The sequence below is a fragment of the Artibeus jamaicensis genome, unplaced genomic scaffold (assembly GCF_021234435.1).
Source record: "Artibeus jamaicensis isolate MK-2021 breed Jamaican fruit bat unplaced genomic scaffold, CSHL_Jam_final contig_1410, whole genome shotgun sequence".
NCBI classification, from domain to species: domain Eukaryota; kingdom Metazoa; phylum Chordata; class Mammalia; order Chiroptera; family Phyllostomidae; genus Artibeus; species Artibeus jamaicensis.
In genome coordinates, this window is record NW_026521281.1 from 887909 (window position 1) to 1176266 (window position 288358).

At 38.7% G+C, this 288358-nt stretch overlaps 3 protein-coding genes, 1 long non-coding RNA gene, 1 other non-coding gene and 3 pseudogenes across 9 annotated transcripts; 3 read left to right on the forward strand and 5 right to left on the reverse strand.

The window, feature by feature from the left end:
* Positions 1–8588: 8588 nt before the first annotated feature.
* LOC119055536 (U6 spliceosomal RNA) lies at positions 8589–8691 on the forward strand. The gene has a single exon (XR_005083710.2). It is a non-coding gene; the product is annotated as a U6 spliceosomal RNA (small nuclear RNA).
* Positions 8692–24479: 15788 nt separating this feature from the next.
* FAM120C (family with sequence similarity 120C) lies at positions 24480–132833 on the reverse strand. Of its 4 annotated transcripts, none has more exons than XM_037153663.2 (16): positions 132132–132833; positions 93958–94204; positions 92669–92751; positions 81495–81623; positions 69963–70065; positions 69320–69396; positions 68605–68882; positions 67546–67666; positions 66513–66684; positions 57414–57663; positions 45143–45257; positions 39997–40206; positions 36475–36676; positions 33988–34126; positions 33541–33598; positions 24480–29321 (listed from the first exon to the last, which is right to left on the reverse strand). In XM_037153663.2, the coding sequence occupies exons 1-16, from the start codon at positions 132831–132833 to the stop codon at positions 29067–29069; spliced, it is 3141 nt and encodes a 1046-aa protein (XP_037009558.2). In that variant the 3' UTR covers positions 24480–29066. The 4 variants fall into 4 exon arrangements, with proteins under 4 accessions (XP_037009558.2, XP_037009557.2, XP_037009560.2 ...); XM_037153662.2 differs by having other exon boundaries at positions 67546–67819; XM_037153665.2 differs by lacking the exons at positions 36475–36676; positions 39997–40206 and having other exon boundaries at positions 29160–29321; positions 67546–67819.
* On the reverse strand, positions 59812–61174 carry LOC119055466 (SWI/SNF-related matrix-associated actin-dependent regulator of chromatin subfamily E member 1-like; annotated as a pseudogene).
* LOC119055532 (DNA-(apurinic or apyrimidinic site) endonuclease-like) lies at positions 74022–79041 on the forward strand (annotated as a pseudogene).
* LOC119055467 (ubiquitin-conjugating enzyme E2 D2-like) lies at positions 87167–87734 on the reverse strand (annotated as a pseudogene).
* LOC119055469 (uncharacterized) lies at positions 132796–137716 on the forward strand. The gene is made up of 2 exons (XR_005083702.2): positions 132796–132882; positions 137507–137716. It is a non-coding gene; the product is annotated as an uncharacterized LOC119055469 (long non-coding RNA).
* A 14047-nt stretch (positions 137717–151763) lies between these two features.
* On the reverse strand, positions 151764–267870 carry WNK3 (WNK lysine deficient protein kinase 3). Of its 2 annotated transcripts, none has more exons than XM_037153661.2 (22): positions 267342–267870; positions 244898–245070; positions 243656–243876; positions 242806–242963; positions 240244–240332; positions 232655–232874; positions 227623–227917; positions 226274–226462; positions 226027–226178; positions 183944–184008; positions 180438–180585; positions 175629–175745; positions 174023–174178; positions 173890–173941; positions 172124–172261; positions 170815–171758; positions 166617–166707; positions 165938–166068; positions 164785–165407; positions 162532–162746; positions 155902–156104; positions 151764–152111 (listed from the first exon to the last, which is right to left on the reverse strand). In XM_037153661.2, the coding sequence occupies exons 1-22, from the start codon at positions 267864–267866 to the stop codon at positions 151782–151784; spliced, it is 5235 nt and encodes a 1744-aa protein (XP_037009556.2). In that variant the 5' UTR covers positions 267867–267870; the 3' UTR covers positions 151764–151781. The 2 variants fall into 2 exon arrangements, with proteins under 2 accessions (XP_037009556.2, XP_053523549.1); XM_053667574.1 differs by having other exon boundaries at positions 166476–166707.
* On the reverse strand, positions 222370–224103 carry LOC119055474 (protein L-Myc-like). The gene has a single exon (XM_037153673.2). It carries the CDS (start codon positions 224101–224103, stop codon positions 222370–222372), a length of 1734 nt encoding a protein of 577 aa, XP_037009568.2.
* Positions 267871–288358: the final 20488 nt, after the last annotated feature.

A 288358-nucleotide genomic window follows, 5' to 3' on the forward strand; every position in this document is an offset into this window, starting at 1 on the left:
GCATTTCAGACCTGGGAAATTGAACCTGACACCCTCTACCATCCTGGGTCCTCGCTCCCACATTGCGCCTTATAGCTTCTGTCAACTTCCCAGCGCTCTCGGAACTCTCTCTTCTGACCCCATTGCTTCGCTTCAGTTCAGATAGAGTTCAAATACTTTCCTGCACATGTCCCACGATTGTCTGACTCCACTCCGAGGGTGGTGGGAGAAGAGGTTGAATGAACTGAATTCACACCTGCTTCAAGATGGCGCTGGTTCTCTCAGTCATTTTAGAATATTCTCCAGGAATCCTCTTACTATTTCATTTTCTTAAAGGGTACCACGCTTTAAAAAAAGACAATGAGTGTGTACACACCAGTTTTCTAAATGATGGTGGGTTAGGCCCTGGTGATGATGAAAAGAGGAACTCTGCAGTGAGAAATTGCCAGCTAGTGCAGAAAACAAGCTTTGTAAGTCAACAATTGGAATAAACGTCCAGTAAGCATACAGATACCTTTTGCAAAGTGCAAAATATAGTTAAGAAAGTGCCTCTGCTTTCTGCTGTCGAGAAATATTTCAGGGAGACTTGGAGAGTATATAAAAATAAACTAAATTAGCATTGCAGGTTAAAGTATCAACCAGTAGAAATGCATGAAGACACATGGGAAAACATCTGCAAAATGAATTTGAGTGTAGGATTTTATCCTGCAAACAATAACAAACCACTAAAGGTTTTTAAGCAAGAGCAGCTGAGCCACATTTGTGCCTTAGCCAGAGGAAAATTCAGGTTTAGTGGGACCTGAAGTTTATATAGTGTGTGAAGTAGGGCTCCTTTAAAAAAAAATGCACAGCCCTGGCTGGCGTGGCTCAGTAGATTGAGTGCTAGCCTGAGAACCAAAGGATGGCTGGTTCAATTCCCAATCGGGGCGCATACCTGGGTTCCCGGCAGGTCCCCAGTGGGGGTGGGGGGCGCATGAGAAGCAGGCACACATTGATGTTTCTCTCCCTTTCTTTCTCCCTCCTTTCCCTTCTCTCTAAAAACAAAATCTTCCAAAAAATACTCACTTACGAATGCAAAATTAGGTTCAAAGGGTAGACAGTAAGAATATCTCTAGAAGTCATTCTGGGTAGTAACTATAAATAAAAGTTATATAGACCACATATAAATGTTAGGGTGGTCAGCAACAGGGGCTGTGAAAGAATTCACAAACAGAAGAAAGTGCAGAGAATAAAGGCTTTATTTTTACTTTCCCAAGGGAGGGAAAGGGCTAGGTGTGGAGATATGCAACAGCACTAACTCAGAGGGGTTAGGGCTCTGAGTTTTTATTGGGTAATGCAGTGGCTGTAGAGCAGTATGTTTCAGTTAGGCTACAACTTGTTTTAATGTTATCTTTGGGTACAGGGTCCTGGTGGTCGTTGTGGCCTGTTATGTCCTGTTTCACAAGTTCCCAGAGCCTCTGCACCTTCAGGGTGCTTCCAGTAATTTTCTAGTCCTGAGCATAGAGGCTCATAAAACAATTAGGATTGCTCATGCTTTATGGGGTCCAGCAGCTCTGGGAAAGAGGGCCTGAGAAAGTGGCTTTTGTCATATTATCTCCTCTGGTTTTTGAGATGAATTCATTCTTAATGACCTGGACCTGTTCTGGTTCTGGGGAGCAAGGGACAAAGGCCTGTTCTGAAATTACTTCCTGCAGATTATGGACGTAGAATTGTCCTGTCCCTGCCTGTGGATCCCAGTATGGGTCCTTAAGAGGGAGAGGGTGGAACTGGACAGCGTGAAAGGCAAGAGCTGTAGCTAGGGGTCATTTGCAAAAGAGTCTCCTAGAGCTTGGATGCTTTGGTGGATGAAAGGCATAAGGTATCGTAGAGTCATGGCCCAAAAGGAACAACAAAGAAGAGCTGCAATAGGACCTAGGAAAGAGTCAGCCAGAAAAAAACAGGACTAGATATTGGCCTTAAAATCCCAAAAAGGGAAAGGCAGAGTAGTAGGTAAATTCTGTATGGCTGACATGGTATCAGTAGCTCTCCATAATTCCAAGTCAAGGGATGAAAGGAAAAATGAAACATTAGCTTGGGAGAAAACTGGAAAATTAAGATTTAATTCAGTTTTGGGGTGACAATTGGACATTGTAATTTCTATTGAAACACAATTTTTCTCCCTAAAGTTACCTTCATTTTATCAGAGACTGCATTAAGTTCAGTTTCAATTTGGCCTGATTATTTGTATGACACAACAAGAATAGTAATTGATCATGTCGGCTCTTTCAGATCTGCTTTGCTGGAATTTTACAAGGATCCTTCAGATTGTGCTTCAGTCAGCCTCTCAGGGAAAAGAAGCCAAGCCACACAGTTGCCATCTGGTTTTACCTGAATACCTATAAGTTTGGGTGGATTCCTCAATTTCTTGAGGTCCCCAAAAAGGTAAGCAACCTTCCTTCCTTACCTGGAAAGGCTTTAAGGAACCACGTGACCAAGCAAAGTACCAGGCCATTTCTCCAAGGGGCTCTTGTTGGCTTCAAGAGTCAGTCTTAATTCCTTAAGGCTTTCTGTGGACATCCAGAATCCAGGAATGACTCTTTCAATCATGACATTCCAGACAAAGACTTGGTTAATAAAACCACTTTTGGAAATTGGTGCTATTATAAGGAGAACAGATTCTTACTGGGTTTATGCAGATAAACATATTGCCATGAAAATAATACTCATGAAGAGTTGCCAGATTCTGGAGGGTTTAGATAGGGAGAAAAATATGAATGTTCCAATATTGCTTATGAGGGTACACTTTACAAATTGCTCTAGAGAAAATAAAAACAAGTTTCCTTATATCTGGAGAACAAAAAAAAAAAGATTTAAAATTAGCAATATTTGGAATCATTTGTTTGTCTTTTTTTTAATATATATTTTTAATTGAATTTATTTATCTTTAGAAGGGAAGGAAAGGAGAGAGGGAGAGAAATATCAGTTAATGTATGGTTGCTTCTCGTGCATCCCCTGCTGGGAACTGGCCCCTGCTGGGAACTGGCCTGCAACCCAGGCATGTGCCCTGACTGGGAATCTAACCGTGATCTTTTGGTTTGCAGGCCCGTGCTCAATCCATTGAGCTACACCAGCCAGGGCTGTTTGTCTTGATTATTTGCCTGTATTTCCATGAATCCAGTTATTCTGCAGGGTTTCATAAATCTTCATGTACTTCAAAGACATGACCTGCTTAGATACCTGTAATTTAAAGTAAGTCGGAGTTCTTTTCATGAACCTTTCAAAATATACAAATGTGTTAGAGTAAAACAAGGACTGATTATAAGTGACAAAATAAAAATGATATGGTTATAGATTTGATTATAATGCAATTGATAAAAATCTTTGCTTTTATGTAAGATATAACATTTCAAAATAACAATTTCTTGGAAAGTAATGCTTATTATGAAATGACATAAAAACTATAAAGCCTATATTTTTCGATTCAACATAAAATTTCAAAGTATATAAAGACCAAACAGTGTGCAGGATTTTTAAATGTTCTACAGAACTTATCAGAAGTGAGCATTGAGCATTGGAAACAATTAATAAATTCCCAGTGCATGGGTTACAAACACCCAGAGTACCACTGCTTGATGTCCCCACAGGGAACCATCACTATTGGCTTGTCCAGTGCTACTGAGAGGACACCTGTTACCCCTGAGAATTTTCTGTTTGAACTTGCTTTGAACCTTTGCAAGTTCCTCCCTGGGGCAGGTTGAAATTTCTAGAAAATCTATTTTGATAAAAAAATATATGTATACAAACAGACAATAGTTATTTATTTTATCTTTGGCAAAACCTCCTATATAATTTTGAGAATATTAAATAGGCCCAAATAGTTCAAAAAATTTTTATAGAGAGAGAGAATAAATCCTTGAGGCACTCCAGAGCCCATTGGAATAACTCAAGTCATTTCTTGCTTAAAAAGTCTTTTTTTCTTTTTAATATATTTTATTGATTATGCCATTACAGTTGTCCCATTTCCCCCTCTTCATTCCCCTCCACCCTGCACATCCCCTCTCCCACCATTCCCCCCTTTAGTTTATGTCCATGTGTCACAAGTTCTTTAGACTCTATATTTCCCATACTATTCTTGCCCTCCCCCTTGTCTATTTTCTGCCTGTCATCTATGCTACTTATTTTCTGTACCTTCTCCCCCCTTCTCCTCCTCCCACTCCCCTGTTGCTAACCCTCCATGTGATCTCCATTTCTATGGTTCCACTCCTGATCTAGCTGTCTGCTTAAATTGCTTTTGTTTTTAGGTGTGGTTGTTAATAACTGTGAGTTTGCTGTCCTTTCACTGTTCATATATTTTTATCTTCTTTTTCTTAGATAAGTCCCTTTAACATTTCATATCATAAGGGCTTGGTGATGATGAACTCCTTGAATTTGACCTTATCTGAGAAGCGCTTTATTTGCCCTTCCATTCTAAATGAAAGCTCTGCTGGATAGAGCAAGCTTGGATGTAGGTCTTTGGATTTCATGACTTGGAATACTTCTTTCCAGCCCCTTCCTGCCTTCAGGGTCTCTTTTGAGAAATCAGCTGACAGTCTGATGGGAACTCCTTTGTAGATGATTGTCCCCTTTTCTCTTGCTGCTTCTAGGATTCTTTCCTTCATTTTTATCTTGGCTAATGTAATTACGATGTGCCTTGGTGTGTTCCTCCTTGGGTCCACCTTCTTTGGGACTCTCTGAGCTTCCTGGATTTCCTGGGAGTCTATTTCCTTTGCCAGATTGGGGAAATTCTCCTTTATTATTTGTTCAAATAACTTTTCCACTTGTGGCTGTTCCTCTTCCCCTGCTTGTACCCCTATAATTCGGATGTTGGAATGTTTAAAGATGTCCTGGAGGTTCCTAAGACTCTCCTCATTTTTTTAAATTCTTGTTTCTTCATTTTTTTCTGTTTGATCATTTTTATCTTTCTTCTGGTCCACTCCCTTGATTTGAGTCCCAGTTTCTTTGCCATCACTATTGGTTTCCTGTGCATTTCCCTTCATTTCAATTAGTTTAGCCTTCATTTGTTCCTCTAATTTGTGACCAAAATCAACCAGTTTTGTGAGTATCCTGATCACCAGTGTTTTGAACTATGCATCTGATAGGTTGGCTATCTCTTGGTTGCTTAGAAGTATTGGCTCTGGGGTTTTGATTTGTTCTTCTCTTTGAGCCATAATGTTTTGGTCTGTTCCTGCCTGTTATGTATGAGGGGTGGAGCCCTAGGTGTTCACCAGGGCGGGGCGACCTAGTTGATGGTTTGTGACGCTGTATGTGGGGGCAGGGTCAGAGAGGGGCAATGGCGTTTGATCTACTCCCTCTCGGATTTTGGTTCCCTCTGCTGCTTCCCGCCAGCAAACTTGGCCCCCTGGTGCCAGCTCCCAGATGTGTGGACCTGTGCACCCTTCAGGACCCTTTGGGTCTCTCCAACAAACTTCTGTGAGCCTGGGAACTTCTCTCGGCACCTCGACCCTGAGAATTTTTTCAATTGGTGCTTTTAGGCTTTAATTCCCATCGCTGGGGCCCTAGTTTGCGTGGTGTGTCTCACTGCTCGCTCCTTCGCCTGGTTTATCTGCTCGCGAATGTGACCACGGTCAGCCAGCCGCCCCACTCCCCCACTGGGTCCGCCTGCTGTCACCACGCCTGGGATCTGCCAGTGGCCTCCTGTGCACCTGGGTCAGTCTGGTCCGGCTGCTTTTTCCTTCATGACCCCTCTCCACTAGCTGCTGACTTTACCCCTCTTACTGGTCTGGCTGAATGGTTCATTGTTGTCGAACTTCAGTACAGTTTAATTTTCCATGTTTTGGTTGTGCTTTGTTACTAAAACTTCGTTGTCTTTAAACTTGGTTGTGCGAGGAGGCACAGTGTTTCCACCTACACCTCCATCTTGGCTGGAAGTCCTAAAGTCTTTTAAAATTCAACTTTCAGAAAGTTGTCAAACAAGCTTAAGTAAAAGATTATAACATAACCTTGTAAAACAAATATTTTTTGTAAATAACTCTAAAAGACATTAAGCAAACTTAAAACCAGTTTTGATATTAAGCATTTGTCCAAACCACAGGATCCTGCTTAATTTATATAAGTATTTAATTAATATCTTTAAGCCAATAAAATATTACACCCTAGTTATACCATGCTGAGGCAGAAAACATACCACATGTGATACACAAACATATCACATAAACACCACACGCATGAAGACTGAACACATAAAGACCAGACACATAATTTGAATTTCTAATTTTTGTAGAGAAAACACATAAATTTTCTCATTTGCTCTTGACAACTTTTAAGAAGACTGAAAAGGGGATGCAAAGTCCTGAATGCCAAGCAGGAAGACTTGTTGAAACTCTCAGTAAAAAGCTTTAAGGACTGTTAATGAATGGTGGAAATAATGTCTCAGCTCCAAGGAACTGAGGATCACAAAAGAGCCTGGGTGGGGCTGCTTTGGCCCCTGAGATGTCAGGAACATAATAACAAAATATATGCTGCAGATAGAATACTGGGTGTTATAGTCCACACCAGCAGAGAAATACAAAGAGATGGGTGTGTTTACCCTGTGCGTGAGGGTGACCTTAACCAATATTGAGAGCATCAGCCAGATGCCCTGGGCATGGATGTAACCCATTCAGAGAGACAGATATGTAGCAAGCCAAGGGTTAGAGGCATCCCTGTAAGCCTCTGGGCTGTTTTGGGCCATTCCGAGGAGAACAAGTATCCTATTAAACTGTCCCTGAGGTTCTTATGGAAGTTAATATTGAAAGAAGATGGTTAGCTAACATTCAGTCAGTTTTAAGAATAGTTTCTTCATGGGAAGTTCCTGAAAGAGAGGTCAGGAATGCGTGCAGCCAGGAGAAACCCAATCCGAAGGGGTGGGGGAGGGGGAGAGGATCGAGGAGGAGAAGTAAAGGAAAGAGAGGGATAGGGTATTAAAGGATCAGGTGAAAGGGCAGAAAAGTGGCTTGAGTTTAAAATGCCACTTTTTTTTTTTTCCTGCACTGAGAGGCAGGCCCAATTTTTCCCAGGACTGAGCAGCTCCCAGGTCTCCAGGGGTAGAATCCAGCGTGTTTTAAGGTCTGGGAGGGGGCGTTTAGAGTAAAACAAATATGAACGAGAGGCATAGTTAGGAGAAAGAGGCCTGGAATCCCTGCAATCTCTGCTAAAGGTTAAAATCTTGTCCGCTCTCTAGAACTAAACCTAAAGAGAGGATCAAAATGGCAACGGTACAGGTCAAATTGGAGGAGGAGTATTATAGTTAAGAGATGCGTTCATGGGCCAGACTTCCTGGTCACCCAGTTCGTATTAAGGCCCGGCTTTGTTGCAATAGAAAATCCAGCGTTTGGGCTTAAAGTCAGTAAACCCTAGAGCCTTCAAGTTAAAAGGGAAGGATAACTCAGGATGAGGACAACTGAGGGTAGGAAGAAAGATTTGAAAAGGGAGTCCCTGACTCGAACAACCTAGAGGTGTGCAGCGAGTCCAGAGTACTCGAGCCTGAGGGCAGACCCAACACCAGGTTCTGCCTTGGACTCAGGCATCCCCGGGGCCAGAGAGCAGACCCAACCAGTAGGAGACCGTTGGAGGCAGCCCTCCTAGCAGAAACCCTACAAAAGTCATAGACCCAGTACCTGGATTTATGACAACGGGACAAAGGGGTAAGCTATCACCTTCAATAGGAAGTTTTTGTCCCAAAATTCAGAGACTTACCGACGCTGGCCGTGAAGATGGGTGAGGAGGACGCCATGGCGCAGAGCCCAGAGAGATCGAGAAGGATTAGAATCCTCTCTCCAAACCTCACTGAGACACGGTTAGGGGGTCAGCCCCAGTCGGGCTTCCGCTGCCCACTGCTCTCCTAGTTGCAAGTCTCAGGAGGCTAAGAGGAGAGGAATAGAGAATGTCCCTGTGCAGGCCACCAAAATGTGATCAGTGATGCGGGCTGTGAAAAAATTCACAAAGAAAAGAAAGTGCAGAGAGTAAAGGTTTTCCCGAGGGAGGGAAAGGACTAGGTGAGGAGATAGGCACCAACACCACCACCAGCACTAAGGGGTTAGGGCTGTGAGTTTTTATCAGGAATGCGGTGGTTGTATAGCAGGATGTTTCAGTTGGGCTACAACTTGTTTTAATGCTACCTTTGGATGCAGGGTGTGCTGATCGTTGTGGTCTAGTATGTCCTGTTTTGCAAGTTCCAGGAGCCCCTGCACCTTCAGGGCACTTCCAGTAATTTTCTAGTCCTGAGGATAAAGGCTCAGAAAGCAATTAGGGTCAGCCATGCTTTATGGGGTCCAGCCAGCCCTGGGAAAGAGGGCCTGAGAAAATGGCTTTTGTCTTATTAGTAAATGTCCCATTAAACCCAAACTAAATATATGCTCCAAATAATCTTCCACTTAGCTGAGTCTCAAAAATGTCTAAGGCAGCTCCAACACCACCTAATACAAGAGAAAATATGAAGAGGGGACCTCTCAGTAGAAAGGGACATCAGTTTTAACCAATTTTGGTTTAAATGGATCTTACAAACTTAATGAAACATGTGACTGTGTGACTATATGGGAACTGACCAGCCTGCAGCTTATTAAGCTTTCTTAGCTGCAGGAGGATGCAAGAGGGTGCTCACTTCAGCAGCACATATATTAAAATTGGAAAGAGACGGAGAAAATTAGCATGGCCCCGACACAAAGATTGCAAATTCATGAAGTTTTCCCGAAAAAAGGAGGCATAGGGCAAGAGACTGTTGCATGAGTCATGAAAAAAGACAGTCAAGACAGTTACAGTAGGGGTGGAAGAAGATTAGATGAGTGGGATATTTTGGAGGTTGAATAGGCAGGGCTTGAGGACTAAAAGTAGTGGGTGAATGAGTGACAAGAGTGTGTGTTCACTTCTGGTTTGGGTGTCAGAGTGAACAGTGGTGTCATTGATGGAGCCAGGGTGTGCAGAGGAAAAGCAGGTTTGGTAGGGAAGAAGATATGGGGTTTAGTTTGGAGTATGTGGGATTAAAATGTGTGTGGAGCAGTAACTCACCCAATAATTCTTTCTTGAGCATCTACTGTGCACCAGGCATGGCACCAGATGCTGAGGATGTAGCAGTAGCGCAGAGAAGGGCCTGTTCTTCATGAAGCTGACATTCTACTGGGGATCAGTCAATAATTAAACAAATACAGTTTCATTCCCATGTTTATTGAGCACCTACTATATACCAGGCACTGTTCTAGGCATTGGGGATTCAAGGGTAAACAGAAAAGGTCCCTGCCCTCCTGTGATTCACATTCCAGTGAGGGAGACAGACAGTAAAGGGAGCCAAATAAAAATTTCAGATTGCAGCAAGTGCTACGAGGAAAATAAAACAAGGTATGAGATAAAGATTTGGATGTAAGATAGCCTATTTCAGAAAGGGTAGTTAAGAAAGGCCTCTTGGAGGTGACACGTGAGCTGAGACCAGAATAACAAGAAGAGTTGGCCAGGGACAGGACAGAACAGAAGGAATAATAAGTGCAAAAGACCTATTTTGGTGGGAGGGCCAGTTTGGGGCATCCTCCCAGTAACAACTCCTGAGCATTTGTGATGGACAGGGTGGAGTACAGGTGGGGGTTGGGGTGGGTTCTCCACACATAAATAACAGACCACGCGTATATCCAAAAACAGTATGTACACAATGTAATGGGGGAGACAAGGTTCAATAAACAATAACAAGGCTGAAAAAGGTCAAACTCTTAAGTGCCGCCTAGAGGCTTGAGCAACTCCTGTAGGAAAAAAGGGAGACACAATTAATTCAAATATGTTCAGTAGGTGTGTCAGGGAGGGCTTCACAGGAGGTGGCATCTGACCCAGGTACGTTGGTACCAGCCCCTAGAAATTCCTCCTCAGTGTTCTTGGGAGGTGAGGTGGGGGCACTGAAGGATAATGGGGAAGGCAAAGCTGGCAGGGGACTAAATCTGAGGCAGTTAGATTTGTAGATAAAGGAATTCTTGGTATTGCCGTGGATGGGGAGCAGCTTGCTGCTACCCTGGAAACGTGTACTCTGCTGTGTCTCTTTACAGCATCAGTGGACAGTCTAAACTGCCTGCCATAGTATGAGGCTGGCTGGAAACCTTCCTCCCTTACCCCCATGTCCACTTAAGACTTGTAAACATTTATTTTTAATTATATAGGCAATAGTATATGCATTCCCACTGTAAACATTCAAACAGTCTGAAGGTCCCTGCTGACCACCAACCATTCAGTTTCTGCTTTCTTCCCTAGAGGGAACTTCAGTGGGCTCGCTTCTGTTTCATCTTCGCGTATACAAGAGGGAACCCTCCAAAACACTGGAATTTATTTATAAAAAATTGTGTATTTAATCTTACATGTTTAAAGTCGAGTCACTTTCAAAATACTCTCCATTTGATGCTATACACCTATCAAGATGTCTTTTTTCCACTGCGCAAAATGGTTTTGTAATTCATTCATTTTCATGCTTTTTAGTGCTTCTGCCAGGTTTTTTTGTTTGTTTGTTTGATTCACCTCTTCCACATCAGTAAAGCGTTTCCCTTTGAGGACTTTTTAAATGAGGGGAAACAAAAAAAAAAGTTGCTCAGGGGGTGAGATCAGTTGCATAGGGAGGGTGGGGCATGGAGGTTATGCCACTTCTGGTCAAAAATTGCTGAACACTCAGTGCGGTGTGGGCAGGTGTGTGTGTTCCTAAATCACCCATCGTGCAGTGGGCAAATGCACTGAAAGTCTTCAAAAAAAATCACTGAAGCTGAATGCAGCCTCTCACAACAACGTTGGCTGGAACACTGATACAGATGGGTTCCTACAACACTTACCTAGCAGGGGGAAGCCTGTACTACAAGGCCCCCACCATCCTGAAGATAATTCTGGGTTTCTTTGGCACCTCCTCCCAGTATGTGCATATAATTGTTGAGATGAAAAAAATGATGAGGGCCAAGGTCGACTATAAAATACATGAGGAAAAGAGGGGAAACAGGAAAAAATTACATGAGGAGGAACAGGCTTGCTCCAAAACAGACTTGAAAGTACAAAGACAGGGAAGACAAAAGACAAAATAATGACAAATACCATTATCTGAGAATTTACTGTGTGCAAAGCACTGTTCTAAACTCTTTACATGGATTAACTCACTGAATCCTTACAGCAACCCTATGGGGTAGGCACTAGTACTAGCTCTATTTTATAGATAGGGAAGCTGAGTATAGAGACTTTGTATCTCTTGCCGAAGCCACTATGTACTCCAGCTGCGGTTCCTGGAGTACAGATCAGCCCTCCATTTTATTACTGGTGTGGATTTATAGCAACTGGTGTCTCCTAAGATCCATGTAATGGGGAAGGTGATCAATGGTTCTTGGCATGATTTGAATCACACTAGCAAAAGAGGGTTTACACCCACTTGGAATAAAATGTAGCAGATGGTTCCCCAAGTGCCAAATTAGGTAGCTGAGAACACCAACCCACTCCTCCAGGGCCAGCTTTAGGGGTGTGCCAACTGCATAGAACTCTGCTCCCAGGAGGGGCTTCAGGCTGGATTTAATGCTCTGCCGTCACTGTCTTCACATTCTTTTTTTTTCTTGATTCTCTTTTTTTATTGTTGTTCAAGTACAGTTATCTCCATTTTTCCAACACCACTCCCCCTGCCCCAGCCATTCTCACCTCCCACCCTCAATCCCTCCCTGCTTTGCCTTTGTCCATGGGTCCTTTGTACATGTTCCTTGACTTGACCCTTCCCCTTCTTTCCCCTCTTATCCCCCTCCCCTCTGGTCACTGTCGGTTTGTTCTTTATTTCCTTCCATACCTCTGATTATATTTTGCTCACTTGTTTTGTTGATTAGGTTCCACTTAAAGGTGAGATCATATGGTATTTGTCTTTCACTGACTGGCTTATTACACTTAGCATAATGCTCTCCAGTTCCATCCACACTTTTGCAAAGGGTAAGAGCTCTTTCTTTCTCTCTGCTGCGTAGTATTCCATTGTGTAAATGTGCCACAGTTTTTTGATCCAGCACTTGTGGATCCAGCACTTGCTTCCAGCACTTGGCTATTGTGAATAACACTGCTATGAACATTAGGGTGCATAGGTTCTTTTGAATTGGTGTTTCAGGGTTCTTAGGGTATAACCCCAGCAGTGAAATTGCTGGGTCAAAAGGCAGGTCCATTTTTAGTTTTTTGAGGAAATTCCATACTGTTTTCCACAGTGGCTGTACCAGTCTGCATTTCCACCAACGGTGTACTAGTGTTCCCTTTTCTCCACATACTTGCCAGCACTTGTTGTTTGTTGATGTGTTTATCATGGCCATTCTGACCAGTGTGAAGTGGTATCTCATTGTGGTTTTAATTTGCATCTCTCTGATGGCTAGTGATGCTGAGCATCCTTTTATATGTCTATGGGCCCTCTGTATGTCCTCCTTGGGGAAGTGTCTGTTCAGGACCTTTGCCCATATTTCAATTGAACTGTTTGTCTTCCTGGAGTGGAGTTATGTGAGTTATTTATATATTCTGGAGATCAAACCTGTGTTTGAGATATCATTAGCAAATATATTTTCCCATAGAGTTGATTCCCTTTTGACTTTGCTGATGTTTTTGTTAGCCGTGCAGGTGCTTTTTATTTGATGAAGTCCCGTTTGTTTATTCGTTCCTTTATGTCCTTTGCTGTAGGGGACATATCGGTGAAAATATCGCTGTGTGGAGTATCTTTGATTTTTGTCTTGACATTCCTCTTTGTTTAATTTCTTTTTTTTTTTAATTTTTAGAGAGAGGAGAAGGGAAGAAGAAAGAGAGGGAGAGAAAGATCATGCGTGGTTGCCTCTCACATGGCCCCCACTGGGGGCCGGACCCACAACCCAGGCACATGCCCTGACCAGGAATCGAACTGTGACCTTTTGGTTCACAGCCCATGCTCAATCCACTGAGCTACACCAGCCAGGGCTGTCTTGACATTCTTAATAATTTTATCTTTGTGCCTTGGAAGTGCAGTCCCAGGTGGCATTGGAGTATACACATGAGCAGAAGACACACACAGGGTGGCAGTGTGCACACCCCGTGGGCGCAGCAAGCAGCATGCATGCTAAGCAGTTGGTCAGGCCGCCTGGCATGTACAAGCACATTTGGGGTATTCTGAGGCACCATGGGGCCAGAAGGGGAGACATTGGGCTAGTGACAGTGGTGGCAGCAGTAGCTGAAGCTGCAGTGATGGTGTCAGGGACAGGACCCATGGTGAGAAGCAATCTTGCCTTTCTGCTATCAGAGCCTGACCCTGCAGCATCTGCACAAATAGTAACTCTGGCCTGAGCACAAGGACAGCCACTGCTGGTGCTCAGGCAGCAAGCTTTGCCAGTAAATTACAAAATAAAAGCGTACCCATGGACACTGCAGTAAAGTATATGAAGCACTCATTATTAGCACTTTTTGAAGAGTTTAGAAGCTCTGGTTTTGGAAACTGGTACAACATGCAAAGCAAATACCCAGAGGTTTCGAAATGAAAATTAAATTTAAAGACTGTCATATGAGATACACTACGTGAAAGTGTCAGATGAACTGATTATTAATGAGGAAGACAATTAAAAAGTGTTTTTCCTTGTAGTTGAAGATATAGGGGTAGAATAAATAGACAGGTGTTTTGAATTATAAATAAATCATGAAGCCATTTTAAAATTTCTCGTAGGAACTTGTCTTAGTCCGTTCAGTCTGCTGTAACAAAAATGCCATAGATTGGATGGCTAATAAAGAAAATGTTATTTTCCCTGCTTTTGGAGGCTGAGAAATCCAAGATTAAGGTGCTGGCACATTCGGTTTCTGGTGAGAGCCTACTTTCTGGTCAGAGATTGCCATCTTCTTACTGTGTGTGGAAGGGGAGGGGCTCTTCAGGTTCTCTTCTAGGAGGGCACTAATGTCCACCATCAACACCTAGACACCTCCCCAAGGCTCCACTTCCTAATACCATCAACATATGAATTGGGGATGAGGGGGAGTACACAAGCATTCAGTCTATAGTAGACCTCCACAAATTACAGGAAATGTCAGAGGAAACATTAAATGTCATCATATAAATTTACATTTAAAATTAAATGTACACAGCCCTGGCTGGGGTGGCTCAGTGGATTGAGCGCTGGCAGAACGGTCACCAATTCAATTTCTGGTTGGGGCACATTCCTGGGTTGTAGGACTAGTATCTGGTTGGGGGCATGTGAGAGACAACTGACAGATGGGTTTTGCATGCATTCATGTTTCTTTCCCTCTCTTTCTCCCTCCCTTCCCCTCTCTCTAAAATCAATAAGTAAAATGTATTTTAAAAAAATACGCCCTGGCTGGTGCGGCTCAGTGGATTGAGCATGGGCCTGTGAAGCAAAGGGTCACCGGTTCAATTCCCAGTCAGGGCACATGCCTGGGTTGCAGGCCAGGTCCCCAGTGGGGACGTGTGAGAGGCAACCACACATTGATGTTTCTCTCCCACTCTTTCTCCTTCCCTTCCCCTCTCTCTCAAAATAAATAAATACAATATTTTTTTAAAGTTAAAAAAAAATAAAAAATTCGATTTACCCAAAACTGATTTGAGTTCAATTTTTTTAGAGAAAATTGTTCCACAAGAAGCAGCAGCTCTGGATACATTAAAATTTATATTTTGAAATTTATCAGGTATCTATCCTGATGTTGTCACAGCCAGTAATAGCTGGTTTAGCAAAAAGCTTCTTTTCAAAGTGAAAAGTTTTCAAATATTATCTGTCATAGTGTGACTGATGTTGCTTTCAATTACATTGGTTGAAAATGAACTTCCTAAAAACATAAATTTTGATGACCAAAGAATTGAATTTTCAGAAAAGCAAGCCAGAAAAATCTTTTTAAAAAAGGTTTTATTTACTTATTTTTAGAGACAGGGAAAGGAAGGAGAAAGAGAGGGAGAGAAACATCAATCAGCTGCCTCTTGTATGTACCCTGACTAGCACCCACAGGGCCCTCTTTGTTTCTCTAGGTGGACACTCAGAAATAGGTATGAATATTTTCACTTTTTAATACATACTGCCAAATTAAATCTTTCTTTTCCTTTTTTATATTGTTGTTCAAGTACAGTTGTCTCTATTTTCTCCTCACCACTTCCCCCAACTCCAGCCATTCCAATCTCCCACCCTTGATCCTACCCACCTTTGGCATTGTCCATGAGTCCTTTATATGTGTTCCTTGATGACCCTTCCCCCTATTATCCCCTCCTACCTCCCCTCTGGCTATTGTCAGTTTGTTCTTTATTTCAATGTTTCTGGTCATATTTTGTTTGTTTGTTTGTTTTGTTGTTTAGCTTCCTGTTAAAGGTGAGATCATATGGTATTTGTCTTTCACCACCTGGCTTATTTTACTCAGCATAATGCTCTCCAGATCCATCCACGCTGTCGCAAAGGGTAGTAGCTCCTTCTTTCTTTCTGCTGCATAGTATTCCACTGTGTAAATGTACCACTGTTTTTTGATCCACTCATCTACTGATGGGCATTTAGGTTTGCTTCCAGCACTTGGCTATTGTCAATTGTGCTGCTATGAACATTGGGTGCATAAGTTCTTTTGAATTGGTGATTCAGGGTTCTTAGGGTATATTCCCAGCTTTGGAATTGCCAACTCAAAAGGCAGTTCCATTTTTAGTTTTCTGAGGAAATCCCACACTGTTTTTTACAGTGGTTGCACCAGTCTGCATTCCCAGCAGTGTATTAGGGTTAAATTTCAAAAGCACTATGCCAATGTTCACTCCCAACAGCAGTCCATCTTCACATTTCCTAAGACTCTGACCTTTAAATTGTTTGTTAATCTAATAGATGAAAAAATGGTAATGTTTGTTTTTTAATTTGTATTCTCCAATCACTAATGAAGTTGAGCATCTTGTCATACGTTTATTGGCCTATCCTCTGTGAACTGTTTGTAACCTCTGCATAATTTTACTTACAGGGTTGCTTGTCTTTATCATATTGAATGGTAGGCAGCATTTATATTTCTGGATATTAACCTTTTTACTATTGTGTATATTGCTAATATTTTCCTATAGTACTTAACGTGCATGGTTTATGTTACCATACATAAGTTTTAATGTTTGTGTGATCATTTACTATATTTATACCAATCTTTTCTTCTATGGCTTTTCCACTTTGTTTATTGTTTTAGAAGACCTTTTCTTATCCAAAGCAACAATTATATTATCTTAACATTTTTTCATTCTGTTATAGTGTTTTACATATGTTTTTTTAAAATTTACCTTAAACTCATTTCCTTGTCTTCAGAGATCACCTCTATCTAAAGGAATCTAATTTATTTGCTTATGGTCTGTCTCTTGTTATCTGCATCCTCCACAAGAGGAGGGACTTTGTGTTGTCCCCACCACGGGAATACTTTGAGTTTGTCCTAGTGAATTTGCTGTGCTGTAGGGATAACTCATTTTTCCCCAAAGGATAGCTGATTATCTCAACACCAAGTCTCCCTTTTCTAAAGAAAAATTATTTCAGTCACCCTAGTTTTCTACTCCTAGTTAACATTGAGTGAGTTGAGAATGGTCATTATTATTCAGTGCAGTGGCTCTGAACCCTGTTGGTGTACTAGAATCACACTTGGAGATTTTTTAAAATTAGATACATAGTGTGTATTAGTTTCCTAGGGCTTCCATAACAAGGTAACAGGAACTAGGTAGCTCAGAAAAACAGAAATTTATCCTTCTAGAGAATAAAAGTCTAGAATCAAGAGGTTGGCAGGGCCATGTTCTGTCTGAAAGCCCTAGCGGAGCCTCCTTCCTTGTCTCTTTCCAGCTCTGGTGGTTGCAGTCCCTGACATTCCTTGGCTTGTAGACATAACTCTGCTTCCATTGTTACATGGTATTCTCCTTGTATGTCTGAATTTCACTCTTCTTATAAGGACCCCAATCATTGGAGTAATATAATATGACTTCATTGAACACAATCACATCTACAGAGACCACATTTCTAAATAAGGTCACAATCACAGGTTCCAGGTGGGCATGAATTTAGGGGAAACCCTATTCTGCTTTACTAGGTCTGGAGTGTGGGAGGCAGGTGATCAATGTTTCTCTCTCACATTCTGTCTCTTTCTCTCCTCTCTCTAAAATCAATAAACAATCATTGGGTAATGGTTTAAAACAAAAGAGCATGCAAAACAAAGCAACAAACAAACGAAGCCATGACAACAACAGTGACAAACTCCAGTCAGCTGGCTGGCAAGAGTAGGGTTCTTGAGGGAACTTCCGAAAATGGAATAGAAGTATATCCTTGGAAAATGGGAGGTAGTGTTACTGGAAGAACGAGGAAAGGCTGCTAGTCCAGTAGAAAAAAAAAAGACATCTGCTTCAGAATTCAAGTATGTAGCCTTTTTCATGAGAAAATACTAGAACTACTTTAAATTGGCATAGAGCAGTATTGGTCTTTCTGCTCTCTGAAACTAGTATGCATGTGGGACAACTTTTAGCACTTGAGCTTAGACTCAAAGCCAGCATGTCAAACTGTGTATCCTTAATGTACTGAAACTGTTTTCACATCTACTAGCTTGTGTTATTCTCATAACTAGCCATAAGGGAGGTAACATGGGCATTATCATTGCCATTTAATGCTACTTTTTAAAAACAATTTCTGCCCCACTGGTGTGGCTCAGTGGAATGAGCACAGGCCTGAGAACCAAAGGGTTGCTGGTTTGATTCCCAGTCAGGGCACATGCCTGGGTTACGGGCCAGGCCCCCAGTTGGGGGCATGTGAGAGGCAATTGATCAATGTCTCTGTCATCTACTTTTCTTTATCCCTCCCTTCCCCTCTCTCTAAGTAGTAAATAAATAAAATCTTTTCAAGAACAGTTTTTTCACTATCTTATAAAGGTGAACATATGCATGCCTCAGGTCCCAGCAGGAGTCACGTGCAAAAGTATTCATGGCAACATTAGCAGAGAGAAGTCATATTTCCATTGCAGAGAGAATAGGTAACTTATGGTGTATTCACACAATAGAATGCCATATAGAAGTAAAAATGAATTAACTACAGTTATGGCAACAGCATGTTTGAGTCTTAGAGAAATCAGCTGAGTGAGAAAAGGAAGTTGTAACCCTGACTAGTGTGGCTCAGTGCAGGTGGCATCCTTCTGCAGACTGTAAGGTCGCTGGTTTGATTCCTAGTCAGGGCATATGCCTGCACTGTAGGCCAGGTCCCAGGTTGGGAGCATGCGAGAGGCCGTGGATCAATGTTTCTCTCTCACATTGATGTCTCTCTCCCACCCCCTCCCTCTAAATATAAAAAAAAAATCTTTTAAAAAGGAAGTTGCAGAAAACTACATAAAATAACATTTTTATAAAATTCAAAAGTAAAACCTGACAATATATTGTTCAGGGATAACTACATATGTGATAAAACTATTTAAAAAACAACAAGGGAATGAAAAAACTCAGACATTAATTATCCCTGGGGAAGGCAGGGAGATGGGATAGTACTTAGGTTGGGCAGTGGGCTTATGATTATTCAATTTATTATTGAATTTCATAATATCTGTTACATATATCCTTTTTGTGTTTATGAAATAAATATTACATAAAAATTTTAAAGTAGTTATAAAAGGAAAGAGAAACAGGAGAGGAATGTCAGGGAAGCCAGAGTTTCAGGAAATGGACTTGGTGACTGGGAGCACACTGGACAGTTTTGGAAGCAGCAACATTCAAAAGGATAAACTGAACAACAAAGTAATTAAAAAAAAAAACCAAAACAAGACAAAAATGGGATGGGCTGCCCTGGCCAGTGTGGCTTAGTTGGTTGGAGTGTCCTCTGTAAACTGAAAGGTGCGGATTTCATTTCCGGTCAGGGCACATATCTAGGTTGTGGGATTGGTCCTGGTCAGGGCACATGCGAGAGGCAGTGGATAGATGTTCTTCTGTCACATCAATGTTTCTCTCCCTCTCTCTCCTTCCCTTTCTCTAAAATCAATAAGCATGTCTTCAGGTGAAGATAAAAAAAATCAAATGGGGAGGGCTGTAGCCAGATTATAGGCTAGGAAGGAATATGTTATGAGGAAGTCAGGACTGGAAGAATAAACAAGTCTTTCATTTACTCCCATCTCCCCAAACCCATGGCGATGGCTATCATTTATCTACCTTTATCAAGACTGCACTGTATGCCAGGTACTTTACATACACTATATCATTTATTCCTAACAACAATGACCAAAGGCTGGGCTTCCGGAGCTAACTCAGTCCCTGTGTCACCACCAGATTATATTCACTTCAGCCCACATACAGAGAATCCCTACGGCACTGGAATGGGAATGAAAGCTTCATTATTCCGTTCCAAATTTTAGGTACAATGACTTACATGGTTAATTAATGGCAACCAGGCAAAAGGTGATGAACCAAGTCTATTAAGAAATGGGCAAATTATTCACGTGATGCTATTATTGCAACTCACCAAACTATTTCTCCCTTGTTCCAGGCACATAAAATTGTACTATTCAATGTGCATGACATTAGGTGCAACCATGTGCCTTGCTTTGGGCAATGAAGAGACAAAAGTGATTTGTGGCATTTTAAGCTTTAAGAGTCAGCATGCATTTTGGTCACATGCCTTTGCTAGGTTGAGATTTGGGGGTTAGTATTGCAGCAAAACCTACCCTATTCTCACCCTGGCCAGGTGGCTCAGTGGTTGGAGCGTTGTCCCATATGCCAAAGGGTTGTGGTTGGATCCCTGGTTGGGGTGTATGCGAGGAAACCAATCAATGTTCCTGTCACATTGATATCTCTCTCCCCCATCCCCTCTGTCTGAAATCAACACACATATCCTCAGATGAGGATTTAAAAAACAAACAAAATACCAAGTCTATCCTGATTGATATACTCCCCTCTTCTAGAGGTTATAAATGTAGACCGAATGAAATGAAAATGTATACAACATGTAATATAAAGTGCCTAGTCTTCTCTCTGACACATAGTAAACCCTCAATAGATCACTTCCTGCATCTACTCCTAATAAATTTCTATGGAATTTTCATATTTCTCATACACAAATAAAGACTAGTTGTAGAAGATGCAAATAGAAGGTAATGTTTTAGGCTCGCATTATTCTTTATGCTCATGGTTTTAAAAGAGAGATTTTTATTCCTCATCATTTTCTCCCTCAAATCCACACAAAAGCCATAAAATTCACTCTGCTTGGATCATATACCCAACCCACTGGGGAAGGTGAAGCCATGTGACTGATGGTCAACCCACCTTTACCCCAAGATAGGAAGAAAACTGGATTTCACTGCCAGAAAGAGGAAAGAATGCTGGGCAGGCAGAAACCAAAGTTCTCTACTTAGTCAAAATGAACTTAAATTTAGAACCCTGGTTTTATCACTTATTAGCTCTGTGTGCACTCGGGCACCACTGAATCACTGTGGTCATATGTAAAGTGGGGATAGTACTTACTTTGCAGAGTTGTTTGAGGAGTAGAAATACTGTACAAGAGCATAAAACCCCACCTGGTAACTAATGGGTCCTCAATTAATGGTAAATTTAAAAAGCAAGTGCTAAAAATTTTCTACTACTAAATTCTGAGTTCTAACACCCAAAGATCAAAGGCTCAGACGAGACAGCTATAGCCATAATGAACTGAATGTAAAACAAATTATGTCACGAATAATAAAGTTTCATTTAAGGGTAAAGTGTTTACAAGCTTCAGTAAGCCTCTAACACTAACCTTTGGGCTCAGCTGTTCTTTTTGCAACCTGTACTGATAAGTAAGGCCCAGGGCAGTAAGGGGGGGGGGGTGATGCCCAGTTAGTGTCACTCAGCAGGAGCTGTAAGGTAAGAAACGCCCCAGGGTCCTGGCTTCAGACTCTTCCAAGCATCCCTCCATTGTCAAAGGTGACTCAGAGCTCAATTTTTTTTCAGAGCCTCAATAAAAACACATTTTTAAAAGATTTTACTTATCTATGTTTAGAGAGGGGGAGAGAGGAAAAGAAACATCAATGTGTGATTGACTCTTATGTGCCCCCCCCCCCACTGGGGACCTGGCCCGCAGGCCAGGCCTGTGGTCTAGCCTGGGAATAGAACTGGTGACCCTTTGGTTCACAAGCCAGCACTCAATCCACTGAGCCAGGCCAGCCAGGGCTAAAAGCACATTTATATGAATACCATCCAGCCCTATTCCTTCATATTCAATCTTGTGTTTTTATCATCAACATGTCCTCTGCCTCAGAAATCTATACTGTTTTGCACCAGGGAGCATTTTCAGTTATTTTACCTCTGCTTGATTTAGTCATCGAACATTTACTAAGTACATACTGGGTGGTAGGTGTCAAAGAGACAAAAAAAAAAAAACCCCACAGAGATAGCCACATGTAATTGAGGGACAGAGATGCAGCAAAGTTCTATAGGGACTAGCTCTGATAAGTATGTACAAGGATCCCTAGTCAAGTATCAGGAAAATAAAGAATCACAAACAAAAACATACAGCTAAATTTTGGAGGGGGCAAGTCAATGCAGCAGAGACAAGGGGAGAGAAGCACTAGACAATAGGATAAGCAAATGAAAAGAAATGGATGTTAACAGCTTAATGTTTATGGGACACAGTTTAGTGTCACTAGTCGGGTAAAGGGTAATTGCAAATGAGCTAGAGAAGCAGAAAGGGGCCACATCATGAAGGGGCCATGGAAGGGACGCGTGAAGCATGTGCAAAGGACAGATTACTGTGGAAGCTAATAAGCATGGCTGGATTAAAGCAGTGGTTCTGGAGTTCTGGCCAAGATGCAGGAATAGGTAGATATGCTTCACTTCCTCACACAAATAAAAGAAGGATGACAACCAATCAGAAGCCCACTTGCCCAGGAACTGCACCTGAAATGGCACAATCTCCTTGTGGGTAGCGCGGGAAGTGACTGAAAGTAGGGCAGGAGCAGAGTAAGGAAGCAAGCAGCATTGCTCCCTCTCGGACCCCTCCCCCCCAGACAGCATCACAACACAGCAGCAAAGTGGCTTGCCCCACCCTGGAGAATACCTAAGGCTCTGCCCCTTACAACACAACGGGTGCTCAAAGACAAAGAACTATGGTCCAAATGAAAGAAGAGATCAACACTCCAGAAAAAGAATTAAGCAACGAGGAGATATCCAACCTATCAGATGCAGAGTTCAAAACACAGGTAATCAGGATGCTCACAGAAATCATTGTGTGTATGGTCACAAAATAAAGGAAGAAATGAAGGCTATACAATGTGAAATAAAGGAAAATATACAGGGAACCAATAGTGAAGGGAAGGAAACTGGGACTCAAATAAATGATTTAGAACAAAAGGAAGAAATAAACATCCAACTGGAACAGAATGAAGAAACAAGAATTAAAAAAAAAATGAGGAGAGTCTGAGAAACCTCTGGGACAACTTTAAATGTTCCAGCATCTGAATCATAGGGGTGCCAGAAGGAGAAGAGGAAGAGCAAGAAATGGAGAGTTTAGCCTTGGCTGGTGTAACTCAGTGGATTGAACACGGGCCTGTGAAGCAAAGGGTTGCAGGTTTGATTCTCAGTCAGGGCACGAGCCTGGGTTGCAGGCCAGGTCCCCATTAGGGGACACATGAGAGGCAACCACACATTGATGTTTCTCTCCCACTCTTTCTCCTTCACGTCCCCTCTCTCTAAAAATAAATAAATAAACAAACAAACACACAAATAAATAATGGAGTTTATTTGGAAAAAATTATGAAGGAGAACTTCCCCAATCTGGCAAAGGAAATAAACCTCCAGGAATCCCAGGAAGCTTAGAGTCCCAAAGAAGTTGGACCCAAGGAGGAACATGAAGGCACACCATAACTACATTATCCAAGGTTAAAGATAAGGAGAGAATCTTCAAAAGAGCAAGAGGAAAGGACAGAGTTACCTACAAAGGCATTTTCACAAGGCTCGCAGCTGATTTCTCTAAAGAAACCTTGCAGACAAGGGGTGGGAAAGAAGTATTCAAAGTCCTGAAAAGCAAGGGCCTACATCCAAGATTACTCTATTCGGCAAAGCTCTCATTTACAATGGGAAGGCAGATAAAGTGCTTCCCAGATAAGGTCAAGTTAAAGGAGTTCATCATCACTAAGCCCTTATATGAAAGGTTAAAGGGACTTATCTAAGATCAAAAACTATGAACAGTGAGATGATAACAAAGTCACAACTATCAACAAAGGAACCTAAAATAAACAAAAACACAAACTAAGCAAACAACTAGAACAGGAACAGAGTCACAGAAATGGAGATCACATGAAGGGTTATCAGTGGAGAGGGGGAAGAGGGAGAATGGGGGAAAAGGTACAAGGAATAAGCAGCATAAACGGTAGGTACAAAATAGACAGGGGAAGGTTAAGAACAGTATAGGAAATGAAGAAGCCAAAGAACTTATATGTATGACCCATGGACATGAACTAAGTGAGGGGGGAGGGGGAATACTAAAGGGAAGGGGGTACAGGGCGCAGGGGAAAGGGGAGAAAAAATGGGACAACTGTAATAGCATAATCAATAAAACATAGTTTAAAAAAGTATTATAGCACACACAGAAATAAAGAGTGGTTCTGGCTGTGGCTGGTGTGGCTCAGTTGGAGAGGCATGGTGTAAACCAGAGTGGATGGCTGGATTCCCAGTCAGGGCACATGCCTGGGTTGCAGGCTCTCCTATGCTCAGTTCTCCACGGGGGTACATGAGGGAGGCAGACAATCAGTGTTTCTCTCCCTTCTTTCTCCTCTCGCAAATAAAAATAAAATAAACCTTAAAAATATTTTCTTTTTTTTCTTTTTAAGCACTATGGTGTGGCTCAGTGGGTTGAGCATCATCCTGCAAAGTGAAAGGTCACTGGTTAGATTCCCAGTCAGGGCACATGCCTGGGTTGGGGGTTTGAATGTTTTTCTCTCACATTGATGGTTCTCTCCCTCTCTTTATCCCTCCCTTCCTCCCTTTCTAAAAAATAAACATAAAATTAAAAGCGAACCTGAACAGAATGAGCCCTTTCACTAGGAAAAGGTACATACACTTAGACACAAAATGTTTCTTACTATTACCTCGATAGGGAGACAGGGGAGCAACTGCAACAATTCAGGTGACACGAGGAGGCCTAGACTAAGCCACGGCAGCAGGGATAGAAAAGACACAGATGTGAGAAATAGAAAGATGGCTGAGTGTTATCAACAGAGAGCTTGTCATGATTTGAGAGATGAAGGAAAGTCCTGAGTGTGGAATAACTCTGTTGGTGTGTGGTTTAGACAACTGAGTAGAAGGTAGTGTCATTCACGGAGAGAAGTAGGCTTCAGAAGACAGGATGGGGTCATTTTGGGAAATGCCAAGTCAAAACTGCCTTTAGAACATCCAAAGAAGTTCAGCAGGAAGCAAAACATGCCCTTCCTTTTGATGATTCTTATACTAGCTCTCATGCTCTGATATTCAACTACAAATAGGCTCCAAGTCTCTGGCCAGTAGTTCTGCATTGAGACAATTATATCCTGCATTTGCTGAATAAGATCCAGAAGTGGGAGAAGAAATTAAACTTCACACACCCAAAATTATTTAACAATTTTTTTACTGAATAAAAGAATAAACTTTTCTTAAGCACTGTAAGTTTCTTTCCATCACATTAACAGAATGACAAACCAATTTCCATCACAGAACAACTCCTGAGACATTTTCATTCCTTTCTGAAACATTTCCATTTAACTGCTGCAGTTTCCCCTAAGAAGCATCCATTCAAACTTACATTAAACAACTATGGAGCTTTTGTTGTGAGGTGGGCCAAAAAGGCAGGGAATTTGGAATCTGGGAGTGGGAAAGAGAGATACATATTATCCATCCACTAAACACACTGTCAAGAGCACAAAGGAGATATTAACACAGGAAAAAACAATGAAAGAATTTGTTACTTTTGACAATAACATCATTTATCAGGGATCACACAAAAAAAAACCCATTAACTCCTTGCAGTTAAAGTTTCTTTACCTAGTATGTTATTCTAAAAATAGAATCAAATAATAGATGAGAGGGGAACTGTCTTGTGGGAAATCATTGAAGTCATCAGATTTGGCAGGGTTATGAGATTAATAAAATCTGAAATATTTGATTTGTGTCACTTACATGAAAATTCACTACTCATTAGTTACTACCAACACGGGCAAAAAGCATCTATAAAAGTACAAGGGCAATGTCAAAGCCTGAAATGGGCGCCCTAGCACAAGGAATTATTTTATTTTGCTTTTAACTTGGTAACGATGATTTTGTGAAAAATGAAGTTACTTTCTTAGAACACCAAAACCGCCTCTGGCAATACTGAAGATAATTATCAGTAACAGGGGAATAGGTACACTGAGCTCTACCTACACCAGCAGACTACTGCAATAAGCCAAGGGAAAAGAAAATAGAAAGTCAAAAGAAAATGCCAAAGTCACAAGAGGGAGAAAAATATAGGGTGACATCATGGAACAGTGAAAACTTACCCCCTACCCCCACACCCCATGCATATTTAGGAAATATGCATCAGGAAGTGAATAAGTATCATGATTAAATCTTAGTAGAATTACATTAACTACTTTAAAATGTGGTCTACCTGTATTGTCATTTCAAAGGAGGGGAGGGTCGTAGAGGCTCAAAGGGTAGCACTGATATGCCCACCTGGAGCCTTCTATGGTTCGAATGGACTGGATCACTATAACCAAGCAGTGACTTCCACATTCTGTCTACTCTACCTAAGTATTCCTCTTCTCCCCACCTTAACTATCCTCCCCAATGCCTTGTCTGGCTGTTTTTCTCAGTGACCAAAAAAAGTTAACGTGACTTGGCCAACAATGCCAGAAAATCCAGATAGAGATAAAAATTACATGTCACTCGATAACGCAAGTGCCATTTCTTGGGCTTTAAAGTCTACTCGAAGTCTTACTGGCTCAGAATGATATGATGCAACTGAGCGGAAGTTTGCCAGACCTGGTCCAGACCAGACTGGCCACTGAATAAGGGTGGGAGTCACAGCTGATCCCAAGGCACACCAGCAGAAATTAGGAACTGCAAATCCTTGGGGATCAGCATCTATATACAATCAGGGGGCTTTTGCTTGTGGCCCTACAAGGTAAAAGGGTCATGTCTCAGGTTCCTATGTGACTTTCTTTGAGAGAGGCCACATCATCATCAGAAATGGAACCTCAAGTGAAGGATGACAGTCTCTTCAAGTGGTACTCAGAGCAAAGCTCAGATCTGCCTTCACCAATTTGTCCTCCAGTTAAAAAAATATTCCTGTCCCAGTAATGAACACCTCAGTCTTTTTAGCTTCTAAATTGTGTATTTTGGCAGATAAATTAAAATATATGAACATGGCCCTTTATGGTTCTTTTTTATAATCCTCCAAACCCGAAATGCTGAATCTAAATAAAAATCAAGGTTGGAAGCGAACCACTTGTTTCACCCTGGGCCAGTCTAGGAGAAAGTGGAGGTTTGTGGAAGGGAGAAAAGCAAGCCTTTTGACAAACTGGAATCATCCCTGTCAAAGCAGCAATTGTACTTCTCACAGTGAATGTCTACAAAATAAGAAATCTTCTTAATGCTGTGAGACTTAACAATACTGTCACTTGATTGTAGCAAATAGATTCAAGATGCACAGAAACAGCAAATGAAGAAAATACTTTTCCATACAACTCCAAGTAGTCCATATAAGAAAATGGAGATCTAGATAGATTTAACACAGCTCAGTGACTGGCTTACTTTTCGAGCTCCTAAGGATTCCTCCCTCTGTGGCTCCAGAAAGAAATTTCCAAGCCATCTAAGTTCACTACTAAATCCCTCTCTTGCTGGGTACAGCAGTTCTAACCCCCAAGATGGTGTGAAAGGTTGGGCAGGTCCAAGAGAACAGGGGGGGGCCAAACTAGAGAGCCGATCCAAAGAGGAGGTTTTTGTACACGTTGCTCCTGGTTATATCTGGCTAGGTGTGCACTCCTGTCACCCTGCTTTGGTTTGTGTAGGAAATGTCTTGCCCGGGGGAGAGGCATTCTAGGGCTCCCTCACCCCTGAAAATTGAAGGTTCTCTTAAACTGGGCCAGACTAGGATTAAACAGTCTGAGACTGTTTTCAATCTCTCATGATACATGATTTGTAAGTGGGCAATGAACAAATGGCCTTCTGGTTGTCTGGAAAGAAATCACCAGAGACCTGCAGTGGGTTAAAGTGCATGGGTTTTTTTTAAAAAAGACAGAGAACCCTGCTAGAAATTTAGTTAGGTGAATTCCTGTAAAAACGATACTGCTTGGGCAAGAATATCACAAAGCCCAAAGGAGGTGCGTGAGGCTGAAAGCCTCAATTCTTGAATGAAGACATAATGCTAATATGTTGCAAGCTGTGTTCCCATCTCTCAGACTGAGACCCTGAAGACGGAAACTGGAAATGCAAGGTCATCTCAAGAGTATCTCTGTCAAGGAGGAATATAGTCTCTTAGTCCTAGGAACCTTTTACAGAATACCCCCTAAGGTCCAGGCCAGAGTCCTCTGAAGTCTTCCTTGCAAAGCGAACGAAAAGATCCAATAGTCAAAATGTGAACAAGTGAAACAATCTAGGCATGTAAAATCAAATTGTGGATTTCCTTACACTTCCTTCCCTACCTCTTCTCTCCAATGCTAGTCCTCTCTTCTTCAGGTATTCAGGGCAATCAATTCTAGCCTGAGGGCAGTTTGATCCTGGAGTTCCAGGTGACACTCCCTCCAAATTGGCTGCAAGTCCTGGTCATTACCTCCCACTCCTTCTCTCTACGATCCAGGCTTCTCCTTCATAACAAAATGCCCAAATCTTCCCAATCCCATTCCAACCTCCTGTTCTCACCATATGGGATGTGAGGTCTCGGTTCAATATTAAGCTTGTGACAAGCCAAACGTTTGTTGTTCTGAACAGGCCATCTCTGGAAAGTACTTTTTGTCTGTTTTAGAAAAGCCCATGTTCTCATAATTGTGATGGGCTATGACTCAGTAAAAATTTTAAAGTGTGGTCTTTTGAAACCCACCACTCCATAGCAGTGGAAGCGTTTCTGGTAAATTCGGTAAATCCTTTGGGACATCACCACGTATGTATGTATGCATGCATGAATATATCTATATATCTACATGTAGATATATAGATATATACACACATATACATATATTTATATATAAAATACGCATAGATAAATAGATCTGTCTCTTTATATAAAGGGTATGTGTATGCATATAGGTACATGCATTCATATATACATCCACGCACACACCCATACACAAAGGCACGCGTGCGTGCACACACACACTCTTTTGAGTTCCCTTTCGTACTCAGTTTCATTACACTGATTCTCACCCTTTCAGGGTGTGGGCAGCAGGGAGTGGGCAAACTGCACCGCATCTTCTATTTTACAAACAATGCACTAGTTCAGAGGCAGGAAAAATCTGCCCAGTACTTTTCTGACTCACTTGAATCCCCTAGTACAAAGGCCATTGGTAGTTTTTGTTTTTGTTTTTGTTTTTTTTAACTGTATAAAATAAAAACAAAGAAATGAAATAAAATAACCAACACTATTTCACTTTTCTGAAAACATCTACCTATCTGATTGTCAGGCCAACGCCAGAGGCAATGGTATAAACTCCTGGGGTTGGTGAGTGGAGAAAGAGTGAGGAGGTGGGTACTGATTATAGACACAGGCCCCACTACTACATAGAGCAAAAGACAAGTTAGGAAGCCATAGGCAGCTGTCTCTACTACCCCATGGGTTTCATAAATAGGAATCATGATGAAGACTCACAAAACCAAAGGTGGAACTTTTCACATAGGGCCGTATGTGATGACACCAATTTCTTACAGTTGCTACCTTACTAGGCTTCCAGGGGAGGTAAACAGAATACTGGTGTTTAACATTAAACGTGACAAAGGAGCCAGTCTTGTTGCCATTCCTTTTTGACCAGATCTTCCCCAGAAGCAATCTGCTAGGTCTGGAGGCCCCAAAAAAGACAGGGAAGGGAAAAAGATGGATAAAATACAACATTCCAAGAAAATCCTGGCTAAATCTGGGGTAAACATTTATGTCCTCCTCTAACTTGGGCCTAAAATCAGATAAGTATATGTTTTCCCTTCTTCCTGATCAGGTAAATCCATTTGCAGCTTATTCCTCTTTTTGTTGTGCTACAGTTTCCAGCTTTTGCTCTGCCAAGTGGCTCTTCTCCTCATTCTTCACAGGGAAGTAGCGGTTAACATTATTACACACGCTGCTGTCTCTGGATAAGGCACACAGTGATGGAGTGGGAAGATGATTTTCACTCTTCTCTTCCTTGATCAATGCGCCACTGTTTCCATTTACCTGTGAGCAAGAGTGGCTTTGATGAGGCTCCAGGGACTTAGAAACTCCATCTGAAATGCCCTGTATGAAAAATAGAAATACTCAGTGGAAATGGTAATCCCAAACTGGCTGACCCTTCCCAAGCATGTTCATAAATTAGCCTGCAGAAACTGCTTGAGTTCTTCAAAGAAGCCCAAAAGTCCAATGCTTGTTAACATCTGATACACTCCGATATCACCCGGACAACTCAGGGTGACAACAGATGGATCTGACTGAAATCCAATGGCAATGACAGCACAATAATGATACAGCCAGCATTTTACAAACTTCATGATATATATTTTTCTAATACTAATGGGGACCCTAAATGGTAGATATTATTATGCCCCATTTATAGATGAGGAAGCTGAAGCTCAGAGAGATTAAAGTCACTTGCTCAAGAATACTCGGATAGAGACAGAAAGAGAAAGAGGTGGGACCAGAATTGCACTCAAGGTCAATCAGCCTCTAAAGTCTATTCCCTTAACTGTCATGCAATGCTGCCCAATGCCAACAGCTGGACATGTAAAGGAAATGAAAGGAAAACACCTGGCTGGTGTAGCTCAGTGGATTGAGTGTGGGCCTGTGAACCAAAAGATCGTGGTTCGATTCACAGTCAGGGCACATGCCTGGGTTGCAGGCCAGTTCCTAGCAGGGGCCAGTTCCCAGCAGGGGCCAGCTCCCAGCAGGGGACACACGAAAAGAAACCATGCATTGATATTTCTCTCCCTCCCTTCCCTTCTAAAGATAAATAGATAAAATTAAAAAAAACCTTAAAAAAAAAGAAAGGAAAACAAACCATGAGGTCTATGTGCAATATTCCTTAGAATCTTTCATAACTAGAAGCGTCACCTGTTTTTCTTTTCATTCCAGGAACGTGACTGTTGTTGAAATGCTAATGACATGAACTGCCTTAATTTGCGGTGCAGTGCTGCCTCTAGATGAATGCTATTAGCAAATAATAACAGCTTAATTACTAAATAGTTAGGCATGCCAGAAAACCTGCTGTTTATTTGATAGACATGAAAAATAAGGCTCAAAAAAGTAAAAAGACTTGCCCAATGTCATTCACATGCTCAGACTTGGGTCCAAGTCTGTTTGATGCCAAAGACCTTGTTCTTTCCACTATGATACAACACAGAACGGCACTCTAACTCCTGTTGAATTGGTGGTTAGTTTTAAATAATAACTACTAATCTGTACCTAGTATTTCCTATATTTCAAGCTCTATGCTAAACACTTTCAAATATAATCTCATTTAACTCTCTGAGGTAGACACCAATTTCTCCATTTTACAGATGATAAAACCAAGGCACAGAGAGGTTAAATAACTTGTCCAAAGTCAGTGGCAGAGCCAGATTCAAAGCCAGATCATTTGGCTTCAAAGCTAGTACAACATGCGGGCTACTGTGGCTGTTGCTCAAGAACCTGGAGAAAAGAAGAAACTAGTAAAAATCCACACAATGGATGGAATTAGCCATGTGAGGGAGTCAACAAAGGAAGTAAAACCTTACAAATAAGTGACTTAAGAATTTGAAAATATACAAAACTCCAGTTACCTAGGAATATTCTCAAGAAGAGAGGACAATATAAACAGATTTAATAAACTAGAGCAACGAATTATATTACACTCTGAAGAAAGAGTGACTGAATAGAAAAAGGAGAGTTAGGAAGGCAATCAACAGCTGCTCTGTCCAGGGAAGATGTCTTACCTAAGAACAAAGTCAGTATGAGACTTCCTTGACCAGGCTACCTCTAGAGTGGATAATAGTGCTGCCAGCAATCTTAGCCTAGAGAACCATAGCATGACCTACCCTCCCTGTTTTCTCCGTTTCCTCATCTGTGAAACAGAATAACAGCACCATAGGCTCCTACAGGGGTTCAAGGAGGGACTCACAGGAAAGCACTCAAAACATGTTCTGTTCGCCAGTGTAAGAATTCATTAAATGCCAGCTACTTTCATTGTTCTGGTTTCAGGTCCCTAAGCAAACTTCTGATACCATGGGCTCTCTTGCAGTTTGCACTTAGAGAAAGAAAGCTCTGGTAGCCATGACTAAGAGAATAGTCACTAGAGTCAGGTACACCAAGGTCTAACTCTTGTTTCTGACAACTAGAGTTGTTATACACTGTTGGAGACAGCACAGCACATGGCTTTGGATTTAGTCAGCTCAGGCTGAAATGTCAACTCTGATACTGACTTGATGGATAATTTTGGGCAAGATGCTTCATTCCTCTGAGCCTCAGTTTCCTCCTCTTTAAAATAAAGAGTAGGCCTGCCTGGTGTTGTTCAGTTGGCTGGGTGTTGTCCTGCAAAATGAAAAGTAACAGGTTTAATTCCCGGTCAGGGCACATGCCTGGGTTGTGGATTCGGTCCCCAGTCGGGGCATATGAGAGAAGCAACCAATCACTGTTTCTCTTCCTGTCTTTCTCCCTCCCTTACCCTCTCTCTAAAAATAAATAATAAAATAAAATAAAGAATAGTAAATACTTCACATGAATTTGTAAGAATGACTGGGATAGAGTTAAGTGTATAATATGGTAATTATTTCTTTACCCTCTGAGTTGGTGAACTTTATATTTCACACTCTCCCTGCTCATCCCCCCACTCTTTTAGCCATATCCACATACTATTTCTGTGAACCTGGTTAATGTGAGCAAACTAGAGAAAGGAACCCACTCTTATTGTACCAAACATATCAGGTTTTTCAGACTATATACCTAATGATTAGTCCCTGAATCATGGTCAATTCCCCAAGGCTATGTTACTTTACTGGAGCCTATCTTAATGATCAGTTTTCCTTCTAGGTGTAATCCCTTTTACCTTATTGAAAAACTTCTGGGAAAAGCTAAGAAGCTTTGGAAAAATCCCAAAGTTATTGCTCGTGGCTTTGGAGTGCATTACCAAATGCTTTGTGCAGGTTACTTACCATTCTAGCTCCCTTTTTGGCTCAAAATAACATTAAGGCAAATCTATATTCTTTGAGGAAACATTAGACCACGGGGGTTAACATGGATGGATACAATGAGGTCTGGCTGTATACAGGGGAGATGATTTGAGAACTGACAATCAAGTTGCGTTGCAGTGTGGTCTAGTCAGTGATCCTTGTGAGGATTAGAGACTTCCATGTAAAATGTTTAGTAAAGGGGTTGGTAGAAAGTACACACTCAAAAAATGGTAGCTGCTATATTATGAGGAAGCCAGCAGTCTGAGTCCAATACAAGACTTTAAATCACTACAAGAATAGGCTTTCATATCTGCAGGGTGCACTTCTAATGGAGACCAGTGGGGATTGTGATGTAATTCAAGGTGTAGATTAGGAGAAAGTTTAAGTCCTGGCTGGTGTGGCTCAGTTGGTTAGAGTGTTGTCCCAAGCCCCAAAAGTCTGTGAGTTCAATTCCCAGTCAGGGCACATACCTAGGTTGAAGGTTGGATCCCCGGGGCACATACGGGAGGCAATCAGTGTTTCTCTTTCACATCAATGTTTCCCCCACCCCATGCCTCTCTCATCTCTTCCCCCTTCCTCTTTCTCTAGCAATGAAAAAAAAAGTCCTTGGGTGAAAAAAAAAATAATAAATAAATAAAAAGCTTGAGACCATTCTAAGCCTTTAAGAATAATCAGAATGGGCCTTGGCTGGGGTGACTAGGTGGATTAAGTGCCAGCCTGCAAACCAAAGGGCCATCAGTCTGATTCCCAGTCAGGGCACATGCCTGGGTTGCAGGCCAGGTCCCCAGTAGGGGATGCACTAGAGGCAACTACATGTTGATGTTTCTCTCCCTCCTTCCCCTCTCTCTAAAAATAAATAAATAAATAATCTTAAAAAAAGAAGAAAAGAATAAGCAGAATGGTAACACCTTTTCCCTTCGCATATTCAGCAAAGAACGAAGTTTAATTTTCTAAGCATCTCTGGTAGCCCCTCACAAGCTTGGGCATATTGCTGGCAATCCCACTGTTAATTTCACTCTGGTTCCTTTACAGCTGCATGTAGCACATATTATGCTACCTAAAGGTCTTCGAACGCCATACCTTGTTTCCATCTCGTGGTTTCACTCGATGAAAAGGATGACACTCTGAGGCCCTGTGGAAATAGCCTAGGCAGTCTAAGCCTCCTCCCCAGACAGCTAGAGAGCAGGGGAATAAAACCAAATGCCAGAAGTTGTGAAAGCTCCCAAGTTTCGGTACCTAATCTGAGCTCTTGCAATTTAGCTGAAAAGATAAGAATGATCAAACAGAAGCTAAAGAATCTCAAAAAAGGTGCTTACTTGTTTATTTCCTTTTTTAGGTCCTTTGGGTCCTCTACCAGTCTGTTCTTTTCCATACCTTTAGAAAGTGGGGGAAAAGTGATCATGAGGAAAATAGAAAGCCCATACCCCCATTTTTACTTAGTTAACAATTCATGTCCTCTTAGAAGTTTGACCCTAATAATAAGTTAGATGATCCTCCTCTGTGCTACCACTATAAATATTTCTTTCATTTTTATATCATACTAAAGTGTTCTGTGTCCCATGTCCTCCTCTAGGGGCAAAAACTTTTTTTTTTAAATCAAGGCGGAGCATTTAGTATATGTTTCCTAAACTACAGTGAAAACTGCCTTTAAAAATGTAAAGTCAGTTCATGCCTCTTAGCTTAATAGAAGGATTCTATAGTTGGGCATTTCCCAAGGGTACTTTGATTGATACTAGCTCATACCAACCTATTCGGATACATACCCTCTTCCTGGCCCACCAATAGAAACCACTTGCATGCCAAAGGAGCCTCGGCCCCTGGAGGATCTGCTGCCAGCCCACTGCCCCACAACCATCCCAGCAATCTCCAGTTTTCCTCCTTGGGGTGGGATTGGATGGAGGCCTAGAAAAAGAGAGGAAGAATGGCAGTAGTGAGATTTAAGTGCAAGGTTAGGTAAGAGGTGGAACAAAAGATCCTCTAGCCCACCTACTCCGCCTTTTCCCATTTCTCTATTATAAAGAGTCCACGATAACAGCAAAGGGTCATGGTGGAAGCAAATTTAGGGATAGGAGGTTGAAGATCTATACACATCCACTTTCACAAGTCAGCTGTGGATGATTAATTTTTCAACTACGGAACCTAGCACATAGTAGGCATTCAGTGTTTGTTGAGACAGTGAATGTCTTTAATCTAATTACTGTAAAATTACAGGCCAAAACCACTCTTGATTTAAATACATATCAATACACCCTGGAGGATTACCCAAGCAACCAAATGAAAACGGAAAATAATGAAACTAAACAGTAATTTGTCACTAAAAAGCAAGAATAGCAACAGTTTAAAGCCAGAACAAATTCAAAACAAGATAGCATATCACCTTAAAACAGGAAACTGCAACTCTGTGTGTGAGCAAACACACAAAGTAGAACTTTGTGATTTGGCGCAAAAGAAATCCTTCATAGAATACAGAGTTCTAGTAAATCCTAAATTTTAGTTTATGGAGAAAACCCAAATGTTATTAACCCTTCACTCATGTAGCAAGTCATTAATAAAGAGCCCTTCATTTATATAAAAATAGGAATCTAAGGGACTACAGTGCTACTTAGTTCTAAGAGGGCAAGAAAGTCTTGCATTTGGGGGATGTCGTGGTCTTTCAGGAGGCAGGAGACTCCTCATAAACCACTCATAACTAGAGACTAACACTGGGACCTAGGGCAATAGTGAGGACCTCCCCTAAACCTGGCCTTAATTCTGTCTTCTGAAACACAATAAAATCAACAAGCAAAAAATGAGAGTGGACAGCCATAAAGTTACCTTGAAAGGATGGAAAGAATGGCTGCCTCCCTGGTTTGCAGGACTTCATCTTTAGCTGACTCAAGAGGAAGTTATCAGAGCAGACATCATACTACTCATGTAACCAGAGCCTTAAGCTAAACATTCATCCTGAATTCTGAATTCTGTGACCCAAAATTTAATTCAAACTTCAACTTCTAGCTTTATTTTTTAGAATTTAAAAAGCGATTTAGTTAATTTATTTTTAGGGAGAGAGATAAAGAGGGAGAAAAAACATCGATGTGAGAGAGAAACATCAACTGGTTGCCTCTTGTACGCACCCTGGCCCCCCAGCCATGTGCCCCAACTGGGGAATTGAAACGGTGACCTTTTGCCTTGCGGGATGATGGGTAGCTAACTGAGCCACACTGGTGAGGGCTCCAGCTTTATTTTTAAAGTGACAATGCTCTGGCTGGTGTGGTTCAGTGGATTGAGTACCGGCCTGTAAACCAAAGGATCACTGGTTCCATTTCCAGTCAGGGCACATGTCTGGGTGGAGGGTCAGGTCCCCCGTAAGGGGTGCATGAGAGGCAACCACATATTGATGTTTCTCTCCTCTTTCTCCTTCTCTCTAAAAATAAATAAAAAATCTTTTTAAAAAAATAAAGCGATGAACAATAGACAAATACCTTCAATCGCAGCACCCATAGCAATAACCTTCCCACATGATTATCGAATCTCAATATTTAATGGTAAATGTCCCCATTAAAATATCCTATTTACCAGGAAACAAGTAGTTTGCATTACCAGGACCAGGATCTCGGTTACCTAAGCATGACAAGTCTATTCATCATCAACCTGTAGCTCACGTGTCACCATACCATAATTTAAATATTTATACGTGTTTGTGGGTATGGGTGTGTACTTTCCCCACTAAGCTGTAGTCCCTGGAGGGTATGGTCTGTAAATTAGTTCTCTCTGTGCTTCTGGAAATGTATGGGATCTACCCCCTGAGTGAAAGTAGATACATACATCACACTATGCTCATCTGCAGACCATGGTCATTTTACTCTCACCTCCTACTGCTCTTCCTGCAAGCTCCTCTCTGTACATCTGCCTAATGGGGGACTGAGAGATCGAACCAGCAGTGAAGATCCAGTTCATGTAAATTATAGTTCTCAAAAGTAATTAAGTGTCTCCTGGTTTCTACATCAGTTACTTCAGGAGTTCGGTTGATGAGTCAAATTCTTAGGGATCAACCACCTGTATGGAGAGTGGTCTGTGAAGTCAGTGGACTTTTTTCCTCAGGCTACAGCCATCCATCTCAATAAGCTGCTCTTAAAACTACCACAATGCAGTAGAGAAGATAAATGAGATAATATATATTTGGCACTGCTAATTCTGTAACCAGCAATAATTCCTGGATTGGTTATTATGAAACATAGAGGATGACAAATACCTTTTTCTTAGGTACTGACCTGCAAACCCTCGGTTCCTTCCTTGAGGGGGAAGTGGCATCGAGCCCACAGCTCGGGAATACAGTGGAACAGGATAGAGAGAGGGCACCATGGGAGCCACAAAAGTAGGTGACGGCAGGAGAGCAGAAGGTGGTGGATAGTTCATGTTGACTCCTTCAAGGATACTCTGTCTCATCTTTTCCACTTTGGTTGCCAGGTCAGCCTTCAGACAAGAAACAGAATAATAATAGCACCTGCCATTTTTTGAACTTCTATGGTTTCAGGCACGGTGTTTATTGGGCACCCTAGATACAGTCTGACAAGTCTATTCCCATTAAGAAAATCAAGGCTTGGAGTTAAATGGACAAGGCAACACTCAGGAAAGCCTGTCTGGCACCAAAGCCCCACTCTTCATACAGCACTGCACTGCCATCATACTAGTTCTGACTGAAGACTTGTGGGGCACATTAACTAGGTCAAGAAAGACAAATGTTCCAAAAATGCTGACTGATGGTGTATTATATGGCAACCAAGAGGATAGATCAGTTTTTAACTGGGAGGTAACTGAATCAGGTAAAAGAGAGAACAAAATCCTGACATATTCAAAGCCTTTCAACATTCTCCTCCATACCCAGGATCAAACACCCTGACCCGTCCGGAATAAGTCCATGTCTCTAGTCTAGAGGTTTATGAACTTGCTCTGAAAAGGGCCAGATAGTAAATATTTTAGACTTTGTGGGCCATATGGTCTCTGCTACAACTATTTTATTCTCCCACAAACAAATTAATGTGGCTATGCTCCAATAAAACTTTAAGGAACAAAATCTCCAAATTTTGGAACTTGGGATAGTTTGCTGAACCCTCCTCTAGTCCTTCAGCTCACTCCCCAGAATGAATAGAGGAGTAAGTTAGGATTCCTGTCCCTTGTCTCCCCTCATCTTTCCCAGTTTAATTGCAAAAATAATTAAATAAATGAATAAATAATAATAATAAAAAAATCCCTGCTTCTACTATTATCTACTTCACTACCCTCTTGTATTTCTAAACAAAGTTCTCCTTAAAAAAAAATCACTTGCAAAGGTGACTTACAGTTTTTGAAACTAAGAGAAATAAAGTTCTAAAACTGGGAGGAAAAACTTACTCTTAGTATAAGAGTAAGAAAAGTAATATGAAAACATGAAGCTAAGAAGAAAAAAGGTTTCCATTATGGAACATGTATAAAGGACCCATGGGCAAGGACTACGCAGGGCAGGGGAGTGAATGTGGAATCGGGGGATGGGCAGGGCAGGGGAGAGCAATAGGGGTAAAACAGAAACAACTGTGATTGAACAACAATAAAACATTAAAAAAACAATAACAGAGGCATAGGTAGACATACTGTGCCTCCTCATACAACCAAAAGAAGGACAAACAATTTAAAAACAAGAAACAACCAGAGCTGACAGAAAACCAAACTGTATGGAAGTCCAACAACCAAGGAGTTAAAGAAGAAACATCCATCCAGACTAGTGAGGGGCAGAGACAAGCAGCTGGGGAGAGAAGACCTGTGGCAAGGCAGTGGCTAGAGGACCTGGGCAGGCAAGGTGGTGACTGGTGGACCCAGCGAGGCTGTGGATTGTGGAGTGGGGAACACAAGGCAGCAGTGGGCAGACTAGCGAGACAGTGGATTGCAGACTGGGTGGTCAACATTCACGAGCAGAGAAACCAGGACCAAAAACTGGGGAGCAGGACAGACCAGGCAACCTGGGGCCCCAGCTCCAGGAAATAAAGCCTCAAAACGCCAACTGAAAACATCTGTGGTGGTTGAGGTAGTGGGAGAAATTCCCGGCCTCACAGGAGAGTTTGTTGGAGAGACTCACAGGGTCTGAGAATGTACACAAATCCACCCACATAGGAATCAGCACCTGAAGGGCCCACTTTGCTTGTGGGGAGCAAGGGAAGTGACTGAAAGCCGGAAGGGAGTAGAGCAAGCACCACTGTACCCTTTTAGGACCCCTGCCCCACATACATAGTCACAAAGCAGCGACATGGATTGCCCCATCTTGGTAAACACCAAAGGTTCCGCCCCATACTACGAAACAGGTGCATCAAGACAAAAAAACGGCCCAAATAAAAGAACAGATCAAAGCTCCAGAAACAATACAACTAAGCAATGAAGAGATAGCCAACCTATCAGATGCACAGTTCAAAACACTGGAGACTAGGATGCTCACAGAATTGGTTGAATTTGGTCGCAAATTAGATGAAAAAATAAAGGCTATGCTAAGTGAAATAAAGGAAAATGTACAGGGAACCAATAGTGATGGGAAAAAAACTAGGACTCAAATCAATGGAGTGGACCAGAACGAAGAAAGAAACAACCAAACAGGAAAGAATGAAGAAACACGGATTCAAAAACATGAGGAGAGGCTTAGGACCTCCAGGACATCTTTAAACATTCCAACATCCAAATTATAGGGGTACCAGAAGGAGAAGAGGAAAACCAACAAATGGAAAACTTATTTGAACAAATAATAAAGGAGAACTTCCCCAATCTGGCAAAGGCAATAAAATTCCAGGAAGTCCAGGAAGCTCAGAGAATCCCAAAGAAGGTAGACCCAAGGAGGAACACACCAAGGCACATCATAATTACATTAGCCAAGATTAAAATGAAGGAGAGAATTCTAGAAGCAGCAAGAGAAAAGGGGATAGTCACCTACAAAGGAGTTCCCATCAGATTATCAGCAGATTTCTCAAAAGAGATCTTACAGGCAAGAAGGGGCTGGAAAGAAGTATTCCAAGTCATGAAAGGCAAGGACCTACATCCAAGATGACTCTATTCAGCAAAGCTCTCATTTAGAATGGAAGGGCAGATAAAGTGCTTCCCAGATAAGGTCAAGTTCAAGGAGTTCATCATCACCAAGCCCTTATTATATAAAAATGGTAAAGGGACTTATCTAAGAAAAAGAAGATAAAAAATATATGAACAGTGAAAGGACAGCAAACTCACAGTTATTAACAACCCCAACTAAAACAAAAACAAAAGCAAACTAAGCAAACAACTAGATCAAGGACAGAACCACAGGAATGGAGATGACATGGAGGGTTAGCAACAGAGTAGAGGGAGGGGGAGAGAGGGAGGAAAGGTACAGGGAATAAGCATAGTTGGTAAGTAGAACATAGACAGGGGGAGGGTAAGAATCGTATGGGAAATGTAGAAGCCAAAGAACTTATATGTATGACTCATGGACATGAACTAAAGTGGGGGAATGTGCAGGTGGGAGAGGAGTGAAGCAGGGAAAATGGGACAACTGTAATAGTATAATCAATAAAATATATTTTAAAAAACAACAAAAACAGAAGAAAAAAAGGTTTCCAGCACATCATTTTATAAATGTACATCAGCCTCTGGGCCTTTGAGACTATCCTCTACCAAGTTAGGTCAAGGTCAAATACATTCTCCCCCTTTTGCTACCTCCTTCTCAATGTCTCTCCCCTCCCTGCCCATTCAGTCCCACAAGCGGATCAGAAATGACTCTTAGCAGCTGCCCAACACGCTGGTACCTGGCCATCACAGAGCTCAATCAGGGATACTCGATCTCGGCCTGCTTTAATTAGCTTGCTCTGAAATAGCTTGCCATCGAAGTAAATCCAGGGGCAGCAGTGCTCCCAAGGGACTGGCTGGCCACAGGCATCATTAGCAAACAGAGCTGTGTCAACCCCACTCATGAAGAGGGCAGCAAGCTGGATCCCTCGAGCATCCAGTTTCTCAATCTGAAAGCACCACAAAGGAAAAAGTACTATTAGGAAATTAATGTTATTGGTTACATTTACTCTTATTCCTATTATGCTTATTATTCCAGTTAAATTTGAACATGTTACCTTTCAATAGAGACATTTGACTGCACAAGAAGCTTCTGTCCATGTCTTTTCCTGAGACGGTTTGACAGATACTCATTGCAAAAAAAAGACATCAGCTTTCAAACTTTAAGAACCAATTTAACATACCAGTTTTTTTTGCTTGTCAAATTAGAAAAATTGAAAAACCAAAGACCAAAATAATACCCAATGCTGATGAGGATGCAGTGAAATAAATGGGCAGGCTCATACAAAGCTGATGAGGAATATATATTACAATTAAGCAATATGTATTAAGAACTTTGAAAAGGTTCACATTTGTTGGCTCAGCAATTCAACTTTTAGGAATCTATTCTAAGGAAGTAGGGATATGAATAAAGCTCTATGCATAAAAATATTAATAGTATCACATATAATTGGGGAAACCAGAAACCAAATTGCCAACATTATAGTAATTAAATGATACATCTGAATAATAAAATATCATTTACTCAAAATTGTTAAGACACAAAATATATGGTATATTAAGTAAAAAACAATATATAATTATATATAAACAATATCTCAACACGATGAAAGGCTGGAAGAAACCATAAAAATTTTCACAGGGGTTACCTCAAGGTAGCATGCTAGATGGCTTTAACAGGAAAGGGGACATACTTGCAGGTCCCCTCCTAGGTATGGTCTAGAGTTGGTAACTGCTATAGGACAAAGCAATATTACATTTATACTAACAAGAAACCATTGTTCGTCTTTACCTGTTTCATCTTTCCCTTAAGAGGTGACCTCACTTAAATGAAGATTTTGCAAGTTTTGTTGAACTTGGTTTTCTTCTAGTTTATCCTAGGGCCTCAAAGGTCCATGGCTACTGAAGTTGGGAGAAGGGTATCCTGCATTAATCACTAAAATTTATTGAGTATCTGAGATACCATTCTAAGTGTTTTGTACCTATCATTTTATTTAATATCCTCATAATGCTACAAGTAAGGAAATTAAAGCTAGAGAGGTTAAACAACCTGCCCAAGGTCACATAGCTAAGAAGCCAGCCTTTAGAAACTGCCCTCTAACCTATTACTTCTACTACTGTCAGTTATAGAGTGAATATATTTTCTTTCCTATGCTTTTCTAGACCTCCCTCTAACACTGAATAAGTATTATTAAAAAGGAGGGTGACCATTAACAAATGAATGGATAAAGAAGATGTGGTATGTATACAATGGAATATTATTCAGCCGCAAGAAAGAAGGAAATCCTGCTATTTGCAAAAATATGGATGGACCTTGAGACCTTATGCTAAGTGAGATAACTAAGAGAAGGGCAAATACTGTATGATCTCATTGATGTGTGGAACCTAAAAAACTCCAAAACCCCAACCAAACTCATAGAAAAAAAGATCACATTTGACATTATCAGAAGGGAGAGGGACTTAGATAAAAGTGGCCAAAGGCACAAACTTTGAGTTATAGCATAAGTAAGTATTAGGGATGTAATGTACCACAGGATGACTTAACCCTGCTGTACAATAGATAGGAAAGTTGTTAAGAAAGTATTTCCTAAGAGTTCTCATCACAAGGAAAAAATACAGGGTAGGCAAAAGTAGGTTTACAGTTGTGAGTATGCAAAACAATTTATTCTTTTATTATTTATTAATTATTATATTATTTTCTTCTTAAAGTACATTTTATTGATTATGTAAATCAATTGAAAATTGGGAAAATTAGTTTTCCCAATTTTTCCCCATTTATCCCTCCTCCACCCTATACCATTCTCCACCTCAGTTCATGTCCATGGGTTTTACATATAAATTCTTTGAGTTCTCTGTTTCCTATACCATTTTTGATCTCTCCGTCTATTTAATGCCTACCAATTATGCTGCTTCTTCCCTGTACCTTCCTCCCCATTCCTCCCCTCACCTTTCCCACTGAAAACCAACCATGTGATGTCCATTTCTCTGATTCTGTTCCTATTGTAGTTGACTGCTTAGTTTTTGCTTTCATTGTTTTTTGTTTAAATTTTTTAGGTTCATTTGTTTGGCACTTGTGAGTTTGTGGTCATTTTATTGTTCATATACTTGATCTCCCTTTTCTTAGGTACTTTGTGACTAAAATCAACCAGTTCTGTGAGTATCCTAATCTCCAGTGTTTTGAACTGTGCCTCTGATAGGTTGGCTATCTCTTTGTGCCTTAGAAGTACTGGCTCTGGGGCTTTGAGCTGTTCTTCTGCTTGAACCATAATGTTTTGGTCTGTTCATGCCTGTTACGTATGAAAGGCAGAGGCTTAGGTGTTCACCAGGGCGGGTCAACCCAATCGCTGGGCTGTGACTGAGGCCGGAGTCAGAGAGGGAGCAATGGTGTTTGTTCCATGCTCTCTTGAATTTTGGTCCCCTCTGCTGCTTCCCACAAGCAAACTGGGCCCCCCCCCCCAGTGCTGGTTCCTGGGTGGGTGGGCTTGTGTACATTCTAGGACCCTGTGGGTCTCTGCAACAAACTCCTTTGTGAAGCTGGGAGCCTCTCCTGGGACCTCAACACCTGAAAGTTTTTCTAACTGGTGCTTTTAGGCTTTAATTCCTGTCACTGGGGACCTGGGTTGCATGGTCTGCCTCACTGTCCATTTTTTTTGCCTGGTTTATCTGCATGCGAATGTGTGTTTGTGGTCATTCAGTCACCTTGCAAGCTTTACTGGGTTTGTTCTTTTTGTCCCCGTGCCCACCCAGGTCTGCTAACCACCCCCTTTTCTGCCAGGATCCCTCTATGCTGATTGCCAACTCTGCCCCTCTTACTGGTCTGGATAAATGGTTTGTTGTTTTGGACTTCAGTACAGTTCAATTTTATGTCTGTTTTGGTTGTACTTTTTGTTTCTAAATCTTTGTTGTCCTTAAACTTGGTTTTGCTAGGAGGTACAGTATTTCCACCTACGCCTCCATCTTGGCTGGAAGTCTGTTCTTTCATTTTTGACTAAGCTCAATCAGTTCTGTGAGCATTTCAATTACCAGGGCATTAAATTCTCTATCAAGCAGGTTGGCTGTATCCTCACCAGTTAACTCTCTTTCTGAGGCTTTCCTCTGTTCTTTCATTTGGGCTATATTTCCTTTGTCTTGGTGTACCTGATAAGTTATAAGGGGGTGGGGCCAGAGAGGGAACAGTGGGGTTCGCCTGCTTGGCTCTAGCCCCACTTTCCAACGTACTCTCATGTGTGAAAGGGAGTTCCTCCCACCTCAGCAACTGCCATAGTCCACAGCCACCTTGGAGTCTCAGTTTCGCCTTAAGTCAGCCCCATACCCATAGTTCGCTGCCTTACTGAGATTTCCATCTGCTGCCTTACCAGTCTGGTTGTTCTGCTTGACTGTTCCTTTAATTCCTTGGATGTCAGGGTTCTATGCAGTTTGATTTTCTGGAAGTTCTGGGTGTTTATTGATTTTAAGGTTGGTTGCTATCCTCCTTTTAGTTGTGTGAAGAAGAGAAGGGTTTCTACCTATGCCTCCATGTTAGCTGGAACTTGTATTATTTTCTATATGAACAACTGTAAACCTTTTGTCCACCCCTGTATATATAGTTTCTATATGAGAAGACAGATGGTAACTAAATTTACTGTGGTAATCATCGAATGATATATGTATCATTATGTTGTACAATCTAAACTTATACAGTGCTATAATGTCAATTATATCTCAGTAAAACTGGAAAAAAGGGGGGGAGCATAGAAATTTACTCAGAGACAAAAAGGGGATTGTAGTAGACCGCTCTGCCTGGTTTTAGGAATTTTATCTCTAGCCCTTGAGGCTAAGGGCCAGAAACGACCTTTGGAATGCAAGCCGCAGGAGACAAAGCCTGTCTCTGGTAGCAAACACTCCCTCAGTTCCTCTCCCTGTCCCCAAAACTTGGTCGGAAGTCAATGACGGGTAAGACCCCTCACAGCCGGGGGCAACCTAAGCCAGACTCGATCACTTGGGAGGCCTTCATGGAAGGACTCGGGGGGCTGCAACAAAGAGCAATGGACTCTCACCCCACGGCTTTGACAAATCCTGAGTCCCCGGGTTCTCTGGGAGAAGCGCTTCCTGGCTCTAATCTTAAGCCTGAATACCTGTTGGGGAGAGGCGCAGCTCCTTGCCTTGCTAGAGCGTGTCCTGGGGAAAATCTGGCATCACAAAGACTTGCTGATAAACCTGTGAAATCTGCTCTGCTAAGAGTGCTTTCATTCATATGATAAGGGTCTGATAGGAAATGAGTATGTCTCCCAAAGTTTCTGCAACTCTCTTCCTGACAGATACTGACTCAGACTCTGAAGCCCTCGGATATCTTTGAAGTATTATCTACTGTTTGATCCTTGCTGCCCTGTATTCCTGAGTATTTACAACCCAATAAAAGGCTATGGAGGAAGGCACTCAGGGCCTTTTTCTCCTCAGAGAAACTGGCCTCTGCTGGCCTTTGTCTCCCCTGATAAACTGGCCACGGCCCACTTCTCATCCCCTAAGCAAATCTTAGCATCTCTCGGCCATATTTACTCATTCACTCGTGTCTGTGGCACTAGGGGTACTCTTGAAGAAGTGCCTCCTACAGGGGATACCAGGCTAAGTCTCTGAGTGTACCTTGAAGAGTCAGAAACTTTACCATGGTCTGTGGGCCACAACTTATTTGTCTTGCATAATATCCATCTTTTCTGTCCATTCTTACTCCTCAGTATCCAAGGAGTGTTACAGGCACCTGTTGATTTTCTTAACAAATATAATATCTGGCTAAAGTAAATCAAACATTTACCTGTAAAACTTACTTTTGTCCCCAGCTCCAGAGACAAAAAGACCTAAAGAAAAGCTATGAGCTCATGGAATAATTTAAGTGAGGATGGATTGAATTACCTTGAGTTCTTGAAGTTGATTTGGTTCATAAAGCTGGGAAGATACTGCCTGTGCAAGGAAGGTGTCTAGCTCATGGCGATGCAGGATTCGACCACCAGGCCATTGAACCATGTACCTAGAAAATCAATACATCATTATTAAGTCATAAAAGCTCATTTAAGTTAAGACACTATCATAGGCCAAATCCTATGCTCAGTTTTGGTGATTCCCATGGAATAAAGTAAAAGAATCTCTGCCTTTGGTTACTTGCAGTCTAGATAGTAGACGAGACAGGAATGTACACCAACAATGACAGGACAGTGTATTAAATAACAAGAAAGAGCATACAAGGTGCTAGAAGAGCACAAAAGAGGCCTACTAGTGGAAGAGTGAGGAAGAGCATCCTAAAAAAAAAAAAAGGTCATCAGGAGCTGAGTTTCAAAGGGCATGTAGAAATTAATGACATAAAAGGCTTGGGAAAGAATGCTCTAGGTTGAACTTCTGGCCAGGATGGAGACATAGGTGGAAATACTGTGCCTCCTTGCACAACCAAGTTTAAAGAAAACAAAGTTTTACCAATAAAAATGCAACCAAAACACAGAAAACTGAACTGCATGAAAGTCCAAAAATAATGAACCATTCAGCCAGACCGGTAAGAAAGGCAGAGCCAGCAGCTGGTGGAGAAGGGTTGCGCAGGAAAAAGTTGCCAGACCGACCTAGGTGCGCAGGCAGCTGTTGGCAGATCCCATGTGTGGGGTAGCAAAGGGCAGACTCAGTGGGGGCGCAAGGCGGCTGGCTGACTGTGGTTACACATTCACACTCAGATAAACCAGGCCAAGGAGCGAGCAGCGAGACAGACCTCGCAAGCTAGGGCCCCAGCGATGGAAATTAAAGCCTAAAAGCACCAATTGGAAAAACTTTCAGGGTTGAGGTACCAGAAGAAGCTCCCAGGTTCCCAGAGAGTTTGTTGGAGAGACTCACAGGGTCCTGGAGGGTGCACAGGCCCACATACCCAGGACCCAGCACCAGGGGTCCTGGTTTGCTTGTGGGAGGCAGCAGAGGGGACCGAAGTCCGAGAGTGGAACAAACACCACTGCCCCTCTCTGACCCCGACCCCACATACAGTGTCAAAACCCAGCAACTGGGTCACCCCACTCTGGTGAACACCTAAGGCTTCACCCCTCATACATTACAGGTGCAAGTAGACCAAAACATTATGGCTCAGGAAGAACAGCTCGAAGTCCCAGAGCCAATACTTCTAAGTGACCAAGAGATAGCCAACCTACCAGATGCACAGTTCAAAACACTGGTGATCAGGATGCTCACAGAACTGGTTGATTTTAGTTGCAAACTAAATGAAAAAATGAAGGCTACACTAAGTGAAATGAAGCAAAATGCATAGAAAACCAATAGTGATGGAAAGGAAACTGGGACTCATATCAAGGGAGTGGACCAGAAGGAAGAAAAAAAATGACCAAACATAAAATGAAGAAACCAGAATTCAAAAAAATGAGGAGAGGCTTAGGAACCTCCAGGACATCTTTAAACCTTCCAACATCTAAATTATAGGGGTACCAGAAGGGGAAGAGGAAGAGGAACAAGTGGAAAAGTTATCTGAACAAATAATAAAGGAGAACTTCTCCAATCTGGCAAAGGAAATAGACTTCCAGGAAATCCAGGAAGCTCAGAGAGTCCCAAAGAAGTTGGACCCAAGGAGGAACACACCAAGGCCCATCATAATTACATTAACCAAGATTAAAATGAAGGAGAGAATCCTAGAAGCAGCAAGAGATAACGGGACAGTCACCTACAAAGGAGTTCCTATCAGACTGTCAGCTGATATCCCAAAAGAGACCTTACAGGCAAGAAGGGGCTGGAAAGAAATATTCCAGGTCATGAAATCCAAAGACCTACATCCAAGATTGCTCTATACAGCAAAGCTTTCATTTAGAATGGAAGGGCAGATAAAGTGCTTCTCAGATAAGATCAAATTCAAGGAGTTCATCATCACCAAGCCCTTATTATATGAAATGTTAAAGGGACTTATCTATGAAAAAGAAGATAAAAAATAGGAACAGTGAAAGGACAGCGAACTCAGTTATTAACCACCGCACCTAAAAGAAAGGCAATCTAAGAGGGCAGCTAGATCAGGAGGGGAACCATAGAAATGAAGATCACATGGAGGGTTAGCAACAGGGGAGTGAGAGGAGGAGGAGAAGGGGGGAGAAGGTACAGAGAATAAATAGCATAGATGGTAGGTAGAAAATAGACAGGGGGAAGGGCAAGAATAGTATGGGAAATATAGAATCTAAAGAACTTGTGACACATGGACATAAACTAAAGGGGGGAGGGTGGGGAAGGGGCGTGCAGGGTGGAGGGGAATGAAGGTGGGGAATGGAACAACTGTAATGGCATAATCAATAAAATATACTTTTTAAAAAAGAATGTTCTAGGTTGAAGAAACAGCATGAGTGAGGCACAGAGTTGCAGAGTTCAATATGATATACCAGGTTCAATAATGCTGGAGCTAAGCAGGTTTGCAATGACAGGAAACTAGATTTGAGAATAAATCATGAAGGGTCTTGAAAACAGTAAGAAAGAATTTGGACCTTCATCCTGAAAATATAGGAAGATGCTTAAGGATTGTCAGCAGGAGAGTGATATTGACTAGTTTGATACTGACTAGCTCAGAGAGGAAGAGACAAGAGGCATGGATAGCAGTGGGTGAACTGCAGCAATCTGTGGCCAAAGAGGCCTGAACAAAGGCACTGGCTGACAGAATGGAGAGGGCCAGGGGACAAAACCACGGGGTTTGGTCATGGATTTTATGGGAAGGGATAAAGAAAAAGGGAAAGGTCCTAGATTCCAAGAATTCTGGCTTTGGCAGATGGCTAGATGATGGAGCCATTCTCCAAGATAGGAAATCCAATTAAATAAATAAGTACACATTGATGAGTACTAGAATTGAATTTCATGAATTGAATATGCCCTACTGTTCTAGGCACAGAGAATGCAGAAAGAGGAAGAGAAAGAGAGATGACAACCTCAAATACATCAGTACAAAGTCTAGTCCTTAGTTCCCTGAAGACCCCACAAGAAGATATTCATAATTAATGCAACTTCAGAAACTTCATGTTTAAAACACCAGCTAGTCTCCTCTGAGAGGCACATGACATGGGTTCCTGGGGACACTGACCTGTTACTACTACCAGAAGGCAGTGTGGTGCCCTGGAAAAAGCCTACGTTCTGTATCCAGACAGCCTGGATTCAAATCTTTAACCTACTGTTCTGGCCTAGAATGATCACAACACAGCAGGCAGCCCTATTATCGTTTCTTTATGTCTAAACATCCAGGATGGTTCCACAATTGCGGGACATGCCAACAAGCCTGTTGCTATTTTGGGAACTACATTCTACGTGACTGGGCTTTCCAGCAGGAATCTTCCTGGGACACATAAACTTCCCTTTGCCCACAACAATTATCTTCTTTCCTGACTGCAGATCCTCCCCTTGAAAAATTTATTCTTAATTTATAATAAATTTATATATATATATTTTAAAGATTTTATTTCTTTGTTAAGAGACGGGGGGAGGGAGGGAGAAAGAGAGAGAGATAAACACCAATGTGTGAGAAATACATTGATCGGTTGCCTCTTGCACGGCCTCCAACTTGGGGCCTGGCCTGCAACCCTGGCATGTGCCCTAACCAGGAATCGAACTGACAACCTTTTGGTTCACAGGCCAGCACTCAATCCACTGAGTCACACCAGCCAGGGCTCCTTTATATATATATATATATATATATATATATATATATATATATATATATATATATATATTTTTTTTTTTAAAGTTTTTATTTATTTATCTTCTTTAGAGGGGAAGGGAAGGAGAGAAGGAGAGAAATATCTATGTATGGTTGCCTCTCATGAGTCCCCTGCTGGGAACTGGCCTGCAACCCAGGCATGTGCCCTGATTGGGAATCAAACCGCGATCATGTGGTTCGCAGGCCTGCGCTCAATCTACTGAGCTACACCAGCCAGGGCTTACTTTATATTTTTTATGTTATGTTATGAAGTACCTAATTCATAGCTTATAACTTCTATCAGTATAAAATATTCTTTTGTTCTCCTTAGTGTTTTTGTTTTGCCTTGAGGATGATATTATCTATTAATATTGCTTCTTTCTTTTGATTTGTAGTTCCTTGATTTACCTTTGTCCATTCTTTTATTTTTAATTTTGCCATCTTATTCTGTTGGCAAAATGTGAAGCAAAAATAGAAGAAAATGAATAGAAATGCAATTACAGTAGAAGACTTTTGTATACTACCACCAAGCTATGACATGTGAAATATCCCTAAAATACATGTAGTCACAGAAGATGACATGTAAAGTCAAAACTGAAAGTAAGGTTCAAAAGTTTGATTTTTTTACAAAAAACACATTCTTTTCAAGTGCTCACATGAGTTCCCAGGAGTTCTAGGACCTGTTGGTTTGCCCTTGTCTGCTGTCTTATTTATGATTTTGATTTATTATGAACTATCTAGCTTAGCACATAGCATAGAGTATATTAGTAGTTATTTATTGGGGGACTGACTGAATGCATCAATCAGGTCACACCATAACCCCACCCTGCAAAACTCAACAAAAATCCTCCAAAGCAGAATTGTACTAGTCATAACCTGGCCACAGTGAAAGAAAAACTCACCCAAAGGAGCTCCAAAGTAGTCAAGTGTGGGAGACAGGCAGGGTTGTGATTTTATAAGTTGAACAGATTGTTCTGGGTGCTCTAAGGAAACAGTGACTAAATTTACTTGGGAGAATCAGAAAAGACCTTACAGAGAAGGATACATTTCAATTCCTAGAGATTTGAGTTGTTTGTTTGGTTTGGTTTATACTTTAAGATTATTTGCAAACTTTCATGTCTTTCTAACCTTAATATGGTATATGGTAGAATGAATGGGTGCTCAATAAAATGCTTGCTGAACAAATGACTCAATGTCAGGATATACGAACGGAAATACTAGCTCCATCATTTGTCCAGCACTGCTCTTCAACTAGCCTGGAATGAATTGTGAGACAGAGTGTGTAGGGTCCAAGGAGTAGGAAGAGCGAGAAGTTCATAAATGAAACAACAGGAAATAATGATTATTAAGTCAACCAATATGTAGTGATGCATGTCATGTGCTATTTTATGAATTATATGATTCTACTGGGGATTTTCTCTGGAAAAACTACAACATTGCTAATTTCCCAAGGAAGTTCCTCAATCTTAGTGACAAGATGGCATCTATATTATTACTATTAGTAGTATTTACATTATCATACACACTATGTATGACCATTATATTACAGTATACTATATATAGCAAACTATAAGTTACTCAGGAATAGTGTTTACTTAATGCATCTTGCATTCTAGATACTCTGGCAGGTCCCAATCCCACAGGGTGGCGATTTTAAGCAGCAGGGATATTTCAGCTGTGGAGGTTCCCACTGAGGAGCCAGGAGTCCCAGCCCCACACTAGGCTGCCCAGCCTGGAGCACCAGTGCCAGGAAGAGTAGTACCCATAACAGCTGGCTTTGAAAATCAGCAGGAATCAGTTTGGGTGAGAGGGAAGGCTGCTATAGACCCAGGTGTCACCTTTAAAGGCTGGAGAACAGACTCACTGGCTCAGAAACACTAGCCCTAAGCTCCACAGAAGGTATAGCAGGTCAAAAAACACCAAAGACATACTGGGAGGAACTGAATGGCCAGGCTTCAGGGCGAAGGCAGGAAAGGCAGTCTCTCCAGAACTAAAGTACCAGCAGGTTCCACTGTTCCTTTGTTGAGCCACTCCCACCCCCTGGGGCTGAAGGTGCAGTTGGACACTAAATGTAGATCAGTGTCCATCAACCTGTCTAACACAGCCCTTGCCCTCCCTGCCCTGATGAGTCCCTGAAACTCGGTCCCACCCAAAATATGTGTCCAGACTGAAACACTTTCGGAGGCTAATACACATAAGCACTGGGCGTAAGCCCATGCTATGGAATGTCTTAAAATCTCTCAAGCAGAGTATGGCCTTGGCATGCCCTGTAGTATTTGTTAAGTGGCCCCAAGCCTGTCACTAGTGGCAAATGGCACTGGTTCATAGCATAAACACTCCTAGGTACCTCCAAGCCCAACACAGGCAGCTACCATCTTGTAGCTCCTGTCAGGCAGCCCCAGGCCAGACACAGGCAGCAGCTGACCTTCTCTTCCCCCCTCTCTAGAAATGAATAAAATAAAATCTTTAGAAATAATAATAATAATAATAATAATAATAATAATAGTGTAATAACTATATCTGGTATCAGGTGGGTGTAAGACATAACAGGGGAGATCACTTTATAACTTATATAAATGCCTAACCACTATGCTGTACATCTAAAACTAATATTGAATGTCAACTGCAATTGTAAAATAAAATAAATAATTAAAAAATAGATTGACAGTTGACTTTTATATTTCAGCACACTGAATTACTTTGTCCTTCTAGTCCCCATTGTCTCTGATGAGAATCTCATCTTTGTGATTCCCTTGCATGTGATGACCCATTTTTTTTTTCCTTATAGCATTCAAAATACTCTCTTTGGCTTTGGCTTTCTTCATTTTGACTATTTGTCTGAGGTGGTTCTTTTGTGTTTATGCAACTTGGAATTTATTGAGCTTATTAGGTTGTACAGATTAATGTTTTTAATCAAATTTGTGAAATTTTCATTTTTTAAAGATTTTATTTATTTATTTATTTTATTTAAAAGAGTTTATTTATTTATTTTTAGCGAGGGGAAGGGAGGAAAAGAGGGAGAAACATCAATGTGTGGTTGCCTCTCGCACGCCCCCTGCTGGGGACCTGATCCACAACCAAGGCACATGCCCTACTGGGAATTAAACCGGTGACCCCTTGGCTCCCCTGGGTTGTGGGCCAGGTCTCCAGTTGGGGGCGTGTGAGGCAACTGATTGATGTATGTCTTGTATATTGATGTTTCTCTCCCCCTCTTTGTCCTTCCCTTCTCTCTCTAAATGTAAATAAATAAAATCTTTAAATGTCATCCCTGAGTTCACATAAGTCACTAACTCAGCAAAGATTATGCTTAAGTCCTCTGAGGTAGCTTGTGTTTTGCCTTAAATGTATGTGTGAAGTAAGGCTGCTATCATAGTTCAGGGAGTTTATGTTTTTGACCCACATTTGGTGAGGGACAAGTAGTTGGAGGTTCTTTTTCTGATCATTACTGAGAGGTCACAGCTTTGGGTATTCACAGTATTCCTGACTGGCAGTGATAAGTTTTATTTTACTTTTAAGCCTGGATTCCTAGGAATTGCCTCTAGGTCAAAGAAGCTTATTTTTCAGTTAATGTTGGGTAAACAGTGGTTTTTCAGCTCTTTTGTGCCAGTGAGGTATCTGCTCTCTGTTGATGGGTCTTTGTGTAGTTTACAGAATGCTTTGAAATCTGCCCCAAGTCTTGTCCTGGTTGCTCCTGAGTGGGTACCATGTAGTACATGCACACACCCTTCATCACCCCCCATCCAGAGCTGACTGTTATTGCAGGGGGGTGGGCTCTTGACTGTTTCTTTGCTTTGCTCTCTATATAAGACTTCTGGATGCTCTGCCATTTCTCTTGTATCATGGTGCTAACTGGCCTCCTTTTAATTGCTTACCATCAAGATACTTATCGCTATTTTTTCTAAGTATATTGTATATTTAAAAGTGTATTGCAGATGTTAGTGTACTTCACCACTAACTGAAAAGTATTTAATTGTGGTTTGTCAAAGCCATCAAATTGTACCTTTATCATGTATACTTTTGGGATTTTATTCAATAAATTCTTCTGTACCTCTGGGTCATACAAATTTACATTTTTGCATGGTTTTATAATATTGCCTTCCATGTCAGGTCATTAAATACAATGTTTATTTATTCTGTATATGCTGTAAGAAAAAACCTAATTTTATTTTCTCTACAAAATAAGCCATTTTTCCCAACTCCATTCATTATGTGATCTCTTCTTTCCCCATTGATTGCTATAGACCAAGTTCCTGTATGTACGTGAGTGTTTTCATGGATCCTATTTTGTTCCATTGCCTATTTGATCCCTCCCCAGGATCACAGTTTCCATTAATAAGGATTTACAGTTTGCCTTAATAGCAGGTAAGAGAAATCTCCACTCTTTGCTTTTAATCTTTCAAACTTGCAGCTATTCCTGAACCACATGAACCATTATTGTTCCAAATGTAATTTAATTAATTTTATTTAGTTATTTTTCAAGTACAGTATTTTGTCTATTTTTCCCATCCCAGCCTCCCCCGCCCCCAAATGTAATTTAGAATTAGTCTACTTTCCACAAAAATCTTTTGGGCTGTTTTCAATGAACTGAATTTATAGATTACTTTGGAGTGTTAATATCTTTATAATGTTAAGGCTTCTCATCCAAAGATCATAGTTTACCTCTCTCTTTATTCAGGTCTGTTACTTTCTCTCTTAGTAGAGTTATTTTTTTTCCATAGAGGTCTGCTGTATTTTAAATTAATTCCTAGATAGTTGATATATATTACTGCAATTATGGATGGTATTCTATTTTCTCATTATTTATTTGCTGATAGAGAGAAAATATGTTTTTGTGCAAAGAAGAAGTCAGTCCCTAAAAATCACCAGAGGGTTAGAGAACACTGAGCTATGAAGCTGGTCCTTATAAGAAATACTAAGTGAAGTATTTTTTAATCAGTTAACCCTCAGGCATATATAGCCAAGGAAGACAGGCTCCTTCTCCTCCCAGCTCCCATTCTTGGGTTATAGTTTCATACAGGGAAGGGAATACTGACATTTCTCATTAACCCCAGCTCTACATCCAGTAGCCATGGTAAAGAGAATCACCGACCCAGCTTATACTCAGGAAAGAAGCTCTAAAACAGGGGTCTCATGTAAAGAATACTTGGGTTCTCCAAGGAAGCACACACCAAGGGGCATTATAACTACATTACCCAAGATTAAAGAGAAGGACAGAATCTTAAAAGCAGCAAGAGAGAAGACAGTTACCTACAAAGGAGTTCCCATAAGACTAGCAGGTGATTTCTCAAAAGAAACCTTGTAGGCAAATGGAGCTGGAAAGAAGTATTGGAAGTCATGAAAGGCAAGGACCTGCATCTAAGATGAGTCTATGCAGCAAAGCTTTCATTTAGAATGGGAGGGGAGATAAAGGACTTCCCAGATAAGGTCAAGTTAAAGGAGTTCATCATCACCAAGCCCTTATGCTATGAAATGTTAAAGGGACTTACTTATCTAAGAAGATGATGATCAAAAGTATGAATAGTAAATGACAACAAACTCACAACTATCAAAAACTGAACCTAAAAACAAAACAAACTAAACAAACAACTAGAACAGGACCAGAATCACAGAAATGGACATCACATGGAAGGTTATCAGTGGGGAGAGAGAAGGGAAGAATGTGGGAGAAGGGTACAGGGAATAAGAAGCATAATTGGTAGGCATAAAATAGACAGGGAGAAGTTAAGAATGGTATAGGAAACAGAAGTGAAAAAACTTATATGTATGATCCTTCGACATCAACTGAGGGGTGAGGGAATGCTGTAGGCTTCCAGGGTGCAGGGTGGAGGTGGGACAGAGGAGATTAAAAAAAATGGGAAAACGAGACTTCCAGCCAAGATGGAGGCATAGGTGGAAACACTGTGCCTCCTCGCATAACCAAGTTTAAAGACAACAAAGTTATAGTAACAAAAACTCAACCAAAACATGGAAAATTGAACAGTACTGAAGTCCGAAAACAACAAACCATTCAGCCAGACCGGTAAGAGGGGCAGAGTCAGCAGCTGTCAGAGGGGATTGGGCAGGGAGAAGTGTCTGGACCAACCCGGGAGCACAGGAGGTGGTTGGCAGATCACGGGCATGGGGTGTCAACAGGCAGACCCAGTGAGAGCCCGGGGCGGGTGGCTGACCACGGTCATACATTTGTGCATGTGCAGATAAACCAGGCAAAAAAGCGAGCAGTGAGACAGACCTCACAAGCTAGGGCCCCAGCGATGGAAATTAAAGCCTAAAAGCAACAATTGGAAAAACTTTCAGGGTTGAGGTGCCAGAAGAAGCTCCCAGGCTCACAGAGAGTTTGTTGGAGAGACCCACAGGGTCCTGGAGGGTGCACAGGCCCACAGGCCCACATACCCAGGACCCAGCACCAGGGGTCCCGGTTTGCTTGCGGGAGGCAGCAGAGGGGACCGAAGTCCGAGAGAGAGTGGAACAAACACCATTGTTCCTCTCTGACCTCGCCCCCCACATACAGAGTCACAACCCAGCAACTGGGTTGCCCTGCCCTGGTGAACACCTAAGGCTCCACCCCTCATACATTACAGATGCAAACAGACCAAAACATTATGACTTAAGAAGAACAGCTCGAAGTCCCAGAGCCAGTACTTCTAAGTGACCAAGAGATAGCCAACCTATCAGATGCACAGTTCAAAACACTGGTGATCAGGATGCTCACAGAACTGGTTGATTTTAGTTGCAAACTAAATGAAAAAATGAAGGCTACACTAAGTGAAATGAAGCAAAATGCACAGGGAACCAATAGTGATGGGAAAGGAAACTGGGACTCATATCAAGGGAGTGGACCAGAAGGAAGAAAAAAATGACCAAACATAAAAGAATGAAGAAACAAGTATTCAAAAAAATGAGGAGAGGCTTAGGAACCTCCAGGACATCTTTAAACGTTCTAACATCCAAGTTATAGGGGTTCCAGAAGGGGAAGAGGAAGAGCAACAAGTGGAAAAGAACAAATAGTAAAGGAGAACGTCCCCCATCTGGCAAAGGAAATAGACTTACAGGAAATCCAGGAAGCTCAGAGAGTCCCAAAGAAGGTGGACCCAAGAAGGAACACACCAAAGCACATCATCATTACATTAGCCAAGATTAAAGAGAAGGAGAGAATCCTAGAAGCAGCAAAAGCTAAGGGAACAGTCACCTACAAAGGACTTCCCATAAGACTGTCAGCTGATTTCTCAAAAGAGACCTTGAAGGCAAGAAGGGGCTGGAAAGAAGTATTCCAAGTCATGAAAGGCAAGGACCTACATCCAAGATTGCTCTATACAGCAAAGCTTTCATTTAGAATAGAAGGGCAGATAAAGTGCTTCTTAGATAAGATCAAATTCAAGGAGTTCATCATCACCAAGCCCTTGTATATGAAATGTTAATGGGACTTACCTAAAAAAAAGAAGATAAAAAATAGGAACAGTGAAAGGACAGCAAACTCACAGTTATTAACAACCACACCTAAAACAAAAGCAAACTAAGAGGACAGCTAGAGCAGGAGTGGAACCATAGAAATGCAGATCACATGGAGGGTTAGCAACAGGGGAGTGGGAGGAGGAGAAGGGGGGAGAAGGTACAGAAAATAAGTAGCATAGACAGTAGATAGAAAATAGGTAGGGGGGAGGGTAAGAATAGTAGGGGAAATATAGAATGTAAAGAACTTGTGACACATGGACATGAACTAAAGGGGGGGAATGGTGGGGGAGGGGTGTGCAGGGTGGAGGGGAATGAAGGGGGGAAAATGGGCATAACGTAATAGCATAGTCAATAAAATATATTAAAAAGAAAAAATTGGGAAAACTATAAGAGTATAATCAACAAAATATACTTAAAACGAAAATCATAAAGAAAAAATATATTTATAATATTTATTGACAAAAAATCAGCATATAAGTAGACTTGCACAATTCAAACTCATGTTGTTCAAGGCTCAACTGTACTGATATCAGTATCTGATGGAACATAATCTGTCAGTCTAGAGAAATGAACCATACATGAATATGGATAGATCTCAAAAATAACACTAAGTGAAAAAAGTAAAATGAGATATTGAGCACAATATCTTTCATGTGGAAAAGGATACCATCTATACATAGAAATGATACTATAGACTGTGCATGGATAGTGTCTAAATAAATAATTGGAAGATGGCTTGGAAAGATATACATCAAATACCCCAGAGTGCATAACTATGGGTGGAGAGGAAAAGGGAGCTGGATCAGGAATAAAGACTAAAAGGAACAGAAACCAAATATAAAAGAGAGGTCATACATAGACTGATAGTACAAAGACCATGAACTGAGGAGAGTATCATAGCAATCAATTCCAGCGTTTCTGAAGTCTAAGCTCAATATAAAACAGAAATCTTCCCACCCCAGAAAGTATAAAAACACTTGATTAAAGGAAATGTCCAAAAAATAAGAGACACGAACTGGCACCTGTCACATGGCTTACCGGAGTACACAGCACATGAGCAGCAGATGGGTGGGGACATTGGCTGGATTGAGCATACTGGGTGTATCTGACTTCATACAGGCCAGGAAGGCCCTCATCCTTCTGTTCTTGTCCTCAACTGCTTTGCCTAACCAAAGCTTCTTGAGGTTTGGGCAAGTCCATTCCCGAAATGTCAGCGCAGGCACCAGCTCAGGTGTTTGAGGTGACTTCCCTTTATAGGCAGACCATTCTTTAAGGATCACTGAAGGAACTGGAAAACACATTGAGGAAAACCAGGCTCTAGTGAATCTCTGAGCATTTCTACAGCTGGCAACAATGGACAGGATCCATCACACTTCAGTATCTTTTTATTGCCACAATTTTTATTATTAGTAGAAGTAGTAAGCATTTATTATATGCTTGATATGTGTTAGGTACTTTGTATATAAACGTAAATCAAATCTCATTTACTCCTCAGAGCAATCCCCAGAGAGAAGTATTATGACTATATCATCACAAAACATAGTGCTTATTTTGCGGATGAAGAAATGAATGCTCAATGACACACAGTTCTTAATGACTATGAAACTCATTTCTTAAGTAGATGTACTAGCCTAATCCAGGGAAGAAACCCAGGAAGAATTATGTGACTACCTGGCTTTGGACTATAGAACACCCCAAAATAATTTAAAAGAATTTCACAAAATTTTCAAAAAGTCAATCTCAGGTGTAAGAGAAAAGGAAAACATGGCTTCCGTGTACATCTAGTTCACTGCAAGTTCCTATGGCCTCTAAGCTGTGGCCTCTTTTACTTAACACATCTAGCATTTACTCAGTTATACAAGCTAGAAACCTAAGTCATCCTGGAGTCCTTGCTCTCCTTCATCTCCTACACATCCAGTTATTCCAAAATTTCTGTTGACTCTATTACCTTATAATTTATTATATCTATTCCCTTTCCTTTATCATGATGAATATTGTAGAGATTCACATCTCATCATCTTCCACCTGGTAAGTCTCTAGACTCTTGTCCCTGCTTTAACTTAATCCTGCCTGGCCCCCCTCACAACCCTCTAAAATGCTCTTTAAAAAAAATTCTAATTAAAAAAAATTATAGATTCACAGGGAGTCACAAAGACAGTATAGAGAGGTCCTGTGTACTCCTTACTCAGTTTTCCTCAATACTTATTTCTACAATAATTCTAGTAAAATATCAAAGCTAGGAAGTTGACACTGGTATAATTGGATATATAGTTCTGTGTAGATTTGTATAACCACCACAATCAAGATGCAGAGCTATTTCACCACCAAAAAGATCCCCCCCTATACTACCCCTTTCATGGTTATAGCTGGTGCCCTCCAGCACCATACCCAGTCCCCAGCAATCGCTAATCTGTTCTCCGACTCTATCATTTTGTCAATTTGAGAATGTTTTATAAATGAAATCATACAGTATTCTATCTTTTGAGGTTGGCATTTTCACTCAGCATAACGCCCTTGAGATCTATCCATGTTTTTTTACCTTATCAATAGTTCATTCCTTTTTTGCCAAATAGTATTTCATGGTATGGATGTACCAAAGTTTAACCATTCACCTTTTGAAGGATATCTGGGTTGTTTCCAGTTGGGGCTATTATGAATAAAGTTGTTGTTGTACTTTGTATACAAGTTTCTGAATAAAACTAAGTTTTCATTTCTCTGGGATAAATACCCAAAAGCATAAGTGCTGGGTTGTATGGTAAGTCCACTTTTAGTTTTGAAAGGAACTACCAAGTTACTTTTCAAAGTGGTGGCGGCATTTTACATTCAGACCAGCAATTTACAAATGATCAGTTTGTTCACATCCAATCCTGTATGTGGAACAACCACCATTTTTCAGTTTAGCCATTCTGATAGGTATGCAGTAATACCTCATTGTTGTTTTAATTTGCATTTTCTAATGACTAACAATGAACATATTTTCATATTTTACTTGTCATATGCATATCCCCTTCAGTGAAATGTCAGTGCATGTCTTGCTGATTTTCTAACTAGATTGTTTTTATAATGTGCAGTTTTGAGAGTTCTTTATATATTTCTGATACTAATCTAGATCAGCAGTACCCAACCTTTTCAGTACCAGGGACCATTTTCGTGAAAAACAATTTTTCCACAGATGGGGAGTGGGAGGGGCACTGAAGACAGGAGGGAGAACTCACACGGTAATGTGGGCAAAGCTTCACTCCTTGCCCACCGCTCACTTCCTGCTGTGTGTCCAGTTCGTAACAGGCCACAACTGGTACAGGTCCATGGCCTGGGGACCTCTGAGATATGTGGTACTTGTTCATCTATAGATGTTCAATGGATCCAGTACCATTTGTTAAAAAGACTGTATGTCCTCCAATAAAGTGCTTCTGTAGTCAAAAATCAGTTGGCTGTACCTATATGGGGCTATTTCTGGGTTTCCTATTCTGTTCCATTTGTCTATGTATCTATATCACTGCCAGTACATCTTTTTTTCAACTCAAAAACATTTTTTCATTTAAAAAAGTATTTAGAACACATAAATCAAGGCAACATTTATTCTTTTTTTCTCATCTTCTGGTATGGAATCTGTCAATCTCTCCTCCATTCTTCCACTCTGAGCCGGGATAACTATCACTGGTCCCTTCCTCTGCCATACTCTCTTCCATTCTCTCTTGCCTGCTCTCCTTGTCCTCAAGAGTAGATGTGCCTTTTTCACCATTCTGTTTGCTTTCCATTGTTTTTTCAAGGTGTGCCTCCTCTGTCTCCACTGGAATGCTATTGTCTTTTTTTAAAATCTTACAAGCAGCTCACTCTTCCTCAGGAACAATACTGCTCTGACTGCATTCAGCTTGCTTTGCTGGCTTCTTCCATTTCTTCCCACCTTTTGTAAGCCTGTCCCATTCAGCTGCAAGTTTTTCCATATCCACTTCTACTTTCAAACCACACAAACTTTTAAGTTCATTGTTAAATGAATCTATGCTTCTCAGGAATTTCCTCTTCTTTCCCTGGGATTGCTCCTCTAACTGAACAAGTTCAGCTTCTAGTTTTGCTGACAACACTGAGGACTAGACCTGCTGCTTGAGAACTTGCATTCTGGGTGTTATAACATTGACTGAATGTTTGGCAACATACTCTCTCTAAGAATTTCATTGATGAGGTAGTGGTTTCTCTGGAAACAGATAATGGCTATATACTTCACTGAAAATCCATCATTATAATCATGTGGACCTTCAGCAGGCTAGATGTTCATGTAAGGTTCCCCTTTCTCCATGTGAGACAGCCTGTTGACTTTCTTCTTCTAAAGCAGCTTCTGCATGACATTTTGCATTTATATTTGCAAGGTATATGGAAGAATTATGGTAGGCCTTCATAAATTCATTGTACTCTAACTTTTTCTGCTTCAAATTCATTGAAATATTCTTGTTTTTTTTTCATTCACTAATGAAGAAAATCTTGCCATATGCCACCAATAATGTTGCTAATCTCTCATAACTTTAGGTCAGGCTTGGAGGCCTTTACTTGGTCCCAGACCTCTCTGCTTATCTGGTGGCTTTGGGGCTTTTGCAATCGTAATATCAGAGGATGCTGTGAGCCAGCTTTTGGTGCTCAGGTTTCCTCCCAGACTGCAGCTGTTGCAGGCAAGATGGCTGTATGCACATATCCCACAAACCCTGGTGTACTAGGCATTTGTGCTGTAAGAGTTGGGATGGGAGGTGGGGAATAACATGGTCTTTTTGACATTTTGGAAGATTAAGCTCTCAGTTCCTTAAGAATGAATCAAACACTGCAGGCAGAAAAAACACCCACAGCCCTGGCCTTGCTTTCCTTTTTGGCTTTTTGTCCAGCACGTACCCTGTCCCTCCCATCCAGTCCTAATTATTGTAGCTACACAGTAAGTCATAATCAGGTAGAATGATTGCTCCCAAATTATTATTCCCTTTCATAAACATTTAGCTATTCTAGATCCTTTGTCATTCCATATAAATATTAGAATATTCTTGTCTGTATCTACAAAGAATTCCATTGGGATCTGGATAGGAATTGTGTTAAACCTGTATATTAATTTGGGAAGAACTGACATCTTTACTATGTTGAGTCTTCCAATTCATGGGCATCTATCTCTTTCCATTGGTTTGTCTCACCAGCATTTTGTGATTCTCAGCATACAGATACTGAACCTTTTTTGTTAAATATATGCCTGAGGATTGATTTCATTTTTGTTGGAGGAATTGTAAACGGTATTGCATTTTTTAAAGATTTATTTATTTATTTTTAGAGAGAGTGGAAGGGAGGGAAACACTGATTAGTTGGCTCTTGCACACCTCCAACTGGGGACCCGGCCTGCAACCTAGGCATGTTCCTTGAGTGGGAATTGAACCTGCAACCTTCTGGTTCACAGGCCGGTGCTTAATCCACTAAGCCATACCAACCAGGGCTGGTATTGCATTTTTTTGTGTCAGTTACACATATTCATTTTATAATACAGAAATACAATGAATTTCTCTATGTTTATTTTCTATTTTACAACCTCGATCAACTCACATATCAATTCTAGAAGTTTTGTTGCAGATTCCTTGTGAATTTTCTGCATAGACCATATTGTCATCTGCAACTAGGGACAGTTTCATTTCTTTTTTTTCTGATCTGTATGCCTTCTACTTCATTTTCTTGCCTTCCTACCCTGGCTAGAATTTGCAGTGCTATGTTGAAGAGCAGTGGTAAGGGTGGACACCTTTTTCTTGTTCTTCATTTTGGGAAAAAATATTCAGTCTTTCACCATTAAGTATAATGTTAGCTATAGGGTTTTGTAGATGTTCTCTATCAAGTTGAAGAAATTCCCCTCTATTCCTAGTTTTCAGTTTTATCACGAATAGTTGTCAAATTTTGTCAAATATTTTTCTGAATCCATTGAGATGATATTATTTTATTCTTTAGCCTGTTTATATGGTAGATTACACTGATTGATTTTTCAAATATTGAACCAGACTTGTAACCATGGAATAAACCCTACCTGGCCATTCTTTTAATAAATTGCCGAATTCTATTGACTCATATTTTGTTCAGATTTTTTACATCCATATTGATCAGTCGAAAGTGTTGTTTTAATGTACTGTCTTGATATGGTTTTAGTATCAGGGAAATACAGGCTCCTTAGAATAAGTTGGGAAGTATTCTCTCCTAGTTTCTGAAAAAAGAATGTGTAGAATTGATGTTAATACTTTGTTAAACATTTAGGAGAATTCTCTAGTGAAACCAGTTGAGTAAGATTTCATTTCTGGGAAGTTCAAATTAAATTTCATTCATATTTATAGGGCTATTGAAATTACCTATTTTATATTAGGTGAGGTGTGTTAGTTTATATATTTTGAGAAATTGGTCCACTGTATCTAAATTGCCAAATTTATGTATCAGAGTTGTTTACAGTATTCCCATATGAAACTTGGTATCTTCAGGCTTTGTGGTGATAGCCCCTATCTTGATATTAGCAATTTGTGTCTTCTTTATTTTTATTTTCTTTTATTATTCTTTATAGTCTTGCTAGAAGTTTGTCAATTTTATTCTCCTTTTCAAGGAACCAAGTTTCTGTTAATTTTTTTGTTTTGTTTTGCTGTATCAATTGCATTGATTTCTGCCCTTATCTTTACTATTTCCTTCTTTTGGTTTGCTGCAGGTTTTGTTTTCTCCTCCTCTTCTTGTTTCTTAAGGAGAAAGTTTAAATGACTGATAAGAGCATTTCCCTCTTTTCTAATGTGAACATTTAGTCTTTCAAATTTCCCTCTCAGCAATTATTTATCTCTACCTCACAACTTCTAATATGCTGGATTTCTATTTTCATTTAGTTCCATGTATTTCTTTCTTTTCCTTCAGATTATATATAGAAGTGCTTTGTTACTTGACAAGTATTTATAGATTTTCCTGTTATCTTTCTGTTGATTTCTAGTTTGATTTCATAGTGGTCTGAGAATATATCCTGTATGGTTTCAATTGTTTTAAATTTACTGAGATTTGTTTTATGGCCAAGGATATGCTCTATCATGGCATACATATTATGGGCATTTTGAAAAGAACATGTACTGTGCTCTTGGTTGAGTGTTCTATAAGAGTCAATTATATCCTATTTATTGATGGTGTTGTTGAGTTCCATATTCTTGCTGGTTTTCTGTCTAGTTGTTCTACCTGTTATTGAGAGGGGAATTGAAGTTTCTAATTATAATTGTGAATCTGTCTATTTCTCACTTAAGTTTTATCTGTTGCATCACATATTTTATGTGCCTCTGTTGTTTGGTGATACACATTTAGGATTCTTATGTTTTCTTGATAGATTGACTCTTTTATCATTATGTAATGTACCTCCCTTTGCCTGGTAATTTTGTTTGCTCTTAAGTCTACTTTATATGGTATTAATACAACCATTCCTGCTTTCTTTTGATTAATGTTTTCACGGTATATCATTTTCCGCTCTTTTACGTTCAACCCATCTACATCATTTATATTTGAAGTGACTTTTTTGTAGACAGCATATAGTTGGGTCATGTTTTTTTATCCAGTGTGTCTATCTCTGTATTTTAATTGATGTAGTTAGAGTTCTTACACTTAATGTATGTATTGATAAGTTAGGGATAAGTCTGTCATTTTATTTTTTAAATTTGTTCTGTTTTGCGTATCTCTACCTTCTTATCCCTCCCTTCCTATGCATTACTTGTACTTATTTTAGAATTCCATTTTGGTTTATCTATAGTGCTTCTGAGTATATTTCTTTGCATAACCTTTTCAGTGCATTTTATTAGTAGTGCACTGCATATACATAGTTTATCACAGTCTACTGGCGTTGACATTTTACTAGTTCAAGCGAAGTGTAGAAACCTGACCTCTATCACATCCCTTCACTGGCCTCCATATGTAACTGACTTAAACATTTTGTCTACAGCCAAAATTAAACCACATTAAACAGTGTTCTAGTTTTTGCTTCAACTATAAAACATAATTTAGAAAACTCAAGAAGGAAAGTCTATTAGATTTATCCATATTTTTGTCTTTCCATTGTTTTTTCTTTCTTGTTTATGTCCCAAGATTCCTTCTTTTATCCTTTCCTTTCTGTGTGGAAAACTACATCTAGTCATTCATTTAGGGCAGTCTGCTGTGAAAAAACATCCTAGTTTTCCTTTACTTGATAATGTTTTGATATCCCCTTTATTCCTGAAGGGTATTTTTGTTTGACATACAGCATTTTGCTGTGTACAATGCACAGTTTTTTCCCAAATGATTGAGGGAAAAATAAGGATGTGGGTTATACATGGGAACCAGCACTAAAATGTGGTGCACATTATACGTGGGAGCATTTTCTATTCTATACATGGCAAAATATGGTAGCGCTCTGAGTTGACAGCTCTGTTTAGCCCTTGAAAATGGTATGCTACTTCCTTCTGGACACTACAGCTTCTGATGAGAAATCAGCTGTTACTTGTATTACTTTCCCCAATGGGTAAAGCATTGTTTCTCTCTGGTTAGTTTCAATAATTTCTCTGTCTTTAGCTTTCAAAGGGTTAACTGTAATATATCTTGGCATGGATTTCTTTGTGGTTTTCATTGTTTTTATAAATCACTGAACTTCTTAAATCTCTGGGCCTTTTTTTTTTTTTTTGCCAAATTTGGGGATATTTCAGTCATTATTTCTTTGAATACCTTTATAGTCCTGTCCCCTTTCTCCTCTTCTGGGACTCTGATAATCCAATTATTAGATCTTTTGCCATAGTTCCACTAGTTCTTGTTCATTTTTTCAATCTATTTTCTCTCTGTTATTCGGATTGGGGTAATTTTCATTGTTCTGATTCCAAGTCCCTGGACTATTTCCTCTGTTACATCCAATCTGTTGTTTAACCCATCTATAGAATATTTTATTTGTTATTGTAATTTTTAGTTCTTAATTTCCATTTGTTTTTATATCTTATATTTCTTTGCCAAGACTTTCTATTTTTAATCTGTATCAACCATGCTCACAATTATCTGTCGGAGCATTTTTATGATGGCTGATTTGAAATCCTTGTCAGGTGATTCAAATATCGGTGTCATTTCAATGTTGGTGTCAATCAATTTTTTCTCCTTGGTCAGTTTGAGATCTCAGTTTGAAGTCTTTCTGGTGCGTGGTATGATGAGGAATTTTTCAATTGGAACCTGGACATTTTGGGTATTAAACATTGTGTTTTATCAGGTCTTTTCTGACACCACTCTGATGGTTGAAGGGGGGTTGCTGCCTACTTTCAAGTGAGAGTGAAAGTCCTGGCTCCCCATCTTAGTATAGCCTGGCAAAACTAGAAGTTTAGGCTCTCCATTAAGCCTTTGCTGGTGAGGGTAGGTGTGGGCTCCAGTTTTGCTGTCGTGTTTGGCTGAAGTAGAGTAATTATTACCTCAAAATTTTACGCATTGCTAGGTTGTTCCTTTTAGGTTATTTGGCTAGAGAAAGCAGATTTTTCTTTGGGTTTTCATCGGTCCACACCTGTCAGCATCTCTGGGATGCCAGCCTGCCCCACACCCAGTTTGCGATATATGAGGAAAAAGTAAACCCAGGGTCCTCAGATAGCCTGCCTTTTTCTCTTCACCTTCCAGAGTGCCTAGTGCTTATTTCGTATATACTATCTTGGGCTTTTAGTTGTATCTGGCAGGAGGAATAGGGAAAAGTATGTATTCCCTCTTCCCAGAAGCAGAAATTTAAAAGCTTCTTTTGAACACACTAATTTGACACACTAATTAAGTAGGGTTACTCTAGCTTAAAAACATCTCAATGGCTCTAATTATCTACAGGATCAAGTCTAACACAAAAGCCTCACTAAAGAGGAGAGACTGTGTCAGATACACCTCTACACTCCCAATGTCCAGCATAGTTCCTATAAGTATTAGTCATTCTAAATGTTTGATGGTTAAAGAATTGGGGGTAAAGTTAATTCATTCCCCATACCAATAAGTATCCTGGTGACATTTATATGTCACCAGGATACATTTCCTCGAGCTATATATTTCCTCAGACTACTCTATAGCTGAAAGTGTAACAAATTTGCATAGCTATTTTTGCTATGCATCAAACTTTGAGAGCTCTCTCAATGCCAGAACTATACCTACCTTCCACAGGTAGCTGTCGCTGTATGGCCAGGCGTTCCATTTTCCGCTGTGTCTCTGCCAGACTGAAAAGGACCCCATATACATACTGACGAGCTGACCGGAACAGGAGAGCAGCTGGAGGCAGCTCCATGTTACACTCATCCTCAATACAAACAGGGATCTTAATCTCACCCTAAGAAGAAAGCAATCCAGGAAAAAGGAGAAAATGAGTTACCTCAAGTTTTAGAATTAGACTGAGAAGAACCAGTAAGGAACTCTAGCCGAGCCACTAAAATTTCGACTTGTATTTAGATGTTTCAGACTAAAAGTAAGCCATAACAAACCCAGTTGACCATAGCCAGCTCAAAAGCTACATCCTATTTCTAAAGTCTCTGCTATGACTGATTAGCTGACTAAATGGGGGAAGTCCATCTTAGACAATTTGCTGAGGGATGGATTTGTATGGAAAGACTGTTGGAGGGGGAGGAGCTCTAGAGAAGCAGAGGAGGAGGCAAAGAACAAGAGCATAGAGCCTCTTATATTGTGTCCTCCCCTAGACCAGAATCCACCAAGTTGGTGTATTATCTTCTTTTTTAAAAAATATTTTATTTATTTATTTTTCGAGAGAGGGGAAGGGAAGGAGAAAGATTGGGAGAGTAACATCAATGTATGGTTGCCTCTCATGCATCCCCTGCTGGGAACTGGCTTGCAACCCAGGCATGTGCCCTGACTGGGAATCCAACCTCGATACTCTGGTTCGCAGGCCTGCACTCAATCCACTGAGCTATGCCAGCCAGGGCTGTATTATCTTCTTTGAAATCTCATACTTATACTTCTTCTTGGGGCCTCGTTTACTGCACAGTCCCATTTCCTCCTGGTCTCTCCTCACCTAAGACCCTTAATACAATGAGAGGCCCCTGTATACTTACTCTCCTTTTATCTCCCTTCAGATAGCAATAATCAGAATTTTCTCTGGTAACTTACAGTTCTAGGAACAGCGAAGTACCCTGTCAAGGGCAGGGAAGGAGGGAGGCAATGAGATGCTTGCTCTCACCTTAGTGAGGACATGGTAGATATATGGGTACATAAGACCTCTTCGGTGTCTGTGTTCAGCGACCCTCAAGACTTCTGGAGGTACTGGAGGTAAGGGCGGAATGGTGACATCCATGTGGTTCCTTGTAGACATAGAAAGAAGAGATGGGATGTGGGGTTCACCATCACCGAGGGTAGCATCTGAAACTCCAGCAACAATGGGCTGTACCCAAGACCTTCTGTCACCATTTGGATCCTCCCACCTAGGCTGCTGCTGAAACGTTTCTGTGAAGTGACTAAAAAATTTAGAAAGACAATGTGGATAAGAGAAAGAAGGTTGATAAAGATATTCCAACTCAAGATGTCTGTTCTGATCTCGAGCACTCTTACAAACCCTTTGGAAATTAGGATGAAGCGTTAGCAATGGACCTGGTGTCTTTCCACTCAGTGGTCATCACCACCCTCCTGGCTTCTTTCATCTGACACAAACCAAAGTGATTAAAAGTTGTGGGAACCACTCTGAATCCTTTGCGTCATGTAAGAGACCATGTTTAGAGTCTGCTCATGTTCTAAGAAAATAGTTACAGTTGAAACTTCAAAGTATCCCTGTTTCCCAGGAATTATCTTTTTAGAAAAATAATCTAAGAACAAATGAGCTAGTACAAAATCCCACTACGTTAATCCTCAGAACCCTGTCTTAGTTACTAAGAATATAACTGCCTACTCAACTGTTCCAATACTCTTTAAATTCTTTTCCTTTTTTTACATTCAATCTACTCCCCTCAAAAATAGAGAAATGATAGCTATGACACATAGCACACCCACACCAGGGCTTCCCTAACCAGCTGCTATGCTGCCTTTTACCTCCATGGCCTGGGTATCCAAAAATGACCACCTGTTCAGGGTCAAAATGAGCATGAAGTGACCAAGTAGAGAGAGTTTTCTTACTTTGCTTAAGAGCAAAGAGCCACAGAGAAAAGCCAGGAACCTATAACTTCCCCACACCCTTGCCTAGGTTATCAGTAAAAGAATACAGATGCTTCTGAAGTCTGTGCCCTTTGGTGCCTGCACAGGTACTTACTCAGAACTGACTCCATTTGGCTCATCACCATCAGAGGAAGAAGAGTGAGAAGAGTCTGGTCCCAGAGGAGGTGAGGCTTTGGAAGTCAGGTAATTGGGAAACTGTGATGAGGAGTCATAAGACACAGCCCAATTGGCAAAGGGGCTGTCTTGCAGCATGGGATCCTCAGAAAAACCATGGGGCTCCCCCAAAGCATGAGGGGAGAAGAGAAGGGAGGAGTTGGGTCCCAGTGGGAATGGTGGTGGATATTTCATTTTCTGGGGCACATGGTGAGCAAACTAAAGAATAAAACAGACAGAAAAGCTTTTTAATATTTTACCAGGCTCCAAGATAGTTCCCTCAAAAGCTGTGACAGTGGATGATGCCAGTAGCATGGATTACTGGGATACAAAGAACCTATTGGGAATAACAAAAAATTCTAACAGTGACATGTGGACAGAATTCTCCAGAGGCAGGACAATGGACCAATCCAGGTCTTCTAGAACCACTCTCCAAAATTAGGTAATGTACCTTCATAACACCTTAGTGGTTACTGATTCAGATGTTTTGTTTACATAGTTTGCTAGACTCAAGTTGAGAGTGTGACATAGGTGTATATAGCCTTGGCATTCTGATATACCGAACCACCCTAATTCCTTAACTCAGATTACAAAAATCTGGAAGCACCTGTGTCTAATGCTAACAAATGGCCTCAGGTCTCATGAAAGATACTTACCATTGGCTTCCCAGCAGAAATAGCGCACATTTGACTTCGTGGATGAGGAGGATTTGCAATCCGATTATTATGAAAATCTGAAGCCAAGAGAAAAGGCGACATTTTAGTCAATCCTAATTATTCTAGCATGTTACATTCTGCTAACCCCATGTCACCTGAAAAATTATTAATAATAAATAACAATTTTTGAACAGCTATTATGCATCATGCCAGGAATCTTACATAAATTATTTTTTCATCTGATAACAACCCTATAAATAGGTATATCATGAACCACCTTTCATACAAATGTGACTTGTCAAGATCACACAGATAGCAAACAGCACAGGTGGAATCAAAACTCAGGCCTGACACCACAGATAGCTCTATTTTACATATACTAGGCCACAGTGGAGGTTAGCACCAGAAGAAGCCGAAGCTAAGGAAATGGCATGAGACCCCACCTAAAATTTTGAGAAATCGGGGCCCTGTCTTATGTAACCTCACTTATTACACAGAAATCAAAAGGAGAATGTCTATCAAACAGAAATGACTTCTAGGAGGTTGCAATACAAGCAGGTGATTCTACTCTGGTCCAGGAGTTTCTGAGGGACTACCTCAGTCTCTGTGGACAGAGCAGCTCTGGGTCAGATGGAAGCCTTACCTAGAAAGGAGGAGGAACCCACTGGCAGCGAAGGGAGTTTGGTTGTGACTGAATAGTACTCAACTGCTTTCTTGAATCGCTCTATTTTATCTTCCGTCCTGGACTGGATGTTGCAACATGAGATGTTCAGAAGAAGAAACAACACGAGAGTATCTTTTTCATGCATTTATAATTTGAGAGTCAAAACAGTAGCAGAAATCAAATATTTAAAGAAACCCAAGAGAGTAATTTTTCATGTTGCGGGAAAGATTAGATAAAGAAAAAGCATTATAGAACATAAAATCTGGAAAATTCTTTTAATTAAGTTTAAAAATATGATCATTAGAAAAATACGTAAGGATAGGGGGAAAGTTACCTAGTACCACCACCCAAAGTTATTTTGATGTGTTTCCTCCTTCCAATAGTTTTTAAAATAAACTTTTTTGGTTGAACTATATGGCTGAACTATTTTAATACACATATTTTTCTATAGTTAATACCTTACTCTAAGAGCCCTGGCTGGTGTAGCTCAGTGGATTGAGCGCAGGTCTGCGAATGAGAGGACCGTGGTTCAATTCCCAGTCAGGGCACATGCCTGGGTTGCAAGCCAGTTCCCTGCAGGCCAGTTCCCAGCAGGGGACGCACTAGAGGCAACCATACATTGATGTTTCTCTCCCTCTCTCCTTCCCCTCTAAACATAAATAAATAAATAAATATTTAAAAAAATACCTTACTCTATTATAATGTTGTACCCTGCTTTTATCATGTTATAATTTTCAATGGCTACATATTTTATCATTATAAATATATCATAAGTTATGTAGCTACTTCTCTAGTATCTAAAATTTAGGCTATTTCTTACATTTGGCTTTGATAAGTTATGCAGCAAAGAACAAATCATATAAGATTTTCTGGATTTCCGAGTAAGTCCTTAGGAAAATGTTGTAAAAGTGAAATTACTGGTTCAAAAGGTATGAACATTCAAACCAACACCACTTAAACATATACAAAACCACAATGTGGCATCACTATGCAGTCACAGAATGGCTAAAATTAAAGATTCTAAATATCAAGCACTGATAAGGATATGGAGTAACTGGAACTCCAGTAAATTGCTGGTAGATATATATGGGTACAGTTTGGAAAACAGTTTGGCAGTTTCTTATAAAATTAAAAATATATTTACCACATGGCACAGTAACCTACTCCTTAGTAATTCACTCAAAAGAAGTGAGCACATTTGTCCGCCAAAAGATAGGAACAAGGCTGCTAACAGAAGCTTTATTCATAAGAGCCCTAAACTGGAAATAACTGAAATGCATATCAACAGAAGAATAGATAAATCGTGGTATATTCATACAATGGAATACTATATAGTAATAAAAAAGAGCAAAGTGCTGATATATGAAACAATATGGATAAATCTCAAAGACATTCTGAGTGAAAGACAGACACAAAACAGTACATATAAAGTTCAAGTAGAAGCAAAACTAATCTATAGCAATATTAGTAAAAATGCTGTTTACTTCTGTGGAGATGGGGCTGACTGAGAAGGATTGCAGACTGAGAGAATATCTACGTGATTCCATTGTAGCAAGGTTTATTTATGTATTCATTATTACTTCATTAGAATACTCAATAATACACATAATAATTGAAAACAATCACCTAAAAGATGCAGGCTATACAGATTCTTCCCTAATATCTTTATCTCTATACCCATTCCCTTCCCCAGAAGCAACCACTGTTACCATTTTCACATATGTCCTGTCATAACTTTTGATGCATGTACATCAATATGTTTTTTTCACATAAATGGAACCATATCACATGTGTTTTAACCTACTTTTTGTACTTAATAATATGTCTTATAAACTATTCATTGTCACTGAGAATAGGTCTATGACACAATCCCCTGAAATACGAATTATGTATACTTCCCCTAACATACCATTCTGTTCTGTGTACTCAGACAAACATTTACTCTTCCTTCAAGGTGCACAATTTGTATGGAACCTTTGCTTTTTATGAAATTTTTCCTATGTTTTTTCTTTGTTTTGCTTATTTATTTGCATCTGTCTACCAATTTAACCTCAAATTCTATGAGAACAAATAATGATTTATTCACATTTATATCCTAGTGGCTGGCAAGGGACCTTGTCTACAGACGTTCACGAATATATGTGATTCCATTTAACAAAGCCCTACCCTTTTATAAATCCACAAAGATGATATTTATGAAAATGATACAGCAACAATGAAAAGTAGCTAAGACATAATATTAAGTAAAAAAAAAGCAGGTTAAAAATTTTTACACTGAGCTCTGGCTAGTGTGGCTCAGTGGACTGAATGCTGGACTACAAAGAAAAGGGTCGCCAGTTTGATTCCCAGTCAGGGCACATGCCTGGGTTGCAGGCCAGGTCCCCAGTAAGGGATGTGCGAGAGGAAACCACAGTGATGTTTCTCTCCTTCCCTTCCTATCTAAAAATAAATAAAATCTTTAAAAAAATTTATACTGAGATGACTACCTCACCACATCAAAATATACATATAAAGAAAACAAGAAAATATTATAAATAATTTAGGATAAAATTAGGAGCAAAGTCTCTATTTTAATTTTGTGGGGTTTTTTATATTAAAAAGGGAATTCTTGTTATTAAGAATAGTAATAATTCGCCCTGGCTGGTATGCCTCAGTGGACTGAGTGTCTGCCTGTGAACCAAAGGGTTGCTGGTTCAAATCCCAGTCAGAGCACACGCCTGGGTTGTGAGCCAGGTCACCAGCTGGGGGCGTGCAAGAGGCAACCAATCAATGTATCTCTCGCACACTGATGTTTTGCTCCTGTCTTTCTCCTTCCCTTCCCCTCTCTCTAAAAATAACTAAATAAAATCTTCAAAGAAAAAAAGAATAGTCATAATCCAAGTTCCAAAATTCATCAAGCTACAAAGGGAAGCAAAAGGTATATTAAAAAATATTCAACTCAGCTCTGACTGGTGTGGCTCAGTTGTTTGGGTGTTGTCCCACAAAGCAAAAGTTTGCCGGTTTGATTCCCCGTCAGGGCACATGCCTGGGCTACAGGTTTGGTCCCTACTGGGGGTGTGATAAGAGGCAACTGATTGATGCTTCTCTGTCACAGCAATGCTTTTCTTCCCCTCTTTCTCCATCCCTTCCCCCTCTCTAAAAATAAATAAATAAAAATTAAAAAAATTCAACTGAGCACATATAAATTTTTCCTCCATCAGCATACAATAGAATATAATTCAGCCTTAAAAAGGAAGGATATTCTGACATATGCTACAACAGAGATGAACCTTGAGGACATCATGTTAGGTGAAATAGCCAGTTACAAAAAACACAAATACTGTATGATTCCATTTATAGGAGGTATGTAAAGGAGTTAAAATCACAGAGACAAAGAGGTGAATGGTGGTTGCCAGGGGCTGTGGGGGAGGGAAAAATTGGGACTTATTTAATAGGCATAGAGTTTCAGTTTTACAAAAGGAAAAGAGTTATGGAGATAGATGATGGTGGTGGTTGTACAACATTATGAATGTATTTAATACCACTGAACTGTACACAAAAATGGTCACAATGGTAAATTTGATGTTATGTGTATTTCACCACAATAAAAAAATTTGGCCCTGGCTGGCGTGGCTCAGTGGATTGAGTGCCACCTTCAGAACCAAAGGGTCACCGATATGATTCCCAGTCAGGGCACATGCTTGCATTGTGTGCCAGGTCCCCAGTAGGGGGCATATGAGAGGCAACCACACATTGATGCTTCTCTTCCTCTCTTTCACCTACCATTGCCCTCTTTCTAAAAATAAATCAAATCTTTTAAAAAGTTTTTTAAATTTGGAAGGAAAATTTATTCTCCGTCTAAACTATATCTTCTACTTAACACTGGCATTTTTCTCTACCAAACATGTCAATTTCTTTCTTTGTGGGTTTGTCTCTTCTTAATTGTCTGATGCAGACAGCTGAAAGTACAATGCAAAGCAACAAAGTGAATAAGCAAATCTTGTCATAAAAGTCTGAATTTCCTAAGGTCAAGGAAAATAATGGCGTATTGCTCACATCATGCTAGAAGTCACCAACAATGAAGATCTGGTGCACTTAGTGTTCAATAATGGTGGAAGGGTAGAAAAGAGAATTATGAAAGCTGAGGGCAGGAAAGGTACTTGAAGGGACAGTGATTTGAATATCAAAAGAATGTATGCCCTCTGGGAAAATAAAGCTCAAGGGTTGATTTTTTTTTTAATAAAAAAAAATCTTTTTTTTTAAAGCAACCCTCTTTATGATTGTGCTATAAAGTTAAATGTGAAGTAATGGATATAACAAAATTTTGTTTGAAAAACTTATGCCTCCACAACCAAACACTGCTTTCATTCTTTATTCATTTAAAGAAATCTATGGAGGGATTTATGTCCTGGGTAAAATGGACAGCATACTCCATTTTGTGCCCACTAAAGGTAGTTATAAAAACCAGGGGTAACTATTTAGGACTCTGAAAAGTAAACAGTAGCAGGAAGATTGGGGAAGAAGACTGGAATTCAAAGTATCACTGAATCAAGATGAACTTAGCATATTTCTTTACCTCTAGTATCCCCTGGTAGGGACACAATGCAGCCTGAAATCTGGAAGCATTTATTGATGTGGACAGAGAGAGCTGCACGAAAAGCCCTAGTCTAGTTCTGGCTTGAAAAGTGAGAAAGCGGTCTCCAAACATTCAAGAAAGTATATGGAAACACCCAGTTTTCTTTTTCTTTTTACTGTTTTCGTGTGTGCCAGCCCAAAGCAAACTTGTAGTGGCAGCAGTAGCAATAGGAACAGAGCAGAAAACTAAAACTGAATGACAGGAACCTTCCTCTCCAATCCTAGGAGCAGTAGTCTGAAGAGGTACAGTGAGCCTTTGATGCTTTTTCTCTCTGTTCTCCTGCTACTTGGCCCCAGACACTGGAAAAGGTTGTTCCAATGAACTGTGAAGTACTGAAGAGAGCACACAGAGGGAGCAGCACACATATGGATCTGACACTAAACAGCAAACCACAGACTCTGAGAACTGGAGATTGACCACAACCCAAGTCTCAAACTGGTCACTAGGTGGCATATACATTGGACCAATCCAAATAGGTTTGCAGAGGCTCCGAAACTTGCACTGACAATGAAACAATACCCACAGAAGGATGGTGAGAACTTGTGATCTGAATCTAAGTGGGTAGATTGCCTCCTAAAACAAAACTATCAATATTCCCCGTTATATTGAAACAAGACCGAGAATATCGTTACACAATACCCTACTTAAAATGTCCAAGATTGAGTCCAAAATTACTTGGCCTGGGCAACACCAGGAAAATCTTAAACTGCATAAAAAAATCAATTAATAGATAACAATGCTGAAATTACATACATGTTAAAATTATCTGATAATGTTGATCATTTCAACATGTGATAACACATGTTGAAATCTGACAATGACTTTAAAGCAGCTTTACAAAAATGCTTGAAAGTAAAAGGAACACATTTGAAACAAAGAGAAAGAGAGTCTCTTCAAAGAAACAAAAAGAAGAATCAAAGGGAAATTTTAGAACGTAAAAATACAATAACCAAAATTTTAAAACAGAGAGGAAAAAAAAAACCTACAGTGCCCCAAGGATCTATGGGATGATACCAAAAGGTCTCATATGAGTGCTACTATAGACAGGGAAGGAAAGGAGAATGTGGAATAGAATGTCTATTTTAAGAAATAATAGCTGAGCTCTGACTGGTACAGCTCAGTTGGTTGGGTGTTGTCCCATAAAGTGAAAGGTTGCCAGTTTAATTCCAGGTCAGGGCACAGGCCTGGGTTGCAGGCCCAGAATGTAGGTGAGGCATGGGCAAGAGGCAATAAATCAATGCTTCTCTCACACATCAATGTTTCTCTCCTTCTCTTCCTCCCTCCCTTCCCCTCTCTCTAAGAATAAATAAATAAAATTAAAAAAAAAACAAATGCTGAAAACTTCTCATATTTAGTGAATGACAAGCTTAGAAATTCAAGAAACTCACCAAACTCTAAAGAAGATAAATTCAAAGAAATATACCAGACACATCTGGTATATTGAAAATTCTGCTGAACAATTAAAGAACAAACAACACCAATCCTATATAATCTCCTCCCAAAAATAGAAGAGGAAAGAACACTTGACACCTCATTTTTGTGTCCAACAAATCAAAACCATACCAAGACAGTATAAAAAATTACAGACCAATATTCCTCATAAAAATAAATGCCAATACTCAATAAAATACTAGGAGTTCAAATCCAAAAATAGGAAAAGGGAATAATATACCATGATCACATCCTGTAAATGTAAGGATGGTTCAATATTAAAAAATTAATGGACTGCCCTGCCTGGCTGGTGTGGCTCAGTGGACTGAGTGTCAGCCTGCAAAGCAAGGGGTCACCAGTTGGATTCCCAGTCAGGGCACATGTCTGGGTTGTGGGCCAGGTCCCCAGTGGGGGGCACATGTGAGAGGCAACCACACACTGATGTTTCTTTCCCTCTTCTTCTCCCTTCCCCTCTACAAATAAATAATATCATAAAAAAATTAAAATGGAGGAATGTTCTTAAAAAGATAACGGACTGAAAAAGAAAAACCACATAATCCTATCAATAGATGCAGAAAATGCATTTGACACAATATATCCATTCACCATAAAACTCTCAGTAAACTATCAATAGAGGAGAACCTCCTCAATTTGATAATGTGCATCTACAAAACCTACAGCTAGCATCATACTTAATGCTAACTGAAAGCTTTCACCAAAGAATAGGAACAAGACAAGGGTCATTTGAAAATCCTAGATACTGTAGTAAGTCAAGGAAAAAAAGCACACAGGCTAGAAAAGAAAGTAATAAAACTGTCCCTACTTACAGATAACATAATCATGTACACAGAAAATACTAAGAAATCTACCAAAAACCTCTTAGTGAGTTTAGAAAGGTTGCCTCTCTAAATACCTCAATACAAGGTAAAGAGACAACAATCATATTTCTATTTAAGCAATGGGCAACTAGAAATTGAAATGAAAAAACCAATATCCTTTATAATAGGGGCCTCAAATATTAAAGTATAAATATATAAAAAGATACGCACAGGACTAAAAACTATAAAGCTCTGATGAAAGAAATCAAGGATGGTCTAAATAAATACAGGCATAATGTATTCATAGATTTGAAGATTCACCAAATTCATCTATATATTTAAAGGAATTCCTATTAAAATCCCAGCAGGATATTTTTGTAGAGCCATCTACAAAGATTTTTCTAAATTTATATGGAAAAGCAAAGAAACAAAAATAGCCAAAGTAATTTTGAAAAAAGAGAATAAAATTGGAGGACTCACCGCCCAAGTTTAAGACTTACCATAAAGTTACAGTTTTCAAGACAATGTGCTATTTGTAAAGGGATAGACACATAGGTTAACTGAACAGAACAGAGTCCAGAAATAGTTCCACAGAAATATGGACAATTGATTTTTGACAAAGGCAATTCAATTGAGAAAGGACAGTCTTTTCAACAAACTGTGTTGAAACAATTAAGCAGCCACATGCAAAAACAAAACAAAACACCTCACACTTTATACAAAAATAAACGCAAAACACGATTTGTTCTAAATGTAAAACTATATAATTTTAAGAAGAAAACAGGAGAATTTGTCATGCCTGCTGCTATACAAAGAGTGCTTAGACATAAACCCAAAGCATGATCCATAAAAGATAAAAACTGATAAAAATGTAAAACTTTTGTTTTGCAAAAGACATTGTTAAAACAATGTACAGAGAGGTGCTCCATCCTTTGTGCTCAGGTAAGGAGGAGCCTGGCAAGGACTTGATCAAGCAACATAAAAATACTGCTTCACTGGGCAACGTGGCACAGGAGGGCATTTGTTACAGGAGGGCTGAAGAGTGGGGAAAAGGAATTGGTGCTAAAAGACAGGGAAGAGCCCAAGGCTGAGCCAGAGGTCAAGAGGAGTAAGTTGGGCCTGGCTGGGTGGTTCAGTTGGTTGCAGCATCGTCCCATGCACTAAAAGATTGCAGGTTTGATTCCCAGTCAAAACACATACCTAGGTGGTGGGTTCCATCCCCGGTAGGGGCATGTACGGGAGGCAACCTATGGGTTTCTCTTTCACATCGATGTTTTTCTCTTTCCCTTCCCCTCTCTCTAAAAATTAATAAACATGTCCTCAGGTGAAGATTAAAAAAAAGAAGTGTAAGTTGATGTTAGGAGCAAAGAAAAATAAAAAAGAGGGAGCAGGAGAGGGGCCAGTCCTGTATGAGAAGACACACCAAGATCAGAAAACCTCACCCAGTGGCCAAATAGGCACACTCAAGATCTGCTCCAGGAATGTGGATGGGCTTTGAGCTTGGATTAAGAAGAAAGGTTTAGATAGGATAAAGAAAGAAACCCCAGATATCCTGTGCCTGCAGGAGACCAAGTATTTACACAATAAACTACTAGCTGAACTTCACGAGCTGCCTGGACTATCCCATCTGTACTGGTCAGCTCCTTCAGACAAGGAAGGGTGCAGTGGTGTGGGCCTAATCTTCTGCCAGTGCCCTCTCAAAGTCTCCCATGGCACTGGCTAGATTTGATACATTTGTGCTGGTAACAGCCTGTGTACATAATGCAGGCCAAGGTCTGGTGCATGTAGAGTACCAGCAATGCTGGGATGAAGTCTTTCTCAAGTTCTTGAAGGGCTTGACTTCCCGCAAGCTCCTTGTGCAATGTAGGAACCTCAAAATGGCTCATGAAGAAACTGACCTTCAAAACCCCAAGGGAAAAAGAATGCTGACTTCATTCCACAAGACTGGCAAAACTTTGAGGAATTGCTGCATACTGTTCCACTAGCTGATAGTTCCCGACACCTCTACCCCAATATGACCAATGCCTACACCTTTTGGACATACATGATGAATGCTCAATCCAAAAATATTAGTTGGCATCTTGATTATTTTTTGGTGTCTCACTCTCTGTTACCTGCATTGTGTGATGGCAAGATACTTTCCAAGGCCCTGGGCAGTGACCACTGGATCATCGCCCTATGGCTAGCCCTGTGATACTTCCCCCAAATCACTTTAAGCCTGGGAAATAAGCCATTCGAACTAGCTTTATTGTGAAACTGCTTTGCTCTCTACAGAATTCTGTACTGTATTTTCCTTCTAAAAATATGAATTCTTCAACCAGACTTCTAGTGACAGATGAGTTTCTTTTAAGCCCAAGGTTCTGTATTTTGTGTGTGGGTATTCTTCTTTGAAACAAAAGCTACTGATAATTTCCTATGAACTGTCCATGTGAAAATAATGAACCATAGTTTCAAAAAAAAAAAGAATGTAAAGACATACTACAGACTGGGAGGAAATATCTGCAAACCAGATATCTAACAAGAGATTTGTATGCAGAACATATAAAGAACTCTCAAAACTCAACAGTAACTAAACAAACAACACAATTAAAAAATGGGCAAAAGACTATTAACAAACAGACCAGACAATTCACCAAAGACATATAGACAGCAAGTAAACACAAGAAAAAATTGTTTAGCATTAGTCATTTGAGAAATGCAAGTTAAAATTATGATGGATTATTACAACACACCTATTAGGATAGCTATAACAATACTGACAATAATAAGCACTGATGAGAAATGGAACAACCACTCTGGAAAATGGTTTGGCAGGGTCTTATAAAGTTAAACATGCACTTACCATGTGACCCCCAAATCCCACTCCTAGGTATTTATTTTCACTAGGAAAAAGAAATCTTATGTTCATACAAAAATGTGTAATGCCCTAACTGGTGTGGCTCAGTTGGTTAGGTGTCACCCAGCAAACCGAAGAGTTGCCAGTTCAATTCCCAATCATGCCTGGGTTGTGGGCCAGGTCCTCAGTTGGGGGTATGCGAGAGGCAACCGTTTGATATTTCTCTCCCTCTTTTTCTCTCTCCCTTCCCCTATCTCTAAAAGTAAATAAAATCAAAATTAAAAAAACAATCTATATACAAATGTTAACAGCAGCTTGACCAAAAATTGGAAATAACTCAAATATTATCTATGGATAAATGAATGGTGGAATACCCACACAATATATATTACTTGGCAATAAAAATGAGTAAATTATAAGTGCAGGGTGGAGGGGAATGAAGGGGGAAATAGAACAACTGTAATGGCATAATTAATCAAATATATTTTTAAAAAATGAGTAAATTATAGGTGGATGCAACATGCAACTATCCACAAGACTCTCAAAGACAGTATGTTGAATGAAAAATGACATTCTCAAAGATTACATAGTGTATGATTCCAGTAATATGCTCTTCTCTAAAAGATATAACTGTAGTGACAGAGAATACACTGGTAGTTGCCAGGAGTTAGGCATATGTTTGGGTGTGATTACAAAGCGATAGCATGAGAGATTTTGGAGTGGTTCAACTGTTCTGATCCAAAGTGTTAGGGTGGTTACATAAATCACATGTACATCTATACATGTGTTAAAAATTCATACAACTGTGTACACATATATACAAAAGTCACTTTTGCTCTATGTTAACTTAGAAAATAAAACTAAAAAACCCATGCCCTGGCTGGTGTAGCTCAGTGGATTGAGCGCGGGCCTGGGAACCAAGCAACCACGGTTCGATTCCCAGTCAGGGCACATGCCTGGGTTGCAGGCCAGTTCTCTCCCTCTCTCCTTCCTTTCCCCTCTAAAGATAAATAAATAAAAATCTTAAAAAAAAAAACTAAAAAACCCAGAGTGCAAGTATAAATTAAATCGTTAAAAATAAAAGTAACTTATTCTTTTAGTTTCACAAGACAAAATCTTAGTCGAGCTCTTTTTTCACTATAAGCAATGAAATATTGATTCTTGTTTCTTTTTAAGATTTTATTTATTTATTTTTAGGGAGAGGGGAAGAGAGGGAGAAAGAATAGGAAAGAAATACTAGTGTGTGGTTGCCTCTCATGCACCCCCTACCGGAGACTTGGCCGGCAATGGAGGCTTGACTGGGAATTGAACTGGAGACCATTTGGTTCACAGGCCTGTGCTCAATCCACTGAGCTACACCAGCCAGGGTAGATTCTTGTTTTATGTGAACCTACTTTAAGTAGTCTTTTTCATTACCCAATATTCTCCAATAAGCAAGATCTCCTTTATATTAAAATATACATTGAAGCAACAACAACAACAACAACAAAAAGAGTAGAAGGATATATGCCAGTGATAATATAGCAAGTTGTTTCTGGGTAATGAGATTTGTAGAGGCTTTTAAATTTTTTCTTAATTTTCTAGGATGAGCTTGGATAAGTTTGATAATCAGCGGGAAAAAGGTAAAAAACCCTTCCGATCTAGTCCTAGTAATGTTTTATGAAAGGGACCCTAGGGTTCTGGTATGGTATGCACAGAGAAGACAAGCAGCTAGGAGAGAAGGTAGCCAACATAGAAAAGATCACATCTGCTGGTGGTACTGGTGAAGGTACAAAAACTGGCTACTCTTAGGAAGGGGGAGGGAAACTCACCTGAGACTGTTTGAAAACATCCTTCCCAACCACATCCAGGTTAGAGGGGTCTTTGATGGAACTAACATACTCAGAAACAGCCTTGATCACCACATCACAAGGAGGAAGAACCAGCTGATGAGCTCGGACCTAGAAAAGTTAATACAAGCAAGGAACAATGGCATCAGACATGGTTCTTTAAGAAAAAGGGTGAGGGCACAGTGAGATACAGAATTCAAATTCAGTAAATCCACTGAGAGACAGTTAAAATCTTTTCTTTAAAAATACTTTTCATCCTAATTCTTAGTACAGAATACTCAGAAAAAATTGAAAAGTATTAAAGAAAGGTAAAATCATATTATCCATAATCCTACTAGAGAAATAACCACAGATTTATGACACTGCCACAATTAATCAGCTTTTCTTCATGTAACACTTTGGCTGCTTCCAATTTTTTGCTATTAAAAATAATATTGTAATATATGGATCATGTTTGGATTCTGATTTGAACAAACTACAGAAAGGTTTTTGGTTTTTTTTGAGACTGAGAAAAATCCAAAAATGGACAGAATATTAAGATGACAACAAAAAATCATCATTAATTTGTCAGGAGTAATAATGGCATTATGATTATGTATGAAAATGCCTGTCAATTTTACAGGTGCATATTGAAGAACGTGGGAGTGAAGCAATTTGAGGTATAGAATTTATTTTAAAATACATTAGCGAGAGAGGCTTCTAGTCATGATGGCTATGTAGGCAGACATGGCTCACCTCTTTACACAACCATATCAAAATTACAACTAAAATATAGGAGTTCTACCCAAGATGGAGGTGTAGGTAGAAACCATTCGCTTCCTCGCACAACCAAAAAGAGGATAACAACCAATCTAATATCAATAAATAACAAGAAGTGCCAGAAAATCAAACTGCATGGAACTCCGACAAACCAAGGAATTAAAGAAAACGTCAACCAGAACAAGACCAGTAAGAACCCGAGGTGAGGCAGCAGACTACCAGGGATGGGTGTGGGGGGCCGGCTAAGAAAACCAGCAGCAAGTCAGTGAACTGTGAAGGAGGGGCTGGCTGAGGGCAAAACTGAGACTCAGAGTTGACTGTGGACTACAGTGGGATTGCCATGGTGGGAGAAATTCCCAGTCTCACACAAGAGTTCACGGGAAAGTGGGGCTAGAGATGGGCAGGTGAGCCCCACTGTTTCCTCTGTGGCCCCTCCCCCACAGACAGGGCCACAGCGCAGAAAAGAGGGTTGCCCTGCCTGGGTGAATACGTAAGACTCCACTCCCTTAAAACCTATCAGCTATGCCAAGACAAAGAAATAAGGCCCAAATGAAAGAACTGAGCAAACCCTCAGAAAGAGAACTAACTGATCAGGATACAGCCAACCTGTCTGATGGAGAATTTAAAGCCCTGGTAATCAAAATGCTCACAGAACTAACTGAGCTCAGTTGAAAAATGAAAGAACAAATGAAAGATACTCAAAATGAAATAAAGCAAAATATTCAGGGAACCAACAGGGACAGGAAGGAAACCAGGACTCGAAGCAATGATTTGGACCAAAAGGAAGAAATAAACATCCAATTGGAATAGAATGAAGAAATGAGAATCAAAAAGGTGAAGAGCATCTTAGGAACCAACCTCTGGGAAAAACTGAAACATTCCAATATCCCAATTATAGGGGTGCTGGAAGGAGAAGAACAACAGCAAGAAATTGAAAACTTATTTGAACAAATAATGAAGGAAAACTTCCCCAATGTGGTGAAGGAAACAGATTTCCAGGAAGTCCAGGAAACCCAGAGAGTCCCAAAGAAGTTGGACCCAAAGAGGAACACACCAAATCACATCATCATTAAGGTACCCGACATTAAAGATAAAGAGAGAATCCTAAAAGCAGCAAGAGGAAGGGAGAGAGTTACCTACAAAGGAGTGCCCATAAGAATATCAGCTGATTTCTCAAAAGAAACCTTGCAGGCAAGAAGGGGCTGCAAAGAAGTGTTCGAAGTCACGAAAGGCAAAGACCTCCATCCAAGATTGCTCTATCCAGCAAAGCTTTCATTTAGAATGGAAGGGCAGATAAAGTGCTTCCCAGATAAGGTCAAATTCAAGGAGTTCATCATCACCAAGCCCTTACTACATGAAATGTTAAAGGGACTTATCTAAGAAAAGGAAGATAAAAAATATGAACAATAAAATGACAACAAACACAATTACCAACAAATGAACCTAAAAGAAAAACAAAAACAAAAACTAAGCAAACAACCAGAACAGGAACAGAATGAGAGAAATGGAGATCACATGGAGGGATTTCAGTGGGGAGGGGGGAGGGGGGAGGGGGAGAGGGAAGGGAGGAATAGGTAAAGGGAAGAGGAAGCATAATTAGTAGACATAAAATAGATGGAGAGAGGTCAAAAATGGTATAGGAAACAGAGAATTCAAAGAACTTACATGCACAACCCATGGACATGAAGTAAGGCGGGGGGGGGATCCTGGAGGGTTGTGGGGCGCAGGGCAGAGAGGGGATAGATGGGGAAAATTGGGAAAACTGTAATAGCATAATCAACAAAAATACTTTAAAAATTACAACAAAAATAGAAAACAACCATCACTCGGGAACATCAGAAATCAAGTTGAATGGAAGTCTGACAACTATGGAATTAAAGAAAATACAACCATCCAGACTGGTAGGAGGGGGCGCAACTGTGGAATGGACTGGCCCCACACCCATGTGGATACAAATGTGGGATGGATATCTCAGGAGCAAGGAGTCCCGGACCCATACCAGGCCCCTCAGCCCAGGGTTCCAGTGTCAAGACGATAGTCCTTATAACTTCTGGTTTTGAAAAGCAGCAAAGATTTAGTTGGTGGAGGAGGGCTCTGGAGCCCTATGTAGTTTCTCTTAAAGAACCCACACAAGGACTCACCTACTCAGACTCATGCCCTCTGAGTCCCAGCACTGGGATGGCAGCCTGAAGGGCACCAGTAGTATACAGGATGAGACTGAGGTGCCTGGCTGGGGTGGTGAGCAGAGAACATTGTCCCTTTGCTGAGCCTTCCTGCCACAGAGCAGGTAGGTTGGTGCCATATCTGAGACTCCATCAACCTGGCAAACACTGTGTGACCCACCTTAGAGATCCACAGAGACCCGAATCCACATATTATAGGCCCACCCAAGCTGCTTTTCTGTAAGAATGGCTGGTCTTGCTCCTAAATCTTACCAAACAAGCAACAGCAGGTTTCAGTGAGCCCTAGTGCAGCCAGATTATAGTCACAGCTTGGCTTCACCTGGGACTCTCCAAACCCAGCACAGGTAACAACCATCTCAGATTGCTTTACAGTTCAGGCAGGGTGGCTCTGTGTAAAACACAGGTGACGGTCTGCACCACCACGTAAACCCCAGGACCTTAGCACCCAGTGGACAGCTACAGACCACGTTGGAGCACCACCACCCTGCCCCTGCACAGCCAGCTGATCCTCCATGGAGGGCAGAGGTTGGTGGTCAGTGGTCACAGTCAGTCCCTGCAGTGGACTGGCCTGGGTAAGTCCCTCCCATTGATCTACCAACAGCAACCAAGGCTCAACTACAAGAGCAGGGTATACTCAGCCCAAATGAAAGGCTCAACTCAAGTATCCAGCTTGGGTAATAGGGAAGGCAGCGTCACTGGACCCTAGAGGACATCTATTACATTAGGCCACACTACCAAGACAGGGAACCATAGCAGCTGTAACTAGTATATAGAAACTAACACAGGGAGGCTGCCAAAATGAGGAGATATGAAAACATGGCCCAAATGAAAGAACAGATCAAAACTCCAGAAAAAGAACTAAACAAAATGGAGATAAGCAATCTATCAGATGCAGAGTTCAAAACACTGGTTATAAAGATAGGAACTTAGTGAGGAACTTCACAGCATAAAAAAGATCTAGTTAGAAATGATGGAGACACTAATTGAAATAAAGAACAATGTACAGTGAAACAACAGTAGAGTGAATGAAACTAAGAATGAAATCAATATTTTTTAACATAAGGAAGCAAAAAACAATGAATCAGAACCACAGGAAGAAAAAAGTATCTCCCTCCGCAAAATAAGGATAGAGTAAGCAGCCTCTAGGACAACTCCAATCATTTCAACATTCAAATCACAAGGGTGCCAGAAGGAGAAGAGAGAGAGCAAGAAATTGGAAATCTATCTGAAAAAACTGAGAAAGAAAACTACCCTAATTTGGTGAAGGAAATAGACATGCAAGTCCGGGAAGCATAGATAACCCCAATTATGACAGATGTAAAGAGGCCCACACCAAGACACATCATTATTAAGAGGCTGAAGGTTAAAGATAAAGAGAGACTGTTAAAAGCAAAAGAAAAGAATTTAATTACTGGAAGGTTGTCAAATGGGAGGGGGTGTGGGGAAATGGGTGAAGAGGTAAGGGGATTAAGAAGTACAAATAGGTAGTTACAGAATAGCCATGGGGATGTAAAGTACAGTGCAGGAAATGAAGCAGCCACAGGGCATATGCATGTGACCTATGGACATGAACAATGGTGGGAGGACTGCCTGACATAGTAAGGGGTGCTGGGTGGAGGGGAGTGAGAGGGGGAAAATCAGGACTACTTTAATAGAATAATCAAAATATAATTAAAATAAAATAAAAACATTAACAACAGCAGCAAAATAACCCTAGGAAGTGTGGTCACATCTTGATAACTACTGCAGCTGGAAGCTATTTCAATGGTAGCTCACTATACAATTATACTATGTTCTCTACTTTTGTGATGCTTGAAAATTTTTTAAATAAAAGTTTTTTTAATGCCATGATAAAATACAAGTATGATTTGTTGCCTACTTTCCAATTATGTAGTTACAAACTTCCTAAAATGGCAATTACTGAGTCAAAGGGTATCAACTTCTTTTTTTATATGTAATGACTGTAGTAATCAGTTTATTACACAGATTAATCATTCTTGAACGTACAAGCTCCAGAGGAGCAACTGGGTCTTTAAATAGACACAAGTATTTCCATCAAATGAATTTTCACCCTTTTCCAGAGAGATATAAGCAGTTAAAAACATAAGATAAATAAGAGCTATTAGCTATGTATTAACTGAGAAACCATGTACAAACCAAAGAATATGGAAGAGAAAAAGAGGGGTTGAAAGGAGGAGGGTTAAAGGGTGGGGAGACGTAAGAGGTGGGAACAAAGCCCATCACACTTTATGTACTAATAACTCCAATCCAGTTAAACTTAGACCTTTAAAATGATAGGTTTTAATCTGGTTGGTTATAACTTTCACCTAAGATGTAGGTCCTTCAGCAGAAAATGAGTACAGAAACAGCTTCGTGTTCTTCGCTTTGCTTTTCCTATCTGTTTTGAGTTTAAAAGGATTCCACTTAAAAACCATCTCCTGTAAGTCAGTAGAGCTTTTCTTCCCCATCCAAGGACATACCATACCCACCACCCCTCACCTTGCCGTTATCCAAATTTAAGTCAATAAGAAAGCTTTTAGTCTCACACCCAGGTTATGCCTGAAGAACTGGCTTGTCACACACACACTTCTCTGCTAGGAGGCAATGTTGGTACAGAAGGTACAGTATTTCTAGTTTGTTGTTCCAAGTATGTACAACATGCAGAACTGCTGCACATGTGCACATGTTTACCTGTATCAGGTAAACGTGCACAGGGGAAGATAAGGCATGGGCTCATAGAAAGCAGTCAAATGGAAATCAAAAGGACTTTCTCTTTCAGAGTTCCCCTATCTTTATTTGTAGAGGTTATCCAATAATTTCTTTAATTACATCGCATACTTCTGAGTCCATTCCTGAGCTATTCTGTTGTACTTTTCTCTATCTGTTTTGTAGATCCGAGCAATCTCAGGCACCAAGGGATCATCTGGATTAGGATCACACAACACAGAACACATGGACAAGAGTACTTTTGAAATAGTTAGTACTGGAGACCACTGTGACCATAGAATATCAAGACAAATTCTGCCATTACTGTTAATAGTTGGATGATAAATTCTTGTTGTAAATGCAACCTTAGGTGGTTTGAAGGGGTAATCTGTTGGGAAATGAATTGTTAAGTAAAATACTCCACCCTCATAGGGACTGTCGTTTGGCCCCATTATTGTAGCTTGCCAATGAAACATATCATCTCCAACAGGACCTGCTGAACACTGTGTGTGTGTGTGTGGAGGGGGTCCTGTGCCAGGTCATTCAATTCCTTGTGGTTTCTCTTTAGAGCCATCGTGGGAGGCAGGTGGCGGCAGCCTCCAGGGCGGGGACTGGGACAGGGGAGGGACAGGGAAGGGGTGAGGGGGCGCAAAGCCGCCTCGGTGACTGCGGGTTGACCGGAGACGATGGACAGCTCGTCGGAAGCGCGCGTTCAGCGGGACCTATAGAGGGCCGAGGCCCACTGGGCTCCCGCGCCTGCCACAGTGGTCACTGCATCACCTGGCAGCAGCCCCTTTATGCGCTGCGGTCAGAGCAGCCTCCTCCGCAGCCGCCAACGTAGTGGCCTCCGGGTATCAACTTCTTAAAGGCTTTTTATGTGAAAGGTTTAGGCAAAAGTCTGTAAGATTCATTCCTTCGAGAAATATTTACTGCCTATTATGTGGCAGGCACTGTTCTAGGCACCAGGGGTACAGACAAACATAAACCACTGCCCTCATGGGAGCTGGTGTAGGTGTACTGGGATAGGGTGCAGGGAATAAAGCAGAATAAGTAAGTAAGACATGTAAGTGTGCTTGATGTAGATTAAGTGTTATGGAGAAAATCTAAGCAGAAAAGGGGCTAAGGAGTGCTACTGAGTGTATGTTTGTGTGCCTGCAGAAAACTTTGAATTCGGTGGTCAAGAAAAGCCTCACTGAGAAAATGGCATTTGAGAAAACCTATAGGAGTGAGGAAATAGCTGTGTGGGAGGAAAAAGCCTCCCAAGTAGAAGGAATGGTAAGTGCAAAGGTTTGAAGAGCCAAAGAAAAGGGAAGGTGAGAATGGAAGGACAGATAAAGTGCTTCTCAGATAAGATCAAATTCAAGGAGTTCATCATCACCAAGCCCTTATTATATGAAATGTTAAAGGGACTTATCGAAGAAAAAGAAGATTAAAAAGATGAACAGTGAAAGGACAGCAAACTCACAGTTATTAACAACCACACCTAAAACAAAAGCAAACTAAGAGGACAGCTAGATCAGGAGCAGAACGATAGAAAGGAAGATCACATGGAGGGTTAGCAACAGGGGAGTGGGAGGAGGAGAGGGGGGAAAAGGTACAGAGAATAAATAGCATAGATGGTAGGTAGAAAATAGACAGGGGGAGGGCAAGAATAGTATGGGAAATATAGAATTTAAAGAACTTGAGACACATGGTCATAAACTAAAGGGGGGTAAATGATGGGGATGGGGGGGTAGGGTGGAGGGGAATGAAAGGGGGGAATAGAACAACTGTAATGGCATAATCAATAAAAATTTTTAAAAATATTATTCAGTCAAAAAAAAAAAGAAAAAAAGGGAAGTTGAGATCAGAGCTGTAACAGGGGGTCAGTTAGTACAAGGATTTGTAGGCCATGGTAGACATTTGGTGAATGACATAAAAAATCACTGGAGAATTCTGAATAGAGAAGTGACAAGAGCTGAGTCAGTTTTTAAAAGAATCACTCTGGCTGTTGTCTTTGAGTATAGACTTGGGAGAAGGAGGTGGCTGGAAAGAGTGCAAGCAGAAGACCAACGATTAATAAGCTATGATAATAATCCAGGCAAGAAAGAATGGTGGCTTGACCAGGGTAGTACCAGGGAAAACTGATGGTATTTGCTGACAGAGGAGATGTGGGGCATGAGGAAGAGAAAAGTCAAGGATGATGCCAAGGTTTTTAAGCTGAGCAAGTAGAAGGATGGGTTGCAATTAATGAAAATGGGGAAGGCTAGCCCTGGCTGGCATAGCTCAGTGGATTGAGTGCAGGCTGTGAACTAAAGGGTCACTGGTTCGATTCCCAGTCAGGGCACATACCTGGGTTGTGGGCCTGGCCCCCAGTGGGGACCACGTCAAAGTCAGCCACACATTAATGTTTCTCTCCCTCTCTTTCTCCCTCCCTTCCCCTCTCTCTAAAAATAATAAATAAAACCATTAAAAAATTAAAAATTAAAAAAAGAAAATGGGGAAGGCTACGGGAGTAATAAGTTTAGGGGAGAGATCAGGAGTATACATTAGAACAGATTTCTTTGAAATATTTAGGTCATATTAGAATCTGAAGTTCAAGGGGGAAGTTGAAGCTGGAGACATATATTTAGGAGTCATCATTGGATACATGGTATTTAAAGTCATGACACCAGATGAAATCATTCAGCAAGGCAGTACCTATAGATAGAAGAGAAAGGACTGAGTATAGGACTCTGGGACATTCCAAAGTGGAGAAGACAGGAAGCAGCAAAGGAGTCAGAAGCTATAATCAGTGAAGTAGAAAGCAACTAGAAGAGAGGGATGTCCTTAAAGCCAAGTGAAGAACACGTTCTATGGAAAAGGGAGAGAGCAACTAAGTCATATGCCGCTGACTGGTCAAGTAAGACAAAAACTGAGAGCTGGCCGCTGGATTTATTAACATCAAGATCACTGGGGACTTTGTTAAGAGCAATTTCAGGAAAGCAGACTGAAACAAGAACAGGGAAAGGAGACAGTAAACAGATGAAGTATAGACAACTGCCCGGAAGAGTTTGATATAAGGGAAGAAAAACTATGGGGCAGTAGCTTGGGTGAAGGGAGTGAGGCCAAGAGTAGGTTTTGTTTTATTTAACATGAATGCATGCTTATACATCTGATAGGAAAGAGCCAGTGAAGAGAAACTGAGGCAGGAGAAAGAGGGCAGAATTGACGAAGTGATGCCCTTAAGTTGGCTGGAGGAGATGGGATCTAGTGTAAGAGTAGAGCAGGGCCCTGGCTGGTGTAGCTCAGTGGATTGAGTGCGGGCCTGCGAACCAGACAGTCGCGGTTCGATTCCCAGTCAGGGCACATGCCTGGGTTGCAGACCAGTTCCCTGCAGGTCAGTTCCCAGCAGGGGACGCACGAAAAGCAACCATACATTGATGTTTCTCTCCCTCTCTCCTTCCCTTCCCCTCTAAAGATAAATAAATAAAATATTAAAAAAAAAAAGAGTAGAGCAGGGTTGGCCTTAGGAACATGAACGGTTTATCCACAGTTAACAGGAGGCAGGCAGAGCATTTGGGCACAGAGCATTTTGGTCCTTCAGGAAAGAAAATAAAAGGGTGGAAGCTGGTGAAAGTTCTCATCCCATTGCTTCAATTGTCTCAGTGAAATAGGAAGCCAGGTCACTCGAGCTGAGGGTAAAACAAGGAGGAGGGGCCATTAGAGGCTTGAGGAGAGAGGAGAAGGTGTGAAATATTTAGGAGAATAAAAGAACTAGAGAAATATAATACAATCGCCAGCATTTAAAAAAAGATTTTATTTATTTTCAGAGAGGGGTAGGCAGGGAGAAAGAAAGGGAGAGAAACATCAATGTGTGGGTGCCTCTCCTGCACCTCCCACCAGGGACCTGGCCCACAACCCAGACATGTGCCCTGACTAGGAATCAAACTGGTGACACTTTGGCTCACAGGCTGATGCTCAATTCACTGAGCCAGCCAGGGCACAATCACCACCTTAACACTTCTAGCAGAAGTGTATGAAGAGCACTGATCTTACCAAAGCCTTGATAGAAAAGGGTCCATTATTTTTTAAATATTTATTCAACTGTTAGTTTTAGAAAATCACACTGTTCATTTAATCTGCATGTGTGATCAGTTGGGAGGTTCAACATTTAGTCACACTGTTAGCCACTTTATTTCATCTTTTGTGAATTGTCTTTCTGTCCTTTGTTCATTAGTTCATTTATTGGGGTATTAGTATCTTTCTGCATAGGTTTGTACCAATCCTTAAGATATTAAGGGTGTGAGATAACAGAAAATATATACTGTTCCTGGCACAGAATTCTGAAACCCTTGAGTATCCTAAGTGGTAAGAGCAGTAGGAGCAACTCTTGTTCTGTTGAGCCGACTCTGAGTAGCCTCCTGAATGACTCCTGGGTGAGGGGTAGGTCACCAGAAACACCAAGTCATGATTAATAGCTTAGAACTTTTAGCCCCACTTCCATTCTCTTAAGAAAGGAGAAGGGCTGAAAATGGAGTTAATGATTGATCATGTCTACATGATGAAGATTCCATAAAATCCCCAAAGTATGGGTTCAGACAGCTTCTGGGTTGAACGCATCTACCCTGGGAGGATGAAGCAGCCCAACTCCAGGGGGACAGAAGCTCCTCAGTTATGGATCCTCCCAGACTTCACTCTATATATTTCTTCATCTGGCTGTTTATCTTGTATCTTTTGTCATGTTGTTAATAAACTGGTAAATGTAAGTAAGTTTCCCTGAGTTCTGTGAACTGTTGTAGCAAAAGTAATCGGACCCACAGGGCAAGGGTTGTGGAAACCTCCAACCTATAGTGGGTTGGTTAGAAGCCTAGGTGATAACCAGGCTTGCAACTGGTGTCTGAAATTGTGGGATGGGGCAGTTTTGTGGGACTGAGCCCTTAACATGTGGATCTGATACCATCTCAAAGCAGACTGTGTCAAAACTGAGTTGGATTGTAGGATACCCAGCTACTATCGCACAGAACTGCTTGATGTGGGGAAACCCCCCCCCATATTTTGTGACCAGAAGTATCGGAAGTGACATACTCTGTGTGAAAGAAAGACACATGAAAGAAAGACATAGGAAGGGAACAACTGGGTTTTCTGCTATACAGAAGGTAGAAAATGGAGTTTTTCCTTTTTAAAGGGTATTGATCACAATTATAATTTTTGTAAGTCTTTGGAATATTTTAAACCCAATAAAAGATAATTATTCTGTCAAAACTGCAATCAAAACCTAATGTCCCCTAGACATGGATGTATACACAAGAAATGTAGCCCTGACTGGTGTGGCTCAGTGGATCGAGCACTGGCCTGTGAACTTCAAAGGGTCACTGATTCGATTTCCAGTTGGGGTACATGCCTGTGTTGTGGGCCAGGTCCCCAGCTGGGCACATACAAGATGTTTCTCTCTCACATACATGTTTCTTTCCCTCTCTTCCTCCCTCCCACTCTCTCTGAAAATAAGTAAAATCTTAAAAATAAAACAAAAGAAATGGGGTACATTACCTTAAGTGATGCAAGGGGATGTTCTGGTCCCAAGAGGCTCCAGTGAAAAGCAGCCAGGTCCTCATCTGGGAGAATGTGGTTACCTATAAAGTACATTTATCATTTATTGACCATATAAATGTGTTTGTACAACCTCCAAGCATGAAAGGGCTTCTGGGAGAGAAAAATGATCAATAGTCTACACAGGTCGATATTCTTAATATAATGACTACAGTAGCTATGTGTTGATTCCCTACTATGTGTCATATGCATTATATGTATCTTCATAATAACCACATATGGTAGTATTATTTTCCCCATTTTACGGATAAATAAACTGAGGTTTGGACAAGTTTGGTGACAGACTAAGGTGATATTTTTAATAAGTGCCCACACCAGGAAAAGGAGCTAAGGACCGACTCCAAAGCCCGTGCCATTTTCTATTACCTACTCATCCTGTCTTTTCTAATAGCAACCACCAATTACTGCCTGCCTAATAAATGCTGGGCATTTTATAGATCTCCTTTCATTTGATCTTATCAATAACATCATAAGGTAGTATTCCCTTTCACAGAGAAGGAGACTGAAACCAGGGAGTTACAACTTCAGGGATTCACCCAAGGCGTAACTCCAAAACTTGTGTTGACTTCATTCAATTATCCAAGCTCAACTACTTTGGCATTATAACTAAGAGTTCACACCCAAGACAAGATAATAACCTTCATGCTGTCAATACTTGGAAAACCAACTCAAAACATAATCAACTCTCTGCCATTTCCTTTGAAATATGTCTTTAAAAGATACATGGACAGACGGCTACAATAGATAAATGATAAAGCAAGTATAATAAAATGTTAATGGCAGAAAACAGGAGATAGATACAGGATTTCCGCTATAAAATTCTTTCACATTTGCTGTATGTTAGGAAATTTTCATTATAAAATGTTAGTATAACACAAACAAAAAAGGAACACACAGCGAGGTGTGTTCTTGATCTAAGTTTAGACACTGGGGAAATGCTCTGAGTGGGCAACCAAAGCATTCTAGGGCTAGTAAAACATTTGGCCTAAGACAGTAGTATGAATAAAATAGTTATGGAATATGAAAAAAGAATTCACAAGAATTAAAATAATGTTCTGGAATACCCTGTAAGACAAACATGCCAAGTTTCTAATAAGAAACCCAGATGCACAGTATTTGGCATGAGGACTTTCAGAACAAATAATGACAGGCTAAATGGCTCTGTTCTTCATCTCTTAACTCTGGAAAGGGAAAGTTCATCACTGGAGTCTGTTCTGCGGACTACCTACCTAGCAGCGCAGCAAATATGGGAAAATTCACCCGCTTCAGGCCCAGCTGCTTGGCCACCTCCTGTATCAGGAACTGGTTGGTGGTGAGGTTCTTCCCATTCCAGCTCAGCTTCAGAGCATGGGAACTGTAGTAAAATGGAATATTGTAGAGAGCATACTCGGAGTCATGGGCAAGAAGGCCATGGAAGCCATTTTCCCTGAAAAAAGCCACCACTTCCAAATGGTGGTCTTCGAGGCTCTGAAAGACCTAGGAGGGAAGAAGAGAAGAATAGGTCATGTAACAGAGCTGACCTATATTTGGTTAGAAGTCAGGAAGCTTAGAAACTGAACTTTATAGTTTGTTAAAACTTCAGATTATATGAGACTGAATAAAATAGCCTTTTTAAAAAGCCTCTCTTGTAAACACAGGTAGAATTATCTATGTGTCTGTTCAAGTGCCTAGTCTTTTTGACTTCTTTCATGAGACAGACTCTTTAAAAGAACACTGAAATTAACATAGTATGTAAGTTTTTACTTTAAAGAATAACAGAAGAAACCTTTGTTGTAAAGATAATGAAGCTATTATTTATTGCTTAGCACCTCTACATGCCCCATATACTTGACATAAATCAACTCATTGTCAGAACAACCATGGGCAAGGTAGATATGGATGAAAAAACTTAATACGTGAAAATAGACACAGAAAGGTTAAGCAACACACAGCTAGAATCTGAGCCTAACTTCATCTAACTTTTTAGAAAGACTTTATTTATTTATTTTTAGACACAGGGGAAGGGAGGAAGAAAGAGAGGGAGAGAAACATCAATGCGTGGTTGCCCCGAACATGCCCCCGACTGGGGACCTGGCCTGCAACCCAGGCATGTGCCCTGACTGGGAATCGAATGGCAACCCTTTGGTTCACATGCCGGCACTCAGTCCACTGAGGTTCACCAACCAGGGCTCTTCTAACTTTCTTTGAAAAAACCCTTGCTTTCTTTCTTAGGAACATGTTAGATGGCAGTCCTGCCATGTAATGGCACTTCCAACATTTAGGAGGTCAGAACCTTCATCCCATCTTTAGAAATGGGAAAACTAATGCTGCAAGAAGTTGGCTGCCCCAGTTATACAGTGAGTGGAAACAGGATTCAAACCAAAGCTGATCTGACACCAGCATGCACACTTGCCATTATACCAGGCTTCCTCCAGCACAGCACTATACTTTATGTAATAGAGGCAGACCATTAAGTGTCCTTCCCCTGAAATGCCTTTATAGCTGCACTTAGAGCATACTGAAATTTTCTGCACACTGGTTCTACCACACTCACTTCCTTGATGATCGCAGAGACTTTTAAATTTATTTATTTATTTTTTAGAGAGAAGGAAGGGAGAAAGAAAGAGAGCAAGAGAAACATCAATGTGTAGTTGCCTCTCACACTCTCCCACTGGGGACCTGGCCTGCAACCCAGGCATGTGCCCTGACTGGTAATCCAACTGGTGACCCTTTGGTTTGCAGCCCGTGCTCGATCCACTGAGATATACCAGTCAGGGCTGATCCAAGACACTTTATTTATCTCTGTATTCCTGGCTCCCACATAAGACCTGGCACAGTAATATGAATAATAATGGATAACAGATACTGAACATGTACTATGTGCTAAGCAATGTTCCAAGTACCTTAAGATACAATAATGCATTTAATACTCAAAACAATCTTATGAGGTCATAACTATTATTATTATTATTATACCCACTTTACATTACTATCCTTAAGGTCACGTGGCTAGAAGAAGCTAAGCCTGGATTTTGGCTCTAGAGGCTATGGACCTCAATAATTTTCTTGAAAGCAACTGACTTATTTCCGCATTTAAGTTGTAAAGGAATGGTAGTTTCTGGTGTCCGGCAGGAGTTTCAATGCATTAAGGTTTTGCTAAGTTACAGAAAGAAAGTCTAGTTACAGTATAGTCATGTCACATATTAAGTCATACAAGAGGTGAGATAGTGGTAAGCAGATAACAAAGCTAGGCCTGTATTTAATGTCCAGGCAAAGGAACCAGAAATCTTACTTGCACTGCAACATATTTAAGCCTAGAGGTATGATTAACTACACATGGATCAGTGTGATAGTTTTATGCTGCCCCCTGGTGATAATTTCTTCCAGTGCATCGCTCCTACAAGTCACTGACTCAGCATCCTTCTACCTTGTACCTTGAATAATACTAAGTGTGATTTACTCTCCCCCATCATCATAACCTAACTATGTAAGATTTATAAGCCCCATTTTACAGATGAGGAAACTGAGGCTTAGGGAAGTGAGGTGTCATGCTCAAGGCCACAGAACTAAGAGAAACCTGGGTCGGACTGAAACCAAGGGCCATGCTCTTTTGACTACAACACATTACTTTTATCTGGTATAAAGTTGATTAGGCCACCATCCAAGTGACTTCAATCCAAGAAAGCAAAGGACTAGTGATTTTTTTTTGCCAAATACTGTTTTTTTTTTAATTTTATTTATTTATCTTTAGAGGGGAAGGGAAGGAGAGAGGGAGAGAAACATCAATGTATGGTTGCCTTTCGTTCATCCCCTGCTGGGAACCGGCCTGCAGGGTACCGGCCTGCAACCCAGGCATGTGCCCTGGCTAGGAATCGAACCGCGATCGTGTGGTTCGCAGGCCCGAGCTCAATCCACTGAGCTACACCAGCCAGGGCAGGACTAGTGATTTTTAACTACTATGGTGGTTCTTACAACACTAGGAGTGTAAATCACAATGACCTGGAGAGCATTTTCAAAATATACAAACCTGTGCTTCACCTCAGATAGGCTGATGACAATTAAATCCTGACCAGGGCAAAGAAAAAGCCTTCAAGCCACATGACTTAGAATAGCTGAGAACCCTGGCTGAATTTACTATGGAGTCTGTGATGACTGCAACCACATATGCAGAATGATTTCTAGTCCCTACCCAAATGATGGAGTTTCATTGGCAACCTTGCAATTTTCCAGGAGACTAAAATGATTTCTGTGAAATTAAACAACATACCCAAACCAACTAAGCAGAAAAGAACTATATTTGAGCTTTAAAGAAAGATTTGATTCTGGCCAAGATGGAGGCGTAGTTAGATACACTCTGCCTCCTCACGCAACCACGAGAAGGACAACAAATAATTCAATTAAAAAAACAACAACCAGAACTGACAGAAAATTGAACTGTATGGAAATCTGACAAGCAAGGATTTAAAGAAACATTCATGCAGAGTGGTAGGAGCAGAGGAGATGGGCAGAGAGGACAGGCGGCAAGGCAGCGGCTGAAGGGCAGGTAGGGTGAAGACTTGTGGAAAGGGCAGCCCCACATTTACATGCGGATAGACCCGGAGGAAAAATTTGGGAGTGAGACAGACCATGCAAGCCAGGGTTCCAGTGTAGGGAAATTAAGCCTCAAAACCTCTGATTGCAAAAAACCTGTGAGTCTTGAGACAGTGGGAGAAACTCCCACTATCACAGGAGAGTTCATTGGAGAGACCCATAGGTTTCTAGAATGTACACAAACCCACCCACTTGGGACTCAGCGCCAGGTCACAATTTGCTTGTGGGTAGCAGGGAAAGTGACTGAAAGCCAGAAAAGAGCTCAACAAGTGGCACTGTTCACTCTCTTGGATTCTCCTCTGCATGCAGCACCGCAGCTCAGCAAGGTGAATTGCCCTCTCCATAGCTAAGGCTCTGCCCCTTACTATGTAACAGGTGTGCTGAGACAAACATATGGACCAAACGAAAGAACAGATCAAAGCCCCAGAAAAAATACAACTAAGTGATGAACAGATAGCTAACCTATCAGATGCAGAGTTCAAAACACTGGTAATCAGGATGCTCACAGAATTGGATGAGTATGGTCGCAAAAAGAAGAAAAACTGAAGGCTATGAAAAGTAAAGGAAAATGTACAGGGAATCAACAGTGATGGGCAGGAAACCAGGACTCAAATCAACAATTTGGAGGAGAAGGAAGAAAGGAACATTCAACCAGAGCAGAATGAAAAAAAAACGTGAATTCAGAAAAATGAGGAGAGGCTTAGGAACCTCTGGGACAATCTCTGAAGCACAGGGATACCAGATGGGGAAGAGCAAGAGTAAGAAATTGAAAACTTACCTGAACAAATAATGAAGGAGAACTCCTCCAATCTGGCAAAGGAAATAGACTTCCAGGAAGTCCAGGAAGCTCAGAGAGAACCAAAGAAGTGGGACCCAAGGAAGCACACACCAAGGCACATCATAATTACATTACCCAAGATTAAAGATAAGGAATCTTAGAAGCAGCAAGAGAAAAGGAGACAGTTACCTACAAAGGAGTTCCCATCAGACTGTCAGCTGATTTCTCAAAAGAGACCTTACAGGCAAGAAGGGGCTGGAAAGAAGTATTCTGAGTCATGAAAGGCAAGGACCTACATCCAAGACTGTTCTATCCAGCAAAGCTCTCATTTAGAATGGAAGGGCAGATAAAGTGCTTCCCAGATAAGGTCAAGTTAAAGAGGTTCATCATCACCAAGCCCTTATTATATGAAATGTTAAAGGGGCTTATCTAAGAAATAGAAGATCAAAAACAATGAACAGTGAACTGACAAGAAACTCACAACTATCTATAACTTAACTTAAAAAACAACAACAACAAAAAGAAGCAAATAACCAGAACAGGAACAAAACTAGAGAAAGGGAGATCACATGGAGGTTTTTCAGTAGGGAGGGAGAGGGGAAGGATTCAGGGGAAAGGTATAGGGAATAAGAGGCATAATTGGTAGGCATAAAACAGGGAGTGGTTAAGATTATATAGGAAACAGAGAAGCCAAACCACTTATATGTACAACCCATGGACATGAACTAAGGCGGGGAATGCTGGAGGGTTGGGAGGTGCAGGTTGGAGGGGGGATGAAAGGGAGGAAAAAATTGGGAAAACTGTAATAGTACAATCAAAATATACTTTAAATAAAATAAAGATATTATCTAAAATTTTTTTAAAAGCCACTGCTTTAGACTATTTGTGATTGGAAATGAGACATTATTTTTCTCTCAGGGAGCCCTGGCTGGTGCGGCTCAGTGGAAGGAGCATCAGCCTACAAGCCAAAGGGTCACCAGTTTAATTCTCAGCCAGGGCGCCTGCCTGGGTTGTGGGCTGAGTCCCCAGATTGGGGTGCCCCACAGGCAACCATACATTGATGTTTCTCTACCTCTCTCTCTCCCTCCCTCCCCTAAAATAAAATTTACAAGTCCTAAAATTTAGGTCTCTTAAGGAGCTATTTTCCCTCTGAATTTTAGAAATGGGTGTCACTTCTTCTAGAAAACATACCCCACTGACTGGTTAGATGTCTTTCCTCTTTGTACCCATGGCATTCTGAGCTGTCTGCATTCTGGCCCTCAATTCATATTCACTAGACTAAAATTGAGTCAGCAATTAAAACCTTTAGACAGTTCAAGAGTCTCAGCTGTTTTTAATCTATTTTATTGGTTATGCTATTAAAGTTGTCACATTTGTCCCCCCCTTTATGCCCTTCTACCCTGAATAGCTTCTCCTACCCACATTCCCTGCCCCCTAGTTCATGTCCATGGGTTGTACATGTAAGTTCTTTGGCTTCTCTATTTCCTGTACTATTCTTAACCTCCCCGTCTATTTTGTACCTAATGTTTATGCTACATATTCCCTGTATCATTCCCCCCATTCTTCCCTCCCTTTCCCTGCTTATAACGCTCCAAGTGATCTCCATTTATGTGAATCTCTTCCTGTTCTAGTTGTTTGCTTAGTTTTTGTTTTTTCCTGTTCAGTTGTTGATAATTGTGAGTTTGTTGTCATTTCACTGTTTCTAGTTTTTGATCTTCTTCTATTTCTTAGATGTCCCTTCAACATTTCATATAATAAGGGCTTGGTGATGATGAACTCCTTTAACTTGACCTTATCTGGGAAGCACTTTCTCTGCCCTTCCATTCTAAATGAGAGCTTTGCTAGATAGAGCAATCTTGGGTGTAGGTCCTTGCCTTTCATGACTTGGAATACTTCTTTCCAGCCCCTTCTTGCCTGTAAGGTTTCTTTTAAAAATCATCTCATAGTCTTACAGGCGCTCTTTTGTAGGTAACTGTCTCCTTTTCTCTTGCTGCTTTTAAGATTCTCTCCTTATCTTCAATCTTGGATAATGTAATTATGATGCGTCTTGGTATGTTCCTTTTTTGGACCTCTCTGGGCTTCCTGGAAGTCTATTTCCTTCACCAGATTGAGGAAGTTTTCATTCATTTTTTGCTCATGTAAGTTTTCAACTCCCTGCTCTTGTTCTTCTCTTTCTGGCACGCCTATGATTCTGATGTTAGAGCATTTAAAGTTGTCCCCAAAATTCCTAAGTCTCTCACTTTTTTAACTCTTATTTCTTCATTCAGTTCCACTTGGATGTTTATTTCTTCCTTTTGGTCCAAATTGTTATGAGTCCTGGTTTCCTTCCCTTCAGTGTTGGGTCCCTGTATATTCTGCTTTATTTCACTTTGGGTAGCCTTCATTTTGTGACTGAGCTCAATTAGTTCTGTGAGCATCCTGATTACCAGTGTTTTGAACTCTGCATCAGATAGGTTGGCTATCTCCTTGTCGCATAGTTCTTTTCCTGGAGTTTTGATCTGTTCTTTTATTTGGGACACATTTCTTTGTCTTAGCACACCTGTTATGTTGTAAGGGGGTGAAGCCTTAGGTATTCGCCAGGGTGGGGCAACCCTCTTTGCTGTGTTGTGGCCCAGTTTGTGTAGGAGGGGTCAGAGAGGGGACAATGCCACTTGCTTGCTCCACTCTACCTCCACTTTCTAACAACTCTCTTATATGAGACTCAAGTTCCTCCTGCCGTGGTAACCCCCACAGTAGTTTAAGGCTAGCTTTCAGTCTTTAGCTTCCCATTCAGCCAGGCCTACCTCACCCATGCAGCTCTCTGCCCTGCAGCACATCCTCTCTGTTTGGATGCCTGTCCCCCATCTCCACCCTGCATCCCAGTTTGGGTGAATGTTTCTTTAACTTCTTGGTTGTCAGAGTCAGAGTTCCATGCAGTTTGATATTCTGGATCCTCTGGTTGTTTATTGTTCTTAGATTGGTTGTTATCTTTCTTTTGGTTGTGTAAGGAAGAGAAGCATTTCTACCTACACCTCCATCTTGGCCTGAACTTTGATATCTTTTTTAAAAATATTTTATTTATTATTTCTAGAGAGTGGGGAAGGGAGGGAAAAAGAGAGGGAGAAAAGCAGCAATGTGTGGCTGCTTCTTGTTTACCCCCTACTGGGAACCTGGCCCATAACCCAGGCATGTTCCCTGACTGGGAGTCGAAAAGACGAGCCTTTAGTTTACAGGCTGGCACTCAATCCACTGAGCCACAGTAGACCGGGCTAAACCAGTGGCTTTTAAATTTTGCTTCCAAAACCAGGATTTGGGTAAGTGGAAGCTGGACCAAATAACCACCTAGACAGATGCTCCTACTTTCTCTTCAATCTGGGCTCACACTCACCATTTTACCTATTTTATATTTTGGCTCTTTCAGAAATATTTTATTGACGAGTATTTGCTATTAAACACAACTAGAAGTATTTATCACTAAAATGTAAGCTCCAAGAAGGCTGGGATTTCTTCGTGTTTTGTTTACTGCTGTATCTCTGGTGCATTGAACACTTACATAGAAAACCAATGAACCATTTTGACTTTCAACCAGTATTTACTCAGCCAGGAACTACTATATGTCAGGCACTGAACTAGGTGTGGGGATACAGCAGTGAACAAGAGCTCCAAATTCCTATCCTCACGGAACTGACATTCTAGTGATTAGTATTTCACAACTGGCACTGAGCTAAGCAATTCAAAACATATTTATTACTCTAATCCTGTGACATAGGTATCATTAGCCCTGTCCTCACTACTGTTTTTTGGGTAGCAGAATAAGTAAACATCTTGCTGCAAATCACATAGTTGGCCACGCAGAACTTGAACTCAGGTCTGATTGCAAAATGTTCTTTTTTGCATGTATCTGTCCAGTTTACCCAATACCACTTATTGAAGGGACTATCTACCCCACTGTATATCCTTGCTTCTTTGTTGTAAATTAAATGGCCTTATAAGCAACTTATTTCTGGGTTCCCTATTCTGTTCCTACTATAGAGCTACAATAATAAAACAGCCAGCACCATGCTGTTTTTATTATTGTAACTTTATAGTATGCCTTGAAATCAGGGAGCACGATACGTCCCCACATTGTTCTTTCTCAACATTTCTTTGGCTATCCAGGTACTTTTGTGCTTCCATATAAATTTTAGAAGTACTTATTTTAGTTTTGAGGATACCATTGGTGTTTTAATAGGGATTGCCACAAATCTGGCTATTGCTTTAGGTAGTAAGGATATTTTTAACAATATTAATCTAAATAATCCATAACCATGGTGTATCCTTTGATTTATTTGTACCCCCTTCAATTTTCTTCTTCAGTGTATTAGAGTTTTCAGAGTACAGGTATTCCAGCTTTTTGGTTAAATTTATTCCTAGGTATTTAATGCTATTAATGCAATTGTATATGGGGTCGTTTTCTTGATTTCTTCTGGTTGCTACTGGTGTATAGAAATGCAACAGATTTATGTATATTGATTTTATATGTGGCAACTTTGCTACCTTCATTAATTATTGTAATAGTTTTTTTTGTGGAGTCGTTAGGGTTTTTTATCATGTCATCTGCAAACAGAATTTTACTTCTTTTCTGATTTAAATGCCTTTTATCCTTTTTCTTGTTTGATTTCTGTGGCTAGAACTTCCAATATTATGTTGAATATAAGTGGTGATAGTGGTCATCCCAGTCTTATTTCTCCCATTGAAGTACTAACCAGGCCCAACCCTATTTAGCTTCTGAAATCAGATGCAATCTGGTATGTTCAGGGTGGTATGGCCATAGACTCATGTCTTATTTCTGATATTAGAGGGAAAGCACTGAAAAATAAAACTGGACCACTCTCTCTTTTTTAAAGATTTTATTAATTAATTTATTTAGATTTTATTTATTTATTTTTAGGCAGAGGGGAAGGGAGGGAGGGAGAAGGAGAGAAACATCAATATGTGGTTGACTCTTGTGCATCCCCTACTGGGAACCTGGCCCACAACACAGGCATGTGCCCTGACTGGGAATTGAACTGGCCACCAATTGGCTTGCGGGCTGATGCTCATTCCACACCAGCCAGGACTGGTCCACTTTCTCACACCATATACAAAAAAAAAATTCAAAATTGACCAAAGACTTAAATGTAAGAATATGTTTTTATGTAAAAATCATAAAACTAGAAAAAAACATAGGCAGTAAACTCCCTGACATCAGTCTCAGAAATCTTTTTGGACATATATCCTCCAGCAAGGGAAACAAAATAAAAGAAGACTACATCAAACTAAAAGGTTTTACACAGTGAAGGAAATCTTCAACAAAATGAAGAGATAATCTACTGAATGGAGGAAGATATTCACAAATGATATATCTGATAAGGAGCTAATATTCAAAATATATAAGGCAATCATACAACTTACTAAAAAAAATCCAATTAAAAATTGGTCAGAGCATCTGAATAGGCATTTGTCCAAAGAAGACATACAGATGGCCAAGAGACATGTGAAAGATGCTCAACATCAGTAATCATCAGAGAGGTGTAAATTAAAGCCGCAGTGAGGTATCACTTCATCCTTACCAGATGGCTATCACCAAAAAATGGTGAAGACGGCAGTATAAGGTAATGTGGTACTTGCACCCTCCCACAACTGTACCTGCCTCAGCATCAGCACCAGTCCAGGATCCCCAGAGGGGTCAAACCTATCCCACAGAGCCCCTCCCACTGAGTCTCCCAACTTGTGATGACTTGGCTGTGTTTTCATAGCAGCTTATATGGTTCAATAAAGCATCAGTATCCTGAATTGTTGAGGTGCAAATTATCTAATTTTAATTTTAATCAGGGCAGTGCAAACAAAGTAAAGAGGGGGAAAGTTTACCACTGTTCTATTCTGTAGTAGCAAGAAGGTCTCAGTATCACTCACATGTTCGTTTACTCAAATATCTTGGTTGTAGTGAGGGAGTTCACAGAAATTAGACTTTAAAAAATTTAACAATTTGTTCTTGCATATTTTGTATCATTAACTGTAATGAATCTGAGTATTTATTGTGTATTTTTTATCTTTAACAAGGGAGGGTTAATCCTGGTGATAGCCTTGGCTCTGATTCACCAGGGTAACAGGGAGCAGGGCAAATGCAGTCTATGTTGCTGCTCACAATGGCATAAGCATACAGATATATCAACATAAAAGTTTTCAATAAAAAAAAGCTGTGGGAAAACACAAAAAATTACAAATAAACTACAGAACAACCATCATTCAGAACCACCCAAAATCTAGCTGAACAGAAGTTCTGTAACTAGGAATATACAGAAGAAGCCACACTGAGACTGGTAGAAGGAGAATAGATGCTGAATGGGCTAGTCACATACCCATACGTGGTGGTTTAAAATCGGGAGGGATATCTTGGCTGCAGAGGTCTCCCTGAGGAGCAAGGGGTCCCAGGCCCACACCTGAACCCTCAGCCCAGTGTTCTACTGCTGAGAAGTCCCCATAACTTCTGGCTGTGAAAACCAGCATGGGTTGCAACTGAGTGAGACGGATAGCTACTGGAGTCCCAGGAGTTCCACTTAAAGGGCCCACACACAGTCATATTCAGACTCACTTGCTATGAGATCCAGCACTGGTGCAGCAGCTCAAAAGGGCCATGGACATATAGAGAGGAACTGAATTGTCTGGCATCAGGGCAATGGTTAGAGAGGCAGATTTCTCTCAGGCAGAGGTACTGGCAGAAGCATTTGTTCCCTTGTTGAGCATTCCCCCAATGGAGCTGACAGGCAGCCAAGCCCCATATCTTAGTCTCCATCAACCTGGCTCACACTGTTAGGACTGATCTGGTATTTCTTTGAGACCCCATCCCACTCAACTTGTAGTTCCACCCAAGCTGTTTCCAGTGACTTTTCCATACAAACAGCATGTCTTGGCTCATGCTACAAAATTTCCTAAAATATCTCGAAGCAGCAACATCAGGCCTAGGTGTGACACCTGCCTTTTGATATGTGGTCCCAGGCGTGACACTAGTGCCAGCTAGCATCAGTTCACAGCTTGGCCTCTTCCATACACTTCCAACCCAAGCACAAGTTAATAGCCATCTTAACATTGCTTTGTAGAGGATGGTCCAGAGCAGGGCACTGGTCATAGCTGATCTTGGCCTGTGCCTCTTGGAAGGCCCCAGAGCCAACACACCAAGCGGTCAGCTACAGACCACACTGGAGCACCATGCAACAACCTATATCAGTGCCACCCTCAAGGAGGAACTCATCAAGCACCAGAAACCCACTTAAGCGAGTCTTGCTCTGTGGGGTTGGCCCCTGCAGAGTAGGCTCCTCTGCTATTGTCATGGCTAGTCTTCACAGTCCCTTGGCCTCGGGGTAAATACCTCCCAATGATGTGCCAGGAACAATCAAGGCTCAACCTCAACAGGAAGGTGTGCACAGCCGACAAAGTGGGTGCACCTGGAGTACCCAACTCAGGTGACCAGGGATGTTGTGCCACTGGGCCCTAGAACACATCTATTATATTAGGTCACTCTACCAAGACAGGGAGTCATAGCAGCTCTACCTAATACATAGAAACAAACACAGGGAGTCAGCCAAAATGAGGAGACAAAGAAATGTGGCCCAGATGAAAAAACAGATCAAAATTCCAGAAGATAAACTAAACGAAATGGAGGAGAACAATCTACTAGATGCACATTTGAAAATACTGGTTATAAGAATGCTCAAGAAACTTAGGAGAAGAACAAATGAACTCAGAGAAAACTTCAACAAAGATATAGGAAATATAAAAATGGAGATAGAAAACATAAAAATGGACAAGTCAGAAATGCATACAATAATTGAAATGAAAAATATACTAGATGGAATCAACAGTGGATTAGATGAAGCAGAGAATCACAACACCAATTTGAAAGACAAGATGGTAGAAAACACCCAATCAGAAGAGCAAAATTAAAAAATAGATGGTGTCCAAACAGATTCAGCTAAATGAGAACAAGACTTGATGATGAAAACAGATACAGAAACCCAAGAAGTACAGAGTCCCAAAGAAGATTAACACAAAGAGACCTATACCAAGACACATCAAAATTAAAATACCAAAGGTTAAACAAAAAGAGAATCTTTAAAAAAAAGATTTTATTTATTTATCTTTAGAGGGGAAGGGAAGGAAGGAGGGAGAGAAATATCAATGTGTGGTTGCCTCTTGTGAGTCCCCAGCTGGGAACTAGCCTGCAACCCAGGCATGTGCCCTGACTGGGAATCGAACTGCGATCATGTGGTTCACAGGCCTGCGCTCAATCCACTGAGCTATGCCAGCCAGGGCCCATTTCCTATACTATTCTTAATGTCCCCATGGCTATTCTGTACCTACTATTTATGCTTCTTATTCCCTGTAGTTTCCCCCAATTCTCCCCTCTCCAAAAAATAACCAGAACTATGAGAATATTGAACTATGGAAGTCTGACAGCCATGGAATTAAAGAAGAAATAATCATCCAGACTGGTACGAGGGGCAGAAACAGGCAGCCGGGTGGAAAGGACACACAGCAAGCCAGTGGTTTGGGAACCCTGCAAGGTTGTGGTTGGCAGAGTGGGTGGTCCCACATTTGTGTGCACATAAACTGAAAGGAAAAACAAACTGGAGACAGAGACACACCATGCAACCCAGCGTTCCAGTGCAGGAAAATAAAGCCTCAAAACCTCTGACTGCAAAAAACCTGTGGGGGTTGAAGTGGCAGCAGGAGAAATTCTCAGCCTCACAGGAGAGCTTGTTGGAGAGAGATCCACAGGCTCCTAGAACATACACAAACCCATCTACCTAGGAATCACCAACAGAAGGGCCCAATTTGCTTGTGGGTAACGGGGGAAATGACTGAAAGCTGGCAGACAGCTAAGCAAGAGACACTGTCCCTTGCTGACCCCTCCCCAACATAGTGTCACAACGCAGTGACATGAATTGCCCCAACATGGCAAATACCTAAGGCTCCACCCCTTACTATGTAACAGGTGTGCTGAAAAAAAATATGGCCCAAATGAAAGAAGAGCTGAAAGCCCCAGAAAAAACACAACTAAGCAATGAACAGATAGCAAACCTATCAGATGCAGAGTTCAAAACACTGGTAATTAGGATACTCACAGCATTGGATCAGTATGGTCACAAAGCAGAAGAAAAAGTGAAGGCTATGAAAAGTGAAATAAAGGAAAATATACAGGGAACCTAAAGTGATGAGAAGAAAACCAGGATTCAAATCAATGATTTGGAGCAGAAGGAAGAAAGGAACATTCAACCACAACAGAATGAAGAAACAAGAATTCAAAAAAAAAAATGAGGAAAAGCTCAGGATCCTCCAGGAAAACTTTAAATGTTCCAATATCCGAATCATAGGGGTGCCAGAAGGAGAAAAGGAAGAGCAAGAAATTGAAAACTTACTTGAAAAAAATTATGAAGGAGAACTTCTCAATCTGGCAAAGGAAGTAGACTTCCAGGAAGTCCAGAAAACTCAGAGAGTCCTAAACAAGTGGGACTCATGGAAGCACACACCAAGGCACACCATAATTACATTGGCCAAGATTAAAAATAAGGAGAGAATCTTAAAAGCAACAAGAGAAAAGGAGATAATTACCTACAAAGGAGTTCCCAACAATACCATCAGCTGATTTCTCAAAATAAAACTTGCAGGAAAGAAGGGGCTAGAAAGTATTTGAAGTCATAAAAGGCAATGACCTACATCCAAGATTGCTCTATCCAGCAAAACTATCATTTAGAATAAAAAGTCAGATAAAGTCCTTCCCAGATAAGGTCAAATTAAAGTTCATTATCACCAAGCCATTATTACATGGAACATTAAAGCTATTTATGTAAGAAAAAGAAGACTTCCAGCCAAGATGGAAGCATTGGTAGATACATTGTGCCTCCTTGTACAACCAAAAGAAAGAAAACAAATTTAAAAACAAAAACCAACCAGAACTGACAGAAAATCGAACTGTGTGGAACTCCAACAACCAAGGTATTAAAGAAGAAACATTCATCCATATCGGTAGGAGGAGCAGAGATGGGCAGTTTGGCACAGAGGACTCGTGCCAAGGTAGCACCTGATGCACCCAGCAAGGTGGCGGATTGCAGACTGGGCAGTCCCACATTCATGTGCAGATAAACAGGGAGGAACAACTAGGGAGCAAGACAGACCGTACAACCCAGGGTTCTAGCGCGGGGAAATAAACCCTCAAACCTCTGACTGAAAACAACTGTGTGGGTTGAGGAAGCAGCAGGAGAATCTCTCAGCCTCGTAGGACAGTTTGTTGGAGAGACCTACAGGGTTCTAGAATGTACACAAACCCACCCACCCAGGAATAAGCACCAGAAGGGCCTAATTTGATTGTAACAGGGGAAGTGACTCAAAACTGGCAGAGAGTTCGACAAGTGCCATCATTCCCTCTCAGAATGCCGCCCCCCCCAAACAGCATCACAAAACAGTGATGTGGGTTACCCCGCCCTGCTGAACACCTAAGGCTTGGCCCCTTACTACATAACAGGTGTACTGAGACAAAAAAAAAAAAGGCCCAAATGAAAGAACAGATCAAAACTCAAGAAAAAATACAACTAAGCGATTAAGAGATAGCCAACATGATATGGACAGTTCAAAACACTGGTAATCAGGATGCTCACAGAATTGGATGAGTATGGTCACAAATTAGATGAAAAAATGAAGGCTATGCTTAATAAAATGAAGGAAAATGCACAGGGAACCAACAGTGATGCGAAGGAAACCAGGGCTCAAATCAACAGCGTGGACCAGAAGGAAGAAAAGAACACTCAAGGAGAACAGAATGAAGAAACAAGAATTCAAAAAAATGAGGAAAGGAGGATGGAGGCGTAGGTGGAAACAGTGTGCCTCCTCGCACAGCCAAGTTTAAAGACAACAAAAGTTTAGTAATAAAAACACAACCAAAACACAGGAAATTGAACTGTACGGAAGTCCGACAACAATGAACCATTCAAACAGACCAGTAAGAGGGGGAGTCAGCGGCAGGCAGAGCGGAGTCGTGCAAGAAAAGGTGGCCAGACCACAGGTGGCAACAGGCAGACCCAGTGGGGGAGCAAGACGAATGGCTGACCGCAGTCACACATTCACACTCAGATAAACCAGACAAAGGAGTGAGCAGTGAGACACATAGCACAACCTAGGGCCCCAGCACCAGGAATTAAAGCTTAAAAGCACCAACTGGAAAAACTTTCAGGGTCAAGGTGCCAGGAGAAGCTCCCAGGCTCACAGAGAGTTTGTTGGAGAGACCCACAGGGTCCTGGAGGGTGCACAGGCCCTGCCACGCACCTGGGAGCCGGTACCAGAGGGTCCCGGTTTGCTTGCAGGAAGCAACAGACGGAACCCAAATCTGAGAGACAGCAGAACAAATGCCATTGCCCCACTCTGACCCCACACCCACATACAGCAATACAACCCAGTAACTGGGTCTTCCTGCCCTGATGAACACCTAAGGCTCCACCCCTCATAGGTAACAGGAGCAAACAGACCAAAATATTATGGCTTAAGAAGAATAGCTCAAAGCCTCAGAGCCAATACTTCTAAGCAACCAAGAGATAGACAACCTATCAGAAGCACAGTTCAAAACACTGGTGATCAGGATACTCACAGAACTGGTTGATTTTAGTCACAAATTAGAGGAACAAATGAAGGCTACACTAATTGAAATCAAGGGAAATGCACAGGAAACCAATAGCTATGGAAAGGAAACTGGGACTCAAATCAAGGGAGTGGACCAGAAGGAATAAAAAAAGGACCAAACAGAAAATAAGAAGAAACTAGAATTCAAAAAAATGAGGAGAGGCTTAAGAACCTCCAGGACATCTTTCAACGCTCCAACATCTGAATTATAGGGGTACCAGAAGGGGAGGAGGAACAGCAACAAGTGGAAAACTTATTTGAACAAATAGTAAAGGAGAACTTCCACAATCTGGAAAAGGCAATAGACTTCCAGGAAATTCAGGAAGCTCAGAGAGTCCCAAAGAAGGTGGACCCAAGAAAGAACACACCAAAGCACATCATAACTACATTACCCAAGATTAAAACGAAGGAGAGAATCTTAAAAGCATCAAGAGGAAAGGAGAGTTACCTACAAAGGAGTTCCCCCATCAGACTGTCAGCTGATTTCTCAAAAGAGACCTTACAGGCAAGAAGGGGCTGGAAAGAAGTATTCCAAGTCATGAAATCCAAAGACCTACATCCAAGATTGCTCTGTGCAGCAAAGGTTTCATTTAGAATGGAAGGGCAGATAAAGTGCTTCTCAGATAAGGTCACATTCAAGGAGTTCATCATCACCAAGCCCTTATTATATGAAATGTTAAAGAGACTTATCTAAGAAAAAAAATATGAACAATATAAACAGTAAAAAGACAGCAAACTCATAGTTATTAAGAACCACACCTAGAACAAAAGCAAACTAAGAGGACAGCTAGATCAGGAGCAGAACCATAGAAATGGAGATCACATGGAGGGTTAGCAACAGGAGAGTGGGAGGAGGAGAGAGGGGAAATGGTACAGAGAATAAGTAGCATAGGTAGTAAGTAGAAAATAGGGGGAGGACAAGAATAGTATGGGAAATTTAGAATCTAAAGAACTTGTGACACATGTACAGAAACTAAAGGGGGGGAATGGTGGGGCAGGGGGTATAAAAAGGGAATGAAGGGGGGGAATGGGACAACAGTAACGGCATATTCAATAAAATATATTTTTAAAAAATGAGGAGAGGCTTAGGAACCTCCAGGAGAACTGTAAACATTCCAACGTCCGAATCATAGGAGTACCAGAGAGACAAGAGGAAGTGCAAGAAATTGAAAACCTACTTGAAAAATAATAGAGAACTTTCCCAATCTGGGAAAGGAAATAGACTTCTAGGAAGTCCCGGAAGCTCAGAGAGTCCCAGAGAAGGTGGACCCAAGGAGGATCACACCAAGGCACATCATAATTACATTAGCCAATATGAAAGACGAGGGAATCTTAAAAGCAACGAGAAAAAGAGGCAGTTACGTACAAAGGAGTGCTCATAAGACTATCAGCTGATTTCTCAAAAGAAACCTTACAGGCAAGAAGGGTCTGGAAAGAAGCATTCCAAGTCATGAAATCCAAAGACCTACATTCAAGATTGCTCTATCCAGTGACGCTTTCATTTAGAATGGAAGGGCAGATAAAGTGCTTCTCAGATAAGGTCAAATTCAAGGAGTTCATCATTACCAAAAGCTTATTATATGAAATGTTAAAGGGACTTACCTAAGAAAAAGAAGATAAAAAATATGAACAGTGGAAGGACAGCAAACTCACAGTTATTAACAACTGAACCGAAAAGGAAAACAAAAACAAACTAAGCAAACAAGTGGAACAGTAACAGAATCACAGAAATGGAGACCACAGGGAGGGCTATCAGCAAGGGCGTGGATAGGGAGAGAGAGGGAAAAGTACAGAGAATAAATAGCATAAATGGTAGGTAGAAGATACACAGGGGGAGGTTAAGAATAGTATATAAAATGCAGAAGCTATATATATATATATATATATATATATATATATATATATATATATATATATATCCCATGAATATGAACTAAAGTGGTGGAATGCGGGTGGGAGGAGGTGTGAAGGGGAATAAAGGGGAGGGAATGGGACAACTGCAATAGTATGATTAATAAAATATATTCTTAAAAGTTAAAGAAGATGGTCAAAAACATGAACAGTAAAATGACAACAAACTCACAATTATCAACAATCATAATAAAAAATCCTGAACCTAAAAGAAAAGGAAAACAAAAAAGAACTTAAGTAAATAACTATAATAGAAACAGATTCACAGAAATAGAGGTCACATGGAGGGTTATCAGTGGGGAGGGGGTAGGAGGAGGATGGTGGAAAAGTTACAGGGAATAAGAAGTATAAATGGTAGGTACAAAATAGACAGAGGGAGGTTAAGAATAGTATGGGAAATGGAGAAGCCAAAGAACTTATATATATGACCCATGGACTTGGACTAAGGCAGAGGAATGATGTTGGGAGAGGGGTACAAGATGTCGGGGAATAATGGGGGAAAAATGGGACAACTATAATAGCATAGTCAATAAAATACATTTAAAATTAAAATAAAAAATAAATATAAAATAAAGAGGAGAGTTCTAAGAATCCCATAGTTTCTTCCATTACCCCAACCTCAACTGGTTTTTATAGCCAGAAGTAATGGGGACTTATATTCCTGGCATCGGAACTGTGGGCTGGAATCCCTCACTCCCAAGGTATTCCTCCCAATTTTCATCCACCATATGCAGGTATGGGACCGCCCATTACATATCTCTGTACCTCTCCACGCCTCTCTGTCCCTCCTACCCATCTGAATGTGACTTCTTTAATTCCTTTGTTATAAGCCTTACATACTGCTCAATTTTCTGATGATTCTGGGTGATAAGTGTTTTGTAGTCAAGTTGTAAATTGTGATGTGGTTGTGTAAGCAGGCACATCATGTTTACCTATGCCTCCATCTTTACCAGAAGTCCAAAACAGTCTTTAGAAAGGCTATATCAAGAGAAAACAAAGGACCCGGAATTTCCATTTTTTGCTATTTATAAACAACAACAACAACCCTATATTCACTAAATTCTTTTTTTTAAATATTATTTATCTTTAGAGGGGAAGGGAAGGAGAGAAGGAGAGGAGAGAAATATCAATGTATGGTTGCCTCTCATGGGTCCCCAGCTAGGACCTGGCCTGCAACCCAGGCATGTGCCCTGACTGGGAATGGAACCGTGATCCTTTGGTTCACAGGCTCGTGCTATACCAGCCAGGGCTTCACTAAATTCTTTACAATAGGCAAGACATGGAAGCAACCTAAGTGTCCATCAATGGATAAAATAATAAAGAGGTGGTGCATGTACAGCATGAAATATGTTATGACTCAGCCATAAAAAAAATGAATGAAATCTGAACATCTGCAACGACATGGATGGACCTAGAGGTTACTGTGCTGAATGAAATAAGATAAAGACAAATGCCTTATGATTTCACTGAAAATATGAATCTAAAAACAAAATAAATGAACAAGCAGACAAGAAAAGATTCATACAGAGACCATTTTGACATCTGACAGGTGGGAGGGGGGTTGATGGGATGGGGGAAAAGGTGAAGGGATTAAGAAGTACAAACTGGTTGTTACAGAATAGTCATGGGATACAGTATAAGGAATATAGTCAATAATATTGTAATAACTATGTATTGTGCTAGATGGGTACTAGATTTATTGGGGTGATCACTTTGTAAGTTCTATAAAGGTCTAATCACTGGGTTCTATACCTGAAACTAATATAATACTATATGTCAACTATAATTGAAAATTAAAAACTATTAAAAAGGCAATGGGTACAAGATTTATCGTGGATATGATTGCATAAGTTTATATAGACATTTATTTATTTATTTAAATTTATTTATCTTTAGAGGGGAAGGGAAGGAGAGAGAGAGAGAAAAACATCAATGTATGGTTGCCTTTTGTGCGTCCCCTGCTGGGAACTGGCCTGCAGGGAACTGGCCTGCAACCCTGGTATGTGTCCTGACTGGGAATCGAACCACAGTTGTCTGGTTTGCAGGCCTGCGCTCAATCCACTGAGCTACACCAGCCAGGGCTTAGACATTCATATAAATGTGTAATCACTGTGTCATATACCTGAAGCTAATATAATATTGTATGTCAACTATAACTGAAAATAAAATAATCAACAAATGAAAACTGGCAATGGAGAAAAGGGAACCTCTGTACACAGTTTGTGGAATTGTAAATTGTTTTAGCCACTATGTAAACGGTATGGACATTCCTCAAAAAGTTAAAAATAGAACTGCCATGTGGTCCAGCAATACCACTTCTGAGCATTTATCCAAAGCAAACAGAAACACTAATTCAAAAAGACACATGGAACCCATGTATACTGCAGTATTATTTACAATAACGAAGACATGGAAGCAATGTAGGTGTCTACTGATAAATGAATGGATAAAGAAGATGTGATATATACACACACATATACACAGATACATACAATGGAATATTACTAAGCAATAAAAAATGTAAGCAGGCCATTTGCAACAACATGAACAGACCTGGAGGTTATGCTAAGTGAAACAAGTGAGACAGAGAGAGGCAAATACCGTATGATTTCACTTGTATGTGAAATCTAAAAACAAAACAAAACAGAAACAGACCCACAGATATAGAGAACAAGCTGATGATTGCCAAAGGGGAGGAGGGATGGGTGGAAACAAAAAAAATAATTATCTTTAAAGAGCAGCAGAATAGCACAATGCTTGCAGGAAAGTACTAAGTTGATTTTGGCAGGATTTTAGATTAAACATAGTGCAAATTTATCATTCACTTAGCTCATTTTAATGAAGTAATGCTTTAACAACCACACACATTTATTTATTTTTAAGAGATTGTATTGACTTTTCGAGAGTGAGGAAGGAAGGAAGAGAACGAGAGAAACATCTATGTGTGGTGGTTTCTCACACACCAGCCAGGGCTAACACACTTATTTAAAAAACGAATAACAAAACGGTCCTGGCTGGTGTAGCTCAGAGAATTGAGCACTGGCCTGTGAACCAAAAGGGCACTGATTCAATTCCTAGTCAGTGCACATGCCTGGGTTGCAGGCCAGGTCCCCAGTAGGGGTGCGCAAGAGGCAACCACACACTGATCTTTCTCTCCCTCTCTTTCTCCCTACCTTCCCCCCTCTCTAAAAGTAAATAAACAAAATCTTTAATGAAATAGCACTCTATCCGTCAAGTATGTTGTTTTTCAAATAAAAGCAACTAGAAAACCCAGCGTACACTAACTTCAGACCAATTCATAAATTAATACAATAAGCACACGGCCATAAAGAGTAACTAAATTGTAAGCATGTTAGGTTCAGTCTCTAGAACTCAGCCTGGACCATAGATAGAAAAAGCTTTATCCAGAGGCACTACTGCTTTCTGACCTCTGCAATACTTGACTTCCTATGTCTTGTTTCAAATTGTTTGGATACTAGCCTCACTCCCATCTACTGTGTTAAATACATCAAACTGGTGCCTGACTCATGCAGGGCCCGTGGCTCACCTTCTCTGCTTGTTCTCAGTTCCAAAACAAAAAGAAATCGGAGATGACAAAGAAGCATTACCTTTTAAGAAAAGGGAAGGGGTAGATTATTTATAACTCTGCTTTAACCATAGAAATATGGATGTTTTAATTTTCAACTGCAAGGCCTATATGACTTAGGTTTAAACTGAAAAATCAGACCAAGACCACTGTTGATGCAAACTTATATTATTACATTCTGTGGAGTTCAAGAACCATTCAGAGACTAAATGACAATTGACAAATCTAGGGAATAATGTAGAATTAAAAAGGAAAAATAGCGGAAATTGAAAATTATAGCCAACTCAAGGCAATACTAACAAAGTTTCCTTCCTGTAGGAATTTCAGTTATCTACATTATATATGCATGGTAGTATCTTTGCCATTAAATACCAGTCAAGCTGGATCCAATGTTCAGTAAAGGACATTAAGGTGCTAATTTTAATTTGTAAATACCTAATTTTCATACCTGTAATTACTCTTAGGCTGCCAGATGCCAGCCCATTTCTGTAGGTGAAAATGCCTGTCACATGTGAGAACAAAAGGAAAAACATATCTTTTAATCTGCTGTGGCTCATCTATGGGCTAGAGGCTCTATTCTGAGAATAACTTTTATAATCAGCAATTACAGCTGAAACTTTGACTTCAGTGGACCTATGCTCAAATTGAAGTGGTCAGGCAAGTCATTTAGGTTCTTCATCTGTAAAATGGAGATTTTGCTAATTCCTACCTGATGATAAGACTTAGAAAATACCTGGCACACAGGCTCTGAGAAACTGATTACAAAGTAAGTCATAGCCTGTGTATTTTGCAGAGATGAAGATTGTGGTACATAATACTGTCTGCAGGTCTTCAGAAGTCATTTGAGGTAAGTAGTACCAGAATAGGCACTTTTCTGCCCAAAGCAAACCTTTAGGATAGAAAACTTGGAAGGGCCGATGAAAGGTATCCCTTGGAATAAAAGGCATACAAAGGTCCAAGGGAGCTTTGGGGTTATATCAGAAAGACAGACAGCAACTACAGAAAGGAAAATGACAGCAAGAAGTTTCTATGAATCCTTGAACCAGGGGCTGCAAATCCTGCTGGGAGATGGGGAGCTAACATAAGTGAAGAAGGTTAGTAAAATCAACCGCAGTAATATAACCGTTGTTTTTTACTAAGCTACACTATGGGTTTTAACAATATAAATACAGTTGTCCCTTGCTATATTGTGGTTCACTTATTGCGACTTCACTGTATCACGGTTTTGTTTTTTTTAATGTATCTAAATCTGTATCGTGGAGCTTTCGCTCTATCACGGGATTTTGCAGTATATAGGCACTTATATAATATTTATGATTTTAATTATTTTTGCCTAAAAATCTTAAAACAATACAAAACTATAAAAATGTTAATTCAAATATATTAAAAGATTAAATCGAAATAAAATAAGTATGTATTTTATCAGCAAATGAGTATCATACTGTATACAATAGAAATGCGGTATGACACTACCGCTTGTGCAAGTATGCCTTGAGACTGTACATGGCACACTATTGGCTGATGGGATGGAAGGCAACCAACCACAGCACGTGTTCTGTATCCTGGGTGCTGATTGGCTCAGTGACTGTAGCATCGGTCTATTTGCTCTCCCACACTGTGCCCATACATTCAGCATCTCTCCTTATCCACTTCTGTTTATGAGTGTTTATAAGAGTGTGGGAAAGTTTAATAAGGGAGTGGGAAAGGTTTATAGTTGTGTGGGAAGGGTTTATAAAGCCTTAATATATATATATATATATATATATATAATAAAATAAATATAACACCACTTCGGAGATTTCACCTATCGCAGGGGTCTCTGCCATAGGTCAGGGATCACTGTATGCACAATCTTGGCAATTACATTTTAAGTTCACGACTGAAACCGTAAGTCAGAACATAGGAAAATTTTATCATTACACTTGTGTGTGATTTATTATCCTTTGACTTAGAACAGGAGGTTTGATGCCTTTCTTTTTTAAAAAAAATTATTTTTAGAGAGAGGAAGGGAGGGAGAAAGAGGGGGAGTGAAACATCAATGTGTGGTTGCCTCTTGTGTGTCATCTATTGGGACCTGGCTTGCAACCCATACATGTGTCCTGACTGGGAATTGAACCCGCAAGACTTTGGTTTGCAGGCCCGTGATTAATCCACTGAGCTACACCAGCCAGGGCTGTTTGATGCCTTTCCTATATATCAAGAGGTCCAAGAGATCAATGTTAGGTCTTATTTTTGTGTTACAATATGCAGTGAAGTATTTAGTCTTGAATCTTGTTTTTTACTGGGAATGATTAATTTTATCCTATTTCATAAAGGACAGCAGCTGCTTATTAATGTAGGCATTTCCAAACACAGATAGACACTTTGTAGTCTTTTTTTATATCTAGGATAACTACTCCCAGGATATTTGTAGCATTCTGGCATTTCAGTGACATCATGCTTCATTTTCAGTACCATATTACAGTAGTTCAGTATCTCCATCGTAGTTGCTCTCACACCATGAACATTAAGAAAGGCTAAGTGAACAATATTGGTTCACTTTCATAAAATAGCATGTCAGAGAGCCCTTTCTGGAATTCGATGAACAGCTCCATAATTTTGGGAATGTAACTCCGGCTTCACTTAATTTCTTGGAAACTGGTATCAGCAAAGGAAAGTGATCCGGTTTATCTCTAGGCAAATGAATTTTCCAAAGGCATAATTTTGCTAGGAACGAGCAAATACAACCATGCATTTACTTGTGAAGGTATAGCTGAACAATCCTACTTTAATTTAAAGTGTGTAGATGAGTTGAAATGTCAACTGAACAGGTCAAATATTTTATTTCAGTCACTGTTGGTGTGCTGAATGCTCTTTTGGATGCCAAATATGTAATTATTTGTAGTATCTTTAGTACCATGACGCAACTAAGCCAATCAATCTCCATATAATAGGGCATAATGGGGCCTATTTCCATAACATGATCATAGTAATTCACAAAGTATTCAAATGCTTGCTGCAAACCACAATGTTAAATACTAGTTCCTGACATGTTTCATTTTGAATATTTTTGTGCAAAAAAAAGTGAATTCTAAGGAGTGATACAACAAATAGCTTTAAGTTTAAGTCCTTGTATAAAGTTTCTGCTTCAAGTTGAACCTTAAGTCCAACAGTAATGCTTTCACAAGCACACATGTAGTCATATTTACTAATTTTGACCAATTTATACTAAAAGTTTCAAGACCTTTCTCCACACACAAAATCCAAGTATTTCTGCACGTACCTGTCATAGGCTACAAGTGCAAAGAGATTGCATCAAAATTCTTAGCACATGAATTATACCAAGGTGCAGTGGTTTTCGAACTTTAGCATGTATCAGAATCAGCTGAAGGGCTTGCTAAAAACAGATTAATAGCCCTGGCTGGTGTGGGTTAGTGGACTGAGCTTTGTCCTCCAAACCAGCAAACTATAGAAGTTGCTGCTTCAATTCCCAGCCAGGGCACATGCCTGGGTTGTGAGCCAGGTCCCTGGTTTGTGAGCGGCAACCTATTGATGTTTAATGAATGAATTCCATCATTCTTAGTACTTAGCACAGGATATGACATGGAGTAGGTGCCAAAACAACGTTAATTGAACTGAAAAACATTCATTATGCTGGTAAGAATAATGGGCTAAATGAGGCCAGAGAATGGTAGGCAGATCATGAAGGACCCTGCATGCCATGCTACGCCACCCTTTAAAAATGAGTGGTATGATCAATGTCCAACCTACTTGAAACACAAGACAGTTTGGTCAAAGTCATAGTAGCTGGCATTTACTACGTGCTATATAATGCACTACGCACTGTATTTATATTAAAACACTTAACACAACAAAGTTTGTAGTGTAGGCATTATTACTATCCTCCTCTTGCAGGTGAGGAAACTGAAGCAGAGGGATTAACGTGCCCAAGTTTATATAATTAATAGGTAGAAGAACAATGATTTATACCCAGGCAGTCTAGCTACAAGGTCTGTGCTCCTAGTCATTATGCTACACAAACTAAACATAAGAAAAATACTCTGGGACTTCTGGCCAAGATGGAGGTGTAGGTGAACACACTGTGCCTCCTGGCACAACCAAAATTAAGAAACAGCGGCGGTTGGCAGACCGCGATGCACAGGCAGCAGCTAGTACACCCCGGAACCAGGGAGGCAATGAGGAGACCCAGTGAGGCGCACAGGGCGGCCAGCAGACTGGGGTCACCACACATTTGTGCGTTGATAAGCCAGGTGAAGATGGGCAGCGAGACAGAACACGCAACCCAGGGCCCCAGCACCGGGAAATAAAGCCTAAAGGCACCGATTGAAAACACTTGTGGGAGTTGAGGTACAGAGACTCCCAGACTCACAGGAGAGTCCATTGGAGATGCCCACAGGGTCCTAGAACATACACAGGCCCACCTACCTAGGAATCAGGACCAGAAGGGCCCAGTTTGCATGTGGGAAGGGGCAGAAGGGACTGAAATACAAGAGAGAGCAGAGCAAGTGCCATTGTTCCCTCTCTGACCCCACCCCCACATACAGCAACACAACGAGCCACATACATTGCTCCACCCTGGTGAACATATAAGGCTCTGCCCCTTGCTAGTTAACATGCATGACCACACCAAAAACAAACAAACAAAAGGCTAAAATGGGAGAACAAATAAAAGCCCCAGAGCCAATACTCTTAAGCAAACAAGACATAGCCAACCTATCAGATGCACAGTTCAAAACACTGGTGATCATGATGCTCACAGAATTGGATGATTTTAGTCACAATTTAGATGAAAAGATGAAGGCTACACTAAGTGAAATGAAGCAAAATGCACAGGGAACCAATATTAATGGGAAGAAAACTGGAACTCAAATCAAAGGAGTGGACCAGAATGAAGAAACAATAAAACAGAAAAGAATGAAGAAACAAAAATTCAAAAACAATAAGGAGAGGCTTAGGAACCTCCAGGACATCTGTAAACATTCCAACATCCGAAGTATAGGGGTACCAGAAGGGGAATAGGAACAGCAATAAGTGGAAAACTTATTTGAACAAGTAATAAAGGAGAACTTCCACAATCTGGCAAAGGAAATAGACTTCCAGGAAGCTCAGAGTCCCAAACAAGTTGGACCCAAGGAGGAACACACCAAGGCACATCATAATTACATTACCTAAGATTAAAACGAAGGAGAGAATTCTAGAAGCAGCAAGAGATAAGGGAACAGTCACCTACAAAGCAGTTCCCATCACACTGTCAGCTGATTTCTCAAAAGAGATCTTACAGGCAAGAAGGGGCTGGAAAGAAGTATTCCAAGTCATGAAAGGCAAGGACCTCCATCCAAGATTGATCTATCCAGCAAAGCTTGCATTTAGAATGGAAGGGCAGATAAAGTGCTTCTCAGATAAGATCAAATTCAAGGAGTTCATCATCACCAAGCCCTTATGATATGAAATGTTAAAGGGACTTATCTAAGAAAAAGAAGATAAAAAATATATGAACAGTGAAAGGACAGCAAACTCACAGTTATTAAGAACCACACCTAAAACAAAAGCAATTTAAGCAGACAGCTAGATCAGGAGTGGAACCATAGAAATGGAGATCACATGGAGGGTTAGCAACAGGGGAGTGGGAGGAGGAGAAGGGGGAGAAGGTACAGAGAATAAGTAGCATAGATGGTAGGTAGAAAATAGACAGGGGGAGGGCAAGAATAGTGTGGAAAATGTAGAAGCTAAACTTATGGCACACAGACATGAAGTAAATGGGGGGAATGTGGGTGGGAGGGGGTGTGCACAGTGGAGGGGAATGACAGGGAGAAATGGGACAACTGTAATAGTATATTCAATAAAATATATTGAAAATATAGACTGGAAAAAAGTTATTAAAATGCAACTGTACTGTTCTGAGATATTTTTAAAAAGAAAGAATTTTGGCGTTAAATACATTCAGGTTCATATTGTGGCTCAGCCATGTTGTAGCAGTGCACTCTTGGGCCACTGACTATATTAATCCTGTTTTTATTTTAGCTACAAAAATGGAGATGAAGACACTTCCAGCCAAGATGGAGGCATAGGTGGAAACACTGTACCCCCTCGAACAACCAAATTTATTAACAACAAAGATTTAGAAATCAGAACCTAACCAAAAGAGAGAGAAAATTGAACTGTGCCGGAGTCCACCAACAACAAACCATTCATCCAGACTCGTAAGAGGAGCAGAGTCAGCGGCTGGTGGAGAAGAGTTGCAGCAGGAAAAAGCAGCTAGACCGACCCAGGCGCACAGGCAGCGGTTGGCAGATCCCAGGCATGGGGTGGCAATGAGCAGACCCAGTGAGGGTGCAAGGCGGCTGGCTGACTGCAATCACACATTCACGCACAGATAAAACAGGCAAAAGAGCAAGCAGTGAGACAGACCACGCAAACCAGGACCCCAGCACCGGGAAATAAAGCCTAAAAGCACCAATTGGAAAAGCTTTCAGGGGTCAAGGTGCTGGGAGAGGCTCCCAGGCTCACAGAGAGTTCGTTGGAGAGACCCACAGGGTCCTGGAAGGCACAGAAGCCCATACATCTGGGAACTAGCACCAGACGGGCACAATTTGCTTGTGGGAAGCAGCAGAGGGGACTAAAATCCAAGAGAGGGAGCAGAAAAAATGCCATTTCCCCTCTCTGACCCCGCCCCCACATACAGTGTCACAACAAAGCAACTTGAGTTGCCCTGCCCTCGTGAACACCTAAGGCTCCAACCCCCTCATATATAACAGGCACAAACAGACCAAACATTATGGCTCAAGCGGAAGAACAGCTCAAAGCCCCAGAGCCAATATTTCTAAATGACAAACAGATAGCCAATCTATCAGATGCACAGTTCAAAACAATGGTGATCAGGATGCTCACAGAACTGGTTGATTTTGGTCACAAATTAGATGAAAAGCTTAAGGCTACACTAAGTGAAATGAAGGAAAAGGCACAAGAAACCAATAGTGATGGAAAGAAAACCGGGACTAAAATCAATGGAGTGGACCAGAAAGAAGAAAAAAACCGACCAAACATAAAAGAATGAAGAAACAAGAATTAAAAAAAAAAAGAGAGGCTTAGGAACCTCCAGGACATCTGTAAATGTTCCAACATCCAAATTATAGGGGTACCAGAGGGGAAGAGGAAGAGCAAGAAACTGAAAACTTATTTGAACAAATAATAAAGCAGAACTCCCCCAATCTGGCAAAGGAAATAGACTTCCAGGAAGTCCAGGAAGCTCAGAAAGTCCCAAAGAAGTTGGACCCAAGAAGGAACACACCAAGGCATATCATAATTACATTACCCAAGAGTAAAATGGAGAGAATCCTAGAAGCAGCAAGAGCTAAGGGGACAGTCACCTACAAAGGAGTTCCCATCAGACTGTCAGCAGATTTCTCAAAAGAGACCTTACAGGCAAGAAGGGGCTGGAAAGAAGTATTCCAAGTCATGAAATCCAAGGACCTACAACCAAGATTGCTCTATCCAGCACAGCTTTAATTTAGAATGGAAGGACAGATAAAAGTGCTTCTCAGATAAGATCAAATTCAAGGAGTTCATCATCACCAAGCCCTTATTATATGAAATGCTAATGGGACTTACCTAAGAAAAAGAAGATAAAAAAGATGAACAGTGAAAGGACAGCAAAATCAGTTATTAAGAACCACACCTAAAACAAAAGCAATTTAAGCAGACAGCTAGATCAGGAGTAAACCATAGAAATGAAGATCACATGGAGAGTTAGCAACAGGAGATGAGGAGAAGGAGAAGTGGGGAGAAGGTACAGAAAGTAAGTAGCATAGATGGTAGTTAGAAAATAGGGGGAGAGCAAGAATAGTAGGGGAAATATAGAATCTAAGGAACTTGTGACACATGGACAAGAACTAAAGGGGGGAATGGGGGGATGGGTGTGCTAGTTAGAGGGGAATGAAGTGGGGAAATGGGACAACTTATGGCATAATCAATAAAACATATTAAAAATAATTTTAATAAATGGAGATTATTACACATCCTGAGGAGTGGTTGTGAGGATTTAATAATATGAGTCTATGTAACATATCCAAGCCCATGTGGTAGCTATAATTACTAGCACCACAGAGGAGTTATTCTGTAAATGCATTGCTAAGCAGGTATGAAACTTATTTTTACTTAACAAAGTCTGGCAATTCTGTTTTGAGTGTGAGTTGATTTACATGGAATTAACATATAACATTATAAAATACTGATTCTAAATTCTTCCCTACCTGACCTTTAAAGCCTTCTACAGTTAGTCTCTCTCTTTCTTTCTCTGCAACCATTATTGTACATATTTTGTTAATTCCCTGCCCTCTTGGAACTCAATTAAAATAAAATTACGTCCCTGGCCAGGTAGCACAGTTGGTTAGAGCATCGGCCTGATACACCAAAGTTGTGGATCCAATTCCCAGTCAAGGCGCATAAAAAAATCAACCAAAGAATGCATAAATAAGTGGAACAACAAATCGATTCTTCTGTTTCTCCAAAATCAATAAATAAAATTTTTAGAAAAGAGGGAATATATACAACTTCAGTTATATGATAAATAAGTTCAATAGATGTAAAATACAGAATTGGGAGAAGGGGAAGAGAATTATAATGCAATATGATAATAGTATGAGACAGAAAAATATGAAAGAGGTAAAAGCATTTTCGTAGCACAAGGGTAGGTAACAATCACCTTGGCTGGGAAAGATTTCATAGTAATAATATATTTTTAAAATCCTCACCTGAGGACATGTTTATTGATTTTAGAGAGAGGAATGGAGAGAATGAGAATGAGACAGACATCGATATGAGAGAAACACCAATCATTTGCCTCCTGTATGCACCCTGACTGAGAATCGAACCCACAACCAAGGTATGTGCATTCACCTGGAATTGAACCTGCAAACTTTTGGTGTATAGGACAACACTCCAACCAACTAAGCCACCCAGTCATGGCTCACAGTGATAACTTTTGAGCAAGAATAAGTAGGAACTTGCTATGCAAAGATGAGAGTAACACATGAAAAGCACTATGTGGAAAGACATGGTGTGTCTCAGAAACCAAAAAAAGTTCAGAATGTTTGGGTCATTTCAATGCTTGGAACAGGTATGAGTAAAGGCAAGCATGAAGAAAGCCTGATAAGAGTCTGGGATCAGACTGTGAAAGGAATTGTTTGCCACACTGAGAAGTCCAAACTTGGTAGGGTAAGCAAAAAGTAGCCGGTGGGTATCTTCAGGCACACAACCAAGTCAGCTTTGGTTTTCAGGATGGCACCTCTGACAGAAATGTGGAAGACAGAGTGGTAAAGGAATAAGCTGAGACTACTTTCATGGTTAAGGCAAGAAATGATGGTGGGGAAACCTTGCAGGCAAGAAGGGGCTGGAAAGAAGTATTCCAAGTCATGAAAGGCAAGGACCTACATCCAAGATTGCTCTATACAGCAAAGCTCTCATTTAGAATGGAAGGGCAGATAAAGTGCTTCCCAGATAAAGTCAAATTAAAGGAGTTCAGCATCACCAAGCCCTTATTATATGAAATGTTAAAGGGACTTATCTAAGAAAAAGAAGTTAAAGAAACATGAACAGTGAAAGGACAGCAAAGTCAGTTATTAAGAACCACACCTAAAAAACCAAAACCTAAGCGAACAACTAGAACAGGGACAGAATCAGCAAAATGGACATCACATGGAGGGTTTTCAGTGGGGAGAGGGAGGGAAAGAATGGGGAGAAAGGTACAAGGAATAAGCAGCATAATTGGTAGGCATAAAATCAATGGGGAGAGGTTAAGAATGGTATAGGTATATGTACAACCCATGGACATGAACTAAGGCGGGGGAATGCTGGACTGCTGGGGGTTGCAGGATGGAGAGGGGATAAAGGGAAAAGAGTAGGAAAACTGTAATAGCATAATCAATGAAATACACTTAAAAATGATGGCGGATAAATATTCAGAAGTGAGATTGCTGCATCATATATGCTAGTTCCAGTTTTAATTCTCTGAGAAACCTCTATAATGTTCTACATAGGGGCTGCACCAATTTACATTCATATCAGCAGGTGTGCAAGGTTTCCTTTTTTCCACATCCTCCACTTATTTCTTGGTACTAGCCATTCTAAACTTTGTGAGGTGGTATCTCATTCTGGTGTTGATTTGCATTTCCCTATTAACTAAAGATATTGAACATCTTTTCATGTGTCTGTTCGGCCTCTGTATGTGTTCTTTGCAAACTATTTAGGGCCTCTGACCATTTTTCTAATTCAGATTGTTTGGTTTCGTTGTTGTTGAGTTAGCTAAGTTCTTTTTATATTCTGGATATTAACCTCATCAGAAGTTATCATTTGCAAATATCTTCTTCCATTTGGTTGGCTGTCTTTTTTTTTTTTTTTGATAGTAGCCTGAACTAAGGCAATAGGGGCAGAAGTGGCTGCACTCGGAAGACATTTTTTCAGGTAAAAGTGACAGCATTTGACAACCAAGTAGATATGGGGAGGAAAAGGAGAATGAAGGTTTAAGAACTCCATCGCTTCATACATTTCTGGCTTGAAGAGACAACACTCATAGAAAAAGAGAATACAGAAAGCAGAATAAGTTTGTGGGGGGAGATACTGAGTTCCAACTTGGACATTTTTTAGTTTAAGTGACCTGTAAGACAAGGAGTAGCAGAGAGTTGAAAAGATGTGCAGACCAGTCAGGGCACATGCCTGGGTTGCAGGCCAGTTCCCAGCAGGGGATGCATGAGAGGCAACCATACATTGATTATTTCTCTCCCTCTCTTCCCCTCTAAAGATAAATAAATAAATAAATCTTAAAAAAAAAAAGATGTGCAGAAAGCTCATGAGAGGTTGAAGTAGAGAAAGGGTCTAGGAATCATGAGAATATAGTTAATAATTAAAGCTATAATAATGATATTATTACTCAAGAAATAAATAGAAGAATATGACTAGGACAAAAGCCTTGATAGTACCAATACTTAAGGAAGCAGGCAAAGGAGCAATAACATAGGAAAGAAGAAAGAACTAGTGAGCAGCACCATGAAATCCCAGGAAGAAAATTTAAGGAAAGGATGGTTCATCAGTGTCAATTATCTCACTAAGAGGGTAAGGAAATGGATCTGACAACTTCAAAATGGTGACATTAGATACCCAGTGGCAACAGCTTAGGGAATGGGAATTAATACAGTCTCCTTTTTTCAAGAATAATGGTTAAATGGAAGTATGGGCATAAGGATAACGGCTTAAAGAAATTACAAAGTAAAGGGGGAGCTTTTGGTTTTTTAAAGCTCATTTGTGTATGCTGTAAATGAAAGAACCCAGAGACAGAGAGACTGAAAATGCAGAAAAGAGATTATTACTTCTGAATTCCTGTACCATCACTATATGACTCATTCACTTGGCACTTAGCTTACACATTTGCCTTGCAGAGGCAGTATCATACATTCAGCAATACTGGGACTAACTAAATGCTCAACAAATCAAATTACTGTTTTTCTTTGTATTTCTATACATATCATCTAGCTAATAAAACAAAATGAAGGACAGTGTGGTTGGACTGTGGAAAGAGACTCTGAGTCACACTGACCCAGAACAAGGATTTTTATCCACCACTGATCAGTATCCATGCCAATGAAAAATGATCTCATCTCTTTGCACCGCAGTTATTAAACTGTTAAATGGGGAAGAATACCATGCAATTCTTGCAAGTTTTTGAGGATTAAACAAGACATTTTAAAAGCACTTTATACACAACTTGGTGTTCAAGTAGTAATAATTACTATTATAATTATTTTTCCTCCCGCTAGAGCACCTAGAAGAGTCACTGACCTTTTAGGATGTGTCTATCACTGAGGATAACTAAGTAATCAGGAGGAATAGCTGCCATTGCTACACTGTGTTCTAGAGAATGAAAACACAAAATGAAACCTGTTCTTGGTGAGACTTCTCAAACTTTGGTCATTTACATACCACCATGATTTCTGCCACATCCAAGTATTACATCTTAATACATTTCTTTAAATCAAGTCACTTTTTTTTAATTGGCTCCATTCTCAAGAATGATACCTGTGAAATGGTGGGTTTGATGTGATTTTTTTTCTAATATACAAGGTCTGTCCAGCAGGTATCCAGCCATGTAATATGAAAAATAGAGACATTTATTGAAGAAGATATAAGGTACAGGAAACACTGGGCATAGGGCAATGATGCCTCAGTCCCCTTCAAATTAGGCACCTTGGGACCTCACAGTTCTTCCAATTGCTATCGACTGCCCCATTGTATTTTCCTGAATCTCATTTAAGGTCTGAAATCTCTTCCCTTTCAAAGGTGATTTTAGTTTTGGGAAAAGCTGAAGTTGCAGGGTGCCAAATCTGGGCTGTAAGGGGGCTGAGTCACCGGGGGGTTTGATGTTTTGCCAAAAAACTGCAGGAGACATGATGCATGAACAGGCACGTTATCGTAATAAAGCTGCCAATCACCAGCTGCCCATGGCTACAGTCTTCTGAATCATCTGAATAGTTTCTGCAGGGGAATGTCCAAGCTTAATGCAAAATTTGATGCAGATTTGTCGCTCTACTTGCTGAAGTCATTTTGAATGTGACAACCACACAGTACACATGCTCACTCAATGGCATCTACCACCCCCACTGACTAGTACAGTGAAGTTGTCATTGTTCATGCACGCCCATTCCAGTCCACTCTCCTTAGCTGCCAGGTTATATGAATGTCACACAAACCATTTTCATTATATTAACAATGGCTGGACTTTTCCTGGACAGACCTCATATATTAACCATTAAAACAAAGCATTCATGCCCTTAATCGTGCCATGTCATTTCCCAAATTACACTCTTTTTTTTAATTTTTAAAAAGATTTTATTTATTTTATTTTTAGAGAGAGGAAGGAAAGGAGGAGAGGGAGAGAAACCTCAGTGTATGGTTGCCTCTCAAGTGCCCCCTACTGGGGACCTGGCCTGCAACCCAGGCATGTGCCCTGACTCAGAATCAAACTGGCGACCCCCTAGTTCACAGGCTGGCACTCAATCCACTGACCCACACCAGCCAGGGCTGACCTAGAATACATTAAAAAAAAAAGAAAGAAAGGAGAGAGAGAGAAAGAGAGAGAGGGAGACAGAAAGGGAGAGAGGGAGAAAAAGGAAAAGAGAAGAGAAGAGAAGAGAAGAGAAGAGAAGAGAAGAGAAGAGAAGAGAAGAGAAGAGAAGAGAAGAGAAGAGAAAAAAGAAAAGAAAAGAAAAGAAGAGAAGAGAAAAGAAAAGAAAAAAGAAAAGAAAAGGTAGACATGCAGATCATCAAAGTGAAAACTGTTATCTTCCAGATACTGGAACAGTCCTCCAAAAAGTCAAGCCACAGTAAGTTATTAACCAATACCTTCCAAATCTGCGCTATAAACCAGAAAGTTCTCTAAAACAACAACAAAATCATTGACCAGAACCAGGAGAGGGAACTTTACTCACTGGTAATATCTACAGATATTTTACATTTGCAATTTTAGAGCCACTCTTAAATCCATTACATTAAAAGCCACATCACACTTTTAAAAGTTACTCTTACATTCCATTCTCTTAGGATCACAGACCTATTCATTCAGGGAACAAAATGTATCCTGCGCCTAAAATATACAAGATACTATAAAGAATATGAAAGAGTTTGTTTATAATCTAGCATTAGGAATAAGATTTACTTATTTGCCCAATGGTGGTTCTTGGGACTTAAGAGGGCTGCTGGAATTATACTTTACAAAATATTTTATTATGGAAAATTTCAAATATATGGCATAGTTAAAATTTTACATTGAACATGCAAATACTCAACCACCAAATTCTATTATTTTTACTATACTTGCTTTCTCGCACATCCATTCATTCATCCATCCTATTTTTTATGAATTATTGAGATTTAGAAATGAGACTATATGTTGATCCATGGACATGAACATGGTCTGGGGATTGCCTGAGGGCATACGGGGTGCTGGGTGGAGGGGGACAAAGGTGAGAAAATTGGAGAAACTGTAATAGCATAATAAAATTTTTAAAAAGGCAAAAAAAGAGAAAATGATACTATATGTGATGAATTTTAGTAGGCCATCTTAGAGTTGTTTCTCAAAAATCTTGGTGGGGTGCATCAACCCCAAATTTTGGAAACCACAAACCTATGTTCAGTGTTCAACTCTACTGCCAACCTCTAATCAAGACCTATTCAGGGCTCACAATCAGCCATTTTAGATCTCCACAGCCTTGTGTACTATCTGAACTTTTTATTCTTCCTTGTACACTATCTGAGCATCCTTCAAGGCTCAGCATCAACCTGTAAAGCCACCCCCAACTTTCACAACCTCACCCAGAATTAACCATGCCTCGCATAAAGGCCCATAATTTACAATTAGCCCTTAGTGTCTGTGGCTTTGTTTTCCAACAGGCTCTTTTCCTAAACTGACTTCCTTGAGGGCAGGGGTCCTCCTATTTACCTCTGAACCCTCAGCTACCAGCATAGTACCCAGCCTATATAGCAAACACTCAATAAAAAATATAATATAAATTAATGATCCAAACCTGTGCTTACCCAGGAGCCAGGGAAGATTTTAGTGGAGTGTAGGAATGACCTAATCAAATAGGCACTTTACAAAGATTCCTTCTAGAGAGCACGGTGGTTAAGAGCAGGAGTTTTGGAGCCAGAATGCCTGGGCATGAATCCAAGCTCTGTCATTTATTGCTGGGTGACTCCAGGGAAGTTTCTAAACTTTCTGTGCCTCAGTTTCTTCATTTGGAAAAAGAATATTACTGCTTCACAGGTTATTACGAGGATCAAATGAGATTTTTCTTGTCAAAGCACATAAATTAGCACCTGGCCAGCAAGCCAGTTAACAATGACAATGAGGTATAAAGTCCTAACAGGGGTGTCCAACCTTTTGGTGTCTCTGGGCAACACTGGAAAAAGAAGAGTTGTCTTGGGCATTAAATACATTAAATATATTAAATACATTGCAACGTGTAACCACAAAAAAATCTCATACTCTTTTAGGTAAATTAACAATTTTGTGTTGGGCTGCACATAGCCATCCTGAGCTGAATGCAGCCCGCAGGCCTCAGGTCAGACACCCCTGCCTTGGGTGGTAGTGGTGAAAACAAAGTGGAAAGAATGGCCACAAGCCCCAACTCCTGTGGCTCAGTGGATTGAGCACCTATCTGCAAACCAAAGGGTTGCCAGTATGATTCTCAGTCAGGGCCCAAGGCTAGGTTGCAGGCCAGGTCCGCAGTGGGGGGGGGTATGCGAGAGGCAACCACACATTGGTTTATCTCCGCCTCTTTCTACCTCCCTCCCCCCTCTCTAAAAATAAATAAATAAAATATTTTTTAAAAGGATGGCCACGAATGACCAATCTACTGAGAAGTGTTAAGTCAGGAAACCAAGCAAAATGAGCATCTGTTATATATACACTTTCTACTTTGCATATTTGACATAGCTCGTGATTGGATTTTTCATTATTAAAAATACCTATAATTTACCAAGCCTAGGCACAGATTTGATGCTGGGCACAAAGGAGTCTAGTATGACCTAACTCTAGCTACAAACTACGACCACTGCAAACTTCTCTAGGTAGGTCTTTCAGTCTGTCAGCTGCAAGGTTTTTCATCACTCCTTGTAGCACCATTTCCTTAGTTCATGGTCCCCACAATCCCTGTCCATCTTCTGCCTGTGAGCACATCCCCAAGAGCCTTGGGGTGTAAATGGGTTTGAGGTTTTGTCCTACCCAACCCTGTACTACTTTTCTTTTCCTTCGTCCCGCCCACGTCATTTACTTCTCAAGCCTTGCTATTCCCCACACGTAGGTACTTGAAACCTAAGAGCATGGGAAAGCAATAGAGAAACAGCAGTAGTGCCAAGAACTGGGGATGCTGCCAAGCTCTTCCCCAAGCTCCACATGCACTGACCAACTACATGTGGAGACTGGACTAAACTGCCCATGGGGCCTCACATTCTTGATAGTCCCTTTTGCTTCTGCTCATCTTCTTTCTCCTACTTAAAGCAGCCTCCTCCCAAACCAGTAACCAATTCAAATTCAACCTATCCTTGAAGACCCAGGTGAGGTCCAAGTTCTTCAAGAAAACCTCTGCTGACCATTTTAGCCCACAGATATCTCCCTCCAACACCATCCCAAAGCAGGTACTATACTTACCATATGTACCATGAAGCATAATCACATACACACTTATACCATTAAGTAAATGTTTCACATACATATATTTGATTTCTCAAGGACAGGACCATGTCTCACATGTTTTTTAAAACTCTTACTCTCAAGAGGCTAATACTTGTTGCACAGTGACTGAATCAGTGAAATTTTTTGTGTTTAGGCTAAGGAAGGAGGAGATAGAAGCATTTGAAATAAAAAAAAAGGTTGAATGGATATATGGGTAAAAAAAGCACTAGGTCAACATGGTAAAAATATTGCAGAAGAAAGGTGTTCAATTAACATCTGTTCAACGGATTTCCTGCAAGGCTAAACAAAGATATACAAAAGAGATGCCAACTGGAAAAACTTGGAAAAAGGCATTTCAGCTTTAGGCAGAACACAGCAAAAGAAAGATGTGGCTACAAAAGAAATTCTTGTAAGACACAGGTATAGGACAACTGGTTAAGTGGAAGGTAAAAGGAGTTATTGGGATGGCAGGGGTAGAAATGTGGTTAAATAGGAGAGGGAATAGGTAGGGGGTGAGTGGATGGATAAAATGATCGAGGGTAGTTAGCAAATGGGTTAGCTGACTGGGCAGTAAGTGGTAGATGGGAGGCAAGTATGTAGGTGGGTAGTTAGGTGTTTAGTTGGGAGGGTAAAGGTATGAGGCACATTATTGAAGATCCGGCCCCTCCCTCACCTTGACCCGGAAGCGGATGAGTGCTAGCCTCACGCAGTGGCTCAGGCAGGCCGGTGGCAGGAACCAGGCCCGTGGAGGAGGGGTGCCCTTGTTGCCCACGTGTCCCACGATCAGCTGCGCCGTCTGCCGCTCAGTCTGGCACCGACGGCCCCACTCAGCCAGCCGTTCCTTGCCCAGGCCCCCGGGGAACATGACCACCAGCTCCAGGCCGTCGCCCCCGGAACAGGCACAAGCCTGGCATAGCGCTGACAAATAGCCCAGCATGGCGTTCCACTGGCCGCCACACACCCAATCAGTCTGGTAGCCGCCATAAAGCCGCGGCAGCGCCGAGCCCGCATCTACCAGCACCCGGGCCCCGGGAATCTGGGGGGGTGGCGGGGGTGGCGGTGGCGGCGGCGGGTGCAGGCCGGAATGCCCCTGGCCGAGGTGGTGGAAATGGTGAGCAGGGTGATGGTGCCGAGTCGGCCCCGCGCCCCCGGAGTAGGCACCCAAAGCAGCGGGTGGGAGCGGCGGTTGCAGGGGAGCGGAGCCCCTGGCGACGCGTGGAGCCCCGGGCGCTAGGGCTGCTGTAGGTGGCAGCTGGCGACGCTGGAACTGCTGCTGCTGGCGCGACACCGTGCGCGCGAGTTTGAGAAGGTCCACGGGCACCACGGCCCCGGGACAGCGCTTCTCCAGGAACTCTTGGAAGCCCTGGACGCCCATGCTTCTTCGGCAGGCAGACGAGACAGCGGCTGCGCGAGCTAGCTAGGCGGTAATCTGGGCGCGAAGCTGGGGGCGGGCGCGTGCGCACTCCGCGGGGGGCGAAGGGGCGGGAAAAGGATTCAGGAGAGGAAGGGTAAGCGAATTAGGGAGTGAGGGCGGGGTGGGAAAAAGACCACAGATTGGATTTGTGTGGAGAGGAGGGATGAAGCCAACGGGATTTAGGAGAGACTAGAAGGATAAAAGCGTTAACGGGGTTTAGTTTCTTTTTTTCCCCTCTCCAGCCTCTCTTCACTGTTTCACAAATGGTGAAGCCTGTTCCTTCCACCTCCGGAAGCCATGTTGCCTAGTCTTGGTGGTACACACTTTCTAGGTGAAGAAGGGGCGGGGGGGGGGTAGGGCCAGGCGGGGCAGAGAGGCATCCTGGGAGTTGTAGTATTCTCTCCAGCCTCGGGATATTGTCCGGTAACAAGATTACCACTCCCTGCAGCCCTTGAGCTCACAGGGTCACAAGTGGTGGGGCGTGGCGATGTGTGTTCAGAATTTGCACTCCAAGTCCTGGCATCCACCGAATTGCTTCAGGCCATTTACTGCCTTTAAGAGGAAAAGGGGTTTAAGGGGGAAAGGAGTGGTGCATCATGGGAAAGGAAGTGGAGTGGATTAAGTCAATTCTGCTATAAAGTATACAAAAAATCTTTAGGAGGTGGAATTTTCATTTCAAGAGGAAAATAATATATGTAACTTTTAGTAAATGAGAATTAAGGACAGTTGTGCAACATAAAAATAATAACCACCATTTCTGTAGTGATCCACTTGTAGCTACTGCAATTCTTTAAAGAAGGGTTGTTGGCTCCGATTAATGAATGGTGAAACTTACATTATTTATTTGCCCAAGGCAATGCAGAGAAAAAGTGAAATTTAATATCTCTTGTCCTCGGGATCTTTTTGGTCAGGGAGATAAGCACCAACACAAATTAAACTGCAAGTTGTACCTTTCTGGTATTCACTGAGCTATAGTGTCCTGTAGTTAGGACCTCTGTTTTTACAACTCATTGTGAATCAATCTGTCAGAGAGATCTAGCAAAATAACCACAAGGACTCCAATTACAGGTGTACAGAATCCATATTTTGAAAACTATATTTTCAGCATGTTCCTCAGTTGATTACAATTTAGCACCAGTCTTCTGACTGACTTTTAGGGCTTACTCTTTCATCAGCAGAAGGGTAGAAAAAATATTTTCTGTAACAGTGAGTAGTAGCCAAAGCAGCTTGGAACTTAATGGAAGGTGGGAGATAATGGTAGCCAGAGTTAGAACCCAAAAGTGCAGAACCCAAGAGTAGTCAAGAAGGATGAAGTCTGAGAATAGTTTAATAGGAGGCAAAAGCTTAAAAAGTTTCCAACTCCATAAAGGAGTTTATCATAAAAGAATAGTGGAGATAGAACAAATTAGATTGACAGATAATAAGTATATGGTGAAGCGGGGCACTTAGGTAACTCCTTTGAAAACCAGCAGTGGAAGGAGAGAGCAGTGGCTGGAGGGGATGGAGAAGGGAAGGAATAAAAGTTTTCTAGTATAGCCCTGGCTGGTGTGGCTCAGTGGATTGAGCACTGGCCCGTGAACCAGAGGATCGAGGTTCAATTCCCAGTCAGGGCACATCCCAGCCCAGGACACATGAGAGGCAACAATACATTGATATTTCTCTCCCTCTCTCCTTCCCTTCCCCTCTAAAGATAAACAAGTAAAGTCTTTATAAAAAACTAGTGTAATGGACACTTACAACCCTTCCTTTCTGGGAATTGACCCTCCTCCAATTTACAGAGTTACAGTAAAACCTGAAATGTTCCTATAACCATGGCTAATTAGGCCAAAGGTAGACAAATAAGCTAAATAAGCTAAACTGGCTTGATCAGAATCTCATTCCCTAGAAATTTGGAATTAGACCAAAGAGATCTGTTCCTCTGAGTGTAAAACTTGGAAGCTGTCACCAATCAGTTTTCCTACGAGAGACAGAAGTAACAGATGCTGGTCTGCAGAAAAAGAAAAAAAAATGTAGACTCAAAGCAGACACTAGAGATAGGGGGTCTTCACTGTGTTTAAGTCCAGGTTCTAGATCATTCCTGAAGCTTTCTTGTCCTTGGTTTCCCTAAGGCAGCCCCACATTCTTACTATTACTAGTTTTCTTTAAGATAACTCAGAATGTACTTATAACAAAAAATGTTCATTCATAAACTGGTACCCAGAAATACAGTGTATGGCAAATTTGAGACCCTCAAATATGGAACTGGCAGAGACTGGAGGTCTTCCAGATCAGTTCATGAAAAGTTGGCATTTTGTTACCTGGCAGTAAAGCAGTTCCTTATTGTTCTCGGAACTGAAAACACAGCAGCCCTTCTGTCTGTATTAAGAGATATCTTGTTGCTGAGGATCAGACAGTCATGGACTTTGCTGACTTACAGTAGAACTGTTACATAAAATGTTCACTGATTAAAAATGGCACAGGCAATTGGAATGATGTTATGTGTATAAGCTGCTCTTGACCTTCAACCCCCCCCCCCATGTGATGATGTCGCACTCTGTAAGTGCAGTCAGCTGGAGTGCAAGGAGGTGAGAGTAAGTGTAACAATTCTCAGGGAGATCAGAGAAGACAGGCTTCACAGCCTTGAACTCGGCCTGCTGTTTGCTGCCCAAGCTCTGAACTGCAGGTGTGGAGCAGAATGGCAGAGAAAATGAGCCAAGCCTTTAGGTAGAATGCTAAGAAATATAACCTGGAACGACATGAGCCAGGTTAAGATTTGAAGACTCAAAAAGCATAACTTGACAAGATTCTTGGCACTTGTGATTAGCATTCTGAATCCCCTCAAATGAAATATATAAGCAGTCAAATGTTTTGAGGAGGTTGTAGCACTAGAAAATCGTATCTGGTAAATAGGGATCAGGAGCTAGAGCAGTGATTCTCTCTCAACCAGTGTATCAGGATCACCTACAAACTACTGGAAATGTAAATTCTCAGGTCTCTCCTTAGACCTCCAGAATCAGAAACTGAGGATGCGAGCCAGGGATCTGTGGTTTAGTGTCAAAGATAAACAAAGTGGAGCAGTAGTTAAAGCAATGAAGTCAGATTTTATCCAATCATTACCAACATTAAGGGAAAGAGCTGAGCCCCATTCCCATTTGTGCAGGGATGACTGGGCCTTTTATTTTATTGTTATTTTAAAAATCTTCACCCGAGGATATGCTAATTGATTTTAGAGAGAGAGGAACCAGGGGAAAAATACCAAAGTGAGAGAGAAACATAAATCAGTTGCCTCCTATATGTTCCCTGACTGAAGATCAAACCCATAACCTAAATACGTGCCCTGACTGGGAATCAAACACATAACCTTTTGGTGTATGGGTGATGCTCTAACCAACTGAACCATCTGGCCAGGGTGTGACTGGGCATTTTAAAGGAGGGAGAGGAGCAAGCAGGGTTTCAGTAGAGTCAGGGAAGTGGAAATTTACAAAGGGTCGCTCAGTGTTAAGTGCAGCCAGGCCAGCCGTGCCTGCTAGCTGTCAGTTACTGAAGTTAGGAGTCTAGCCTCCCAAAGAGACTAGGAGATAGAGACCCAGGGGCAGGCATCTTGATGGTTGTATTTCAAGGGGACGGTCCTTGACAGAAACACATCTACATCTTAAAGGGACAGGGGAAGAAATCACAGTTGTAATCCTCTTTTAGTAAATGCTCAAGGCAAGGGAGGTCAGGGTCTAAGTCAAGTGTCTGCTAGAACAAAAGAAACCTACATTCTTTTGACAGCCTTGAGATTTTCCGGGTGGGAACTCTGCCTTAGGCTGCTTAAATGCCACAGGACAATTTAGTGAAGTCTCTTAGTGCAGGTGTTTGAACTGAGTGTTTGTGTTGAGTTTTTGCAGGTCTCACTAGCCCTCCTGGTAATTCTAAAGCACTCTCAAGTTTGAGAATCACTGCTTTTCTAAAGTGTACCCTGGCCCAAATACAGACTGTTAAGCAAGAAGGTGCATCAATAAGTTGACTCCCATAGATTTTTCTCTTTTTTAAAAATTTTATTTTACTTGCTGTTCAAGTACAGTTTTCTGCCTTTTATTCCCAGCCCAGCCCACCCCCCAGAACCCTCCCCACCTTCCTCCTGTTTCCACCCCCCCTTATTTTTGTCCACGTGTTCTTTATACTTGTTCCCGTAAACCCTTCCCCTTTTCCCCTGAAATTCACTCCCCTCTCCCCTCTGGTCACTGTCAGCCTGTTCTTTATTTCAGTCATTTTTCAATACCTGTGATTTAGTTCTTTTATTCCTACCCAGGTGGAAATGGTGCATACTCAGACCTGGTGGCTGATAATGGTGTGCCCTTCTCCTTTCCTAAAAGGGAATTTTTATGATGATTAATCTGATTATTTCTTTGTTTAATATTAGATCTATAGGTGGCAGTTAAGTTTATTAAAGGTTTAGGGTCAAGAGGAGCCACATTTAGATTGTTACTGAATTAGATGAGGAAGGGGCATGTCTATGCCATGCCGTTGCTTCTGGATTCAGTAGCTGCATGTGGCAGGCAGTTGCCCATGGGTTGTATTAGGTGTGGGCATTTTTGCAATTGTAGATAAGGAGGAAATGGGCTGTAAAGAGGAAGGCTATAAGTAAACATATATTGTTTTGTCTTCCCCAGAACCTCCTTTCTACAACCTTCTCTACTTTCTCCTTCATGGTTGCAGCAGAAACCATCCTTTCCAGAGAATCTTGGATTGAGCTGGAGGCAAGATGAAAAATTTCGGCTGCATTCAAGCACCTGATTTACTTGTCCCTAAAGTCCATCTGCATTATCCCTGATTTTTGTGAGACATCACCATTTTTATAATAAATTCGTCTTTTTGCTTCAGCTTGTTAAAAATTGGGTTCCTATTACTTACGAACAAGAATCTTAACATATATGCTACAGGAGAAACTACATGCTTGACATAGGTCCTAGAGAGGATAGAGAAAACAGGCCAAAGCCCTGAAAGCAGAAGTGTATAGTAGATGTTACAGAACAGTGGTTAAGTGTGTACTTTGGAACCAAGATCTGTGTTCTAATACCAGTTTAACTTTTTATTAGCTATATAACTTTAACAAGTTACTTAACCTCTTGATCCATTACTGTGTCTGGGAAATAGGGACTCATTAATTTATTTAACAGATTTAATTGGTCCCTACTACATGCAAAGAATAAAGACAGGTACTGGGAGAGAGGAGTTTTCTTCTTAAGTTAAATGTATTGGGGTGGCATTGGTTAATAAGACAGGGAGCTTAGAAGGGAGATGGTGATGATACTTCAGAAGCTTGTGAAGATTAAAGGACATAGTAAAGTGCTTGGCAGAACTGGCACAGTAAGCAGCTAATAAATGTTACTTATTATCATGAAGGATGCAGAGAAGCATAAAGAGGTTTTGTGGAGAATTCATTTTTGACTATCTTCTCTTTTTTTAAAGGATTTTATTTATTTACTTTTTATAGAAAAAGGAAAGTAGGGAGACAGAGAGGGAGAGAAACATTGATGTCTTAGAGATTCATCTCTGGCTGGGTTGCCTCCCACACCCTTCCCCCGGCCTCACCAACTGGGGAACTGGCCTGCAACCCAGGCATGTGCCCTGACTGGGAATTGAATTGCTGACCTATTGGTTTGCAGACCAGTACTTAATCCACTGAGCCATACTGTCTTCTGAACTGTCTTCTGAAATCTTCCACCTAAGTGGTAACTAGCTGTTCAGTTTCTGTAAGGGGCCCACTTAGCTTTCTTCCTCAAATCCTTGGGGCATGTTTGAGAGGCTATAAGATCATATGGTTATAGAAAATAATTCATTAGAAGGTCTAATGAGACTGCCATATTGCTTGAGTTTCTTTTTTTTAACTTACTTGATTGCATGACATTGGTTAATAAAACTCTATAGGTTCCATGTGTACAATTCTATAATATAGCATCTGTATATTGGACTGTGTTCAAGTGCTTCAGATTCTTGAACCTGCAACTGGGTAATTGAGTATATCACCTCAAAGTGCACCTTTTATCAAAGTTAGACCTGGTAAGTACAATTATACAAATTCCAATGATTAAAATGGAAATTTGAAAATATTTTATTAGTTAATTTTTAAAAAATATTTTATTTATTTATTTTTAGAGAGCGGGAAGGGAAGGAGAAAGAGTGGGAAAGAAACATTAATGTGTGGTTGCCTCTCATGTTTCCCCTCCTGGGGACCTGGCCTGCAACCCAGGCATGTGCCCTGACTGGGAATTGAATGAGGACCCTTTGCTTCACAGGCCCATGCTCAATCCACTGAGCTACACCAGCCAGGGCTATTGGTTAATTTTTTTGAAAATAAAGACACTATTTTAGAACTAAGTTGTCATTTGTAGTCCAAGTAGAATCCAGATGTTTTGGGTGAATGCGCAGGGGATGAGTTGCAGAGAGAGATGAGCTAGTCACTTATGTACTCTGCTTGTGCCTTGAGCTGCTGGTTCTGTAGGGTTTTCATGGACAGTGGGAAAATATTTTAAACTTTTAAAAGTTTCTGTGATTGCTTAAGCAATGTTCTAGGTTTAACACTGACTAAAAATCACCATATTAATATTCTTCTAAATAATAAAAATGATGGAAATCTACTTTTTGTTTGTAATGCTTTTGTAAACTATTATGTAAATTCAGTGTTATTAAGATTCCAACACTTTACTGGTCTGAGAAGGAAATATAGTCTGTCTCTATCTACTCTTTCCTATTACTGTTTTTCACTAGAAAAATAAACATTTGTCCACAAAAAAAAGAGGGAGGGCATTTGATTAGTAAAGGAAAGAAAGACAGTGGCTCCTAACCATAGTTATACCTGGGGAGCTTTTATTTACTTTTTTTTAAATTGAATTTATTGGGATGACATTGGTTAATAACATTATATAGGTTTCAGATGTACAATTCTATAATACTTCATCTGTATATTGTATTATGTGTTCACCACCCCAAGTCAAGTCTTTTGTGGTTCCATATAAATTTTTGGAATCTTTATTTTAGCTCTGTGAAATACACCACTAGTATCTTTTTTTTAATTGAATTTATTGGGGCGCCACTGGTTAACAAAATTATATAGATTGCAGGTATACAATTCTACAATACATCATCTGTATTGTGTGTTCACCACTCCAAGTCGATTCTCTGTCGATCACTATTTATTCACCCCACTCATCTCCCCCACACCCCAGCAATCACCACAGTGTTATCCATATCAAACACTTCCTTCTCTGTTTTTTTTTTCAAAGAAAGGGCATTTTTAAAACTTAATGCTTTTAGAAAGAGAGGGAAGAGAGAGAGGAAGGAAGGAAGGAAGGAAGGAAGGAAGGAAGGGAGGGAGGGAGGGAGGGAGGGAGGGAGGGAAGGAAGGAAGGAAGGAAGGAAGGGAGGGAGGGAGGGAGGGAGGGAGGGAGGAAGGAAGGGAGAGAAAGAAAAAGAAAAAAAAAGAAACAGTGATATGCTCTTCCACCCATTTATGCATTCATAGGTTGCTCCTTGTATGTGCCCTGACTATTCTGCCAGTGCTTTTTGTCTTTTTGTTTTATGCTCAGTCCCTCCACCCATCTCCCAGTGCTCTGCCTGACCCAACCCCCTATAGCTGTCAGCCTGCTTGATAGGAATTGCATTGAATCTGTAGTTTGCTCTGGGTAGTATGGACATTTTAATGATGTTAGTTCTTCCTATCCATGAGCATGGTATATGCTTCTATATGCTGACAATCACAGATTTTTTTCCTCAGGACTTCATTCCAGAACTCCATTCCTCAAATATATGTGAACCTATCAAGTATAATAAGAGCTTAACACTGTAGAAAATCCAACCCAGTTGTATTCATCGATACTTGCTATGAGAGAAAAAAGTGAGTACTGTCATAGAAAAATAAAAATTAGACCAGCTTTAGGTAGGTGGCCATGGGAAGCCTTTTGAGGTCTTATTTTAAAGTCCGTTCCTCAAAAACTGGCTGTAGGGAGAATGGGGGCGTGAGGCAGGAACATTCCAGTGAAACAGCACTTGTAAAGGTCTGGAGGCCAGAAAGAACTTCGAGTGTTCCAGAAACTAAACAGAAAGACTAATGTGGTTGTGAAGAGAGGAGATTACAGAGTTTCAGGAGCCAAATCATGCCTGGGCCCTGTGGGTCATGGTTAGAGCTTGGATATGGTTCTAGGGAAACTGCTGAAAGGTTTTAAGCAAGGAAGTAATATGAGCTGATTTATGTTTTAAGAAGATTACTTGTGCTGTTCTCTGGAGAATGTGTTGGATGGAAGTGTGGAAGTGGGGGAAATCAGTTATTCCTGTCTCACAGTTGAGGAAACAAATACACAGAGGCCGTTTGTCCATGGTCATAGAGTATGTGATACAGCAGTGATTCTAACCTAGGTTTTCTGATTCTGAGCCTGTATTTTGACCTGGTGCTTCTCAAACTGTAATACGTGAATCACCAGTAGATCTTAAAACACGAGATTGATTCCTCAGGCCTGGGTAGGGCTTGAGATTCTGCATTTTTATTTTAAATTTTTTCCTGGCCTCTGGCTTTAATTACTAATGTAACAGAAAATACAGGGGCAATAAAAACATGTGAAATATTAACCATACTCTGTAGGACAAACAATCCAGCTTCTTTAACAAATAAATTGCAAGGAAAAAAATTAAGATTGAGGAGATACCTATAAATTATAAGAACTGAAGAGACACATCAATCAGTTCCAAAGAATGGAACTTATTTAGATTCTAATTTGAACACAAACTATACAGAAGAATTTATGAGACAAATATGAACACTCACTGGACATTTCATTATGCTAAGAAATTATTATTTCTTGATCTGATAATAGTATTATGGCTATGTGAACTTTAAAATTTTTCTATTAAATTTACTGGGGTGACATTGGTTAATAAAATTACAGGTTTCAGAGGTAAATTCTATATATTGTATTGTGTGTTCACCACCCCAAGTCAAGTCTCCTTTTGTCACCATTTATCCCCCCTTTACCCTCTCCTACTTCCTCCGCCCCTTTTCCCTCTGGTAATCGCCATACTATTGTTCTATGAATTTTGGGGGTTTTTTTGTTTTGTTTTGCTTAATACTTTCATCTTTTTCACCCAGCTCCTCTATACCATCCCCTCTGACAGCTGTCAGTCTGTTCCCTGTATCCATGACTCTGCTTCTGTATTTTTTGTTAGTTTATTTTGTTCATTAGATTCTACATCTAAGTAAAATCATTTAATATTTATCTTTCACTGACTGGCTTATTTCACTTAGTATAATAGTCTCCAGGTCCACCCATGCTGTCACGAAAGGTAAGCTTTTCTTCTCTTTTACATCTCAGTAGTATTTCATTGTGTAAATGTACAACAGCTTCTTTTTTTATCACTCAGCTACTGATGGGCACTTGAACTGCTTCCAAATCTTGGCTTTTGTAAATAATGCTGCAATGAACATAGGGGTGCATATGTTCTTTACTGTTGTGAGTTCCTTCAGATGTATTCCCAGAAGTGGAGTCACTGGGTAATAAAGTAGTTCCATTTTTAATTTTTTAAAAAATATTTTATTTATTTATTTTTCAAGAGAGGGGAAGGGAGGGAGAAAGAGTAGTAGAGAAATATCAATGTATGGTTGCCTCTCATGCGTCCCCTGCTAGGAACTGGCCTGCAACCCAGGCATATGCCCTGACTGGGAATCGAACCACGATACTCTGGTTCGCAGGCCCGCACTCAATCCACTGAGCTACGCCAGCCAGGGATCATTTTTAATTTTTTAAGTTATCTCCATGCTGCCTTCCACAGTGGCTGCACCAGTCTGCATTCCCACCAACAGTGCACTAGGGTTCCCTTTTCTCCACATCCTTGCCAGCACTCATTATTTGTTTATTTATTGATGATAGCCATTTTAACAGCAGTGAAATGATATCTCATTGTGGTTTTAATTTGCATTTCACTGATTATTAGTGATTGACCATCTTTTCATATTTCTATTAGTCATCTATATGTCCTCTTTGGAGAAGTGTCTATTCAGGTCATTTGTCCCTTTTTTAATTGGAATGTTTTGGAGGGGGGTTTTGATGTTGAGTTTTATAAGTTCTTTATAAATTTTGGATATTAACCCCTTATCAGATGTATCATTGTTGGCATATATGTCCTCCCATTCAATGGATTTTCTTTTCATTTTGTTAATGGTTTTCTTTGCTGTGCAAAAACTTTTAGTTTTATATAGTCACATCTGTTTATTTTTTCTTTTGTTTCCATTGCCTGAAGTGATATATCAGAAAACATACTGCTATAAAAAATGTCCAAGATATTACTGCTAGTGTTTTCTTCTAGGATTTTTATGGTTTGAAGTCTAACATTTAAGTATTTAATCCATTTGAGTTTATTCTTGTGTATGGTATAAGGTGTTCTAGTTTCAGTTTTTACATGTATCTGTCCAATTTTCCCAACACCATTCATTGAATAAACCTTCTTTAACCCTTTGTATATTCTTGCCTCCTTTGTCAAATATTGACCATAGAGGTGTGGGTTTATTTCTGGACTCTCTATTCTGTTCATTGATCTATGTGTCTGTTTTCATGCCAGTACCATACTGTTTTGATTACTATAGCCTTGTAGTATAGTTTGAGATCAGGTAGTGAATTTCTCCAAGTTTGTTCTTTCCCAACATTGCTGTGACTACTCAGAGTCTTTTGTGGATACATATAAATTTTTGGAATATTTTAGTTCTGTGAAATACGCTGTTGGTACATTGAAAGGAATTGCATTGAATACAGATTGCTTTGGGTATTGTAGACATTTTAATGTTAATTCTTTCTATCCGTGAGCACAATATATGCTTCCACTTAGTATCTTCCTCCATTTATTTCTTCAGTGTCATAATTTTCCAAGTAGAGGAAAAATTTTATATCCTTTTATATCCTTAGTTTTATATCCTTGGTTCAATTTATTCCTAGTTATTTTATTTTTTATGTAGAAATAAATATTTTTTATTCAGTTACCAGTACATGTGAGTATATGATCAGAGTAAAGTGAATCAGCTGGTGCATTATGTGGCTTTTTATAGATTATATCCACTCCACGGACGTATTTTTGTGTCTGACATATTCTGTATGTATTAAACACTTTAATAAGAAAAATTACTTTTCTTTAATGAAATAAATGGCCTTTTATACTCACTGATGTCTTCTACCTCATCACTCTGTTTCTTCTTCCTCCAGTGTCATTGCTAATAGCTTTTTTTTAAAAAAAAAGATTTTATATTTATCTTTAGAGGGGAAGGGAAGGAGAGAGGGAGAGAAACATCAATATATGGTTGCCTCTTATGCGTCCCCTGCTGGGAACTGGCCTGCAACCCAGGCACGTGCCCTGACTGGGAATCAAAGCGCAATCTTTTGGTTTGCAGGCCCGTGCTCAATCCACTGAGCTACACCAGCCAGGGCTAGGACCCGTTTTTAGTAATAGCTTCCCAGGTGATTTTAATATACAATCAGGGTTGAGAACCTGTGAGCTAGAATGGGGGAATTGGGAAGCCTTACAAATACTGGTTCAATTCCTCAGCCTATTTCTTCATTTGGAACATGTGTGTAAGCTAGTCCTTTCCAAATCTGTATCTGTGTATCTTAAGGTTCTAATCCTGTTTGAACCATCATCCAACCTGTACTTCATCTCTATCTTCATTCCTGTCGAAGGACCCACCTTCTTTTCCCCAACTACTGTTACTTCGACAACTTCTAAACTGCTTAGTCAGACTTGTCATCTCATTCTTTTATTAGTGTTGCTCATTAATGATGGCACCTTTTAAATGAGTTGTGTTATCACTTCTGAACCTCACTTTATTACATCATCTTGCACCTCTTAGGCCAATACCTAATCTCTTCCACCAACAGACCTCATGTTGACTCACAGGTTGGGCTTAGTTGTAAATCGTTTATAACTGTTTTCTGTTAAAATAGTGATATGTGTGGTCCCTTAAGCAGTCATTACTATTGGACCAAGCCTACATGCCAAGTGCTAAGCCCTATATATGCTTTTCTATTTAGTCTTCAAACACTTTCCTGATGCAGTTCTCCTTTTTACAGCTAAGGAAATTGAAGATGAGAAGTTAAAGCAATTTTTCTGAAGTTCACAAAGCTAGAATAAAAATCCAGGTCTGCTATCTATATTAACTGTAATAAGAATCAGGGCCTATTTCCAAACCAGCCTGATTTCCCAAATACAAGTTTAGTGTGAAACTCACCAGAGATTCATATCAATAAGCACACTCAGCCAATTAGGGACAGGGTTGCTGCTTTTACCTGTCTCATATAATACAATCTTATTGTACATTGGGAAAATGGAGGTTTGAGAGGTCTGAGAATCCAAAAGCCCAAGACTGTCCTACTAAGTACCTTGTGTCCTCAATAAGATAGAAATCGGAGACACTGGGCTAATAAATGAAGGCAATCGTTTTAAAACATTAAGAAGTCCTACATAATCTTGAATATTTCTCGTAGGCCTCTTACTCTTCCTCCACGGCTGTTTGCATAAGTACATGCATAAATTTCCACCTAAACTATATCAAAGGAACAAGTGATCCGACCTTATTTGATATAGTCCAAAGTCACAACAGTGTGGTGATTGAGATGTGGGAGGGAGATATCCAAATGTACTTTTTTCTGAAGGCGAATGGTACTGTCAATATGACAGGAAATTAAATTCTCCTTAATAAGTTTGTGCAGAGGGCACATTTTGAATCCTTTCTTGTACCACATATACTTCTATTCCTAAAATTACATAACAAGTACTAGATATAATCTCATGTAAGATATATAGAGTATATACTAGTTCCAATAATTTCGTGAAAATGTATTATACATCTATTTGTATTATTTTCACACAGTACATCTGAGAGTATGGCCCAGGGGTTTTTCCATGAGCTCTGGAGTCAGACAGACCTGGATTTGGATCCAGGCTTCACAGGTTATTAGCTGTGTTACCTTGGTAAGTTCTTTAATCTCTCTGATCCTAAAACTTTCTCTGTAAAGTGTAGATAGTAACAGACATAGTTTATAGGATTGTTTTATGAAATAAAATGTGGTAGAAGCCTAGCTAACACATTAAGCACTCAGTAAATCAGAGTGACAGACAATTATCACTCATTGACCAAGTGTGGAAAAGAACTCAAAAATCTGCTGGGGCTACAAATGAAGAGTAAAACTTGGCTAGTTTGTTCAGCCAGCATAATCTATGAGACTAAATTTTTAAAAATCTGCTAAATTACAGTTGGTAAATGAATCAATTTAAGCCAAATGAGTGCATTGACTATGACAGCATTTTAATAAGATGACATACTCATTTTATCACAGCCTTTATTTTCTGTTTCAAAACATAATTTCCAGGAAACAAAATACTTAACAATGGTTGGGTACAAATGAAATAAAAATCAGTTTCAAAGACCCAAAATAAGACAACTGCCTAAAGGCAGATCACTTGATTTAACCACCCCTCCCCCCCAAAAAAAAAACCCGAAGAAAAAAGTTAACGTCAAGGATTAAAATTAACAACATTCTATATAATGCTACATTCCCCAATTAAGAGAGTTCACATATACAACTAAATGTTAAATGTAGAGAAGTGACTGAAATTCTGCATACTTCACAGTAAACTATGCATGAAAGTCTATTAATTGCATAAACTTCCTGAGTGGCTCCCATGCTGTACTAGGTCTACATGCTTAATATTCATATCAAACAAAGCTTTATGTGATTGAGCATGACAGACCTTGAACAACTGCACTTTCTGATCAGTCACTATTTCTGCTGAGGGTATGTTCTGGACCACAAATCTCAGTTGGAAACCTTAAGATATGAAAAACAAATGCAACTTGGGAAAAAAAAAAACTAGAAGGATGACAAGCACGCATTTAGGAGTTTATTTTACACCGGCACACTTTTTTACTCAAAAGCCCAGTTTCCCTCTTCCCTTCTTGCTTGACTTTCAGCCTTTTTAATTTTTATTGTTAACTAAAAGAAAACCTTCTAGCCCTGGCCAGGTGGCTCGGTTGGTTGGAACATCGTCCGGCCCACCAAAATTTTGCAGATTTGATTCCTGGTCAGGGGACCTACAACAGGAGGCAGCCAATCAATGTTTCTTTCTCTCTCTCATTTTCCCCCTTCCACTCTCTGAAATCATGAGCATATCCTCTGGTGAGGATTTAAACAAAAAGAAGGGGTGGTATTGATGGAGTCCAGAAGCTAGGGTCATACATAATGTGACCACAGGAGAAAGGTTTTTGGGCCAGAGCCATGAAAGAGATGCCACCTGAGTCAGAGAGCAAGAGAGAGGGAGAAGCACCTTTCTTCTTCCTTGGTTTCTTGGAAAAAAAAAAAAAAAGAAAGAAAGAAAGAAAGAAAAACTTCCAGAATGGGAACTGCTATTTTATACACTCTTTTAGCCATCTCAGTTTAAAATAACTTCATTGAAACCTAGTTAACTATCAAAACATGACCAATGTTTGTGTTCATCCTTCACATACAACTGTTTCCAGGGTGATCTGAATGCATTTGGCTCCATGAAACTTTCATGCTCTTACAGACCAGGGAAGAAAAAAATTTTTCATAATTTCACTTCAAAGGATTTTAGCACGTTTGACTGTCACTGTATTACAGTCGGTATTGTTTTAAAAATTCAATCCCAGAAATTACATTGACCAAATCATTGGCCTTTTCTATACCACCCTCCTTTTCTGTTTCATCTTTGAAAACAAGGGGGTGGGGTGGGAAGCAAGTCCCCAGTAAACTGTAGAATGAAATATGAACAATGTATTCTAGAAAATGACCTGCATATTATTTCAAATATCTCAAGTTTTTCTGATCCAAAGAGATTAAAAACTAACTCCCAAACTGATGGTAAAAATATACCTCAAGAGTGTACTTCTGCATGAAGCCTGAAATACAGTATTTACTACCATTAAATGTGCTGTCGTGTTACACACAGTAAACATGTGAAACAAGGAACATGTGGTTTACAAACATTTGCTGAGTGTTTTGGGGGGGAAAGGAATGTATCATTTTCATCACTCAGAAGAGACAGCAAAGAAGAAAATCAATGCCTCCAATAAACTTTAAAGAATGGATAAACTGAAAGCATACAGCTATTTTAAGGTAACAAAAGATCACTGCAAATATCTAGCAGTATGCTGATATGCTAAATGACAGGCTATTGCTGTAGGATTTGTCAACTATTTCACTGTGGTAGTTAAAACAATTTCAACCCATAGCCCTTTAGGCACACAGATAAGAAATGCATCTTTAATAAAAGATGCAAAGTTACAGGCACTGGACTAATTTAGGTATTTTCTTAACATTTATTTTACAACTAGTTCCTACAATTAAGTCCTATATTGCCCCCAGCTGGGTGTATTTCTCTGCTCTCCATCCCCAAATTCCTAAAGCTTATTTCACAGAGGCACGCGGCTCTCATCCTTTAAACACAGATTGGTGGCAGAGGGATGGCCCCCTCATCTCAAACTTATAGTTAATACTGGGACAAGGAGGCAGGACAGGTTTGTAGCCTGTTAAGAATACTGAGAATCAAGGAAAAAAAAAAAGCAAGTTTCACAGGCAGTGTTTACTTGTGCACCCTAAAACAGCACTTAAAACGAGGTAGATAAACAAAAGTAACTGGATTGGAATTAACTCTGGGGTTCTAAAATGATACATCCCATCATACTGTACACTCAATACATTCTTCACTCAATCTAAAATTCGTAGTGGAAAAGTGCCTTTTAAACTTTCACAGATAACTTTGCTGTCAAGCCATTAGAGTTCGTGCTCAGTATAAAATTCGTAAGAAAAGGATGAAAAACAGAATGGATAGTTTTTATATTACAGCAAATTACCTTAAATAGAGATTCAGGACTGCTACAAATATACACAGTGTAATTTTCATTAGATCTACACCAATACTGGTTTCATGTTCTTATGATGTTACACCCAACTTCACAAACATAGCAGCAGGTATTTCATGATGAAATGCTCACATTACCACATACGGAGATACAGTACTATGCATCAGACTTGCACTTTGAGAAGTAAACATGATGGATGGACATACAGACCACCCCCCCCCAATAAAATTTACAAGCAGGATGGCTTAATACAACTTTTTCTCTTCTACAAGAAGGAAAATGAAAATGATAGTTTGTATGTTTTGTTTTGAGGGGGGAATGGGTAGAAGGCCCTTGTTATACAGTAGGTTCTTTGTTAAGTAAGAAGGGAATTTCTGAGCTTTACCTCGAGAACTAATTATTTCTGGGTTGAAAAAGTACCTCAGCAAGGATGCAAACTGCACTATTACATGATTTAGCAAAAGTTATGAAATAATGCAAAACCCCTAGATAGAAAACTAGCCAATATTTACAGTCAAAGTGACTATATGCTGAATCAAACATTTAAGTGATGGAAAAAATAACCTAAATGAAAACCCACAGTGATGTGAATAACACTGTTTTCTTCATTTCTGCACAAACTCAGTTTTTCTGTATTTTTAAACTTATACACATTACATATACATAATGTATACATAACATATATGTTCACCCATCTACTGCAGTCAGCATGGAGACAGCAGCACATTATTCACCAACTTCGAACTTGAGACTACTTTTCTTTCCAGCAAAAAATCTGAAAAGATTCTAATTATTACAAGGCACTGCAAAAGTCTGCAGGCAAACAAATGATGAATTATACATAAAACAGGTGGTGGCAAAATGTGGGACATGTGATATGGAGCAGCCATGAAAAAATGTAACTGTGCATGTCATCCATGGAGCGTTTTTCATCTTGGGGGTACGCTGTCTAAAAGGATTGTGACTACAGAAGAAGGGATCTTAAAACCTGCAGCATTTTCACTTTATAGGTTATAAGTCTCAATTTAATCACACAAAGCCAACTCTTATAATGAAACGAGCAGTTTTAAAGAATTAACAGGTTTTAGGCACATTGTTTTTGTATACATGGTAAAATAAACACTGGAATGCAAGCATTTGCATTACACTAATGTCCTAAAATCACTTCAACTTGCAAACCAATACTGTAGAAGAAATTTGAAGAATCTGTACATAAGATTTAGAAAGACTCATCCAAACTAGAGTGTTTTAGGAAAAGAAACTTTGGCTCTTACCAACAGCAGTTCTCAAAATGCTGCCCTACATGCCCCAAATGATAGCGACAGAATCTTTATGATGTTGAGTGTGAACCTCAGGTAAAATATAAGACATTGTTTTTTTTTTGAAAAAAGGGTACTGAATATCTCAAAGGAAACTGTGCAAAAAAAAAAAAAAAAAAAAGAACACCTATTAAATTTTCTTCATTACCTAACAAGCTGACGGGGTAAAATTTTTAGTAGAATATGGAGGAAAATCTGTTAACAGAAATGTTGGGTGATAGTTTAGAATGTGTACCAGTAGACAGAACTTGTTGTTAAGGGAAATGAGTGCTACCAACAACCTTGAAATCATCAGAGGGAAAAGTAAGTATTTTAAATATGTGTATGTAGTGGTCGATAAATATCACTTAAGAATTCTACTTGGGTTTCACAGACTGAGCATTAAGTAACTCTGTGAACAGCCTTTTAAGATCATTATAGTTAACCTTCTTGAAAACCGAAAGTGTTTATTTTGACATTGCCTCCCCTCCTAAAACTGGATAAAACCCAGTAAAGTGCAACTTGACAGTGATATCTCTCTCAGATTCTAAAGAGGCTTCCAAAATCATCTAAGATCTAGAAATAAGATGCTATAGATACTAATTAGAAATTATAACAACTAAAAATGGTAATAAAAAAACCTAAAAAGGTAAGGGCAACTTAAATAGTATACTTCAAGGGTCTACTATTTCACTGCAGGACAGTGTATACCCCACATCTCTTAGAACCCTGTAAAGCCAGTGTTTCATGTGTAAGTTGTAAAACCTACAAAACCTACTGTGTCAAGTAAATTTCACTTCGGAAGAATGAGTCAATAGAGGTGTAACTTGAATCCTCTTTCTTAGGGGAATTCAAGTAGTTTGGGGACAAAGATTCCCCACAAATGAGATTCTTTTCAGCTGCAATATATCCCTTGCAAAAGAATGCAAGCCAAACCAATGCCTCTCAGATGCTCAAAAACAATGTAGTGTGCACAAGATAAACAAGGAGATAGCTGCTTTGAATTACTAACAAAATCCTAAAACAGCTACAGTATTTGCAGAATCAAGGAACTGTTACAGTTCTGTTTTTTCCTTTCTTTCCGCCTCACCTAAAACAAAGCTTCACTCCTATTGCTGTGACGACGGGAAGAAAATCACATTTAAAAGGGCTTGTGTTCTATATTGGTTGACAAACTTATTCTAATTTTATATACCAAAGTGTTTCCTGCAGCATTACCCTGCCTTCTGTGAAAGGTAAACCTAAGATAATCATGTGAAGAATCCCGTAAGACTCCAGCTGTTGGATGGTCACACTTCGTCCACATTTGGGGAATATCAATTTAAATAGTTTTTTATACATTTTAAAGAAAAGTATCATCCAGCTGCAGACAGCAGCAGTAAAAAAAATGGAAGCTTTTCAGCAAATCATGGAAAGTGTCCTGGAAATGGTAATGCTCAAGCCGAGCTTATTTAAAGCATTCTCAACAGTATTTTTAAAAAATCAAGTATCAAAAAGGATAGGATTTGAAGTGAAAAAACCATTTCTGTGTGCAGTGTTCTATGTACAAACTGCACAGTTCTACAGAATGATGAGCTATATCAAACACTACATCAGAACCCCCCCCCCAAAAAAAAACCAGTGGAAAATAAACTCAAAGATGGAAAATATGGCAGAACCAAGAAGAATTTAATATCTTAGGTGTCCCAAAATATTTCTGAAAAATAAATCTCCCTGTTCTTCATCACCTACTCTGATTCACTTGGGACCAGGAGGAATAGCGGATGGCTTCTGTGCTGATGAAGCTGGAAACGCCTGCAAACTCATCCCCAGCTGGAACGGTCCCCCAGGCTGGGTAGGAATCACTAAAGGCTGTTGTGGTGCTCCTGAAATTCCTACCCACTGTACTGGATACCCTGGCCCCCCCACAGCATTATACTGACAAACGGGGGGCATTCTGTATGATGACAATGGCCCAGGAAACGAAGGGAGTGGGAGTCCTTGTGGCAAAGAGGTCGGGACAGCTCCGCGGATTTGGGACAGAGAAGAAATCCATGTTGGTGTGTAGCCCAGAGTAGACGGAGTATTCTAATGAAAACAAAAATAAAAACACAAGATCAGTTTATTTGACAGATGCTTTTATCCACCTATATTCATTCCTATTCTTTTTGGCTAACTACTCCATTATTACTATGAGTGACTACCATTTTTGCAGCACCATTCTGTGTGCTAAACATGGTTATATACCTTATCCATTTCATCTTCATAACTGCTGTGCATGGTAGGCGTTTTCAGATGAGGAAACAGAAGCTGGAATTTAGTAAACACCTGACAAACACACTATGCAACTTAATAGGTGAAGACTTGAACATAGTTCCAGCTAACTCCAAGGCCCCTGCTTAAAAAAATCTCTTCATTTTAGTGTCTCCTTTCCTCAGTCTAGCACAACTTTTCTATTTCCTTCTGCACTCTCTTATTCAGCACTACAGACAATAGCCCATCTTACTACAGTACATAATTTTTTCGAGACAGAGAGTGATATAATGTGGCATGGGGAAGAGCCCGGCATACAGTAGGTGCTTACTAAATGTCACCACCTTACCCTCTTCTACTTAACTATCTCAAATAATTCTGACATTTCTATTATATTTTTGGAAATTTAAACTCAAGATGATTATGTTTTGGGCAGTATTGAGAAAATACATTCCCGACTGCCTCTTTTTATCATTCTGTATTGTAATTATGCATATGTACACTGAAATCTTATGTGTATGGGAATAATAAGTCTAATGGCAGTAAGTAATTCTCACTTAAAGGAGAGCTTGATATCAGCCCCAAATGCTTAGTTCTTCTAGACTGAATGATCAAGCTAAAACCCATTCAACTCAAGTTTCAAACTAAAGTTAGGGTAATTGAGCTTGACTCAAGAATAAATGACAATTATCTCTTGAGGTTAAAAAACATTTATTTACATTTCAGCAATCCCTTCTTCATATCACTGTTTTTGTTCTGTTCAAGTAAAATTTAATTGAGCCCTGGCTGCAGTGGCTGGGTGGACTGAGTGACGGCCTGCGAACCAAAAGGTTGCTGGTTTGATTCCCGGTAGAGGGCATCCGCCTAGGTTGTGTGCCAGGTTCCCCAGTTGGGGGTGTGCAAGAGGCAGCTGATCAACGTCTCTCTCGTTCTCTTTCTCCCTCCCTTCCCCTCTCTCTGCAAATAAATAATAAATTAAATCTTTAAAATATTAAATACTTCTGATTGAAAACAGCACGTGTATATAACAAACATTATTTTACAAATAATAACAATGTGACTTTTATTTTGAAAAGAATGAATTGGATATGACCTATTATACCTAACTTCTCTTGGATACTTCAGAAGCATGTCAGATTCAAATGACCAAAATCAAACATGTGGTCTTTCTTCCACCAAAACACACTGCCTGCCCCTGCTCTCCATCTTGGTGACTGGTATGCTAGGATGAAAGCCACCTCCCCTCTGCCACACCTTCATTCCAACACTAAAAATGGTCCATTTTTATCTCTTAAAACATTTCTTGGAATCTGTTCACTTCTTTCTATCTCAACTTCTCTTTTTCTGAACTATTGTGGCTAAATCTTAATTGCTCTATCAACATCTACCCTTAGCCCCAATATCCTTGTTTCATGCTTTAAGTCCGAGTGATCTTTTCCAAAAGCCAATCTGATCATGGCGACCCTAAGACTTCAATGTCTATCCATCTTCCACAAAATAAAGACAAAGTTCCTTATCATTATCACTCTTAAGACTACCTACCTCCTTAGATTGACTGTGCACCACCTCTTCTCTGCTCTCTTTCACTTAAGCCAAACTGGCCTACTTTCAGTCCCTTCGTGCTCCCTTTCCCCACACAGTGCTTTTGCACATGCTGTCCATTTCTGCTTGCAATCATATTCCCTCCTCCTTTCACCCAGTTATCACCTACTCATCCTTATGATCTCTGCTCAGCCATCACTTTTTCAGGGAAGCTTTCTTTGACTTCCCTTTACTAGGTCAAATGTCCCTTACTGTTGTATCTCTGTGTAGTCCTTATTACAATAGCAATTTTATATTTATTTATACAATAAGTCTACTCACATCTAACTGTCCCACCACAGTATAAAGTTCTATGAGAATAGGGAACATGCTTATTCTTGCTCATTAACTCAGTGCCTAGTAGACAGCTTGACACAGTTAAAGGACCTGGGACATAAATGTGCAACATTTTCAAAGTAAGGCTACAGAACAGTAACATGCAAGAACATCTGATAGTGAAACGGGCTCTCCACACACACAAAGATATAAGCAACTGAATCTAAAAATAATTACCATATAGGGTACTATCATGTGCTATGTACTTTATAGGTGTTACATCATTTAATCCTCACAACAACCCTGCAAGGCAGATAGGTATTACCCCTGTTTTAAAAACATGAAAACTGAGGCACAAATGATTTGTCTAAAGTCACTCAACTAGTAAATGACTAAGCTGACACCAGAACCTACGTCTGTTTAAAGACCTTCGCCAACTTTCTTCTTACTCCTATTTCTGCTGACTCTTCCTTCAAATATTCCCCATTACACTGCAATTAACCACCCTCCCACTGCTAGTCAACAAAAGCCTCCATTCACAGAGTACTGAGATGTCTGAATGGCAGCACAAATGTATTTATGCTTTGAAATTTGCCTCTAAAGCCTTCCAATTTTTAAAATAGTAATACTATCTATATAAATAAATAGGTGCCAGGAGTTAAGATAAACATACAGCGCCCCCAAAAGCATATACTCTGTTTACTAGTAGTTTGAGAAATCTAGGCGTTTGAAAATTTTTATTCAATGTTAACACTAAATGTATCTTCAGACTCTTTACCAAACTATATGTAATGACTGTATATACACACAGACATAACACACAAACACACATGTATCTTTTTCAATAATGAGGGTACAGATTCGAAGCCCTGATTCACATTTTAACAGATTTAGAAATTGTGAAAAAATGATACTTTAAAACTTCGAACACAGAAAAGTACAAATTAAATAAGGCCCACATCCCACCATCCGGCATACTGTTTATGGTACTGTTAATGGTTTTTCTTATTCCTATGCATATACACATATATCTAATATATGCAATTATACACAAATACTATACACACGCACACATATATTCTGTGAGACTCTGTTCTCTCCACTCCAGAATTCACGGTGGACATTTTTCTGCATTTCAACTGCATGTATACCTGGATAAGGCCATATGCAATTAAGTAGGTATTGTGTCCACAAACTTAAGATGTCTTTTAAAACCTTCCAGCTTAGTGTTACAATTGTTTTTGACACTGAATAAGGTAATTTATTGGCTCTAAGAATGCTGATGTATATATACCATAAGGTAGCTTCTTCTGAAAACCCAAATTCTTCTTTTACCACAGGATGGAATTAGCTAACCCTCACTCCAGATGCTTGCTTTTTTGATATTTGACTTTTTAAAGATATATAGTCTAAAACAGGGGTCAGCAAGCTAAGTCCTGCCACCACTTTTTGCAAACTGAATTATGATGAAACGAAGCCACACATATTATTTAGGTATCACCTATAGCTGCTTTTGAACTATAATGTTGAGTTGAGCAGTTGCAACCCCAAAGCTTGAACACAATTACAATTTCCCAGAAAAAGTTTGCTAACCCCTGGTCTAAAAGATAATTTCTTTAAAGACATAATAAATCTAGACAAGGATAAAAGTCAATATGCTGTCAAGTCACATCACTGTCAATGGTAACTGTAACCTTATGCCTAAGCGAATCGATTTTGATGATTTTAATTCTTATAAAATAAAGAGGATTGGGTATAAACAACTTACTTCATGTACTTTGTTCCAGTTATCTGTCTCTAACTTGTGTTGACTCTGCTTAAGTTGGTTTAAACTTGGCTTAATAAGAGAATTTCCTACTGTTTCCTTTGTCCAGTCATCCACCAGTTTGTGTAAGTCATCTGTGAACATCCCTTTTTTACTAGCTGAAGGTTGCTGGCATGATGTTGTATTACTCTCCACACATAGTGGGTCTATAAGAAAAAAACAGGGAAACCATGAAAAGGCATTAAAACTGATGAATAAATAATCTTCCTGGGACAGCAATGCAACTGACAGAGAGGATAACCAGACATTCTAGTTTAGCTGGGGAAGTTCTGGTTTAAGGCTGTTGTCCTGGATTAGTTAATCACTAACAGTACTACTTTCACTAGCAAAAGTTTCCTCTTGTTTGGATGGCAGGTTACATGGTCACCTTAGGTATAAATCAAAGACAATAAATAGTATCTCTTAAAATTACCATCAACCCTACTATTTTCATCAGTTTGCTAAAATAGATATTTAGAAGAGTTTTTAAAAATCTCATAATGTTAAAAGTAGAAAGAACCTTAGAAATCTAATCCAAACCACGTGTTTTATAACAAGAAAATGAGGCCCAGAAAAACTTTCTGTCAATTCAGTATACCTTACTGACTTGCAGTAAGCTTCAGAAAACTAGAATCTCATTTAATTTTTTAACTGACATTTCTGTTTGTTATGGATAAAAAGATGTGTATCTAGATAGCAGAAACAAAGATACATGTAGTCTGCGAGCTTCATGGGGTCTAAGAACCCTGCAATACTGAAAGCTTAGATTTTAGAAGATTAAATATTAAATTTAAATAACAGTAAAAACAGCTTAAGAAGAGTTTAATGAATTAATTGGAACATATTCACATATACAAAAGTTTTATAAAAATAATGTTTACTAATTTAGGGCAACCATGACATTCCAAACTGACATACCAATCTGGTTGGAATTCCTACTTTTCTGAGACTTAAAACCCAAAGACACACTAATCAGCCTGTAATAAAAATACCACTTTTTTCTGTGGCTGGTATGGCTTAGCAGATTGAGTGCCAACTGCAAACAAGAAGATCACAGGTTCCATTTCGAGTCAGGGCACATGCCTGGGTTGTGGAACAGGCCGCCAGTAGGGGATGTGCGAGAGGCAACCACACACTGATGTTTTTCTCCGTCACTTTCTCCCTCCCTTCCTCTCAGTTTAAAAATAAATAAATAAAAACTTTTAAGAAAAGACCAATATATTTAAAAAAACATCACTTTTTCCTGTTATATCTCAGCACATTCATTTAATTCTCTGCCAACTTCAGTGATGGACAAAATGGCACAGCAATGTTGGGAAGACTTTGGAGCTACAGCCTTTGTGTTGTAGTCTTACCCTGGAAAAATGTCAGTGGGTAGGAGTATAAAGAAGACAGCCAGAAAAATATATACATATTACTGCCAGCATTTTTTTTGCCCACATAGGCTTTCTTAAGAAGTATTTTTGTGCTTTTTTCCTTTGCGTTCTAAAAAATTTGTTGCATAGAACTAAGTTTGAATGTCATTCATTTAAATTCGCCATGAACAAGGTACCTAACCAAGCTCATCAGTAAAGTGTGGGTAAAAACAGAATATCCTTTACTGGTTTGTTATGAGGATTAAATAGACTAATGTGCATAGTTTTATCTTGGGACTCCTCACTCCCAAGATTTCCCACTCAAAAATAGATTACTTATTTATTTTTAGAGAAAGGGGAAAGAAGGAAAAGAGACACAGAAACATCAATGTGTGGTTGCCTTTCAAGAGCCCACTACTGGGTACCTTGTCTGCAACCCAGGCATGTGCCCTGAGTGGGAATCAAACTGGAGACCCTTTAGTTCACAGGCCAGCACTCAGTCCACTGAGTCACACCAGTCAGGACCCACCTGAATTTTTATCCATCACACATGATTGTGGGACCAGCCTGTTCAGTGTCTCCGCCCCTCCTACCAGTCTGGATGGATATCGTTTCTTTAATTCCATAGTTGTCACACTTCCATTCAACTAGATTTCTGAGGGCTCTGAGTGATGGCTGTTGTACCGTTTCATTGTAATTTTGATGTGGTTGTGTGAGGAGGCAAGCTGTGTTTACCTATGCCGCCATCTTAATGGGAAGTTCTTTCAAATATCCCAGTTTTTATGGATTTAGCCATAGTAGAAAGCAAGCTGCCTCCAGTTCCTGCTGCCCCAAAATTTATTTTTAAGTATGGGGGAAAAAAACCTACTGTAAACCCTCCATTTCACTCAAGTAATACATTCCTTTCTCCCAAATAACTCTTGCATTTTACCATTTCATGCCTTTATACCATGCATTTCTATTAAAAATACTCTTCCCACTCCATCAACTTTAATACTGTCTGTCCATTTATCCTTCAAGACCAAGTCAAATCTACCTCTTGTATGAAGCAGTCTCAGTCCACTATTACCCTTCACGATCTTCCATTGCCTCCTCTCAACCCACTGCAAACACAACTTGTGGTACTGGGAGGCAATGCAGACTAACAGTAAAAAGCTAAGGTTTTGGACTCAGACTTACATGGATTCCCTCTCTTATGAACCTAGTTCCTAGGGAAGTTGCCTAACCTCACTAACTTGAGTCTCCTCACTTATAAGAGACAGGAACTAAGTTCTACCTACCTTAGAGTTGTTCAGAGAATTGAATTTATGTAATGTTATTATGTTTCAGCATCCCCCAAACCAGACACAGATTTATGAATTCAATAGAAGATCTCATAGATCTTAGCATATAGTCGTATACACAGCTAAATTTATTATAAAGTAAGGATACATGATAGGATGGGCAAGGAAAAAAGACATGGGAATATAGAAAAATTCTTCCATAGATTTCCTTATGCTCTCTTCCTATTGTGAATGGGCACACTTGAGCACACTCCTTTCTCACAGCAACAAAAAATGCAGGACATTAACGTACAAGTTTCTGGCCATTAGAGACTCAGTGCCTAAGGTTTTTATTGGGAATTAGTCATTTAGTCACCTTCCAACTAGCATGTACCAAAATTCCAGACTCTACAAAGGAAAGCAGGTGTTCAGCATAAATCACATTATTTGTACCAACAATTTAGGCAAAGTGAACTACATTAATCAGCTAGGGAAGAGAGTGAAACCAAGTTCATACATATCAGCCGGGGGCAAACTTGTTGGAAGCAGAGCTTTCTTAAAGATAGCAGTCTTTGTGCCTGCTATGTTCTCTTTCCTGAACAATGTAGCATAATGCTCATGTTTTAAAGTAACTACACACCTACATTGTGGATGCCATTACATTGCAATAGCATGCATCGGTTCACATTGGTCACAGATTGGGCATTAATTGTGGGCAGGAAAGGATGGGTGTGAACCCCTCTATATATGTTAAGACAGTGCTTCTTTAAAAAAAGTTTTTTAATCCTCATTCCAAGACATTTTTATTGATTGGAAGGGGGGTAGACAGAGATATCAATGTGAGAGAGAAATAATTGCTCACTTGCCTCCTATATGCTCCCTGACAAGATATTGAACCTGCAACTTAGGTATGCACCCTGGTTGGAGATTGAACCCATGAAGTTTTGGTGTATGGGAAGCCACTCCAATCACTGAGATACCCTGCAGGGCAAGGCAGTGCTTCTTAACATGTGTTCTGGGCAGATCATGGTGAGTAGTCACACACCAGGCCTGTAACTTCTTCAGTGAAATGTTTTCAAGCAGTCCCTATCCATTGTTCTTGTACATCCAGGTTAACACAGCTTTGAAATGTCAGAAATAATACCACTCAAAGGCATAACCACCCTGAAAGACAGCACATAATCTTAACTATCCTATGACCCAATCCCTGCCTTGCTTTCTCCCACCTTCAGATAATTTTCCTTATGTTCCCTCCTTATTTTCAAATGCATAAAAGGAACTAAAGAAATGTTCTCTGGATCATTTTGGATCTTGCTTCTCAGAAACTGTCATCAGTTTGGGCTCCAATAAACTTTTTAGTAAAATTCTTTATGTGTCTGGACATTTCTTACATCAATACTACATACATAATTAAATTGATAAAACTCAATGTTTTTAGGTATGGAGATTTTAGAATGAGGAATTAGAAAACAGTAATCTACACTTAAAGCAAGTAGGAGGAAGTCAATAATAAAGATTGGAATGAAAACAAATGAAATAGAGAATAGAAAAATCAATACAGAATCAATGAAACCAAAAGTTGATTCTTTGAAAAGATCAACAAAATTGACAAACCTTTACCTAGACTGACCAAGGAAAAAAGAGAGAAGATTCCCATTACTAAAATCAAAATAGAACTGGGGGAACTATTACAAATGTTACACAAGTAAAAAGGATGATAAGAATATTATGAAGAACTGTATGGCAATGAATTAGGTAACTTAGATGAAAAAGTCAGATTTCTATATGAAATCTAGAAATAAGAAAAGAGAAAATCTTAATAGACCTTTAACAAGCAAAAGGAATGAATTAATGTTTTTAAACTTTCCAACATACAACACCAAGACCCGGATGGCTTTACTGTTTAATTCTACCAAAGATTTAAGGAAGAATTAATACCAGCACTTCATAAATCCTTCTGAAAAACAGGATACAAAAAAAGGCAAAAGACATGTATGTGTAGGCACTTCACGAAAAAGATACACGAATTGCTAATAAGCACAAGAAAAAGATGTTTGATGTCACTAACCACTAGGGAAATAAAAATTAAACCCACCAGGTTATACCACCACACACCTAGTACACTGGCTAAAATAAAGAATACCAGCCCTGGACAGCGTGGCCCTGTTCACTGGGTACCTTTCTACAAAGCAAAAGGTAACCAGTTCAATTCCTGTTCAGGGCACATGCCTGGGTAGTGGGTTCAATTCCCAGTCAGGATGCATACTAGAGGCAATAGATAGGTATTTCTCCCCCTCTCTTTTCCCCTCTCTAAATTGAATTTAAATTTAAAATAAAATAAAACTGAGTCTAAAAACAAAAACAAACTAAGCAAACAATAGAACAAGAACAGAATCACAGAAATGAAGATCACATGGAGGGTTATCAGTGGGGAGGGGGAGGGGGAAATGGGGAAAAAGGTACAGGGAATAAGAAGCGTAACTGGTAGGTACAAAATAGACAGCAGAGGTTAAGAATAGTGTGGGAGATGGAGAAGCCAAAGAACTTATATGAATGACCCATGGACATGAACTTAGGTAAGGGGGACTACAGGTCAGAGGGGAATAAAGGGTAGAAAACAATGGGACAACTATAATAGCAACATCAATAAAATATACCTTAAAAATAAATTACACAATTAAAAAATAAAATGAGTAAGTCCTTTGGGAACAAAACAAAATAAAGTATAGCAACCCACTGTAGAGCATTAGTTTAAATATCCACATGCTTTTGTTATAAAACCTCTAAAGGTGCCCTCCAAGAAAGTCTGTTTTTCACTTCAATCTCTCTGTGGCTCATCAAAGCAGATTTCCTGTTTTTGAGTTCTGTGTTCATTTTCTACTTTTGCTGTAACTGATTACCACAGACTAGTGGCTTAAAACAACTCAAACTTTTTATTTTATAGTTCTGTAGGTTAGAAGTCTGACATGGGTCTTACTGTGGTACAATCAAGGTATTTACAGGGCTGCTCTGTCCTTCCAGGAGCTTTAGAGATCTCTTTCCAGGTCTTTTCCACATTCCAGGGGCTGCCTACATTCTTCAGTTTGTGACCCTCTTCCTCCATCTTCGAAGCCAGCAGTGTTCCATGTCTCTGACACTGCTTCCCACCTTAAATCTTTTCTCTGCCACTCCTTCCTGTCTCCCTCATCTACTTTAAAGGAGGATCTCCCTTGTGATAAGCCAGGAAAATCTCCCTATTTCAAACTCCACCGATTAGCACGGTTAATCCTATGTAGAACCTCAATTCCCCTTTCCCATATATATGAACATAGTCACAGGTTAAGTCTGACTTAATTAACAACTTCTTTACTAGTTAAGTAGAGATTGACCTTTTTGTAAAAACCCAAAAAGTGCCCTGGCTGGTGTAGCTCAGTGGATTGAGCACGGGCCTGTGAAGCAAAGAGTTGCTGGTTTGATTCCCAGTCAGGGCACATGCCTGGGTTGCAGGCCAGTTCCCAGGGGGGGACACATGAGAGGCAACCACACATTGATGTTTCTCTCCCTCTTTCTCCTTCCCTTCCCCTCTCTCTCTAAAAAAAAAAGTATGTTTTCTAATATTCTCATGAAATAAGTAATAAAGATCTTATAAAGGACTATATTTTTAAGATCATCTTTGTTAGCAACAAACTCCTCAGCAAACTAAGTGTTGGACCAGAAGCTCCCATTGACTGCTAAAATTTCCAAACTATTCTGGCAACGGATACTTGGGCCTTCAGGTGTTTATTACCCAAATAAAAACATGAAACACACTTATCTGCTCTCCAAAATCTCTCACCTACCCTCACCATTATTTTATAAAAGAACTATACCAAAAAAGGTAGAAAAGGATGTCAGAACATGTGCATATTTAAATAATCTTTGCTTAATAAAATATATTATTTTTCTAATTTGATTATCTTTCTCCATTTAAAAAAAATTCACCTTTAAAATAGATTTACCTGTAGCAACTACACCACTGTCCACATGGGTCAACGACTGGGGGCGACTTCGAAGCTTGCTTTTCAAAGGTCTTGGTCTACGTGGTGGTGACACAGGTGGAAGAGCAATCTCTGATGATGGGATTTTGCTATTTTTAATTGCCCGAAGGCGATCATAGAGCTCCTGCAGCTCCTTATTCTGCTGGGTTTGAAGATTTACCACCTCCTGAATATGTCTAAATAAAAATGATGCAGAAATATTTTTAATGGCACTGGTACCACACAGATGAGCTAAAAATACTACCCAGTACAAGTAAAATTTAACAAGGAATTTAGATTAAGAATGTGGACATACAGAATTTTTTCACAATTTAAAAATGGGAAATGTCTTCTTAGGCATACTGTTAAATTAGTCAGATGTGAAGAGAAAAGGTCAACAAATTAACAGGAAAAAATTTCTAAAACAATATAGTGAAAGACAGTAAAACAAAATTTAAAGTCACATAGCATTGATAATATTAACCTTTTTAAAAATTATATGCTGCATGAATAAACTCGAAGTATTTGCATTATATAGTAAGGGGATAATATTTAGAATTATAAATAGTTCCTTAAAAATCAGTAAGAAAAAAACAACCTTATAGAAAGAGGTGAAAGAATATGAAAAGGTAACTCCAAAGAAAATGAAATACCAATAGTTAATAAATATGAGCTGATGTACAACCTTAATTAGGAGAACACAATGTAAAAAATTAGTCTGATTGTAATAAATCTGAAAGGATCAATAATATCCATAAAATACTGCAAATAAGTGGACAACAGGCACTTTCATATATATATTTTGGTTTTGTGTACAAAATGGTATCATGGCATTTGATGACAAATTTAGTAATATTTATCAATTTAAAATGCACACATCTTTGACCCAGCAATTCTACTTGTAGGTATTGATACTATAAAAATACTTGCTTAAATATGTAAAAAAATAAGGATTTTTCACTTCAACATTGTTTACATAAGCAAAACATGGGATAAAATAGAAATGTCTATTAAGAAGAGATTAAACAAACTTTAAATTGCATGGCTACATGCAATTTCAGTGTATGGAATAAAGATTATTTGTGCAAATATGAATATACATACATGACAATGTTAGGTCAAAAAACTGTAGGACAACGTGTATAATATGATCTTACTTTTGTCAAAAGCAAAAACTATATATTTGTAAATGCACAGAAAAACGACAGGCAATATACATATACCAAACAGTTCATCATGGTTGTCTCTCAGAAATTAGATTAGGACATGAGAAATAGGATATCATTTTTTTTAACTGTTGTGATTTTACCATTTATAATTAAAAAAATATATGTGTATATATAGTCTTTGTCCCTGTTCCTGGCACACAGCTCTTAAAACCCTTGTAATTTCCTAAGTGATAAGAGCAATAGGAGAATCTTTTGTTATATTATTTGATCTTTTGTCCTCAAATATCTACAGTTGCTGAAATAGCTCCAGAGTGATAAAGATGAAAGGAGTGTCTTGTTATTTATAACGAGATGATTCACAACCTCACACTGGAGTCTAGGTTCATGAGTGACTTTTGGAAAAGCCCCTAAAGCATGTGGGCTGGTTTCCAGGTGAACCATCCAAGTGATTACAGGGTGGGAATTTTCAGCCCCCTCCCCTCCACCTCTGGTAAGGGCAGGGGCTGGAGATTGAATTAATCACCAACAGACAATGATTTAACCAACCATACCTATCAAGATGAAGCCTCCATAAAACTTCCTGAATTATGAGGTTCGGAGAGCTTCCAGGTTAGTGAACATGAAGAGGTGGTGGGTGAGTGGCACTCATGAGAGGGCAAGTAAGTTCCATGCGCCTTCCCTTATACCTTGCCATCTGGCTGTTGAGTTGTATCCTCTTTTAATAATTAACCTGTAAGTCTACTAAGTAAACTGGTTTCCTGAGTTCTATAAGCCACTCTAGCAAATGAATCAAACTGAGGAAAGATTTGTGGGAACCTCCAATTTATAACAGGCTAGTCAGAAGCATAGGTAATATTACCTGGGTTTGTGACTGGCATCTAAGGGGTGGTAGTATTGTGGGACTGAGTTCATTACCTGTTGGATCTGATGCTATCTTGGTAGTTCTGAATCAGAACAGTTTTTAGTCATTAAAATGTCACCAGTCCTAAATTAGCAAACAATCTAGCACCTAGTTCTATAAAACGCAGGGCAACTAGATAGGTGACAAAAGAGAAAGTGTTCTTACTTTTCTCGTAACCTTTGAAGCTCCGCCTTTAAGTCCTCATCCTCTATTTCTGATTCATCATCACTGCTCATTGGGGAAGATGGAGAATAGAAAAGTGAGCTCTGTCTTTGAGCACAGGCTTTTTCTTCACCGAGTAGTAAGCACTGATCACTCTCTGGATGAAGCTTTGCTACTGAGCTCCCTCTGCCAGCAAGAGAGGCTGAAAATTCACTATCAGAGCTAGGTTGTTTCCCAACAGTAAGTCCTTCTTTCTCTTTAGGCAAATGATCAGACCCAGACTGCATGCTGCTTCCTGTGGCTGAATTTTCTTCCAATTCCTTTTCAGGGGTTATTGAAGAGATATCGGTCTCACAAGCTGTGCTGAAAGATGAGAAGTTGTCGGCTTGTTTAGGAATTCCTTTATCTTCCTTAATCGTTTCATGAAGGGTTTGTGACTTCTGAGGAGAAAATAAAGTTTGTGGATTGTGTGTGGCAGGTTCCATTTCAACCAGCCGAACCTTTGCTGTTTCAGTAGAGGCTAGACCTTCTTCACTAGAATGGCTTGTCATTTCGGTGAAGGCTGGTCTGGGTTCTATTCCAAAAGATGCCACTTTCACTGGCTGCTGCTGAGGAACTGTAATCACCTGAGATACAAAAAGGCAGAAAGTGGCTGGCTCCTCCTAACTAAAGAGTAAACTCACAAAGAAATTCAATATCAATATATGGCACAGAAAAGCAGATGTTCTGCTTGTGATATGCACATACAGATGATAACAAAACTTTAAAATCCTATCTTTACTCTCCATATTCAGTCTTTCAATTGGTCTTGGGTAAAGAGAGCTGGCTTCCTGCTGCTCAAATAAAAGTCCACAATTTAAAAGAAATTCCATAATTAAAGATGCCAAGATTCTCAAAGACATGAAATTGGATTTATAAAAAAGATGATCCAACCTCCCACAGAAAATTAATGATGCATTTCTGTATTCTCTTCGAGCTACTAAAATCCCCATTTCTTTACACACCTTTATTGGGTGGCTTCAAAAGGTAAGAAGATGAAAATTAAATATGATAATGATCCACATTTAAAATAAGTATCATCTACAGACCAATGTCTTAATGCTGTTACTTGTTATAATGCCCTTGTAGATAAGGATTCAAACCAAAAAATACAAACCTGGAACCGACCCCGCTGAAATGATCCACTCATTGCTTTACATCTACTTGAAGCCCTAGTATCAGCCGTGGACTCTCCTGTCAGAGGAATGGGATCAGGAGCAACTGCTGACCTCGTATCTTCTGTTTCCACTGCAAGTTTTGCAAAATTGTAAGCAGAAAAGAGAAAATTATTTAAGACTAAATTTGTTGACATTAACAAAAATGAAGAAAAGTAGAAAATGCTTAACTCCGGCTAGACAATTAAAAACTGTTAATGTAATAAGCGACATTGCAGAAGTCCCTAACTCTAAATCACACATGGCAAGACTTATCCCAAGACATATAGCATCTATATGAAATGAATAACTGTAAAAACAAATGATATATAAAAGGAAAAATAAAAGTGGTGATGACATTAATGGGATGTGTCACATACATGGGCTATGTGGAAAAAGTGACAACATTGGTGTATGAACAAAAAAAAACCCAAAAAACAAAACAGAATTAAATGAAAAGTGATGTTACCTAGTCTATGTCCCTGACTGTAAGCACACTACCTTGACGGACTTTTGATCTCTTGAAAAAGCTGGTTGACTGCCGTAGCCTGTATGCCCAGCTTTTTAATTTGCGAGTCCAGGATTTCTTGCTAATAGGATTTTTGAGACTAGGACAAGTAAAGCTTAGGCCAAAATATCCACCTCCTGTCTGCAGACGAATGGCTCCACCTCTTGACACATCAGCAGGATAGGTCTCTGGGTCCCCTGGAGGTGAAGCATCTGAGGACATCTCCTAATGGGGACAAAAAGAGAAAAATCAAAATAATAATAAATTAGGTAAGGTGTAGCAGTTGTTTAGACCATCACAGTTTCTTATATGGACTAGTCAGTAATTAATAATAAAATGCCATGTAATACTTCCATCATAGTAAAATTCCAGACTGAACCTGAAGTATTCAACTTATAGGAATTAACCCTTCCCCTTATTTTAAAAAATATTATTTAGACTTCAGATAAATAAAAGAACAGGATATTAACCTGCTGCCCTGGAATATTTTTCCTATAGCAAATTTGAAAACTAAAAATTGAAATTAAAATTATTTCCTTAACATGCACCAATTTTCTAAAACAGGTTACTGAAACCCTATACTCAAACTGAAAACTTTTATTTATGCTTTTTATTCAAAAGACTTAAAGATGTTTGACATAGATAATAACATAGAAAAACAAGATGACTAGACATTTAGATGTACAGGGAAATATAACCAAATCAAATTTCTTTCTTTATGTAAGCACACAGACATTTACAAAGGATCTCAAAATTATTTCAAATTCATACCCTAAAAAATATTAACATCAGGCCACAGCTGGCAATGAAATCACACTTCCCTCTTCTTTTTTTCTTTGGAAAGCCCCCCACTTTTGACCCTGGGTGTTGTGTTCCTGCCACTCACTGGGCTCTGGGATTGAACAGTGACCATTACACATCCTTAGGCATCCTTTGTGTTTCCCACTGAACTTTTTCAAAATTGCTCTTTCTCATCGTTTGTAGTCATGCAGTGAATAACTATAAACAGTAATGTGGGATCCTTTAAAAAGTATTTACTGTCCTAGCTGGTGTAGCTCAGTGGATTAAGTGAAGGCCTGTGAACCGAAGGGTTGCTGGTTCAATTCCCAGTCTGGGCACATGCCTGGGTTGTGGGCCAGGTCCCCAGTTGGGGGCGTGTGAGAGGCAACCACACAATGTTTCTCTCACCTATATTGATGTTTCTCTACCTCCCTTTCTTTAGCCCTTCTTCTCTCTCTAAAAATAAATAAATGAAATCTTTTTAAAAAAAGAATATTTAAACACCTAGGAATGGGATTTAGCATTTCTGAAGGAAGACAGCCTAAGCAACACTAAGTATACTACAATCTTGGATAAGAACTATTAACACTTAGGATACATCAGCATTTATTGAAAATAAAATTCTTGCCCTGGCTGGTGTAGCTCAGTGGATTGAGCACAGGCCTGTGAAGCAAAGGGTTGCAGGTTTGATTCTCAGTCAGGGCACATGCCTGGGTTGCAGGCCAGTTCCCCAGTAGGGGACACATGAGAGGCAACCACACATTGATGTTTCTCTCCCACTCTTTCTCCTTCCCTTTCCCTCTCTCTAAAAATAAATAAATAAAATATTAAAAAGAAAAGAAAATTCTGAACAATCAGTCTTTATTTTCCAAAGTCCCATTTTGGAATAGTAATAATACTACCTTCATAAAGAGGAAAAATATTCTCAATAATAGTACAATTTAGAAAGTGTAACATTGGTCCCACTGAAATTATAGAAAAGATTTTTCATAAGTAATAATAGGATCAATAGACTAAATGCAAGTGATAGCATCCTTTACCAATTCAAACCCATAGACATGACAGGAAAAAGAGATGAAGACATATTCATATATAATTAAATCAGGAAAAAACAGCCGATGATATACATATGCAGGAACTATTTCAAAATGCCATAGTTTGAATGGCAGATATGGGCAGCAAGAGAGGGTCCTGGCCAACCAAAAAGCATCAGTGGTTGGCTAGAGTGCTAATAAACTTCTATATGATCTATCTCCTCTGTGCTTCTGAAACATCATCTCCTAAGACCCTCCTATATACTGGCCTTATTTGTGTTCCTTGAATAGGTCTCCGACTGTGAATGTCACCACCAAATAAATGCAAGTCCTTCCTTGACCACCATATATAAAGTCATCCCCTAGTCTTTCTATCATAGATCTTTCCTTCAATTACTATTTATTTAGGTTCTATCTCTCCCCCCACCCCAGAATGTAAGCTCCACAAAAACAGATCTTGACTTACTCACAGCTCAATAGATACTCACTGAGTGGAAGAGTGAACTGCTTGGGTTCCAAAGAAGGAACAAACAGGAAGTCCTGGTCCTTCCCTCCCTACCTCCACATTAAACAAAAGACAGCAGAGGTATCTGCTCCCAAGTAAGAGTAATAAGAGGAAAATATTTGTGGCCAAGAGAAAGGTCAGCAATGTAGGGAGGAGACAACATCTGGGAGGATGGGGAAGCCCTTCTAACTTGGAAGAATAGTTACTAGGCCACCCTCTGGGCAGCATTACAGACCAATCAGTGCCAGGAACAATGTCACATACCTTTCTTGAAACTACTGGAGGAAGGTTACATTAATTATATATATTGTTTACAGAGTGACAAACAAAAAATCTTATGGAGGAAAAAGTGTATGAAAGTAAGAATTACTAAACACTTATGATAAATCAATACAATAAAAAAAAAACCCACTAAAATCAAAGAACAGAAGAGCCAAGGAAATAAAATTAATAACATAATACTTTAATATCTTCAAGAGATGTGTGAGTATATAATAGCCATAAGAAAAAGAATGAAGTACAGTCACTAGAAATTACAAACATAATCGTTAACATAAAAAAATTGCTGAAGAGGCCCTGGCTGGTGTAGCTCAGTGGATTGAGCGCGGGCCTGTGAACCAGACAATCGTGGTTCGATTCCCAGTCAGGGCACATACCGGGGTTGCAAGCCGGTTCCCTGCAGGCCAGTTCCCAGTAGGGGACGCAAGAAAAGCAACTGTACATTGATGTTTCTCTCCCTCTCTCCTTCCCTTCCCCTCTAAAGATAAATAAATAAAATCTTATTTTAAAAAAATGAGAAATTCTTCCACTACAAAAACCAAAAGGGATCAAGATGGAAAACATGAAATGAAAAGTTAATAGATAAGAAAAACAGGAAATGAAGAAATAAACTACTACTATTCATAGATGATACGATCTTATATAATAATATAGAAAATCCAAAATATACCAAAATCTCTTAAAGATAATAAAGAAACCCAGTAAAGTTCCAGGATACAATTTAACACTTAAAATATCAGTTGTATTTCTATATACTAGCAAAGAGAAATCTGAAAAGAAAATTAACAAGAGAATTCCGTTTGTAACAACAAGGAAAAACAAGTGGTGCTGGAACAAATGGTTACCACATACAAAATAATGAAACTGAATCCTTACCTCATACAATATAAAAAAATTAACTCAGAATGATCCTACCATATGTACTTAATCAAGTATGAAGCAAAATAAAGACATTTTTCACATTAAAAAAGTTTCATTGACATATGTTTTACATACTCTAAAGTTAGCCCATTTAAACTACAGAGTTTAGTGGGGTTTTTTAAATTGAATTTATTGGGGTAACATTACTTTACAAAACACAGAGGTTTCAATTACACAACTCAACAAAATATCAAGATTAAATTAAAACCATAGTATTCTTTTTTTAACAGCTTTACCAAAACAATCTCCATTTAATTAAAAAAATTATTTATCTATTTTTAGAGAAAGGGGAAGAAAGAGAGAGAGGGAGAGAAATATCAGCGTGTGAGAGAAACATGGTTGCCTCTCGCGCAACCCCAACTGGTGACCTGGCTGCAACTCAGGAATGTGCCCTTACCAACAAGGAATCAAACCAGCCATCTTTCAGTTTGTTAGCCGGCACTCAATCCACTGAGGCACAGCAGCGAGGGCTAAAAATAAATAAACTTAAAAAAAAAAAAAAGATATAAAAGTAAGTCCTTTCTACCCACTGAAAGTAAATCTATAAATTAGTCCTGTTCTTGTCATTAATACAAAAATAGACATTGTTTTGAAGTTCCTAGCTAATTCACTAGAGGGCTCTCTCACCAAAGATTGGTCATCATTACCGAGGAGTTTGGGGCACTTGCAACTGAGTTATGGCCTTCTTAAATACCCATGACATCAGAATCTTGTGACATAGAAAATTTCATCGCAAAAACGAAAACTTTAGAAAAGAATGCACTTTTTTAAAGGCATAAGGATAAGGAATTGGTTAGAAAGAAGTATACTTACATGTAAACATAATTCGCTGGGTACAGAAGTTATCACATTCAGGTCCCTTTTGAACACTGACATAATAGCAGGCTGACTGGCAGCCACATTGGACAGAATCTTAGAGCCTGTCTGCTGAAAATCGGGGGACTGTGCAGAACTGTCTTGAATTCCACAGTGACTGGTGGCTATGACTTCTGGCACTGGACATGAGAGTGTATCTTCAGCAGAGGAAGAAACTGGAGAGTCTATGCTTTGGGTATCCTTCTGGCTCTCAGGATAGACACTAGTTATATTATGCTCCTGATACAGCAAGTTTCTTAATTTTTCATCCAGAGTTTTAATTCGGTTATCTGCAAACTCCATTTTTGGAGGTCTTTCCCCATCTGATTCCGGGACAGTAGTGGGTAGAAGGGTAGTCGGTTCAAGGCTGGGGGTCTGAGTGGGAACAACCATCTTAGGAGAACTTGCTTCAGTGTTCACTGTGGTTTCTCCTTCTTGGCATATAAACTCTGCATCTATGGTTGGCTGTTGCACTGATAAGGACTGAGGCTTCTGATCAGACATAAATGCTGAAGTTCTAAGAGAGTTACCAGCAATATGAGTTGACTCGCCAGGAGGTGCCGTAAGTACATTAGCCTGACTGGCAGCTTGGTGACATGGATTCACAGGCAGAAACATTCCTGCTTGGTTGGTGAGTCCCTCACATTCAACTGGAACACTATGAACTGAAGTAGCAGTGTAAGTGGAACTACTAGCAAAAGGTGTCATGATATGCCTGTCATCTTCCACTTGATAAAGTATAGCTGGCTGCTTAGTTTCTACACTGGCACATTCAGAAATCTTACCATCAACTACATCCTTGTGTTCTGACTTGGAGGTGAAAAGTGCACGCTGGGATGGATTATTTTCTAGAGTGAGCAGTGTATCCTGTGATAATTCCTTATTATTTATTTTTCTTGGACCTGGAACAATAACAAAGAATGGCTGAGCATATATTATTAAGTGCAATGCATGGACTACTACTCAAAGGGGACAGGAAGACCAAGGGACAAGTGAGAAATTACGTGAAAGTACCTAGTTGTAACTAGGTCTCACAATGCACAGAACTCAACCTGTGAAAGGAAAAAAAAAAAACCCCACCTTTCCTTTTTTTCATAAATACTAAATAAAAATGGTTTAAGATATACTGTGGCATTAACATCCAGAAAATGCATATGAAAATTCTCATAAGCACAAAATACCCATGTAAACAAGTTGAAGATATAATTGATATTTTGTAACCCCATCCTCCAAGTCTGGATAAAGTCAGCAGAAAATAAATGCTTACTAGAAAGTGGATATAGCCCAGGAACTGTAGACATGGACTGCTGAAGAGAAGGGGGTGATTGAGCCTCACGGTTTCTTATTGTTTGATTGATACAGAATCGCCACCGACCAACTGGGGATGACTGAGGAACAGATTCATCTGTAGAAAAAATTAGCAAAATTTCGTATGCTAAGCAGCTGTCAGTATGTTTACCTTATTGATTAAGGAAACTAGGTTAAAACACCAATTTCTCTTGTATCTCCATTTCTTTTTTTAAAATTTAATTATTGTTCAAGTACAGTTTTCTGTCTTTTACTCCCATCCCAGCCCACCCCCCTGTTTCTCCATTTCTAACAGCACTAGGATATAATTTTTTAAGAACAGAACTGCAATCCTGACAAATACTCTAAAGAACTAAGGAAGCATAAGACATTGTTAAAGAAGGGCTTTAGATTCTACTAAAACAAACATTATATCAATAGGAATTAGAAGCAGGACACTTTGAGGGGGAAAAATAGAAAGCACTTTTACCATTAAGACCTACATTTCCTGTTCTGTATGCTGACCATGATGATGCCTGCAGAAATCTACATGAGCATTAAAAGGTACAGAACTATACACCAAAAGAAGAAAGTCAAACTTAACTTCAAAAATAAACTAAGCCCCTACATTTTTACTCCTACTTTGTAAATTTATTCAAATAAGTAATTCTTTTTTAAAAGATGCCATAGTTTATCAGTCAGATATCTGCTCAGACTCATGCTAATGAGAAAAAGAACATAGAGACCCTGCCATTCTAACACAAACCAAATTTCAGGGTAATGGTATTTGCTTCCATGACTCCCACACCAGCTGTTGCTTCTTCATGTTGTTATAATTCCTTCGGAGGTCCTCATTCATTTATGGCTCTTCTCCCCCTCCCAGATACTCTAAATATATCTATGACCAGAGCTGAGAAGAATGGAGAGATAAAGCCATCAGAGAGAAACAGAGGATCCCATTTTTAGTCCTTGGATTTTTATCTGGTATCTGACTTATGAAACTTAGTGATTAGAGCAAGGAGAAATATATAGCTGGTGGAATAAAATCATGATACCAATGACTATTAGAACATGGGGTAAACTGGAGGGAAAAAAGAACACGAGGCAAACTTAGAACATAATGATCTTAGTTAATATTTCTGTCCACCCTGGCCAGGGTGACTCGACTGGCTGGAGCATCACCTCATAAATAAAAAAAAACTGTAGGTTCAATTCCCGGTCAGGGCACCTGCTTGGTTTGCTGGTTCAGTTCCCAGTTGGGACACCCAAGAGAAGCAACTGATTGATGTTTCTCTCTCACATCAATGTCTGTCTCTCTCTGCTGCCTGCCCCTCTTCCCCTCTCTCTCTAAAATCAATACGCATGTCCTTGGGTGAGGATAGAAAAAAACCCCAAAATGTTTCTATCTATCTCCTATTAGGGGGAAAAAATTTGCCATTTGAGTTCAAACATGAAAGCCATTAAGGCACATCAGTACTGTGACTGCTTTTTGCGTAACATACCATGCAGCAACTCAGAAATAAGTTAACCAGTTAAAGAACCAACACTTGAAGAAAATTTGGAGAATGGTTTTAATTCTTCTATACTTTCTTCGGGGATATAAAAGTCCTTTCAGAGTGTGGGAAAAACAACAATTTATCAAATTCCTTTATTGGCTAATACCTTTGCAAATGAAGATGAATAAATTCAAGGTTCCAAATGTCTCAATTCGAATGCCAAATGGTAAATTTTATTAAATATACTTACTGCTGGTTTGAGTGGATGCAGAATTTATCTGTACTTGTTCAGATGATCCTGTCTGAATTAAAAATGAATAGATAAATGAAGTAGTTCCTGATAGATATCCCAGAACACCTATTTGCTAAGCAATTGATCTCACTTGGCTACTGTTGGATTCCACATTAACAGAGTCAACTCCAGTGGCTTTTTCTGCAGCAGAGTGGACATGAAGAATCTCCTGGGCTTGACCTACGATAGCCCTCAATTCTTCTACAAATTTTTCTTTCTCACTTTCCAGCACAAAGTTATCTTCAACCTGTCCAAAAGTGAAAGTAAGTCTACTTATGAGAGTGAATTTAGTTTCTTCAAAATTATAATATTGTATCAGTGATGACAACCCTTAAGAAAAATAAATTAAAATGAAATATTTATATACAAGTACCACAAGAGAATGAACAAAAACCAGGAACAGAAATCAACATAATGTATTAAATTATTCTTTCTATTTTCAGACTACTGATATTTGTCAGGTTTGCATTACCAACAAGAGAAGAAGCCACCATTTAAAAAATGACTGGGCATTCTATTAATTGATGTCATTTGAAGGACATAACTGAGGTAAAACTAGATGTTCAAACCCAAAACTGTTTAAATCTTAAATTGCAAAATGAAGCCTTTCTAAAGATGATGAAGAACAGACTACAGACCTTTCAGAAAATACTGTGTAAGACAAGATGCAGAACTGACAAAATGTTTAATTTTTTTCATCTAGGATTTTTTTAAAAAGATGATTTATTTATTTCTTTTTAGAGAGAGGGGAAGAGGGCAAAAGAGAGGAAGAGAAACATCAATGTGTTATTGCATCTTGCATGCCCCCTACTGGGGACCTGGAACACAACCCAGGCATGAGCCCTAACTAGGAATCTAACCGGTGACCCTTTGGCTCACAGGCCGATGCTCAATCCATTGAGCCACACCAGCCAGGGGTAGTATGTTTAATTTTTAAACTGTTTATTACTGCTTGGCCAAAAAATCTATCTCCAAGTAAATGTGGCAGAAACAAAAGAATTATGGCTCTAGCCAGGTAGCTCAGTTTGTTGAAGCATTGTTCCAATATGCGAAGGTTGTGGGTTTGATCCCTGGTCAGGCCACTTACAAGAAGCAACCAATGAATTTATAAGTAAGTACAACAACAATGGACATTTCTGTCTCCCTTCCTCTTTCTCGAAAATAAAATTAAAAAATAAACATTATATAGTCTTTATGCCACCCTAACCTATCCCCATTTTTCAAAAGTTGAAAATTTTAACTTAAGTTTATTAATTCAAAGAAATATGAAAACTGAATGAAATAATGAACATTACCTAAACACCCAGATATAAGATATTTTATAAGTAGCTAACATACTAGAATTACCTGGGTAACTTTACAAATGATTGATGCTCAGGCCTCATGTCCAAAGATTCTGATTTATGTAAGGGCACAGGGAATTATTTTTCAAAAATTTTCAGGTAATTTTAACATGCATCCAGGGATAAGAACCACTGACCTAAAACATATCTTAATGAAACATCTTCATATTTTGAAGAAATGTATACTGAAACCAGAGAAGGTACACCGACTTCATCTTGATTATAACCAATTTAGTTCTGTCCAATTAAAAAAAATACCCTAAATAGAAGATTTCTCTGACAAACTGGGGAAGGAGTTAGAAAGGAAAAAGAGTAAACACTGAAAGGAAAATGATTTAGATTTATTGTACTTACCATATAGTCTGCTATATCCTCTGGTGCGTCACCATCAACATCAAACTTGAAAGTCACCATCTTGTTATTGTGTGTCTCCAGTTGACATTCCACCATGTTGTCTCCAGAGGTTGACACCTAGGCACACACATTTCATCACCAGATTAAGAATCAGTCATTGTTGGAATAATAAACATAGCTAAAAGAGCCCTCTTCCCCAAAGTAATATACAGATTTAACGTGACCCTGATTGAAATCCCAATGGCATTTTTTTAATGAAATAGAACAAAAAAATCATAAGATTTTTATTGAACCACAAAGACCCTGAATAGTCAAAATAATCTTGACAAAAAAGAACAAGGCTTGAGCTATCACATTCCCTTACTTCAAATTATACTACAAAATGACAATAACCAAAACAACATGGAATTGGGGAAAAGAACAGACATACAGACCAACAGAATAGAATTGAGAGCCTAGAAATAAACCCTCATGTATATGGGCTAATAATTTTCAACAAATAAGACAAAGCATACAACAGAATAAAGAAAGCTCCTTCAATAAATGGTGCTGGGGTAATTTGGAAAGCCACATACAAATAAAAATTAAACTAGACTGGTTTGTCACCATACACAAAAATTAACTCAAAACAGATCAAAGACATACATATAAGACCTGAAAAATAAGTTACATAGAAGAAAAACATAGGTATTAAACTTAGGGATGTTTGTCTTACAGGGGATTTTATGAATTTGGTTTCCATAGGCCAGTGAAATAAAAGCAAAAATAAGTGAATGGGATTATTTCAAACTAAAAAGCTTCTGCATAGCAAAGGACACCATCAGCAAAACAAAAAGGAAGCCAAATGACTGAAAGTATATATTTGCAAGCAATACCTCTGATAAGGGGTTAATATTAAAAAAACTCATACAACTAAACAAACAACAACAGAAACAATCAAATTAAAAAATGGGCAGAGGACCTAAACACACACTTCTATCCTAAGAAGACATACAATTGGCAAAAAGATATTCAACTTCACTAGCTATAACAGCAATGCCAATCAAAACTACAATGAGACACCACTCACACCTGTTAGAATGGCTATTATCAACATGACAAGTAATAACAAGTGTTGGAGAGGTTGTGGAAGAAAAGCAACCCTCATTCACTGCTGATGGGAATGTAAACTACTACAGCAATTATAGAAAAACATTATGGAAATTCCTAAAAAAAAAAATTAAGAACAGAGCTACGGTATCCTTCTGGGTATCTACTCAAAAAATTGGAAACATTCACAAAGATATATGTGCCCCTATGTTCATTATAACATTATTCATGTTATATATATATATATATGGATTATTCCATTCCAAGAAATGGAAACAATCGATGTGTACCCCAATAAATGATTGGATAAAGATATACACACAATGAAATACTACTCAGCCATAAGAAAAGATGAAATACTGCATTTTGAGACAACATATGATATCAAGCTAAGTGAAATAAGTCAGATGGAAAAAGCCAAGAACCATATGATTTCACTCATATGTGGGATAAAAAACTAAAAGCAACAAGTGAACAAACAAGACAAATAATAACTCAGATATAGACAACAACATGGTAGTTAACAAAGGGAAACTGGGTGGGGAATGGTAGTAAAAGGTAAAGGGGGTCAAATATATTGTGATGGAAGCAGATCTGACTTTGGGTAGTAAACATACCAAGCAATATAGAGATGATGTACTATAGAACTGTATACCTTATACCTACATAATTTTATTAACCAATGTCACCCCTATGAATGTAATGAATAATTTTTCAAAACAGTCACTCATTGTCTTCTCATTGCAAATGGTACAGGGAACATCTAGATGACCTCACATACATTACATGGAGAAATGGTTTAAGTTGCTCAGGATCTAAAAAGATTGTTTTTCCCTTACCGAAATACTGGCTACATAACCATTTTATGAAATATCTAAGGCTCAAATTACTCAGCAAAAACTAACTTACAAATTGGACCTGCAGGGAAGAAAAGGGAAGACAACTTTTCTAAAAAGGCAAAAAAAAAAAAAAAAAAAGAGTAATAGTTGTTAAAGTTATCTGCAACACAGAGATCTAAATTTGGTCATTCATTTCCAAAATTCTCTTAATCCCCAAACAAAGTGATTCCTTTTCTATATATATATAAAAATTATTTTGTTGTTGTTCAGTTACAGTTGTCTCTATTTTCTCACCACCCCCCCTTCAAACCCACCTCCCTGCCTTGCTTCCACCCCCCCCTTGGTTTTGTCCATGTGTCCTTTATAGTAGTTCCTGAAAACCCTTCTCCCCACTGTCCCATCCCCCCTCCACTCTGGCTATATTATTAGATTGTTCTTAATTTCAATGACTCTGGTTATATTTTGTTTTGATTCTTTTTTTTAAATGATTTCATTTTATTTATTTTTAGAGAGAGGGGAGGGGTGGGAGAAAGAGAGAGAAACATCAATGTGTTGTTGCCTCTCTATTGCCCCCTACTGGGGTGGGGATTTGGCCTGAAACCCAGGCATGTGCCCTGACTGGGAATCAAAACAGCAGCCCTCTGGTTTGCAGGCCTGCACTCAATCCACTGAGCCACATCAGCCAGAGGTTCAAATTGACTCTTTTCATCAAAAGAAAATGTACTGCTACTGGAAATGTAAGCTGGTCCAAACTTTCTGAACAGTGATGTAGCAACATGTGATCTTCACACTCTTTGACCCACTAATTTTACTTCTAGACATCTAACATAAGGAAAAAATTAGGGCTTTGTACGAAGATTTGTGCTCAGTGGTGTTTGTTACAGAGATGGAGATGGAGAGACAGACGGGCACAAAAAGAGAGAAAAAAAATTAGAAAAATGACAGACTGACAGAAAGAGGCAGACAAATATGAAGAAACAACCTAAATAAAGAACCTAAATAAACAACAGAAGGAATGATTAAATTATTATATCTCTATAAAAGGGAAAATCTGAGGGAGCCATTTTAAATGTTATTTAAAAATTACTTACTGACAGGACATCCAGCCAAGATGGAGATATAGTTAAGACAAATTGTGTCTCCTCATACAACCAAAAGGACAACATATTTACAAATATGCATCTGACTGAAAACACCTGTGGGGGCTGTGGAGGCAGGAGAACCCCCCCAGCCACATGGGACAGTTCACTGGAGAAACCCACAGGGTCCTAGAGCATACACAAACCACCCACCTGGGAATCAGCACCAGAGGGGCCCAAGTTGATTGTGGGTAGTAGGGGAAGTGACTAAAAAATGGCAGAGAGTGGAGCAAGTAGCACTATTCCCTCTTGCACCCCTCCCCTACATATAGCTCCACAATGCAGAGACATGGGTTGCCCTGCCCTGGTGAACACCTAAGACTCTGCCTCTTACTACATAACAAGCTGACTGAGACAACAACAACAAAAAAATGGCCCTGGCTGGTATGGCTCAGTGGATTGAGTGTCAGCCTACAAACCAAAGGGTCGGTGGTTCGTGCCCAGTCGGGGCACATGCCTGGGTTGCAGGCCAGGTCTCCAGTAGGGGGTGTACAAGAGACAACCACATACTGATGTGTCTGTCCCTCCCTTTCCCTCCATCTAAAAATAAATAATTAAAAAAAATGACCCAAATGAAAGAACAGATCAAAGATCCAGAAAAAATACAACTAAGCGACAAAGGGATAGCCTGCCTAGCAGATGCACAGTTCAAACCATGGGTAATCAGGATGCTCACAGAACTGATTGAGCTTGGTCACAAAAAGAAGGAACAAATGAAGGCGACCCAAAGTGAAGTAAAGGAAAATGTACAGGGAATCAACAGTGATGGGAAGGAAACTGGGACACAAATCAACGGTTTGAACCAGAAGGAACAAAGAAACACTCAACCAGAACAAAATGAAGAAAGAAGAATTAAAAAAAAAGAGGAGAGGCTTAGGAACCTCCAGGACATCTTTAAATGTTCTAACATCTGAATCATAAGGGTGCTAGAAGGAGAAGAGAAAGAGCAACAAACTGAAAGCTTATTTGAAAAAATAATGAAGAAAACTTCCCCAATCTGGCAAAGGAAATAAACCACCAGGAAGTCCAAGAAGCTCAGACAGACCCAAAGAGGTTGGACCCAAGGAAGAACACTAAAAATAAGTAAATAAAATCTTTTAAAAGAAAGAATGATTTATTTCCTTTTGAAAAAAAGGCAAGATATAAAATTATATATAAGGTTTAGCATTCATTTGAAACCTCTACTATATCGGTTAGATATAGGCTTGAAACTTGATCTTGATTCAGACCTGATTATGGCTTGGTAGTTCAATGACTTTAGGCAAATTACCTCTCTAATTCTCACTTTTAAAGGCGAGTATACCATCACCAATCATATAAAGTTATTAAAAGATTAAATGACAGTAATATAACAAACAAGAACTTAAAAAGGTTAAATAATAAAAACAAATAACGTCTGGGCTATCTAGCACAAAATTCAATACAATTTCACTATTACTAGTAATCTTATGATCTTTATGCAAAATACTATGCACAGGTACAAAATAAGAGATGAAACAAACTAAAACATTAACAAGAACTATATCTGAGAGTACAAGTACTTTTCATTTTCTTCCTTATCTTTCCTAACAATTGATACATCATACTCTTATCAGAAAAAATTGTTAATAAAGGAAAAGTTAATTTAGAGTTTCACAATACTCTACTTCCCCAGTAACATTACCCCTCCCCACGCCCGCCTCCCGCCCCTCGCCCCACTGCAGACCTCTGCACACACTCTTAACCTGTATTTACACACTGACCTGAAGAACGGTAAGCTGAAATTTAGTCCCTTTCTCTGGTCTAGGACAGGAAGCTCTTCTCTGTTTGATCCGATCTTGTTTTCCATTTCCACTTGAGTTGTCAGGGGCATTGGTGTTCTCCTTCACAGCTGCCACATCATGTTGCAAACTAGTAATTAAAAATGCAAAAGCAACTTATATTCAATTTCTCAGAGCAGACATTATTCTGTGATTCTCAAAGCCCAATTTTAACCCAAATCAGTTAACATCTGAAATCCCTTCATGGATAGAATAATTTCATTATGATGATATAATACTGAGAAAACTTCCCAAGTATAAAATCAGAATTTATGGAAAATAAGTAAGTAGTAGCTTAGCTGGGGAGAGCACCATCCTGATATTCCATGGTTAAGGGTTTGATAGTCAGGGCACATGTAAGAATCACCCACTGAATACATAAATAAGTAGAACAATGAATTGATATCTTTCATCTCTTTCTCTGTCTCTCAAACCAATAGCTATAAAAATTTAAAGTTATGACTTTATAACTGGGAATATACTAAAAGTCACTGAACTATATACATTTAATGGGTGAATTTCATGGTATGTGAGCTATATCTCAATAAAGCTATTTTTATAAGTTATAAAAAACTGAGATCGTGTTGTATTGGTTTGAGAAATATTTCCTCACAATAATGGAAGAGAAAAAAACCCACTAACAGTGATAGGCCTCTATTGAACCTTTTATCAGAGGACCCTCTTGATTAATTTTATCCTGTTTGAGTTTTCTTATGAACATGCTCAAATAAAACATCTAGAAATCAATTGTCACTCAAAATATACCTTTTTATGCAATGAACTCAATAGGGGACAGACAGACGGGGTGTGAAACACAGTAATATTGCAGGAAGGCAGAACAAGAAATGGAAATAATATAAAGAAAATATAGTATATGTTATAGAATGAATATTTAGCCATGAAAAAGAATGAAATCTTGGCATTTCCAACAGCATGGGTAGGCTTAGAAAGCAGTATGCTAAGGGAAGGACGTTAAGTCTGAAATAAGAAAGACAAGTACATATAATCTCACTTATATGTGGAATCTACAAACAAAACAAAACCCAAGCTCAGATACAGAGAACAGATTATTGGTTGTCAGAAGTGGGGGGGGGGCCTAGGGTCAGAGGTAGGTAAAATAGGTGAAGGGAGTAAAAAAGGTACAAACTTCCAGCTATAAAATAAATATGTAAGTCATGGGGATATAATGTGCAGCATGGACAGTATAGTCAATAAAACTGTGCTGCATATTTCAAAGTTGCTAAGAAAGAGGACTTTAAAAGTTCTTATCACAAAGAAAAAATTCTTTAGCTCTGTGAAGTGATGGATGGATTTATTGTAGCAATCACTTCACAATATATACAATATCGAATCATTATGTCGTATACTTGAAATATAAAGTTCAATCAGTTATATATACCAAAATTTTGCTTAAAAATGAAAACAAATGATGTGAAAAAGTTTCAACATGATTAATTCTAACTACTTGTATTTTGCCGGTTCAAATCAATGATTATGAAAGGGTCGATTAACTTTCAATTTATCCATGTCAAGAACACTTCAGTTTTTTTCTTCAATAACTTTGAAGATACTGAAATAAATATAAAAATTATGGTAAATACAACTGAAACAAATGATAAGATCTATAAATACCAAACAGACATATTTAAAGTTCATCTTTAGGTAAAGTCCTCTTAAAACTACTCATGAACTATCTGCATAAAATGTATAAGAAAAAATTAAAATAATTCCTAAATGGTTCTCTATTTCCATGTGAAAGTAACATTTTGTATAAGTGATGGTAGAAGATGCAATTAATACTGCTTAATTTTTTAATACACAGAGAAATAGCAATAACAAATAACACCTTCAACAGTTAAAAGCAACATAATACTAGTCAGTGGGGTTGTATCATCCATTCACATTGCAAATTTATCTTAAAACACTATTTTTGGGTTTAGGACAAGATGGTAAAATTCAACTCTCCCTCTTTCTCTCCTCAAAGTACAAATAAAAAATATGAAAATATTTTGACAGTAGACAATCAAGGGAGGGTGCTGAAGGGTGAAAAGATGAAGTCGGACTGGCTAGGGAATCCCCAGCAGTTAAAGAAAAAGATAACAGCTTGGCATCTCCTGATCACCCACCCAGTGATAGAAGGCAGTCTAGACTCTGGACCTATAGGCCTTGGCAGCCATGCTCAGTGGTTTCTTGACCCCCAAGCCTGTAGGAGAAGTGTTTCGGGTAAGCCCTTTCCTCCTCCTGGTAACTCTGGTGGGAAACCCACCAGTAAGTAGCATGTGACCAACTTAGAGAACTATATCGAGGCAACAAGCCTAGAGTAGTGCTTTTCATCCCTTCCATCCAGAGGTGGAGCCCGAGTGTGCAAGGTGTTCCAAAGAGACCACAGTCATACTACAAGTAATCTGAAAACTAAATTCTCATTAGAAAAGGGTGACTGCCAGATAAACTAGAATATTTAAATAGGATCCAGAGTCTTCTAACATAGTATTCAGAAGGTCCAGGAGACAAATGACAGGACAAAACCCAGGACAATCACAACTTGAATGTGGAAGGACAACTGATGCCAACACCAGGATGAATTGGATATTGAAATTAGCTGAAAAGGATTTTAAAGCAGACATCATCAAAATCACTCAATAAGCAACTACAAATACTCCTGAAGCAAGTGAAAGAAGACAAAAAAGCTAATTAAAAATAGAAAATATTAGCCCTGGCTGGTGTGGCTCAGTGGATTGGGTGCCAGCCTGGGAATCAAAGGCTTACCGGTTTGATTCCCAGTCAGGGCACATGCCTGAGTTGCAAGGCTATGTCTCCAGTAGGGGGCGCTTGAGAGGCAACCACACATTGATGTTTCTCTCCCTCTCTTACCCCCTCCCTTCCCCTCTCTCTAAAAATAAATAAATAAAACTTAAAAAAATAGAATTAAAATAGAAGATATTAAAAAGAACAAGATGGAAATTATAGAACTATGAGGAACAATCATTAAAAAATAACTCATTGAATGGATATAACAGAATAAATAGAAAAAAGGAAAGAACTAGTAAACTTGAAAACAGAACAGGAATTACCCTATATGAATAACAGAGAAAAATACTAGTTTACAACTACCAAATAATAACATAATTATACTTACATCTAGTTATAATCTATTTCTTTAGATTAGGTGGAATTTTATTCTAAATTACATTATTTCCATTTTTAAATCCTTCTGAGCTTTTCTTAAAAACAGAATGTTATAATGAGAAAAAGGAATGGTGAATAATTTCACAATTTACATGATCCTTATTAAAGTAAAAAAGCAAAATAACACCTACTAATTTTATTGAACATACACATAAATACAAAAATGAAAAATCTTATCTAATCAAGATACAATGACCCCCTAATTAATGCAAGAACTTCAACACACTTACCATTTCCATGGTATTAAATTGGAAGATACTTACCTTCGAACTAAATCTGGTTTTAGAAGATTTGCTTGTTGTTCAACTCCAACTGGTTGGGATGTAGGCTGTAAATAATATAGAAATAAAAGCTGTTATGATAACATGAAACTTCAAGCTAAAGATTCAATTGGGTATTATTTCAGGAAACATACTTGTTACATATCATGTTTTGGTTACCTCACAAACCAGGCAGAACATCTACACTATTAAATATCTCTATGAATCTTTATGGATTTTACTACCAAAGATAAAGAAAACTAAACTGTAGCAATACTCGTTAACATTTCTCATTAAGAAAAGTTAGCATTGTTTTATATAATTTTATTTCTGTTGTTTTTCAACAGAGAACACTGACATTTAGCTTCCAGTCCTGGTTGTAAAATTACTCCTCAAGGAAGAGTTACTGCCACTATACAAACAGATAAATCAATGACAGAAGCTTTCACATACTGTGTGGTCTCATTATTCTTCCTCTCTTTTCCCTGCAAAACGACTGCCAATTAATTATCCCTTTGAGGTGTTAGTATTGGGAAGCTGCAATACAGATTTCTAGGAGGAAAGTATAAGCCCCCTAAACAGGCAAATGCCAATGCTGCTGGAAAACAATTTTAAACATTTATATAATCCACCCTATGCATTACCACTGGAGACAGCAGATTGATCTTAAAATGCAAATCTATCAAAAATGATCTCTTTCCTACCCAGTTTAAAACCCCTATGATGGCTCGCCATTTTCCATAAGGTTAAATTCTTTTGGATGGCACATAAAAGTCCTCAGTAAACTGGCCCAGGCTGGTGTAGCTCACTGGATTGAGCTCAGGCCTGCGAACCAAAGGATGGTGGTTCGATTCCCACAGAGGGCACATGCCTGGGTTGCAGGCCAGTTCCCAGCAGGGGACACACGAGGGGCAACCATACATTGATATTTCTCTCCGTCTCTCCTTCCCTTCCCCTCTAAAGATAAATAAATGAAATCTTTAAAAAAATAGACTTGATTAAAAACTTTAAAAAGTCCCCAGTAAACTAGTCCCAGCCTCATTCTGTAGCTTATCTGCTCAAAGCCACACTGAAGGACTTGGACTTTCCCATATACTGTGACTCTACTTATGTTCCTTCATCTCCCTGGATCATTTCAACTCCTCCGTAGGTCCTGTCCATTAAGCAAATATCTAGACAGAACTCCTATATTAAAAAAGCCTCTACTAAAGTGGGTTTAGGACACAAACAAAATCACCTTGGGTACTCAAAAAACCATATGCCTTAGTTCGTATCTTGGTTTCTAAACTAAAGGGGATGAAGTTTTATTAGACAAATGGTTGATTTTGGCCCTGGGACAAGGAAAGTACTAGATGATCCTGGATCACCTTGCTGTCCCAAAAAGTAAAGAACTGCTCAAAGAATGATGGGAATATATCAAAGACAGACAGAGGCCAGTTTGATGGGGTTCCCACTGCCTACAATTTGGGCATCAGAATAAATAGCATCAGAGTATAACCCATTCAATAAAATAAGAATCCATTAAGTCACATTTATACAAATAAAGGAAAGCTCTTACAGTACAAAGCCAAGTAATCAATATAAGGACTGAAGAAATTAGAAAATCATCAATGGATAAAACTAATGAGTAAATTCTGGATGAGGAACAGGATATTTATATAGTTTCAAAATATCTCCTCACAGATCGCTTATTAATTACAGAAGCAAAAAAACCAACCAAGTTACAGTAGAACTTGGCAGGCCCCAGCTTAACCAAATAATCAAATTAAACCTCAGCAATATTGGGACAAATTGACATCACATGCCTCCTGATATAAAATGTGCAAATAACAAAAATTACTTACATGTTATTCCTGATAAAAATGCATGATCTGAATCTGAACTTGAAGAACATTGTATAAAATAACTGACCTTTATTTTTCAAAAATATAAATGCTATGAAAGACAAAGAAAGACTGAGAAACTGTCCCAGATTAAAGAACATAAAAGAAACAAACAATACAATTAAAGGAAATGCATGATCTTCAATTAGATACTGGATTTGAGGGGTTGCCATTAAGCACATAATTTGGATAATTGTTGGAACTTTAATGTGAACAACAGGTTAAATAATAATATTCTACTCATGTTATTGCACAGATTTTATAAGTATGACAGTTACCTGGACTTGTTCATTGTGTTGTACTAAGAAAATGTCCTTATTCTTATGGAAATATTTACAGGTAAAAGACATCCTGTTTGCAATTAGTTCTCCCATGCTTCAGAGGGAAAGTAATATATGGATGAGTAATAGATGTTATCAATGTATGGATGGATGGATGGACACAACACCAATAGACAGACCACCATTCAGTAATGCCTTTTGTCATGTCCCTCTTTATTATGTCTGATCAAGTGATTCTGTATGATTTATCTTTGTATTCTCAGTTCCTCTAATCACAGTGCCTAACACCTTTTAGGCTTCCAACAAATGTTTGAAGATACAAAGAAATAAGAAAACAGTGTCATAAGAAGACTATGCCATAAAAATGTTTGTGATTCAATATTACAAATCCCAGACATCAATTTGAAATACTAAGAAAGAAGTACATAGTATAAAGTTTGTTTCATAGTAAATGGCAGCTATGTTTGTGCTTTTGTGATATTCTATCTACAGTGAATATTAATCAGCCATGAAAAAGGAAATCTTGCCATTTTTGATAGCATGGATAAAATTCACTGAGTGTAATGCCCTCTAGATTTTACACTAGAGTGTAATACCATATTACACTCTAGAAGGCATTGCACTCAGTGAATTAGGTCAATCAGAAAAAGACACATACCATCTGATTTCATTTATATGTGTAATCTAAAGAACAAAATATTTGAATAAAATTGAAATAGAGTAATAAAGAGCAGACTTATGGTGGCCAGAGGGGAAGGAATTTGGGGGATTGGATAGAAGAGGCACAGGAATTAATAAGTACAGACTGGTAGGTTACAAAATAGTCATGGGGATATAAAGTAAAGCATAGGGAATATAGTCAATACCATTGCAACAGCTATATATGGTGACAGATGGCTATGAGAAATATTGAGGGGAACACTATGCAAAGTATATGACTATCTAACCATTAAGCTGTACACTGCCAATGAATAAAAAATAAAATTGAAAGAAAAAAACTGATAGCAAGTTAGTTGTCCAGGAACAGAGGAAGAATTAATTATGGATACTTACTGCATGGATGTGTGAGTATTGAAAATTTATCATGTATAAAAATGACATTAATTTGAATATTGATTTTGCATCTGGTTATGTTGCCAAATTCTTTTATTAAGTTTCGCAGATTTTTAGTACAATAACATATTTGTGTTGTCAATGAGTTTTACCTCCTACTTTCCAATTTGGATCACTTTTATTTCTTCTCCTTGTCTGATTGCTGTGGTTATAACTTCCAGGACTATGTTGAATAAAAGTGGTAAAGGTAGACATCCCTGTTTTGTTCCTGATCTTAAGAGAAATGCCTTTAGTTTTTGCCAGTTGAGTTTGATGCTGGCTGCATATTTTTCCTTTATGGCCTTTATTATGTTCAGGTATCATCCATTTATCCCCACTTTGCTGAGAGCTATTATCATAAATGGGTGCTGGATTTTATTGAATGCTTTTTCTACATCTATTGACATGTTCATGTGACATTTGTCTTTCATTTTCTTTATGTGATGAATCACATTTGATTTGCAAATATTGTACCAACCCTGCACCCATGGGATAAATCCCACTTGATCACACTTCATGATTTTTTAATGTATTTCTGGATCCAATCCAGTATTTCATTAAGCATCTCAGTATCTATGTTCATCAGGGATATTTTCCTATAATTTTCTTTCTTTATTGTGTCTTTTAAGATAATACTGGTATCATAAAAAGAGCTTGGAAGTCTTCCCTCCTCTTAAATTTTTTGGAATAGTTTCAAAAGGATTGGTGTTACTTCTTTGAATGACTGGGAAAATTCCACCATGAAGCCATCTGGTCCAGGACTTTTGTTTGCTGGGAGGTTTTTTTTAAAAATTGCTGCTTTAATTTCATTAGTTATTAGTCTATTCAGGTTTTCTGATTCTTCGTGATTCAGTTTCGGATGATTGTGTTTTTAAGATATTTATCCATTTTTCTGAAGTTGTCCAATTTCCTGGTATATACTTGTTCACAGTATTTTGTTACAATCCTTTGTATTTCTATGATATCAATTGTTACTTCCGCTCTTTCATTTCTAATTTTATTTGAATCCCCTTTTTTTCTTGATGAATCTGGTTTAAAGGTTTGTCAATCTTGTCTACCTTTTCAAATAAACACCCGCTGGTTTCATTAATCTTCTTAAATATAATTTTATTGTTTATGCTACTGCACTTGTCCCAACTTTTTCCCCATTGACCTACCTCTAAGGAGCCCCCCCCCCAGATAATGCCCAAACTATTCTCCATATCTTTGAGTCATGTAGATATGTTCTTCCACTACTCCCTTCACCTTCTTTCATCCAGTCTTCAACTCGCCTTTGGGCTACAACAGCTGCCAGTCTCTTCGATGTAACTATGCCTGTTTCTATTTTGTTCGTTAGTTTACTGCTTATTTTCTTCATTACATTGCACATATAAAGGAAATGTATGGTATTTGTTGTCTTTCACTGAATGGCTTAGTTCACTTATCGTAATAATCCCTCGATCCATTGATCTTTTCAACTATTTTGCTCTGTTATTTCCTCTTTGATCTTGATTATGTCCTTTCTTCTCCTTACTCTGGGCTTCATTAGTTGTTGTTTCGTAGTTTTCTTAGGGATAGGGTTAAATTGTTTGAGATTTTTCTTACTTCCTGAGGGAGGTTACTAGTGCTATGAAGTTCCCTGTCACAACTACTTGCACTGTGCCCCATTTATTTTGCCTTGTTTTGTGTTAACTTTCATTTGTTTCCAGGTAATTTTTGTCTCCTTGATAACCTAGTTATTCTTTAATAACATACTATTTAGCCTCTATGTACTGAATATTTTTGCATTTCTTCATTAAGGTTGATTTCAAGTTTTATGCCATTGTGACCTGAGAAAATGCTTCATCTGATTGCAATATTGAATTTGTTAAGAATTCTTTTGTGTCCTATCATGTAGCATTTCTTTGAGAAGAATCCATGTGAACTTGAGAAGAATGTATGTTATGCTGCTTGGGATGAAATGTTTTGTAAATATCAATTAAATCTATTTGGACTACTGTGTTGTGAAAAGGTCACTGTTTCCTTGCGGATTTTTTATGTGGAAGATCTATGCATTAATGACAGTGAAATGTTAAAATCCACTGCCAAGACTGTATTACTGTTAATCTCATTTTATGTCCACCAAGATTTTTCTTTATATATGCAGGTGCTCCCATACTGGGTGCATATATATTTACAAGGGTTATAACCTCTTGTCAGATAGACACTTTCACTATTGCATAGTGACCTTTTTTGTCACTTATTATGGCCTTTATAATGTAGTCTATTTTGTGAGACAGAAATACTGCTTACCCTATCCTTTTTTTTTTTTCTGGTTTACATTTCAGGGAATATTTTCCTCTGCATTATACTTTTAGCCTGTGTAATGCTTTTGTTTTCAAAACAAAAACATGACATCTTGTAGACGCCATATATATGGGTCACATTTCTTATCCATTCAGTTACTCCATGTCTTTTGAGTGGAGCATTTAATCCACTTTCATCCCAGGCGATTGTAAATGGGTACTTATTGTCACTTTTTTTCATTGTGCCTATGATTCTCTATTTCTTCTTAAAGCAGGTCCTTTAACATTTCTTGCAATGCTGGCTTGGTTGTAATAAACAACTTTTAATCTGGGAAGCTATTTCTCCTTCGATTTTAAATGATAGCCTTGCTGAATGGGTAGAATATTCTTGGTGACAGGTTCTTATTTTTCATCATGTTTAATACTTCATGTCGATCCCTTCTGACCTGAAAATTTTTTTTTAGTAATAGCTTTGTATCTTTATTTTTTAAATTTAATTATTTTTCAAGTACACTTTTCTGTCTATTTCTCCCATCCCAGCCCAACCCGCCCTGTGCTCTCCACCTCCCTCCCATTTCCACTACCCTTAGTTCTTGTCCTTGTGTACTTCATACTTGTTCCTCCAAATCCCTCCCCTTTTTTTCCCCTTAAATTCCTTCCCCTCTCCCCTCTGGTCACTGTCCCCCTGTTCTCTAGTTCAGTGTCTTTGTTTTTATTCTGCTTGCTTGTTTGTTTTGTTGTTTACCTTCCTGTTAAAGGTGAGATCATATGGTATTTGTCTTTCAAGACCTGGCTTATTTCACTCAGCATAATGCTTTCCAGTTCCATCCATGCTGTTGCAAAGGGTAGGAGCTCCTTCTTTCTTTCTGCTGCATAGAATTCCATTGTGTATATGTACCACAATTTTTTTTGATTCATTCATTTACTGACGGGCACCTAGGTTGCTTCCAACTCTTGGCTATTGTAAATTGTGCTGCTATGAACATTGGGGTGCATAGGTTCTTTGAAATTGAAGTTTTAGGATTCTTAGGATATAATCCCAGCAGTGGAATTGCTGGGTCAAAAGGCAGGTCGATTTTTAGTTTTCTGAGAAAATTCCATACTGTTTTCCACAGTGGTTGTACCAGTCAGCAATCCCACCAACAATGGATTAGGGTCCCCTTTTCTCCACAACCTCTCCAACACTTGTTGTTTGTTGCTTTGTTTATGATGGCCACTCTGACCAGTGTAAAGTGCTATCTCATTGTGGTTTTAATTTGCATCTCTCTGACCTAAAAATTTTATTTTTACAGAGGGAAAGGGAGAGAGGAAATCATCAATGTGTGGTTGCCTCTCACATGTCCCCCACTGAGGACCTGGCCCACAACTCAGACACGTGCCTTAGACTGAAAATCAAACCGGCAACGCTTTTCTTCACAGGCCTGTGCTCAATCCACTGAGCCATGCCATGTAGGGCTTGGCCTGAAGTGTGCCTATTGAGAAATCGCATGACAGCCTTATGGCAGATCCTTTTAGGTAACTTGTTTCTTCTCTTGCTGACTTTAAGATTCTTTCTCTGTCTTTACCCTTTGCCATTGTAATTATGATGTATCTTGAGGGGGGGTCTCTTTGGGTTCATCTTGATTTGGACTCTTTGTTCTTCCTAAACTTGTGTCACTTTTTTCTTCACTAGATTAGGGAAGATTTCTGCTAGTATTTTTTGAAAAAGTAAATCTATCCCTTGTTTTTTCTTTTCCTTCTGGTAACCATATGATATAGATGTTACATTTCATGCTGTTCCAAAGATCACTTGAGTTGTCCCATGTTTTCTGTTTCTTTTTTCTTTCTGCTGCTCTGATAGAGTGGTTTTGTCTCTGGCATCTTCTAATTTGCTAATCTGATCCTCTGCTTCATCCAACCTACTGATTATTCCTTACACTATATTCATTTCAGACATGTTATTCTTTTTTCTGACTGGTTATTTTTCATGGTTCCTTCGTACTGTTTCCTGCTACTGAGCATCCTTATAAATACTAGCGTGAGCTCTGTATGATAAATTGCTTGCCTCAATTTCATCTAGTTCTTTTACTAAATATTTTTCCTGTTCTTTCATATGTTTCTTCATTTCTTCATTTTAGCTGTCTCTGTGTGTTTGTTTCTATGTATTAAGTACAACTGCCGTAACCTCGAGTCTTGGTGGGGGGGGGCCTTCTTCAGTAGTTGTCTTCTGGAACCCAAGTGGTGCACTCTCCTTGGTCACCTGAGGTAGGTGCTCTAGAAATGACCACTGTGTGAGTTATGCAGGACCTCCTGTTGTAATTGGTTCATGATTGCCATTGTCCTGTTTGCGGGATATCTCAACCCTCAGGCTTGTTGACTGTGAGGTTCAACAAATTGTTGTCCAGGTGCAAACCAAACAAAAAGGAAACCAAAAACAACTCAACAAAACAGAAGCAAAATCATCAACAACAACAAAAAACAATAAGAAATTAAAACAGAGGCAAAAGAAAAAGAAAAGCCAAGAAAAAGGACAATAAAATAAAAAAAGTAAAATAATAAAAAGACATCAAAAAGAATTAGAGAAGAAAAAAACAGAAAAAAGAATATGAAGAGAAAGAAACAAAATATAGATAAAAATAAAAATATAGGGCAATAACCTGGCTAGTGTGGCTCATGGATTGAGTGCTGGCCTGGAAACTGAAAGGTCATTGATTTGATTCTGAGTCATACACATGCCTGGGTTGCAGTTCAGGTCTCTAGTTGGGGACATGCAAGACGCAACCACATGGTGATGTTTCTTTCCTTCTCTTTGTCCCTCCCTTCCCCTCTCTATAAAAATAAACAAACTAAATCTTAAAAATATATATGTAGGGAAAGAAAATGAACTAAAATAAAGAATATAAAAGGAAAAATGAAAAGAATAAAAACAAAAGAAAAATACAGAGAGAATAGGAAAAAGAGAATAAGAGTTATGAAAGCAAAAAAAAAGTGAGATAAAAAAGAGAAAATAAAAAAAAGATTGAAAAACAAAAAGCTGTGGTTTGCCTCAGCAGTTTTTGCATGGGGCAATTAGTCTATGGACATGATGAATGTGGAGCTCCTTCAATTTTGCTGTGTGTTTTTCAGGAGCTGGCTACTTGTTGGACTAGCCCAGGGCTGCCCAACATGTGTTCTGTAGCAAGTCATTGTCAAATACTGTCCCGAATACCCCACTCTCCGCAAGTTTTTCAGAGAAAAGTTTCTAGTAGACCAGCAGGTGGGGCCTCTAGAGCCCAGAGGTTGGGTCTGCCTAGGGTCTCACCCTTAGAATCTTCCCACTCTGAGATCCTGTCCCTTCCCCACTCAAATGTGCTCAGTAGGGGTAACCAGAACCTGGCAGGGGTGATTCAAACAGACTTTAGATTGGTACCCTCACTCAGAAGGAGGCAGGGATGGGCACTTCTTCTCCATCGTGTGACTGAACATATTGAATTCCCTGGGGAGATGGTTCTGCTCCCCCATATTGAAACCACAGTGCCCAGTCCCTCCCTATCTGACTCACAGATAACCTGTGAGATGCAATCTCAAAAACACGGCTCCGTGTGTCTTGCTAGCAACCTACACACTGCTCATCCAAGCAGGTGGAGATGAAAGAAAAGTAAAAGTGGGAAGGCGAAGGGAGGGGACGAGGAAAAAGAAGGAAAGAAAAAATCTCTCCATGCAACCAGCCACAAAAAGGTTGACCAAAACTCCCAGCTCCAGCCAGTCTCAGGGCCAAATGTCCCACTCCTCCACACAGTCTAATTGAGCAGAGCAGGACCAAATTTCCAGTCCAGCACCATCATATTCCTTTGACTTGGGGCTGATCTCGTGTCAAGCTAGGAGGGAGACGCTATGTCTCCCTCAGTACTTGAGCAGCCTCTTCCTCAAGCCTCACTGCCCAGACCCTGGTTTTCTGCCCAAATTCCTTCAAGAGAACAGAAGGCCCTTCAAATTACCGCAGGGTATAATGCTCAAGCCCCTCCTCCATAACCTCCAAAATGTTGCTTGGCCTCTCCAGTAGTCAGATGATGCAAACTTCCCAGACTGGTGTCATAACAACGGGCTCTCTCCTTTCCTGGGATGGTGCACTCAGAGTGTCCTAGATGGATTGAATCCCCATTGCTCCCTACTGCACAATGCTACACAAGCTCCCCTTCCCGTTTCTTGGTGCTCTGGTTTGGGGACACTTGTGTGGGGCTGGGACCCTTGCATGGCGCTGAGACCCCACACTGCCAGGGGAATAAAGTTCCCCTTCCAAAGTATCCTTTAGCTCATAGGTGGCAAACACAAGGCCCCAAAGCCGAATCCAGCCCTCCACCTCATTTTATCTGGCCCAGCACCTTGTTTCTACCTGGTGGCAGCACCGAGCTCCTTGCCCCTAGTTAAGGAGTAGTTACATTTATACAGTCCTAAAATCACATTCGGCCCTTTGAAGGCAACCACGAGGCTGATGTGGCCCCCAGTGAAAATGAGTTTCCACACCCTTGCCCTAGCTTCTTAGTCTTTGTACTTGTGTGAGGAGGGCTTATCCTGTCTTTGTCTCTTCCCATCTTTCTCCATGCTCCTGTTTATAAATTTCCAGATCAACTATGCTGCAACTGATTTTTTTCATAAATGACTACTCTGCAGTTTGTCTGCAAGTCCAATCCAGGTCTGGAAGGAAGCGGACAGAGCTTCCAGCTACTCTACAGCCATCTTGAAACCTCTCCTCATTATTTCAATGCATATTATAGTAGTTTTAGCCAAAATAAAGAATGAAGCATTTCCCTAAAATTGAAACACATGCATGAAAATGGCCCCGCATATATTTGTAAATGTTACTTTTGAAACTTATAGAAATATTATGACAGAAATTGATTTAAAACTATCATGTAAAAAAGCAGATAAACCAAACTATTAGCCGTGATTCTGTGGGCTACCACGAGTATCGTTAATAATCCTGTTAATAATTACAAGTAATTATAAAATAATTCCAGATTGTTGTCATAACATCTATGTTTTGTTTCTCTTAATACATAGGCCTTCCCTCCAGCTTTATGCTTCAGGGCACAATGTTACGGGTCTATCTTGCTAGGACTCACCATAATTCTTTTAAAATTCTGAAATGAAGATTTGTTATATTGGCTACATTATGTTGATTCTTGCATGTACGAAAAAAAGAAATCTCTTTGCCACAGTATTTGCTTTCAATGTTTAAACACGGATTATACTTAAGAGCTAACTATCTAATCTATAATTAGAAGCTAATATCATTTATCTGTTGAAAAACCCTCAGTATGGGTTCACGAGGATACAGGAGAAGTAGAAGGTACGGTATGCTGGTGTGTTGGTATGGTATGGTAGGAATGGCATGTTGTGTTCATCTCTATGCTACCCCTCACCTTGAAAACCAAATGAAAGGCACCAATAACTTTTCCTAGGGAGACTTGATATCTGGATACCTGAGACCTTGATAACTCCCTAGCGAAAAGTTCAGTACAACTAAAGTACCTCTGGACACTTGCAGAACGGGACAAGGCCAAAATGAGAAGCAAAACTAGGCCTAGATTGCATGGGCCATACCATTCGGCCCTTTCTATACTGGCAATTGAAACTCTCTCTTGAACTTGTTTCTAGACCTTTCTCCCAATGATACTGTGAGCTCTTGGAGGGAAGAGGCCATACCTGGCCTCTTCAATATTGTGATAAATACTTCATGCCTGTGAAATATTTATCACAATATTTCCGGTGCCTTACCAATAGCTAAAAAGGAAATGGCTGCTCAACAATATCTTTCACTATTATGTTCTCATTTTTATTCTCTTATAGCAACAAAACAAACACTATTTTGAGCACTTATTAAGTGTTAAGAACTTATACGCATTATTTAACTAAATTAAACAACTGAATGACAACTCTAGGCAGTAGGTATTAATCTTCATTTTCCCAATGACAAAGCTAAGGCTCTAATTGATGGAGGCAAAAACAGTCTGTAAAAGAAAATGAATGAATAGATAAACAACCTCAGAGAGTACTGAAGCAAAGTGGGGGCTTTTCTTTTATTTTCAGTTTCTAACTCCTCTTTCTCCTTTATTATTATTTGTTGTCCTCCTATCAATGGTTCTCTACCCTAGATACACTTTATAAAATTGAGGCAAGAAAAAAAGAAATGGAGAAAGGGAGAAGGGGAGAAGGGGACAAAGAAATAGAAAAAAGAAAATCTTAGCTCATGCACAACATTCCAGAGATTCTAATACAGTTATTCTGGAGTGAAGGATACCAGTAAAATTAGAAAGTATTTTTAAACATTTCATCAACTATAGCATTATATCATCAGCATTGCAAAAACATGTCTCTCCCATGAAGAGAAAACCACTATTTACTGAGCACTTATTGCATTCCAGCCATTTCTCATATATATCTCATCTAATCCTAATAGCCTGTAAGATAGGCATTTTTTTCCCTGACAGAGAAGTTGAATAAACTCTTCAGTGAAAACTCATATTATCTACCACTCACAGACTACAGCATTTTACTAAATTTGTAGTAATGTGTTTATCCATCAATACATCTTACATATAATGCATTTCAAAGTAAGTTGCAAATGAAAGATAGACATATTAAAACTTCATTTTATAAACTGAAAGACCCAAACCTGAAATAAATTAATACCTTTCAAAGAGTCAGACTTCAAACTCAGGTCTAACTAAAGATACAAACTGGCTCAAACCTATATGTATGCAACGTACATTGTTTAACAATGAAACTATTGCTTATTTAATTAAAGAAAATTATCACTGTGCATGAATGCCCACTTTTACACTTCTGTATTTATAAAGAATCCTTCAGCCCTGGCTGGTGTGGGTCAGTGGATTGAGTGTCGACCTGCGAAGCAAAGGGTCACTGGTTCGATTCCAGGTCACGGCACATGCCTAGGTTGTAGGCCAGGTCCCCAGTAAGGGGCATGTGAGAGGCGAACACACAGCGATATTTCTCTCCCTGTCTTTCTCTCTCCCTTCCCCTCTAAAAATAAATAAATAAAATCTTATTAAAAAAAAGAATACTTCATTTATGAAGTCACTGCTTATTTAAGCCTAACAGTTAGCCAACTTTAGATTCTGAATAATGAATATATCCTAAGAAATAACTTATCCACGGCTGAGTTCCTTGGATAGATACACATAATGATACCAAGGTGATTAAACTGGCAGCAAAAGAAAAAAGGAAAACACACTAGCACCACAGGTACTGGAAGTAAAGAGGAATAGAACAACAACATTAATTATAAGGCAGACAGAACTGGATTGAAGAAAAAAAATTACCTCAGCTTAACTCCAAGGTCTCCCTAGGAATCACCTCATGAAAGGGAACTTAACTGGAAAAAAGACTCGTACTTTACACTTTCCCCATAATATCTGCCCTCAGTTGAGTTACCAAGGGTCTGTAACAACCGCCACATTGATTTGGCACTGCTACTGTCAAGGCCCTGAAAGCTTTCTACAGCAATTTAGAGAGAACAACAAAATTTTTAAGTAACAGGAGTAACAATGCATACTGGAGATGAAAAAGAAGGAATTAACGGAGCCATTCAGTATTTTGGAAAGTATACTTCCCACAAATAAAGCCAAATTGCCAATAAAAAAGAAATTCTTTGAAAAGCTAGTATGATCTTATTCGAATGAAATAAATAAAAAATGTATTTGTGTAAATACATGCATAGAATTATGTCTAAAAAACCATTAAAACTTTTGTTTCTGAGAGGTGGGATAATAGATAATTTCAAATTTCTACTTTTATGTATTTAAAAACATATTTAGCCTTGCCTGGTATGGCCCAGTGTATTGAGTGCCAGACTGCAAACCAAAGAGTCACTGGTTCAATTCCCACTTAGGGCATATGCCTGGGTTGTGGGCCAGGTCCCCAGTAGTGGGCGCTAGAGAGGCAACTACACTTGAGAAGCAACCACACATTGATGATTCTTTCCCTCTTTCTCCCTCCATTCCCCTCTCTAAAAGTAAATAAATAAAATCTTATAAGAAGTTGTTTTTAAAATTTACTGCCATAAGAGGAAATAAAAGAACCATAAGACATGTAAAAGATATACAACAAAGTTTTCACTTATTAGGTAAACGAATGCCACATATAAACACTTGAGAGGAAAAAGAAATCAAAATTCTGACTGGCTTTAGGTTTCTCTTCTTCAGCATTAACTAGAAGTCAATAGCACAAAATATCTTGTAAAAGGAAACAAAAGGTGGTCAACTGATATTTTTTCTACCCAGCCAAATTAAATTTAATTTCTGAATGTATCTCAACGGTAAGTTTCAGATACCCAAAGAATCAAAAATAGCACATCAAAGTAATCTTGAAAAATTATACAAAGCCGTTTTGTAAACTACAGAGTCACTTTGGCAAAACTTAAGAATCAAAAATGGAAAAATTTTGGTATAAAAACTGGCGCTATATACTAAAACCAGCAATCGCTTTGTCCAAATTGTTAAAACTGTGTTTCAAAGTTAACTGTACACATAAAAACTGAGAATGTTACATGTAGAGTATAAAATAAAAAACACCTTTCATACTATGCCCCCAGAACAATTGTTTCCCTTTTCCTTAAATACCTTATAATAGTAACCCACAGATAATCAGTCTCTTATCTCATTCCACCAATCTCCCAAATTGAAGATTTCAACTATGCCGCTATTTTAGAGGCTGGTTCCTTCCTGGAGAATGAGATCAACCTGAAAGGTCCCCGATTCCTTCGAAATCCTCAATACTTTGAGTAATTTACATTACAAAAGAAAAAAGGCTGAATAATGTCCCGGTAAATCAATCTAAATGACTAATGTCCCTGACTTAAAGCTATAATAAGTAAAATGTGCCTTTTGGAAACATTTTTTTGACAATCTTCAGCAAACATACCCAATACTTAGAACAATTTCCCTTCAATTAGAGTAAATTAGTTTCATATAAAAAACAATTCTACTAAATGGCATTGTTACATAAATGGCCTAAAACCATGGAAGCCAGAATCATTCTCCCTAGAGAAACCAGACATAACTTTAATTCTCAATTTTTACATATGGATTTTCATTTAATGGAATTAACTACTTTACAGAGGAAGTTACAGTGAAGATTAAATAAGATGATACTGTCTGGTCCTCAATGTCAGCTCCCTAAATATAAGATTTATGCCTTTAGAATACCTCAGAAAAATGGGTCTATGATATATTTAAACTGTCTTTACCTGAATAAATATGATTGTTTTAATCATATTCATACACAGGGGGCCTATGGGTGTTTCTCAACAAAAGGAACATATTGATTCGTTTGCCAATTATAATACCAGCATTGTAAACAACAACAAAGTCCATTCTTCATATAGTTTCTGTAGTGTCTTAAAAACAATAGAATACAAACATAACCAGAGACAAACTAAACACCTCAAAGGCAATGGTATTTTCAGTAACTACCTTACCTGGGTCTGAAACATACTTTGCTTAGAATTAAAATCACTAAGTCTGATGCATAAGGTTATTAGTTACTTCACTAATTTAAAATGTGGAGCTAAAAATTATTTTACTGAGATCAGCTATGAAACAGTAGTAAAACAGAAAATGCTAATAAGAACCGCAATTTCCATATGATCTTACCATTAACAAGAACCTAATCAACAAAACAAACAACCAAGCAAAGTATAGCTGAAGACACTGAAATTGAGAGCAGGCTGACAATGATCAGAAGGGAGAGGGGAGGGGATAAGGGGTGAAAAGGGTGAAGGGTTTACAGGAACAATTACAAATGACATATGGATATTAACAAGGGTTTGAAATGGGGAAGTGAGGCGGGGAGGATGGGGTGGTGGGGAGGAGTGGGGGGGAAAGGCAGAAAACTGTGCTTAAAAACAATAAAAAATAAAATAAATATAAAAAAGAACCCCAATTTCCAGAGTAATCTTAAAATACACAACTCAGATATGCTAATACATACTTTTATCTGTGAAAACAATAATACATGATATATTTTATTAACTCCTGATGCCTTCCAAAGTCTGATACCTGTACAATCCTGTAAGTGCTTCTAAAAACAATTATCAACAAAACCCTGAGGGAAATACTTGTTCCTAATTGTCAATGCACAATGTTAGCAATAATTAAAATCAGTCACCTTTCCCTTATAGTGTTAATGCATATTATTCTTGAAGATAAAACAATTCTAAGACACTGAATTAACATGGTAACAAGGAACACATATATCTACTCGACATCAAACTAAAAAACAGTGCCATCAAATTAAAAGTCTTCTGTATGGCTAAAGAAAACATCATCAAATAACTAAATAAAATTTTTAAAAAAATGAAAAGGGAACCAACCATATTTGGAAAACACATTTGCCAATGACACCTTGGACAAGGTTGTGATCCCCCCAAAATATAAAGAACTCATATGACTCAACACCAGGAAGACAAATAATCCAATTAAAAAATGGGCAACGGGACCTGGCTGGTGTGGCTCAGTGGATTGACTGACATCCTGAGAACCCAAAAGTCGCTGATTCATCCCCAGTCAGGGCACACCCCTGGGTTGCAAGCAAGATCCCCAGTAGGGGGTGTGAGAGAGGCAACTTTTGATGTTTCCCTCCCTCCCCTCCCCACTGTCTAAAAATATAAATTAAAAAACTTGATAAAATAAAAAACAAAAAAATACAAAGTGACATATACAGTAAGATCTCTTTTGTGTGCTTAAAGACAAACACCAAACCAGAAAACAATACTATACAGTCTAAGGGTACATAACTACATATGTAACTACACTGAAACAAAATCTGAAAGGATATATACCAAATTGATGACAGAAGGAACAGGAGGACACAGGGAAGAAAAGGGTCAAATAAGACTTCTCTGCATTGATTTAAATTTTTGCCAGGACTATATAGTGGCTTATTACCTATGTAATTAAAGTAATAAGAAAAATTTTTTTAAAAATAATACCAATACCTTGGTTGGGTATTAAAGTGGTACTCAAACACTGTACTGTATAGAGAGATAAGTTAAACACTAATGTGCATGGAAAATTGCTGAGATTCAGTATTTTTCTCCAGAGGCTGAAAATGAAACCTGAACAAATGTTTGGTTAGACCACAATGTCAACTGAAACGGAATCGACCTCAACCATCAAAAGTACTAATGCATTAGTACTAATACATCACAGAACAGGTTAGAAATGCTGACCTCAGTGGTAGATAAAAATATCAGAGTAAGTGGTTTTCCATATTATTGGACAAATAAATCAAAACCATGACTGACACATCTGAACTCATAATTCATTTTCTGTCTCTTATATTCACTGGTCCTTGGCCACATGGGGCAATAAAATGGAGAAATACAAACAAATCTTAAGTTGTCCACCTATACAGGTTCATTACCAATTTAGAAGTTCTGACTAAGCAGCAAGAATGATAAACATCAACAAAGGATCCTTTTCTCACTGACAGCAGACTGAGAGTAATATCTACAGCCATTCTTATTTATTAATTTATTCAACAAACATGTGAAGAAGTAACTATTTGTGTCAAACAGTGTGCTAGATACTAGTAATAGAGATAAATCAGGTACAGATCTTGCTACAAAGAATTTTCAGTTTTATTCGAGCACAGACACAAAATTTAAGTACAGCCTGCTATTTCAGCTCAAGAGACCTCTCACCTTTCCCTAGGCAGAAAAAAAAAAACCATCAGAAACTCACTCCATTCCTTTGTCATCTACTCTTCAGGGTTTACTGATGGACATGTAGAGGTTACCTCAATTAAGCCAGGGATGATATTTTCCAACAACAAAACTTAGGAAAGAAAGGTTCTACTTCTAGTAAGGATCTGATCAAATCAAACTCCCTGTAGATACCAACAAAAAGTGCTGGATGAGTATTTTTTAAAAACTGCCTGAAGGCATAAGAAAGCAAACAAAAAGCAGATAGAAACTGGTAGGAAGGCACTACTTGGACAGTTGATGAGTTTATCATATTTAGGCTTTTCTCTTGGGCGCAAGCCCTATCTATAAAAGTTAAAACCCAGAAGAAAGCCCACAGTCTTACAAGAATGAAGAAAAAGAGGAAGCACTATGATAACATAGAGCCTTCCAGACCCAGGAAGCTATGGTGTACTACCATTCAGTAGAGACAGGTCCAGGCCAAACATGCCTTGACCCTTTTACCCAAGGGCAAGAGACAATGAAAGGCATTATGTCCCAAACCTCTATCCAGTAGTAAAGATCCATGCAGACCCCACAACTGCTGACCTTCTGAACAGCATTAGATGGAGGCCAGGTAAGTACTTTCATTACTTCCATGGACCCACTCCCCGTATCTAACATTTGGAAGTTCAGGGGAACCACCTCCAATCCTGCAGGAAGTACCAATAGGATTCAGCAAGTGCATAGTTCTTGTACCAGAACCACAAGTCAGAGCAGACCTAAATAAGCTTACAAGAGCCCGGAAAACTAAATTAGCATTAGAACTACATCCCACAAAGTAGAATAGAGTCTTCAGGCTAAATTTAACAAGGCAAGTGTCTGCTAAAATAGATTTAAATATGATAAAAAGTCTCTAACTGTACCCAGAATATTGAGGATATAATAAAAAAGTCACTCATCGTACCAAAAAAAAAAAAAAAGAAAAATCAGAACTCAAATGACTAAAGAGAATCAACTCACACTAATACCAAGATGATTCAAATGTTGGAATTATCCTGACAAGGATTATACATCAAACATTAAAAGAAAAGGTTCAGTGAGTAATAGTTATTTATTTGGAAACGAAAGAAAAATAGAAAACCAGACTTCTGGCCAAGATGGAGATGAGGTGGAAATACTGTACCTCCTTGCACAACCAAATTTAAGGACAACAAAGATTTAGAAATAAAAACACAACCAAAACAGACAGAAAATTGAACTGTATGGAAGTCCAACAACAACGAACCATTCATCCAGATCGGTAAGAGGGACAGAGTTAGCAACCGGCAAACAGGGGTCGCAGCAGAAAAAAAGCAGTGGCTGACAGACCGACCCAGGTGTACAGGCGACAGTTGGCAGCTCCCAGGTGTGGGTGGCCACAGGCAGACCCAGTGAGGGTGGCAAGGTGGCAGGCTGACCGCGGTCACACATTCACGTGCAGATAAACCAGGTGAAAAAACAGTGAGACAGACCATGCAACCCCGGGTCCCAGTGCTGTGAAATAAAGACTAAAAGCACCAATTGGAAAATTGGTGGGGGGTTGAGATGCTGGGAGAGGCTCCCAGCCTCACAGGAGAGTTCGTCAGAGAGACCCACAGGGTCCCAGAATGTACACAAGCCCACCCACCTGGGGAACCAGCACCAGAAGGGCCCAATTTCCTTGTGGAAAGCTGCAGAGGGGACCGAAATCCGAGAAAGAGCAGAATAAATGCCATTTCTCTCTCTGACCCCGCCCCCAGTTATAACCCAGTGACTGGGTTGACCCACCCTGGTGAACACCTAAGCTTTCGCCCCTCACATGTAACTGGTGCTAACAAACCAAAAACATTATGGCTCAAGCAGAAGAACAGCTCAAAGCCCCAAAGCCAATACTTCTGAGTGACCAAGAGATAGTAGCCAACCTATCAGATGCAGTGTTCAAAACACTGGTGATCAGGATGCTCACAGAACTGGTTGATTTTGCTCACAAATTAGATGAAAAAATTAAGGCTACACTAAGTGAAATGAAGGAGAAGACACAGGGAACCAATAGTGATGGAAAGAAAACTGGGACTCAAATCAAGGGAGTGGACGAGAAGGAAGGAAGAAATAACCAAACAGAAAAGAATGAAGAAACAAGAATTCAAAAAATTGAGGAGAGGCTTAGGAACCTCCAGCACATCCTTAAACATTCCAACATCTGAATTATAGGGATAACGGAAAGGGAAGAGAAAGAGCAAGTGGATAACTTATTTGAACAAATAATAAAGGAGAACTTTCCCAATCTGGCACAGGAAATAGACTTCCAGGAAGTCCAGGAAGCTCAGAGAGTCCCAAAGAAGTTGGACCCAAGGAGGAACACACCAAGGTACATCATCATTACATTAGCCAAGATTAAAATGAAGGAGAGAATCCTAGAAACAGCAAGAGATAAGGGGACAGTCGCCTACAAAGGAGTTCCTATCAGACTGTCAGCTGATTTCTCAAAAGAGACCTTACAGGCAAGAAGGGGCTGGAAAGAAGCATTCCAAGTCATGAAAGGCAAGGACCTACAACCAAGATTGCTCTATCCAGCAAAGCTTTCATTTAGAATGGAAGGGCAGATAAAGCCCTTCTCAGAAGAGATCAAGTTCAAGGAGTTCATCATCACCAAGCCCTTATTATAGGAAATGTTAAAGGGACCTATCTAAGAAAAAGTAAATAAAAAATAGGAACAGTGAATGGACAGCAAACTCAGTTATTAACAACACCTAAAACAAAAGCAAACTAAGTGGACAGCTAGATCAGGAGTGGAACCATAGAAATGGAAATCACATGGAGGGTTAGCAACAGGGGAGTTGGAGGAGGAGAGGCAGGGAGAAGGTACAGAGAACAAGCAGCATAGAGGGTAGGTAGAAAATAGACAGGGGGAGGGCAAGAATAGCATGGGAAATGTAGAAGCTAAAGAACTTGTGACACATGGACATGAACTAAAGGGCGGAATAGGGGGAGGGGGTGTGCGGGGTGGAGAGGAATGAAGTGGGGGAATGGGACAACTGTAATAGCATAATCAATAAAATATATTTTAAAAAGTAAAGTATATGATTGTCTAATAAAAAAATAGAGAACCTCAAGAAAAAGTGAAATTATAAAAACCAAATGAGAATAATTAAACTGAAAAATATGATAATGTAAATTAAAAACTGCCCTGGCTGGTGTGTTCAGTTGGTTGAATACCAGCCTGTGAAGCAAAGGATTGCTGGTTTGATTCCCAGTCAGGACACATGCCTTGGTTGTGAGCCAGGTCCCCAGTAGGGGGCACATGAGAGGCAACCACACGTTGATGTTTCTCTCCCTCTCTTTCTACCTCCTTGCCCCTCTTTCTAAAAATAAATAAATAAAATCTTTTAGAAAAGAAGTAACTGGCTGGACTAAATAGAAGATTGCAAATGACATAAAAGAGAACCAGTAAATTTGAGGACAAATTAATACTTTTTTAGTCAATTTGAATAACAGAAAGAAAGACTGAAAGAAAACGAACAGGATCTCCAACTTGTGAACAGAAATAGGTTGAAAATTCATATAACTGGAGCCTTGGAAGAGATAAGCAAGAATGTGGAGAAAAAAAAATTTAAAGAAATAATGACTGAAAACTTCTGAAATCTGGCTAAAGGCATAAAACAGACTCATAAAGCTTAGCAAAATTTAAACAGAACACAGCCAAAGAAATCCAGGGTAAGATATAGCACAATTAAGCTTCTGAAAATCAAATTTTAACAGAAAGTACTGAGTAACAACAAATAACTGATAGGAAAACACTAATCTAAATGACAGCAAATTTCTCATCTGCAAACAGAGGCCAGAAGAAAGTGGCAAAACATTTTTTTTCAAGTTCTGAAAGGAAAAAAATGTTAACCATGAATTCTATATCAAGCAAAATATATATTAGGAAATGAATAAAAAATATTCTCAGACATAAGAAAACTAGAATAAATGACTGAAGGAGGCATTCCAAAAAGAAAGGAATAGAAGGAGGCTCGGAATTTCAGAAAGGAAAGAAAAACAATGCAATGGTTAAAAATGAGGGTAAAATGTTGTAAGCTATTTTCTTTGTATTTCTTTGTAAGTTTCTTAAAATCATATTTAATGGTGAAGACAAAATTTGGGGGACTTCTGCCAAGATGGAGGTATAGGTGGATGTGCTGTGCCTTCTCACACAACCAAGTTTAGGGACAACTAAATATTAGCAACACAAAACACAGCCAGAACACGGAAAATTGAACTTTTCGGAAGTCTGTTAACAACAAATTCTGCAGCCTGACCAGTAAGGGGCGAAACCAGTGGCTGGTGGAGCGGGATTGCACAGGAGGACTCGGTCAGACGGGCTCAGGCGCGGAATCCAGAAGCGGAATCCAGGTGCAGGGTTGGACCTAGTGAGCGACCCAGCGAGTGACCAGGCGAGCGACCGCGGAGGAGACAGCGGGGAAGCGGTGCTGCGTGTTGACTGGGGTCGCCTATTTGTGCCTGAGCAGACAGGCGAGGGAGTGGGCGGTTCGAACGGGGCCGGTGTCCCAGCGGCAAGCGGCTGTAGAGGGCGCCGCCATTTCCCGGCGCTGACCACGCCCCCACATACAGCGTCACAACCCAGCGACCTGGGAGTCCAAGGCGCCGCTTCTCACACTTAAAGGGCCAGAACAGACCAAAGATGTCGCAAATTCTCAAAATCCCTGAGCCCATAGACCTAAGCGATGAAGAAATAGCAAAACTCTCAGACGCACAGTTTAAAACACTGGTCATCAGGATCCTCATAGAACTGGTTGATTATAGCCACAAATTAGAGAAACATATGAAGGCAAAACTAATTGAAATGAACGGAATTGCACAGGAAACCAATAGCGATGAAAAGGAAACTGGGACTCAAATCAATGGAGTGGACCAGAAGAAAGCAAATAATGGCCAAACAGAAAAGAGTCAGGAAGCAAGAATTCAAAGAAATGAGGAGAGTCTTAGGAACCTCCAGGACATCTTTAAACACTCCAATATCCGAATTATAGGGGTACCAGAAAGGGGAAAGGCACAGCCACTAGTCGAAAACTTATTTGCACAAATAATAAAGGAAAATTTCCCCAATTTGGCAAAGGAAATAGACTTCCAGGAAATCCAGGAAGCTCAGAGAGTACCAAAGAAGTTGGACCCAAGAAGGAACACACCAAGGCACATCATAATTACATTAGCCAAAATTAAAATGAAGGAGAGAATCCTAGAAGCAGCAAGAGATAAGGGGACAGTCATCTACAAAGGAGTTCCCATCAGACTGTCAGCAGATTTCTCAAAAGAGACCTTACAGGCAAGAAGGGGCTGGAAAGAAGTATTCCAAGTCATGAAATCCAAAGACCTACAGCCAAGATTGCTCTATCCAGCAAAACTTTCATTTAGAATGGAAGGACAGATAAGGTGCTTCTCAGATAAGATCAAATGCAAGGAGTTCATCATCACCAAGCCCTTATTATATGAATTGTTAAAGGGACTTATCTAAGAAAAAGAAGTTAAAGAAACATGAACAGTGAAAGGACAACAAACTCACAGTTATTAACAACCACACCTAAAACGAAAGCAAACTAAAAGGACAGCTAGATCAGGAGTGGAAACATAGAAATGAAGATCTCAAGGAGGGTTAGCAACAAGGGGAGTGGGAGGAGGAGATAGGGGGAGAAGGTACAGAAAATAAGTAGCATAGACAGTAGAAAGAAAATAGATGGGGGGGCAAGAATAGCATGGGAAATATAGAATCTAAAGGACTTGAGACACATGGTCATAAACTAAAGGGGGATAATGGTGGGGATGGGGGGATAGGGTGGAGGGGAATGAAGGGGGGAATAGAACAACTGTAACAGCATAATCAATTAAAAAAATAAAAAGCAAAAAAAAATTTATAACATCTACAAATGGGGAACCAAAAACCCCCCAGAATTTATATCCCAAAACTTGTGTATTTATTCTTACATGTTTAAACTTCAGTCACCATGAAAGACTTTCCACTTAGTTCTATATACTTCTCAAGGTATTTTTTCCACTGCTCAAAACAGTCTTTGAACTCACCAATTTTGATGTCTTTTAAGTGCTTCTACCACTTTTTCTTTCACCTATTCTACATTGGCAAAACGTTTCCCTTTGAGGATTTTTTTCTCTCAAATCTTCAGGGAAGCTAGGGTAGGGAGGGTAGAGCATGGGGGTCATGCTATTTTCAGTCAAAAACTGCTGAACACTCAGCTTGGTGTGGGCAAGTGTGCTTCTAAATCACCCATCACAAAATGAGCAAATACACTGAAAGAATCTACCCCCCAAAATTTCACTGAAGCCAACCAAACACAACCTCTCACAACAACATCAGCAGGTACACTGATACAGATGGGTTTCTAGAACACTCAGCTGGTATGGACTGCCTGAACTATAAGGGGCTTGCCTTCCAGAAGATAACCCCATTTCGGGGGTCCCCCCTTCATATAATGTGCATAAATATGTAAAATAAATACTTCAAATAATACTATATTTTAAAAGTGGAAAAGGTAAAGGTGTCTAATGAGAGGAACGTTTCAATACTTAACATGAAGTGGTAAAATGTCCATACCAGTAGAACATGTTAAGTTATACTGAGAGCAACTACCATGTAAACTATACAATACAATATACTCAAAACAGTATAAATTTAACAAGAAGGAATCCTAAAAAACTTGCAAGTAGTTCAGAGGAAAGCAATAATAGAAGAAACAGAGGAAAGAGAATCATAGGGATTAAACAAAAACAAAATACTAAAATGACAGACTTAGTCCTAAGATATCAAAAATTATTTTAATTGTAAATGGTATAAATATACCAATTAACAGGGCGATACTGGTAAAGTGGATAAAAACCAACTATAGGCTGTCTACAAAAAACTAGCTTCAAACACAGGATACATAGGTTCAAAGTAGAAGAACAGAAAAAGATAAGCTAATAATAATCAAAAGAAAGCAGGAATATATCTATACTATCAAATAATGTAGACTTCAGAGGAAAGAAAATTACTAAGGATGAAGAGGGACATAACATAATGATAAAAAGATCAATCCACCAAAAACACATAGCACCCTAAGTGTGGATGCACCAAACAAAAGACCTTCAAACAAGTGGGAAAAAAAACAACTGACCTAAAAGGAGGAATACATAAATCCACAATTATAGTTAGGAACTTCAACCCTACTCTCAACAATTGGTTGAACCTCTAGACAGAAAATTAGCAAACACACAGAAGAAATGAACTACTAACAGATAATAGATACTACTGAGAAATAGACATTTCTCTTATGCATTTAAGACTAAAAAAATCTTCAAAAATATTAGTAAGTTGAATCTAGCAATGTATACAAAGAATGACATATTATGACTAAATGGGTTTATCCCAAGGATGCAAGGCTGGTTCAACATTCAAAATCATTCAATTTAATCCATTTATTAATAGGTGAAATAAAAATCACATGATCATGTTAACTCAGAAAGGGCATTCCTCCAAGAGTAAGTAATAGTGGGACACTACCTCAACTTGATAAAGAACATGTTTGAAAAATCTATACCTTTTATCATACTCAATGGTGAAAGACTTAATAAATTTGCCTAAGCCTGGGAACAAAGTAAGCATATTCATCCTTACCATTCTTATTCTACACAGTAACTGAAATTCTAGCCAGCACAATAAAAGAAAAATAAGAACTAAATGGCATAAAAATTAGAAAGAGATTAAACTGTCTCTGCTTTGGAGATTACATGATTGTCTACATGAAGAAATCCCAAGGATTCTATCAGGAAAAATAAAACCCTTCTAGAACTAACAATAAGTTCAACAAGGTCATAGGACACACACACACACACACACACACACACACACACACACACACCAGCTGCATTTCTATATATTAATAATGAACATGTGGAAATTGAAATTTTATAATCCCTCCAAAGAAAATTAAATAATTAGGGATGAACTTAGCTAATAAAAGCAATGAAAGTAGATCTAAATAGATGGAGACACATACCATGGTCATATACCAAAAGACTCAACACTGTCAACATGTCAATTCTCCCCACTTTATGTATAGAATGTAATTCCTATCAAAATCCACAAAAATATGCCCCACTGACGTTTCACAAAGGTGTAAAAAGGAATTAAATAAAAGGATACTCTTATCACCAAATGGCATGGCAGTAGAACAATTGTACATGGACAGGCAAAGGAAAGAAAAAGAGAAAGAAAACCCTTAATCTAAACCCCACACCTTATACAAAAATTACAAATTAACATAGGTCACAGAGATCATAAATGAAAAACTATAAAATTACTAAACCTTTAAAAAATAGAATAAAACCTCCAGGATCCAAGGCTAGGCAGAGTTAAGACTTCATAGTAAAGGGACAATCAATACAAAAAATTGAAAGTGCAATAAACCAGTTGGCGAAAGACAAATACCATATGATCTCACTTTCAATTAGATTAGAGGAATGTAATCAACAAAATTAACTAAGAAGCAAAATAGAACCAGAGACATGGAAACACAAAATAGACAGTAGCCAGAGGGAAGAGGGAAAAGTGATAATGGCGGAAAGAAGGGGAAGAGACTAGTCAAATAACGTGTATGAAGAACCATGGACATGGACAACAGGGTGAGGATTAACTATGGGACCAGGTAGTGGGCTGGGCGGAGGAGGGCAAAGGGATAAAAACAGGGACAACTGTAATAGAATAGCAATAAAAAAGAAATATTAAAAAATTTCATTTTCTCCCTTTTAATTTCTTGAAAAATGCATGTTCCTATAAGGCATAAAATTGTAACATCTCATTGCTTAGTTTACAATATATGTATGTATAATATATATAAAACAACTATAGCTTAAAGCCCGGAGGAAATAAATGGTTGTTGTACGATTCTTATATTTTCCATGATACACTATTAAATACAATATTAAATATATGTAAACAGAAGAATTAAGAATATAAATTAAAATCCCTAAATCAACCAAACAAAAAATACTGAAAAGGGACAAGAAACTTTTGGGGGTCTTGCATATGTTCAACATCTTTCCTGTGGCATATTATCTGTCAACTCATTGAACTGTGTGTTAATAAATATAAGCAAATTATTGTAAATAAATTATAGCTAAATAAAGTTGTTTAAATGTGGAAGGATCCACAGCTAAAATCATACTTCATGGTTAAAGACTGAAAGCTTTCCCACTAAGATCAGGAACAACACAAGGAGTCCCCTCTCATGACCTCTATTCAACATGACACTGAATATTAGCAAGACCAATTAGAGGGGAAAAAAAAGAAATAAAAAGCATCCAAATTGGAAAAAAATTCAACCATTTTACCAGATGGTATGACATATGCAGAAAATTTTGAAGAATCCTCCAAAAAAAGTATTAGAGCTAATAAACTCCTTTAACAAAGTTTCAGAGTACAAGAGAAACACACAAATAGAAGTTATACTTCTATATATTAGCAATGAAGAATCCAATGAAATTCAAACAAGATTCCATTTATAATAATATAAAAGGTATACTTTAGGAATAAACTTAACAAAGCAATGTAAGTTTCTATACTGAAAAGTATGAAAGGTTGCTACAAGAAATTGAAGAACACTTAATTTAAGGAAAAGTCATATGACATTCATGGATCGGAAGACTCAGTATTATTAAGAGACAACACTACCCAAAGTAATATTCAAAGTTTACACAATCTTTATTACAATCCCAGCTAACCTGCCTTGCCTAGTGTTGCTCAGTGGTTGAGTGCCGACCTGCGAATCAAAGGGTCGCTGGTTTGATTCCCAGTCTAGGGCACATGCCTGGGAGATCCCTGGTAGGGGGCGCACAAAAGGCAACCATACATTGCTGTTTCTTTCCCCCTCTCTCTTCCTTCCCCTCTCTAAAAAATACAAAAAATAATTTTTTAAAGATTTAAAAAATCCCAGCTAACCTTTTAGAAAAAAGGTAGTAAGATGGTCTTAAAATCATATGAGAACTCAAGTGATCAGAAAGAACCAAAATAGTCTTCAGAAAGGAAAACAAAGTCAAAGATCTCATACTTCTCTGGTCAATTAATTTGCAACATGGGTGTCAAGTCTATTCAATGGTCTTTAATAAACAGAGCTGGGAAAACAGGATAGCAACATGAAAAGAATGAAATTGGACACCTAGCTCAAACTTTACATAAAAAATAACTCCAAATATATCAAACACCTAAAACTTAAAACTCTCAGAAGGAAACAGGAGAAAATTCATATGACAGTGGATTAGGCAACAGTTTCTACATATAACCACAAAAGCAGAGTAAACGAGAAAAGAAAATATAGATAAATGGACTTTATCAAATTTCTAAAAAAATTATGCTGCAAAGGACACTATCAAGTGCAAAGATAACCCACAAAATGGTAGAAAATATTTGAAAATCACATACCTGATAAGGGTCTGACATCTAGAATACAACTTCAACAATAAAAAGACCAAAAAAAAACCGATAAAAAATGGCAAGGGTTTGAAATACCTATTTCTTCTAAGAGGATAAAAGATACCAAGGGTCCATAAGCATATGAAAAGATGTTAAACATCATTAACCTTCATGGAAAGGCAAATAAAAATTACAAAAAGATACCACTTCACACCCACTGGGATGCAACAACGAGAAAGACAGATAACAAGTATTGATGAGGATATGGACAAGCTGCTTTGGGAAATTTGGCATTTCCTCAAAAAGTTAAACAAAGAATTGCCAAATGGCCCAGGATTTCACCACAGAAATGAATGTTCACACAAAAGCTTGTACACAAATATTCACAGAAGCATTATTCATAACAACAAAAAAGTAGAACATACCCAAATATGATCAACTGACAAATGGGTATACAGAATGTACCATAATCTACTCAATGGAATATTATTTGGCGATAAGAAGGAATAAAGTACTGATACATGCTACTACACAGATAAAACTTGAAAACACACTTTTAAGTGAAAGAAGCCAGACAGAAAAGGCCATATACTGTATGATTCCATTTATGTAAAATGCCTAGAACAGGCAAATAAATAGACAGAAAGTAGGTAAGTGAAAGCCAGAGGCTAAGGAGTTAGGGGTCAAGAATGAAAAATGAGCCCTGGCTGGTGTGGCTCAGTGGACTGAGCACTGGGAAAGTTTGCTGGATGTTTTCCAGTCAGGGCACATACCTGGGTTGCAGGCCTGGTCCCCAACTGGGGGCAAGTGAGAGGCAACTGATCAATGTTTCAAATATTCTATAATTAGTGGTGATAGTTGCACAACTTGTGAATACACGAAAAAACACTGAATTGTATACTTTAAAAGGGGGGATTTTATGGTGTATGAATTATATTTGGATAAAAAAATTGCCTAGATAAATTTGGATAGAAATTGTTAAAACATAAGAGTGTATTTGTCTTTCACAGCCTGGCTTATTTCACTTAGCATTATGCTCTCCAGATCCAACCATGCTGCCTCAAAGGGTAGGACAAATACCATATGATCTCACATATAAGTGGAACTTAATCAACAAAACAAGCAAGTGAGCAAAATATAACCAGAGACAGTAACATTAAGAACTGACAGTAACCAGAGGGAAGGAAGGAGGGGAATAAAGGGGGAAAAGGGGGAAGTGGTTTTCAGGAACATATATAAAAAACAAAAGGACAAAACCAAAGGGGGGCAGGATCAAGGGTGGGAGGGGGAAGGTTGGATAGGGGGGGAAATTGAGATAACTGTACTTGAACAACAACAACAACAACAACAACAAAAATGTAAAAAAAAAATAAATAATAGCTCTGGCTGGTGTAGCTCAGTGCATTGAGTGCAGGCCTGTGAACCAGAGGGTCGCCCATTAGATTCCCAGTCAGGGGCCATGTGAAAGGCAATCACACATTAATGTTCCTCTCCCTCTCTTTCTCCTTCTCTTCCCCCCCCTCTCTAAACGAACAAACAAACAAACAAACAAACAAAATCTCTAAAAAAAACCCAAAATATCTGGTAACTTCTCTACTATTTAATACTGCACTGAAGTTTGTGACCAGTGAAATAAGGCAAAAATAAAAATAAAAAGCATAAAGATTTGGAAAGAATAAGTAAAACTGTCTCTATATGCAGATTATATAATCGTTTAGGCATAAAAAACAACAAAAAGTAATATTGCATACCTTGAACTGTAGCAAACTCGTAGAATACAGGAATAATACACAAAAAACAATTTTATTTACAAACAGCAAAAAAACTAGAAAAATATAACTTCAAAAGCAATTCCATTAGTAATAGCATTGTCAAAACATAAAACATTCAGAAGTTTACCAAAAGATGTTTCTCCACACATACACACAAAAAAGAGAGACATGCTAAAACCTCCATAGTATAAAACATTGCTGAAAAAATTAAAGAAAACATAAATAAATGGAGAAATATGCCATGCTCCTGGGTTGGAAGATTCAATATTATCACCATATTATTCCTCCTCAAATTGATCTACAGATTTTACATAATCCTCATTAAAATTCCACCAGACATCTTTCTGTAGAAATTGACCATCTGATTCTAACATTTGCATGAAAATGCAAAGGACCTAGATTATCAAAAGGAGTCTTGAAAAGGCAAAACAAAATAGAAAGATTTGTACTACCTAACCTCAAGACATAATAAAGCTACAGCAATCAAGACATTGTGATACTGGCTTATGGATAAACAAATAGATCAATGCAACAGGATATACAGTCCAGAAACAGATCCACATACATATGGTTATTGTACTGTTGACAAAGGTGCCAAAACAATCTGATGGAAAAAGAAAACCTTTTCAACAACTAGAGTGTGAACAATGGAATATTCATATGGAGAGAGAAAAAGAACTTTTGATCCCCTACCTCACAACATTCATAAAAATGAACTCAAAATGGACTACAAACTTGAACCTAAAACCTAAAACAGGATAGTATCTTTGTAATGTGGGTGTAAGCAATGGTTTCTGAAGCCATGGGAAGCATTCAGAACAATGGAAAATTTTGATGAATTAAACCTCACCAAGATTAAATACATTTGTCTCATCAAATGAAACTGAGGCAGAATAGTAAGAAGCTAGGAAAATTTCTTGACAAGTGGAACAGGGAAACCAAGATAGATAGCTGAACACAATGGCGAAGGAATTTACAGCCAGGTGCAGTTATCTCCCTAGAGATGATAACATCTAGGCTTCGGGTGTATTTCAGTTCCAGGACTAGCTACAATGACTAATGACCTCCTACCCTGTCACTGAACAATCAGTAGAGACCATGACCCTGAAAGGGCACACCTGCAAAACTGATAAATATTTTGCTGAAACCCTCCCCCACCAGACCTCCCCTAAGATTCCCACCTGTAAGAGAGAAATAAAAGCCTCAAGACAAAGAACCTGGAGCAAGGCACCAAGATGAGGTGAGCTCTCCCTCTGAGGAATAGCCTACATGAATCCCATTCCGCCCTTCTTCACTCTCTTCTTCCCAAAAAGGCATACATCTAAACAGTTAGGGATCCGGAGACTTTCAACCAGGAAGCCATGGGCAGCAGCAGCTCTTCCCAGACTAAGCCCATGAGCCTGTGCCCAAGGCCTCCCAATTAGTTAAGGCAGCCAAGCCTAGGCTCTGCTGTTACTTCTTCTATGCTAATAAGCCCTTTCTTGTTCTACTGTCCCCGGCTTTAATATAGGGAACATATTTGTCACCTTAATAGTCACCTGGACTGGTGTTGTGAAATCTTTCCTACACAAAGTCAAGAACCCACACACTACCCCTAGCCCTAAGTAGATCAATTCAGGGCAAAATGCCCTGTCTGGTAAAAAAAAAAATTACAAAAATGAATGAGCGAGCAATTCACAAACTGGAGAATGTATTTTTTAAGTATGTATCTGACAAAGGACTAGTATCCAGATTATAAGAACTCCTGTAAGTCAATAATAGCAAGGCAAACAACAAGCAAAATAAAATGGGCATATTCCCTGTAAAGACACTTTAGAAAGAAATACATAGCAATACAAAAACCAATAAATACACAAAATAGTGCTCAGCATCAGAGTCATCAGGGAAATACAAATTAAACCACAATGAGATACTACTACACACCTACCAAAACAGTTAAGATAATGTTGGTGAGGATATGGAACTCTCATATATTGCCAGTGTTAGTGTAAAACAGTGTAGCCAATTCAGAAAATTGGCTATTTCTTTAAAAGTGAAATACCTAGCCAAAGACCCAGCAATACCTACTCCTAGGTATTATCCAGGAGAAATGAACACATGTTAACAAAAAGACTTATAAAAGAATGTTCGTAGCAGCTTTATTCCTAATGGATGAAAACTAGAAAACTCAGGCGTTCACAAATAGTAAAATGGATGGAAAATTTGGTATATTCATACAATGGAATAGTACTCTGCAGTAAAAAAATAAACTATAGATACACTCAACATATATCAATCTAAAACATACTGAGTGACAGAAACCTTACACAAGAGTACATACTGTACGATTCCACTTATATAAAGGTCTAGAACAGACTAACCTATGGTGAAAAAAGCCCACAATGGTGGACTTTGGTGGGGACTGACAGGAAAGGGGCATGAGGGAACTTTCTGCATTAATGGCAGTATTCTATATCAGGTGGGCAGGCTACCTACAGCCTGTAGGCCAAATCTGACCCTCCACCTGTTTTTTGTGAAAAAAGTTGTATTGGAACACAGCCATGCCCATTCTTTTACATGATTGCCTATGGCTGTATTAATGCATACAATAGGAAAGTTGAGTCCTTGTAACAGAGACTCTATAACCCACAAAGCCTGAAATAGTTACTATTCTAGACCATTACAGAAAAGGTTTGACAACTTCTGTCCTATTGATAATGGCTTAGGTTACACAGGTGTAATCATTTGTCAAAACACAGTAAATTATAATCTGTGCATTTTACTGCACTTATATGTACACTAAAAAATATACACAGATACTGAGTTCTAGTCAATGATACAAAGTATTTCAGGAAGAAGTATACTGATATAAGCAACTTTAATTCTGAAATGTACCAGAAAAATAAAATGAATTGATAAATGCATAAAGGGATAGCTGGAGCAAATATAGCAAAAGCTACCTGTATAATCTAGTTGGTAGCTATATGGGTATTCACTCTACAATTTTTTAAAGTTTTCTGTACCTTTGACATTTTTCTTAATAAAATCTTGGGGCAATTCTTTTAATTAGGTAAGGAAAGTATATAACACATGGCCACACAAATGAATTTTCTAAAGCAAAATACTTTGTGAAACAACTCTATTCAAAAGCAATAAATCCTGGAATAACATGATTTGTCTGAAGAAACTGCTCATCCCTATTAGGAGTCAGCACGCACACACAGGAATTCATTGTAATTTATGCCAGCAATTTTCAACCACTGTGGTGTACCACAAGAATTTTTAAAACATGCACTACTTGACTATTTAGTCAGGGGTACTGACCTCTTTTCCCTTAGACTGTCAAAAAAACAAAATAACAGCCAACACAACAACAGCCATCCAGTGTGAATTAATCAAAATCATACCTATTTTTTGTCAGGTTGGCAGAAAACATATTTTTTGGCGTACCACAGAATTTTAGTAACTAATTTATGTATTATATAAAATGAAAATGGTTGAAAATGGCTGATTTATGCCCTTGATAAAAAGGGAATTTTATAAAACACACAGTACTTGAGATAATAGATCTTTGTAACAATATATCATCATTAGAAAATTTTTACAGTACAGCATACCTTTTACCTAAGAACCTCAAGTATTTTATCAGTCAAACTCAATAAATTTAGGGATTTTAGGGTTATCTAAAACATAACAGAAGATCAAGAAAAGAGTAAACTTAAATTCTCAGTTCCTTCCTTTTATTATTTTAAATCAATCCCACAAGTTAAAGAAATCTCACTGAAGTCATCATACCCTTTTTTTCTCCATTTCTGGCAGAAAAGGTAAAGTAGCTATCTTACAAAGAGGCTGAATGGTATAATAATTAATATCACAGCCTCTGCAGCAAGGTAGTCTGGGTCCAAATTCTGACCCTTTTGTATGACATTGGGAAAGTAACTTAACCTGTCTGAACCTCAGTTTCCTCACCTGTAAAATGGGGGTAATGACAGCTACTATTCATAGGGTTGTTGTGACGATAGTACATGTCAAGCTGTTAGAGAACAGTATTTGGCACCTAGGAATCACACAATAGTGATCATTAGTATCATTTCATAAAGGCAAATGCTTTATTACAAATGTAGAACAGTAAGATAGGCCCCTAACATTTTAGGACTAACAAATATACTGGCCTCCTTGCTATTCTTCAAACATGCCAGACATACCGTATTTTGCCATATGTGTGCTCCCGTGTATAATGTGCACCCATGTTTTTGGCCCAAATTTTCAGGAAAGAAGATCTTCGATTTTATCTCTTAATTCAATTTTTTACTTATTTGTATTTAGAAACAAAACTAAGTATCTTATTCCAGGGTATTATTTTGCATACAGATAAGCATTATTGCTTTCCAGAGTTATACTTTTAATGCACAAGCATAAATAAAAGAATTAAAAACATTTATATAGATACAAAATTAGTACTACCCACATATAATGCATATCCTTATTTTCCTCTCAAAAATTTGGACAAAAAAATGCATATTATACACAGCAAAATACGGTACCTCATACTCCTCCCTCAGGACCTTTCCACTGGTTATTCCCTCCGCCTGGAATATACACTGCAGGCTCCCCATCACCACCTTCAGGTGTTTGCTCAAAAGTCACCTTCTGAACGAGGCCTAACCTAATCACAACTCTACTGCAAAGTGCAACCCACTTTCCTTCTTAAGCCTGCCCTACATTTCCCCAATCTCCTTGTAATGTATTATACAATTTACTTTTTATTATGGTTACTGAGTCTCCCCTTGACTAGGCAACATAACTCAGCGCTAGAAAGCAAATAAACTTTGTTATTTTAACTTTTGTTTTTTATTCACTGTCATATCCCAAGTAGATGCTGAAATATTTCGTTATCATCATTGGGTCTAATCCCTTCACTTTACAGATAAGGAAAATCCAAAGAGACTTTGATCAAGGCCACCCAGTGAGTAAAGGAAAGAGCAAGAAACAGGGACTGACTCCCAGTTCAGTGCCATTTCTACTATAGCCCATGATCTCCCCGACCCTTGAACATTACAGAAAAATCACAATCATCCACCATTTTCCCCCAGGAGAATTTACCTTTGGAATGTCTTGGCTTTGCAAATGCTGCTGTGTCTGAAACAAAGAAATGCTTTGAAAGGCAGTGGAAGCCTGTACTGGAATTCTAAGTGTTGATAGATGAACAGAGAAGACGGCTGATTTAGATGGGCTATCCCAACGCTTTGAAAGAGGGCCTGCTGTTGTAATTGTTTCTGATGAACCAAAAACAAGATGGTTGCCACTATGGCTGGACAGCAGAATGATGCTATCCATACATGCTGGCTGTTGCTGTGCTAGGTTTTTCTGCAGGGGAAAAGACTATTCTCTAATGCCTAAGAACTTGAAGCTGCTCTAAAAGTTGTATTACATATTGTTGCTGCTGGTTGTAACCATTGTTGCAAAGGAGGTATAATCTAGACCATGTTTGTAATGGCCTTTGGAATACTCAGTAATGGATGAACTTGGTTAGATGCCTGTGAATGAGGTACCTGCTGCTGGAAAAGAGCATGTTGGCTACACAAACAATACTGTTGATTTATGTGACCTTCTTGAGTAAACAACTGATGGCTTTTCTGTGTTTGTCCATGAGATGACTGAATTATCTGCTGATGCAGAATGAAAGCTGAGAGAGAAACCTGCCTTGGTGTTAGATGTGACTTGGAAAGCTGTGCAGAGAAGTATGAGGGCTGGATCTGGGCCTTGAAGGGGCCTGCTGAATGAAAGACATCTGTGCAGGGTGTCGAAACTGGCTTTCCATGGCCCTCTGAGAAGTAATGCTGGTTGACTGGAGTTTTAGCTGCCGGTGTCCTAAATTGACATCTGCTTGGGATGGAGATTCTGGAGATGTTGGAAATAAAGGCTCTGTAGAACATGTCTGTGTATCTGAGGTTGATGTTAAATATGTCTTTTGTTGAAGATATTACCTTGGGGTTGTGTTAAATAGGCTGGTTGTTCATGTGTCTGTGCTACACAAGGTGGACCTGAGTATAACTTCTATTATTTCAATTTACTCCTCACCTGAGGACATTCTTTCACTGCTCTGGGTGGGGGTGGAGGGGGAGGAGGAGAGAGACAGACAGAGAAAACAGACACACATTGACGTGAAAGAGAAACATCAATGGGCTGTCTTCCATATGCACCCAGACAAAGGATGAAACCCACGAGCTAGGTGTGTGCCCTGACCAGGAATTGAATCTGCAAACCTTCAGTGTAGGGGACAATGCTCCAACCAACTGAGCCACAGTGGCCAAGGCTGAGTATAAACTTCTGATCTGCAGAGTTTGTAATTAGTATGTACTTCATTACTATTAGAAGGGTTCACTGTGTATACTTGCTGGGTTACGAAGGTTATCTATTCAGTTGTCTGGATGGTGGAAACAGTTTCTCCTGAATAAGGGGCACACTTGAGATGCAGTGCCTGGTAAGCAGGCTGTTCCATAGATTATACAGGGTAAGCTACTTGGATCCCATATGCTGGGTGGTCTGGAAAAGATGACTAAACAAGAGATTGCACTGGACAAGCAGGCTTCCCTTGGGCTGGGGCTGAGTAAGAGGGCTATAATGATGGGTGGAACTAGATAAGAAATCTGCATAGAATAAGTTGGCTGTGATCCCAGTGGTCGTACAGTATAAAGAGAATGCTCAGGGGCTGGCAATGAACGAACAGGCTGTGCTGAAGTCTAGACAGGGAAGTTGACTGTGAAGGGTAAGAAGCTTGTTCTCAGGGATTTATCAGAAAAGGCAGCTGCTCAAGAGCCTTCAATGGGAAGGATGGAATTTCTGTAGGTGGTCCTGGATAAATATGTTGAACAGAGTAAGATGGCTGTTCCAGGGGCTGATTCACATTTTTAAAAAAATTACCCAAGAGATTTTTTTCTTATACAAACACCAGCAGTTTGTAAAAAGGCATACAAAAATACAGTATGTAAAAGAAAAAACTGCTGTCAGCATAATATCGAGAAGCAGCTTATAAAATACAAGCTACTCGGGTGAGACATCAGTAACCTACTTCCCACCTGCTCTCCAAAGAGTTTCAGAAGTCAGTGGGCTACTGAAAACCACACTCCAAAATGTAGAGAGGCTTTTTCCACATTTCCACTGTGGCTTTCTAGTGCCAAGAGACAACTTCAGAAATAGACCATCATACATAATAGGTTTAGAAGTAGCAGGTGGCTTTCCAAAGCCACATAAAGCCCTCTACCATCCTTCTTCCTCCCCCACTTTCAAATCCACAGCCAGCAGATACCTGCTGCCCTGGACAGAGTTCTGGAGGGGGGCTGTTCCTTCTTACAGACTAGGCTTCTCAGAGACCAGGGGTTTCCTGAGGTTTCTTACAAGACACTACAGGGTTGGCTACCTTTCACAGATTGAAGGCTACACACCTGGAATCCACTTGGAGGTGCCCACCTGGGGCAAAAACCATCATAGTCCATTAAACAGAGTTCCCACCAGGAAGCCAGGTCACCTTTTGGAGGACTGGATGAGTACCAGCAGTTCTCCCAGTAAAAACTTCAGTAAGGCCCAGATTTTGGGAAAGGGATCCTGACTCATGCCAGGCAGGTGGTCCAAGGGTGGCTGGAGAAATAGCAAGCTCCTTGGAGTTGCAAGAGCAAGGACAGATTTGCATGATTCTAGTACAACTTCAAACTTAGTGCTCAGGGATTGAGATGAGAGGGAGCTGGGAAATAAGAAGTGGTATATACAATTCTCTCTTGAGGACCCTGACATCTGCCTTGAGAAAAGATTCTAAGACAGAAGACACCTGAGTGGGAAACAAATTCAAAGTCAGGACTCTAAGCCATCTCCAGGCTAGGATCCACTTCCCTGTGTCTTGGGGAAATATTTTTGACTTGTGAGAAAGGGTCAAAAATATTTCCCACTGCATGTAGAGCCCATTGCATAATGAAGGCAGAAGGAAACAAAAGAAGTCCCTTATGAGGACAGAACGGTCTCCCTCTCAGAGGAAAGGGCCCAGAGGGCTTTGAGACAAAGAAACTCGAGGCTAAGCTCATTCAATGTTCTCAAGGTCACAGCATTGAGAGTAGGAAGAGGGGTATCATCTAACATTATAATATATATGTATATATTAAAGGTTTCCAACTCCTCATCTACTGTAAAGTGTCTGACAGTGAGGTAATGGTCCATGTTGATCAAGTCTGTGAGCTTGTCTTCACCCAAGACAGCTCATGTGTCTCCTGGAAAAAGGAGGCTCAGGGAGAAACAACTGGCCCTGCTGACCTATCATCACCCCAGAGAGCAGTAGGAGCATCCTTCCCCAGCCTAATGCTCATCTGGAGGGTGACATTTCATGCAGGCGAGAGGCCCCAGCCATATCCACCACCTGTTGCATAGCATCTGTCAGACTTTTCTCCAAAGCTAGTGGACTAGGTAGACCCCAGGGCTCCTCAGTCAGCTACCTGCCTAAGAAGCCAAAGGTGCTAGAGAAGACCCAGTGCTCCCATGGGTCAGGGGAAAGGGAGAGCTGGGGTTCTTGGTTTCCAAGAATGCAAGCCCCTATTGTGTGCAATGGCTGCAAAGCATCCTGAGATCTACTGTCTAGACATTCCTACTCATAACCAAAATGTGCAAATTACTAAAGGGGAAAGGGAAGGTTAAAATATAAACTCTGGCCCTGGCCAGTGCAGCTCACTTATTTGCAGCATTCTCCCATGAACCAAAAGGTCACTGGTTTGATTCCTGGTCAGGGCACATGTCTAGGTTGTGGGTTTGGTCCCTATCTGGGGTACATACACGCAAGGCAACCAATCAATGTTTCTCTCTCACATTGCTGTTTCTTTCCCTCTCTATCTATCGCCCCACCTTCCCCTCTTTCTAAAAATAATAATCATGTCCTCAAGTGAGGACACAATTTTTTTAATAAAAAATAAAACTTAAATTAAAAAATAAAATAAACTCATTGTAAGAAAGAGAAGTCAGGCTTTTTGGTCTGTTACTAGCTACTGAGGTATGCAATTCTTTTCTGCAGCTGCTGCTGCCGGGATCGGAGCTGCCTTTTCTCTGTAGCCAATCTCTTCTCAGCCCCAACCAGGGCTTGCACATATTCGAATGCCTTTCTCAGGATCACCACTTTGGGGGCCTTAGAACAGTCGGCCAGGGCAGGTATCTGGTTCCTCAGGGCCAAGAACCTCCAACGGAGATCATTTCGCCTTTTACGCTCCAAGAGGTTGTGTTTTTCCCTCTTGGTCACATCCTCAGTATCAGAACTGAGAGGTTTGGGGTGGCAGGACTGGGGAGCCTCACTTTCTATAGGTGGGGGGCTCACAACCTCTTCATGTATCTCATCCTCTGTCTCCTCTGGATCATCCATCTCCAGAGCCTCTTCTTGGGAACCTCTCTCTGGAGGTCCTCCCTGGGAGCAGCTTTCTGGAGGGAAACGAGCAGCATAGTTGTGTTGCTGCTGATGGACGGAGACGTGGAAGTGTTTCATGCACGGGTCCAAAGAGTCTGCTTGTACCATAATGGTAACCGGTTTCCGTACACCCAGGGGCTGTTTCTTCTTCACTGCCACAACACCAGTTTCTTCACCCTCCAAGTCACTAGGGCTCTCAGACCCCGAGCTGGCCTGGGTCTTAGGCTCGCCCACTGTACAGATGGCAGCAGGCACCGGGTTGTGGACTTCGAGGCTGGGAGTGCAGTCCGGGATACCAGGCACCTTGGATGGGTTCCCCCCCGGCACACCAGTGGCACCAGTGGTGAGACGGCTGCTCACCACTCTCTCCAGCCGTTCTAGGGCTGAGAAGCCACTCCACATGCAGTCACGGCGGATGATGGAGGCATAGTTTCTGCCCCAAACTTTTGAGGGTCCCCGGGATTCTACCTCATCCCCTATGCCCCCTCCAGGCCATGGCTCTGTGGAACCTATTCCAGGGGTCAGATCTCTGGTGCCAGGACCTGAGCCCCATGGTGACATAGGGGGTGATGGCACCAGTTCAAATTTCTTCCAGATGTCCTCACTGGGCAACGTGGAGCGGTAGAAATCTTCCCCACAGTCATAATCATAGCAATAGTGTTGGTATGAGTTGAACTCCACATCTGCTCCCTCACACCTACCACCTGCCCCAGAGAGCGGACCCACTTCAGGCCTCTGAATCACATTTTCAGTACCACCCTTTGGCTGCCGCCGACTTGCATGAGCTTCAGATTCTCGCAGAATACAATCCTGCTGAATACTTTTTTGTGGTGATGCCGTAATGTTAGGTTGTAAAATTAATGGCTGCTGCTGAATAGAGGCTTGTAAACAAGGCTTCTTCAAAAGTATAATCTGACTCTGTGGCACAGAAGAACCTGGAGTTATAGACTCCTGATGTGCCACTGGGTATGGCCGGCATACTGAGTGTATCTTTTGTGAAGGCTGATGGGCCCCTGAATGGCTCTCAATGGAACTAGAAAGGAGTTGTGCTGTACCAGCAGCATTCTGTGCACTGCTCACATATTGAGCAGAAGAATGATTTGACAGAGCTTGAGAGTGATTAACTGCTAAGAAATTAGAAGTCTGATTGGCATCTGGTGATTTGGTTAGTCCCTGATTCCAATTTCTAGGGCCAAGCTCAAGTTGAAGACCAACTGTCGTATGCTGGGAAGTAACATGTGAAGCAGGCAATGTATGAGGAGAAACTGCAGAAAAGACTGGTTGTGGAACTCCAGTAACAGGCAAGTCTAAAATCATAGGTTGGGATGAAGTTTGTCCATCTGCTCCAAAGCTCAGCTGTAGTTCCTGGTGCTGGTGCAAGGAAAATTTAAATTATGAATGCATAGAACAAGCCCATCGTAATGGGACTGTCCCAGACAAAATGATAGGTGAAATAATGCTATCTTCCAAAAGTTTTATCAAGTTACCAAAAAGACTCTGGGTATAACATTAATCCTATAAAAATCCCAATACCATGAGTATACTAGTTGAATATACTAATAAGCTGAGACCAGTGCTAGCAACACGCTATTCCCATTTATTACAACTGCCACATAAATCATTCGAAACCTGGCCAAGATTCAGAGTAACTGAACCTAACACCTTCACACGCCACACAGTGGAAGTTCCAAGAAAAGGCTCAAAAGAATTCAATATAAGAGCTAAAATGAACATAGAAGCTCTCTTAAGAGGAGAGAAAAAAAAGTAGGCTGAATAAATATAGGTTAGCTGTAGTGAGTCCTAGAACTTCAACCACTACACTAATAAAGAGACCCCAAAGGTGAAAGTGCTTTCTTATGTGGCTTCAGGTGAAATGGGCAGAGGCTACAAAATAGTATGTACGTGATGTTTGTGCTTAACAGAATTATGTTAAGAAACATAATTTTGAATTATGTTTCTATGTATACATAGAAAAAGATAAATCTAGAGGCTCTGTCAACGAAATGTAAAAAATAAATTGTCCCTAACTGGAGGGATAAGAGGTGATTTTTTACTGTCTTTTTTATAACTTTGTGAGCTTTATTTTTAAATAAGTAAATAACACTTTTAAAATAATTTTAAAATATTTTTAATTTTGGAAACACATTTTAAAGTGCACATACCTGTATACTTAAGTGGTTGAACCTAAGTTAATTTAAATATCCATTCAACACACTTTGCATTATAGTCTTAGAGCTGAATCAAACCGCAACATGAGCTCAGTTACAAATATGTACCATATCACCTACAAACACCATGAAATACCAGGCACTGTCAAGATATCAAATTAAATCGACCCCTGGCCGAGTTTAAATATATCAGGCATTTGTCAAATAAGTATATGCTTTCCCCTATAAGACTATAAGCTCCCTGAGAGCAAGGATAATTAATTTATTTTATTTTCCCAGAGATGGTAGTCATTAAGTTTACTGATGAACTGTGACAGACTATATATCAATCTCTTAAAAGAAACAGATGAACCAGCTGCTAACTAAGTCATGTACAGAGAATTCCTACAAGCTCAGACCATCTCATTCCCAAAAGCAGAAGGCACATGCACACAGGGGATGGTGAGGCTGAAGAAAGAAAATGAAGTGATGGCAAAGAAAAACCCAACCAAGTGTCCAGGGCCCATAACCTAGGGAGAACCAGGATATAGTTTTGATATACGAACTCTCACAAAGACTGTTTACTTAGTACCAGAAATGAGTAACACTGACTTTGAGATCTAAAAGACAAAAGCACTTATTTTGCCTACAGAAATAAATGTGAATCAAAAAGTCAAGAATTTATATGAAAGCGCTAAAATTGTAAGAGGCTATTAACAATACTATTTTTATTCTATAAAAGATATCCTTCCACACTCAAACCAGGTTGGGAAAGCCCAATATAAAGAATAAGCAATCATTACCACAAGAAAGACATCTAAGCCCTAAATAAAAATTTTTTATCCCATATACACAGTTCAGTTTGTTTTCCAATTATACAAGCAGTGTTTCAAGAGCCTAGTTACACAATGTTAGTTTAGGTACATCCTCAAGAAGAATGTCTTAGGTGAAGGAAAGCATAAACAACTTTTAGCTTTCAGTGACTTTTGTATAAACTCTGATGAATTTATGAAAGAAAGCCTTTGCCTGTCAGAAAGTCTAGGGAGTGTTAGATATATTTAACTGAATACAGAACCTCCAATGTGTATCTTACCTTTATCTGTGAGACCTTCTGGACAGTTAATGGGGACACCAGAGGTTGTGAGACAACTGGCGGTCCAAGGACATGTACAGGCAAAACAGTGGACTGACCTTGAGTCAAAGGCAAAATTTGGGGCTGAGTCAGCTTTGGCTGCTTCTGTAAATACAGTTAAATAAAGAAAAAAGATTAAAGATAAACTCTCCCATTTACAGTAAATATATTGATTATATATTAAAAAATGTAACAGCTCATCTCACCACTGAAACCTGCTGGCAATGTCCTACGAGCTGCTGGGATGGATAAATTTTCCCATGAACTTTTATTTCAGCCCGTGGGATGTTAGCAACCATTTGAGAACCCATCATTTGGTCTGAGGAATAGACTGTACTGGGCTGATTTGTATCTGAGTGTATAACTGATCCAGCTCCTACCTCGGACAAAGTGTCACCTACAAAAAAGGAAATAAGGAATAGGTAGATGTAAAAATATAAAGCACCAGGTCCAAATGGCACATGAAATAGTAAGTGTTTCTTTACTTTTTTATACTGACAACCTGAGACATCTTCAAATAAAATATGTACACTGCATAATTAATTAAAAACTATCATGTAAACTCTATGCTGACACTAAAGTATAACTAAAATTTTCTTAGTACAGCAAAAGCTAACAAAAACAAATCACATAAAAATCAACTCCATTTGCTGGCCATTTCACATATACCCCTAATCAATCTATATTTGGCATTAGGATTTCAGTAAAATATAAATATCATATTCTTTCTCATTCTCCTAGAACCTGGCTAGAAAATAATACTGTCTTATACAGCAATTAGTTATTACTATGAAAATACTACTTACTTCTAGAGAAGAGACTACATTGCAATAGAAAAAATTAGAGGAACTGTTAATTTTATACTGGAGTCCAAAAGACAAAAGATCTTTAAGTCTAAAATATTCCTTCTTGGGGAATAAACCAATATCTTGTAATTACTAATTTTATTTTTTAAAGGAATTTGGTAAAAATAAAACTATTATAATCCTTATGCCACTAGCATCCAATCCTTATGGACAAGTCACTTAACACAATTAAAGGAACTCAGTTTCTTAATTTAATTTTATTTTTTAAAGTTATTTTGTTTTTTAAAATAAAAAAAAGTTATTTTGTTTTTATTTTACTTAAAAAAATTATTTGTTTAATTTTAGAGAGAAGGGAGGGGAGGGAGAAAGAGACTGAGAGAAACATCAATGTGTGGTTGCCTCTCACTCACCCCATACTGTGCACCTGGCCAGCAACGCAGGCATGTGCCCTGACTGGGAATCAAACCAAAGACCTTTTGTTTTGGTTCACAGGCCAGTGCTCAATCCACTGAGCTATACCAGGGAAGGCAGTTTCTTAATTTTAAAATAAAACTAGCTGATCACTTCTCAGCCTTTTGGTTTTAAGATAAAGTGTAAAATAAAAACTAGCTAGCTGGTCTATTTCAAAGATTTTGTAAAAGGACTGATAAAAATCATAGATAACAGAATGCTTTAAAAAATACAAAGTACTATTTAAAAATAAGGGAACATAGTTACACACTATTGTTTTTATTAATTACAACTGTGTTACCTGTAACAGAGGAGCAGTGCTGCTGTGGTTTTCTTAGTAGAAGCTGTTGTCGAACTTGTTGATCGACTTCAGTTTCTTCACATTCAGCCACAGTGTGCTGGGCAGGAGTAGGGAGCAAAGTTGTATTCTGGAGTTGAGGGAGAACATTCCCCATAGACTTGCACCGAGAATCCCTGCGTTCTTCCAGCCAGCCAGCTGGCTTCTTCTCTCTTGTCTTCTTTATCAGGGTCACCCGGTCTCTAATGGACTTAGCAACAGCTTTGGAATCACTTTCATGGAAGAATCCTGACTTGACCTACGAACAAAACATAATGAGCAAACTACATCTTTAACATTTAAGATTTTAATAATGGAGTCTTTTTTTTTACTAATGGAGTTATTTTGTGCCCCCAAATTCCAAATGTTATTAAATAACAGTTAGTTTCTATGCTTTTCTTAATCAGACATGTGTAAATGTCAAAGACTTGAATGAGAATAAGAAAAATAATATCAACAAGAACTGCTGAAATAATTCTGGCCTTAAACAAAACAATCAAACTATTTGTGTGTCCTTTTATGAGCACATAATCTGGTCATGAGGGATGGATAGAAACTTAAAAGGAAATAAGAGGTAAAAAATGAGCATCTACAAAAGCCATAAAGGAGCACATGACTCTCTGGATAAAGTAGAGGAAGGTAAACTCTGACCTAGATTAAAACAAACAAACAAACAGAAAAAGGAACTTACATGCTATTGAGTATAGACATTTAGAGAGCAACACTATAGGCAGAAAGAAGTACGCTAACAGCAAAGTATTATAGCTTACAAAGGTGTTAGTGCAGTAAGAAGTAAGTTAAAAACTTGTTGTCTGAGAGAAATAGGGCTGAGTAGCAGAAAAGACGTGAGGAGGTGCCATGGCATATCATTCTCAGTCCTACTACAATCTGTTTTTTAAACCATGTCATGGGGGTCTGCAGACATGGGGAAATTTCATAGTAGTTGAAAAATTATTAAAATTTTAGGTGGACCCCTTACTGGTGCAGCTTGGTTGGGAGTTGTTCTACAAGGGGAGAGGTCACCCCTTCCATTCCCTGTCAGGGCACATGCCTGGGTTGCAGGTTCAGTCCCAGGATGGGGCACATACAACAGACCAACCGATGGAAGTTTCTCACATTGATGTTTCTCTCCCTGTATTTCTCCCTCCCTTACCCCATCTCTAAAAATAAAGTATTTTTTCAAAGCTCACTTTTCTTTAAAAAACAATGTTAGATGGAGTCCATATATTTAATTTCACTCCCTTCAAAAATGGCAGAAAAGAAACTCCATAGTAAATGTATTTTTAAGTTATAAACCCACAAGGACAGGGAGAATAAGTGTAAGACAACAACAATATTTTGGACTCTTTCAAACACAGAAGAAATTGAGTAAGTAAAAACTTACCTAGCAGACCTGGAAAAGGTCAATTAGAGAAAACTGATAATTATTCCCACATGCTAAACCATGATTATAAGACACAGGGATGGGTAGTTATCAAGTGCTTCCAAAAGTGGGTAAAGTCAAGGGATGACTAAAACAAGGAAGACTAAGTGAAAGGATTCTGAGAAGTAGATATTTAGTTCCCTGTATCCCACTCTCCATTCCACACCTTTCAATGATTGCTCCTCCCTACCAGGGAAGTCTAAAGTTTAGTTCTGTGGAGAGGATCTCTGGACTATGGAACACCAGGCACAGTAGAGGATATGGCTACCATGTGGAAAACAAAAATACGAAATGACCATACACATGTTGAATGCCAAATGCAGAAACTTCCAGCTCTCTTCCCCACTTGGCTACCAAAATATCAGGAATCAGATCATATCCCTCCAGGAAGGACACTGAAAGATGCCTCTCTAGGAAATCTGACCAATCCAAGAGGCAATTCAAATATTCATCAGAGATTCTCCAAATAATGGCCCATCCAGATACTCCACAGTAAAAGTCAAAGTTAGTAATTCTGACACAAGCAATCATATAGTCAATTGGCTTCTTAGTCTCTGTGGTAGGTGAAATTATGACCCCTAAAAGACATCCTATCCAAATACTTAAACCTGTAAATATGATGAGATATCACTGTACTATGAAAAGTTCACCTTAAGGTTGTGAGATTATTTGGGTTAGTCTTTTACCAGCTGGTGACACTAGAAGGATTTACATGCCATTGCTAACTTTGAAGATGAAGTAGGGGCATGTGAAAGAACTGAAGAACAGCCTTCCAGAGCCGAAAGTGACCCCTAGCTAACAGCCAGGAGGGAAATAGGGACCTCAGGGTTAAAACTGCATGAAATTACTGGAGAAGGTCAAAAGCAGATCCTCTACCAAAGCCTCCAAATCAGACACTAGGCAGCCAATAACGACTTCAGCCTGTGAAACCCCAGGCGGAGAATCCAGTGACGCCTATAAGGACTTCTAACCTACAGAACTGAGATGATAAATGAGTGTCACTTTAACCCACTAAGTTTCTGGTAATTTCTCTCACAGCAATAGAAAATTAATACAGTCTCCTGATTAATCATAAACAGCTGGCCAAGAATTACCAGAAACATGAGAAAAAGCCTGGAGCATAAAACTAACAGGAAAACATAGCGACCTGTAGAAAATGGACTGCGGGGAGAAAAAAATGTCTAAAATACTCCTTTTAAGAACATTATAAAAAAGATACAATCATACTGCATCCACAAAGCAAAGAACAAGGTGTTTTACTCTAAAAAAGAAACAGACAAGAAATAAAGGAACTCCAGAAATCAAAAACATGATAGCAGACATGAAAAACTCAATGGAAGGGTTAGAAGATAAAGGTGATAATATCTGCCAAAAAAGGAGAATAAAAAGACAAAACTGATGGAAATTAGAAAAGATAAGAAAATTAGAAAACCAGTTCAAGAGGTCCAACATCCATATAATAGCAGTCCCAGAAATAGAAAACAAATGGGAAGAAATCATCACTAAAATACTGCAAGAAATCTCCCAGAAACTTAAGACTATGAGTTAACAGATTATAAGGGTCCACTGAGTGTCCAATGCAGTAAAATGAAAACAGACCCAAATGAAGGCACATCACTGTGAAATTTTTTAAATACTGAGGAGAAAAAGAAGATTACAAGCTTTCAGAAAGGAAACAATGGATCACATGCAAAAGATCCAGAAAACAGGCCCTGGCTGGTGTAGCTCAGTGGCCCTGGCTGGTGTAGCTCAGTGATTGAGCACGGGCCTGCGAACCAGACAATCGCGGTTCGATTCCCAGTCAGGGCACATGCCCGGGTTGCAGACCAGTTCCCTGCAAGCCAGTTCCCAGCAGGGGACGCACGAAAGGCAACCATACATTGATGTTTCTCTCCCTCTCTTCTTCCCTTCCCCTCTAAAGATAAATAAATAAAATATTTAAAAAAAAAAAGATCCAGAAAACAGAACAACTCTGCACTTCTCAATACCAATACTGAAAGTTAGAAAAGCATGGATGGAGTAAAGACTCTAATTTTTTAATTGGAAACTAAAATGCCTTCAGCCAAATAATAAGTTAAAAATGAAGATAGAATAAAGAAATTTTTTTATACATGCAAGTCTCAAAGAATTTACCTACCACATACCATTTCTATAGAAGCTAACAAAGGAAGTCATGACTGGTATGGCTCAGGGGGTTGGGCGTTGACCCGCGAACCGATAGCTCACTGGACAGGGCACACGCCTGGGCTGCTGAGCAATCCCCGGTTGGGGGGCGTGGAAGAAGCAACCAATCGATGTTTCTCTCACACATCAATGTTATTCTTTCTCTCTTTCTCCCTCCCTTCCCCTATCTCTCTAAAAATAAATAAATAAAATCTTTTTTTTAAAGAAGCTAACATAGGAAGTACAACACTAAAACAAAAGAGTAAGCCAAGAAAGAGAAAAACATGGAATTTAGGAAATACTAAGTCCAATACAGGAGAGGCAGAGGAGTCTATGAAGACAATGAAGGAAAATACCAAGTTGATAGTTATACACCAGATGTCGAAGATAATCATTCCAGATTAGAAGAGTGAGACTACAAAGACAGACATTTTAAAGACTTCCATTTCCAAGATGCCCGCTGTCATCATCCAATTTTTCCTTTTAACCTCAGGACAGAATTCCCAGGTGAGCCTGCTTCACTGTGCCTGTACTGGGCTCAACTTGACCACGTGCTAACGAAGCTCCTGTAAGCCCTCCCTTTAAGCGCTGCCGCAGCCTGGATCAGGGTGGATACGCATTCCACCCCACAGAAGTTATCTGCTGCCATCTACTCTTGGGGGAGAGTGGGTCATGGGGAGGTTAGAAGAAGTCAGAGGGGCCGGCTCCCTGTCAAACCGTTCTGCTACCAGACAACTCATCTCTGGTCCACACAGCAGCCCCGCCGATGCACTGACTATGGGAACCAGGTGTTTCATTCCCTAGACTCGCACATGACCTCACCCACTGACTTCCTCAGAAGCACCTCTTCCAAACCCTTCCGGAAGATGAAGTCAGTCTGTGACTGAGACTCTGTTCAGCTCATTCTATCCTGGGTATCTTCACCTAAGAGTAACTTCAGTAACTAACAGGGTGTGTCCTTGTCACTCAGGTTTTCGAAAGAAAACAACGTACTTAGGAAAACTACAATGAAAAGTAAAGGAATGAGTAACAAAAAAGTCAGATTAGACATTGCCTGTGGTGATGAGGGAGGGGAATACAACTGGGAAGGGCACACAGGAGGATTCTAACATACCAACTGCGCTCTATTTCTATGTTTCCTTTTTAGTGAAGTTATTGGGGTGACACTGGTTAACAAAATTATACATACTTCAGGTGCACAATTCTATGCATTCTATTTCTTAACAAAAGTAGTGTATTGTCAGTCTGTACACAGTACACAGAAATTTAATATACTCTCCTGTAGAGACACATTTCATAGTAAAATATCAAATGAAATAATGAAAAGGAGAAAATAAAAAGCACTGACAAAGAACAAGAAAGTCAATCCTGATATATAGGGGCAGGGAAATAAAAGTAGAATTCACTTACCATTTCATATGCTACTTCTTCAGGTGTATCCGTTTCTAAATTAAAACTGAATTCAATAGCTTCATTGTCTTTGTGCTTGCCTTTCAATTTTTTAGGGTCTTCCACCCAGAGTCTTAAAGCCAGGGATGAATTTGAGCAATCATCTTCCTCTGCTAACTCCACCCTCAGTCCGGTATCCTCAGCAAAAAATGTGTGGTTTAGTAGGTTCCTGATAGACAACCTAATAAACAAAACACCTATCTCATTATCAATTCTTCCAATCATAAGCAAGATAGAGAACCTTTAAAATTCATTCTATCAAAGTAAAAGTCTTATTTTTAAATATACTTTATTGATTATGCTATTACATTTGACCCATTTCCTCCCTTTATTAGCCTCCATCCTGCACACCCCCTACCAGCCATATTCCCCCCTTCATTCATGGCCATGGGTTGTACATATAAGTTTTTGGCTACCCCATTTCCTATATTATTCTTAACAACCCCCCATCTATTTTGAACCTATTATTTATGTTTATTCCCTGTACCTTTTTCCCCCTCTCTGCCCCTCCTACTCTTTGGCTGATAACCCTCCATGTGATCTCCATTTCTGTGATTCTGTTCCTGTTCTAGCTGTTTGCTTAGTTTGTTTTTGTGTTTGTGTTGTTTAGGTTCACTTGTTAATAGTTGGGAGTTTGATGTCATTTTATAGTTCACATTTTTTATCTTCTTTTTCTTAGATAGGTCCCTTCAACATTTCATATAATAAGGGCTTGGTGATGATGAACTCCTTTAACTTGACCTTAGGTGGGAAGCACTTATCTGCCCTTCCATTCTAAATGATAGCTTTGCTGGATAGAGTCATCTTGGATGTAGTCCCTTCCCTTTCATGACTTAGAATACTTTTTTCCAGCTGCTTCTTGCTAGTAAGGTATCTCTGGAAAAATCACCCTATAGTCTTATGGGAACTCCTTTGTAGGTGACTGTCTCCTTTCCTCTTGCTGCTCTTAAGATTCTCTCCTTCTCTTTAATCTTGGCTAATGTAGTTATGATGTGCCTTGGTGTGTTCCTCCTTGGGTCCCACTTCTTTGGGAATCTCTGAGCTTCCTGGACTTCTTGGAAGTCTATTTCCTTTGTCAGATTAGGGAAGTTCTCCATTTTTTTTTTCATGGAAGTTTTCAATGTCTTGCTCTTCCTCTTCTCCTACTGGCACCCCTATGATTCCGATGTTGGAATGTTTATAAAGTTGTCCTGGAGGTTCCTATGTCTCTCCTCATTTTTTCGATTTCTTGTTTTTTCATTATCTTCTGGTTGAATGTTTATTTCTTCCTTCTGGTCCAAACCATTGACTTTTGAGTCCTGGTTTGCTTCCCTTCACTGTTAGTTCCCTGTATATTTTCCTTTATTTCACTTTTCATACCCTTCCTTTTTTTCCTCTATTCTGCCACTGTATTCAACCAATTCTGTGAGCATCCAGATTACCAGTGTATTGAACATGCAGAGATGTTCAACCTATCACAGTTCAATCATCTGGTAGGTTTACTATCTCTTAGTTGTTCAGTTGTATTTTTTCTGGAGCTTTGATCTGTTCTTTCATTTGGGCCTTTTTTTTTTTTGGTCTCAGCATGCCTGTTACCTAGTAAGGGACAGAGACTTAGGTGTTCACCAGGATGGTGGAACCAACATTGCTTTGTTGTGGTGCTACACGTGGGGAAGGAGTCTGAGAGGGGGCAGGGCTGCTTCCTCCACTCTCTACAGAATTTCAATCAGTTCCCCACTACCCGTAAGCAGATTGGGCCCTTCCGGTGCTGATTCTCCGGTGGATGGCAAACCAGGTGGATGGCCCTGTGGGTCTCTCCAATGAACTGTCCTCTGAGGCTGGAAGTTTCTCCCACTGCCTCAACCCTCACAGGTTTTATCAGTAAGAGGTTTTGAGGCTTTATTTCCCCACATACAACCCTGGGTTTCACAGTTTGTCTCACTCCCCAGTTGTTCCTCCTGATTTATTTACACTCAAATGTGGGACTGCTAGGACCACCAGCTCCACCAGTGGCCACCTTGCCAAGACTACTCTCCACCCCTCCTACCGATCGGGATGAATATTTCTTCTTTAAATCCTTGGTTGTCGTTCTTCCACACAGTTTAGCTTTCTGTCAGTTCTGGTGGTTTTTTCATTTTAAATTTGTTGTCCTTCTTTTGGTTGTGCAAGGAGGCACAGTGTGTCTTCCAACACCTCTGTAGTGGCTGGAAGTCAAAAGTCTTATTATTTTAAAGATACTTTATGGATTATGCTTTTACAGTTTCCCAGATATTTTCTCCCTTTATCCTCCCTCTAGCCTGCACACCCCAACCCTCCACCATCACCCCACTTAGATCATGTCCATGGCTTGTACATATAAGTTCTTTGACTTCTGTTTCCTACACCATTCTAAACCTTTCCCATCTATTTTATGCCTGCCAATTATGCTTCTTATTCCCTATACCTTCCCTCCATTCTTTCCCTCCTCCTACCCACTGAAAACCCTCCATGTGATCTTCATTTCTGTGATTCTATTCCTGCTTTAGTTGTTTGCTTAGTTTTTATTTTCATTTTTTTATGTTCAGTTGTTGATAGCTGTGAGTTTGTTATTTCACTGTTCATAGTCTTTGATTATCTTCTATTCCTTAGATAAGTCCCTTTAACATTTTATATAATGAAAGCTTGGTGATGATGAACTCCTTTAACTGGACCTTAGGTGGAAAACACTTCATCTGCCCTTCCATTCTAAATGAAAGCTTTGCTGGATAGAGTCATCTTGGATGTAGGTCCTTGCTTTTCATGGGTTGGAATACTTCTTTCCACCCCTTTCTTGCCTGCAAGGTTTCTTTTGACAAATCAGCTGATAGTCTCATGGGAACTCCTTTGTAGGTGACTGTACCCTTATCTCTTGCTGCTTTTAAGATTCTATCTTTATCGTTAATATTGGGTAACTTAACGATGATGTACCATGGTGTGTTCCTCATTGGGTCCAATTTCTTTGAGACTCTCTCTGGGCTTCCTGGACTTCCTGGAAGTCTATTTCCTTTGCTAGGTTGGGTAAGTTTTCCTTTATTATTTGTTCAAATAAGTTTTCAAGTTGTTGCTTTTGTTCTTCTCCTTCTGGCAACCCTAATGAATCTGATGTTAGAGTTTTTAACATTGTCCCAGATGTTCCTAAGCCTCTCCTCATGTTTTTGAATTCTTGTTTCTTCATTCTGTTCCGCTTGGATGTTTCTTTCTTTTGTTCCAAATTGTTGGTTTGAGTCCCGGTTTCCTCCCCTTTATTGTTGATTCCCTGTATATTTTGCTTTGTTTCACTTAGGGAAGCCTTCATTTTGCAACCAAGCTCAATTAGTTCTGCGAACATTCTGATTAGCAGTGTTTTGAACTCTGCATCAGATAAGTTGGGTATCTCCTTGTCACTTAGCTCTTTTTCTGGAGTTTGGATATGTCCTTTCATTTAAGGCTGTATTTGTTTGTCTTGGTGTACCTGTTATGTTATAAGGTGACAGGGCCTTAGGTACTCCTCTGGGTAGAACAGCCCTCTTTGCTCAGTTGTGGTGCTCTTTGTGAGGGAGATGTAACAGAGGGAACAATGTAACTCCCTTGCTTTAGCCCCACTTTCCAACGAACTCTCTCATGTAAGACAGTTTCTCCCACCATGGTATCCCCCACAGTAGTTTATAGCTAGCTCTGACTCTTTAGTTCCCAGTCAGACAGCCCTGCAATGCCCGCACAGTCCTCCTCCTTGCCATGAGTTCTCTCCCATTAGCTCTTGGGTCTGCCCCTCCTACTGGTTTAGATGAATGTTTCTTCAATTCCTTGGCTGTTGGAATTCCATGCAATTTGATTTTCTGGCACTTCTGGTCGTTTATTGCTTTTAGATTGGTTGTTATCCTTCTTTCGGTTGTATGAGGAAGTAAAGCATTTCTACGTATGCCTCCATCGTGGCTGGAACTCTGAAAATTTTACTTTCAAATTTCTATTAATTCAATGGCCCCAACTAGTATGTCTCAGAGGGTTGAGTGCCGGACTGAGAACCAAAGGATCACAGTGTGATTCCTAGTCAGGGCACATGCCAGGATTGCAGGCCAGGGCCCCAGTAAGGGGTGTACAAGAGGCAACCACACATTTATGTTTCTATTCATCCCTTCCCCTTTCCAAAAATAAATAAATAATTTTAAAAATAAATTTTAATTAATTAAACCGTTATTCTTGTTTGTCATAAAAACAAAATATTGTATCTAACTTATTATTATCAAGGGTGCAAAAATATCCCCCTAACATGCATTTGTAGTGACATTAATTAAAGATTACTAGTAGTAATATATCTAGATACTGAAGTTTAACATACCTAAAAGTATGCCTAAAGAGAGTTAGAGAAGTGCTTCAGTACATGTTACATGGAGTGAGTAATTTCCCTAAACCACTGGCTTAAGTTACTAAGAGTCAAACAATAGATTCTGTGCAAAGGAAATGGAAAACTTTTCCCAGCTACGTAAACTCAAAGTTAGTAAATGTTACAAATCGAACTCAAAGACTTCATTAGAAATAATCTAGTCCAGAGATGTCAAACTCATTTTGACCGGGGACACATCAGCCTTGCAGTTGCATTCAAAGGGCCGAATATAATTTCAACTCCTTAACAGTTAAGGAGTAGTTACATTTATACAGTTCTGAAATTATTTTTGCCCTTTGAAGTTAACTGTGAGGCTGATGTGGCCCCCAGTGAAAATGAGTTTGACACCCCTGATGTAGTCACTATTTGTCACTTTTTGGAGAGTGCCATGGGTGAAGCTAATTTATAATTTAGTTCAGCAAAGTCCCATGGTTTTCTTAAAGTATTTATGTCTAGTGTTTTAGTCCAAAGTACACATGAAGTGGATACAGGACTATCCTAATATAGATTAACCATCTCTGAAGAGAAGAAAGTACAGGGGTTCAAAAGATTCTTTTACAAGCTGGGGCAGTTAATTTCCTTTTCTTTAACCAACTTCTAAAACAGATATATAATATCTAACCTGTCTGTATTACAGACTAGGGAGAACAAAAATGATGTATTCCATAACGTCTATGTAGAAAGCCCCTCCCATTTAATTTATAACAGATAATACATGTCATCCTGTAAGTTAAGGATTTAAACTCTCCATATTTTTAGTGATCAAGAGACAAATACTTAACCTAGACAATATTATAAAAAAGAATAATTTTGTTCAGACTAATTAGTTTTAAGGTTAAGGTGAAATGTGTTTAAGACACAACCAAGTTAAGCCCTCTGACTCACAATAAAAATTTTACCAAAGTATTTTACTAAGGAATAATTATAGCAATAACCAAAGATACCGTCCATTAAATACTTATTACTCTGTTAGGTGTTTTATATGCACTCATTATCTTTTTAACCATAAAAATAACACCCTCTTTGAGTAACAGTTAAGTAACTTGTTCAATATCATACTGGCTAAGTGAGTCCAGATGTCAATCTTACTCTTACATTGAAGCCTGACCATTTTCCAATAAACTAATATGGCATGAATGCTGTTCAATATTCCAGTGGTCTTCAGTAATAAATCACAATTAGTGATGAGACTGTATAAACAACAGTAAGAATCCCAACTGAAATGGCTACTTCAACATAGTATTTTTACTCTTGCTTAAAAAAAGCATGCCTAGCCCTGACTGGTGTGGCTCACAGTGGATTGAGCGGCGGCCTGCAAACCAAGGGGTTGCCAGTTTGATTCCCAGTGGGGCATATACCCAGATTGCAAGGCCAGGTCCCCAGTGGGGGACGCATGGGGACCAAACACAGATTGGTGTTTCTCTTCCTTTCTTTCTCCTCTAAAAATAAATAAAATCTTTTTTAAAAAAGCATGCCTAAACTCCTACAACTCAAAAATAAATGAAACAATTTTTAAAGGGAAAAGGATTTGAACAGACATTTTTCAAAGATATACAAATGGCCAATAACTACATGAAAATATACTCAACATCATTAGTCATTAGGGAAATGCAAATCAAAACCACAAGAAGATACCACTTCACACCCATTAGCATGGCTATTACCAAAAAACAAAAAAAGAAAGAAAGAAAAAGAAAATAACAAGCATTGGTGAGGATGTTGAGAAATTGCAACCTTCCTATATTGCTGGAAGGAATACAAAATGGTACAGCCACTGTGGGAAAAGTTTGGTGGTTCTTCAAAAGTTTAAAACATAGTATTACCATATGAGTCAGTCATCTGACTCCTAGGTAGATACTAAAAAGAATGTAAAGCAGCAATTCAAGCAAATGTTTGTATACCAATTTTCATAGAGAATTATTCATGATTGACAAAAGGCAGAAATAACTCAAGTATCCATCAACAAATAAATAAACAAACAAAATGTGATATGTGTAACGTTCAGCCTTAAAAGGGAAATTCTGATACACACTACAACATGGATCAACCTTGAAAACTATGCTAAGTGAAATAACCCAGGCACAAAAGGAAAAATATTGTGTGATTCCACTTCTATGAGGTACCTAAAATAAGCAAATTTATAGAGACAGAGAGTAGAATAGAGGTTACCAAGGGTTGATGGAAAGAGGGAATAAGGAGTTGTTAAATGGGTACAGAGTTTCTGTTTGAGATGATGAAAAAGTTCTGGAAATAGATAGTAGTGACAGTTTTACTGTGAAAGTACTTAATGCCACTGAATTGTAGCACATAAAAAAGACTAAAATGATAAATCTTATGCTATATAAATTTTACAGTAATGAAAACAAATATATACCTAGATATACCCTTTTGATACAAACATTAAGAATGTTCTATAATGAAGCTATAATTAAACAGGCCTTACCTTAGTGGCTTTATGTATTCTCAGAATAAGCAACACTAAACTCAGAAAAATAACAAAAATAGGAGACAGTCAATCAAATGCTGCTGGAAATAATTTCTATAAAGGACCTGTCACCTTTATTAATCATAATCAATAGGAAGGTAAAAATCAAATGACTAATCCTTCAACTTGTCAGTACCTGTCCAAAGTTCAAGTTAAAGGGAAATACAAGATAAAACTCAAATAATTTTTCCATAAGAAAAACATGAATTGTGATACAAATTATCTAGAATACTAATTCTTGAACAAAAAACAGCACTATGAACTTTACCATCATAATGCAAGGACATATGGTCAAATAAAAACAAACATCTGGTGAGTTGATTACTTCTTTTAACTATCATAAAAACCATGTAAGTACTTACCTGGAGGTGACACTACAGAAATTCTCTACTTCATCAATTGTTAGAAGGAAGTTAACCTGGGTGGAAGGGGCCCACTGTCTTAATCTGATGCCTCAAGGTGATGAAAGCTTGTCACAAAACACAGACAAACACAACCCAAATTTTGCTTCAAGGAAAATTCAGCACATGATAGCAAAGTCTAAAATGGCAAACAAATTGCACCAATACAGTATACTAAAGTCAGTATGGTTTGTTTTCTACTCAAAAATCACCCCAAGCATATTTTAAAGGTGAAAAAATGACCCAGTGCAAAATAAGAGAAAAAATGCATCTATCAGTTACATCACTTCAATACACTTGCACCCACCTTTCAGATTTGTTTTGACGAATACAACCTTCAATGATTTCTTTCACTTCAGGATCAGTGACTTTATTGAAACTGGCTGGTTTTATGCCCTAGGAAGAGAAAAATGTTTTCTAGTCACATATTAAGCAACAGAAAGCCCAAATGAACATGACATTTATTAAAATAATGATTTTTTCCATTAAACCATATTTGAGTTTTAAATGAGATAAACATATATAGTCTAAGTTTAACAACTTTTTTGACAAGAATTTTGTCATAGTTCTACAAATAACAGTGAAAAGTGTAAATAATCTAAAATCAACACAGTAAAATTGACATGTTATGTAATACATACACTAATAATAAACAGAAACTAAAAGTGTTCTCAAAGTAATTAATAACATAGAGAATTCTCACAGTGCAACATTAAGTAGGGAAAAAACAGGATTCCAAAATGTATATACAGTATAACCCCAATTAGCAAAATATAATAAACAAGTATTCATTGAAATCAGAAAAAAAAATCAATGTTATTTAAAAACTTTTTTTACCTTCACCTGAGGACATTTTCATTTGCTTTTTTAAGATTTTATTTATTTGCCCTGGCTGGCGTAGCTCAGTGGATTGAGCGCGGGCCTGTGAACCAGACAATCGCGGTTCGATTCCCAGTCAGGGTACATGCCTGGGTTGCAGGCAGGTTCCCTGCAGGCCAGTTCCCCGCAAGGGATGCAGGAGAGGCAACCATACATTGATATTTCTCTCCCTCTCTTCTTCCCTTCCCCTCTAAAGATAAATAAATAAAATATTTTTAAAAAACCAAAAAAACTTTACAACGATTAAAAAAAAGATTTTATTTATTTGCAGAGAGAGGGGAAGGGAGTGAAAAAGAAAGAGAGAGAAGCATCAATGTGTGGTTGCCTCTCACATGCCCCCAAACTGGGGACCTAGTGCACAACCCTGTCATGCGCTGACTGGAAATCAAACCAGCAACTCTTTTGTTCGCAGGCCAGCACTCAATCCACTGAGCCATACCAGCCAGGGCTTCATTTGCTTTATTAGAGAGAGAGAAGAGGGGAGAGAGACACACGCACGCACCCACATTCATATAAGAGAAGTATCAACTGGTTGTCTTTGCACACACCCAGACCCAGGATCCACGCTAGGACCAGGGACCAAAAGCATCTCTACCAGGGTCGCACACACCTGCGCCTGCACCAGAGCCTGAACCTGGAATGAACCCGCAACCCAGGTACATGCGCCAACTGCGAATCCAACCACAACTGTTCAGCTATGGGATGATGCTCCACTGAGCCACAAAGGGCCAGAGCCATTAAAAAATTTTTGAAAATTCCTAAGAAGTTTCTCTATTGCAAACATTCTAAATATTATTTCAAAGTCTTTTAGAATGGCTAGAAGAAATGAACAAATTGATTTGCTAAAGAAACTCGGTCATCAGTCCTATAGAATATCCCATATTCTGAACATCAGCCTTATTTCTTATGTCTTTCTACCCAAACCTCTGGAGTCAGACTTGGGGTCAAAATCTACCATTACCAGTAGCTATGTGAACTTGGATAAGTCACAACCTCTAATTTTCAGTCCCATCATTTGTAAACTGAACATACCACCATCTTGCAAGGATATAAAAATGAAAGCATGCAGCATATAGCATACATTTAAAAACAGTACCTCTTAGTATTAGTTACCTGAAATACTCTAACAGTCTCTTCTCCAGCCTATCTGAGCCACCCAATTGGATATGAAGGAAACCTCTTTTGAATAATCCTGGCATTTCCCTTCTTTCTCCCTCATGTCCCTTACAATACTCCCATCCTCTTATTATTTGTGTGCTTATTTGTGAATTTACATTACTGTCTTACTAAAAATGTAAGCTCTTTGGGGTAGCAAACACTGCTTTATTCGTCCATGCATTCCTTGCAATTTCTAAAAAAATTACTCATAGCAAGAATCAAGCCCTGGCTGGTGTAGCTCAGTGGATTGAGCACAAGCCTGCGAACCAGAGAATTGTGGTTCAATTCCCAGTCAGGGCACATGCCTGGGTTGCAAGCCAGTTCCCTGTAGGCCAGTTTCCAGCAGGGGGCGCACGAAAGGCAACCATACATTGATGTTTCTCCCTCTCTCCTTCCCCTCTAAAGATAAATAAACAAATAAAATCTTTAAAAAAATCAAACACTGTATCTGTTGAACTATAGTTTGAATGCCCTTTCACAGTTAGGTTTTTAGAAGTAAAAGAAACCTTCAAACCATTTAGCCAATCTTTATTATTCAAATTTGGAAAATGAGACCCATCTAATAAATATATAAAATTTCTTTACAAACAAATGCATATGTATGATATCTCTGTTTTCCCAAAGATACCAATACAGAGCATTTTACATGACCCCAGTAGAGTATATGTATGTACTAGATAGCATAATCTAAAGCTTGTTTCATTACAATTATGTTAAATTTAGCACTGTTAAACAAAACTAAACCAAAATTGGGTTTTACTAAGTTGACTTAAACCAACTTCAAAATGAAATATGGCAATTTGTGGAGTAAAAAGAGTAAAGGTATACCTACACTAGTTACTTTACGGTATATTTGAGCTGCATTTTGGCACTCAGAGTAAGGGTACTCCGAAGTTGCCATTTCCAGCATACACATTCCGAAAGCATAGACATCTACAGATTCATCATAGTGCTCTTCATACATCTCTGGGGCCATAAACTCAGGAGTCCCTATAAAATAACAACACAACCATGTTTTGTTAAAAAGAAAACTGTATTCACCAAGATTACTTTCCCTTTGTGATAAGGATTACCTACGTTAATTTCTACTTCCTAAAAGAAATTTTAAAATATAACATTTGCTATTATCTAATATAAAGCACTTAAAGAATTTCCTTAACTTTCCACACTGATAAAGTACAATGAATAATGTTCAAGATTAGGTAACGACCACTAACATGTTTTTATTTCTATCCTTTTTTTTTTTAGATACTGAAAACTTTTCATGATTAGTAAATTTTCTTTCTTAAATCCTCAGAAACTTTCAATAATCTTAAATATATTCCACAGAAAATACACGAGGATGTCTCCAAAATAAGACAATATGTAATAGATATTTCAAAGCAAATTTACATTCCATGTCAGGGATCAGCAAACTTCTCTGTAAAGGGCCAGATGGTAAATATTTCAGGCTCTGCCATCCATATGTTCTTTGTCACAACTATTCAACTCTGCCATTATAGTACAAAAGCAGCTGTAAACATTACATAAGTAGGTATTGCTGTGTTCCAATAAAGTCTTATTTACAAAAATAGGCAGCAGGGCCAGATTTGGCCATGGGTTATAGTCTGTGCTCCCTGTTCTAGACGTGTACAATGAACAACTCTCTTTAGTCAACTAATAAACCATAAAATGTTAATCACCAATGACACTCTTAGCAAATGATGTGCGCATTAAGGTGGCTAGGCCTAGATCACCAATCTTCACAGATCCAGTAGGTCCCGTGATGAAAATATTGTCACACTTCAGATCCCGGTGAATAATAGGTGGAGTCCTAGTGTGCAAGAACTGCAACCCCTTTAAAATTTGCCTGCACCAGCTCCTTAGGACCTTTGGTTTCATGACTTTAAATCGTTTTAAGTACCTACATAAAGAAAAAAAGACGTATTAATAAAAATACCTAACTTACTATATGATCACTATGAGGGTAAATCATTTAAGCTAGCAGATACTGTGTATGCTATACTATGACTGCATCACTAACTTGTTTTTTTATTGTCTGTTATAGCAAGAAAACTTGAAATCTAAAAATTCATTCTTTCAGAAGACAACCTACCAAGTTTAGCATTTTTAATTCAAAACAAGAATCATTCCAATCAGAGTGGCCTTTTGTGAAATGGCAGCACAATTTAAAAAGCCCTTCTCTACTTCCTAATACAAAGTCAGCAGAGGGTTTAACTGTATAAAATTTTAGTGTAAAGATGGCAGAAAACACAAAATGTATACCCCACATTTAATAGTTAGAAGTGATTATACCATCAAATGAAAAGCTGTTGTCAGAAACAAAACAGACTACATATATGTGAACCTAACCACACCTTTCCAGTGTCATTTACAAAATGACGTTACATTTTCTCTATAATAACTTCTAATTCTAAAATCCTATGATATCCCAGAAATATTAATTTATAAACATTGTATTTTCTTTTTAAATTGATTTTACAGAGAGGGAAGGGAAGGAGGGAGAAAGGGAGAGAGACAAAGAGAGAGACATCAGTTTGCTGTTCCACCTATCTATGCATTCATTGCTTGCTTCTCGTATATGCCCTGATCTGAGAGGAGATCTAACCTGCAGCCTTAGTGTTATCAGGACAATGCTCTAACCAACTGAGCTACTCGGCCAGGGCCTCAACATTGTATTTTCTAGCAAACTTTAGTGACATCCTAATTTTTTAAATTAATTTTATTTAGTTATTTTTCAAGTACAGTTTTTTGTCTATTTCAGTAACATCCTAATTTTTTAACCTGCCCTGAAATAAAGTCACTAGATTCAGGATCCTACAAATCCTTTAATCAAGTCGTGTCACTTTACAAGCAACTTTTATGACTACTGAAAATTATTTCCAGAAAGAACTCACTAGCAAGCAATATCAGGGTGAACTTACGTCTTTAATGTTCCTGATGTCATAAGTTCAGTCACTAATACAATGCATTTCTTTCCTTTTAATATAGACTCCCAGGAGTCATAAAATCGAACTATATTGGGATGTTGGAGACCCTTTAACATCTCTGCTTCTTCCTTGAACCTTTGCTGCTCAGCTTTGGTTAATTTCCGGTCCTGAAATGGAAAAAGTTCCAGATTAAAGGATAGAAATTCTCATGCACATTTCTAATGCCACTAAAATGAGTGCTTTTCTAAGTTGTATTTATTTACACCTGCCAATTCTTTTCTCAGGACCTATGTAATCACCTGACAGCCTTTGTTAGTTACTCCGACTGCTTCCATACAGCAATGCAGCATTTCTACATTTTGTAACTGTGTTATAAACCTACCTACATAATAAATCAATATCTTCAAAAACATCGTGGAAGTTAACTTTTTCTGGGAATAATTTTGATAAATATATTAAATCATTATATTGTGTATTTCAAACTTATGCATTGTTCTATGTCAATTATATCTCAATGAAACTGGAAAAAAAAAGGAAATTTCCATTGCAGTCAAGGAACATGTATAAAAAACCCATGGACAAAGGCAATGAGAGGTGGATAAAGCAGGGGAAAGTAATGGGGGCAACTGTAATTGAACTATAAAAAAATAAAAAATAAAAAATAAAATCATTATCTAAAAATGAGAAAAAGTAATAATCAACACAAATAATATGAAAGGTTCCTTAAGAAACCTCAATTTCCACATTTAAAGGATCTATGTCAGGACAGGAATAATCAAATGTTAGACACCTAAACATTTATTGTGCTCAAATATATTAATTGCCAACATATTTCCAAACAGAAATGTAAAGTTACCAACCAACAGAAGACCTTTTAAGAGGATTTGGACCTCTAATCTTCTATATTAAATATTAGAAGTTAAAAGAGTAATGTTTGAATGAATGTTACTACAATAGATTCAATTTTAAAATTTCAATTTGAAATAAGAGTAATGTTTACAGAATTTTGAGGTGAAGACTAAAATTCTGAACCCAAATAAGCTATCAATCAAGTTTATAATGGAAAACTAAACACATTTCTATGAAAACCAGGATACAGAAAGTATAGAACAGCACAAACACTTTCTAAAAATAAGTCAAATAATTTCAGTTAAAATGTTGCCAAATAAAGTCACCAGAGAAGGGTGTGGCATACAAAAACTAGTAATACAATGTTTCCAAGAATGCTTACTTAGAATTTAGTCTAAGTAACTGGGGCTCAAGTGGTTGGTAAGTTTCAGTGAACTTTCTAAACAGGAATTAAAACAGAAGATATATAATGCAAAGAAAACAGTCTGGAATTGAAATTCCACATTACTTCATTAAAATACAATACACAAGGAACAAAAAAAAAATTCCATTCTGCAAAGGGGAGCAGGAGGAGAGGGGAGTGATGATAGAACTATTTTAAGTTTTGATGTTGATATACAGTCAAGTACACCAGTTAAAAATTTAGGTACGGTTTCCATTTCAAGATGGTTGACAACATATTAATTCCCCTACTTTCCTAAATCCCACCAAAAATGACAAAAGAAATATATAAATAAATCCGCAGTAACAATAAAATAGGAGTTCAAACAAAAGATTTTTTAAGGTAAAGATATATATATACCTTGATAAAATATATTTATGAAACTCAAGAGTAGAAGAAATAGCAACTTGACAAAGGCTAAAGACTTCTGTTAGAGTTTTTCTTTGTTAAGACATCATAATAACCTTTACAAAGCAGCATAACAGACCTCTGGCAATTTTAGTTTTGGTTATGAGGAAATATGTAAAAGAATATTCAGTGCAGCATGGTTTGTAATTGTGGAAACTTAGAAACAACCAAAATATCAATAATAAAGTTTATTACATGCCAGGCACCATTCAGTTCTGTACATGCAGTATTTTACCTAAATGGTTTATCAGTTGTGCTACCACCACTTAAAACTATTCTTTTCCCACTGGTTTAAAGAACATGATTTTTTGCATATTAACCTTCCACCTATATTGGGTTTTGCGTCCTCCCACGAATCTGTCTACTCCAGGGCCTTTCAGTAGGTTTAATAATTGGTCAGGCAAGCAAATTTCCTATTTTTCATTATTTTATTGGCTATTCTTATCTATTTATATTTAATACAAACATTAAAATCCTTTTTCCAATTAAAATAAAACAAAATACTTTGCAACCTTAACTTTACATATATATAAATTTGGAGAAAAGTAGCTATCTAAGAACCTGGAATACATCTTTCTATTTGTCCAGTTTCAGTAAGATTTTTCATACAGGCAGGGACAGAGAGCAATGAGCTGCTACTTTCTCAACTTCTTTTCTCCTGAGCCTCATATTTAATTTTTCTTTATTTTAAAATTTATATTTAGTAAAATTGACTTTTTGTGGTACAGTTCCATAAGTTTCAACAAATTTATAAAGTCATGTAACCACTGCCACAATGAAAATACCAAACAGTTCCTCCATCCCTTTATAGTCAAACCCAGTCCTCACGCGTACACCCTGGAAAATAGTTCCTCCTTTTACCTTTTCCAGAAAGTGTTATAAATGGGGAAGAGTGAGTGTGTGTGTGTGTGTGTGTGTGTGTGTGTGTGTGTGTAGCCTTTTCAGTCTGCCAACTTTCACTTAGCATAATGGCTTTTGAACTGATTGATACTGCTGCAAGAATCAATAGTTTGTTACTGTTAATTGTTGAACAATATTCCACCTATAGATGTATAACCAGTCTGCCTTTCCATCCCCCAGATGAAGGGCATTTGGGTGGTTTCCAGTTTGGGGCAAATACAATAAAGCTAGTATAAACCATTTAAGTTCAGGTGTTTGTGTGAACATAGGTTTTCTTGGGTAAATATCTCAAGTAGGATTGATGGATCATGTTTGCTTTCAGGGAACTGACAAAGTGAAAAATAGTTCTAGATTTTGTTTTCTCACCAACATGAAGTCTGTCTGGGAAAAGTCCCACCATTGTTAATATAACAAGAACAGTTTGTATGATAGCAATGTAACCTGGTAGCCAAAGAGAGCGGACTGGAATGCACATGTGTGAACAATGATTTCACTGTAGTAGTCAGTGGGGATGGTAGACACCATTAAGTGAGCATGTGTACTGTGTGGCCATCAAATTCAAAATTATGGCAAATAGAGCAATGAATCTGCATCAAATATTTCATTAAGATGGAACATTCCTCCACAGAAACTATTGGGATGATGCAAAAGGCTGCAGCTATGGGCAACTGATGATTGGCAACTTCATCTCAATGTACCCACTCATGCATTGCAACTTGTGCAGGGGTTGTTTTTTTTTTGGTGAAACATCAAGTCACCAAGGTGACTCAGCCCCCCTACAGCTCAGATTTGGCACCCTGTGACTTCTGGCATTTCCCAAAACTAAAATCACCTTTGAAGTCAAGAGATTGTTGATGAGATTCAGAAAAATATGACACGGCAACTGATGGTGATTGGGAGAACTGTGTGAGATCCCAAGGTGCCTACTTTGAAGGGGACTGAGGCGTCACTGTCCTATGTACAATGTTTTTGTATCTTTTATCTTCTTCAGTTTTTCATATTATGTGGCTGGATACCTTCTGGACAGACCTGTCAATAAGTTTCTTTCTCCACATACATCATCCTCACCAGCAGTCTGTTTTTTTATTTTTTTTCCATTTGATTGTTTGCTTGTTTGGTTATTAGCCATTCTAATAAGTATATTGGGAGTATAGAATTATAGCTTTAATTTCCACTTCCCTAAGGATTATGGTATCAAGCACTTTTTTCATGTGTTTACTTGCCATACATCTGTCTTCTTTAGTGAAATGTCTGTTCAAATCTTTACTCCACTTTTAAATTGGCTTGTTTTATTCAGTTGAGTTTTGAAAATTCTTTATAGATTCTGGATGTAAGTTTTTTGTCACATATGTGCTCTGAAAATAGTCTCTGCCAGTCCGTGGATTATATTTTCATTCTCTTAACAATTTATTTTTTTATTGCAATTACATTCATCATGAAAATTTCTTAATTTTTATTGAACTTATTGGGGTGACATCAGTTAATAAAACTATATAGGTTTCAGGTGTACAACTCTGTAATACATCATCTGTATATTGTACTGTGTTAATTTATTCATTTTTTCTTTTATGGATCATGTTTCTGTTGCTCTTTCAACAACTCTTTCCTTAAACAAAAGTCAAAAGAATTTTGTCATATGTTTTCTTCTAGAAGTCTTACAGTTTTATGGTCTATCATATACTTTGTGTTAAACTATGATGTGTAAGAGTTATAAGGAGGCTTATTTTTTTGAATATGCATCTCCAATTTTGCAGCATCTTTTGTTGAAAAGATTACCCTTTTTATACTGATTGCCATCACACCTTTTTTGTTGTTGTTTTTAAAATCCCTTGACTATATCCCTTTAGATCCGTTTCTGAACTCTATTCTGTTCCAGTGATCTGCATATCTTTCTGCCAATGCCATATACATTTAAATTACTGTGCTCTTAGAGTTAAGCCAGAGAATCATGACTTAGAGTAAGTCATGAATTCTTCAACCATGATCATTTTCATCAAAATTATTTAGCTATTCTAATTCTTTGCTTTTCTATATTAATTTTGGAATCAGACTGTTAACATCTAAAAAAAATCCTACTATGACTTTGATGTAATTGTCCTGAATTTCTGGGTCATGTGGAGGGAATTGACACCTTAATAACACTGTCTTCCAACAAGCAATCCATTAATTCAGGTTTTTTTAAATTTACTGGTAGTTTTTTTGTTTGTTTGTTTTGTTTTGTTTTAGTTTTGAGCAGATTCTGCCCATACTTTGTTATATTTATACTTAAGTATTTTATTTTTGGCACTATTGTAAATGGTACTTTTTAATTAAAAATTGCAATTTCCACATATGCATTGCTAGTGATTAGAGATCTAACTGGTTTTTGCATATTAGCCATGTATCCTGCAACCTTGCTAAACTCACTTAATAATTCCAGGATGGTTTTTGGATTCCTTGCGATATTCTACGTAGATAATCATGTCATCAATAAGTAAAAACAGTATTATTTCTTCCTTTGCAATCTACATTTCTTTTACTTCTTTCTAATGCCTGATTTCACTGGCTATAACTCCCAGTACAATACTGAGAACATCATACTGAAAGCAGTGAAGTAGACATTCTTGCCTTGTTAAGAGAAAAAGCATTCAGTCATCACCATTTACTAACTTGATGTTGGTTGTTGACCTTACTAACTTTAAAAAACAGATGCCCTTTATCAATTTAAGGAGGTTCCCTTCTATTGCAAATTTGCTGAGATTTTTTCAAATCATAAGTGGATACTGAATTCCTTCAAATGCTTTTTTCTGCAAATGTGGAAATGTTTTTTCTTCTGTAGTCTGTTAATATGTCAAATTACATTAACTTTGAATATTGAACAATCCTTGCATTCCCAGGAAAAGCCCACACAGTCATCACCTGTTGTCCTTTTTATATATTGCTGGATTTGACTGCTAATATTATATGAAACATTTTTTCATCTATGTTCATGAGGGATATCGGTATGTAGTTTTATTTTCTTATAATGTCTTTATATAGTTTTGACATCAAGTGAATGGCCTCTGGCTTGATTCTTGCTCTGCTATTTTCAGCCAACCACTTCTCTGAAAAAGTTGGAGAAGATGGCTTGGGGCCCACTTTGTCATCCTCTACCTTCCAAATTTGTCTCTAGGAATCTTCTAGAAAGGAGCTATTAGAGAATGAGATATTCCAATAATTACATTTTATCATCAGCACAAAAGATATAAAGTTATCTTTCTCGATGTTTATACTGTTAATTTTCTCATTTATTGATTTTGCTAAAATGTCCACTATATGCAATATAGTAGATATTTGCAATAATGGTGACTGAAAAAATAGTAAATCACCACTGCTCATTGTGTTTTATTAAAATAGCTATATTATTTCACATCTTAGAATGTTCACTGAGTTTTGTGTTTTCAAAAATAGTTTAACAGGTTGAGGACATGTCCTCATATTCCTACTTTACCTTTACTTTTAATGAAGAATGGCTGTTTAATTTTTATCAAATATTTTCGCAGTACCTACTGATATGATCATATGGTTTATTGATAAGTAATGATACAGAATTATTCTTAAAATCTTAAAACAAAGCTAAACTGGTAGCAGGATATTATTCTTTGGATTTATTGGTGAATTCTATCTGTTGATAATTTACTAAGGAATTTAATATCTACATTTGTATGTGCGATTCTTTTTTTGTATGATATAAAATTTGGTATTAAGATTATACTGACTTCATGAAATTAATTGAGGTTAAGAAGTTTTAACACTGGAATCATTTGTCATTTAAAGGTTACTTAGAAATCAAGCTCTGAATCCACTTGCTCCTGGTGGGTTTTCTTTCTTTTTTTTTTTTTTTTCATTATTTTAAAAATCAGGCATAAAGAATATGTGTTCATTTGCAAACTATTTTGCTCAATATTATATTTTAATACCTACCTATTTTATATGTATAATTATACTTTATTTTAACTATTGTTCAGTATCTCATCATATAGTTCTACCACCATTTATCACTTTATCTATTGATGAACGTTTAGGTTGTTCCATGTTTTTCTCCATTATAAACAATGCTGTACACTACATATTCTTGGATGCCTCCCTGTTTTGGTATCAGGAAAAAAACTTAAATCATCTTACTATATCTTTTATTTAAAATGGCCTATTAAATTTTTCTTTTTGTGTGTGTACATTTTTTATTTATATTTTGTTTAGGAGTAATCCATTACTTAAGATTTTAAATGTGTTTTCAATGTTAAAGGTAAAAACTAGATGGTGGGTATTAAGGATGTTCTTGGCAAATCTTTCAACTTCACTCTACATTTGAAATGTTTCATACTTAAAATGCTGGGGAAAAATATGTTCTTAAGGTTGCAGATGGTATCTCTTACTCTTTTCTACGGCATAGCTATGTTTCATTTCTCATTTCTTCTCTCATTTTTCGCCCTTATTTTCTTCATCAGGTTCATTAATCATTTAACAGTGAGCCAAAAAGAGATTTATTCTATTTTTGTTTATAGTTTTTATTAGTTTCAGTTATCTCTTTAAAATATTTTATTTATTTATTTTTAGAGAGAGAAGAAGGGAGGAAGAGGAAGAGAAACAATTAATGCGTGGCTGCCTCTCATGTGTCCTCTATACTGGGGACCTGGTCCACAACCCAGGCATGAGCCCTGACAGGGAATAGAACTGGTGAGCCTTTAGTTAGCAGTCGGGCGCTCAATTCACTAAACCACACCAGCCAGGGCAATTTCAGTTATCTTTCTTTATTCCCTCTTCCTTTATTTTGCTTTCTTTTCCTGTTATTTCCTTAATGTCATAAAATGAGTACTAAATTTATCCTAATTGTTATTAATTAATAATGAAGACATTTTAGGGAATATATTTTCTCCGAATTGTAGCTTTTACAATGACCAAGAAGTTTTGTTATAATGTCTTCTCTTTTTTATTGCTTTTTAAGTAGTTTATAACTTCAGTTTTGATTTTTCTCCTTGATCCAAAATTTATCTAGGAGTATGGTTTCTAATCTCCAAGTAAGAATATCTTTGGCTCTGGCCAGGTAGCTCAGTTGTTAGAGCACTGTCTCCAATATGCCAAGGTTGCAGGTTAGGTCACCTCCCCAGTCATGGCACATACAACAATCAACCAATAAAATGTACCAATAAGTGGCACAACAAGTCTCCCTCTCAAAATTTCTTTCTCTCTAAAATCAATAAATTACAAAAATAAAAATAATATTTTGGCCATTTGTTTATAATTTCCAATTTTACTGAGATACAGAATATAAAATCCCTTTTCTTTAACTGAAGGTTTTCTTTGGGCCATATATGCAGCCAAATTTCTTAATGACTTGAAGACTATAAAAATATATGTTCCTTATTTAAAAATATATCCACACACGTACATCAAATGAATTTTATGGATTCAATTACCCAATTCCTCTATATTTATTCACCTATTGTTTGTTAAATCTGTACTATTTGGAAAGAAAGGCACCTGAAATTTCCTATTATACCTAATATTTAACCTTTTTCCTTGAATCTATTAGAAGTTCTGAGTTGAAATTATTAGCAAAAATATTTTTAGTGCCTAGTTCTTTTATATAATTTCTTAATATGTGAAGTAACTTCATAATATCCTGTTTGAAGCTTTAACTTTATCTTCTTTCTGAGATAGATATTAATATTGCCATTCTTGCTTACTCTTTGCTTGCTTATACCTTTATCTTAGCTTTTCTTTATCACTGTTATAAGTATGTTTTTATAAACAACAATGTGGCTTTTGTTTTCTAACCCCATCTGACATTCTAAGTTCTTTTAACAAGCAAGTGCAATATGTCAAAATTTAATATAAGCAAATGATGTTATTTAATTTTACTACTTCAATCTTATTTTAGGTTCTTCATTGTTTCCTTTGCTCCTGTTAATTTAGAATTACATCATACTTTTTTCCTTTTTACTAGTGTTTAGCTTCCTTTTTCTGACATTCAAAATCAAACACTAATAAACTAATTCAGCAAAGTTGCTGTAAACCAAGTCAACACTTAACATTTAAAAGTTGGTTGTATTTCTATACACTGAAATAGATAATCCAAAAAGAAAATTAAGGAAACAATTCCATTTACAATTTCATCAAAAAGGACAAAGTTAATTAAGGAGACAAAAGATGTGTAACACTGAAAATTATGAAACACTGCTAAAATAAAAGACATAAATAAAAGGAAACACATCTTGTATTTATGGATTGTAAGACTTAATATTGTCCAGATGTCAACACCCAAAAAGATCTGTAGATTCAGTTCAATCCTTATCAAAATCCCAATGACATTTTTCTCACAAATAAAAAAAAAATCCTAAAATTCATATGGAATCTCAAAGAATATCAAATACCAAAAACAATCTTGAAAAAGAAGAAACTTGAAGTTCCCGATTTCCAAACATACTACAAAGCTATAGTAATCAAAATAGTATGTCTTTAATGGCATAAAGACATACAAAAAGATCAATGAAATAGACTGTAGAGGCTGAAATAAACCTTCATGCATATCATCAAATTATTTTTAATAAGGATACCAAGAGCATTTGATGGGGAAAAGATATTCTTTTCAACAAATGGTGGGGTAAACTGAGTACCCCCATGCAAAACAATAAAGTTGGAACCTTACCTTATGCTATATACAAAAATTAACTCAAAGCGAATCAAAGACCTAAAGAAAAGAACTAATTTTGTAAAATTTTTGGAAGAAAACATAGGAGAAAAGCTTCATGACACTGGATTTAGCAACGGATTTTTTGATATGACAACAAAAGCACATGGGTAAAAGAAAAAAATAGATAAATTGGACCTAATCAAAATGAAAAACTTTTGTGCATCAAAGGCATATTAAGAAAGTGAAAAGGCAATCCATAAAATGGGAGCAAATATTTGCAATTCCTACCTGATAAGTCATTAATACTAAGAGTACATATATAAAAATGACTACAACTCAACAACAAAAAGACACACAACCCAATTCAACAATTGGCAAAGGACTTGAATAAATATATCTCCAAAGAAGAAATACAAGTGGTCAATAAACAGATGAAAAGAGGTTCAACTTCATTAAGAATTAGGTAAATGTAAATTAAAACCAGAATGAGATATCACTTCACACCACTTAGGATGGTTATGAAAAAAACAACAAAATAACAAGTGTTGACAATGATGTGGACAAACTGGAACCTTGTGTATTACTGGTGGGAATGTAAAATGGTACAGCCACTGTGGAAAACAGTGTAGTAATTCCCCAAAAATTAAACACAGAATTACCATACAATCTAGCAATATAACTTCAAGGTGTATGCCAAAAAGAAGTAAAAGGGACTTGAATGGGCATTTTTGCACCAATGTTCATAGCAGCATTATTTACAATAGTCAAAAAGTGGAAATGTCCATCAGTGGGTGGATAAAAACATGTGGTATATACATACAATGGAATATAATTCAGCCTTAAAAAAGAATGGAATTCTGATACATAACACTACATGGATGAATCCTGAAAATATTTTGTTAAAGAAATAACCCACAGACAAAAGAACAAATATTGTATGACTGCACTTACATGAAACACCTAGAACTGATAACTTCACAGAGATAAAAAGTAAAATAGTGGTTACTACCGGCTGGGGAAAGTGAAGAAATGAGAATTGTTATTTAATGGATTCAGAGTTTCAGCTTGTAATGATGAAAAAATTCTGAAGATGGATGGTGGTGATGGTTGTACAACAATGTCAATTTACTTAATGTCACTGAATTGTATACTTAAATGGTTCAAATGGTAGATTTTACGTTATGTACACTTGACACAATAAAAATAAAAGAGTTGAGGCCCTGGCTAGTGTGGCTTAGTTGGTTGGAGCAATGTTCCCTAACTACAAGGATGAAGGTTCGATTCCTAGTCAGGGCATGTGCCTAGGCTGCAGGTTCAATTTTCACTTCAGATGTGAACAATCACTGGTCCAGGCACATATGGGAAGCAATCAGTCAATGTTTCTCTTTCACACTGATGTTTGTCTCTTTCCCTTTCTCTAAAAGCAAGAATAAAAATGTCCTCAGGTGATGATTTAAAAAAGTGAGGACTAAGGAACTCACACAGTACTTGTCTTTCTCTGTCCGACTTATCTCACTTAGCCTGCCTTCAAGATTTATCCATGTTTTTGCAAATGGCAGCATTTCCTTCTTTCCAATAGCTTAATAATATTCGCGTGTGTGTGTGTGTGAGACACATCTTCTTTCTCCATTAATCCACTGATGGACACTTAGGCTGTTTCCATATCTTGGCTTTTGTGAATAATACTGCAATGAACATAAGTGGAAAGTATCCCTTTGATATAAAAATACTATATGATATTTATATGTGAAATCTTAAAAAACTGAAATTTTAAAAACAGAGAAGTAGAATAATAGTTACCAAGAGCTGGAGAGTGGGGCATCTGGGAGATGTTTAAGGGTACAAACTTATAACTATAGTCAAACCCTTGGTTACTGAATGTGTCCTGTCTTGAACGATCAGATTCTCAATCAAGTTGTTCACAGAATAAAATGCCTTGATTGTTGATCAAAATTGGTTCTCAACCTGATATGCCTTTCATACTGATACCTGTACGATCAGTCATGTGTCTCTGAGGTGACAAATAAAGGAGATTCAGTTTTCAAGCAAATTGCCTCTTGAACACTACAGCAGATAAATAAGTTCTGGAGATCCCATGTACCACATAATGATTATAGTCAACAATACTGTATTATAAACTTCAAAGTTGCTAAGAGACTAAATCATAACTGTTCCCAACACAAAAAAATTATAATTATATGACATGATGGAGATGCTAGCTAATGCTATGTTGGTAATCACACAGCAATAGATAAAATATATCAAATCAACATAGTGCATACCTTAAAGTTATACAATGTTATATGTCAAATATATCTCTACTAAAAAGTTTAGAAAGAGTTGAGGAACTCAAAGAACAAAAGAAATGCTAAATTTAGAAGAGATTTAAAGACAAGTATTTATGATTTTCTGTCTAAACTAAGATGAACATTAAGTCCTAAATGTCCCTGTAATTAGTTAGAAGTCCTTTCCGTGTAATAGATCAACAAATCTTCTCTCAAGAATAATGAATACCTGGCTGGTGTAGCTCAGTGGATTGAGCGCAGGCCTGCGAACCAAAGGATCGTGGTTCAATTCCCAGTGAGGGCACATGCCTGGGTTGCAGGCCAGTTCCCAGCGAGGGACACACGAGAGGCAACCATACAATGATATTTCTCCCACTCTCCTTCCCTTCCCCTCTAAAGATAAATAAATAAAATCTTTTTAAAAAGAATAATGAATAAACTTTGATGCCCTCTGATTAAATTACTAAATATAAGTCTTTCATGTGTCAAGATAAACTACTTTACCCTGTGATCCTATGGATTAAAAATAGTCAGCAGTGGGAATAAACAACTCTAAAAAGTTACAACTGCTATCTATCCTAGATGTACTGCTAGAGGTAAAAAATCCACAAAAAGGTATGGCCAAAGTCTTCAAAGGTCCACTTCTAATTCAGTGAGTCAAAAATAAACCTGTCAACATAGCACCTGAATCCATAAGAGAGCTTTCAGCTTCTGAATAGCCCTCCTTTAAATACAGATACACATATACACATACACATCCACTGTTGTATAAATGATAATCACTTTGATGAGGTAACTTTCACACATTGCCAATGAAGAGCTCTTACACAACAAAGGGATGATGAACCACAAATGGCAAACAACAGAGCAGTGACAGCTAATGGAGTTGACATAGTCAGAAGCCAGGAAAGTGACAGTCTACAAAAATGATCCATTAATCTTACTGTCTCTAGGTAAGTGCACCTCTCCTCAAAAAAATCAAATATCAAATTTTCAGTGTTATAAATATGAACTTATATGGATGATAAGTATAATAGAGGTCAAATACAAATTTACCAAATAGTTTTCAACCACTACAATACTGCTTTAAAAAGATTTAGTCCTTTTATGAATGTTAACTAAACACAATCTATTATAATATATGGCATGCTAAAAATGTACACAAATCCTTTCCTGAGACAAGGCACAATACCAACATGACTAACCTGCATATGTATTTATTCAAGATAAGAGGCATTTCATTTCCAAAAGGTAAACTATGGCCTTATCAGCTATGTCTCTTAATGCAAACACCAACAATGAAGTACAAAACCAGGTCAGAGGGTATGTGGATCTGTTTCTGCAAACGTGAAAGTAGGAAGAAATCAACAATGTTATAAAAGCTGTATTATAAAATAACTTGCTCATGTAAGGGTGAACACTATGAAAGCTTCATAATGTGCATCCTTTACAAAGCAGTCTATCAATGACTATTCTGGATAAATATGAGGTTGATCAGTATTTTATCACAATTATTTAATGAACACCCAAACGTGTACCACATGCTTTATAGGCACTATCTCTAATCAACATTTTGTTTCTCAAGCTGAGTAGTAGGTACACAGGTTCCATTGTGTTACTCTTTATTATGTTTTTGTGTATCTGAAATATTTACTATATTTTTTAAAAGTGAAAAACTAGCCCCGGCCAGTTTGTTGGAGTGTTCTCCTATGTACCAAAAAGGCTGCAGGTTCAGTACCTGGTCTGGTCACGTATGGGAGGCAACCAATAGATGTTTCTCTCACATAAATATGTCTGTCTGTCTGTCTCACTCTCTCTAAAATAAATAAACATATCCTTGGGTGAGGATCTTTTTAAGTGAAAAACTACACCTTCAAAGTGTTAAGTAGCTTAGTTTGCCCAAGGTACCTAACTGGCACAGGCAACACTGTACCCAGGTTTGCTGTATTCTGATACCCAAGCACTCTCCATTCATCACTCTCAGAAACAATATTCAGTGATGACTGCAGATACCTCAGTCACAAGCCACTTTCTATGGAGAGGCTGTGTAGCACCCCAGAACCACAGCTAAATAAAATAAACACACACTGGGGCAATGGCAATTTGTAAATGTTAACACCAAATAATTAATTAAAAAATCAAAATATAGCCCTGGCTGCTGTGGCTCAGTGGACTGAGTGCCAGCCTGCAAACCAAAAGGTTGCCTGTTGGACTCCTGGTCAGGACACACGCCTGGATTGCATGCCAAGTCCCCAGTTGGGGGCGTGCGACAGGCAATCAATTGATGTTTCTCTCACACATCAATGTTTCTCTCCCCTCTCTCTTTCTCCCTTTCCCTCTCTAAAAATAAATATGTAAAAATATTTTTAAAAATTAAATCAACATATAATGGTCATAATCTGGCAATATTAGTAGGTTAAAGCTTTCAGACAGCCATGGTATTAATACCTAAAGAAAAATGCTCATTGGCAGTGGTCATAATTATACATTATCCTGATATCTGCCTATATCAGGATAGATATCAGGCTAGATATCTGGCAGATATCAGGATAATGGAAAGGGGAATGAAACTCATACTGAACCAGGTTCCTTTGTCTTCCAGTACTGTTGAACAAAGAATATGTCCTCATCCAGTCAAGACCTGACCATTCAGTTCATTTGGTTAGTCTATTGTATTAGCAGGAAGACAGTGAACATCTATTTCCTATATTTACCAAGCCAGCTTCTGGCTCTAATTTAATTTCCCATGTATATAGCCTAGAGATTAACTTAAGCATTTGACCTAACAACTACATTCTTCATTCTGAATTAATCAACCTGTGTCCTAGGTTTAGGCATTTAAGTTAGCATGAGTCAATATCCCCCCAATGTGTCCAACGCTGATAAAAGATGAAGGCCAGACTTTGAACCATGGTAACACAATAAGGAACTGTTCCTCAAGCCATGGAATTTCCTTAAATGACATTATTAATTGGTACCCCTTGAGCTTCACCAGTTTAATGTTAAGATCCTTATTTTACCTAGCTGGTGTAGCTCAGTGGATTGAGCGCAGGCTGCAAATCAAATGGCTGCCAGTTTCATTCCCAGTCAGGGCATGTGCCTGGGTTTCAGGCCAGGTCCCCAGTGGGGGCCACATGAGAGGCAACCACACATTGATGTTTCTCTCCCTCTCTTTTTCCCTCCCTTCCTCTCTCTCTAAAAGTAAATAAATAAAATTTAAAAATATATATTTTTAGAAAATCCTATTTGAGCCCTGGCCAGTGTGGCTCAGTTGGTTAGAGCATCCCCCTAAACACCAAAAAGTTGTAGGTTCCATCCCCGGTTGGGGAGTATATAGGAGGCAGGCAATCAATATTTCTCTGTCTCTCTCCCCACTCTCCCCACTTCTTCTCTCTCTCTCTTAAGAACAATGAAAAAAATGTCCTTGGGTGAGAATTTAAAAAAGGACCTTATTTTAAACAGAGTCCATTTAAGAAACACTATGTTCAAAAGTGGTTTAAAAACATAAAAGAATGATGTGCTCAAATAAGTAATGAGAGGGAATTTCTTAAGTCACCTGTGCAAATGTTTTATATATAACCGATGGAATATAAATTCCTGTTCTGCCCCTCTGGGCAAGTTACTTTATGTATCTAAACTTCAGTTCTAGCATCTGAAAACGAATCATCTCTACCTAATGTAACTACTGCAAGTATTAAATAAAACATTCAAATTAAGTACCTGTGTAAGTTCAATTAATATTAATTTTGATAAAAGGAAAGTGTATGGTACCATTATTAATAACTTAAGATATACTAAAATTCCTCAACCACAAATTCCCAAATTTGGGGGTTTTCAGAAACTCAGCAGTCATATTTAGGAAGAGATCACATAAAACAAAGAGGTACTTCCAATTAACAAATATAGAAGGAATTGGGGAAGTAAAAAATCACCATTATAATACCACAGCAATACTACAGGTAAAATATACCAATTGGTGCTAAAACAATGAGGGAAAGTTGGAGATGAAACAGTTATTTGCATAGTCTCAAAGTATCTATACCCAAGATATTCATTAATCTACAAAGGGAAAAATATTTATTTAACAGTACAGAAAACCTATCATATGCTACCCTAAGCAAGTGGTCAAGGTTATAATCAGCAGTAATCCACATCGACAACATGTATACCCCCTGATATAATGCACTGAGAAGAGTGCATCCCTCCTATAGTATGTCTGCCACAATTCACAGCCTAAATTGAATTATGAGAAACCATAAGACAGACCCAAATTAAGGGACATTCTATTAAATAACTGAGCAGTACTCTTCAAAAGCTCAAGATTATGGAAAATGAGGAAAGACTGAATAACTATTACATCTTGGAAAAGACTAATGGGACATAACTAAATACAATGTGGAACCCTGGATTGAATCATAGCAATGAAAAAGGACATCAGTGGAAGAACCGGTGAAATTCAAATAGGTCCTGTACTTTATAGTATTGTACTAACAATAATTTCTTACATTTTGATAAAATAGTCTCTAGTTAAGATATTAACATAAGGGAAAACTGAGTGAAGGGCATACAGGCACATTCTAGGTTACTTTGCAAATCTTCTGTTAGTAGCAAATTATCTCAGAATAAAAAGTTAAAAGAAAAAACTAAGTAGTAAAGGAATGGTATCCCTGTTGCCTGCTACTCCCAACCCCTCACCACTTCCTTCAAACAAAATTATGTTTTAACAGCCCTTTTATCTGATTTCCACTAATTCCAATCTCTAAACCTTCTTACTGACTATAAACTCCCTCTATTTATGAAAATAGGGCCTGTGGCTGCTTTTTCTCCATTATGTCCCTATCACTTAACACAGTTCTGGCATATTATAGACACTAAATATTTATCTGTTGAATGAATGAACAAATGAATGAATAGCAGCTGTGTATACTGTATTCATTTCCTATTGCTATTATAACAAATTACCAGGAATTCTGCAGCTTAAAACAACACCAATTTGTTTTTAAGCTGCATAATTTATTACCTTCCATTTCTGTAGATCAGAAGTCCAAAATGAGTCTCTCTAGAGTAAAATCAAGGTGTTGGCAAGGCTTTATTCCTAATGTACACTTGAGGGAAGAATGAATCTGTTTCCTTGCCTTTTCCAGTTTTTAGAGGTTGCCCACATTTCTTGGTTCACTGCCCACTTCCAACAATTGCATCACTCCGAACTCTACTTCCATCATCAGATCCCCTTCTGACTGTGGCCATCCTTTCTCCTCTCTTATAAGGGCCCTTGTGATTGCACTGGGCCAACCTAGATAATCCAGGATAATCTACTAAAACCTTTAATTTATTTCAGCCACATCTTCAAAGTCCTTTTTGTAATGTAATGTAAAATATTCATAGGTTTCTGGGATTAGATCATGGTCATCTTTAAGGTGCAATTAACTGTTCAGCCTACTATATGTGTCAATTTGTTATCTATCAAGCCGATAGCTCAAAACCAACCCTTTGAAGTAACAAGGAAAATGAGTATTTCAAACCAAGTCTATCTCCTGCTGCTCTCACCCTGTCATTTTATGAAAGTGCCTGCCTTTGGTTTATATTTAATAAAGTTATTTGACTAGTTTTTAAACAGAGACTAGAACATACATATTTAAGCAAATTTTATTCCTCCTCACTTCAATGAGAGTATTATATTTTGAAGACTGGGTGTGGTTAATACAATGGGAAATCCAGACTGAGTAACACTTTTTGGGGTGTGACTAAATGTAATGAGCATTTTCCTGTGTGGCTCAAACAGAATCTGGAAACATTTCCAAGAGGGTCATAACAAAAATATTTTGATAGCAAAAAGTACCCCAGGGTGATTACTTTGAATAACAACAATATGTATTCAGAAACAGAAATTCCAGCATATATTTTTAAAATTACTTTTTCCTTTATTGGAAACTCAGCTATTTTCACATTATAGAATTCTAATTTCACAATTAAATGTAGGTTTGATGCCTAAAAATATACTTCTCCACGATTTTAATAGAAGCTTTCAGTGTAGAAGTATGAATTTCTAAACTATTTCTTCCATAGCATTGCTTTGAATATATTCACTACTGTAATGAAAGTGTCAACATATCAACCTAAGTCAATTTTTGTCTTTTTTTTCCCTTTATTTCTATTGTTGACACTATTATATGTCCCATTTTCTCCCCTTTCCTCAGGCAACTGTGTCTTTTTTTAAATCTTTCTTTCAGATGTTTTTGTTAATTTCAGAGACTATAGCTAGACTTTTAAAAGAAGGCCTGTTTAATTACCCTGGAAAGCACACAGTCACATGGGACCCTCCAGTGAAACTTATTGCAGGTGCACTCAGTTACATTTTAGAAACAAACATTGCAGATATCTATGATGTTCCTTCATTTAAAAATAGACCCATTATATGAAAGTCAGTTCCATCAAGAAAACAAATGACAAATGTACTAGGGAAAATATTTTTCCAAGCAAAACCTGGTTATGTTTCCATGTGTAAAAGCAGAGCACTGCTGATTCTGAAGTTGTTTGTGGAGGAGCAAACTATTAAAAACTCTTGTGATTGACTTCTTCTAAGAGTTAATAAACAGGACTTTCAGTAACATCTGACCAGGTTTTTCAACACCATGAACTAAATAAAGTCTTTTAAACAGAAATTATGACTGATTACCCTGACTCACAGTAAATTACCAATATAGCAAGGAATTACCAACTAATTTACCGAGTTCTTTACAAAGAATAATAGGTCAAAATATTTCTACTAATATATTAAAAATGTACAGAAACCATAAAATATGAAATGCAGATGTTTATGACCTAATCCTAAATCTAATCTACATCATCAAAGGGTTTGTCTGTTTGTTTTAACATCTTCAAGGTCATCATATATCAGCAGTAAAATCTCTATCCTGGTTCTCTGCACTGTCACAACACTCTAAACAAATGGATATGGTGCTTTTAAGAATTGTTACACAAAGCTCAAATATCCACAATGATGGAGGAGGGGGGTGCCATCAAGAGAAAAAGTTATAAAAACCTTTTGTTGAGCTGTGAATTTCAAGTAAAACATGTAAATTGTTTTAAAAGAACAGAACAGTTTCAGGGGAAAGCCTAAGCAAGAGGTGGTGTGAATGCATTACAGTTCACATATTTTAATATTAATAAATAGAATACATATCAAACTGACAAGAGAGAAGAACTGACATATCAATTTTATATATTACATACATGCACATAAAGATTGGAAAAGAATCTAGAATAATTTAGACATTTCAACTACTTGTTGGGGTGATTTTTTACAAAATTGTTTAATTATATAATAAAGAATACTTTATGAAAAAATATGAGAAGTAGCTCATTAGAAACTGCATAATACTCACAGGAAAGTAATTAAACAGTGGTGCCCTTATCCTTCTGGGATTCTAACTAAGTTAGTTTTAATTCCAAATACTCAGAAAATGAAATCATATCCAACAATTATATCAACTAAGTCCACTAATTCTGACATTCCTTTCATAACAGAAAATTGCAATTGTTCTCTGTATAAATTAAAATGTGCTTAATATAATTGACAGCACTTGCTCCATATGAGACAGTTCCCAAACTGGCCATGTATCCAAGTACCTGGGGAACTTTTTTTTGCTTTGTTTTGTTTTGTTTTGTTTTAGTTGAATTTATTGGGGTGACAGTGGTTAATAAAATTATATAGGTTTCAGGTGTACAATTCTGTAACACATCATCTGTATATTGTACTGTGTGTTCACCACCACAAGTCAAGTCTCCTTCCATCACCATTTATCTCCCCTCACTCTCTTTCCCTCCTTTCCCTCGGGTTCTCTGTGTCTCTGTGTCTGTGTCTTAATCCCTGAAGCCAGTCAGAGAAAGACAAGTATCATATGATTTTACTTATATGTAGAATCTGATGAACAAAATTAACTAACAAACAAAAATAGAAACAGGTTCATAGATACAGAGGACAGACTGACAGCTGTCAGAGGGAAAAGTGGTTGGAGGCTGGGTGAAAAAGGTGATGGAGAACTTTTTAAAAACAAGTTCTTTGCGGGGGGCTTGGATGGGAGAAATAGACAAAAAACTGTACTTAAAAAATAACTAAATAAAAAAAATGAGAAAAAAAACAAGTTCTTTGCATTAACCCATGTGGCTTGATTAGTTAGGCGAAGCAAAGGTCACTGGTTAGAGCCTGGGTCAGGGCATATGCCTGGGTGATGTCCCTCATCAAGAGAGGCAACAGATTGATGTTTGTCTTACACATAGATGTTTCTCTCCCTCTTTTTCCTCTCTATGAAAATAAATAAATAAAATCTTTAAAAAACAAAATAAATAAAATTCTTAATAAAAAATAAGTTCCTGGGTCCCACTTGCTGGAAATTATGATTTGGAAAGTCTGGAGTGAATGCAAGGAATCAGTATATATGATAAATAATGTAAAGCTTTGTCACATTAGTGTATTCAGGGACTTCCTCCACTGATTCAGCTAGTTCTTGGGACTGTTTCCCTATTTCAGGGCTTTTCAAACTCTGCTGTATATATATATATATATATATATATATATATATATATATATATATATATATATATATATATATCACCTGCAGATGTTAACAGGCAGATTCTGATTCAGTAGGTCTAGAATGAGCCCTAGGAACATGCAATTCAAACAAGCTCCCGGGTGACGATCCATGCTGCTGGTCCAGGGACTACACTTGGCATGGTGAAACCTTATGGGATCTTTGCATTTTTCCACAGGTGAATGATAGGCCACAGATCCTATCACTAGAATATTTTCTTCAAGTTTTACCTGAACATAATTTAGCATACCTACAGTGCATAATTTGTAAGATATTTGACCTATCTTTTGTTTTCTGTCTTTTACTCCCATCCCAGCCCACCCCCCAGTGCTCCCTACCTCCCTCCCATTTCCACCCTGACCTATCTTGACTATGGAGCTTACTACCAAGTGACTGGAACTTACATGTTACTACTGTCACAATGCACAGGTGAAATTAAAATTTATGTTATTTTCAATATATATATATACAAGGATGTTCACCACAACCATGGTTATAATAGTGAAATAATGGAGAAAAATCTAGATGTCCAATAATAGAAGACTAATTAAATAAATTATAAGGGCATCTATTAAAATAATGATATAAATGTACAATTACTGGCAATGAAAAGATGTTAATGGTTAAGTTTTTTGAAAAGATTTTGTAAAACCCTACAGTTTGATTCCATTTTGTGAGGGAGAAAATATACAAAAAGTCACACACACACACACACGCTAAAGAAAGAGTCCAGAAAGATATATAATAAGTTGTTTAAAGCATCCTCAAAGTAGCAGAATTTCTAGTGGTTTTGATGTTTCTTTCCTTGCATTATGTAATATTTCTACTGTGACACAGACCTTATAAGATTCTTAAAGGGTAAAAAGGGGTTGAGAAGAAAATCAAGCAAATCCCATACCTGCACATACCTTTAAGGAACTACTAGAGTGGCTCTAGTGCTAAGTAATTTGCATTCCACAGATTCATCAAGGGACTTCCTACATACAAAGCACTTTGAAAGCCTGTTAAATTGCTGTTTTGCATCTCATCCAGACTTAATGATTCTGAATCTCTGACAATATGCTCTGGAATTTGCATATGAAGCAAACAATGACTTTCACAAAGTAAAGTTTGGAAACCAGGCGTTAAAACAGCTTCCTAGACATGCAGGGATTTTCACTAAATTCCAACCTTTCTAAATAGCAACCTACAGCATATTCAGAGTGTGTGACATCTTACACACCCACAAGCAGAGACCACTGGAATTTGAACAACAACCTGTATTGAACAACCGGCTTTATTCAAGATTAATGTTAAGCATCTCATGTGAATACTGACCACTTCTCATAAGCTGATTTGAGGTCACAAAAGTTTTCCTTATATTTGACCTACGCCTTTCTGAAACTATTCACATTATAACTCCTTCTGTAATACTCGACCCCCATTTTGTCATCCATCAGTTAGAAGTCCACATTAACATTTATTATGGAACAAAATGTCTAAGTGATTCAACTATGGTCTTGTTGGTTTCATTTCTCCTTTCTAAGCACATTTCATTTGACTAACCCCAGTAGATTCTACTGATTATTTCTTCAGGAGATCCTCTCTGACGTAAACTCAAAGGCCTGTGGGAGTCTATATTAATAGAGGTCCTCAAAGAATTAAGAAAAGCATTTGCTTTTCTAAATAACATTACGTGAACCCCCCCCCCAAATTTCCTGCAAAAAAAAAAAAGAAAAGGAAGAAATCACACAATATACAGGGTCTGGAAGAAATAACGCCATTGAGTGTTTTTGGTAGGGTTTCAGATGAGATGGACAGCAATTTGAACATTTCACCTACAATGTCATATGGTGTGCTTGAGTGTGATATTATGTTACAGAAATACATGCTTATTATTGTGTAATAAAAGATTTCTATGTAATAAAAAAGAGGTGTTATTTGTGCCAGGCCCTGTATTTCTCATATATCATGACAGCCTCAAGTACATATACACAGTCAACTCATAAGGCATTAATTTAGTAAAAGTTTTCAAAATCAGACTTTAAGGGTTTCAGGAATGTTAATTTCCTAACATTAATAAATTAAGAGGTTTTCCCAAACAAAGCCACAGTACCTTCCCCCCACCTCAAAACAAAGGGAAAAGCAACATGAGAAAAAAAATGTGCTATGAGCTCCTAAGAGGACCTAGAAAGAGAGCATTAATTTCAGAGAGGTGAGAGGACAAGCCCTTCATTTTAATCTGTGATACACTTTAATCCTGGATCATTCAGAAGGCCAAGTCAACTAAAACTGGAATTTATTAAAACAAAGAAGATTATATACCCACCTGCAACTCACACCAAGCAACCTCGACCCATGTTTCAGTGTCCAGTCCTTTATATACTGTTTTAAACGCTCCTCTTCCTAACTCGATGTCGAATTTCAGGAACCTGCCGCTAGGAGAAGTAGCTACAGCCTTCATTTCTGCTTCTTCTTCCATTTCCTTTTCATTTCTCTCCTTGAAACAATCTTTTGAGGAATCAGAAGCTGCCTTTGAACAATGTGCGAACTTAACTTCTTGTTCACCTCTTAGCACATTTGTAGGAAGCTTTTCTACTCTTGGAATGTTTGTTGCGGTCTTTGTTCTCTGATCTTTGGAGGAAGATTCAATGACTTTGTCGTCAACACTCTTTCTGAAAAATCTCTTCCTTTCTATAGTTTCTCCAGAAGCAGAGATGGTACTGTCTTTTTCCTTTCGTCTAGCTTCCACTGTCAAAATTGTTGCCATCTGATGAACTCTGTTTTCAAATGAAACTCCATCAGGTTTCTCAGAATCTTCTGTGCTAGCTGGCTCCCCTGAATCAGTAGCCATTGTAGCTGAGGTTGGCACTAACTTTTTTCCTGTTCTACTCTTTAGTCCAGTTACATCTCATGTACCAGAATTATGAGAATGGAATTCCTTTTATGTGGTCATGTTTCCATAGTAACCTGAAGGGGGGGAAAAAAGGACATTTTAAAATCACCCCACAAAATCATTCAGGAGAAAATAAGTCACCTGATTATTTAATCCATTTTTTCTTAATAAGAAGTTTCTTCTTTTTTCTGTCTAATCTTAGCAACCAGCAGACTTCAGGGACTATGTCTTATCTTGTTTACCACTGTAGTCCTCAGTGCCTAGCAGCAGGCTACTTGGCACATAGCTCAGTAAGTCTTCATATTGAATGAATGTTGCTTAGAAACCTAGTTCTCAGTCCCATCTATCAGTGCAATCCATCATATTCAAAACAAGTATCTAAACCCTGACTTTGCTTAGCTACAAGGTAACAGACACAGTAAGTAAACAAGCCCATAATTTCTCAGTGGTGGTTTTTGTCTAAAATTCTGGAATTAACCTGATAGGTTTTTTTTATTGTAGTAAAATATACTTATGTCAAATTTATTATTTTACCCATTATCAGCATACAATTCAGTGACTTTAAGTACATCTACAATGTTGTGCAATCATCACCATTATCTATTTCCTGAATGCTTCACCATTCCAAATTGAAATTTTGAACCCATTAAACAATCACTCGCCCTGCCTGGTGTGGCTCAGTGGACTGAGCACCAGCCTGCAAACCAAAGGGTTGCTGTTTCCATTCCCAGTAAGGGCACATGACTGGGTTGTGGGCCAGGTGCCTCAGTAGGGGGGCTCACGGGAGGTAACCACACACTGATGTTTCTTTCCCTCTCCCTTGCTCTCCTTTCCCCTCTGTCTAAAAATAAATAAATAAAATGTTTAAAAAATAACTCTTTATCTCCTGGTCCCGAAGTAATCTCTATCATACTTTCTGCCTCTATGAATGTTTATTCTAAGTACTTCACATAGGTGGAATCATACTATATTTTCCCTGTTGTATCTGGCTTATTTCACTCAACATAATATTTGCAAGGTTCTCTGATGTTGCAGCATGTATTAGAATTTCATTCCTTTTTAAGGTCGAACAATAATTATTACACTCTATGAATATACCACATTTTGTTTATCCATTCATCTGGTCAATGAACCAGGTTATTTCTACCTTTTGATTATTATGAATAATGCTGTTATGAACATCCAATAGTTTTCTGTTTGTTTGTTTTAAAGATTTTACTTATTTATCTTTAGAGGGGAAGGAGAGAGGGACAGAAATATCAAATAACAGGTATGGTTGCCTCTTGTGAGTCCCCTGCTGGGAACTGGCCTGCAACCCAGGCACGTGCCCTGACTGGGAATCAAACCACGATCTTTTGGTTCACAGGCCTGCACTCAAGCCACTGAGCTACACCAGCCAAGGATTAAGTTCTATTTTTTAATTAAAGTTAACATTCAGTATGATTTGATATTAGATTCAGGTGTACAGCAAAATACTGAGGGGATCACTTTGTAAAGTACACGACTGCCTAAGGAAAAAGTTTCTCAAATGAATGGTCAAACCACCAATAAGAAATTTCTTCTCTTCTTACACAAACATGCATCACAAAGTTAAGTCTCTATACCTGTTAATATGTTATATACCTTAGAAGATATAATTTTTCATATCAAAAATACATAGAAATATCAAATTTCAAAATTTGAGAACAACCCTTAACTAAAATAAACAAAATGAGGATAAATATGACAAATTGTTCCACATATTCAGTACAATTACTATCAACATCCCTGATGGTTTCTTTGCAGAAGTAAACAAACTGACCCCAAAACTCATAAAACTTCAAGAGGCCCAGAACAGACAAAGCCAAAACAACCTTGAAAAAGAACAAAGTAGTAGGAATCACACTTCCCAATTTTAAAACCTACCACAAAACAAACTTCCAACCAAGACGGAGGCATGGGTAAATACGCTTTGCCTCCTCACACAACCAAAGAAGGACAACAACAAATTTAAAACCAAGAAACAACTAGCACTGCCAGAAAAATCAAACTGTATGGAAGTCTGAAAACCAACGAATTAAAGAAGAAAAATTCACCCAGACCAGTAGGAGAGGCTGAGAAAGGCAGCTGGGGCAGACAGGACACACAGCAAGTTGGCAAACAGGGCGTGCAAAGTGGCAGGTGGTAGACCAAGTGGTCCCACATTCGAGCGCAGGTAAGCTGGGAGGGACAACTGAGCAATGAGACAGACCTTGCAACCTAGGGTTCCAGCACTGGGAAATAAAGCCTCAAAACCTCTGGCTATAAAAACCTGTGGCGGTTCCAGGAGCAGGAGAAATTCCCAGCCACACAGGAGAGTTCCTTGGAGAGACCCACAGGGTCCTAGATGGTACACAAACACACCCACTCAGGAATCAGCACTGGAAGGGCCCAATTTGCTTGTAGATAGTGGGAGAAGTCACTGAAAGTGCGGCAAGAGCCAAGCAAGTGGCATTGTTCCCTCTCAGACCCATCCCTCACGTACAGCGCCACAACACAGCGACCTGGGTTGCCCCAACCGAGTAAAGACCTAAGGCTTCACCCCTCACAATGTAACAGGTACAGCAAGACAAAAAAAAAAATGGCCCAAATGAAATAACAGATCAAAGCTCCAGAAAAAATACATCTGAGCAATGAAGAGATAGCCAACCTATCAAAATGCACAGTTCAAAACATGGGTAATTGGGATGTTCACAGAATTGGTTGAGTATGGTCACAAAATAGAGGAAAGAGTGAAGGCTATGCAAAGTGAAATAAAGAAAAATATACAGGGAGCCAACAGTGAAGGGAAGGAAACTGGGACTCAAATCAATGATTTGGAACAGCAGGAAGAAATAAACACTCGATCAAAACAGATGAAGAAAAGAGGAATTCAAAAATATTAAGAGATGCTTAGGAACCACTGGTACAACTTTAAATGTTCCAACACATGAATCACAGGGGTTCGAAAAGGAGAAGACAAAGACCAAGAAATGAAAAACATATTTGAAAAAATAGTGAAGGAGAACTTCCCCAATCTCACAAAGGAAATAGACTTCCAAGAAGTCCAGGAAGTTCAGAGAGTCCCAAAGAAGGTGGACCCTAGGAGGAACACACCAAGGCACATCATAATTACATTAGCCAAGATTAAAATGAAGGAGAGAATCCTAGAAGCAGCAAGAGATAAGGAGACAGTGACCTACAAAGGAGTTCCTATCAGACTATCAGCTGATTTCTCAAAAGAGACCTTACAGTGAAGAAGGGGCTGGAAAGAAGTATTCCAAGTCATGAAAGACAAGAACCTACAGCTAAGATTGCTGTATCCAGCAAAGCTTGCATTTAGAATGGAAGGGCAGATAAAGTGCTTCTCAGATAAGATCAAGTTCAAGGAGTTCATCATCACCAAGCCCTTATTATATGAAATGTCAAAGGGACTTATCTAAGAAAAAGAAGATAAAAAAGATGAACAGTGAAATGACAACAAACTCACAACTATCAACAACTGAACAGGAAAAACAAAAACAAAAACAAACTAAGCAAACAACTAGAACAGGAACAGAATCACTGAAATGGAGATCACATAGAGGGTTATCAGTGAGGACCAGGAGGGGGGAGAATGGGGAAAAAGGTACAGGAAATAAGAAGCATAAATGGTAGTTACAAAGTAGACAGAGGGAGGTTAAGAATAATATAGGAAATGGAGAAGCCAAAGAAATTATATATACAACCCACGGACATGAACGAAGTGGGGTAATGCTGGTGCAAGGAGGGGTGAAGGGCAGAGGGGGATAAAGAGGCGAAAAAATGGGACAATCAATAAAATACACTTAGAATTTTTAATAAATAAAGAAAAATAAAACCTCCCACAAAGCTATAGTATTAAGATGGTGTGGTAGTGGCATAAGGATAAATAAAATACAAGTAAAGAATCCCGAAATAAACCCACATATTTACTGTCAGTTGATTTTCAATAAGGGTGCCAGGACATTTCAGTGGGGAAATAACATTCTTTTCAACACATGGTACTGGGTAACTGGATATCTATATGCAAAAGAATGAAGGCTGCCCTAGCTGATGGTGCTCAGTGGATTGAGCACAGGCCTGAGAACCAAAGGGTCACTGGTTCGATTCCCAGTTAGGGCACATGTTTAGGTTGCTGGCCAGGTCCCCAGTAGGAGGCATGAGAGGCAACCACCCATTGATGTTTCTCTCTCTCCCTCCATTCCCCTCTCTTTTAAAATAAATAAATAAAATCTTAAAAAAAAAGAATGAAGGTTTACTGGAACAAAATGCTAGAATTGACTCTCAAATAAAGAAATTAGCTGATTCAAGCAGAGGGAAGATAACAAAGTCACAAAACAGCATAAAGTAGGTATATGAATGGTACCATGAACAGTTTACTTGCATATTAGAAGCAGGCAGATGAGGACCAAAGGACAGATAGTCACTGAGGAATTCTATGCCACACAATATAAAATAAGACGACGAGTTCGAGATCTACTGCAATAATCCAGGAAAGAGATACTGAGGTATGAATGAAAATGTTGGCAATAATAGATTCAAGATGTATTAAAGGAAATTCTGAATTCAAGGTTTACTGCACGAATGAATGTGGTTGCAAGGGGAAAGGAAGAATCTGTAACTCCCAGAAATGTGCCTGTCTAATGCCTATCTATTTGCACTACTAGGACATACCATGTTAATACTAGGGCTAAGAATTATAGTCATGTTCCACATAATGACACTTTAGTCAAAGACAGACCACATCCATCATATAGGCTTGGTGTCTAGTAGGCTGTACCACTTGGATTTGTGTCAGTACACTCTGTGATGTTCACATAGATGAAGTTGCCTAAGAAGATATACCCCTGCTGTTAAACAGTACATGACTACGAACTAAGGACTCATGAACTACTTTATGAGATTCTATTGCCAGATCAATCTATTTTGAAAGTCACAGAATAAGACTAGTTTTGCCTGCGAGTAAGAAAGCTAACTTAAAATGACTCACTAGGTGGAGTTTTTTTTTTTAACTTTCTTTGACACAATCTGGACTTGGAAAATAAAAAAAGAAAAGAATCCAATATACCCTTCACTCAAACTGCCCCCAAGTGTCAACATTTTAGGTGAGATATTTTTAAGAATAATATTCACTTCATTTAACTAAAGGTCACTTAACCAGAAACCTCAAGAGCAGAGATCCATTAGACAAAAGGACTTCTAAGAGGGCAAAAATAGGTAAAATCAGAGAATTTAAGTAACTACAGAACCTCTTTCTTATTTTTTTAACTTTTAAAAAGATTTTATTTATTTTTAGAGAGAAAGGAAAGAAGGAAGAAAGAGAGGGAAAGGAAAAAGAAACATCAGTGTGCAAGAGATAACATCAAATAGATTGCCTCTCATATGCCCCTAATTGGGGACCTGGCACATGCCAGGCACATGCCCTGACTGGGAATTGAACCAGCCACCTTTCCACTTGCAGGCTGGGGCTCGATCCACTGAGCCACATGCCAGCCAGGACAGAAGAACTTTTTTTTAAAAAAGTAAAATCTTACTCAGAACCCTAATATAAAAAGAGGGGCAAGTACTGCTGGCTGCTCTGGTATAATACCAACATGTTTGGTCACCTGGTTTCCCAAACTATAGGATGAGAAGCAAAAAATAAGAGATATGGGGGAAAGGAGTGTTCTCTCAGTCCTTTAAAAACTAACCTTAAGGGGAGGGGGAGACTGGAAGGAAGAAGGTGAAGGTATTAGCCAAAGAACATATATGCAACGCCCATGGACAAAGACAGAGGTGTGGTGATGGCCTGAGTGGGGGGGGGGTCAGGGAATGGGTGGTAGTGGAAAAAGTGGATAAAAGTGGGTACAATTATAATAGTGTAAACATCAAAAAATAAAGGAAAAGGCAGAACACAAAACTGAATCTACTGTGTACCTGCAACTGTAGAAAATTAGGTATGCATGCAAACAAGATGGGTGGGATGTAAAATATAAATGATTTGTTAAGGAAGTAGAGTGGAGGAGTGTCTTTTAGAAAAAAACTCCTATGATTCCTATACCATTACTTGTACAATTTTAAAAAATATTAAAATTATTTGGGGGAAGAAAAAAAACAACCTAAGACAAAAAATGTTACTAGAGACCTTTTAAAAGTATTCATTTCAAAAAAAATAAAAGTATTCATTTCATAAGTATGAAAAGACTAATTCATCAGGATGATAAAACAACTATATACATCTAACAACAGAGCCCCAAAATACATTAAATTAAAAGTGACAAGACTGAATAGACAATTCAGTAATAACAGAAGATTATAATCATGCATACCCCACTCTCAATAATGAAGAGAACTAGACAAAACCAGAAAGAAGTCTGAAAAACTTGGCCAATATTATCAACCAGCTTGATCTAACTACCACCTATAGAACATTCCACCCAGTGAGAGCAAAACATATTATTTTCAATTACATATAGAAAAATCTCCAGCACACATCATATACTATATAAGAAATCTCAATAAATTTAAAATTATTGAAATCAAATGAAGTTTACTCTATTACCACAAAGGAATTAGAAATAAACAGAATAAGAAAAATATGTAGATCAATGCAATCAAATTGAGATTCTAAAAGTAAGCCTTAAAATTTTTGATAAATTTATTTTCAACAAAGATGCTAAGACCACTCAATGGTAAAAAGAATCTTTTATAAAATTGCTGGGGCAACTGGATATCCACACATAAAATAGTGAAGTTGGACTCCTACCTCACATCATAAAAGAAATATACTTCATTTAGATCATAGATCTAAATGTAAGAGCTAAAACTATAAAATTCTTACAAGAAAATACTCAAGTAAACCTTAGTGAGTTTGCGTTAAGCAAGGATTTTCCAGATACAACAACAAATATACAAATGATAAAACAAAAAACTGAGAAGCTAGACCTCATCAAAATTTAAAATTGTGTGCTTCAGAAGATGTTACCAAGAAAGTGGGAAGTGAAAAGGCTTAGAGAAAATATGTATAAATCCTATATCTGATAAGAGACTGATGTTCAGAACATATAAAAATTCTTATGAATCAGCCCTGGCTGATGTGGCTCAGTGAACTGAGTGCCAGCCTGCGCCAATTCAATTCCCAATCTGGAGTGCATGCCTGGTTTGTGTGCCAGGTCCCTGGTGTGGGACATGTGAGAGGCAACCACACATTGATGTTTTTCTCCCTCTCTTTCTCCCTCCCTTCCCCTCTCTAAAATAAAGGAATAGACTTTTTTTCTTAAAATTCTTATGAATCAATAATGAAAAGATAAATAATCCAATTGGCTAAAGATGCGAATAGACATTTCTCTAATGAAGATATACAATTGACCAATAAACACATGAAAAGATGTTTCACATCATTACTTACTGGGGAAATGCAAAACAAAACAAAAATGAAACCCTGCTTCATGCTCACAAGGATATCTACAATGAAAAAGGTAAACAGTAAAAAGTGTTGGTGAGCATGTAGAGAAAATGGACACCTTATAGACATTGTTGGTGGGAACCTAAAATATTGCAGCTGCTTTGGAACACAATCTGGCAGTTCCTCAACAAGTTAACAGTGCTACTATTTGAGATCATCTACCCAAGTGAAACGAAAACACATGCCCATGCAAAAACTCGTACACAAGTGTTCACAGCAGGCCTAGTCACAATAGGCAAAAGGTAGAAATAGCTATCAATTGATGGCTAAACCAAAATGTGCTATATCCACCCAACTGAACATTATTCACAATAAAAAGAAATGAGGTATCAATACCTACCACAATGATGAAAACTTGAAAATATTACACTAAGTGAAAGAAGCCAAAGGAAAAGATCACATACTGTATGATTCCATTTACATGAAATGTCTAGAATATGCCAATCTACAAAGACAGGAAATAGATTAGTTGTTGACTGGGGCTGGGGCACAGGAATAACACTGACTACAGATCAGCACAAGAGATCATTTGGGGATGATGTAAATGTTCTAAAATTAGATTGTAATCAAGGTTATACAACTCTATAAATTGACTAAAATGGACATTTATAGGTGAGTTTTATGGTTATATAAATTATATCTCAATAAAATATGATGTTCCTCTTTAAGGTCTTAAAATATTTTGACTAAAATCAAAGTTATCAGGCCTGGCTGGTGTGGCTCAGTGGACTGAGAGCCAGCCTGGAACCAAAGGGTCACAGGTTCCATTTCCAGTCAGGACACAGGCCTGGCTTGTGGGCCAGGTACCCAGGTGGGGACGCTTGAGAGGCAACCACACATTCATATTTCCCTTTCTCTCTTTCTCCCTCCCTTCCCCTCTCTCTAAAAATAAATAAATAAAGTCTTTTAAAAATAAAATCAAAACAACATAATATAAAAACAACTTTTTAAAACAATATTCTCTATCCCCCTTCTGTCCAGTCTCATCTTCAGTCTGGCCTCCTGGGTTGAGAATCACTGTTCTGAAAAGACGTGTCAACAATAACATGCAATAGCTGGAAGGCCAAGGGTAAACAATGAAAAAGAGAAAAAAAATTTAACCTAGGCAAGAACTTCACTGAGCATGGTATACCTGGGGCTTTTTCATCGTGGATCCACTAGCTTCTTGAACATAAAACAGTTTCAGAACACAGGCTGTGGAGTGGGAGAAACCTGGAATCCAATCTTGGTTCTGCCTTTCACTCCTCAGAGTAGATTTGAGGCAAATCACTTAACCTCATTGATTCTTTGATTTAATTTGTAAAATCTCACAGGACTGATATTAAAATATACATATAAACTACTTAGCATATAGTGTTTGGCACATTTTAGTAAATAAATAAAAGTTTTTATTTCTTATCTCTTAATAATCCTAGCGGCAACACTATATTAAAGCACTATTCAACAATACTCAAGAAAATAATGATTTTTTTTCAGGAGATTCTATTTAGTCATCTCCTGAAGTATACAGGATATTCTTTTAAAGCTCTCTAGTAATAAACCATGTTGGCATTGCTAAAGGGGTAGGTACACATCAGTAACCACGATAATATCTCTTCTACATTGAGCAATGCAGAAACATAGCTCAGTGAGTCTACAAAAGTCAGGCCTCAAACATGAAGTCTCTTATTGAGTTCAACACCTATATATCATAACCTATGTGTGGCCATATTTTCCTTCATAAAATGGTAACACACTGCTCTAAGCCCTATGGACATGTACAAAGATAACTGCAAAAGCACTTCTATACACACTGAAATTATAGGAAAGACCTCATTAGTTTCTACCCAACATCCACTCCTTCAACATGTTTGATATATAAGCTTTGAGTTGAGTTAAAAGTTTAAAATAATTTTCCCCTCTAGCTTATCATGGTTATCTCCACGGGAAATTCAGCATACAACCAGTACTTTGTCTAATCAGTGGCTCAAGAATTTCTTCAGCCCTGGCTGGTGTAGCTCAGTGAGTTTGGAGGTTGTCCTGCAAATGGAAAGGTTTGATTCCTAGTCAGAGCACATGCCTGGGCTAAGAGCCAGGTCCCTGATTGGGAGCATGTGAGAGGCAACCAATCTATGTTTCTCTCCCTCGGTCTCCCTCCTTCCTTCCCTTCTCTCTAAAAATGAATACATAAAAGCTTTAAAAATTTTTAATTTACAAAAATAAAAAATAAAGAATTTCTTCAATTTTTGGAACTGAAAGAATACATATTTAGTCAAAATTACACAGATTTTCATATACACATGTTCATGCCAATAAAAATTTACCAAGTGCTAAGCACTGCGTCAGGGTCTGAGGATAAAAGAACAAAATTCATTCCTCGTCCTTATGGAGCCTACAAATTTATCCAAGCTTAAGTTATACTACTGTTGACTTTTACTTACATAAGGTGAATTGAACACCTTTACCACTTGTAGTTTCCAAGACCCTGAAAAAGTGATGGCAAAAGAGTACAAAAGTGTAAATCATGAGTCAGGGGACATGAATGGAAAAACAGAAGATTTCAACAATTTCTGACAAAAAGCAGATGAAAAAAAACTGGCTGATAATACAAATCATAGGATCTAAATTATGGTACAGTTCATGAACTCTCCCCCTGAAATAAAGAAATCCCTGCATACAGAATACCAAAATCAACAAACTAGGAAGAACAGGGGCACCCAAGGGCAAAGCCCTCTCTCTGCTCTCTGGCATTTGGGTCCTCCAAATGTAATCAGGAGGTAGCCATTTGAAGAAAACCTGTTAACACAGAAGGGGGGGGGGTAAATGTCCCTGGAGAAGCTGAAATAATGGAAGAAACCATTTTTAACTTAGTTTTAAAAATTATAGCCCTGGCTGGTGTGGCTCAGTGGATTGATTGCTAGCCTGTGAACCAAAGGGTCGCCAGACACAAACCCGGGTTGTGGGCCAGGTCGCCAGCAGGGGGTAAACAAGAGGCAACCATACATTAATGTTTCCCTCTCTCCTTCCCTTCCCCTCTAAAGATAAATAAATAAAATCTTGAAAAAATATATAAGATTCAAAAATCAAAGAAAGAAGTATATAATGGACAAGTTCATTCCCAACCTTGTTTCCCATCCATTTAGGTTCTATTGCTCACCCAACGAGTAACCATTAAATTCTTGTGTAACTCTCTGGAGTTTCTTTCGGCAAAACAGAAAAATATATGTTCTCTCCCTTTCTACAGAAAAAGTAGCATAGTATATACTAAGGCTTTTTTTATAGTCACAATAGTCACAATACTTTTTTCCATGTCAGTACATAGAGGTTCCTCATTCTTATTTTTACTATATAGTAAAAAAAAAAAACAACTTATTTTTGTACTATATAGTGTTCAATTATTTGTTATGACAGATAACACTGCATATTTTATTTAGCATATGTATGTATACATACATGTGAATTTCCTGAAATGGGATAGCTGAATCAAAGAAAATTTCTACATTTAACTCATATTGAAGCAGACTAATATATCCAGAACAGTACACAAAATACGAGTGTATCTTTATATGATGCTGCCAAACTGCCTTCCATGAGCAGCATACCAATTTAAAGTCCCACCTGAAATGTAAGAGTGTCTTTTATTCCATGGCCTTGACAACAGAAAAGATGCTATCAAACTTTTTCATTTTTAACATTTTGATAGGTTTTAAAAAGGAATCTCTGTGTGGTTTCAATTAGCATGCATGTTATGAGTGAGGTTAAGCATCTTTCACACAGCAATAATTAGAAGCCAGGAATAAGCCAGAATCCCTATTATCACAGCTACCACTTAAATAAAACAGGGCCTACAAATATAGTAAAGTAGGAGACAAAACTCAAAACTTGCACACTGTATGATTATCTACCCAGAAAATCCAAGCAAATCAACTAAAAACTATAATAGAAACTAAACAAGAGCTCAGCAGAAATGTCAGACAAAAATCAACAGAAGTCAACAACTTTGCTAGACATCAGCAATAATTACAAAATGTAATTGAAAAAAACAATTATTTTAAGGTGAGGGCTCAAATGGGGAGAGGGTACAACCTCAGGAGTGGGGCAGGAAGGGCTGGGCACGCTGGAGGGAGGGTGGATCAGTGTGACTTTATAAAAAACGTTTTTAAAAATCTATCCTGTTCAGCCCTGTGAGGGCCACGTTAAGAGGCAACTATACATTAATGTTTCTCTCCCTCTCTTCCTCCCTCCCTTCCCCTTTCCCTAAAAATAAATAAATAAATAAATAAATAAATAAATAAATAAATAAATAAATAAATATTTAAAAATCTATCCTGTTCATAGGAGCGACAAAGCTAAAATAAACTCACTAAGAAATATGCAACACATATATAACGAAAACTATAAAGTTTTATTTACTGAAGTACAGGAAATACCCTTTTCCTTGGTAGAAAGACCCATATCAGCATCTTCATACCCCTCCTGGACCCCAATTATTCCTAAGTCAATGAAAACACAATCAAAATCTCACATATTTTTTGTCCAAAATTGAAAAGCTGATTCTAAAAGAGTATGAGAAAATCCAAGAAGATCTTGAAAAAGAATAACATAAGAGCAATAATAGGAGAACTTGCTTTACTAGATATTACATATAACTAAAGTAAAATAACAGCATAGTTTTAGCACAGTAACAGACACATTATGTATGGGGATGGAGACCATGGTAAAGCTAGCATTTCAAATTTGTGAGGAGCAGATGAAATAATAAATGGTGTCAGAATAACTGGCTACCCATTGGTGGGGGTGGTTACAGCCCTCCTTAAAACCAATCACAAAAATAAATTTCTGGTAGATTAAAGAGCTAAACGTAAAAAACAAAACTATAACTATAAAAAGAAAATGACAATATATTTCTAATGTGAAGAAAGGCCTTAAATAGATAAAATGCAAAGACCATTAATAAAAAAGCTAATACATTTGGCCATTTGACCATGAACAAGATTTAAAAAGTTAAGCAACAGACCGGGAGCCAGCATTTACAACATGTATAGCAAAGTATTAATATTCAGAATGTATAAAAAAGTAAAAATAATCAGTAAGAAGAAATACAAATGGCCAATATATGCATGGTAGAGGGATGGCTCAAACTCTTTAGTAAGCATGGAAATGCAAACTCAAATAATTCCATATATCATTTTGTCCATCAGCTGAGCAGTCTAATATGTTTTGAGAACTGTATGAGAAATTCTGCACTTTTGGCAGAAAAACTGGAACAGCCTTTTTCATAGGGCAATTCCAAGTATCTAACATGTACCTGTCACTCAGAAATTCTTCTACTTTGCACTTACCTGAGAAATATTCCTGTATGTATACAAATATATTATATACAGGGATTTTTTTAATGAAGCATTAAATAGCAAAAAAGATTCTTTAAAAATGGTGAAATAAAGAGTGGCATATCTGTACTGTGTAGTAATATGCATGTTTTTAAATGAAAGATGGATATATACTAATATATAATAATCTACACATATATATTAATGAGAAAAGCAAGTTGTAGTATAACATATAAATTACACTTATACAGTGGAACCTTGGTTCTCAAACTTCACCCATTCAGGAGAGCTGTTAGAAAAGTTAATGTGTTTGAAAACGGAATCATTTTTTCCCATTAATGTAAATTGAATTAATCCATTTCGGACCCCTCAAATGATTCCATTTTAACCTTCCTTATACAAAGTACATGTCTAATATACTGTTTAATCTATAAATACTTTAAAAACAAAAAGGACAAGAAAGGTAAATGAAAATTTAACAAAAAAGAAATGTACAGTAAAAAATGAAAATTTACGTACACACTAGAACTCATCTTTAAGGTTGAGAGATATGATGACTGAAGTTGGAGAGGAGGAATGTTATTGCTTGGAAGGGAAGTCCCCTTCCATAAAAATGTCAGGTGACTACTCTGGGGTTCTTTCTCTCTTCTGTCTCTTTGCTCCACTAGAACTTGCATCTGGCTCACTAGCCCTCTCTCACTAAAAACCTATTCATTGATTTTTGGTTTTGCCCGCATTCTAACACTTGCCTAAAATGAAACCCCGCATTGTCATTGAAAAAGTTAATCCCCTAGTTTTGCTACCTCTTTGAAAACTTTGCATTTCCTTGATTAGTGAAGTAGGAATATCCTCCCTTCCCTCTTTTTCTATCTCACTTAAATTCAAGAAGCAGGTTTGACTGTATCAGCATGGAAAGGGTTGTCTGGTGGAGAACCGAAGTTTTGTTCGACAATAGAAACATTTTTTTCGGCTAATGACTTGGTGGAAAACCGAACTGTTCAAGATGGGAGACGTTTGAGAACTGACATTTGCCTGTATATCATTTATGTAAAAATAAGAAAAACTCACAGAAAACTTTATATTCCTATATGTACTCATAAGTACATGTGTGTATGTGTGTGTGTGTATGTAGGTATGTACCTGCACACAAAGACTGGAAGGATATGCTCTAAATTGACCCTGGTGTTTAAAGAAGCATGTAGTATGAAATACTATTTATCATTAAAAAGAATGAAGTGATCATATACATACTGATATATGTAAATAACAGTTGCACAGTTAGGGCAGGAAATTGGGTAAAGGAGGACTTTACAAGTTTAATCTACTTCTATATCATTTTAATACTTTAAAGCAGAATTGTTCATCAACAACCTTTACAAAAGAACCAGTTAAGGATACAATTTTTTCAATGACTGAAGGAAGAACCAGACTAATAATTATGTACAACATATATTCAAATGAATATTATCAGTTAATACATATTAAATGCTTTCTGCCAAGCACTGTAAGTATTTTCTCACATAATCATCACAAGAATCTCCAGGTAAATAATATTTTTATTCTCATTTTACAAATAAGGAAGCTAGGCTCAAAAAATTAAGTTAACTAGCCTAAGATCCCACAGCCAGTAAAACCCAGAACCAGAATTCAACCCAGGCATTTGACTCCCAAGTCCACTGTTAATTATTCATAATAGAGGGCCATGTATAACTTGGAGCCAGATATACACATTATCCATAATCCTGAATTGCATAGATACATATATTGCACAAACACATCACAGTCCTTAAGAATTTATAACACTAAAAATATCTTCTTCCTCATTTCCATCCTCCAGTTTTGCTCTGGCCAGGTCATTTCCTCAATTAAAGGTGTCCATTTTATGCAAAAAAAAAATATATGTCTGGATCCAAATTAGAAAAAGGGTTGAAATCATCTCTATCTCCATTCGTCATCAAAATTAAACAATTTCCATTTATCAATCACCTTCCCTCAAATCCTTAATTAACACCTTATTCTGCCAAGCCCTTTAGGACAGTGGTGGCCAAACTACAAACAGCACCCAAGCCAAATCCACCTTCGCCTTACTGCCCGTTTTTGTGCAGCACGTGAGCTGAGAAAGATGTTTACACTTTTAAATGACTGGACAAAAGTTTAAACATAGTATTTTGTGACACATGAAAATTATTCAAAATTAATATTTTTGTCTTCAAAAATAGTTTTATTGGATTATAGCCACACTCATTAATTGACATATTGCTTATGGCTGCTAAAGCAGCCACCAAGTTGTTACAACAGAGATTCCATGGCTGACAAAGCCTAAAATATGTACTATCTGCTCCTTTACAGAAAAAAAGTTTATAAAACCTTGGTTTATAGTTTCCAAATGAATTTCATCTATTTAATTCAATTATTCTTAACAAACCGTGAGAACTACTTGGTATTAGCCTGAATTCTGAAAGTTAGGAACATTCGGAGAAATTTAGCGTCTTGCCCAAGTCACAGAGCTAGACATTGACGGTGACAATTCTGGAACCTGGTTTTCTAGTTCCAAATGCAACATACTTTCTACCACACTACCACTCTCTAAGAACCCAACCCATCCTGATTAATCAATGAGTTTGGACATTTAGTACTAAAATTTACCAGATGGGTAGAGACAAAAAAGCTTTAAATTGGTGGGAAAACATTTATCAATTAAGAAACTCTTGACTCCAAAAATATATTAATAGAATACAATGCATTTCAGATGTAGTTGTACAATTTGTAAAGTATATTTTCTTATTTAATTAGCAAATGAGTCCTGAAAAATAGATAGGGTTTTTATTTTGTTTAGTAACAAATATGATGCTTTGGACTTATGCAAGATTGTACTGAGGCCAAGACCAGAAAAAACCCAGGCTGACTCCTACTCTAGTGACATTTCCACTCAGGAGCACAGTGCTCTCTCTCTCCTCACAAGGAAGGTACCTGTTTTTTCTCCTTAGAAACAAAAAGCAGTAACTCACACATTTTAAATAGTAAAAACCTAAAGTATTCTTTTAGAAGGGATAAATTAACAATTTCGCAAAGTAATTATCAGAAAGGATACCAAAAATTGCTGGTCTCTTAATATTTGGACCTCTGTTCAAAATCAACTACTCAAGCTGACCACCTGAGCTAAATAGGCTCATCCCCAACATTCCAGCAGCCTTTTACAATTTTCTTTTTTGCATTTGTTTTCTGAAATAAATGCTAAAATTCATTATGTGTGTCGGCTATCATCCCCCTCTGTAATGTAAAGCTCAATGAGGGCACTGCTTGCTTTGTTTCCTTTGCATCTATTCCCAAAGACATCATCCTAGCTCAGTGGAGGAATGCAATAAGTATTTGTTGAATGAATGGTAGAACCTACAAATCCTTTGGGTAAGTCATACTCTACAATTCGCTTGAGCTAACAGCTTCAGAGTAAGTTACCAGTGCATTTGAAAGCTTCATTAGCAAATGAACTGGAAAGAGTTTTTTGTCTTGCCAGAAACCTTCAAAGGCTAACTCTGAATGGAAATGCCACAGTGGTCCAGAAGCACAAAAATTATTCTCTGGGCAGCGGTGAATATAATCAGAGCTAAGCTATATCACCTCATTTGGCTTGGGACTGATCCAGTGGGTTTCCCATTCTTGTATTAAAACACATCACCTAGTTTTTTTTAATTTTCAAATTAATATCCTTATTTTTAATTAATTAATTTTGACAGAGGGGAAGGGAGGGAGAAAGAGAGGGAGAGAAACATCAGTGTGTCGTTGCCTCCTGCGTGCCCCCGACTAGGGACCTGGCCTGCAACCCAGGCATGTGCCCTGACTGGGAATCGAACCAGTGTCTCTTTGGTTCGCAGGGCCTGTGCTCAATCCACTGAACCACACCAGCCAGGGCTAATGTCCTTATTTTAATTACACTTAACTACAGGTTGAGATTTAGCAGCCAACTGTGCTGCACTAAATTTGCATCCCCATTTTTACAAGTAACTAAATTAAAATAATCTTAATAGAATAATATATGGTTAATTATAGCCTAAACTACAAGTAAAAAGTCTCCACAAGGTACTGATTGATATACATTTTCATCAACAAGTTGGCTCAGAATGATAAACCACATAACACATAGAAATAAATGACTTTAGGTTAAGTCTAATACCAACTTATGATTAATTAGTCTAAACTTGCTTTTTTTTCTAGTTTTAAGTAAGAATTTCACCCTTTACAAACACTGTGAAAACAAAAACAATGTTCTTTATTTAAAATCAGTTGTATAACTTCGACGTAAGTATTATCTGTCTGTATTGAAGTTTCCTGATTCATAAACAGCTTTGGAATATCCCAAGCTTCAGATATAAGGCATGGCCTGGACCAGTGTGGCTCATTTGGGGCACTGTCTCACAAAGCAGAAGACTGCTAATTCAATTCCCAGTCAGGGCATGAGCTTGGGTTATAGGTCGGTACCCTGCCAGGGCACATACAGCTGGGGCTCATACAGTCAGGACACAAATGTGAGAGGCAGCCAATTGATGCATCTCTCTCACATCGACATTTCTCTCCCTTTCTTTCTTCCTTCCCCTCTCTCTAAAATTAAATAAATAAAATCTTCTAAAATTTTATATAAAAGATGAGCATTATACATGGGTAGTACCTGAAATACCTCGTATCTGTTACTGTGTTTTGTAATTATTTGTTCATAAGATTTCTTGTACCATATAGAATTAAAACAAAAGATTTTTTTTCTGAAAGTCTGGGCAAAAAATGTGGGTGTACATTATACATGGGAGCATATTATACACAGCAAAATATGGTAACTAATATGCACATATAGTATTGTGTACTATGTATTTTATAGTTTAAAAACATTAAGTTAATCCACTTGTGAAAGAAGCTGGACCCTTACCTCATACCATATATAAATTTAACTCAAAATGGATCAAAAACCTAAATATTAAAGCTAAAACTATAAAAGTCTTCAGAGAAAACATAGGAGTAAGTCTTCATGATCTTGGATTTGGCTATAATTTCTTAAATAACAATAAAACCATAAGCAATTAGATTTGATAATGGGTGGATGACTTAGACATTTCTCAAAAAAAGAAATTCAAATAGTCAATGACCACATAAAAAGATATGCAAACATTAGTCTTCAGAGAAATGCAAATCAAAGCTACAACGAGCCCTGGCTGGTGTGGCTCAGTGGATTGAGCGCTGGCCTCCCAACCAAAGGGTAGCTGGTTCCATTCCTAGTCAGGGCACATGCCTGGGTTGTGGGCCAGGTCCCCTGGAGATACACTGATGTTTCTCTCCCTCTCTCCTCAATTTCCCCTCTCTCTAAAAATAAATAAATCTTAAAAAACAAAAAACCAGTATCTAAATATAATTAATTAATTGATTAATTAATTGAATTTTATAATTAAAACAAAAGATTTTTTCTGAAAGTTTGGGCAAAAAATGTGGCTGTACATTATACATGGGAGCATATTATACACAGCAAAATATGGTAACTAATATACACAATTAATATACAGCAAAATATGGTAACTAATATACACAATTAATTAATTAATTAATTCTAGGCATGAGACACCACTTCATGCCTAGAATGTCCATAAAGTACACACACATCATACACAGAGAAAGTAACAAATGTTAGTGAAGATGTGGAAAAGCTGGAACCCTTATACATTGCCAGTGGCTATGTAAAATGGTGCAGCCACTGTGGAAAACAGTTTGGTAGTTCCTTAATAAGTTAAACATAGAATTATCATATGAACCAGAAATTCCACTACTCAGCACATACCCAAAAGAGTTCAAGACAAGTGTTCAAACAAAACCTTGTACACAAATATTCATACCAAAAGAGAAGATGACAGGGTAGGTAAACAATATGCTTGCTTCTTCCCACAATTATATCAAAATTACAACTAAACTACAGAACAACCATCATTAAGAACCACCATGAGTCTAGCTTAACAAAAGTCCTATAACCAAGAATATACAGAAGAAGCAACAAACTGGAAGGATAGCCAAGATGCAGAACAGTCTGGTCCCACATCCATGTGTGGAATTTAAAAATCAGTAGGGATATCTCAACTATGGAAGTCCCCCTGAGGAGCCCCTCAGGTCCCAGTCCCACACTAGGCCCCCCAGTTCAGGGTTACAGTGCTGGGAAGAGAAGTCCCCCTGACTTCTGGCTGTGAAAACCAGCAGGGATTGTGGCTGAGACAGAGGGCTTCTGTAGTCCAGACATTCCTCTTAAAGGGCCCCCACACGGACAAACTTGGACTAAAAGAAGCTCAAAAGGTGCCAAGAACATACAGGGTAGAACTGAATTGCCCAGCAAGGACTGGAAGGGCAGCTTTCTCTGAGACAGAAGTGCTGGCAGAAGCACTTCCCTTTGCCCCTTTTCTGAGCCCTCCTCCCACAAAACCAGCAGGCCAGTGCTTTATCTCAATCACCATCATCCTGGCTACTGCTGTTGGCCCTGCCTCAGTGATTCCCTGAGACCTTCAATCCACCCAACTTGTCAGCCCACCCAAACTATTTTTATTGTATTTTCCATATAAACGGCCAATATTGGTTCATTCTATGGACTTTACTAAAATATCTCAAATAAGCAGCATCTGCCCTCTGCACGCCCAGTACCTCTAGTTAAGTGGCCCCAAGCCTGGCACTAGTGGCATCTGGCCTTGGGTTTGCAGCTTGGCCTTTCCCAGACACAACCAAGCCCAGCACAAGTAGAAGCCATCTGCAGATCACTTTGTTACGTCATACCCAGTGGCCGAGGGCAGGGCACAGGTGGTAGCTGACCTTGGCCTGCACCTCCCAGGAAGCCTCAGAGGCAACACACACAGTGGCCAGCTTCAGACCATGGTGAAGCACCACCCGACCACCTCCACAAGCAACACATTCAGGGGGCTGACTTAGCAGGTGTTTGTCTCAAAGATGCCAATCCTGCTTCGTGGGGCTGGACCCTACACAGCAGATCCCTCACGGTGATTATGACCGGTTCTTGTAGCCAACCCCCTTGGGGTAAATCCCTCCCATTGGGATACCAAGATCAATCAAGGCTCAACAATTCATGGGTGGCAGGGGGAGGGACACCTGGGGCACCCAGCTCAGGTAACCAATGGGGCTGTGCCACTGGGCCCCATGGGACAACTACTTTATAATGCCACTCTACCAAGACCAGGAGGCATAGCAGCTCTACAGGGAGGCAGCCAAAATGAGGAGACAAAGAAACACGTCCCAAATGAAAGAACAGAACAACTTCAGAAAAAGAGCTAAACAAAATGGAGACAAGCAATCTACAAAATGCAGAGTTCAAAACACTGGTTATAGGAATGTTCAATGACCTCAGTGAGAACTTCAACAAAGAGAGATAAGGAACATAAAAATGGAAATAAGAAACATAAAATAAGGACCAGTCAGAAATGAAAAATATAATAACTAAAATGAATAATACATTATAGAGAATCAACAGCAGAGTAGATGAAGCAAAAGATCAAATTACTGATTTAGGAGATAAGGAAACAGAAAATGCCTAATCAGAACAGCAGAAAGAAAAAGGAATTAAAAATGAGGATAATATAAATAGGAATCTGTGAAACAACTTCAAGTGTACCCACATTCACATCATGGGGGGTGCCAGAAGAAGAGAGAAC

Bases quoted from the DNA above. Each gene is read 5' to 3' on its own strand.
- FAM120C (XM_037153662.2), bottom strand. From the start codon at position 132,833: ATGGGCGTCCAGGGCTTCCAAGAGTTCCTGGAGAAGCGCTGTCCCGGG. The intron at 81,624-92,668 runs GTAATGTACCCC...TAACTTTTCTAG, and splicing joins ATCCCCTTGCATCACTTAAG to GTCCGAGCTCATCAGCTGGT. The intron at 69,397-69,962 runs GTAAGGCTTCCA...TCTTGGCTTCAG, and splicing joins GGGTTCCTCCTCCTTTCTAG to ATTTTCATAATAATCGGATT.
- LOC119055474 (XM_037153673.2), bottom strand. From the start codon at position 224,103: ATGATTTTAGACTTGCCTGTTACTGGAGTTCCACAACCAGTCTTTTCT.
- WNK3 (XM_053667574.1), bottom strand. From the start codon at position 267,866: ATGGCTACTGATTCAGGGGAGCCAGCTAGCACAGAAGATTCTGAGAAA. The intron at 175,746-180,437 runs GTCAGTGTGTAA...GTGTGTGCCTAG, and splicing joins TTCAGCTTACCGTTCTTCAG to GTGTCAACCTCTGGAGACAA. The intron at 173,942-174,022 runs GTGAGATCAATT...TTTTTAATTCAG, and splicing joins TGGAATCCAACAGTAGCCAA to ACAGGATCATCTGAACAAGT.